Source organism: Anas acuta, chromosome 2, assembly GCF_963932015.1.
Source record: "Anas acuta chromosome 2, bAnaAcu1.1, whole genome shotgun sequence".
In the NCBI taxonomy this organism is placed as follows: Eukaryota; Metazoa; Chordata; class Aves; order Anseriformes; family Anatidae; genus Anas; species Anas acuta.
The window spans coordinates 85,478,379-85,766,736 of record NC_088980.1 but is presented as its reverse complement, the minus strand read 5'-3'; the positions used below and the strand labels follow the sequence as shown (position 1 = coordinate 85,766,736).

General features: G+C 37.0%; 3 protein-coding genes across 11 annotated transcripts; all 3 read right to left on the bottom strand.

The window, feature by feature from the left end:
* Positions 1-58,614: 58,614 nt before the first annotated feature.
* On the bottom strand, positions 58,615-249,803 carry ABCA13 (ATP binding cassette subfamily A member 13). The gene is made up of 61 exons (XM_068671052.1): positions 249,574-249,803; positions 247,146-247,239; positions 245,345-245,468; positions 237,860-238,011; positions 236,929-236,957; positions 235,219-235,376; positions 232,830-232,945; positions 230,952-231,085; positions 228,796-228,960; positions 227,348-227,547; positions 225,232-225,359; positions 224,397-224,491; positions 223,973-224,149; positions 223,528-223,733; positions 222,614-222,753; positions 221,174-221,291; positions 214,614-219,308; positions 211,609-211,715; positions 210,554-210,672; positions 208,940-209,112; positions 207,270-207,346; positions 206,636-206,757; positions 203,905-204,099; positions 201,663-201,821; positions 195,839-196,016; positions 193,955-194,094; positions 188,868-188,981; positions 187,095-187,185; positions 181,648-181,824; positions 179,872-180,172; positions 178,951-179,065; positions 177,898-178,227; positions 173,454-173,523; positions 171,627-171,761; positions 170,494-170,631; positions 167,484-167,670; positions 166,446-166,664; positions 163,894-164,090; positions 162,387-162,544; positions 161,758-161,988; positions 155,936-156,026; positions 132,585-132,831; positions 128,902-128,991; positions 128,040-128,112; positions 126,278-126,396; positions 125,801-125,888; positions 119,843-119,951; positions 108,183-108,237; positions 107,392-107,569; positions 103,811-103,926; positions 102,267-102,423; positions 101,062-101,315; positions 100,318-100,510; positions 98,503-98,612; positions 88,765-88,915; positions 80,080-80,214; positions 77,504-77,607; positions 74,695-74,787; positions 62,512-62,617; positions 61,200-61,337; positions 58,615-59,642 (listed from the first exon to the last, which is right to left on the bottom strand). The coding sequence occupies exons 1-61, from the start codon at positions 249,640-249,642 to the stop codon at positions 59,553-59,555; spliced, it is 13,230 nt and encodes a 4,409-aa protein (XP_068527153.1). The 5' UTR covers positions 249,643-249,803; the 3' UTR covers positions 58,615-59,552.
* Positions 249,804-256,322: 6,519 nt separating this feature from the next.
* UPP1 (uridine phosphorylase 1) lies at positions 256,323-267,299 on the bottom strand. Of its 6 annotated transcripts, XM_068671048.1 has the most exons (9): positions 267,078-267,299; positions 266,932-266,960; positions 265,422-265,486; positions 262,618-262,735; positions 261,969-262,127; positions 260,818-260,932; positions 260,074-260,283; positions 258,458-258,604; positions 256,323-256,984 (listed from the first exon to the last, which is right to left on the bottom strand). In XM_068671048.1, the coding sequence occupies exons 3-9, from the start codon at positions 265,472-265,474 to the stop codon at positions 256,845-256,847; spliced, it is 942 nt and encodes a 313-aa protein (XP_068527149.1). In that variant the 5' UTR covers positions 265,475-265,486; positions 266,932-266,960; positions 267,078-267,299; the 3' UTR covers positions 256,323-256,844. The 6 variants fall into 6 exon arrangements, with proteins under 6 accessions (XP_068527149.1, XP_068527151.1, XP_068527148.1 ...); XM_068671050.1 differs by lacking the exon at positions 266,932-266,960 and having other exon boundaries at positions 267,091-267,299; XM_068671047.1 differs by having other exon boundaries at positions 266,932-267,298.
* A 5,052-nt stretch (positions 267,300-272,351) lies between these two features.
* On the bottom strand, positions 272,352-285,463 carry C2H7orf57 (chromosome 2 C7orf57 homolog). Of its 4 annotated transcripts, XM_068671041.1 has the most exons (8): positions 284,972-285,218; positions 284,222-284,299; positions 283,390-283,578; positions 282,507-282,615; positions 282,215-282,377; positions 276,569-276,669; positions 275,393-275,529; positions 272,352-273,454 (listed from the first exon to the last, which is right to left on the bottom strand). In XM_068671041.1, the coding sequence occupies exons 3-8, from the start codon at positions 283,562-283,564 to the stop codon at positions 273,378-273,380; spliced, it is 762 nt and encodes a 253-aa protein (XP_068527142.1). In that variant the 5' UTR covers positions 283,565-283,578; positions 284,222-284,299; positions 284,972-285,218; the 3' UTR covers positions 272,352-273,377. The 4 variants fall into 4 exon arrangements, with proteins under 4 accessions (XP_068527142.1, XP_068527145.1, XP_068527144.1 ...); XM_068671044.1 differs by lacking the exons at positions 284,222-284,299; positions 284,972-285,218 and adding an exon at positions 285,318-285,463; XM_068671043.1 differs by lacking the exon at positions 284,222-284,299 and having other exon boundaries at positions 285,003-285,218.
* Positions 285,464-288,358: the final 2,895 nt, after the last annotated feature.

Genomic DNA, 288,358 nt, shown 5'->3' with positions numbered 1-288,358 from the left:
ATCCTGTGGATGCCTGAATAGCCAAGTTCAATAAAGCACACTCAGGGTAACCATTAGAGAGAAATTAGAATGCATTAATATATCAAGATAATAAGAAACCTGTCCTAATAGAAGATGATTCGAAGTAAAGATTATTTATTTCATTTGTAATTCTATAAAACTAAAAGTTATTTATTTTTAATTGCATCTTTCCTTTGAAAAGCAAAGAGAAGGCCTTGTTATTTGTTTCCTTATTATCTCTGTGATTGATTTCCATACCAAATGCTAATTTCACATACAAAAGCATCTTTTCCTAAATACAATTCCCACATCCAGTCATTTTTACTGTTCTAAATATTATCATTAGTACAAGGTACATTATTAGTACAGGTACAAGGATAACTGACAACACTTGAGAAAAATTTCATTAAACTCGTTCAGAAAAATTAATGTGGGTTTACAGTTACTGACTTTATACTTCCAACTTCAGCAACCATATCAGTCCATCTGTAGACAAGAGAAGTAGCCTTCAGCAGCAAATCAGACAATGTTAAATTCCTAATCTAAACCATAACCAGGAAGAGATATTCTCTCCATCAGCTGTAGCCTCAGAGAACTAGTTTCCTGGCACTAACTTGTTTACTTGGATTATTTCCATTGTCTAAACAACCTTGTTGATGTGAAAAAAGTCTAAACCCAGTCTACTCCCAGCTTCATTGTTTTTTCAAAATCAAAACCATTTATTTCTGACATATGAAGAGCCAATACAGCTATGTTAGTTCATTAATCAAGAAAGTTTTATTACGACCAAAAGGGCAAGCAAAATATTTAGACCACATTTTCTTTACACTCTAGCTCACTGTCAAACTGGATGACTGGTCTCTAAGGTGGCCTTCTCCTAATTAACACAAGATGAGCTTCTCTCATATAAAAAAACTAACTGTTCAGAAAGGAAATGTTATAACGTATGTTTAAAAAACAAACAAACACACTATGATTTTCTATTCAATTGTTTTAATTACTTTTATTCTTATTTCAATAATCAGAAAGCATACTTATTTGAAGGGTAGGCTTTTCATCTAATATATTGTTTGGATGTTTTATAAAAGCAAGACTGTCATGTGCATCATGAAAACGGCATTAAAGACTACAGTGAATTTTTTCCACATACATATTCTTACATATTTCTGGAGAGAACATAAGTTTCAATTACAGTTAGTCTTCATCTGATGGAAAATTCGTCACAAATATTTTCTGGACTAGTTAGTGTGGTGGTTTTACCATGCTGGGCAGCTAAACCCCACAACCGCTCTCTCACTCCCCCTCTTTTTAAATGACGAGGAGGAGAGGTAAAGCAAAGAACAACTCACGGGTTGAGATAAGGATAATTTAATTAAAGGGAAATAATAATAATAATTAAAGATTATTATGAACTAAACAATTTAACTAAAGGGAAATAGAAAGGGAAAGGGAAAATAAAAAGAAGGGAGGAAAACAAACAAAATAAATGAAGGTTATGTGGAAGTGCAAAGGAAAGAAATTACTCTCTACTTTCCACAAATGAGCGATGCTTGGCCACATCCTTGAAGCAAGGCCTCAACGCACGTAGCCGGTGTTCAAGAGGAGGACCGACGTTTTCCCAACGAGAGCCCACCCCTCCCCTCTTCTTCCTGTTTCCACCTTTTATTGCTGAGTGTGACATCATATGATATGGAATATCCCTTTGGTTGATTTAGGTCAGCTGCCCTGGTGATGTTTCTCTTCTCACTTTTTGCCCACCCCCTAGGAGGGTTAGAGAGAGCCCCGATGCTGTGCCAGCACTGCTCAGCAGTAGACACAACACTGGTGTGATAACACTGCTGTTCCAGCTACAAGTGCAGAGTACAGCACTGTATGGGCTGCTGCAGGGAAAGTTAACGTTCCAGCCAGACCCAGTACAGTTAGATAAAGGATAGGTTAATTCTCTACTTTAATTTTGAAATATTACCAAAAACATCTCAAAATAGGAAAAAAATAAAACAATGTATTGAATTTCTATTTCCTGCTGCAATTCAAAACCTCTTATCCTGCTTCCTGTTTACACATTTTCAGAGAATGGGTTTTGAAAACATTTCATACCAGAGTTTAATTCCCCATAAATTATTATGATGGAATGGAGAGAATTTCTAGAGTAAAAGGAGGCCAATGAGGAAGAGTGGATTTCATTTGAACCATAAATTAACCAGACAACTTGTCTTTATAGACAAAATGTTGTAAGTAAACTGAAGAATGGGGAAAAGCCAAGACTTGCAGAACACTATACCGTTCACACAGACGGACATAGAAATGCCCTAACTCAACAAGGATCAAAATTAGTCATATAGAAAATGCCAGACTGTCATACAAGGAGAACCAAAACACATGCTTTAACATCAGCAATAAAAATCTAACAAGTGAGATACCAGAAAATGTTTAGCCCAAAATGAGTAAGCACACTAGAAGCTCAGTAGAAGAAAGTCACACTGAAATATAAGGGCACCAGAAAGACAATGCCAGGACCAATTCTCCTACTCTAATCCAGCCACACGTAGCCATCCTGCCCCTCAACGCATCTCTGAATTACAACTCTTAAGGATTTGTTTAACCTTAGAGAAAACCTGAAGTGCATTCAGGAGACATACCGAGAAGAACCTGCCTCTCTGAACAACTCAAGGAAAGCTGAAGCTTTGGAAACCTACCATAACTCACCTGGAGAAGAGAAAGGGAGCATGAACAAGTGGGAAACACATCTTCCCCTGACCCTACCTCAGAAACCATTAACAATGACTCCTTTCACACTTCTTCAGGGAGAACAAATCCTACGAGGAGTGGCTGAGGGAGCTGGGTTTGTTCAGCCTGGAAAAGAGAAGGCTCAGGGGTGGCCTTATCGCACTCTACAGGTATCTTAAAGGAGGCTGTAGCGAGGTGAGGGTTGGTCTGTTCTCCCACGTGCTTGGTGACAGGACGAGGGGAAATGGGCTGAAGTTGTGCCAGGGGAGTGTAATAAAAGACTGAGTCCCAAATAGGATTGCAATTAAAGTTTACAGTTTATTAAAAGAATAGAGGTAAGCAAACATTGCTGGGTGTGCCGGGAGTCTCTGCTCCACCAAGACACACACAGGTAACATCAGACGGCTGTTTTTTATGCTCCTAGGCTAATACATATTCATTACTACTTCTAAAAAAGGCAGGGTTATTATAATAAATTCCCAGAATCCGAACCCTCCCACTGGCACATGCGTATCAGTCTCTGGTGGTCTCTCTGGGGGTCTCTCGTGCTGAAGGCTTGTAGTCTTCCTCCCAGGCTTTTTCCTTGTCCTCCTCCTTTGTCCGTCTTGGCTGGATGTCAGAGACTTGTGCAGAGTCCCAGGCAAGCTTTATCTTTTAGTCATCTTTCAGCTTTTCCCTTCTCCTTAATCTCTTGGCCACATATCAGAGACTTGCATAGTGTCCCATGCAATAGTCATAATAGTTAGCAGTTATTCTGAAACCCCTTTGTTCTCTTATCCCCTATTGACACGAATTGCTGGACAATTCCTTTGCAAGATACAAGAACTATATACATTAACCATTCTGTTTTTCTTAGACTTGTATAACTACAAGGGTATGTAAGACAGAAGGTCACATTTCATCATACCATGCAGCCCTAGCATTGTTCCATATGGACACGAATCAGATGAACACATTTCACAGGAAGTTTAGGTTGGATATTAGGAAGAACTTCTTTACTGAAAGGGATGTTAGGAATTGGAATAGGCTGCCCCGGGAAGCGGTTGAGTCACCATTCCTGGATGTCTTTAAAAGATGTTTAGATGTAGAGCTCAGTGATATGGTTTAGCGGAGGACTTGTTAGTGTTAGGTCAGAGGTTGGACTTGGTGATCTTGGAGGTCTCTTCTAACCTAGATGATTCTATGATTCTGTTGCAGTCTCCCAGCTCAGAGCCAACCTCCTATTAGTCTGGCGCAATGGATTTTTGTGTTCCTTGCACTAGCTGTTCCTTCAATTCCTCTTCAGATACAAGAACACACATCTCTTTCATGCTTCTTTGGGAGTAAACAAGCCAGGATACATGAAAGCCTCTTTCTTCAGGTCAATAGGCATACCTGCCTGTGGTTTTGTGGTGGTTCCGCTCGAGTGGGCAGCCGAGCTCCACCACAGCCGCTCTCTCACTCCCCCTCCTCAAAGAGGAACAGGGAGAAAATATGATAAAAAGGGCTCAAAGGTTGAGGTAAGGACATGGAGATCATGCAGTAATTATTGTAATGGGCAAACCAGACTCAGCATAGGGAGACAGTAAGATTTATTACTTATTACTAACAAGCTAGAGAAGTGAGAAACAAAGGAAAGAAACCAAAAGCACCTTCCCTCACCCCCATCCACCATCTTCCACCTCCTCCCCCTGAACGGTGCAGGGGAACGGGGGAATGGGGGTTATGGTCAGTCTACAGCGATTCTTCTCTGCTGCTCCTTCTCGGTCACTCTCACCCCCTGTGCTGTGGGGTCCCACCCACGGGATGCAGTCCTTGATGAACTGATCCGGCGTGGGCTTCCCACAGGCAGCAGCTCTTCCAGAGCTGCTCCAGATATGGGTCCGTACCACGGGGTCCATCCCTCAGGAGAAAACTGCTCCAACCTGGCTCCCCCACGGGCAGCAGCTCCTGCCAGGTCACCTGCTCCTGCGTGGGCTCCTCTCCACGGGCTACAGGTCCGGCCCGGAATCTGCTCGGGCAGGGGTCTTCCACAGGCGGCAGCCTCCATCGGTACAGGGCCACCTGCTCCACCGTGGTCTCCTCCACGGGCTGCAGCGTGAAACCCTGCTCCACCGTGGTACTCCATGGGCTGCAGGGGGACATCCTGCTTCACCATGGTCCTCACCACAGGCTGCAGGGGACTTCTACTCTTAACGCCTGGAGCACCTCTCCCCCTCCTTCTTCACTGACCTTGGCGCCTGCAAGGCTCTTCCTCACTCCTCTCACTCACCCAGCTGCTGTGCGGCGCAGCATTTTTTTCCCTGTCTTAAATATGCTCTCACAGAGGCACAAAACAATATCACTTATTGGCTTGGCTCTGGTCAGCAGTGGGGCCCTTACCAAACATGGGGCAGTTTCTAGATCGTTCTCACAGAAACCACCCCTGTGGCCCCCTGCTACCAAAACCTTGCCACGTAAACCCACCAGAGCAACTCTTTCGGTGAAGAAATTTTTTGCAATAACCAACCGAAACCTCCCCTCGTACAACCAAAGGTTTTTTGTTCTTGTCTAAATGGACAAAATGGACAGGCTAAAATGGACAGATTCAGAAAAGGGCTTCTGGAAGAGGAAGTAGTAAATTTGGACTCTTTAGATCAGGGAAGTAACAGCAGAAGGTGAGACAACAATTTTTTGGCATCAGAAGTGGCAGGGACCATAGAGCTAGGGTGGGCCAGCTCTCCAAGGACACGAACCAAGAGGATGCCAGAAGCCAGGTCCAAATACAACACAAGGAAGAAATTTCTCATTCAACAGGGTGGTAAAAATTTACCCATGCTCCAAAGAAGCCTGTGACACTATTAAGAGCTACTGAATAGTTGAAGATAACATCTAATTCAGCAGAGAAGAGGGGTATTAAGAGAAGTCTGCCTTCCTAATCGTACTTTTCCTCTAGGAGATGCACATGATCACTGTTGTAAATAGGATACCAGTTGAAACAATCTTTTAGTATAACTCAGTAGAGCTGTTTTCCAATAGCAATTTCAGGAGTGTTTTATTCACAATTAGGTACTCATTATCTGTCATTGATCACTATTCTCACAGGGTATTATCTCTCTTTCTTGGGTGGATGAATCTCAAAACTACAAGAATAAAAAAATAATTTCTATCAAGTCTGCTTCCAAGCTGAAGTTTAAATGTGAATACAAATACATGCAGATATTATTGTGAACAAAAAACTCTCCCTCTGGAAATATGTCCATACAGTGGGTAGGAAAGATGTTCATGTGTCACTGGCATATGCAATTATTATTTTTTTGTTTCTTTAACAAAGACTTTATCTATCAAAATTTTGATGTTTCTGTTTGTTTGAACCTTATTCTTCAAGAGCTAAGTGGACATAAAATACAATTGGTCAGAAATAAGTGTCACTTCCATTTGTACCAATATAAATTTACTATAGTTAGATAGAATATACCTATCTAGAATACAGAACAAAATAACTGTTTGTCTTCACTCTTCCTGGGACTATCTATCCTACACCTGATCTAGCAAATCGGCGTTTCATTGCATTTTTCATCATTCCACACTACAACTCAGCTTTTTGGAGGATGTGGAGCAAATTCTGTCCCCTGAAGGTTTTCTGACTCACAAGAAAATTACCATAATTTATTATTAACAATATTTTTTTAATCACAATTGTAGCATCTTAGATCTATGCTGCAGCATTTGTCTCTTAACATTAAATAGCATATCACAGCAGTGATACAAAAAACTGACAGAGATTTTTTTCTTTTAATTTTATTGACTAATATAAGCAACTGTAATAAAAGGCACCAAAATTAACAGAAAGTATTCTTTCTGAGCTCCAGATCCCATATATTCAAGCAAACAGCAGTAGTTAATTTGCTTGCAATAGCAACAAATGGTAACGCCTAATGTTATTGTGGTTACCAGCTAGAATAGGGGGCTCAAAATGATCTGAGTAGAAGATTGGCAGCTGCAGTTAAACAGTTTTCTACTTTATCTGCTTTGTATTATGAAATATTCTTTGATGTAAGCCTTTCCCCACTGCATATATTTCTGGTATCGTTCTGCTTTTTGCATTTGCAGTAGCAGCAAAGAATATTCATTATTCTGTCTGAGACACTTGAGAATTTGTCTCCTGAATAGCTGTCTTCATTTTTTTCAGTTACTCATCCATAAATAAAGAAAAATAGGGAAATTCAAAAGAAACCTTCTCAAATCCAACCTCACAGATAGGCTGCTGAGCTAACAAATAATCAATTGCATCACAATCATCACAACTACAAATATTTCTTGTCAAGTACTTCATCCACCTGAAACACCAAAACACAGACCCATGGCACAAGAACTACTGCAGTATTGCACACCATGTAGTGGATAAACACCCTTCTACTTTGACTCCATCAATCCTTCTTTATTTGCTCATTACATTTCCAAGATAGAACATTACTTCTATAATCAGGGAAAGATTATGTCATACAACAAAACCAGAGAAGCCAGGAAAAGCAAGGTGATTTGGTGATCACAAACCTCTCTCTACCCTTATCAAATACCCCATTTCTTGTTCTTTATTACTTTCTTGCTCCATTGTTTCTGCTGCCAAGAAGAACTTTCCCACTTATTTGTCACAGATTTTTCCTGAGATTTTCCTCACTGGTTTCCTCAAAACTGCCTTTCATCATGGGAGATACTTAGCTGAGATTTACCTTTACTGAGACTGATCCAATTGCAGAACCCTTCTGAATTTTCCAAATGAATATTTCTAGCACAAGTGGCATCCTATCACAGAGTTATCTATCCGTATGCCCTCATGTTTATATGTGTTGATCATCACGAAACACTGGTAGCAGTGGTTTGACATCTGTTCCCATGGAAAACTACTGTCTTTCCTGAAGTCCAGGAGAAACTGGTATAACACTGTAAATGGGAGGATTAAGACAGTGCCCTGAAATATAAACTGTGTTAATAATTCCATGAATCAAAATAATGCAAAGCTGGCTTCTGGCACTGAGATATTAAAAGGAGTAAATTCCTTCTATGTCAGTATAATAGGTCAAAAGCATCAACGTAATCTTGCTGCTACTGTAATATCAGCCACAGATATAACTGCAAAGAATTTACTTCAGCCCTGCAAACTCCTCAGTACTGTACAAGCCCTGTGTTTTCACTCTTTGCAGACTCTAGTTCTCTTGACTGCTGTTCTACAGATGACTTATTCTCTCTTTAACACAATCTTTTATTTATATGCAAAAGGCTCTATTACAACAACTTGGAACAAAGCCTGATTTTGCCAAGTAGTTGATTTAAAGGATTTGCATTTCTAAACATTCTGTATGCATTTTAATGCACTTAAATAAGAAAAACATCTGTGCATTTCTTTCTTTATTGGGAACTATGCTTGGCAAACAATCATTACAATTATAAGTAGCATACTATTAAGCATATGGTTAAATGACAACATATTTGCTTATTTCAAGATCAATCCACTTGAAACACTTTTTTTATATTAATATTCATAAATCAAAGTTTTATAATTAAAACTACCTATACAATAATTCTTTGCCTCATGAGAAAATGCATGACCATTGCATTTACAGTTGTGCACAAAGTTAGTTTCTTGGCACAGTTCAACATTCCACTTGGCCTCTTGCTCAAGGAAACTTTTGTTAAATTCTGACAATCTCAGATATTGTGCCTGGAAAATAATTACACCTCTTCTGTATGAATTTGATGAGATCCCATCTTACCTGTAGTATGTACTACTGCAGTTCTTGCTAGCCAATAATGAAATATCACAATCCTCAAATGAAAGATCACAGAATCACAGAATTGTGGTTGGAAGGGACCTCCAGAGATCATCGGGTCCAACCCTGCCCCGCCAAAACACATTCCCTAAAGCAGGTTGCCCAGGTAGGCATCCAGACAGGCCTTGAATATCTCTGGAGAAAGATATTGTATCAATATATGCAATATCTTGCCTTCCTACAGTTTTCTTTTACTTACAGGATACAAGACAAACAACAGGCAGGAAAGCAGGCTTTATCATATGAAAAAGAAACTGGGATACAAAATTTAGAGGCTTTGGTCTTTTATTCCTTCTTAGTTTTGTTACAAAAGAATATAAATTCTGTTTTTACTGTGAAAAATGCCTGCATAAAAATCACAGTTCTTTACCTCTTATGTGCATTACCTTTCAAGTCCTTAAAAAAATCTGTGGCATTCAGAACTAAAAATATGATTCAATGAAGCTGCTTGATCTGCAAATTCAGCCTGGGGTCTGATATTTAAAGTACTTTCTTTCTTGCTCCACTATCATTCCCAGGCTAACATGTCTGTTAAGAATTTGGTGGGTGATGCAGTCCATCATAGTGTCTCAATGCCACATTTACCCAGCAGAATTAATAAGAAATTATATGGAAGTAAATGGGGAAAATGGATTTATGAAGAAATCAAATTTATAACTTCCTAGTCTCAATTACTTGAATAAGATAATGCTGTGTTTTTTAACTGTGCTCTTCACATGTAATAATTAAAATACATTAACAGAAGTATATACAAACACATTTAATTTGGACATTTCTGAACAAACTCTTTTGGTAAGCAGCGCTGTGTGCTCTATGTCAGTGAGAGTACATAGCAATGAACCACAATGTAGCAGCTTCAAACTGGCAAGAATACACACACATAAAAATAAAAACATTAGGTGGTCACAAAGGTGAGAGAAAGTGATATATCTGAGTTTTGGTTCTGAAATTACAGTTAGCACATACCTGCCATGATCTTGAAAGCTGCAGGAATGAAGTAAGGGCTAGCTGGAGACTTCAAATAGTATGGGCAACGTGTACTTGTTTACTAGTTATAAAGGCCAACCTACTGGAAACAAACAAATAATCAAACAAAAAACACCAGAACCTGCTCTCCTTCTGTATCATCAGTCAGAGTAGATAACTGCACAGGTGATGTAAAAAGGAGGTAGTGCTTTGCATACTTTGAATTCAAAATGTAGTGTGGTGAAGAGCAGTTGCAATTTTCCATTAGCCCAAGAAACAGCAACAGCCTGGGGCACAAGTGGACATTCCCTCATGAGTCTTTTTGTATAGAGAGTGAGTAAGAGAAAACAGTTTTTCCACCAATGCATGAGAACTTGAGCCAGTCATGAACTCAACACATTTTTTTTTTCAGAAACACAAAGTTAATGCATTTCTTTTTCCTTTTCCTTATGTTCCATGAGTTTCATTAGAAGGACAAGCCTTCTTGTCCTTTTCACTCTTGCTCTGATCAGTCTGTATCTTGCGTTTATCAGGCTGTATAGGAAATGTATTTTTTATTTCTGCCAGCATGAAGAGAAAGTATTGCCTAAACCAATGTCTCCTCCTTTACTGTCCTCTGAAAAAAATGTTCTTATTTATATCAATGGACTGTAGAAGAACTCTGTAGAAGAACCTGAGAGGCCAGCTTCAGCCTTCCAGATTCATCCACCAGGTTAGAATTCTCCATTGGGACGCAAATGATGGATTCAGATCCTGACCAAATCCATTGGACATTCTAACTCAAACAAAACACTTCTGCAGTATTCAGTTAGAAATCTACTTTGCTATGACGTGTACAAGGACAAGAAATTAACTTCATGATATGTGGTCTATTTTTACTGTTATCTTGTTTACTTAACCCACTGTAGCCTGACGAGAGTTCTGTTCTGCTTTTCATTGTCCTGCATATTTCTTCCATAGCCTCCTTAATAAAATCTCAGAGCAAATTCCTCTAAGTCCTAGAGTTTTGATAGCTTTCATTTGTGCTAAATTACTAAATGCTTCTGGCTGGCCGGTCACAAAATCATTCAGAATACTGCATAAACAAATAGTGTCAGATGGCATATTTTTTTCCTGATCTCTCAAGTAAATACACTGGAGAAGCATCCATGCAATTGTCTGTTTTATCATTCTCTCCATCCTTTTTCCTAATCACCATGTATGATTTTTTAATTTCTTCCTAAACTGAATTCTCAGTTTTGTTAACTTAAAATGTATTGTATATATTTTTCTATAGGTCTAATTTTAGTTCTCCTGGCATTGAGTTCTTTTTTTTTTTTTTTTTTTTTTTCAGTATTTTGTTTGAATTCTTTTCATTATTTATGTCCTTTTCTGTTGTTGCTTACACTTTTCACATAGCTGACTTCTATTCTTTTCTAAATTGGTCCAGTGACTAAATTGGTCTGGTATACTATTTTTAGTCAGGATCATTTCTTATGTTTGACAGATATTTATGTAAACTAGGATGTTGATTGCTGAGTCCTCATATTTCACTCAAGTTTATTTCCATCCACTGGGAAGTTTCAGGTGCTTTTGTTTACTGCTACAAATAAATATCCTTATATAATGTCCTGAATACAAGATGTGATCTAGCAGCTGCATCTCCTTTACCCCAATTCTGTTCTCTTGGTAGATATTTATCATTTCACTTTCTACTAATTACTAATATAAACTTTGATTTGAAACTTTCACTTTTTCTTTATCTCCAAGAGTGACAAATAGCAATATTTCATCCTTTGGATGAACCATGTGGCAAAAACAGCCATTGGGACTACCCTCTGATGTGAACCCAATTTCCTAGCCCAGGATGCAGAAAGCAGGAGATACAAGAAATACAGAAATGTTCCAGCATTTTCTGTTCTGACTTCTGTGCCACGAGCATCATTATGGGGAATTCAGAGCCAACAAATAACATTCCATGTCCAGAATTAAGGACTTCTGTGCACAGCTAGAATAAAAAGATTCTAAATGAATGATGGATCAGGCCTTCAAGGGAGATTTTACATAAACTGTAAATTACAACAGTTTAGACTCCTTCAGACTAATCTCTGATTTTGGCCATTAGTCTTTTTCTGCTGTAATGCAAGCCATAATAGATTCATTCACTTTACTTTTTTAATTATACACATCTAATGAATATTACTGGGCTTTGTCTCCCTCTTGTATTCTGTCTTTCTGAAATATTGTATGACCTGAGCTTACAACCTCAATGATGGATCTTTAATGATTTGTAGGCAATGAGCCTTATAACTTCCTCTTGCCAACCAAGCTTTCATTTCAGATAATTTTATTACTTCTTAACATTATAAACACAAGTATGTCTCTATTTTGTTTAGAAGAATTTCCATTTCTAGTGCTTTATCCATTCTTCATCTATTGAGTTTATGCATTTAAAATAGCTTTTTCAGTCTAAAGAATATCCCACTCTTAACAGGGAGGAACAAGCAAACAGGTCACCAGGCTGACTGATGCAAGGAGTTCAAAAGCAGATGGTACGTGGATGATGCCTTACAATGTTTAAAAATATCTTGCATTGAAATGAACACAGTGTCTGTTCTTAGTTGGTGTAAGGGGATATCAGCTCAAAGAGAAGCACAAGGACCTCCATCTAGCTCTGAACTGAGAGCTTCTAAGTGACTTCCCTTTGCATGTCTCAGCCTGGGAAAAGCTAGCCCCCTACACAGGTATCCTCATTACAGTTGGTGTCTTTCCTTTACCATTCAGTGTATGTTGGGGCCACATGTCTTGGGTTGTTTGCTTCACCATGTCACCTCCCATCATTTGGGGAAAAAAAAAAAAAATGTGATCAGGGAAGACCAAGTTAAGAAAGCAGGCAGAAGTCTCCCGCTGATACCAAGGCTAAGCTGAGTAGAGTGGATGGAATGCCATTAAGTATTTCTGTCATAGCTGCTAGCTATGTTGAATATTCAGCAATAAATCAATGTCCTAGCCCACCATGACTTCTAGGGGTGGATATAATGATGTTACACATGCAATGGGACTTATTCAGGCTGTTAATGATGCCAGATATTGGATCCGGGTGCTGAGGTAGAAAATCTATCCTCCTTACTGCCCTTAATTAGTAACCTTCCTCACATTTACTTGTATCCTGCAAGGGTGGGTAGGAAGTGAGGAAATGCCACTGACTATCCAAACCAGTAAGGTGGTGAGTGGAGAACAAAAAAATATAGGAAAAAATGCCCTCTGTGAGTTCTCATAGGAAATTTTACTGCCTGGAGTGGAGGATTTTCTCATTTCAACATAAACTAATGACACACATGTATAATTGAGTCTAATCACAGAATCACAGAATCACAGAATTTCTAGGTTGGAAGAGACCTCAAGATCATCGAGTCCAACCTCTGACCTAAAACTAACAGTCCCCACTAAACCATATCCCTAAGCTCTACATCTAAACGTCTTTTGAAGACCTCCAGGGATGGTGCCTCCACCACCTCCCTGGGCAGCCCGTTCCAATGCCTCACAACCCTTTCAGTAAAGAAATTCTTCCTAACATCTAACCTAAAACTCCCCTGGCGTAACTTTAGCCCATTCCCCCTCGTCCTGTCACCAGGCACATGGGAGAACAGGCCAACCCCCACCTCGCTACAGCCTCCTTTAATGTACTTATACAGAGCAATAAGGTCACCCCTGAGCCTCCTCTTCTCTAGGCTGAACAAGCCCAGCTCCTTCAGCCGCTCCTCGTAGGACTTGCTCTCCAGGCCCCTCACCAGCTTCGTCGCCCTTCTTTGGACCCGCTCAAGCACCTCGATGTCCTTCTTAAATTGCAGTCCTTCTTAATCTGCAGTATTCCATCTCATCTGCCACAGGATGTTGACCTGTGCAGTTAACTTCTCCCATAGCCAGCTGTACTACTGTCAAAATGTGTTATCAATACTCACAGAACTTAGCTTGGAAGTTTTCTTGGCAGGTATTCAGTATGCTCCTATGCAGTCATGCAAAAGAATTACAGGGTGTCCTAATAGCTTCCCAGATACCATTAAAAGATGAAGAGGCTGATAATCAGATAATCCTCAAAGTTCTATAAACAGACCTTCAAAAAGAGCAATAAAATTCCACTCCAAAACAATTAGAAAAACAGATTTCACTGAATGTATCCACACAGAGAATCCTAAGAATATACCTCAGAAAATTTTCATAGAAAGAAACAGTCTTTTAAATAGAAAAGAGAGGTAGCGAATGTCCTCAGCATCAACACTTACATGTAAAGAAAATAGGAGCAATACAAATGTAGAAATACTGCTAACTTGATATTGCCAGATGTCAGGTATCTCCTGCTAGCTAGGGAATTAGGAAAGCAAGCAGAAATATCTCGATAGTTCAATACACAGTTTCTGTCAACAAACTCTCAGAGACTCTGTGGTAGTGAAGGAAATGCCATGAAGAGATAGTTGGTGAGATGTCCATTTGGTTGGGAACAACAAACATTTTGGTGCTGCAGGTATGTATCATTAACCAACATAGGAACTGCAGGAATATGATAACCTACCGTTTACTTTGATGCCATCTGCAGCCCTGAAACAAGAACACTGTGGTCTCACCAACATAACCTTCTTTGATCTGTGCTGCTACAGGAAAGGCATAGTAGTATGGCAAAATGTACAATGAAAAGCACTAATCATCCTGATTCTAGTACCCATGAATAGAGCTGCTGCCTTCTGTTGGATGATGAATATATATTAGGATAAGGGCTTATATATGCCATGTGACAACTTCATGCGAAGGGAAACACTGAGAATAAATTGTACTAAATAATGACAAAATGAAATCAAAGCAGAGGAAAGCCACCCTTTGTTTGAGACAGAGTAGTGTATCTAACAACAAAATCATTCTGAGAGATTAGTCCCAAATAAAAACAGGATGTTTTCTTATTCACAGATGAATGAATCACAGTTCATCTATCCTGTTTACATATACATACCAGAGTAATAAATAATGCACGTGCATGAAGGACCTTTCATTAAAGAACTCTTCAACATAAATACAAAACTTGTATATTTAAATTGAGATCTATCGATAAATCTGGAAAGGCTAACTTCAAGGGTTGGGGAGGAGGAGACAAGCTACCGTCTTTTGGCTTCTTTTATAAAATATATACATACATATAAATAAATAATAAATAATGTAGAAAAATAGAACTATCCGTGCAATCCAAACAGCAGGACAGTAGGGTGCCCTTACCTTCCCTTACTAACCTACTTCACAGGAGTTTAAATTTACTATGCTATTTTTTCCTGAATGCTATTCTTTACAGCCTACTGCTGAATAATACTGGTTAATAAACAAGCATTGTAAACAAGAAACTCATTCTTATACACAAGGTAATGAAAACACTCCTGGAGATAGCTTCATCAATCCAGTCAGTCAGCTTCAAAGTTCACACATTGTTTCAACAGATTGGATGGGAATGGTATTCTGTTCTCTCTGACATCAGCATTATCACTCCATTCTACATGACTTCAGGAACATATGCTGGTGGCTCAAGTAATAGATTTGTTTCATCATCTGAATCCGGAGTCACCTCATCTAGTAGACTCCTGGAATTCATACTGGTAGGAATCAGAAGTCAGCTGTCTTAATCTCAGCCTATTCAAAAACTTCATAAAAACAAAACCCCAAGATATTTACTTTTTGCTGGATCCTCTATTCAAAGTAAACATAAAACCGAATATCACCATTGTACTGAAAATTCTTAGATCTATTTTTATTGTAGATTTCACATGTATTTTAATATATTATATCAAATATAATCAGATATTTATAGAATACTTAATAGATAGCTCGAGATTAAAAATATATGACCAATTACCCAGGGTTTCCCTGTTTAGATAGAAACATTCAAGAGTATGACCACACGTATCTCATCATCAATTAATAGTGCCACATGGTTCCACATGGTCAATAGGCACTAATAATTGTCCATAAAATACAAATAAAGTTTAAACCAGTACTATTGGCTTTGATCAGCTTCTAACCCAAAGCAAGTTCAACTCCAAATTCAGATCAAAACTTAATTCACTGACATCCAAGGAATAATGACATTCAGGATGCTTCAAGAATTTCCCCACATCCTTTGGTATTGACAGCAGATCCCCATACAGTAGACTATCCAGAGGCTGATAAACAGCAAGACTACTGTGGTGTAGTAGTGGTTTCAGAAATATGGAGTTACCTTGCAGTAATGCTTCACAACAAGACAAATTTGACCCCATAATCACAGTTATCAAACGTTCAACAGCCTTTAAGGAAATATCAGCAGACAAAATTTTAAGGATGGTATCAGTCACTGAAGGTGGTACTGAGCATCAAAGCAAATGGTGTGGGACCTGTGTGGGGTGATAGGACTCCTTTCTTCAGTGCCCCACTGGGCCCCATGTGTCTCAGGAGCTGTGTGGCCCCTGGCTCTCCTACCCACCACAAAAATGACTTCCAAAGGAGAAGAAATTACATAAAATTGTAATTTGAGGAAAAGAAGGTGATTTTCCAAGATGTTAAATCTGGAGTTAAGGCAGCCAGATCAGTCTAATGAGAAAGTACCTGTTTTGTCCCATGTTTTCCTTAACAACTGTGGCCTATTGTGCTCTGTAAGTGTCATCTGCCCAAAGTCACAAATATTAGCATCTTCAGTTATGAAGCATGATGACTTTCCTTACAGCTATGGGAGAAAAGCTGTACCTGAGACTAGATTTTGAATACATAGCTGCAGTCTCCATCTCCATCTGTTCTCATTCCATACTTTATGTTAAACTGGAATAATGCATGACAACAGCAGTCCTGATGCATTGAATTTCTTACAACAAATCAGTGTGTATTTTCTATATTCAAACATATAGCTGGGTAGCAGATTTCTTTTATTCAGTAATTACAAATCTGATTTCAAAGCAGTTAATTGTAAAGCTGTTTTCACTCATACCACTTACAGGAGGATTAGTACAAAAATATATCTCACCTCTTATATCCACTTCTCTCCCTGCAATCCCTTTTCTTTACTCACTAATCTTACTGGCACTTTCTCATTCACCACAGGTTTCTTGTCAAGCATCATTGTCAGATCTCAGGAAAAATAATATTTGCAATCTGTGGTACCAGGGTTACCATGAAATAGTATAATCTGATATATTTTTAGTGAGCCAGAAAATGCTATCAATTTTTTATAGTTGAGGTAAGGAAAACAATTTTTCTTATAAAAGATTTTTTTTTTTAAAGTCTAGAAGCATGATCAATAGAGGTGTCTTCTAGAACATAAATTTAGAATAAATTCAATTTTTATTTGAACTTTCCAGTTCACTTTTATGACAGGTTTGCAACACAACAGCACTGGAAATCTAACTATGCACTACTAAGGTAGTCTGAGTAATCACTGATGTCAAATGAAACAGTACACCCCCCAGCAGATAACATTGTTCTGTATGGCAAAAGAGAATTCTCTTGATTGAACTGCACCCTATGTCAATCCTATAAATGAATACCACAACAATTATTGATCTTGTGTGAATAAAAAGCACTGATATGATCTAGAAGAACATCTTTCAACTATTAGATATATCATTTGTTGAAGGTAACAAAAATAAAATCCTTGGCCTGGAAATTCTTTTTTTAGCCTTCTATTCATGTGGAAAACCTTGTGTGACATTACACAGATTTCTATGTAATATTTTTTCAGAACTTTTTTTACAGCAGTCAGAAGACACGGTGACCATTTTAAGATTTCTACTTCATTCCTAATTACACATTTAAGAACCATTCACCCTTAGTTGCTGCTAACAAGTAAATTCAATGTTCATTATTCTTTTCTAAGCCACTGGTACCTGCAGTGAGGTACTGCAAGATAGCATGGCCACTCATGCAGACAAGAGTCAAGTTGTGCAAGGACTTGGTAGGAAATTAGTTTGAGATGAAACAGTGGTACCTTCAACCACAGGTAGCATTGTAGAACTAGTACTTCCCCATAACCTCTGTGTGTTCTGTGTGGCAGCCCTCAGAATCTGTCTTAAACCGATCAGCAACCTATGACGTTGTCCAAGAACAGTTGTGCAGCCCTTACAATATGCTTATCTCCATGAGGAATAAAAGAAGGGTCAAAACAGCTCCTCAAGTTCTCTCTGCAAGCTTTACTCAGCTACAGTCAGAGCATTACATGCTCTGGGGACAAGGCATGTAATCAAAATGATAACAAATGCCATGCAAATTTAGAAATCTGCAGAAATATAAAGCTACTGTTTCACCAGAAGATACGGAAGAGAATCCTAAAGGTATACATCTGCTCTGTTGTAGATAGAGTTGCACACTGTCATTGAAGACAAAATAATGGTGGCAAAGAAGGAGATGAATGTTTGGTGAATTTTTTCTCAAAGCACTGAAGTCATATATACCTTGATGGAGATATTAGGCCATCAAAGTGAAAGCAGCAGGGACAGGCAGAACACAGGATCCATAGTCAGCTGTTAGTTTTCAAGTTTCTAGTGATAATACTAGAATTTTTTTATATGCACTCATGAACTTAAGGATAAACTTGCTGATAGTTGTTGCAGCTCATGTTCTTTCCTATAGAACTCACTTATAGAGAAAAATGATGTGAAACTCTTCTGAAAAATTCCTACTGTTTCTCTAAGTATTTTTTAGACTTAAAGGATAATCTTTTTTATTCATCAAACTGAGGATATCTGAAATCCAAACTGCACCTCACAATTTTTGAAAACCAACAATAGTATTTGCTTGTGATCAGAATAAGGTGATGTCTCTGCTGTCTCTGACAGCAAGAGATAAGCAATCTGTCCCACTTACCTCAAATTCCATGGTGTTAAAAATGATTGTTATTGCCAACAAGAAAAACACAGGCACTGTGCACTACCAGCTTTCACACTAGAAATTCCTATTTTAAGGGAGATTAAAGTGATGTTCAAATTATTCTTTTGCATGGAAACAATTTTCCCTCCCCTTTATTTAGGGTTTTGATTCTCCTTTGTCTCCTCAATTTCAAACCCAAAATCAAATTTAAAGAAACATAAGAAAACAGTCCTGTGAAAGGGATCTTATCAATGTTTACAAATATCTTACGTGTGGGAGACAGAGAGATTTGGCCAACTTCTTTTCAGTGGTCTGTGGGAACAGGACAAGGGGCAATGGCCACAAAATGGAGCACAGGAAGTTCCGCACCAACATGTGAAAGAACTTCTTCATGGTGAGGGTGACAGAGCACTGGAACAGGCTGCCCAGGAAGGTTATGGAATCTCCTTCTCCAGAGATATTCAAGGCTCATCTGGATGCCTGGGCAACCTGCTCTAGGGAACCTGCTTTGGCATGGGGGTTGGACCCAATGATCTCTGGAGGTTCCTTGCAAGCCCTATAATTCTGTGATTCTGTGACTGTGACTCTTTAAGGCCACCAGCAACATGGTAGGCATTTTTACAAAAGAAATTAAAGCTAGAGCATCCTGCAATGAAGTGGTGCATGTATGACTGACTACAGTTTGCTTTACCTGAATGTGATCAACCACCTTGACTACTACCATTTAACTGCTTCAGGACTTTGTTGCAAGAAAGATAAGTTGCATAGTTGCATACAAATGCAAATTATCACTTTCTTTTAGTTGCTTCATGCACTGGCATAGTTACATAACTAAAACATCAATTTACAAACTAGATTTTCAAAGATTCATTCAACAAACAATATAAGTTCACCTAAAGCAAGGTTCAGGAACCTAAACCTAAGATTATTAAGAAAGTTGTTTTGAACAGTCATACCCATGTTAAGTCTGCATTCGAGGCAATTTTGGTTTCCGTGTATACTGCTGTGAGATTGAAGCAGTCAGTGTCTTCAGACAGGAATAAAAATACACAAAAAGAGTTCAAATCTACACATTGCAAATGGTATTTGTAACTTCACTCATATAACAACCCCTGTGGCATGGTCCTAGGAGGTATGCAGGCCTGAGACTATTTCAGAGGTGATAATAGCATAAGCCACCATCCTGAGAGAGGATTAATAAGAACGTCTGATCTATTTTCTACATATCGCTCATTGTTCCTGATTCTATCACCCACAGAGACAGCCAGCCTTCTCTCTCACTGAATGGTCCTGGGATTTTCAATCTCTGTCCATGCAGGGCATATTCTCACTTTTTCTGTTTCTTTCATTCCTGAATTTTTTTTTTTTTTTTTTTAAGCAGGACTGTCACAGAAGGTAGCAGCCATAGGAGGGCATACTATTGATCTGTCTAATAGCAGCCTATTGGTTTGAGCCTGTCCTGTAGCTTCATGTTGCAGTCCACAGTGCTAGTCTGATTTCTACAGTTTAATCTGATTGATCTAACACAGGGCATGTGCCCAGTCTGCAGCCACAGGTCAGACTGCAGTTTGTTTGTACACATCTGGGCCACCTTTCACTGAGCCAGCCTGGGTACGGGAGGCATAGTGGTCAAGCACAGGCTACAAAGTGCTCCTGAGAAGCTGACTAAATATGCAGGCAATTAGGCAAGGATAAACTCAAGTGTGGCTGTAACTATCTATGCTGCCAGGAGCACCTGAACCAGCTGTTTGTGATGGAGTTTGGGCAATGTGGATAAGCTGTGGCTCCTCAGCCCCATTGGGTAGCCCTCTCCCTTGGTTCAAGCCAGAATGGCAGAGAAGGACAGGAACAACCTCAGCTCTGCGTCGTTTGTAATCTGCTCTGTAGCAGGCAGGTTGAAAATAAGAGGCTTTAATTCGCCAAGTAGGTTTAATGATGCTCTCTGGAAAGCAGAAACCCACACACTGCAGAGTTCAGTGCATGTGCTCTGCACAGCAGACAACATGAGGTGTACATACGTAGCATGGTACAGAAGTGCTATTCTCCATGTATAGGTGCCTGAGACTACGTTTTTTTAAATTTATTTTAAATAAAGTATAGATATATGCTTTTAAATATTTTTAGATATATTAAAAAGGACTTAAGAACTTTGTTTTGCCATTCATTGGTTCTCTGTGAGATTTTTATTTCAAACTTTCTATACTGTAGTCTACATGACAGATGTTAAATTCCCTAATTCTGACACCTGCTTTCAGTGAGAATTATTTGCTTGTGCTTCTTCTGAGATACACAAGTCCCCAGATAAACTCTAAAAATATAAAGAATAATAAGTTTAATTATGGATCTTTGTGCAAAGTTTAGTATTCAAGATATCCTTCTTCAGTATGTAAGACAAATTACCTCTTGATAATCCTAGTGCTCAGATAATTTATTACCTGCATATCTTCACTGTAGAAAATAAAAAATGCATTTTATGCAATTGTAGCAATCTATGGCTTAGTGATAGCTTCTGCTTCTGTGATTTAGGTGTCTACCAGTGCATAAACCTTTGGAGAAAATTCTTTTTGGAGGGCAGGAGGATGAATTCTGAATAAATAAATAATAAATAAATAAAAATATTTCTAAAACATCCCATTTAGATCCATACACTGTGAAAAAAAAAAAAAAAATTAAATTAAAAAAAAAAAATCAGGTTGTATTTTTGAAGTGTGTAAGACAGCTTCATATTTGAACAGGAGGGCTACCTGGATTTATAGTCTGATTCAAACAATTGTAGGACGTAAGTAGTAATGTTCTTTGTTTTAAAGCATTTTGAAAATGCTTGCACATGATTGTCAGAGATCTTGTTCAAAGTTGAAAGATAAGAGATTATGATTATATTTGTGCATTCCAATCTGCAAAGTTGGGATATTTGATGTAGATTCATATAGAGGATGGATGGAAAACAGCCATTTTGGGACTAAACAGACATCTTTAATACACAACACTGAAATACCCATTCAATAAACAAACAAACAAAAAAATGCATACATTTTTGCCAGACCTTATTACGTACTTTGCTTCTACAAATAGAATAATATGAGTTCACACATTAGGTTGGTTTCACACCTATTTATATCATTCTGAATATGACAGTAGTATCTAGAGACTCCAACTAAGAGGGGACACAATTATACTCAGACTGCACAAACACACTCTAAGACAGACCTCTTCCTACAGAGTTCAACTATATACAGGAGAAAGAAAAGCTGTGAAGAAGGAAACACTACTACCTCCATTTTCTGAATGGGGAATGTGGCACCCCAAAAAATAAATAAATTGTCATGTCCACTGACTGATGTCAGAGGAACTAAGGTATCAAATAATTTTGAAACCACAGAATGAAATGATGTGCCCTTGTCTGCAGTTAATTAAGGAACCGATTTTTAATCTACTGAATTTCAGTTGACAGTTTTAACTAAAAATAAACAATAAAACAAAATAAACATCCTCTGACCAGACACCACCACCACCACTGAAAAAAAAATAAATATATATATATATACACACTATATATCTATTTATTCAGGTTTATATTATGTATATACATATCAGAAGAAGCTCACTTATTAATATTAGTATTTCACAGAATCACAGAATAGTGGAGATTGGAAGGTACCTGGTGACAAGTCACAAGTCATCTCACTTGTATTTCAAAAGATGTTACTAATGACAAGTCAATTGACATAATGCATTTTTGCTTGTATGAATTCAGTAGAGACAGGTAGTAAATGTTTGATTTTGTTTCGATTTTGTTCCTTTTGTATTTAAAGAGGAAGAGCAATCATTGTCAAGAAGATGCAGAATGGGGACACAATTTATATTAAAAAAAAAAAAAAAGATTAAAAAAAAAAAAGATTAAAAATCACAGAATCACAGAATTTCTAGGTTGGAAGAGACCTCAAGATCATCGAGTCCAACCTCTGACCTAACGCTAACAGTCCCCACTAAACCATATCCCTAAGCTCTACATCTAAACGTCTTTTGAAGACTTCCAGGGATGGTGACTCCACCACCTCCCTGGGCAGTCCATTCCAGTGCCTAACAACCCTTTCAGTAAAGAAATTCTTCCTAACATCTAACCTAAAACTCCCCTGGCGTAACTTTAGCCCATTCCCCCTCGTCCTGTCACCAGGCACATGGGAGAACAGGCCAACCCCCACCTCGCTACAGCCTCCTTTAATGTACTTATACAGAGCAATAAGGTCACCCCTGAGCCTCCTCTTCTCTAGGCTGAACAAGCCCAGCTCCTTCAGCCGCTCCTCATAGGACTTGCTCTCCAGGCCCCTCACCAGCTTCGTCGCCCTTCTTTGGACCCGCTCAAGCACCTCGATGTCCTTCTTGTAGCGAGGGGCCCAAAACTGAACACAGTACTCGAGGTGCGGCCTCACCAGAGCCGAGTACAGGGGGACGATCACCTCCCTAGCCCTGCTGGTCACAGTGTTTCTGATACAAGCCAGGATGCCGTTGGCCTTCTTGGCCACCAGAGCACACTGCTGGCTCATATTCAGCCGACTGTCCACCATCACTCCCAGGTCCTTCTCTGCCTGGCAGCTCTCCAACCATTCCTCGTCCAGCCTGTAGTTCTGCTTGGGGTTATTGCGCCCCAGGTGCAGGACCCGGCACTTGGCCTTGTTGAACTTCATACAGTTGACCTCAGCCCATCGGTGCAGCCTATCCAGATCCTCCTGCAGAGCCTTCCTACCCTCGAGCAGATCGACACACGCACCTAGCTTGGTGTCATCTGCAAACTTACTGAGGGTGCACTCAATGCCGTCATCCAGATCATTGATGAAGATGTTAAAGAGGACCGGCCCCAGCACCGAGCCCTGGGGGACGCCACTAGTGACTGGCCTCCAACTGGACTTGACTCCATTTACCACGACTCTTTGGGCCCGGCTATCCAGCCAGTTTCTAACCCAACGAAGCGTGCGCCAGTCCAAGCCAAGAGCAGCCAGTTTCTTGAGGAGAATGCTGTGGGAGACGGTGTCAAAAGCCTTGCTGAAGTCAAGGTAGACCACATCCACAGCCTTTCCCTCATCCACCCAGCGCGTCACTTTGTCGTAGAAGGAGATCAGGTTCGTCAAGCAGGACCTGCCTTCCATAAACCCATGCTGGCTGGGCCTGATCGCCTGCTTGCCCTTCAAGTGCCGCATGATGACTCCCAAGAGGATCTGCTCCATGAGCTTCCCTGGTACTGAGGTCAAACTGACCGGCCTGTAGTTCCCTGGGTCTGCCCTCCGGCCCTTCTTGTAGATGGGCGTCACATTTGCTAGCCGCCAGTCAGCTGGGACCTCCCCCGATAGCCAGGACTGCTGATAAATGATGGATAGGGGCTTGGCCAGCTCCTCTGCCAGTTCTCTCAGTACCCTTGGGTGGATCCCATCCGGCCCCATCGATTTGTGGACATCCAAGTGCCGTAGCAGGTCACCAACCAGTTCTTCGTGGATGGTGAAAAATAAAAAAAATAGCTGAAAATACAGCTATTTTCAGTCATTGCTTTGAACTGGTGGTTCAGGAAGTCTGCCCTGATGATGCAAATATAAACGAAGCCTTGGAGCTTAAAAGCTACCTTCATCTTTTGTTGAGCAGAACACAAACTGAATTTTAAAACCAAAGAGATGGGGCTATACAATCGTATTGGCAGCAAATATTATTTTCAAACTGCCCTCAGGCACCAAAACCAGGAGAATATTTCAACAACTGCGTAGAGGATTATTGTTTGATCCCTGTTTCAATCTCAAAATTTGCACTATGCTTCACTCTCTATTGATAAACATCTCTGCTCTCATAGGCAAGGCGAGGTACTTTGTGACTCCAAATACCTTCCTTGAGATTAGGCAAGCTCTCAGGGAGCAGGGTGTTGTTCAGAGAATATCAAAACATAGGAAGCTCACAAAGAACAGCTGGATTGCTATTTTTTTTTTTTTTTTTTTTTGCTATGATTTCTCATTGTTTTGTTATTAATATTGTTTCAACCAGAAGCACCATGAAGACAAATATAAACTGTGTGAAAAATACAAGTCAAGTTCAGGCAGTGAGTTTTCTTTAGCATGGCTAAATTTGAAAATAGGGAAAATGAAATGAGTGAGAAAAGGTAAGATATACAAGGAGGAGAATAATTTTACCCAACTCCACAAGTTTAGGAAATACATGCTTTGTAAACTTTCTGCTGGTGATGCATCTTCACTGCCACGTTGATGCCTTTCATCTCTTTTTTGTATTTAACTGGGAACTGCAATGTTTCTTGCTCTCAAAACTGGTGTAAAAGGAGGGGGGAAGAGATGTGGAGCAAGTAATGTTTGCTCCCTATAACAGTGCTTTTTTGTAAAGTAATTCTTTAGTACTTCAAATTTGGACATTATATCAGGGAATGAGAATTGTTTCTGTAGTTTATTATAGCTATTACTTATATTGCAATTTGAACTCAGAAACCTATGAATATTAAATATGTTTAAGGACTTAACATTTAAGAATGGTGAGAAGAAAAATCCAATGACTATTCTGTACTTTCCGTATTACTGTTTATACATTTCATTCATGAATTGGTTAGAAATGACCAGTCACTGAAAAATTAATCTGATTTTTAATGGTAGGTTACATTTCATCATTGTCATATTGAGTCAAAAACATTCTACGTATTTATTTTGTCTAGCAATATATCAGCAGTTCTAATTTGCATACATAAGCATGCACATACGTACATCCACTGAAAGCATTATTACTGACTCGAAGGGGGAGGAAGACTTTAAAGACTACTTTCAACTTATCTTTAAACAGACAATTTCTCTCAGCAGCTGTTACTGTACATTGAAAAAGTATGTGTATAAAGATGTAAAAATGTGCTGTTCTGCATTCAAGCATTGTAAAAACTCAGAATTGATTTGTGACAAAGAGAAAGATTACAGTGAGGAGAAGTAGTGAGGAGACAGTTTGTATTCAAAGGCTATGATTATTAATATTATTTAATAAGAGTCATACTTTTTTCTCCCTAAATGTACGAGGTATAAGAAAGTTCTACTTACAAATAAGAAAGGCTTCATATTTTGTTAGTGAATGTATGCATGGGATTCCCATAACTCAACTTCATGACAGAGAAAAAAAAAATGGACAGAAAAATTGCCTATATAAAGGACATTCAAAGTTAATGTAGACTCCTTGTAATAGACACAGTCTTGATTGGCAACCTGAAGTGACAGACACTGTAATTGAAGAGACTTAGGTTAGGATCGATGACTGAACTTTAACGTGCTAATCAGAGTTATACCATTGATCGATTTTGAACATTTTAAGACTACTTATCAAATGATTTGGACTGACAATTAGTAAAGCATTAAAATAATGTGTTCAGGAAGAAACAAAGGGTATTGACCAGAACCGGGAGGGGGAGAAGAAAAATAGAAAACTTGAAATTCGGAAGGAAAGTATCTCTCAGGTGGTGGAAAGGCAAATTCACCGCTGCCTGAATGTGGACATTAAACATAATTAAAAAAAATAAAAAATACTATTAAGTGTAGGTGACTTTGCTGCAACAGAAGAGTGGTGATGGGAATTATTCACAGTGAACAGTGTATTCAGAATTAATAAATGTTTCTAGCTGAGCATAAATTACCCATACAGTGCACATATTTACAGAGTTTATCTAGACATTTTTAGAAGCACATCAGCCTTTGCAGCACTGCTATTTTCTGTGAGGTTTTCTGATGGCACTATCCACCTCAAATTCATTGCTCCTATTGGGTAAATGGTGTGCTTACAAAATATTTCCCTGGGCAAAGGGAGTCCTTGGGGATCCAAGCGCAGTCCCAGAAAGTGTCATGGTGATTTTTTGTTATTGAAATAGCACAAAGCAACCACAAATATACAGAGAGAGAACTGTCTTACTGTCCATAATGAAAAAGCACATGCATGTTAAACAAATGTCAATCAGCAACAAGACAACATAAGTAACAGTATTTGAATAAACATGGAGAGAGAAACTTAGTTTAGGACAACTGCAACAGGGCAAGTGCTGAATGGGAGAAGTAGGACTGTTTCAGTCAAAATGACATGTGTCCACCCCACTCAACACGATACCCTGACTAACACTGTCCTTTGAAACAAGAAGATGCTGTGAATACAAACATCCCTTAAGTAGCAGCAGATCTGTATTCCTGCACAGATTCTGAGTACCTACAAACTAGAGAGTGAAGTTTAAAAATGCACCCTTAAACCCAAATTAACACCTATGAGTCATTCCCATCTGTCCTAGCTAAAAACAGAAGCCAACAACAGCTTTGAGGAAAAGACTTTTGAAATACCCAGAAGCGTTATTACACCACACTAATGACACCATCCTAAAAAGACTCATTTTACACAGCGCCAGGTCAGCTATTTGGGAACAAACACCAATTCAGCTACACTTCATCATATATATTGCTATATATGCTATATATATATTCAGCTACTCCATCATATATATTGGAAAGTGTTTGATTTAAATGAGGGGTAGAAATAGATTGCAAACAGTTATACTTTCTTGACTTGTTGCAGTTTCAAACCCTTGACTGCAGACACACATTGCCCTTCTTTATCTCACTGAAATGCAAACTATGTCCAAACCACTTAATGCTATTTGCACTTTCAACTTTTTTTTTTTTTTTTTTTTTTTTGTCTGGCTTCATAGGATAAAGCTGTTCATGGAAATGACAGAGCCTCTACTACATGCATCAGTTACTCTCTGGCTGCATCGGTAGAATCAGCCCTGACCCACATTCCCTTACTTTCTCCATCTGTAATTTTATATTCCTATTTACAGGGCTGCCACTTGATGCCTTTTATTTTTTTGCTTCAAAATGAATCATATATTGGAACTTTGCTACTGACTTTTATAGATTCCATTATTTTGAATCTTCCTTACATATTATTACAAATAATCATGCTTTTTAGGTTAGCGACTAACGGTGAATGCAGAATGGGACAGCCAGTCCCATTCTCTCAACTAATAATAGAGGAAATTATACAACTGCAAGTCTGAAAATTTAGATATCAGTGAACAATAGAAATCATTCTCCTTGCTATCCTATTTCAAAAGAAAAAATAAAAAAGCCTTCAATAGATATAGATTACCCAATGGAACTAGTGGTACAAGGTGAATCTTGCTTTTCATAAGCCTGATGGTGAAGATACACTTTCAGAACACGTTATGGTGTTTTTTTCATTGTTGATTTGTGGTTGTTGTTGTTTTTCTTTGTTTGTTTATTTTGTGTATGACAGTGAAGTATAAAACAACTGAGTTCTTTCCAATGAATTCAGAAATATCAATGTGTTCAAAGAAAAATCATTTGACGTAGTAAGTAAAGGAGGTAGTCACCATAGGCTGATTTATATTTTTTTATTAACCTAAATGTTCCTATCCAGTCTAAATTAATCATTTACATTTTCTTTAGAAACAAAGAAAATATTCTAGACCTTTCCAGATGACTAATCCCACTCATTCTGTGACAGGAAGCAAGCACCTAGAGAAACAAAGGAATGCAGCACAACAAAAGAATATTACTCCTAATCTGAATATTCTGAACATAAGGCAAATGAGAGAGATATCTATAGATTATGCTGTCTAAAACCTAAAAACAAATTAAAACATGCAACAGTAGAACTGGGAAAAATACATAACATTAAGAGCATTCTTGGGGTATGGTACAGCTAATAGCAGTGCTCCAATTTTTATTTACATATTTATTTAATATGTTGTAAAGCAGCTTTATTACATTGAACTCAATAAGAATTCATTGATTTACACTGGTAGAGTGACTGATCAATAAAATTTACAATCAAAGGAGAAATCAGACTAGATGGCAGGCACTAAGATTAAGAGACTCTGAATTTAGTCAAATAGAGAATTTAAAGAAACAAGGCCTTTATTTTTTGAAAAATAAAGGATCTATTTTGGAAAATACTGAAGGGGCAGGAAAAGATGCTTCAACATTATTTGAACCTGTCACATGAGCGAACCTAGGGCACAGACACAAACTTAAGGAAGCTTTGGGACTTGGAAAGAAAAAAACTATACGTTCCCATTCAAAATATCAGTACACACTTGGGCAAATTTATTCAGAGTTTTCATCTTCTGGTTTCCATAACCCTGAAGCTTTCTTTGTAAATGTTCTTTGTAAATACTGTCATGACTGCTGTACTGAACTTTCACAGGACACCCTGGAATTTTATGTCCCAAAGACTCTGTTGTTGCTGTTCCAATAACAGGTGTATTCACCCAGCTGGACACAGCAGTATGACTCATTTTGTAACTGGAGGAAGGAAAATTCTACATTGCCAAGTAAGATTTACAAGCAAATTAATATGATTTGAGATCTTTTTTTTTTTTTTTTTGGGGGGTGGGGGGTTGGATTTCAACCTCAGTTGAGATAATGTGTACATATTGGTACATTATGAACTTTTTTTTTTAAATTCAAAATATATGAGAGACCATGAATTTCAGTAATAAAAAGTATAAATAATTTCAAGTGCAATTAGAACTCAGCATTCTTGAAGTTCTCATAGGTATATTTGCAAGAATAAACCATTGACATATATATCTACAACTGGATGTAATGTCATGTGCACAGAACTCCTTGCGAAGACTTTCTTAGATAGGAGTATGAAAACTTAAACTACTGAGTGTTTTGCCTCCCGGGTACTTAGTCAGCTCCCCTTTCACCTTAGCTGTAATTCAAAGAGTTAGCATCTCAGATATTTCTCAAAATATCCATGCTACTATGCATATCTAACAAACACAAAGTTTGTTTGTCATCAGCATATTTTGTCACACTTTTCTAGGGATAACAAATACTGAGGAGTTCTAGTAGTATATATGCTTACATGTTTGGGGCACAAATGCAGGGATAATTACTCGGGGAGTTTTATGGTCTAGCTTTGGAAAATTCAATAGACATACTTGAAATAAATCTTAGCTTTGTAATTCGTTATTAACAAGAATCATTTATGAAATGCTTCTACATTTAAACAGATGCTTTATTTCTCATTCTTTGAATTTACATTATTATGGACATTTTTAGCATATCCTCCTACAATATTGAAGATAAGGATTTATACTTATATCTCTACATTTTATATATTATCTATCTATAATTATTTACACATGTAGTTATGAGATCATAAATTAAAAACTTTATATAAACCACACATACAAGCTTTCTCCCCCTCTCCCTAAAGAAACGCCATCATCCTACAGCCTTGCGTATATATAGAGCCTTGAACTTCATGATGAGTATTCCATCCAGAGAAAGGAGATAGTGGCCTACCCAGCTCATAAAATGCATCAGAGAGCAGGAAATAGGACTTTCATTGTCAGACCTTCTAGGATTTGGATTCCTAAACATGCTTGTAGTCCATCTTTCCTTTAAGCTGCCCTAAATTAATGATAAATCAAGCAAAACTTGCTGCCTTAGATATCAAACCACTGTGCACTCACAAGATTTCCTTGGGTTGCCTCCTCCCTCACATCAGTTCTGTAGTCTCAAGTCTTTGCTTCTTCTCAGTTTCTTTGGCAAGCAAGACAAGATGATACACTGTTTGTCTCTGCATACAAGATGAAAGGTTTCTACTTTTCCTTCTGCCTGATGCTGATGTTGCAGCACAAAATACACTTCCAAGATAAAAAGCCTGTAAGAAGTCAGCACACACTACAGAATTTCTGTTCTGCTGCTGACTACAACAATTCCTGAATAAGAAAAATAGCGAGCACCTGACTACATACAGAAAAGCTGCAGTTATAGTGGCAGTTTCTCTTGGAACATCATATATCACAACAATAATACTTTATGGATCTGATTAAACATAGCCAATTATTTAGAGTCACAGTATCCTGAACATGCCAACATTTCCATACAGTGTTCTTAAATATCCGGAATTATTTTCCAATGGTTCTTGCATATTCAGAGAGGTAAACCTATTAAACACAATTGTTAACCACTTTAAGTAAGGCATTTTACACTGACATACAGAAAATCTGGAGAGTAAAATGCCTCCGCGCCTAGAAATTTTTCATGTGGATTGCTGTAAAACTAATGCAGGTAAACTAGTTAAGTATATGATAGTTTGCAATAGGATAATGTAGTAAATAAATGGTTTAATAGAAGAGGAAGGCTCCTATTATTTAGGAAAGAAGTTGACATTAGACTGAAAGACAGAGGTCTCCTCTTCGTACTATTTCATATATACTATATTCTCAAGGTTCCTTGAGAATCTATGATAATACCTAAACTCTTAAATCTAGCTGAAGGTTTACCAGTTTGCACATGCATCAGAATAGCAGGCAGGAGAGATATGATATTCACCTATATTCTACGTTATATATTTTGGGCCCAATCTGCTGTCACTGATGCTCAGAACCCTTCTCCTCCTTCTCATGAAGGACTTTCATATGGCGTTTTCTGAACAAGATGTTTAGGCAAAGATGAATCAGCCATTTCCATTAGTTGGTGCACTCCTTCAAGTTGGAGGTATCAAAGGAGTAGAAATTCTTCCATAAATCAGTACTAAAGTATAGAAAGCAAGTATAAAATGATCTTATATGTAAAACTTTATCTCTGTAGATTCTTTTCCTTGCCATAAAACTATAAAAGCTTTTAAATACACTGACAATATTGTGATAAGGCCTTGAAAGTATTAGCTTTAAAAATAATAACTTATTGAATGCCAGAATGCAACAAAAGAAATCAAGTTGTTTTCTCCCATTGAATCTCTTCAACAGGAAAAAATTATGCAGTCTATTAGAGCAACTGATAGAACCAAGCAACGCACAGGCAACCTTCAATGCCAGAGGCACAGTTGCTGCTGCCAGCAGAGTTTTAATGAAAACAGTTCCTGAGATTTTTCACTGCTTAACATTGAGAATTTCTCTAAAGAGTTTCTCTTTATTCCTTTAAAGGAATAAATGGGAAGAACAGGACTGTGTGCTAGTGTCTCTTCCTTTCCTAAGTACAGCTGAAGAGAACAAATAAAGAGCAATGTTAGAAAATTAGCCCAGAAGGAGAACGATTAGCTGAGTGAAAAACATACCACAACAAAAGATAAACTGAATTACTTCAGTTAAAGCTAACTGACAAAATCATGTTGTGGGTACACAGCCTGAGACAACAGATGCACTTAATGTCACAGAATCACAGAATTGTCTAGGTTGGAAGGGACCTCAAGATAACCCAGTCCAACCTCTGACCTAACACTAACAAGTCCTCCACTTAAACCATATCGCTAAGTTCAACATCTAAACATCTTTTAAAGACCTCCAGGGATGGTGACTCAACCATTTCCCTGGGCAGCCCATTCCAATGCCTCAAAACCCCCTCAGTAAAGAAGTTCTTTCTAATATCCAACCTAAAACAACCCTGACACAACTTTAGCCCATTCCCCCTCATCCTGTCACCAGGCACATGAGAGAATAGACCAACCCCCATCTCACTACAACCTCCTTTAAGGTACCTGTAGAGAGAGATAAGGTCGCCCCTGAGCCTCCTCCTCTCCAGGCTGAACAAACCCAGCTCCCTCAGCTGCTCCTCGTAGGACTTGTTCTCCAGACCCTTCACCAGCTTCATTGCCCTTCTCTGGACTCGCTCGAGCACCTCGATGTCCTTCTTGTAGTGAGGGGCCCAAAACTGAACATGCTACTCAAGGTGCAGCCTCACCAGAGCTGAGTACAGGGGGACAATCACTTCCCTAGACCTGCTGGCCACACTGCTTCTTATACAAGCCAGGATGCTGTTGGCCTTCTTGGCCACCTGAGCACACTGCTGGCTCATATTCAGCCGACTGTCCACCAGTACTCCCGGGTCCTTCTCCTCCTGGCAGCTTTCCACCCTCTCATCTCCCAGCCTGTAGCACTGCTTGGGGTTGTTGTACCCCAGGTGCAGGACCTGGCACTTGGCCTTGTTGAACTTCATACAGTTGACCTCAGCCCATCAGTGCAGCCTATCCACATCCTCCTGCAGAGCCTTCCTACCCTCGAGCAGATAGACACACACACCTAACTTGGTGTCATCTGCAAACTTACTGAGGGTGCACTCAATCCCCTCATCCATATCATCGAAAAAAGATATTAAAGAGGACCGGCCCCAGCACCGAGCCCTGGGGAATGGGGATGTGAAATATTATGTTTTAAGTTAGTGCCACAGAATTTGCTAAAATGTAGTTTCTTATGTTTCCTTTAGGTTTGGATACTAAAGACTAATAATGTTCAGTGATAACTATTAGTATGCTACAATTGCAAATATTTTGTGGCTATTTGGGATGAAGAATAATTACTAAGATCACAGAGAAAGTGAGCCTGAAGGAGAGTTCAGGTAATTAGATGTCCTAAAGAATTTCCTTTGTTCAAACACCTTGGGTATTCCATGTCTCTGGTGACTGCTTCCAAATCTCCAAATAGCACAAGTTTTTTTTTTTCCACAGAAAGGGTGTGAATACAAGTGCCTGTTTGCAGGGGAGGAGATAACACTACCAGGGAGACCCAAAACACAGAAATCTCCAGAGGAGTCAACCACAACAAAGAATACAGTATTCCTAAATGAATCATACCTCCTATTGTCACTGCAACCATTTTCAAATTTTGCAGGTACCCTCCTACTATCATATTTCTAAAACTCCTCTGCTAATAATTTCCCCATGGTGCTCTTTTCTGACTTTGAGCTATTACTCAAGGTCAGTCGCTTTCTACAGGTAACTGCTGTATATTTTATTCCACCACAAGCCAATATGGCAGGCTTTTTTTTTTTCTTTTTAAGCAAAAACACTCAGCGAAAGTGTTATCCTGTATGCACTAAGGGATAGCTGTTAAGGCATCTCTTCTGTACTTCCAATAGGGAATAAATGTTCTATTAAGAGGATGTTATTGCTGAAAGGGCTAGGCATCTATAAGTATATTGGCAGTCTTGCAAATTCTGTTAATTCCTGGGATTTAGGCAATGGGGAACACAGGGCTTAGCAAAGGCTCAACACTTTTTAGTTTGTTTGGGCCAGCTAATCCAGATGTGCTACAGCAAATAAAGAGATTAGAAATATAATGTTTGTTTGTGTTCTACCAAAACATTGGCCAGCGCCAGGTCTTGTACTTTACTATAAAGGCAATATGAATGTTAATTTACATGGCAACAAAAGTTACAGTACACACTAATATAACAGTTTACATTCAACTTAAACTAGCAAGAGAAGAAACAAGGCAATTTTCTAGATTTTTTAAACCAGTTCCACAAAAGTATGCTATACTATGTTTCGTATACAACAAGTTAGTTTTTATTTATTTATTTATTTATTATTATTATTTTTAATTTCATCAATTTCCTTTAATTTCCTCTTGATTGTGGAAGCTCAGCTAATCAAGTCACTAGAAGAGTTAGACAGGGAAAAGCAACATAAATCAGAGAAAATACAACTTACAGGCAAAAGTGAGAAAAACTCACTGTTAGGAAGCTGAGTGAAGAGATGCAGCATCTTAGAGTGAGGGCTCATCGCTGATCTCACAAATTTTCTTCATACTTTTCTGCAGATTCACCAGGGGATTTAATAAATAAATAAATAAATAAAAATAAAAATCTAATACCTTTAAGCTTTAACGTACCTATTAGTACCCTGAAAACAACAGTGCTTCTGTACCTCACAGAGACATTAGAACTGAATGCTGGGTGATGATAAGCTGAAACCTGGATATTCTTTTACATCAGACCTTCTGATTCAATTATTTCTACATCTGAATAGTCATGCCCTGGACTGGAATTACATGATATACACCATAACACGCACAAGCTGCAGCTGACCTCAGCTTTATGCTTGTCCAATGCACTGCCTCTACAACTAAAAAAAAATGAGAGGACCTGCTATAGACTGGTTTGCCAGCCCAAAAGAGATTTGCACCTACCCTAAAGCCTTCTCATATATAATTCTATTTTTTAAACCAAATGCACTGGGCAAAACTTCCACATATAAACCCTATATTTTTCTTTTGCCCAGAGCATGCTATAAGATCTCAGAGATCCTTCTTCTTGCACAGTCTCTCTCTTGAAGGTTTCCCCTCCAGCTGTGCTCAGCAGCCTATTATAAGAAACACGTGACTCCTTTCCAGCTGTAACTGGTTTCCCCATTACTGTGGCCATATACCTAAAAAATGGTATACCTCTAAAAAAAGGTCTATCTCAGAATAAGGCTGGTATTCTGCAGACCAAAACAAACCTTGAAGTCTGTTGTTGCACTTATCCTGCACTGACCCTTCAACTGGGTTCTGAAGCCCAAACTAAAACATCGGGAAGCTGTGGGGACACACTGAGTATAAGGCAGTGAGGCGGTACTGTGAGGGCTACTGACATTCCCTTCTGGCCATTCACAGCTGTGCAATAATTCATTGTTTTGCACATTTTTAAGCTAAGTGCCAGAGGAGTGTATTAGATGTGAAACTGTCAGTCACCAGACATACAGTCATTAAAAATAACAGCAGAAAATTAAAATCTGTTCAATTAACTTTTTGTTCATTGAAATATTTCTTTTTATAATTTTTATTCTTGCAAAAACATCCTAAGCAAGAAAAAAATACCTTAAATCTTTCCAGGGACTAAAATTCATTGAAACTGTACAGACATAAAATGTATTTCCCTATTCCCTGTTTGCAATGAAGTTTGCCTAAGTGAATAAAATCATGGAGAAGAGTTTATTTCAGTGAGGTCCCTCCCTATCTAGCAGTGTAGCTATCTATGGCTGCCTATATTAGCAGCAGAGACATAAAGAGAGATGGGTTGAATCACTCCTGGGATGTACTGATCTCTTTCTTCTGCTGCAAGACAGTCTAAGGTGACCATGCTTCTAACTCAATTTTTTCAGCTAAGTGTGTCAAATTAGATTATGTGAGTCTCGGCTAGAGTAAGGAAAAAATGTCAGGTAGTTTAATATGACCACATTAATACATAGGAAAGAGGTAGGTAGAAAACCATATCAGAGGTCTCTCCTACCATGTGTCCCATGCATAGGATACAGGTGTTATTTTCTGAGCACTAAAGATTGCACAAAACTCTTGGCTTATACTGTGAAGAAAGCTCTCCATTTTAGGAATTGTTTTGGTGTAGAGTCTAAATCTAATTTGATATATATATCATGTAAGAATCAAAAATAGGCAGCTGGGAAAATGGAAAATACACAACAAAAAGGAAAGATTATGTTATTAGTCAATAAGACAAAGTAGTTATTCACCTTGCTGGTGTATCATACTGCCTTTTTCTCTTACATTAGCATAAACATTCTCAAATGAATTGTTTAAGAATTGCAAATGCAAATAAAACAAAACAAAACAAAAAGACAGAAGACCTAAAACTATACAATATTTTCTCTTTTAATACCATTGCTGAAGCAACCTTGAAGGGCATGCCAGGTTTGACCCTGGAGCCATTTGCTAGCTAACTACTGAGTTCTACTGAGTTAAAACCCCCCTCAGACTAAGAGTTTCAAGACAGAGCTATAACTTTAACTATTGTGTGCTTAAGGTGGGCACAGCTATGATAAAAGAAATATCCCTAGTGTTTTTTATAGTTAGTTCCTAATGCATCCTTCTTTATAAGAGCTTCAGTTCAAGGAGCAGCTAGGTGAAGAAGCTCCCAGGGCAAGACATCATTCTTTAGTATTGTTTGACCTATAGGTTCTGTTTAAAAAAATAAATATAAAAATCTGGTCATCAATCTTAAAATATAATTAATTCAAAAAGGCTTTTTATTAACCAATAAACAAAATGCATTTCTGGTTTATGGGTCTGATTTGTTTCCACTGAAATAACTGTTAAAATTCCCACAGATTTAAAACATGATATCTTACCTTTCATAGGAACACAATTGCATGTCATCCAGTTTCACTGATTCTAGATGTAAAACACCAGCCTCAGTTTCAAAAGGACTAATTTCACTTTTCTTATTAGAGGAACATATGTACGCACCCACAAATAAGAAGGTAACTGAGAAGATTCAGCATTGCTGAAGGTAAGTTGTGTCTTACCAGCATGATGACCATCTATGATAAAATGGATGGAGTTGTAGATAAGGAGTTTACCCCAATAGCAGCAAGACTAAACACACACAGTATTGTCCCAAAATATCATTTCATCCAAGTTTGTATGTTATAGTATGAATAGGTAGTCAAACAGATAGTAAAATATTGTTTGGATGATCAGTCTCAGAGGGCCATATTTAACTAATCATACATTGCTTTGGAGACCAGTAGCAAGTAGAGTATCACAAAGATTTGTCTTGGAACCTGTCCAGTTTTACATTATTCTTAGTGACCTGGAGGAGGCAACAGAGTGCTGTGATCGGGCTCCCAGAAGACACTAAACTGGGGGGACCAGCTAATATCCTTGAGGATGGAGTTGCCATTCAGAGGGACCCAGAGAGGCTGGGGGAAGGGGCCAACAGGGACCTTATGCAATTCGGCAGGTACAAATGCTGAGTCCCACAGTGAGGAAAGAAGAGCCCTTGCAATGATGCAGCCTGGGGATGAGTTTGCTGGGGAGCAGCATGAAAAGACCCTGTGTTGTGGCAGACAGCAAGCAGCACATGAGCCAGCTGCCTGCCCTGGCAGCAAAGATGGCCAAGAGCATCCTAGGCTGTATGAACAGCAGCACATTGTAATGGCCCTCGTTAGACCACATCTAGATGCTGCTTCTAGTTTTGCTGCTCCTAGTACAAGGCATTGATAAAGTGGAGTGAGCACAGGGGAGAGCTCCCAGGATGGTTGGAGACCAGAAGACTTGCCCTTTGTGGAGAGGCTGAGGGACCAGGCCTCATTCAGAACGGGGAGGAGAGTTTTAGTGAGGGCTGTTGGGGAAATACCTGATAGCAGTCCCCCAGTAGCTACAGGGAGGTCATTCAGGAAACAAAGCTAGGCTCTTGACAGCAATGCATAGTGCAAGGAAGAGACAAATCAGGAATAAACTGAAATAAGAGAGGTTCAGATTGCACATAAAGAACTTTTTTTACCATGGGGCTACTCAGACATTAAGACAAGTTGCTGACACAGATTGTTCAGCTGCCATCCCTGGAGGTTCTCAAGACTTAAGTTCTAAACTCCCTGACTCTGCTTTGAGCAGGAAATTGCACTAGAGATGTCCTGAGGTCCTTTCCAACCCAAATTAGATCCTGAAATTTAAATGCAAAACAACCAACCAAACAAACAAACAAAACAATAATAGATAATGAGAGTGAGTTACATTTGCATGTCAAAATAAATAAAGTTAACCTAGATCAATGAGAATGTAACTAAGAAGTCATTTTACAGCCATTCTTTACAGGTCAGGCATTCAAGTTGCATCTTTATAGGCCAGGTTTCAAAGCTTTCTCTCTTGCACACATGAAAGGCTTCTCCCTCCCAAACCTTCCTTCTCTGCTCCCACAAGGGATGCACCTTTAACAATCAGAGCATTATAAAGAAGCTAACAGTTATGATTCTTGCTGGTGCATTGAGTCCTCTTACTGACAGGAACAAATCAGTAACTTTGCCACGAGCCAAGTCTCTCAGAGGAACCTTGATAGGCTTGAGAGTTGGGCCTGTGCAAACCTTATGAGGTTCAAAAAGACCAAGTGCAAAGTCCTACATCTGGGACAGAGCAATCCCAAACACATGTACAAACTGGCAGAGAAGCTCTGAGGAGAAGGACCTGGGGGTGTTCATTGATGAGAAGCTCAATGTGAGCCAGCAATGTGTGTTTGCAACCCAGAAAGCCAACCATATCCTGGGCTAAATCAAAAGCAGTGTAGTCAGCAGGGAAAGGGAGGTGATTCTGTCCTTCTACTCTGTTCTCATGAGACCCAACCCAGAGCACTTCGTCCAGCTCTAGGGTCCCCAGTACAAGAAGGACATAGAAGTATTAGAATGAGTCTAGAAGAGGGCCACAAAGAAGATCAAGGGGCTGGAGCACCAGGTTGAGGGATTTGGGGTTGTTCAGCCTGGAGAAGAGAAGGCTCTGAGGAGACCATACAGCAGCCTTCCAGTACGTTTAGGTGGCCTACAGGAAAGCTGGGGAGGGACACTGTGTCAAGGAGTGTAGTGACAGGACAAAGGGTTTTGAACTAAAGGAGGGTAGTTTTAGATTAGATATAAGGAAGAAATTCTTCACTCAGAGGGTGGTTAGACACAGGCACAGGTTGCCCATTGAAGCTGTGGATCCCTGGAAGTGTTCAAGGCCAGGTTGGATGGGGATTTGGGCAACCTGGTCTAGTGAGAGGTGTCCCTGCCCATGGCAGCGGGGGGTAGAAATTGATGACCTTTAAGGTTTCTTCCAATCCAAACCTTTCTATAAGTATGTTATTATATGATTACAGTAGATACTGGCTTTCCAAATATTTCATGACATAAACTCTTAGCAATTCTATGAGATCCCTGCCTAGGATATGTGGCTATTCAATTAAACATAAATTTCCTGTAAGACAAAAGAGCTTTAAGGCATTGACCTGAACAGTGCTCCCAAAATTTACTTAAAAAGTTTGAACAGTTAGCCTGATTCACACATGAAATAGCTAAATTGCTGTCATAAACAAATCCTCTAATTCCTCACTGTTTGGCTTTGTCACCATCCGTACTGGGTCTGGCTGGAATGTTAACTTTCCCTGCAGCAGCCCATACAGTGCTGTACTCTGCACTTGTAGCTGGAACAGCAGTGTTATCACACCAGTGTTGTGTCTACTGCTGAGCAGTGCTGGCACAGCATCGGGCCTCTCTCTAACCCTCCTAGGGGGTGGGCAAAAAGTGAGAAGAGAAACATCACCAGGGTAGCTGACCTAAACCAACCAAAGGGATATTCCATACCATGTGATGTCACACTCAGCAATAAAAGGTGGAAACAGGAAGAAGAGGGGAGGGGTGGGCTCTCGTTGTGAAAATGTCGGTCCTCCTCCCGAACACCGGCTATGTGTGTTGAGGCCCTGCTTCAAGGACGTGGTCAAGCATCACTCATTTGTGGAAAGTAGAGAGTAATTTCTTTCCTTTGCACTTCTACATAGCCTTTATTTGTTTGGTTTGTTTGTTTTCCTTCTTTTTTTTCCATTTCCCCCTCCCTTTTCCCCTTTACTTTTTTTTTCCCCTTTAGTTAAATTGTTTAGTTCAATTTTTCTTTAGTTTTCTTTTTTTAGTTCAATCTTTCTTTAATTATTATTATTTCCCTTTAAATGAATTATCCTTATCTCAACCCATGAGTTGTCCTTTGCTTTGCTTCTTCCCCTCCTCATCTAAGGAGGGGGAGTGAGAGAGCAGTTGTGGTGTTTAGCTGCCTAGCACGGTAAAACCACCACACCATCATACCATTGTAAGCTTAGGAGATGCATGCAGAGCTGGACTGCACTGGGGCCAATGAGGGTCCTAGACAAGGGGAAGACCCTGAGTGTCTTCCCTGATCATGTCTGCCTTGCACATTGGAAGACAGCCAATGCTATCAAACATAATCTGGGATGGACATCAGGCATCATACAACTACCATAGTCGCTGAATCTTTCAGAGAGAACATTTTTCATTTCATAGTGAAAATGTGCCCTCATGGAGGCAAGATACATGAAAAAGAATTGGACAGGCCATTGGACCCAGTTACTGGGTCTTTTTTGGTATTATCCTGGGTTTTCCTTTTGATGTGCTGAGATGGTTTCAATTTTAGTATTTCAAAAGCTTATTTTTCCTTCTAAAACCACTTCAATATACAAACCTCCATAAGGAAACACAATATTCTGTTTACTATACAAAAAGATAACTTTTTAAATTGAAATCATACTTCCATGTAATAGCTTGCCCCCAAAATGTCTTTCAAGCTCCTGCTATGTCTTTCTTCAATTGCTTCCTCAGTATTTCAATTACTCTGTCTTGAAATTACAAACAATAAAAGCCTCTTTATAAAAAGTAGAATTATACTTCTAAGGTATCTTCTTATGATAACAGCAAGAAAAATACTATTTTTAAAGTTGAGTTGTTCATTTAATCATCTCTGAGATTAGGTCAGTTTGGTTTTTTTCTGCGTTGTGTTCTAATATTGTTCACTTAGATGTTCCTTGACATTATCATAGATAGCGAAAAAAAACTCTAACATATATGCAACATCAGTGCTAAACAGTTAACAAAATCTCACATAGGCCAAGTAGGTATTGCAAAATTAAAAATAATGGGAGCTATCCGCACTATGCTGGTACTACACTGGTAATCTGTTAAATTCTGTTGTTTTTTTTTTGGTTGGTTGGTTGGTTGGTTGGTTGTTTTGTTTTTGTTTTTTGTTTGTTTGTTTGTTTGTTTTTTTCTGTTAAATTCTGTTAAAGACAAACTTTTACCTTCAAAGAATTAATTTTCAGTGCTAGTCATCTCTTCTTTATTGAGAAGAAGAAATTATTTTTTAAGTCATGCATGAAAGAAACCAAAACCAAGTCCTACCACTCTGGGTTATCATTTTCATTAGAAATCATTTAAGAAAACTCAAATGTTGAAGCTTTCCACTGTTTGTTAAATGTTATTTTGTACTAAGTTGAGGGAATTAAGGCTGGATATCAGAAAGAGGTTCTTCATCAAGAGGATTGTCACACGCTGGAATAGGCTCCCCAGGAAAGTAGTCATGGCACCAAGCCTGTCAGAGTTCAAGAAGTGTTTGGACTTAGCCATATGGCCTGAATTTTTGGGTAGACCTGTGTGGAGCCTGGAGTTGGACTCGATGATCCTTATAGGTCCCTTCCAACTTGGGTTATTCTATGATTCTAGAAATCTGTGATGACCATTAACAGGGCAAAGCTATTGGCAACCACCTTTAGCAAAACTGGAGGAGAGGAGAGGAGGGGAGAGGAGAGGAGAGTGAGAGGAGAGGTGAGGAGAGGAGAGGACAGGAGACGAGACGAGACGAGACGAGAAGAAGAAAAAAGATGATTCTGCTATAACTGGAACTTTTTTATCAAGTAAAAACACTTAAAACTATGCCTTCTTTTATGCCAAAAAAAAAAATCCAGAAAAATTGCTAGTTACCTTCTATTGTCAAGATAATTGATACATACTGTTAACAGAATATTTATTGATGCTCCCATTGTATAGTGTACCATCATGAGAAAGAGCAAATACAAAATATGATATACATTGCTCGCAATCTTTGTGTGTTTTGCTGGTACTAGGTAAATAATAGGCTGCTACACAACAGGAAGGAAAGAAAAAAAAAGTAATGTATCAAAATCTCTGCCTATGCTCAGAAGACTTTACACCTTTAGGAGAAAAAATGCCCAGATCAAACTCACCCAGAGGTCCATCTATGGTGGCAAAGCTACTTTTTGATTTCCTAAAACACCTCACTCCCATCTTGCAGAAGCGGCATCAATAGCTGATGTTTTTTGGTGTGGCCACTGCATCTGTACCAGGGGCCTTGAACATCTCAGATGGTGCTTTGCATCTTCATTCAACTTGGGCATGCTGTCAGAGCTGTGTTAGAGACATAATCTAAGTCTCCCTAAGTATGAGGCAAATAAAGCTAAAGTTTCTATCACAAATAGTGCAAATCTGCAGCGACAGATGGTACAGCATCTGAAAGCAAAAGTAGTCCCATGCTTTAAATTTTGGGTATTGCACAGGGAAAAGGCATTCTCAATGCTCTGTAAACAGCTTAAACACTGCAACCTACATTATCCTGGGACAGACACACTTGAGCACCATTTTTTACTTCCATGAGCTGAGTCAACCCTAAACAGCTCCACATTCAAAATAAGAAGCAGTGCTCTCTCTCCAGGGTGCTGTGTGCTGAACATGTTAGTCTCACACTCATTTCCATTCACTCCCTTCATGTATCAAAGCAGGGCAAAAAAAGTAATATGAGGGGAAAAAAAAATGTTTCAAATATTAAAGAAAGCATGCATGATATTTATCTTGTTAAAGACAGGGTCTTCCTAAAGCAAAAAGCCATACATTTTCCATCCTGTTATAGTCAACTCATAAAGCAGTTCATGCTTCCTAGAGGAAGCATGATGTCAAATATTCAAGCACAAGTAAGGTAATTCAATCTATATATCTACATATATACATATAAAATAAATCCAATTCCTCTCCTTTGCAATAACTCAGAAGAGACACTTGGATAGCTCTTTGAAGTATGTGGCAAAATTTTATTCTATACTGTATGGAGATAAAAAGACTGAGCATGTGCTTTTTTGATCATAGATGAGTTGCCTAATTTTAATAAGTGCTAAACACCTGCAGATTTTACACAAACAGAGACAGTGAAGGTTGAAGTTTTCCAGGGGGAAAAACAAACTAACAAACAAAACAGGTCAAATTCCTTTCTCTGAAAGCCTTTGATAATAGGTGTGTAATTATCAGAACAGCAGCCTATATCAAAATGATGAACTAAAATATTACCAATGTTTAAAAAGTCATGTTCACTTAATCATTGCTCTGCAAGTGTAAATATATAAAAGAATTACACAAATCTAAAGTAATTTACCCCATAGATCTACCTCGCATTGCTTCTATAGCTCCTTATTTTGTGTATGGAATGGAACGGAACAGAACGGAACAGAACGGAATGGAATGGAATGGAATAGTTCAGTTGGAAGTGACCTTCAGAGATCTTCAAGTCCAACTGCCTGACCTCTTCAAGGCTAACCAAAAGTTAAAGCATATTACTCAGGGCATTATTCAAACATCTCTTGAAACTGACAGGCATGGGACATCAGGAAGCCTGTTCCAGTGTTTGATCACCCTCATAGAAAATAAATTTTTCCTCATGTCCAGTCTGAACATACCCTGGCAGAGCTTGGTGCCTTTCTAATGTACATTTAATCTTCCAGCCTTGTTCCACCTTTTGTATTAGTGTATTAGTGTTGTCCAATCCCATCAGCACAGTAACAGAAATAATTGCTGGATATCTCACAGTTTCAACTTTTGTAAAACACTATTTTCTAACATAGCTAACAGAACTGGAGATAAATACGAGGGCTGAACCTACTTTTAGAAAATTGTTGATAGTGACACTCCCCACTCCCCCTCTGCCCAATAAATAAATAAATATATGTGCTGTTCTTGCTGTTCTTATTCATAAAATGAAAAAAAAAAAAAAAAAAAAAGCCTGCATTTTCAGTGTATTTCCTTGGGATCCTCCCCCTCATGTGACTTTAGATATAGGGGCCGAAACACAACATCCTACTAGATTGTGACACTGTCATTTGTTTCTTAGATGTGTGTAGTATAGTTGATATTTTTTGCCTCCTCCTTTATATGTTTATTCCATGAGGAAGTGAAGGACCTTCTGATAGTTTTTGTTGGTGTATGGTGTAGGGAAGAAACAGACTGAGGGTAGATGACCAAGCCAACTTTCCCAATTTCCATGACTTTAAATAAAAAAAAATACCTCACTCTCTCAACTGTTATTTTCAGACCTTTATAACTTGCAACTCAACGGAGATGCAGAATTACTCCAGAATTAGCAACAGCTTTAAGTTCATACCACGACATTGTTTTTCTTTTTTCTTCAGAACATCTGAAAGTAAAATATGGTTCCTTTTTCCTTTATGAGAGATGGATTTTTTTTTTTTAAATGCACTTATGAAAAAACATTTAATTAAAATTATAATGAAAATGCATAATGCAAATGTATTCTCTGTCTTTGAAATAAGAATTAGAGACTGTAAGTATATTCAAATAGGGTGTCCTTCATTACTACCCTGGATAATTTACAAATAGAAAGCTATTTCATCTAAGGCTTCTTGTCCAATGATTTCAATCACTTCATTTGGAGAGCTGCAATGAAGGTAAGATCTGTTTTAGGAAAAAAAAAAAAAAAAAGAAAGAAAGAAAAAAAAATAAATAAACAGAAGATAAACAGCCAAGTATTTCTAAAGGCTACTCTACTAGAATAGTTGAAGTCACAGAAACATTTAAGAAACAGAAAGGAAACAAAAGATCTTGAAAGTGAAAAATCTTAACATTGTACCTGTATAAAGAATCTGAAAAAAATGGAAGATGGCAGATAGAGGCAAGGTATTTTAAAGGAATTAAAAAATAAATAAAATAAAACAGCAGAAAAGTTAGATACATTCAGAATTAATGTTCAGCTTATACTTTGAACACAGAAGGTAATTCGTAGTTGAGAGATCTTACCCAACAGCATGGCTGAGACAGTGGAGACTCCTAAACTCTGGACACTCAGGTGGCTTCTTTTTCCTATGATTAGCTCTGACTCAACACATAGGTATGGGCCTGGGGGCAAAAGTTGAAGTCAGTTGAGTTCTGGCCTGCAGGATGGCAAATCAGATGATGATAACTGTCCTAATACAGTCCATAGCCTGTGAACCTGTGACAACAGCGGCCTGCATGATTGAAGGAAGTTTGAGTACAGAAAGAGATAGAAGATTGGTGCAAATGTCACCAAAGACTTTGGATCCAGCTAGGACAACTCATCCAAAGATGAATTTTAAATCCTTCTCATTTGGGAAAGCATAATAAGCACACTGAATTTCAAGCATGCATTGAACTTTCTTGTTCTCAATGAGATTCAAGTACTATGATTAAATAGCTATTTTAGTGTCTTCAAGAGCGATATTTTCCTAAATGGAATCTGGAGGAACTAAGTCAATCTTTAGGAGAAATATTGTGTTGTCCTGCTGGAGTGTAAAAAATTTTCACAAAGGCTTCTGGCCTTACCTTCAAGAATAATTCAAGGATGTCCAGCTGATGTGCTTACAGAGGCCAAGAAAGTCCTGCAGAGGTAATTGCCACCTTAAGGGAAGAAATGTGCTTGTAGGACAGACCGCATTGCTGTAGCAACTCTCACACAGAAGCAGGAGTCACTGTGCACATGCATGGACATTGTGCAGAATGTCACCGCTTCACTGCATCATGCGATGGGCTACAGCAAACCCAGAGGACTGTCTTGTTAGCAGTCTCCTTGCTATCATTCTAGAAAATAGGACTCAGCACTCTTGTTGCTATTGTCCTAGGAAATACGATGCAAGTGAATGTGTGAGAATCTTCTGTCCTGCAATCATGTTGTCATATAACCTGTTCACAGCAATAGCAGAAAAATGTTCGATGAGATAATATTGGAGAAATGCTAGATAATCGAGAGGCAATAGTTACCAGGGGAAGGTAGTTTATAAACACAGGGGACTTTGTGAACAGGAGTGGAAGATCAAACTTACATGCACTTCAGATACAATCTAGGGACCTGTATTTGTACTCACATCAGTGGAAATTCCTTGGTTTCAGTGGATTTATTGAAGTCAGCAAACCTCCTTAACAGCTAATGAGAAATTAGAGAAGTAACTGATAATAGGCAGCCAAGGCAAATCATCAGCTATTATAAATTGGCTTTATTTGTCCACAGAGTGCACAAATACTAAAGTCACAGATATTGTCTGCATGCAAAAGAGAGCTATTAAAGAGGGTTCCACTTCTTGCCACACACTGTTCTTCGTGCTACCATTAGTCCTATGATGTGAGAACTGGTATCCTGGTATCCCTGACTGTCATAACATTCCCCTGTTTTGTCGCTGCAAGACCAGGGCATATAGTCACCATGGAAGTCTTGAAGTAGCTGCTCCTGTGTAAATGAAGCAGATAAAAAATAATAATAATAAAAATAATAATTAAAAAAAAATAATAAAAAGCACAGTATTTCTTCCTAATTCACACCTAGAAGAAACAACTGTATATGGCAGTTTGTCCTATCTCCTTCTGCTGGCAGTGCTGTAAAGTGAAAATAAAGCAATAAAGCATCTTGTGGTAAGCTGGGAGAGACAGAAGTCCAACAGTCTGTACTGGGTGCTACACATACCTTCTGTGTGCATTATTCCAGACAGGACTGCAGGCAGCTGCCTGTTCCCCTACAGATCTTAGGAGTAGATGTAACCTTACAGTTTCATCAGACTCTATATTAGTAGGTAGACTTACTTCACCAAGCATCAGCTGTATCTCCAAACTTGTCCTGTTCTTCACTCATCACAAACAGTGCTTTAAGACTTCTAAAAGTGTACAGGAAAAAAGGAAAGAGAGCAGTTAAATATATTTACTGTCATGATGCTTGTGGTGCCATATGAAATATAATATATATATATATATATATATATTTCAGTACTCAAAGAGTTGCATTTATGATTCACTGGCAATCGTGTTCACAAATCCCAGCAGGAGTTAGCCAGTAACATCCAACACATTGAGATGAGAAAGTTTCCCCAAATGTCTTTGACTTTCCAAGGCTACCAGCAGATTGTTATTTAGAAGAACATGCAAGTGGGTTAATCCACTTAGGTAAAACATCTGTTTATAGGCACAGGATCAGTTCTGTGAATAATCACAATGCAATTCTATGCTCACCAGAAGTTATTACCATATTCTAGCAATAGTTAATATTAATATGAGTGGGCAAGGGGAGCACTAGAGGAAATATTCTCTCATCTGTAATAGCCTCTTAGTGTATACTGTTTCTTATTTTTTCTCCTAGCACAGAAAGATTTAGGTCAGGAAATAATTGTTCATGGGTAATAATTTGCAAATCCTCCTTGGAGTGCACATGCTCTTGGCAGGTTAACATTTGCCTAAAGGGGCCTCTGATGAAGAGAAACAAGGACTTTGGTTTCCATCACAGTCAGTCCATTAGCATTAGCCTAGATGAACACACACTCAGCATTCAGAGACATAAAAACAAAAGAACCCTATGTCTTCAAAACAATAAACAAACAAACCATCACTGAGATCACTGTTGTTTGTTTGTTGTTGTTGTTTTTGTTTGTTTGTTTGTTTTGGGGGGGTTGGTTAATGATTATTATTTTTTTGATGCTGTAATAGCCTCTGCTTTAACTACCTGCATGGTATGGCAAACTTACTCTCAGAGGATTCACCTCCAAGAAAGCAGCTGCTCTTTCAAGAACTTTACCTTCTTGCTCCCTCTAGTGTTCTGAGAAATCAAGCACAGTTTTACCTACCCCTAATCAGAACACTCTTCCTCTCATTTCCTTTCCCATCACGTCCAACCAAATTGACTTGATAGGAAAGGACAGACACTGACTTTATTATAAGCAATAATTTGAAATGTAAACCTTCACCTAGCATGCTACTAAGAAATCCAAACTGTTGTAAGGTCCTTTACGTTGCTCAAATAAGTATTTCTTATCATTTGCAGACAAAGCAATGTTTGGGCTTGGAAGAAACAAAGTAGAAATGTATGCACTATTATGGCTGCTTCTAAGGACAACCGTTTTAACTAGACATTGTTGTCATAGACCCAAGTAGTGATCATCAGTTAACTTTTTCTATAACTAAAAGAAGAATGTGTCTGCATGTTGTACACAGTTACTTGTCTGATCATGATACAAACACATAAAACAACTGGCTAACTGCTTCAAGAAAAACAAGTTTCTAATCTTAAAGGAAAATGGAACCTCAATCAGCTGTTTTTATTAGCACTTATAGCTTGCTATAGATGGTGGTCATCCTGAATAACTACTTGATTATATATTAGAAACACTATTGCTATGCTTGCACCAAGCATACAATATGCATCAACCAGACAATTTGTATTATTCCCCAACTGCTGTTGAAGGCTCATCTTTACTTAAAACAAAATAAAATATATATATATATTTGTTTTCAAAGCTAAGATCCAAAACATGAACACAGCACTGTCTGCCTGTAACTCCAATCTACCTAAAACAATGCTGCTCCCAGGCATCTCAGTGGAACAAGTTAAACTCTGAAATGTCAAGCTTACAAGTCAAGACGGCGTTAATTAACTTCCTGATGAACAGGAGTACTTACAGCACAAATGTTTGAAGAATCTACTATAGAAAACAGATTATTTTGGTATCAAAACCTGGGGAGAATCTAGAAAACTAGCAATTGTACTTTTTCCGGTTTGACTTCTGCCAGTGACAGGCTGGAAACATCCCCAGGAAATAAAATGTGAAGGGAGCAAAAATCCACTTCTGCTGCATCAGCACAATCCTCCTGCCACCATATAAATTAGAGATGTGGAAGAGCACTCTTTCTTTCTGGTAGTTTTCAGAGACATTTTTAAAGCTATTTTTGCTACACACAGAAACACCTTGGATCAGAAAGATATGGAATAAAACTTTTTTTTTTTTTCCTACATCTACAAACTACTCTATCAGCCTTGCTATGGACAATGGTGGTCTTAATATATAGATACTATTTTAAGCTCCCATTCCTAATTACATTCAATCAGTTGAATTATATTCTGTAATGGTATATCAGAGGACAAAATTATTGCACGTGTATTTTGATTTAAATTTTATTTGCTTCACCACAATCTGTGCCTAAGTCTTGGAAGGCAGATTTTATCCCACTGCTATGTAGAAGAAATAACTATAAGCCAACAATTAATACCATGAAAAGTTTTAACTTCATGTCTAACTGTGAATCACTAACAGAGTGATAGAGCTTTTTGATACACAGTTGTACATTTTGAGAAATCAATATAAAACATTTTAAAGGGTCTACATAATGCTGTCTTAACAAACAGGGTCATATTCTTTTCTTTACAAAATCAATCCAGTGTGAATCAAGAAAATGAGTCATCTTCATTTCCTCCCCCTTCCACTAATGTTTCTCACTGCTCATAGTTTGGTTTCAGATCAAAGCAAGATAAAAGTGAATTCAAGATTCTTCTATTCTGTTATTCATATCTGACTAGAAATATATTTCCTTGTACATGCAGCATATTATTTAATATATTTTGTTTAAATGTGTTTGGTAAGAAATTGGAATAAAATGTATTTGTGGAAAGCGAAGCTTTATTTAAACTTAGTGAATACTTTTATCTGTATTTCACTGACAAGGTAAAAACAATAAAATCTCTACACAGATAAGTAAATTAGCTGAATCAGTAATGTATCTATTACCAAAATGAGTGTTAGTGTTTATTTGGTCAAATTTGTAAGGTAATAAGGCATAGCATTTTCAAAGACACCTAAGGGATTCATTTTCAGAGTCATTTTCATTTGGTAGAGAGAAAAAAAGGTAGATGCTTCATTTTTATTTATTTTTCTTTTTTTTTTTTAAAAAAAAAAGGTCATCTATTTTGATTGACAAATTATTAACAGCCAAAATATTTCTGTTTCATCTTCTGTCCCTCCCAATCTTCTACATTTACACTTGCAGAAAAAAAAAAAAAAAAAAGAGAGAGAGAAATAACAAACCAAAAATCAGATTAATGAGGTCAATGGCTTTTATTTTATTTTATTTTATTTTTAATCAAAGAAACTACAAGAAACAACAAGCCCTTGGTTTGAAATAAACATTGTTTCTTCATCCTTGCCAATACACCCTGCCATTGTTTTCAGACATTTCTCCATTTCACGCTTAGTTTAGTGGTTCTTCTAGAAAGATATTGTTCTTTTGAGATGGCTTCTGCCACCAGACCTTACCATCATAATATAATTAAGAGTTGGACTTTTATACCCACTCAAAGCTTCATTAAAGCCAAAGGGCTACATGCAAGCATGGTATTTGTTTTTATGTCACTGTAACCTAAATCAGTGTAATAACTATTTTATAGGCTGCTTGGCAACAGAAGCAGACAACATGGCAACTGGGGTCACCAGCATCATGTACATCTCTACACTTCCCATTCAGTTTGGAAGGAAAGGACGAACACCCATCAAATTGTCAATTGCAGTCACAACTATTCTGGCCTCAGAAATGCAAACCTGGAAGAAGAAAATCTTTCTATAGTAGAAGAAAATCATTCTATAGTAGATTTCCCAACTCTGCACAGACCCACTGAAAAAAAAACTAAAACTTCTCTGTATTTTCTGAGAGGCTTTTAATATTTGAGCTCTCTTAATTTTGCCTATAGGGACATTGTGTGAGACACGCATGCTTTTTAATCTTCCAAATTCATATAAAGAGAGACTAGTAGTCAAACTGACATTTTCCCCTGGGTTGTGAATGAACTTAACACTCTAGTTTGTAGAGCAATCACTGAAAATTATCCACCAAATGCCTTGAATGACTTTCTACAGTTAGTGAAGAAGCACGGCCCAATTGTTCAGTGATCAAACCCTAGAATTTAGATCTGATCAGGCACACAGTCATGTAAGTAAGAGTGATGGAGCAATAGCAATTCTAACTAACTCTCACCCTTGGAGTTTGAATCTTGGCTCAAATTAACTGCATGCTCATAATGTGCTTTCTGTGAATATTATCTGATGCTTATAAATGGGAGCTGTTCTTGTGAAAACAGCTACTCTGAACCATTCTGTAGCAAACAGACCTCCACGCACACTTTTGGAACTCACACAGAAGTGCCAGTGCTTTCTTTCATCTCTTCCTGAGCAAGGGATTGTGCATCTGCCACCTACTAATGCACCCTCTGCTGGAAGAAGCTAAGAGCAAGTGGGAGATCTTGTACAGAGCAGAACAGATCAAAGACATTGTCAGTGCCTCTTAAGTCTACAAGAGTAGCACATTTATTTAGAGAAAAGCCTCTAATGATTTAGGAGAAGTGAAGCAGAACTACGATCCACAGAAAAAGTCTCAGTTTTTCAGTATTCCCTACACAATTTAGAGGAAGTTTTTCACATCAATGATCTGGCAACCAATATAGGGAGGAAAAGTCAAAGCAGCTATCAAGCGAAAAAGACTTCCCTAAGATGCTGAGGTTGTTTCAGCTAGGGTCTTATTTAAGGACCTATGTAACACATAGTACCATAATAATAATAATAATAATAATAATAATAATAATAATAATAATAATAATAATAATAATAACAACAAATAGTGAGCTACAACATGACAGCAGTGGAGTGAAAACCAAAGACTAAGGACATGGATTGCTAAAAGCATATTAAAAGAATAATCATCTTGAGGAGAGTTCTAGCAAATACAACCCTCACTCAAAAGTGACAAAATCTCACTCTTCCTGAAAATCTTGTGACATTCTCTGTGCTACACCTACATATGTGCAATGGAGGTATTTAGAAGTTGGCAAGCCCCACAGCAAGAAGCTTTCAAATTCTTCCTATGGCTGGTGCCTTGAAGTGGTTAAAAAGATGTTTCTTGCCACTTTCTAGATATATGCACCCTTCAGGCACAGACAAACATTGGATGTCTGCTGCCAGACTCCATTTCCAAGTTCAGACATGTAGCAGATGCTTGGTGCTCCTGCTGTTCTCACCTGAAGGTGTGAGGCACAGAAGTCAAAGCAAGGAGAAAGTGCACAGAAGATGGAGAAAAGAAAAGGAAGGGGAAAAAAAAAAAAAGAAAAAAAAAAAGCCACAAGCTGAAATAATTTACTGAGCAAGTTCAAAGCCATGATACTGTCACTCTTTTCACTTTCTAACCTTTCTTTTCTATCACCCTTGTTGAGAATCTGCCCCAGAGAACCCATGTTTTACTGTTTTCAAGTAGCTAATTCAGTGAACTGTAATTGCAATTGAATAATTGAGGGTTTGTTAGTGTTTGGAGAAGTTGAATGTTGCTGGTCTTTTGCCCTTTCTTCCTTTCCTTTACACCTTCTTGTGTAATAAAACCGTAGCCTCTAGACAGCTTTTAATAATAGCTGCTCATTCAGTTCTTTTCCAAGCACTGGATCACATTTCTTCATCCTCTTAAGGCCAAAAGTCACGTCCCTGCCTTTCTATGCACAGCCAAAATTTCTTTAAAGATGAATTTAAGATTATGATATAAAATACTGTGTAACATATATATTTTTTTTACATATTGAATTTAACCTAACTGTAAACAGACTGTGTGTGTGAATAAATCCAATTCATGATTATATGAGCGGAACCAAGGAACAGGATGTGAGGGAAGGATGCAAGCAGGTAGAAGAGGACATAATTTTACATGAACAATAAAATGTTTTTTGTGTGTTTTGTTTTGTTTTGATTATGCCCCCTTGAAGGTTTGAACAGACTCCCAGTTTTGTAGAACAAGACAAGCTAAGCCATTTAAAGTCTTGCCAGGTCCTGACTGAATTGCTGGACTTTTATGTGAATATGGTGAATTAAGCTGTAGAGAAAACAGAATTTGATTCTCATTCTTCAGAGTGATGGAACGAGGAACCCTGTGAACACAACTGGCAATGAAAAGCAACACAAGAAATCATTTTTGAGTCAGAGTAAAGAGGGTTCAGCTCCATGAGATGCTGAACTAGGCCAGTTCCCACTAAAGGCCAGGACCTGCTTCTCTATTCCTTCATGCATTCATTGCAATATAAAATTCTGCTATTCTGACATGTCAGTGTTTCATCTTATACTCACTGTTGGCAATGGGATGTCAAAAAATGACCAAAGGCCCCAGAAGTGAGCAGAATTGTGGATGATCAACACAATACCAGCCAAGTTCATATAAAATGAGCGACCCTCCTGTTGGGAAATAATTTGGCCTGGTCGTATTGATGGCTATTACCAGGATTACTGTGTTATGTCAGGTTTTTTTTTTTCCATTAGCATTAAAGATATTCTTTGTTCTTTTATGAGAGTTCTGTCCTTCCCTCCACAAAATACTTAGCATGGCCTCTACTATTCCTGTGGTTCTGAGAAACACAATAACACTGGCAGCCTAACTCCAAGGTTCTTTCACTTCAATCTTACAGCAATATAAATTGCCTCAAAAATAAATAATTAAATAAATAAATAAATAAATAACTTTTCCTTTCACTCTACTTCCTTTTTCTTTTACTTTATTCCCCTTCCCCTCCTACTCTCTGTCTCTTTTGGTCTGGCTGCACACCTGGGATGGTTTTGAAAAAATGACCTACAAATAAAACAGTTTCTCATTTCAAATCTCTTGGGCTAGTCTTTCTCTATTTAGTTTTAAATATTGGGAGACTTGTCTTACAAGACAGACCAATGGACTGAAAAAAATGCAGATGCTCTGGTTGTCTCTAGACTTAATGACAAGACCACATATTTGTTTTACTAATCTCAGAAAAAGGGTTCTTTTCATAAATTTGCCACTATCTTCCCTCACAGCCTGAAACAAGTACTTTATTCATTTTGTTTATACCTTCTTGTTTGGGGAAAATATTTTGACTGTTTATACTTAACATTTTTGAAATCTTCTACTGTCATATCTTCAGAGCACATTAGACAACTGCATCTGTCTTCATTGTCTAATCATATGTATCACAGTTTGCTGAAAATATGAATACTTCCTGTATAAAATGCCTCCCAACACCGTTGCCTTTTGATCCAACAAATACTTACTTCTTTGGCACAGTGAAAGAGTAGACCTGAAGGAATTAAAAACAGATTGTGCAGTTGATACACCAGAAGGAAAGGATGCCATTCAAAGGGACCTGGACAAGCTGAGAAGTGGGCCAATGTGAACTGCATGAGGTTCAACAAATCCAAGTGCAAGGTGCTACACCTGGGTCAGGTCAATCCCAGGCATGAGGATAGACCAGTAGAAGAACTCATTAAGAGCAGCCCTGCAGAGAAGGACTCAGGCGTTCTGGTGGACAAAAAGCTCAACATGAGCCAGCAGCGTGTGCTTTATAGCCCAGAAGGCCACTGTGTCCTAGGCTGTGTCAACAGGAGTGGCCAGCAGGTCAAGAGAGGTGATTGTCCCCCTCTGTCCTGCCCTTGTGAGGCCCTGCTTGGAGTGCTGCATCCAGGTCTGGGGCCCCCAGCACAAGAAGGATGTGGGGCTGTTAGAATGGGTCCATGAAGATAATCAGAGGTCTGGAGCACCTCTCCTATGAAGAAAGGCTGAGAGAGCCAGGAATGTTCAGCCTGGAGAACAGAGAGCTCTAAGGAGACCTCACTGTGCCCTTTCAGTACTTAAAGGGAACTTACAAAAAAGATGGAGAACAACCTTTTACACAGACAGATGGCAATAGGACAAGGAGAATGTTTTTCAACTAAAAGAGGAAAGATTTATGTCAGATGTGAGGAGGAAATTCTTCACTCAAGAGGGTGGTGAGGCACTGGAACAGTTTGCCTCAATTACTAGAAAATCTATTTCTTAATTGCAGTTTGCAAAAAGAAGAAAAAAATCTTCAAAATATATTTTGTGCAATAACTTTTACTGCTGGTTAAACCAAACCATGCATTCACTGAAAATAAATAAATAAATAAATAAAAGACTAGTAAAATACGGTTGTCTCAATAACAGCACATGAACAGCCTCAGCTCTAGGCCATCAATAAGTATTTTAAGTGACTAGTTGGCCATCGGCAAGCATCCCTTCTAATCATTTAGTTATCTTTGGGGAAAAGAAACAAAAAAAAAAATAAAAACTTCAAAATGTGTATGACCTTAATGCTTACTTTTCATATACTGAGAATGCTCTCAGATCTAGGTTCAACCTGTTCTGTATTCACATATTACTAATAGAATTGATACATCTTAACAGACTTCTGTTAAGAAAATAATTTTATATTCTTTTTATTAGATGCTTATCATCAGCTACAAAGTCCTGGATGACTACAATTCCTTAGATAGATCATTATGTGAATTTTCCATTTTACTCAGAATAAATGCCACATGTTCCTTCACTCAAGTTTTCCTTAGCCATAATTTTTAAAGTCTGAAGAACTGGCTCTGAAAAAAAAAAAAAAAAAAAAAAAAAAAAAACTAAAAAACTTTCACTTTTTGTAGAAGTTGAATCAAGTTCCAAATGATTTAACTCTGAGAAGATTGTTAAGATTTTGCAGGGGTCTAGTTACTGAATATAATAATGTGTATAATGTGCATAGAAGAGGAATTGAATTATATGCAATACACTTAATTATAAACCAGCATTTACTACCACAGTATGAGGGTGGAAGAACTCCTGATTGATCTTACCTTAAATTCCAGCACATTAGAGGATCCTATTCTTTTCCTGCTGGGTGCCTCATAGTCAGCTGAATCCTAAGGCACTTCTTTAAATTGTCCATAGCACCAGCAGCTTAACAGGCAGCAAAATTATACACATATTTTATCCTGTAGCTGGAATAAATTAGTTGCACATGGAAATCTGACCTGTTGACATTTACTTTTTTTAGCTTATATTTTCTGTTTCTCCACTTGTATTTTGTGGTAAAGCTGATATGAACATTGCCAGTTTGATCTGCCTTAACTAAGGATGTGCATACACTTTTACAGTGCAAAACTCTGATTACAGCTTTCTTGTGGCCATTGCTCAAGGAGCCAGAATGAGCCCCAACATCTATTTCCATGAAGCAATAGGCATGAGGGCACTGCTGAAACAACATTCACTGTATTGCTAAAATTTAATAAAGAAGAAAAATGTTTTGGTTTCTTCAGTGATCCATATCATCATTCAGCATGGAGAATTCATCTGTTAAAACATTCAGCAGAACCTTGCCTGGTGAAAGCAGCAGACTATTGCTTTCTCTGTAATAGCAAGATAGCTGTGATTTCTGCTTCACACATGCTGCCCCATTCCATTGCACTTGCAGCATTAGTTTTATTTGCAAGTACCTAACATGCAACTCAGGAAGCATCTTCACTTTAGTTACTGTAGATCTCAGGAAAATTGTCTGACCTAGCTGGCTTTCAATCACTTAAAGCAAGATATTCACACTGCTAGCTTTGATCTCCCTATTCTTTAGAAAGAAAAATTGAAAGTGCTGACATAAAAAGATTAAATCACATTAAACTGAATCAAAGACACTGTCAGCTTTTCTACTTACTAGGAAAAGACCAGGAAAGTAATATTCTTAGCTAAATTAGGTTTAGACTGATGTATGAGTTGAACAGCTCCAACAAGAGCCAGATTCAACTCACTAATTTAGGAGATTTCAGACCCCAATTGTTCAAATTTCATAAGGACAAACAAACTCAAAAGACTCCCATCATCATCCCAGTCAGGGTACACATTTCCACTACCATGAAAGAAATTTAACATTTTCAGTCATGACTGAATCAAACCAGGAAATACAGTGGGTTTTGTTGTTGTTGTTGTTGTTTTTCAGGGCAGAAATGTATTCAGAAATTTAATATGAAGTAGGATGCAAAATGTCAGTTCATGAGTCTTACTGTCCTGTCCACTACTCCCATCACCCCACCACCTTTATTGAATTTGTGTTCCTTTGATCTAAGGTTCATCCCTACAGTTTATTTTTGACCACTTTATTCTATAATTTTATGAAAGTTAAGCTAGGGCCTGAAATAATCTGCACTATAGTTGGCAGAAGCTCTTCTGTTGATTTAGACAATGGAATAGTCCCTTAAAGTATGAAAATCATCTCCCCAGCTTCGATTTTGAGCATTTGAGAATTTCAGTTGATTTCCTAATTCCAAGCTTAATCCCAGTTTAAGACCCGGGGTCAAGGGAATATATTCATACTAAAAAAAATCTACCAGTTGAAATATCTTCCCTATCAAAAGTCTTCACAAGAAAAGTTACTGTTTTGAATCCTCAGCCGTCTTTGATTCAAAATTCAGGAGTGTCAGAAGAAGAGGTATTTCTGCATGCTCTGTGAATTCAAGGACGATTTCATCATTAACATATAAATGGCCTTTTCTGTCCAGACTCCTAGTTTAGGACTTTTTTTATTATGATTATTTTTTAATTAAAAAAAAAAAATCTTCAAAAACTGGTCTTGAAACTTACATATTTCAGGAATGCAGCAATTCAAGGAAATGGAAAATGTCCTCTGAGACAGAACCCAGTACACTGGAACTCAATTAGATTTTGACCTTCTTCAACCATAAAGGATTGGGAGACAAATATTGTTTGCTACTTGCCTGAATTAAATTGGGTCTCCTGAGATGCATATGAAGCAATTTAAAAAAAGAAAAACACTGTTAACTGAATTTACTCAACCATCAGTCTGAAGTAAACCTTATTTACTGTATTCATCTATTACACTAATATAATCTTTCACATTTTAATAAGAAAAAATGACATTTAATTAGTGTTACACAGCCAAACCCTGAAAAAGATCCCCTATCTACACATTCAGCTAGGCCACCATTTTTCAGTTTCACCACACAAGTCCTGTATACTTTAATGCTTCCTTGGTCTAAGAAAGCAGTAGGACTGTTTTATTAATTCAACTCCCTGTCACACTTCCTAGGCAGAAATCGACATTCTTGTCACAATTCTATACAAATGGGACCTTTAAGCTAGGCTGCCTTATGCCCCGACAACTGACACTCTCTCCTTTCCCAAAACCATCCTTCTAAATTTCCTCATGTATGGTTCATTTTTTAAAGACTTGTGATGTTTGAAAGACAGAGATATTAGTGATTATTAAACAATACAAATAATTTCAAAAAAAACAATCGATCATAATTCGTAATGCCACCAATTTACAGATATAAACATAGCAACAGGGAAGGAAGAAAAAAAAAAAAAAAAGGAAAGACCGATGCACATCTTCTTTCCATACTTTCCTTTCTATTTTTCCATCCTAGCAACAGCTCCAGAAGCTTTCTTCTGTTGAGTGGATTCAGATTATGACTCAAAGATGTTTGGTTGTGCCTTGTACATTCAGTTTCTTCCACCCTAAGTAGGCCACTCTCAGCATATCCCTGTTTCTGCTGAAATTTCCAGCATCTGCCTTCTTTTTCTTCTGCCCCCTACCTCTTTCACACATTGCTAAGACTGAAGACTGACCATTCTTGTTTTGTTTGTAAACCTGAGAAACCTTATTCAGAAAAAAGTTAATTGTTTTCACCTCAAACACAGCCATCCCAGTGTACCAGGGTAATAAAGTAATTTCATAAACTCACTTGCTTTGATCTATAGGTACATACAAGTCTGTATGTCAAGTCTTCACTTTTTTTTTTTTTCCTTTAGGACTTCATTTCACCTTTATAAAAATAGGCAACCTAAATTCTAATTATAGAAAAGGAAAGTGGGACAAAACCACAACAACAAACCAAGTGTTAGTAAAAGCATTAATAAGGAGTCTCTGAGTCAGCTTGACAATCCTAAAACACATTTTTTGTTGTTGTTGTTTAATATTTCATCACTGTACAGCAGGGAATTAGATCATTAGCACTAAAAAAAAAGATGTTTTAAAATCAGATTTTTCAATCTCAAGGTATAGATCCCACCTACCTTGCCCACCCCAGAACCCAGCAATACACTTCCAAGTCAAGAGTTCTATAGTTTCAACTATTGAGCAATATAGTCCCACAAAGTCTTTTAGAGAATTGCAAAAGGGCTTGACTTGGAAAAGCCAGCAGCTTACTTCACAAAAATTTTCATTATTTTTTTTTTCCACAAAACAAAAGGAGTTTTAATTCATTTATTTTATTTTCATATTCATTTATTTTATTTATTCATTTCTTTTACATGTGCATAGGCTGAAGGCTTTGACATTGCCTCATATGAAGTATCTAGCACCAAAATACACAATTATTGAAAAGTTTATTGACCAATGTCTGAATGCTTAGCTTATTTTTTTTAATATGTCCCTTAAACAGAATTTTGATTTTATTAAGAAAAAGAAAAAAAAGAAAAAAAAAAGCTGAGGAAAAGGAAATAGGTCATTAAAAAGATACTTCAGAATTCCTCCAGCAGCAACCTGTAGGCGTAAGGGAAAACTCATTGTCAAGTATGATTTATGAAGCCTTATTAAATTTACTTAACATAACTGGGAAGCAGACTAGTACACTAATACCCTCTTTAACATAAACCTTCATGGAATATAGTGCATCCTTTACACAATAAAAAGGCTAATTTAGCTTGTCACAACACAGATCTGAATTAATGCAGAAGTCAAAAGGCTCTCAATTTGTGCTATTAAATACAAATATTGGGTGATAGCCTAGCTATTTCAACCATTCAATGATTTTTTTCTTGCCTTTTTCATGTAAAAATCAGTTATTAAGTGTGCATGCAAGAGAAAATTATTGTAGCTAAATGAATATAGATCCACCACAAAAAATAAAATAAAATAAAAAATACACTATACAAAGTGACATTTCAGATCAGCTTTTTTTCTTTTTTTTTTTTTTACACAAAGCTGCATTAATTAGGCTACGTGTATTTTAAAATTCCAGTTCATTTCAAAGCATTACTTTCTGACAGATTTTTGGTCTGCATGTAACTAATCTTGTTTTACTGAGAACTTGTATCATTCCTTCTGGACTACAAATGCCAACTCACCTCTGCTCCTACTATATTCTTCTCACTCACAAACTGTTAAAAGCTGAAAGTTTTATTACATAAAAAAATGTGTGTGTATATATACACAAACAAACACATACACAAATGCTGCTGAAACTCTATCCTGTTCTGAGCCTAGACTGGCAGATGGTCTTGACGAACGATGGGAGGTTCCTGTGAAGAAGGCGAGGTACCTTGCTGTTGTGTGGCAAAATTAATAAATACCTGTAAGGCAAGAAAAAAGTAGGACTTTCAAAATAACAGTATTTGAACAAAAACTTTGGAGACGTAGATGGTGATTATTTTCAGTTGCTTTTCTAAGCTTTTCTGACACAAAAATTAATAGTTTATGCTGCAAGAACCCCCCTAGAGATGTGTTTTGTAAACTCTATAAATAATCCCTCTTCACCTCTCCAGCTAACACAGTGGTTGATGAACTATAAAAACAATGGTAAAATGAGTTACCAACTTATATATGAAAATCATATTTTACTGCTACACAAGTTACTGAGAAATAATTGTTTTACTTTGCATTTAAACGGCACGCCAGAGGAACTTGAGCCTGCTGTTTCTATCAACCACCATCACACAGATGAAGGTCCAGATATTTCAAGGCAAAGGTATACTTCTGAACATTACACAGTAATGATTCAACAGCTCATGTGCCTCCCTGATATATATATTTATATATATATATATATATTTATTTTTTTTTTTTTTCTGAACAGATCTTACAACAGAAAGACTTGTTCACTTTTAAATCACATAACTATTTGACAGCAAGGAATGGAGAGGGAAAGATGGCTATTATTGATTCAAATGATCATATTATTCATATGCAAACAAACAGGGTGTATAATAAGGATGTTTGTTATTCAAGAGAACTATTTTCCTGTTTAAGACTGACACTCAGTCAGGGAGAAGAAGCAAGAGTAGGTGACTGAGGTGATGAATCACCATGAATAATGCAGAGGAAGTAAGCTTGAGTGAACAACTCCCGAACAATCATGAGGCTGAAATAATCTTACATTCAGCTATTCAGTGAATAGATAATTTACAAGCAGTTAAAAGATTAGTACAAATCAGAATATTTCACTAATGATTTGCACAAGGGTAAAGGAACACGTTCACACCATTTATCATACAAATTAATGCTTTGACTAGATGTGACTCCCTTGGTTTGCAGAATACATAACAAGAAGTTGCATACAAGAATGCTCTAACATATCACAGCCACTCAGAAATCCCACCCTTGCTATTGTTCTCTTATTCCTTCTGCCCAAACAGGATTTATTAGTTGTTAATAGTGGGGTCTCTTCTGTCTGTTTCTTCTGTCTGTTTGTGCATTTCCACTATTCTCTATTGTGCAGCATAATACTCACTGAAAACAAACAAACAAACAAACAAAAACTCAAAGGAAAATGTCCTGTAAGCCTATGGTTTACTGTGATTTACAGACTTCAGTCTTTTGAAGGGTATTGGTAAGATCCTAACTTTTGCACTGTGGAGCGTTGTTCACAGTTCTGCCTTCTCATCCTACACAGAATGGGATGCATCTAATAAGTAATTATGCTTGCACATATAATACAAACATGTGACTTCATGTGCTGTTTTGACTGTGCTCACCTGCAGTGTAAAAGCAGTAGGGTTCACGTTACTGTGTAGATCTGAGATAGTCTGGAACTGCTGGTTTATCACATACATCCAGCAAATGATTTTAATGCACCAATAATTACAGTAACACAGAATGTTTACGGTTAAAAAAAAAAAATAAAAACATACCTGTTCCAGCGTGGTTTGGTTCATGGAGTAGTGTTTGATTTGGAGAAAATCTTTGTGGTTCTCTAGGACTCTGAAGAGCTCAGCTAAGCATCCCTCACTTCGAGGGATGTGGTATTCAAGCAGGTTAAGATGCTGTCCCTATAAAGAAGTAAAAATAATAAAAACAGATAAAAGTGAATGCACACGATGATGAAGCTGTATTTGCTTTAACCAGTCTGGTTTCAATAGACCTTCACTGCAAATTAGCAATATAAGCTTTTAAATAAGAATATATTTTGCCTGCATTGGTAGCTAAATGAAATGCTCTTACTCAGGACATACGTATTTAGTGCATGTTCTGAGATGACATTTTGTTAATCTCATAAAGGATATATAAATTTAGGACACTTTTATGTTATAGGATTCAAATTTAATTGATGGTAGCCCTGATACAATGGATTTTGGGAAGACATGAGGCAGTAAACCAAAATTTACTTACCGGTAGGCTTACACATACCCACTTTAACTATAAACAAAACAAAAACATATTGGATTCCCTCATCATTATGTAATCAAGTGGCTGGTATCTAAGAAAGGGAAAATTTCTGTTAATCTGTGTGCTTGTTTTGAGCTTCTGTACATCATAAGATTGACTTTGATTCTTACACTGAACACAGATATAAATGAAAACAAATGAAAATTTATAATGTAATTGATAGGATATTAAAGATCCTTATTAACAATTTCTGCAGTAGGATGCTTTTCAATATTATTTATGTATTTATTAAACTTCATTTCAGCCAGAGAAAAGTCTTTCTCTCTTAATTCTGTGCTTTATTGGTAAGCTTCCTGGGAAAAATATATATATTTAAAAAAAAAAAAAAAACATATATAGAGAGAGAATCTAATTGCTATAGGTCTTTTGTAAGGTTTCATATCAAATAAAAGAATCTAAGTAAAGACACGGATGCCAGCTGTGGACCTTAACTACACTCTCAGCAAACTCACTTCATTCCTAATACAGGTGAACAAAAAGGCAAGTTTATCTTGGTCAACAATAAAATCACAAGAAAAGTATTACTCAGTGAAAGGACCTATTTGTTTATGTTGCCTAAATGACCATTTGGAGTTGATTTAATCAATATTCCAAGTCAGATTTTAAAAAATTGCTTAATAGGGAAATGAAAATATGCACATGCATACTTCTCCAGAAAAAAAAAAAAAAAAATCAATATATATAAACATGTATACATTGTTCTTATCAGCCCACACTTAATTTTGTTTTAGAAACACAATTCACTCCAATTCCTATGATGAGGAATTTCAGCTGTACCTTAAATTGTGCTCCAGGAAAATGCAACTGTAGACACTCCAGAATCATTCTTTGAGAGCTTATTTCTTTGTTCAGCCAAATTTTGACAGAATAGCCATCTCCAAACCTGAGAATGATATGCAGAAACATAGATCCAGTCATCTACACTATGAAGTCAGGAAGAATATATTTTTTTTTCATTTAATTTTCCTGTAATTATTATGGCAAACAACATCATGTATACCCATTGCATTATCACTGGGATATTAGCATTATACTATTAAAAGCAGACACTGATTTCAATGAGAAAGTTGTTAAAATAATGGTAATGAATAGAAACAAACAAGCAAAAAAAAATTTGTTATCCATAGATTTTAGATACAATACTATATTTTATTATACAGTGTACCTTAGGCTAACTAAAATATACTTTAATTACAACACTGCTTTGAAGAGTTAGCAAAAGGAAGAAAAAAGAAAAAAAAAAAAAAGCTATGAAGTTTACTAGTTACAAACAGAAAAAAAAATCATTTATTTTAACTTTTTTAATGATGTAACAGTATTTCAAACCTTTTAACAAAGCAGACCACTTTTTATTTCAGCAAATATGTGTACAAAATGTTTTTACATATACAAAAAGTAAAGTACACAGGTATTTACAGAGATGGCAAAGTTCATGAATTTTCTTTAGCTCTTTGGCCACACAATCTGTCTCAAAAAATAATTTAGCAAATGAACTTCTCTCTTAATATAGATGTGATAAAAGTTAAGTACAGGCAATCTAACCAACACATTATTTTTTATTAAATTTTCCTGTTGTTGAAGTTCCAATACATCTACCAACACTAAAATGGCAACCGGAGCCTCACACGTATTGCTTAAGCGACAGAAGTTATGCAGCACTGGGGGTAAGGGCAGAGCTCAGCAGAGATGGGGTGACTCGGGGCTGCTGCATGCCTCCATGCAGCTACACACCCTCCTGTTGTCTTCACTGGCTTGGTTATTCACTAGGGAAAAAAGCCCAGCCAGAGCCAGGTCGGAAGAGCTTTCCTCTCACCCATGGCAATGCTCTCAGCATGGGTTTGTGCTGGGACTTTACTACTGGCACCAAGCCACTGCTGCTCTCTGTTGTCCAGGAGTAATGGAAGGGCAGATCTGGGAGGGACACAGGGAGCTCTGGCTGCGTGTCCTGTCCGCATCCTCCCAGAAACCTGGTGGTTTCTCTGCCTTCCCATTCCACCATTCCCATATCCTTCACTCCAATGTTATTTCTTTTCAGGCTCCAACCCCAGAATCACTCGTCCCCAAATCCTTCACTTCAGTTCTTCTGTTTCTATTTCCTATCCTCCATATTGATCCCTCATGCCAATGCCCCTTCCTGGGTACACCTCTGTGATTCAGGGTAGTGACCGAATTAATTGGATCCTACAGTTATGAAGCATGTTTTCACATGATCAAAGCAGAAGTAAATATTGTAGCATACTTTATGATGCTGCCCTTTTCAAATATAGAAAATATGGTCTACAGAATCTCAATCAAAGTGTAACAAAAATAATGACTATTTGGAGACATGTCCAGTTTAACCACTGTCTCAGTAACTGCCAGCTAAATACTTCACGTGAAGCACCTTATGTCCCTCATCTATAGTACATATAGGGCAACAAAAGGGCTTTAACTTCTATTTTATGCTGTACCTCCATTGTTATAAAGCCTTTGGTTGTTTTGCTTTTGGAGGGGGGGAGGGACTTGATTTTGGTTTTAGCCAAATACAGCCGCTGAACCAACTGAATTATAGTAAGAAGAAACATTCTTGATTCAGTATCCTGTTTGCTTGTTCTTAAAGGACATTATATGAATAAATCCCCTCCAGTCCAAGCAGTACCAGCTATTCACTGAGCAGCGTGACCTGACAGATGAACAGTGCTGTTACACTAAAGGGATCCAGAACTGTTACACTAAAGGGAATCCAAAGCAGTGGCTGGGTGGTTTGCTTCACAATGATTTACTAACACATAATAGATCTCTAATTAAATCTTTTAAATGCATAGCATCCTCCCTGCAAATATACATGTGACAATAAAAAAGATGTTACAAAGATGGATATAGTTAACAAGGGTTTCAAATTTAGATGGACAGCCAACCTGAGGCAACTTTTTACAAGAGACCACTGATTCTGATCAGTTTTCTGGCATTTCTAGCCATACACTGTTGAATCACAGTTTGAAAAATGTTGGCTTATGGAGATGTTCAACGGTCTCGTAAAATGAAATTGTTGCATGAAATGAAGTTTCCAAAGAAAATGGATCAAAATTCTGATTAGCAAAGACCAAGAAGCCTGTGCAACTTCAGTTTAATTCTAAATTGTGAACAGCATGAACACCAGCACAGTACATATAAAAAGCTTTAAAAGATTTTTTTCTCTTCTGGCTAGTCAAATTATGGTGCTTCTATACCTTGATTTTATAATTCACTTCAGTAAAGCAGCTCAGAGTAAGCTGATCAGCAATAAACATTTCCCCTTACTATAATCAGCAAGCTGCTTTCCGTAGCAAACTGAGTCAGTGGAAATTGAGTTGACCATTCTTTTTCACTCTGTTTTCCTCTCTGAATCAGACTATATAATTAATTCAGAAACCCAAAGTGGAATTACAGGGAAAAGCACAATCTGGTTTGATTAGTGCTGTTAGAATCAAACCTTTAACAACTGATAGTTCAAGACCTAAGGAGGGAAACATTATCATTAAAATGGCATAAGTTGAGCCAGCACACCTGTTCAGCAGCCATCTGTTGCAAAAGAATCACCATCTCTTCAAAGCTATTCAACAAAGATATTTTCCATTGCTAATTTCTATCACTCACTTTAACAACACCTGCATTTTTATTTGTGTATACACACACACACAAACACATATTCTAACAAAAAATATTTTTGCTCTTTCTTTTCTCTCTTTTCTCTCAGTCAAGCTAGTTGTTTAAGCTTGACTTTCACCTCATCAGCAGTTCTAGGAGAATTATTTGAGTGCTTTACCTACTCAAATGCAACTACAAGACTGAAACTAACACAAACATTCCCAGACTGATTTTAAAGTAGTTGGGTATTAACAACACCATCAACTGAAGAAGCATGAACTTAGCAAAGACTACAAAATGCATCCAACTGCTCCACACGTGTAATTGCATGGGTCTTCAAGGTCACTGAGAAGCTCAAATGACAAGGGAAAAATTGAACTTAAAATGGCAACAAGGAATGAAACAATTTCACAATTGTAAAACGGAACAATCAGGAATTACAAAATAGGCTATAACTTTTTAGCATAGAAAAAAAGATGTGTAGGTGGTAGAAAGATACCCCAAATCATGACTGGCCTAGACAATGCAATTAATGATTGCTTCTTCACTCTGCTATGACCCTGTTTTTCATGCAAGACCAGGGAGCATCAAATTGAATCAGAGGGAAGGGAATTCAAATTCAGTAAGAGAAACTAATTTTCCATATAGCACATAGGAAAACTGTAGAACTCATTGATACAGGATATGCTGGATGCCAGAATTTGACAAGCTGAGTATGAACAGCCTGGGCTAATTTCCCAAATAGTTCCCCTATTTTTGGAAGTGGTTTGCTGCCCTTGATGTAGCCATGATGGCAGCCATGCTGCCAATAGTATAACAATAGATAGTATTAAGCTAGTTCACATGTGTGTCCACCCAAACTGCAATCACACACTGGAGTAAGGTGTAGCTAAACTTATAATGATGAGCAAGTCCCCTACCTGCTTTCTTCAGGCTCCTCCTAGCCTTGCAGTGGGAACGGAAGTACATTCAGTTGCCCAAAGTCTAAAAATTCTCATAAATACCAAGTAGAGGGGCTACCACTTAAAGCAAATCAAGTAATACTAGCTTCTCAATGTTCTTTTCTGCCCATTTTTAGAGGTCCTGGGTCAGAGATTTGAGTGAGAACAAGAAAAACTCCTAAAACATGACTTGTACTCAGATAAGCCTACACTTGGATGGTCTCAAGGGGTCCCTAGAGGTACTAACCCAGTATTTTACAGAGATAGCCCATAACATCCTGTTATCTGTAAAAGGTAAAAAATAAAGTGCAGTATCAGCAGATTTCTTTCTATTTGCTTTACAATAATCTTTATTATATCTCTATTATAAATTATTTCCTTTAAAGTTGTTAGGAATTTGCTTGCTTGCAAACAAACAAAACCTAATCTAGAAACATCCATTTTAATTTACAAGAGAGTCAAGTATGACCAGCTCCTTGAATCACACTCTTTCCAAACCCATAACTCTTCTTTCCCCACACCAAAATTGCTGAATGCAACCTCAGGAGATCAAGAACATGGCCATATTTCCTAAGCCTTGATGAAAAAAATATATATATATATCTTATAATCCATATGGTTTTTTTTGTTGTTTTAAAATAAACTCAACAAAGATTAAATTTCCTGAAGAATATTATGCTATTAAGTTTTGGCATCTGTGTGTATATATGCGTGTGTGTGTGTATGTATGTAAGTATATATTTATACACACACATAAAAATTACAGCTCACAGAAAGTTTACTTGTGGAAATATAATGTGCATATTTTATATATGCACTAGTCTGACTGATTAAAAGAATACTCCAAAATGACATTATTGAATAACAAAATAAAAAATAAAAAGAACATTGGCACTTAATGTTTGAAAGGAAATGCATCTTTTAGAATATATGCCATAAATCAAAGAAGGAGAATAATTTGTTACTGAGCTGTTTGCCATGATGCTTCAGTTTGCATTCATTTACAAACAGATAAGGTTCTGCTTTCCATAAAGTCTCATCTAGACAAGCCAACAATTATTCCAATATGATTACTCAGGCACAGGATATAGATTCAGGTCATTCAATATTAAGTGGTAGAGAAAGACAGTATCTAAGATAGAAGAAAGGTTTCTAAATTTGAGGTATGTGAAATACTTGCTTTATTTAAAAAAAAAAATGTTAATATCAAATGCAAAAATAGTATGACTTGTAAAATGCAAATTCATTCTGCAATTATTCAGAACAACCTCAGTGCTGCTGAACAAACAATAAAAACTTAATTAGATGCAATAACAACTAGCTTATAAAATCTATCTTCCATATACTATTCATAGATTGTTTCATCTTTTTTTAATTGATTTTTTTAATTGATTATGATTTTTCCAGGATAACAATAGAAACAGCTATTAAAACAACAAGTAATATTTGTTCAAGTACATTGTACATGCATTTATGTTCACATATACTCCAGGCTTTCATACCAAGTCACCTAAAGTAAATTTCTATATTTAATAATATCATTGCAATAACAGTGATCATCTCAGATTATGAACAATGCAGGGTACAACATTACCTTGCTCTCTGAATTTCAGGCTTTTAAATGCTTAGGTATGGTATCCAAATATGTGGTAAAATTTTCAAAAAATCTTATTAATTGTATGTACAACTGTATGCACACAAAATCTGTCCCAATACAAACATATGTATATGTGCTTGTGTTTGCACATACAGGCAAGTATCAGAGATCTGATACACTTTTTTTTTTTTACTTACATATGGCATTTCCTGAGAAACAGAAAGAATAGCACTGTAATTCTATGCGAAGCTGATGGCAGAGCCTACAAAGAACTAGAACAACAGTTCCTTAAGGTGCCTTCTGGGGCTCAACAGTCAAAAAAGCAGAAGGAAATAATGTTATCTGTGTGTTTGTGTCACTGTTTTCAGTTTGTTTTTTATAGTGATTTGTTTTTTTTATCCAAATATTATACACTAAGATGTCCAATAAAAGGATCTTATCAACAATTTAAGTTCAAATTCTCAAGTTCAAAAAATGTTAGAATGAAGGCCAGCTCTGAAATCCACATTTAAACAACTGGAATATCTACATTATTATATAAGCTTTAATTGCATCACTGCATAGTATCTCTTATAAAAATCCCTACCATGAAGGGTTTACAAGATAAACTGGAGGTAAATGCTCATAGAAGTGATTTTGTTTACTGAAACATCTGGAAAATATTGTAAGTAAGATAGCAGATTGCTGAGTAAGTGCTTCACCGTTCTGGTGGATAAGAATGGCTCTGTGGAAGCAAATCCTACCCTTCCACTCCAGTACACCTGTGTGACCTGTGGTAATTCACTCAAACCACATTTTTCACTACTGCTTCCTACCCTGCTAAGTGCTCACCTTGAGACCTAGGACTCCAATCTGCAGAAGGAATTCATAGTACTTTCATAACACTCACTGCTACAGCTGAAAATTGCAATGGCTTTGTAGTTTTGAAAACACCAAGCACTATGTAGTGTTAAAATATTTAGTCATAAACTGCTCAGAATGGTTACCCAAAATCTTTTAACTTTAACATATTTGTCATGCTCCAGTTACATCTCTATAAAATTGAGATAATTATTTCAAATCCTGTTTCCTGGGAGTATCATTGAAAACATAGATGTTAATATTTACAAAGCACAGCTCTAATGAATGCTGATAATAGTATATTTAGAGACAGGTTAGAAAAATGCCTAGTAAAGATGGTACACAGATCACATGGTAGGGGAAGAGAATACAAGTAGTCAGCTATATTGCAGTGTCCTGCAGGAAACACCATATAAAATTGCACCCCCCAAAACTGCATTCTGATATACATACAGATTAGGGATGAACTAATGTTGCACAAAGTTTTTTATGGGTATGAAGCTAGCTCTGATTTCTGAACTAACAATCCATATGCTTTTAAAGTTGTAGAACTCTTTTCTTAAAGATTTCCTCTGGGAAGATTTAAAAATAGATATATTGCATGAATACACATTTACTGCCTTAATAAGTTTTTTATGTACAAAAGGAATTTATGTTGTCTATCAACAGGAATAAAAAATATATTTTTGAATATCATCGCTTCTACATTTTATGGAATGTAAGAAAGTCACTGCAAATATTCCTGTTAGTATGATAACACACTGTCCAATGACAACTGAAATATTCATGAGATCTTTAAACTTAATCCTTTTTTTTTTTTTCCATTTAAGAAATCCACATGCGAGTTATCTTGAGAAAAGCAATAAAACATTCTTAATCAACCTTCTAAAAAAATGTAAAGTGTAAATAGCTTGGCAACACATCTTCCATTCTAACTGCTATAACAAACGGATTAATTGCTGGGTAATTTAATCAGATGGCTTGCTGATACAATTTGAGCAATGACTTGATGTGTGTCCAGCACTTGAAAAATTGGTATGGGTTTTTCAGCTAAAAGAAGTCTGTCCAGATGGCCCTAAAATGAAGAATGGTACTCAAAATGTTGTTCCCATAGGATTGGCCAGCTGTACCTAACATGGAAATGCTTCTGTGATTTTTTAAAAAAACATTAAGTATAATGGAAAATACTGGAGAGAACGTTTAGATGTAATCCATTCACAATTTAGAGTAATTGACTCAGTTGGCAGGAGTCAGCTGAAATTATGTTTTAATAGGCACAACTGCTAACACATCTATCTCATACAAACTATATCTAGAACTAAGATGCTAACTTTTTGGAAATTACTCTTCAATTCATTCTTCCTGGCTAACACCTGTTTTGGCCTTATTCAGAAATCTGCCACCTGAAAAAAAAAAATAAACATAATAGAGCTCTTCTAAAGAAGTCTAATACTCATACTAGTGAGAAACATTTGAGGGTACTTTAAATGTTTAAACAGATAAAATCAGTCAGGGCTCAACAGTTGGGAATAAAATCTAAAATACCTTCAACTGTGGAGAGGAGACATTTTTGGGTGAGCATTTGGTAACAGGCTTGTACAAGAGCTGGAAAAATTAAACAAGTCTCACACATTAGAAGCAGCATGTGTCACTTTTTATAACCCTATGAAGCTTTTACGCACATTAAAAAGCACATTAGCATCTTCCTGGAGCTCACTCATAGCCTTCATAGCAGAATTTTGTACTGCCATCTGACAAACCTGTATTCAGTCCAAGACTATGGTCTTTTCCATCTGCCAAGGGCTGAAAGTGTACTGAGAAAGAAAGCTGAATCCTTGAAACTTCCCACCACAGTAAAGAAGGAAATTTAACATGGCTCCAAGGAAGACCCATTAAGACTTCATCAAACATTCATCAAAAAGACAATCATAACTAGACTTTATAGGCTGGAATGCTACTAAAAGAAAAGCAAATAAAACAATTCTGATGGTTTCCATCAAGACAGATAGAATCCCCAAAAAGAGAAGAAAAATGTTATTTTAGTGAATGTAGCTACATATAAAAGAGGGAAAAAAAATCCTAAGATTTTAATACTATCACACATAATATTAAAATGTACTTCCATGGTAATTTCTTAATATCTAGGAGTCATTCAATCATAAATAAAACCCCTATGAAAGTTCTCTGGTTTAAATGTTCATACAGTGTTTACATTTTTTTTCTTTTATCCAAAGCTAGATTAGATTACCTGTAATTGATTTTTAAGTATTTGTTCAATCTAATTTGTAGAAACAAATTGAAGATAGACCAAAGATATCAACAGCTGCTTATAAATAAGAGAACAATAAAAAATCATGAGTTGTAAAATCTAACACAACACAAAACCATAATACTCTACAACAATGATGGCCGCCATGAATTTCTTTTGATACAATTCCTGCTTGTTAATATTAAGTATATTGCCAGTATGATTAATCCACATACATAACACACAAAAGCATCACCAAGAAACAAATTTCTATAGTATGAGTAATTTAGATCGAGTCAGATGCAGGAAGATTAGTTTTTCTTATGCTTTTTTCACTTACATTGCTTCATGAAAGAGTTTTGTTAAATAAAATGTAAAGAAATAGGTTTTTTTACTCAGAGAAGGTGGCAGGGACAAATACACTAAAAGGTGCTAATGTTAAACTCTTTCAGGTCCTGGAAGTTTTTCAGGATGATAAGGATGATCACAGGTGGAGTGGAAAGTGAGAAAATTACAATTACAATAATTAAAACTTAATTATTTCAGTGGTTTGGAGTAGTAAGTAAAGGAATCCTACTTCTCTCATGCAGATGGAGAAGTCCTCTGCAAGATAGGCACATGGTAACATATCTGGAAATTGTCCTAATATAGGTTTGGAAGGTGAATTATACAGAGGTAATAGACTTCTTAAACCCTTAACGATTACCATATTTATTAGTTGTGTGATAACCTGAGGTCTATAATGGAGCACTGTATGGACAAGTGAAGAAAACCACAGTCAGTTGGTCTGTCTGGAGGGAAGACCTGAAACTAGAGTAAGTAACATAATAATAGGAATTCAAGGACATTTTTTGGCTTTTCGCCAGCATTTATCAAAAGTTTTCCAAAGAAAGCAGCTTTAACGGCTGCTTGTATATGAGGTTTTAAGACTACACTCTCTACACTTGTTTTTGCTCTCAGAAGCCAAGAAAATGAATTAGGCAGTCAGTGAGAATTCAGACAACTGTATAATTTTAATTAAATCCTTTGGTAAAGCTAGTGATTATTTTATCCTAATAAAAGGTTTTAAAGTTTTAGAAAAAATTAATAGGTTCCTGAACAATAGGTGTGGAAAAGTTGGAGACTAAATCAATCCACAAGCTAGGAGTTAAAGGGATTTTAGTCCTACCTTAAATGAAAATCTTAGTGCAGCTTCACCTACACAGTTTCAATTGAAAGCTTTAGTGATACAGGTGTCCAGTGTACATATTAACCCACATGAATGCTACTGATTTGCTTTAAAGTCATGGCAATACAAGAAACACAAACCTACTGGTAGTATGTAATCCTAGTACATAGTGGTTTTGTTTCATAGATAGATAGATTTAGAAAATGATTACTATGAATATGACTACCAAACATTCTTATCTTTAACTTGGTTTGGAGAGCTTAAAAGAGAAGCTGATAGAGCTTTGACTTGTGAATGGCTGATCTGTAAATGTCTTGATGTTCTTAGAATTAATTTGAGTGTTCTTCCAGCATGTCACATAGTTTATTCTTCTGCACTAAATTTCTTACTGTGATCCTAAAGAGGTATATTACAGAATCATAGAATGGTTTGGGTTGAAAGGGACCTTAAAAGCTATCTGATTCCAACCCTCTGACATGGGCAGGGACACCTCCCACCAGACCAGGTTGCTCAAAGCCCCATCCAGCCTGGCCTTTAGCACCTCCAGGGAGGGAGCATCCACAGCTTCTCTGGGCAAACTGCTCCAGTGCCTCACCACCCTCATAGTAAAGAATTTCTTCCTAATATCTAATCTAAAGTTTAAAACCATTTTTAATCTTTAGTTTAAAACCATTACTCCTCATCCTATCACCACACTCCCTGACAAAGAGTCCCTCCCCAGCTTTCCTGCAGACCCCCCTTAGATACTGGAAGGCTGCAATGAGGTCTCCCTGGAGCCTTCTCTTCTCCAGGCTGAACAATCCCAGCAGCTCTCTCCACCTGAAAGAGTATCTAGAGAGAGAGGATAGAAAAATCAAGAAATTTCCTATTTATATGAATATGGTGCATAGTTATGAGTATGTTTAGGATTTATTACTTCAAAAAAAAAGCTGGATGAAAAGATGCTGCTAAAGAAAACATCAGGAGGGGCAAAAGAATGACAGAGTCACTGAGAGGATAATGGTGAACCTAAACTTTGTGGAATGTTCCCCCCTCATGGTCAAGCTGAGAAGACAGACATACACACAGCCTCCAGAGGATCTGAAATATTAAAAATAAAAATAAAAAGGAGAGAGAGAGAGAGAGAGAGAGGAAGAGAGAGAGAGAGAGAGAGAGAGAGAGAGAGAGAGAGAATGCCCACATTTATCATAGCTATCTTACACACTCAACTGAAGTGCCTAAGAACCTAGTAATACTGTTTTCCTTTTTTGGGGGACATGCACATCTTCAAAAAGCATTTTTACCTGCCCAAGGTCTACGTTGTCTTCTACAGACATCTGTCTCTTACTGCAAAAGGAATAAGGGTGCCTGGAGTTGTACTAAACTACTTCAGCCAATGGGACAATAGACCTTTCTATGCTTTGAAATTTGGTCAAAATGGACTAGATAGCAAAGAAAAAGAACTAGAAACAAAAGCAGTGGAAACTCCTGAAGAGCTTCTCCTGCCTCCAGATAAACAAGCACAAATATGGAAGCAGACCTCAGTTCTTTTCACCACCGTGTTCATAGGTCTGAAGGTCTATTTCGCTGTTAAAACAAAAAAACAAACAAACAAACAAACAACAACAACAAAAACTTGGAAGGAAAGAGTACATTAAGGTAAACAAGATTCAGGCCTATCATGCTAATGCAGCTGAGAAGCAAGGGCCTACAGTTCTATCCAAAGGACAGAAAGCCAGAAGTGCCCTCAAGGGACAAAAAGTTGTATGAGACTACAGAGTGCTTTATACCCATAATGTAGCACAGTTTCTGTAGAGGTTGTTTACATTGTCAAGTGTATCTGTACTCAAGAGTGCTAAATGCTGAGCTGGTACAAACCATTGTGGCTTTTCAGCTTGTAAATGAGCAATGCCATTACACAGCTGGCTGTCTGGATGCCATAAAAGTTCTACTTTTCACTGAATGTAAATGTTCTATCTCAAAGTTGCAGCAGGTCTGCCTTCCACTTCTGGTCCTGTTTTCTTCATGGTGAATTCAGCCCATCCTCTAAATAAATGTCCCCATAAACAGATGTTAAATTAACTTATGAGCAGAGTTGAAGTAGAAGAGATGCTCATCCACGCCAGGAAAAGAAAGCAGAAAACTATAGCATAAATATATAAAATTACCGGTGAATTTGTTAGGAGACAGTAATGGTTCAAAATACATTGTCTTACTGTCTGCTGACCTGTTAAGTGCTTCTTCCTCTTATGAAAAATTATCACAAGGAACTAAAGGGTATCCCATAATATCACAAAATGTTGAAATCTCACAATGCATTTCTCAGGTTGAGTGCAGAATTGCTTCATTTAGATACAGATCTGTCTTATTCAATTACCAGTGAAGACTACAAAGCATTTTAGTAATGCCATATGTCAATTTAGCTTGCTGAGATATCGTAATTGGCTCCTTTTTAACTTCAGTGATGTCAGGAAAAGATGTGCTTAGCAGTCGTAAGTATATATGCCTTGGCACTACTAAATATCTAGCCGGTTCTGAGACTGCACGTATCTGCAGAAGATTCAATGTTGATATATAATACCTGTTTTTGATGTGCTGGGGAGAACCAAGACACTTGAAGCTTCCATTCACCATAATAGCAAGCCGTGTGCAAAGGGCTTCACATTCCTCCATACTACAAAACATGGTGGAGAAAAGAAAAAGGGATTAAATGAAGTCAAGTGAAAACAGAGAACACTATTTATACCTACCTTTAATTAAAATGGAAGTAATCTGGACAGCTGCAAAAATAGGTACAACAAAATCTTTGGCTTTAAAGGCAATGGTTGAAATTGTAGCCCTCGTTGGTTCATACCAAAAATAATTACCACATGACAGCTAGAAAAGAGCCTCAAAACTGAGTTTATGGTTTTAGTCCATATCTAATTTGACCAATCTAGTTATGATACAAAGGTTTTATTACTACAGCCACACACCTGGCAGGCAGTCACAGAAACGCCACTGAATGTGAGACGATTATTCCCTGTAAAATGTTTGTGGTCATTTTAAGCAAAAGGATGGAGGGAGAAAAATGAAGTTTGCTCAGCTCACCTCTTGCATAATATATCTCCTTAAAAAGGAAAGTTACCCTTAGCCTGACTGCAGGACAGAAGAAGATGCAGTACACTATAGTCCAAACAGAATTTAGGACATGGAAAAGCAACTGAACAGAAAAGCATGTCATATATGACTAAAAAAAAAAAAAAAGCATGTTATAAAAAAGCATGTTACAAAAAAATTTGTAACATTTGTTAAAAAAATTGTTACAAAAAAAGCATGCTATGTATGACTGCTTCAGATGATAAAGAATAACATTGACTTGTAAAGCTTAGGGCAGATATGCTGTCTTTCTACATATTACACAGAATTATGTGAGCATTTCTTCCAAAGCATTGCTTCAGACAGGACATCAGTCAGGACACATTCATCAAAGAGTTGACTTCTCAAAGAGAAGTCAAAGTTGTTTGATGTTCTTGCAATTCACTGTGCTTACTTCCCCATCGCCTCTAAGAAAGTTAAAAAGTCTTCTTGAATGCCTCAGCCATATAGCAGTCCAAATTATAGTATTTACTGAGTGAGCAGGGAGATTAAGTACCCTCCTAGGAATAATTTTCTTAAAATGGGACAGGAATAGGGTGAGAACTGCCAAACCACAAGCCACTATGTTTGAGAGAGATGGTGAGACAGCTAATGCATTTTCCCACAAAGCAGGAAGTTAGCTGAGTCATTTTGGCATGCAGTATGTCATAATGCTCCTCTTGGCATAACAATTCCCAGTTAGGACAAAATAACACAAATTTAGGCCTGTATGGACTGTCAATACAACCACATTCCTCTCCTGCCTCAAAACAAAAGTTGCACATTTTCTCTGAAAATGAAGTAAATAGGTCTCAAATGCCAATCTTTACACAGGAAACCATCTCTATACCTCGGTGCATTTACTTGCTGATATGCATAAAGATTCATTTCATAAGAAGGAATATTTTACTTATGAAGTAGCCTTCAAGAGAATAATCTCAAATAAATCTCCAATGGCCTTCAGCAAATAGTATAAAATAATTTTTCCTTCATCCAACCTGCCACAACAATGTCTGATTAATTAGAAGCGAGATGTGTACACTATCACTGTACTTATAACTGTTTCAGCCAGAAGTCAGTAATTTGTGGAGCTAAATGAGCAATTAGTTACAATTTATTTGATGGATTTATTTATTTATTTATTCTGTTCACAGCATATTAATAATGAGACCACACATCTCTTCTGTTTAGCTGGTGTTTGACAACAGAGGGTTCTTACTATGGACTGGAAAGTTAAAGCAAACTTTACTGAAGATGACTTAATTTACACTGTGTAACTTCTGTTCCCTAATAAGTAAGCTGGTAAACACTTGGGGATCAAATACAGGTATGTGCTTTTGAAGATTCAGTTTCAATAAACAATATTCTTGAAACTTTTGACTGCATTTTTTTCAGCAATAATGTCACACATACATGTACAGGGACAACAAATAGAGATTTTTAGAACATATGAAAAATTTAGCATCTAGCAAACCTATAAGGAAGTTTTGCTACATTCTGTTATTGATTTATTTACTTTTCAAATTTCATTTGGCCAAAACATTGTGTTGCTGTTTTGATTAATCATTTTTTGTCCTTTCTGGGCATGTGTTCATGACCTTCAATCGAAGACATTTTATATATAATTATACTGACTATACTATATTCCCTAGGGGAACAAGTAATTTATTCCATTCTACTACAGACATTACAAAACAGTTCTGATGTTTTCCCCAATAAAATGATGCTCCAATAACCATATCAAAGAATTGACAAGATAGATACTTCCAAGAAGACAGGGTCAATCCTTCCATTTCCAGCAGTGGATACAGAGAATAGCTGATGTATCTGTCTTTAGCATACTACAGCATTTTCCTTCAATATGCTCATGCAAAACAAAATCATTAATAAAATCAGAAAAGTGCTTTCCACTCCTGTGTTTCTAAGGATTTGTAAAGTGGGCAACTGCAAAAGGATAACTTGTGTTCCAAACAAGAGATGCAGCAACATTGAATTGAAAGAGCTTAGAAAAGGGAAGATTCACTGCATCATCTTTCTGCCTGTAGCCTCCTTAAGCCACAATCTAATCCTTGAAAAATGAATATGGAAAATATTTATGATTTATGTACGTTCAACTTTCATGAGCAGGAAGGAGTTGCTAAAGGATACCTAAAAGAGTCAATATGAGTGAAAAAAGAGTGAATATGCCTTCAGAATATTCTCCTCTGTCCTCAGTTAACAGCAAGTGAGGAAGGAGAATAGGAATACGCTTGCTGCTGTAATAAGGGTCACACCTGTGGGATGTCAGCACAGCTGCACAGCCATCCTGAACTTCCTTCAGAATGGTTTTCCAAAGGTAGCGTTTAGAGCAAGGATCCATCCCGGAACTGGGCTCATCCTATGGGAAAAATGAAAATAATGATACAGCAGCACAGGAAAAAGACAGCAGACTTCCAGCCCAGTATGGACAGAATTCACAGTAACAGTACATATTTGTCTCATTTTAAAAACCATGGTTTGGGGAGATAACTGAAAAGACACCCTGATCATTTTTTTTTGTGTTAGCACATTTAACTTCATTCCTATATTTATAAAACACTTTTTTTTATTCAAAAAAATATATATATGTGTGTGTGTGTGTATATATATGTATATATATACATGTATATATTCTATAGGAGAGACTTGCAGGTTTTTTCTCACACTCTGCAAGGTTTGCGTTTGTGTCTGTCCCCCTACATGCATAGCTGCCATGAGCACAAACAAGTGCTAAAGGACTTGTGCTAACTCACATATGCTTGCTACTGCTCACCCCATACCAGGCATGGACAGTATATTTGGACCCTACATCTTCCAGCTGTTACTCCTGGAGTCCCTTTAGAAAAACTCCCACCTGTGAATCCACAGAATTAAATAATAACCCAATCAGTGCTTCCCAATGCAAACTACCTGGCTTTTCCTGTTTCCAACTCAGATGGCTTCCATGGAGAAAGAAGCAAAGCTACAAAGAGCTTTCCCCTTCCTATCTAATCCTGCTGTCCTCAGTAGATCAAATTTTGACCTCTTCTACTCATAGAAACATGAAGAATGATATTGCCAAAACCAATAATTTTAATTTTAATACTGTACAATTTCATGAGGGCTATCAGCATCTTCATGACATATCAAATTAGGATGGCATGGGCTTGGCCTATGCAGCAAGGACTCCTAGCTGAAAATTGTAAGCAGAGTTATCAAGAAACAAAGCAAACAAAGCATCCTGCCTGATGCTGATTGTGGTGCTTAGCTACCAACAACAGAGGTGAAAAGGAATTTGGTTCAGCCTCTTAACTGTAGAGGGGCAACAAAACAAAAATAAAAAGCAGTAAAACTGAAAATAAAATATTATAATAATAATTATAATAAAAAATAAGGCTATCACCTAAATTAATAGCTACAATCCTAGATGCAAGCTGGAAATAGATACAGTAGTTTACATTGGTGCTTTTGCTTCTCAGACAAAAAAAAAAAAAAAAAAAGAGAGAGATTTTTTTAAAATACTGAGCAGCTCCCTTAAAATCGGATACCTTTTTTAAAACCAATCAAATCTTTTAAAGTTTTTGACATGTTTATACATTTCTTTCCTTTTTTCATTACATATGCAATAGCATCTGCCCTGAAGGTATGGCTACTTGCAGTAGCAAGCTGTCATAAAAACATTAAAAAACAGTTGGAGCATTTTCTAAGATCAGGAAAAAGCACTGAATTAAGATTATCTCCTTTTACTAACTGAAGCAGAGTCAGTTTAAGCATAAAATGTAAATAAAATAATTCAACTCAGAAGTGAGTCAACATTATGAAGCTAGAAGAAACAAAATATGTCTCATTTTCAGAACATACAGAGCTTTGGAAATATAAAGCCTATAAAGCCAAAACCAATTTTATATTTTTCTACTTAGTCTGTGATCTATGACTGGAAGTACTATTTGCCCTCTCAACTCTGGAGGACAAATCACATCCTTCTGACAAGTCTGAAAGGCTGATTCAACCATTGAACTGGTTGAGATCTTCCCACCCAAGGTTGAAGGAAGAGTGGTGTCATCTTCTCTAGTGAAAAAAAAATATGTGGTGATGAGAAAAAGAATACAGTACAAAATTCCCATAGCTTTGTAATTCCATGATCTTCAATACAAAAGACATTGTTTATGCTGAAAAGGCCAGTTTCAGGCCTAAATGAATGGTAAAATGCGGGCACCAAGACAACACATAATTCAATTTAACACCATTCAGGATTATTAGTTTAATTAGTGAATCCAATAAAAACATAAAAACCGGACAATTTATGAAGCATGATGAAGCAAGAAATATGAAAATCCTCAAAAAGACAGGTAATTAGTAACGCCAGCACCAAATTACTCACTAAAATCAGAATCTTCCTTCTTAAGACGGCCAGTAGAATTGTTCATACACATTTTTCTCATGTTATATACAAAGTAAAGAATACATACATCATTAATGTATTTTACAGCATTTTTTTTTCTTTTCTACATAAAGAAATCTTAAAATAAGTTATTTATCTATTTGGGTCCTGGGATGCTATAACTGCATTTGTACTTGTTTAGGGTCCTTTTTCCTTGCCCATCCCATTGACCCAAGGAAAAGAAGAAAAAAGAAAAAAGGAAAAATAACATCAGATTATGATTTGGAAGCACTGGTGAATAAAATTAAATGTTCATATGGCAAAGCAAACAGGACAGTTGTTCATTTGTGTATCAATTACTTCTTGACTGACCAGAAAACTACCTGATTGTTATTAAAGCAACACACAAGACAAGGAAATTCAATGCATTTATCATGTTTCCAAAGTAGCCGCGGTACTGCCTCTACTCACCAGTAAAAGTATTTGGGGTTTACCGACTAAAGCCACAGCAGTAGAGAGCTTTCTCTTTGTGCCAGCACTGTATGTTCTCACCAATTTGTCAACATGGGCATTGAGATGTAACCGGTTGACAAGGTCCTCTGCTACCTGCAGTTTAGAAATTTGAAAGTCAACAAAGACAAGCCAAATAAGGTAGGCATTTAAATACACTGTTCATGAAGATTAAAAGTAAGCATACAAGTTATTTCCTCCCTTACCCCCATTTGCTGCATATGAATCATTGCAGCAAACTTCTGAATCATAGAGGTGCACAAAAAGCTACTTTGGGACCCTTTTCCTCCACACAAAGAATAAGGATATTCTTATATAGAAAATTTGGCTCTGTCATTCCTTGTAATTCCTTGTGTCATTTACATTCACTTTGGTTTGGTAGCTCAATGATCTAAAATGTTCCTCATTTTACTTAGTTCTCCAGTATTCACCTGATCAAACACCTCAGTGACAGAAATTCAGGAAATAAAATTCTACATCAACCACAAAAATGGAAATGGCAGAAAAGAAAGTCATGGATCAAACATTTAGAGTTTCTTAAAGACAAAAGATCATTTAGGATTTAATTAGCAGACCTTTGAAATAAAGGGGAAGGGCAAATTAGACCCAGCTCTTGGGTGTAATATTGTGCTTAAATAAGTATTTGTGATCCACACTGGTCATGCACAAGAGTGCAGCAGGAGACAATGCTTATATCCTCTATGGCCTTTCTTCTCTACCAATTAGAGACAATCCTAACGTACAAGGCTACCTCAAATACTGCTGCTAAAGAACTTTAAATGTACTAAGAGCCTTTTTCCACCTATAGCAACTAGACCATCCAAAGAGACCTCATGCAAAACCATGTAGGACTCTTCTACTCAGCACTAACAGACACCCTACAAAACACTATGTCTTTAGCAGTATGCTGCTGGGTGGCTCTATCATCAACAGGTGATAAAATTTGCACTACAGCCAATCTACCTTTGTGCTAGATGTAGCACAACCAGGGGATTCTTGTAACAAGTAGTTGCATGATGCTCTAACTCATGTCTCAGATCCAACACCAGAGCATCCACTACAGTATTATGCATTATTTTTGCTTCCGCTGTGCTACCTTCAGCAAAAAGCAAACATTGGATTTGTCAGATCAGATTGACTGTGTTGAGTTAATTTAGAAAATCCAACAGAAAACAATATATCAATCAACAATATTATGAATATTCACTATCTATTTCAAATAAACTGCCATAAACAACCATTTTCATGAGAACTTTATGCAATTTCCTTAGGAGACGATACTCAAGATATTCATAACTGTTCTAGCAAACTTTTCAGTAATACACATAAAAATAAAAGACATCTCCAAGTTCTTTGTAGGCAGGAATAATGCTGCAGCGGTACGAATCTGGAATGCTCTAGCATAGACACTGGCACTGGTATTCCAAAGTCACTTGTGTTCTGTGTACCTTATTGTATAACCTGAGAGCAGTGGATGTTCTCAGACAAAACCTACATTCAAAAACGTTGTTCTGGCTACATTAAATGAAGAAAGTTTAAGAAAAAGAAAAAATAAAAACAACAACAAAACATTAATCAACAACTATTAAACCATCCACAAACAATTTTATACTGAAAAGTTCACATCTTCTTCTGTTTCAGAGGTAATTCAAAGTGTTTTGCTTTCCTTTAGATACTATTGCTGTATACCAGTACAAGTGCTGCAAACTCAAATATTCTGTGGCTTTAGAAACAGTTGAAAGCCTAAGCCTAATTATAAGATATAATAGCAGAGAGTCTTTTGTTTTTGTTGTGTTTGTTTGGTTTGGTTTGTGTTTTTGTTGTTGTTTTATCTTTCAAACATAGGTCTTCTTATACACTCAAGCAACCTGTAAAATAAATACCTCTAAAGCACATGGTAAATTGCTTATCCACTCTACTAAACTGATTTAATGTTGCTATGACTGGAAATGCATGCGTGTTAGTGATGAGATGATTATCCTCCTACAAATCACAGAATCATAGAATATTCCGAATTGGAAGGGAGTCACAAGGATCATTGAGTCCAACTCCTGGGTCCTCAAAGGATCACACAAAAAATCAGACCACATGTCTGACAGCATTGTCCAAATGCTTCTTGAATGCCAACAGGCTCGGTGCTGTGACCACTGCCCTGGGGAGCCTGTCCCAGTGCCTGACCACCTTCTGGGTGCAGAACCTTTTCCTTTCACTCAGCCTGAACCACTCCTGTCGCAGCTTCAAGATGTTTCCTCAGGTCCTATTGCGTGTCACCAGAGAAAAGAGATCAGCGCCTGCCCCTCCATTCCCCCTTGTGAGGAAGCTGTAAGACTGCCATAAGGTCTCCTCTCAGTCTCCTCTGCTCTGGGCTGAACAAACCAAGTGACATCAGCCACTCCTCATATATCTTGCCCTCCAGAGCCTTCACCATTCTATGGATTCTATGATTCTAAAGTGACCTCAATGATAATGAAAATGTCATCTGAATGAAAGTAGATATATTATACATTAGATATAGTGTGGAAGAGCCTGCACATCTTCATTATAACTTCATTTATCTGTATAACCAGTGGTGTCTTCTGGTTTGCATCATAGTGTACCATAAAGTAAAAATGAAAATCCCTCTTAAATGACTTTAAGTGAAATCCAGAATTGGACATGTGACAAATCTTCAGATACACACAATTATGCAAGGCATTTACAATTCTAATGGTTTCCTTCCTTTAGTGAATATGAGATATATCCACAATCACCTTCTCTCCCTCCCTGTCCTATTCATCATGATGTTCTATTTCTGGTTTCAATTACTTTCAGCAGTGAAGAGTGAGGAGATACATGAGGAGATACATCAATTTATATAGCAAGTTGGTAATATTGAGGCCAAATGAAAAGACGCAGTTATACGCAAATATATATTTTGTGAGTGCATTTGAACCATAAAGATATTTTACATCTACTCATGCCTGTAGTCGTGAATTTAATCTTTCCTCCCTTTCTCTTCCCCCCATCCAGATAACAGAATTTATATCTTTAAGCTAAAAATTTCCCTATTTTCCAACATTCCTTAAACTGATTTATTTTCCCTATCCAAGCCTAATATCTAAAGAAAAAGTTCTTTTTTTTTTTTTTTTTTTTCCAAATTAATTTAATAGTTCCCCCAATTTTGGAATACTCATTGGAATAAGTCCTTGAATCTGTAAAATCATGTACAGACCCATGTGGGAGCAGTTCTTGAAGAGTTGCTGCCTGGGGGCAGCCCTCGCAGGATCAGCTTGGGAATGGCATCCCATAGGAGGGACCCCACATGGAGCAGGGGCAGGGAGTGTGACTGTGAAGGAGAAGGGGAGACGAAGCTGACAGAAGCTGACCACAGCCCCCATTCCCCACTCCCTTGCACCACTTGGGGAGAGGAGGTGGAAGAGGATGGATAGGGGGAGGGTGGTTTTAGTTTGCTTTTAGTTTCTCACTTCTCTAGTCTTTTAGTGACAAGCAATAAATGACATTAATCTCCCTATGTTAAGTCTGTTTTGCCTGTGGCGGTAATTGGTGAACCATCTCCTTATCTCAACCCTTGAGCCTTTTCTATTGTATTTTCTCCACCTCTTTCTCTGAGAAAGTGGTTGTGGTGGAGTTCTGCTGTCCAGCTGGGTAAAACCACCACAGCAAGGTAACTTGAACTTTTGCACACATCTTAATTTTTCTAAGAGTAAAGATTAAAGTAGGCATTGTGCCACCTATCAACCAGGAAACCAAGAGGTACATTTACTTCTCTCAAAAGCAGTAAATGATATTAATATGATATTAAAATGATATTAATTATGTAACCCACAATGCTAATTATTTTCCACTGTCCTCCAAAGTTACCACTAATAGTAAAACATTAAGTAGTACTGAGAGTGATCAGCTAGTATGTCTTCCAGAAAAAAATGGATTGAGTCAGAGAGGCCTCAGTCTATTAGAAGTCTAGAAATGTAGCGTAGCTATCCTGAGTTGAAAGGCTGTAAGCATCAGCTTATTAATTTTTCATAATTCTGAAAAAATAAACATAATGTGCAACTCTTTGTTATTTTATTGTGAACAAAACCATCAAAAACCAAACCCGACTGAAAATACGAAAAGTGTGTCAGACCTAACAGAAATAATAAGCATAAGATGAATTCTAGAGTCACTTGAAAAAGTTATACAGTCCCCCAAAAAAGTTGTTCTATCTGTCAGGTTCTGAGTAAATTTGAATGCCATATAGATTAAATATCCTAAGTAACAATCAAGCATCAAATCCATGCAAAACGGTAGTTATTCTGCTTCAGAATAAACCCAAAATTTTTATGTTTCTTCCATTAGGAAAGTGTATCTCATGGTCAAAGTTCTCAGGGAATATAGTTCTTTATCCCAGATAATAAAACTGTGCACTCTAATTCTGCTTGGAGTCTTAAAAAACAAGCATGAAAGATTTGTGGATGCAAAGAGTAACTGCTTTTACAAGTTCCTGTTTCCAGCAGCGCTAGAATAGAGCACATAAGCAAGTCAATGAGGCTCCAGAGTCAGTGCAAAAATCTTCCTGGAGAGTGAACTTAAAAAGAAATCACATTGGCACAGTAAGAAGTTGCCTCTGAAAGCGTGGTGAAGCTTGTTTTGAGATCTCCAATGCATAAGTTTTAATGCAAATGGGATGTGTCAATTAATACTGTATTAGTATTTGACTTTTTTTTTTTTTTTTTTAACAAATTGTATGCAGTCTTCTGGAACAAACTGAGATGCCGAAACTTGATATATTAAAGAAATAAAAATAACTATTAAAATACTATGTTAAACCAGTATATGTCTAAGTAGTCCACAAGCTCTACTTCCAACTTACCAGTTTTTAGAAAAATAATAAAGTTTCAGAGCAGCTTTAGGAAGTAAAGTAAAACTTCATGTTCCATGAAACTTAACATCGATAGCAAATGACCCGTTTTCCTCCTCCTTTCCCATTCAGTTAATTACTGTTTTGGAACATTAAGTGCACTCAACTTTATGTCAGGCACTTAACTCCTGCTGTTGATAAATCTGTCTAGCAAAAGGATTTGATCTTTGAAGTTAGTGCTTCAGTAGATTTCTTCAGTAGCAAGGCATCCAGTAACTCACCTGCCCACTTGCTAATTTATTTAAAAACTAAACAAACGTATGTTGCTTTCTGCATAGTAATCAAAACCATGTACTCCCTAGAATATGCACGTGTGTGTGTGTGCGCGCACTAATATCAACACTCACATGTAAGCATTCAGAGGCAAGCTTGGAACACCATATCATAGGTAGGAGGGAATGAGAAAATAGCAGCTTACATTTCCATACAGTTGTTGTTCTAAAGCATTCTCAGCCTTATTTTCTTTATAAGCAACTAAAATACACAGTTTCACCAAGCACCAGCCATTTCTGGGTTGAAGCACAGCAGCTGTTCAGCACTTCACAGCAATGCCACACTGCTGGAAGGGCCCACTGACAAAAACATTTGTTTTCCTCTGAGATAGCTGCACTTCAGTTGTTGATGAAGGTAAACTGGAGTAGCTAAGTAATATTTGCAGGAGGCCTTTGATGCCTTGATTGCAAGCATATGGCAACAAAGTCTGCTCTGTCATCTATGTAGACCAAAAACAATGACAGCTGAAAGGAAGAATGGTCTCTGTATCACAGATGTGATACTAAGGCACAAGAAGCAGCACCTAGATCATCTAAGGTTCAGGATAGTCAGAAGATTGACAGTTATCGTCCCTCAGTGCACCACAGTACCATAACTCATCTCTAAACAACAAATAATTTATTTTAATCCACTTGAAGCAGGAACAGTATGTGAGTTACTACTCCTCTTGGGGAACTGTTCCCCATATGGTTTTGAGAGCGTCCACTGGAGTATCTGTGTACTGATTACCCAGAGTAGATGGAGTTGAATACAAAGTGGAAGCTCTTAGGTACAGAAATTATTCATCAATACTTCTGCATTTGCAAGGGGTTTTATGAATGCCAGATATTTCAAAGAGCGAGCAAAAATCTTATTTTAGAGGAGGTATAGGAAGTCAGGTTATCCTTGTGGCTCCTCACCAAATGCAGACAGGTGATAGCAATTACAGTGGTGTTCATTTACATATGCACATGCAGAGAGACCCCCTGCAGGCACAGCATAGAAAGCTGTTGGTATCATCCTGCTCCTTGCAATCTGGAAAATTTCCCAGACACCTGAGATGAGTTCAGTACCACATGGGACAGGTTATTTACGAAATTCAGATCCTTGTGGCACACCACAAATCTATCTCCATTCTCAAGGCTCCACACCAGCTCCTGATCCTGCTCCTTAGGCTGTCTGGAGACAGCCTAACTGCCTCCAGAGCAGCTGCTGCTGGAAACCTACATCATAGGCTCATTGCTACTCCATTCCTTTCTGATGGTCACCATCTGCCTCACTTTATGTGCTATTCAGTCTATATACAAAGGGAGATTGTTTCCTCTATGCTCCAGGGTGCACTTTCTGAGAGCAACATGTATGTATAAGACCTCGAGTCTGTGAGTTTAGTGAGTCCCCTGAAATTTATTTAAGACTAAGTACTTCTATCATTCAAGTGCTTTTCTGAACCTCACACTCTTCTTAAGATGTCTTAAAAACTGCTTCATTTATAGCGCATGGTGTACCATTTGGACATATGGGTTATAATGTATTGTACTTTCTTCTGAAAATTATTAAATAATAAAAAAAAAAGCTTAAAAGCCATGTTTACAGCGCTTTAAAGAACACTGCTGTGTAATTAAACAATCAAACTTTGATTCCATTTTAAATTGCACTGAGGACCAATAGTATTCAATAACTTCTGTAAGAGGTAAGAATATTTACTAGCATCGTTTTGAATGACCACACCGCTCTAGGACAGAGGCCAGAATCTGTTGCCACCTATGTTTCTTTTAAAGCATCATGATAACAAATGCTAGTTATGATAGGCTTTTAGCCCAATTGTTAGATCTGCCACTTAATGGAAAAAAACACATAATTATAGTTTAGAAGGCTAGTATATTAACAATTAGCCCTTAATATGTTTCCTTTAGATCAAAGGAAACAAATTCATGTTTGTAGCATTCTGCCAGTACTCTGAAGCAAAAACTACCAATGATGAGTTAAGATCAGCAAACAACTAAGTAAAAGACTGCAGCATGATTTCTAAGAACCCTGCAAGAAGTATACTGTTAAAACAATAAGCTAATGTCCAGCCAGGGTCTATTAAGGAGATAACCCAAGAGAAGGTGCAAAGACTTGTAAGAATCTTTCATATCCCCTAACCTCTGATCCAGCAACACCCAACTGATTAGCTTAAGGAAACATTCAAACTATTACCTGCCCTGATGCTATTATTGGGATAAGATAGCAGTTATTTTAGAATATTCAGTGTCCCATTGCTGGAGACAGACCTTTTTCTCAAATAGTACCTAGCTGCTGGGGGAAAAGCTGCAAAGAAACAAGAAGGCAGACTCAATACACAGACAAGGAACTGACAATAAACCACTTGGTGAACCCTGAGGCAATAACCAAGAAGGCGGTAGGTAGGTAGGTATCTAAGTAGGGAGGTAGAAAAGAGATTTCAGTTACATACAGTTTTGTTTCTAGGAAAAGGGAGAGGAAGACAGACAGCCTTGTGGAAGTTACAAGGACAATCTGGGATACCATACAGACCTAAAAGTTATGTGGTACCAATCTATACAGCACAAATGAACTTGATTTCATACCACACTTCAGTTTTCACTTGTAAATAGAGATGCACAAGAGACTGAACTGCTTAAGAATAGGCCATATCAGAAATTTACATCAGTGGAGATGGAAATAAATTAATAAATAAATTTTATACTATTACCATTTAGTATGTGATTTCTAGTATGAGTTGACTGACGAGGCTCTTTAAAGATTCAAAGAAGAAAAAAAAAAAAAAAAAGGAGAGAGAGGGAGAGAGCTATTTGTTGCTCAGAACAGCCACATCTGTATCAGTAAACCCAAAAACTCCCAAGTGACATTCCCAGGTATTGTAATAGCCTTTGCTAGTAAGTTTAGTAAGTTGTTAAACTATTTCCTGACACAGGTTTGGCTTCTTCTCCTCAGACAAATCCAGGAATATTTTAGGGACTGCTCCCAGCAGGCAATTTGAATGCAGCCACTGCCTTGTGAAGGTTAAGGCTTTTACCAGCAGAGTGCTGACAGCTGCCACTTGGCCTCGGCACCCAGATGCTTATTTTCTTTAAATAGAAATTCAACAGATTTCAATTTCTTTCAAGTTTAATTCCATCTCTGAAGAAAAGGTGCATGACCTGGCACATTTGGTGTTCCTTCCCAGTCCTCTACATGTGGCAATGAAGGTATTGAATCATTCATAAATTTCATTTCCTTTAGAATATGTGTATCAGAGATTGTGTTTGCATATTTCACTATCCTCAGTGAAGTTACTGTGTTTGAACTAGCACTGGACAGAAAAAAAAAATACTTTTTAGATAAATTAACATGACAAAAAACCTTATTACAAACACTGTTAAGATGAAATATTGGATATTATCACATGTAAAAAAAAGCACCCTTCTTTCATAAACTCCACTGCCCAACCTGGCTGCAGCTCCACCTGCAGATCTGTTCATATCTATTCATACCTTACAGATATGTTGTTTTGGAATTCCACGCAGTATGCAGTAATAATAAAGATGCTCCCAACCCGTTAAAAGTTCATCCAGGGCATCATGCTGTGGACAATAGCCGATAAGAATGCCTTCAGAGTTAGCAGACAGTATATCCAATTCAGATCTGCTTAAAAGAAAAAAAAAAAAAAGTAAAAAACACAGCCCTAGTTTTCACCCTTTGTGATATAGAGTCTTCAAGACAAGTACACATCTCTTGCTCTTTTGGTAAATGAGTTTGACTCTCTTCACTGTCATCACTTAACATGGTACCACCCATACTCAATGCAAGCTTTTTGTCCCTTTCTCTGAGATATGCACTGCCACCCATGCTTTACTGCTCCAAATGTACATGGATGAACAAACACAGGAGGACAGATCTATGAGAACTAATTCTTACCAGGTTTACCTCCCCTATACATTTAGTAGACCCTGCTCTGGGGGGATATACTTCAAAACCATGCAGTGTTCATCACATTCAATATTAGAGGGGCATTAGTCTCGAAAGAGAGAGCAAAACATTGCTGTGTATTCTTTACATTCTGTATACATGCATACATGCATTGTCTAAACAACAAAAGCCAGAAATCCAAAGCCTATTAAAGACTAGGAAGTTTAAAGACAATACAGGTAAAAATATAAAGTGATTCTGATTTCAGAGACTTTGGCCATCTCTTCATAGCTGTATGGCATTACTTGAAATTGCATTCATTGCTAAGAAGCAAGCTTGATTGCAAGGGTGTCTCATTAACCATAATGGCACTAAATCTATCCTATTTATTCCAACATCTAATCCAACATTCAATGATGCTGATTTACATTTACAGAAAAGACCTGTCAAAACTAAGCTACTTAATTAAAAAGAGAAAAATTGAGTTTTGAAAAAAGTTTTTAAAAGGTTCTGCATTACAGAATGGCTTACCCCTTAGTGGTTTTCTATGTTTCTGGTTAAGAGAACTAAATATATGATTATTAATTTAGACGCAATGTAAATGCATTAAATGGAGGATCTACTAATATCAGCACCAGTGAAAACAGAAATATGTATCTCCTGTTCCTTAACAACATTCAGGAGTCTGGAGAAAAAGAAAATACAAATTCTACATTTTACTTAATGAATCACAACATCAAAATATTTTAATCCTTTCAAAAGATAAGGTATCATGATTACGATGAACCTTGCTGGACACTAATTAGAATGGGCTTTTGCTCTTAATGGCAAAGATATAAAATTTTAGTACCTTTGTAGGTTTGGATAGTGCCAAGGCAGTTAACTGCCTGTAGATATCTCCCTAGGTAAAGACTTAGAAAAAAAAAAGGGGGGGGGGGGCTGGGGGGGGAAAGGAGGGAAGAGGATGCTAGAAGTGCACTCTGTCATTAAATCTATATCTACTTAAAGATTATCTTAAATAACGTATATACAGATTTTTTCCCAACCCAATTTCTAGACATACCTAAATCAAATTAAACAAGGTTTAAGGTCATATTTACCATAAGCTATGGACTGAATAATGTTGATCTTATTACATGGCCTGACAGAAGCCGCGTATTCTTTATTTAACAAAATCTAACATTGTGAAACTATCTACAGTGAAATGCTGTCAAGATGCTGCTGAATAGAGAGTGATGTGCATAAGGTTTGCTATACTAGGAAGATTCAGGCAAGCTAACAAGGCTTCTTTTTCTTACAGGTACTCTCCTTGGAGTCTGGGTTTTTAGTTAGATGCCAAGTTCAATCACAAGAGAACAAATCACACTCAGGGGTAAATTCAGGGACATTTACTCAGCATGAACTCTCTATCTGGATAGATACATATAGCTTGGAATGGATCCATACCACGAAGAACAAAAAATAAGTATGCATGGCTGCGAAATATAACAGACACCTGATGTCCTTAAGCTAGAACTTGATTAGACCGTAGTTACTCAGCTTGCATTGGATAATAAAAACACTTCTGTGTCCACAGTGCTAATTGCACAGATACAGTTTTAGTGTTGTGCTTCCTATGAAGCATACACAGCCTTAGATGAACAAGATCCCACCCAGCAACCTTTAGCTTTCATAAAGAAAGAATGGAGTGAGAATACATCATTTAATATTATTACTCAGCTTGGTCCTTATCTTGCATCTACATCCATTAGTGCTGACCTTGAACACATAAAGCGTTCCCATTAGTAAAGAAATTCTAATGTATCCACTAATGAACTCATGGACCTATCCGTCATAAAGCAGAAAGAAATCTGAATAGAATTTAACGACAACAAAAAAAAAAGCCATATGTGGATTCTAGCTTTTTATTGAAATATTTTTGATATATATATTAGAATGCCTACTCTTTCCACAGCAATAATACTGAGTAGATGTCCAAAACAAAAAGGTTGGAGATCAAAATTGAGTTTTGTTTAGCCAGCATAACTTTTCTCTGAATACTAGAATAAGAGATGAAAGAAAGCCACAGCATAATCTTTAATTACAGAACATATTTTAGGATAGACACCTGCCTTTATCTCAGGAAATTAATTTTCCTTGGAATTCAGTTAGTCTCTCAAATCTCATTTTCATGTGCTTAATGAACTTTTCAAGAAGTTACAGCATGATACCCCAAACCCTTTTCACTAAGTGATATAGTATAAATGCTTTAAAAAAGAAAAAAAAAACCTCTGATGATATTCAGTAAATTAATTATATCTTTCTTTAACAAACATCATGCATGATATTATCAGAATACAATAAGAAACATAAATTTTTATATTTTCTGAAATATAGATTAGCATACAGCAAAATAACAAACTTTTTCTCAGCCTAGAGAAAAGCAAGCCTTTGTTTTCTGCCCTATTATTATCAACATGCTAGCATTTCTCATTAGACCACTGATGTAAACAACATGAGAGATGGCAGGGGAAAGCTGATTTTAAAAATGAAGAGAGAAAGCATATATAACTACAGATTCCAACCTTTCTGTGCCTTTCTGTCCATAGTACAGTAGACACAATGAATACCAGTCTAATTTCTAAAAACTATAGGATAGAAAACAGACTTTTACACAAATAAAAGGATTTCTGTATCATTATAAAAATATGTAGGAATGGTTATCTTCAGACTCTTAGTTATTTTGGTCTGACCTAGTTCAGGCATGGAACATAAGTTCTCATCTTCCTAGTGAAGATTCATTTTTAGATTGTATTGTTACGCTCAGTCAATACTTTCACTTACTATTTAATTTTTTGTGTAAAGTGGAAGAGCTGCAACAAATGAAACCGGCAGAATGTATCCAGAATATTTTATATGTTAAATAAAAATTTAAAGGTGAAAAACTAAATTGCTAGTACACTTCTTGAAAAGGTCAGCAGACTCTATGGCATCCTTGAGAAAAATAGTACAGAGTAGCACTTGAAACCTTGAAAATATTGTATTCTTTCCTTTTCTCTATGCTTTTGTCTCCATTTATACGGTAAGAATTATGATAACTTTAACTTAAATCATCCTGAAAAAAAAATAATCCAAGACTTCAGGAGGCTTCCATAAATTTGGAATGCTCATCTTACAAAGTTTTGTACTAATGATGAAGGAAACTTGCCAGCCTTGCAAGGCAATGGGGATTTTATCAAACTAAACTCAGAGTGGATTAAACCTTCACTTAAATGTATTCCTTCACTGATCATTTTAACGTATTTAACCGATCCATTTCTTTTGTGTGTTGCAGTACCCCTGAAATCTGATTCCAGTCTGGAAAGCTACCCTGGAGTGGCATGGGCCACTCTAGTCAGAAAGCTTTTGCTGGCACTGAAGAGAGAACAAAACATTTGAATATATGCGAAGAATCTCAAACAAAACCTGTTGCTTTCTGTCACGTGAACCGGACTTACATCTTTCAGAAGGCTGGGTTGGTTGTTGCTGAGACTGAATTTCCTTCTCATTTATTACAGTGGTTACCAACAATATTGCTTAGGCAGCTGTAGGTTGACATTCAAAGGTACGACCTCAATTTCAACACAACTTAGCGCCCCCAATATCAGCCTTTTGGCTGTTTATGAAAAAATGTTTCACTGTTGACTCTGCTGTGCACTTTGGTTCATTTTTGTGTGCTTTTTCTGTGGTGTCTGAATGTAGTTAAAATAAAGGCAATGATATATGTGGTACTTACAATGGCTTCTGCAGAGAGATAAATTCTAATAATTAGTCAAAATGAAATATAAATTTACAAATTGCAAAAGTAGTTAGACATTCCATTGTACTCATAACTGCACATTCAATTCAGTGCATACTAATGCTCAATTAACATTATAAAAAATCAAGGTTAAAATATAATTAATGTAACTAAAGCTTAGTTATAATTAAACTAATTATACTGATATACAGTGTAACAACAGCTTTCTCAGCCATTATATTGATGCAAATTTATTCTGCCTTTCAAGTAAAGCTATTCGAATTACATTTTAAATTATTTATCAAGCTGAATATCATAACTATCAAGAGTCCAAGTTGTAGCTCTATAGAAATATTTTATTTTCCCCTCTTTGGAAAGCAGTTCTTTGGTCCTATGACTTTGTAGTCCAACAGCTGAGATGACTGACTTTCAAATCAAATAGTATGGGGGGTTGCTGTCATGGAGGATCTCTATGCAGAAGAGAGAAATTCATGGTATATAAATTAATTATATAAGGAACACTGCCAAATGCTTTAGGACACTTATGAACAAGATTAGGTTCACCGCAACTACTTCTTCCTCTATGCACCCCCACTACAACCAAGACTTTACACTGAGTATGAACTTAAAAGTGAATATATTCAGCAAACCACAGTGGAGAAAACTGCAAAATAGTTTGAGTCAAAAAGGCAAACAAAACACTAAACACTAGTCGCGTTATTTTACACTGATCTTGACATGACACTTAAAAGGATTTTGACACATTCTCTTCCCAGCTGTCTTTAGCCCTTCTCAGTTGAGGGAGGCTTTACAACAATCATTGCAGGAGGCTTGGGTACAAACTTGCAAAGGGAAAGAAAACTAACAGTGGCCAATGTACACTTAAAGAGTGGAACAGATATGCAGTATCTGCTGATGTATTAGTCCAGAAGTGATTCAAAGACTAGGAGGGCTCACTTTGATGGGGTTCACTGTGTTCTCCTTTCTTTTACTACTTTGGTAAGTGTCAGCTTTTCAGAGTACATATATAATACAGATACTATTTCTTTAAGCTATTTGACAAAAGCAGTAGCTATGAAAATGCTTATGGTTATCCACAATAGCTTTCAAATAGCCAGCTCCTGGTGACAATCTGGTCATAGCAGTAAAGCTAAGGATATACTACTCTGACTCCATTTGCACCCTTAAAGAGGAGCACATACACTACAGAGAATACAAAAGTGCCATGCAGTCAATCAACTGTCATATTTGTTTAAGCTTGAAAACTCCTTTGCCTAGACATTGCTCAAAAGCCAGTCTCCTGATGTCTTATAGTACCATTCTTGATAAATAAAGGCAAGTAAATTTTATTAAAAGATTTTCTTTTTCCCTTTTTTGCTTTTAATATTTCTGACCTTCACTAGAGGGACTGCTGATACTTCAGTGTCAATATTTCACTTCCACATTTTCCTTTGCCACTTTTTAAACCACTTTGAGGGGTTGGAAATATCCCTAACATAGAGACACTTTCTCTATACGATATTATTTTTATGTTTCATCTGGACAGATATGTCACTGATAATGGCAATGTTAATAAGGTACATAAAATAATAAAAAGGCAAAATCCCCTATGAATAGCATTTTGCTATTACCTTCACAAGACTGTCTGTGGTTAGTGATAAATTCCTATTATTTCTGTTACTAAGAGTATCTTTATGAGGTCACAGTTACAACTAGAATGGGATTGCAAAGGTTAGATGTTGCCTGAAAGACTTTTCTCCACAAGAATATGATTTTTTTTTAAAAAAGTAGTTCCTTGGTAGACTGCTTAGCTTGTATACTATAAATGTGCATTCCCCACGTAAATGCTAAGATACATCAAAGTTAGGAACATACTCTGCTTAAAATATCTACTTGATTTGTAATGTATCAAAAAGAAAAAGTTTAAAGACATCAGAAGCCTTCCCTTCCCCAAAAGAATGTCCCCATCAAAGAGAATGCCAAGAAACTTTCATGTGCAGAAGAGATGAAGCTGGAAAGCTGGATCTAGTATTTAATATAAATTTCTTCTTAATAACACCCAGTCTTACAAATCTGAGAGATAGCTTTAACACATTTTATTAAGCTTTTGTTACAATACCAAAAAAAAAAAAAAAAAAGTTTTCTTAGGAATAAGCTCATTTTTTGTGGCTCTAAACTTTCAACAAACAATTCAGAGGCCAACAAATCTTTTGGAAGTACTTGAAGGTATTGTGAATCTAATTTTCTGCCTTTTTAAAAAGGCAGCTCTAGACCCGAAGTACATTTTACAATTTTCTTTGAGAGTCTAGCTGGATTTCCCTGAACATGACTTGATCATCATTGTATGAGGAGCACACCTCTCTCTACACAACCCCAGACACCTCCAAGATATTTTAGGCTGAAGGTCCAAAAATTCTGCTTTGCAATTCAACATGCATTTTTGGAAAGCTGATCTGCCATTTCTAGTCCCCTGTCCAAAGGTGCAAATGCTGTCCTGTTAAATTCAGGTCTGATTTCAGTGCAGCTGTCTCAACGAGACACTTCTGACTTTTTCATATATTCTGTGAAACTATTACAATAATAATCAGGATTTTTTTTATTCATTTATTTATGTATTTATTTATTTTTATAATATCCAGGAACTTTCAAGAACAGTTTATTCAATGAAATAGATCCTGTTATGAATTAAGGATTTTTAACCCACCTAAAACCCCTTGGGCACCTGATACACAAACCAGATAGGGCTATGTTCTCCAACTATTTACATTTTTGTGTTTATTGACATACATAATTATATATCAGTAGCAAATCAATCCTTAGAGAGGAAAGATGAAAGTTGCAGTTTTCTTCCTGATGTGAAATGCACATATTCCTTACAGAACATATTGCATAGCATAGCAAGTTAAAAGAACAAAAGTATTTCCATCGTAGTGATGTTTCTTGGTTTTGCCTCAAATACTGATTTAAGTGTTGAAGCCAATGCTATGGGACTCAAGCACACTCATTTCACTTCTAATAATTGTTCCCAGAAGTTGCAACTAACAAAGATGTAATTAACAGTTTAAAGACACCCGAAACTAGAAAATATTCAGGACACTCGCACATATATCAACTGTTACACAAAATATTTTACATTTCTTTCTTTTTTTCCTCCTGTTTAAGAATTTGGTATTTGTCTTTATAAGCAGGATAAACATGACTGCTGCTCAGGACATAAAATAGTTATACCTGAAACTGAAGTAAGGAACATCAAATCTTATCACAAGCATCTTTGTATCTTCTCACTAGACTACAGAAAATGGCAATTTAACTGATTCAGAGATCATAATCTTTTTTTGTTGTTGTTGTTTTAAGATTATAAATCAATTCTATTCAGAAAAAAATATATTCTGCTTTGCATGAGAATTTTTAGCAGTAGTTCAAGTGTTGTGGAAGGGTTCTTCAGACCTGCTGTGGTTAGAATCCTATCTATGTAAGAGTCAACAGTTTTGTCCACTACTAATTTACAGTAGCACAGCAACACAGTGCATCTTGATTTGCTTTATATCAGTTGACAAAATATGAAGCAAGCAACAAAATCAGGAATGACACAAATCTCTACTCCCAGCCTCAAACTTGTTTGTTTCCCCGGGGCTAGCTATTGTGTAACTGCAGCTCCTGCTTGAGGTTGCCACCTTTATAATATTAGAAAAATATAATATAAATATAATATTAGAATAAGTGAGTGTAAGTTTTGAAAACACAGAAATGCTTTACATTCACTTATAGACTTCTGTCTTCAACCATGCAAGAAACATCAGAATGCCTAAGGTGATGTCCAGGTCAGGGTAATGATTGTCAATGACATTTTGAAACCTTAAATATGACTGTCTCCTGTAGGTTCTTCTCTAGTCTTCTAAATGTGTCAAATTTCGTTACCTATATTTTAGTATATAGTAAATAACATTACATTTTAAATGAATGGGGTAAATGAAAGTATCATACAGGATGGGTAGCAGGCATAATCAAATATTATGTAATTATGTAGCATGAATTATCAGGTATTACTGCCTATTAGAAACTATTATTAAATGCCAGAAGCATAAAGATGACCTCAAAAGAATTATCTCTTTCACAAAAATAAATTGCAACATTCTAGTAAAAGGAATACATTGACATATTGTTTTATGATTTTTTGAAGAATTACCTTTAGGGGTTCTGATAAAATAATGTATTTAATAAACATAGTGTAACTGCCAAGATACCTGACAATGAAATATATTATTATAACTTTATATTTGCTTTCAAGTAGGTATTAAAATATAGAAATTGCCACACCAAATCAAATCATTTGCCCTTATACAGATCTGATGTCACATTGTATAGAGAAATCCATATGAAATTCATGAAGGCACAGGAAGGACCAAAGGCAAGTCCCAGGAAAAGCTATAGAAGTCATTCCTTCCTCCTGATTAATAACTATTTGATGGTGATTTGGGGAGTTCTTTGTTATTAAGCCCTTTTTACCTGAATCTACTGAACAAAAAAAATGTTGTTATGAAAGACATTTTAAAAACAAAACAATAACAACAACAAAATCAATTACATAGAACCATGTTTAGTAGTGGTGATGGTGTCCACTTTTTCTCTTCTTTTAAGGGTAAACTTTCAAGAAAACATAATTTTGCTATAACTGAAACTACTTGCATTATGAAATTATATCTATTTATCATTATTTTCATTAAGTGAGCAAATACTGACATATGAAAGCATTTAAATACTAAAACAAAGATATGTATCTTCACATTTTGGAAATTTCAAAATGTTTCATTTTAAAGTCTTCTGAATTAAACCCTTCACCCCTCATTCTCCAATTTTGAAATGGACATAATTTTTAAAACAAACAAACAAACAAGGTTTAAAATTGTTAACTAGCCCACAATACATTCATACATATACACACATTTTACTTTGTTTTTACTCAAAAATAATTTTACTTTCCCTCCAATGTTGCTGGTAAAACCTGTATATGTTGGTTACACCTAAACCAAAAAGGCCATTATTCACTTATCACTCCATCAAAGTTATCCTCAATACCACAAACACTATATCTCTTTTCTTCATTACACAACATGTTGATCAAGTAATTAATTAATGACTCTGAAGGACCCAAGTGTCAACATTTTACAATTATCCACTTTAAGCACCAGTCATCATCCTCAGCCTGGAAACCTTTTGGTGCAGCACTAGCATGGGAGATTTATGTCCCACTAGCATGCGAGATTTACATCCATGTACCTGTACGTACGGTATATTAAGATTTTTGTTACAACTGAGGCTTCCTGTAGCCTGCTCTTTTGCTACTAGACAACTTCTTCAAATTCTCAATTAACAGAGCTCTCAGACTTCAAAATGTTGTCATAATCCCTGACGTTCCTGACAAGGGCTTAACAGCAATGATGCAATATGGATTTAAAAGGGATCAAACCAGGTCCCTAGACTACAATATAAAGGACTGAAGACTGCTAGTTTTTGATCATTGGCATTATCAATTAGCACTATTCTGATCAAACCCTGTATTATTTACCCTGCAGGAGTCCGGATAACAGCACGCCCGGCAGATGGGATGATGTCTCCAGTCAACATCTTAAATGTTGTGCTTTTCCCAGCTCCATTTGTTCCCAGGAGTCCAAAACACTAAGTTAAAAAAAAAAAGAAGCAACCAAACAAAAAGAAATACAACAAACAAACAAAAAGAAGAAATAAGGAGCAAAGGTGAAAAATTGTTATCAATCTATTACGCTGAAGGAAATATGTAATACTAATTCTTCAACAGTTTCTCCCATTTTCGTATTTCTTATCATGTCTGTAAGATACTGTATACGGCTATTCAGTATGTGCAATTCCCTTTCCAACAGAAAATAAGTTTTCAATAAAATAAAATAATTTGATTACCTCCTACATTCTTAAAAATGACTTATTTAGCCTTCCACTTAAAACCCTGTCCTATAATTTAATGCATCAGTTATTTGATCAATTAGTTATTACTATCAAATAGTATTAAATAATAATGATTAACATTAATTAATTTTAATATAATTATATATAATTATATGTATTATATAATTATATTTGATATAGTTATGTATAGTTATAAATAATTTAAAATATTAACAATTGATTATGTAATGATTATTGTTATTAATTATTCTAATTATTATTGGTTGTTATTATTATCAATTATTAATAGTTGATCATTATTATAATGATCAATTAGTTATTAGTTATTAAGTGCTAAATTTGAGCTTGGGGTTTTCACATCCAAATTGAGCCAGAAAGAAATATAGTCAATATTTTTTAATTAATATTTCTTAGTTTCTCCTAAGCTGCTTCATCTTGTACAAGTAAACAAACAGTGAACATCCAAGACACTGACTCAGTTAATTCAGAGTCCAACTGTGATGAATACTTGCTCAAGCTAGGACAGTATTTGTATTAAGTTTACAAATAGCACTTCATAACTTTCAAAATACTTGTTTCATGAACTTTCTTATTGATAAATAGGTTTTAACCAGCAACATCCTCCAGGTTACTCCAGTTACCCAACAACTGACCTGTAACTGTCTGTATCTTACTGGACCTGTGCTGCCAAGTACATTTCTCATATTTTTTTTTACTAATGCATATTTGTAGTTTGCTAACGTCAACCAAGAAAAAAAAAAAAAAGTCTTACCCTAACCAGTATTTTAAATGAAAATTTGCACTTCCCAAAAGGATCTAAATCTTGAAAAACTAAATGCTGTTCTGAAATCTTTAGAATTACCATCATTCAGTGTGAGTTTTCAGTTTATTAAAATAGCATATTGTAGCATATTGGTATATTATATACTATATTAAAATATACGGGAATGATTTCAGTATGAGAAATACAATGTTGCCTTGGAGACAAATTCAGAATCCTATTCACATTTTGCAATTGTGCTACATATTCTTTGCTTTCTCTTTGGCATTGAATTGCTCTGCTACCTCCTGGCACTTCTTTTTAGCCAATGAAACAGTAATTTGCTGAAGATAAACAAGATGAAAAAATTAAGACTCTGATACAGTGTTAAACCAAAGAAATAAGTGAACTGTTGCTTCTTAAAGACCACCACATCTTCTACTTCTATCCAGTTACCGATTTTCAGAAATTACTACAACTGAAATTGTTCTGCTATCTACAGATCTTTGATTGCACGTCTGAACAACTGCAGGAATCAAGTGGGGTTTGTGGGGAGGAGGGGGATTTTCTTTTTTTTTTTTTTTTGGGGGGGGGGGGGGGGAGGGAGAGGGATTATTTGGTTTGTTGGTTTGATTTTGTTTCTTCTTGATTTTCCTGAAGGAAGAAAAAAGTCCTCTTTACCTCTCCCCTTGGTATTCCCAAACTTATGTTTTCCACAGCTATGTTCTTCTTACTGAAACCTCCATAACACTTCCTGAGGTTGTACAGAAGAAGGATGTCGTTACCAGTTCTTTCACCAAAAAGTCGCTGTCGCTCCATCTCTACATCAATATCTTCTGAAGGGCTGACTATGCTATTAACTGAACACTGACCCCTAAAATAGAAGATAACAAATACCACATGACAAATTGAACATTGATGTACTCTGGATTACTCTTGTTTTATTTACCTGAAATCCCTTAAAGCTTGGTGATCACCCTTCAGCAGAATCCAAGGGGAAAAGAAAGCATTTGTGCTTTTTTCTGCAGTTTACAATAATACAGTAATATTGGTGGTAGGGGGATGGTTGGACTAGATAATCTTGTCCAAAAGCCAACCTTTTGGACCTTTTCCAACCTTTATGATTCTGTGATTTTTTTCTCCTTCCTAAAAATGCAATTGCACTCTACTGCTCATATGAAACAGCAACAGAGGCATTCAACTGAGAATGAGCTCTACATGGAAACATTATTTAAGTAAGAAACAAGAATGATGAAATGGGGAAATCCTTCATTCAAAATTGAAGCATGGGACCACAAAATCATCCAGTTAAAATAACTCTGAAGCAAACAAAACAAAACACCGAAGTGGACAGGATTCCATTTTCTTTCTTTAAAAATTAGTTAATTGTTTACTATGGCAGAATACAAATGGTAGTGCACACACCTTGGTTTCTGGAGGAGATCCCAATGGAAAAAAAGACGTAAAAGAAGAAGAACTGTTCCCTGCAGGGCCATTTCCAAAAAAATCCAGCCCAGGAAATTCATCTCAAATGGGCTCACATATGAATCTATTCCAAAGTTGTTGGTCAGGTCAAATTTGATCTGGTTGTATGAAAGTTCTATTAAACCTTGGCCTAAGCAGAATTGTGGGAAAATTATAAATGTCCATTTGAGGATATTGTAGATGTACTGAAAACTCTTAAAATCCATGAAGAAAGAAAAAAAGAAAGGAAGAAAGAAATAAAGAAAGAAAATTAGTTTTCTCTAACAAAACATTAAGCATAATTACTAAGCTAGATACACCTTTCAAATCTCACTCAAGGCAAACCGATTTTGGCAGAGCACATCATGAACTATTTTGGGACAGGGACTCTTATCATGTTTTAGAGTGCCTACACCCACAGAGTCCTAGTTTTCTGAGGTTCACAGACAGTGACAGAACAGACACATGGCTGTGGTCACTGCACTTTCTTAAAATTTTAATATTTGAATGCTATTAATTCTAAACCACCAACTTAACCCTAGTCGAATTTTGGAGGCATCGAATCTGCCTCCAAATTTGTGTGATGTGTAATCCACATTTGTCTTCAAACATCAAGTTTTTGACCTGCTACATGCATATGTAGCGAAATACACACATTCTGGTTTTCTTTCCATCAGGTTGCTTAATTACCATTAAGAATAATGAAAATTACATACATGGACTGAGAATGCATATTACTATTCATACAGCGCATTACTGATCCTAGAAATAAGCGGATTATCTCTTATGTCAATATTATTCAAACACATTTTACAATGCATATAGTCTATTCAATGGACCAGAACAGCTCCCATTATGTGCAAATTACAACTTAATGGTCTGGAAAATGTCAAGATTTCAATTAACACTATTTTTCCATTATTTCAGTGCAAGTTTTTTTTTTTTTTTCCTTCTTCTTCTTCTTATAAACAAGTTAAAATTCAAGACAGTAACAAGCAATATGGTATATAGTGGGACAGAAAAATCAGGAAGGTTTAAAACAGCATTTTTTTTTCTGCTAGAAATGATCTAGTCTGTGCATAGGTAAGCATATGCAATATGCATACACACATATATATGTGTGTATACATCTCATGAGTAATATGAAACTAAGGTTTCATACTGACCTGTACTTTGGAAATTATAGCTAACAAACGAGGTAAGAGAGTCACCAGCATGGTACAAAGGCCAAACACAAAGTTTAAGGAGATGTAAGAAATAAAAGCGACATCTGAACTTGAGAAGAATCGGGATACAAGATACATCCACGGTAAAGTTGCATATCTGAAAGTTTAAAAAAAAAAAAAAAAAAAAATCACAAACAAGTTAAGTAACTCTTCTGACCAACTGAAAAAGAGGTCAAATTTGGGATAAATTTTCTTTATCTAATTACTTTATGATTCTGTAGAAGTACCCATTTCTACTGTCATGTAATAGGCAGATATGAACCATTTTTGCATATATTAACTGCATGGTATTACTTTCACTGCTCCAGAGTTCACAAGCTCCATGGCAAAATCATGCATCTTTTAACAAGTGTTTTATATGGGGATAGAATTAAAAACAGAGTTTCATAGCAGGAAAAGAGAACACAAATAGAAAGAAAAGAAAGACAGGAGAGAGAGGGGAAGATGTAAAATAAAATGAAAGGGGAGAAAAAGGGGTAGAAAATAGTAATATAACATTACAGTATAATGATGTTATGGCTTGGCTTATTTTATCTAGCAAAAGTTGGTCTTGTTTTTTTTCTCCTATGATGGGATGTCCTGATCTTACAGAAAGTCCTTTCTTTCCCTGTATTCTCTCATAAGCAGGCACATTTTGCTATTTAAACATGTCTCATAAAGTATGCAATCTCCTTCACACAGATAGCAACTGTTATTTGGTTAAGGAAGAAAATTCTTCAGAATGCTTATCCTGTAACTATCCATATTCAGCATTTCTCACATCACCTGGGACTGCACATAAGGCAAAGCAACAGCACAGATGAACCATTAGTTTGATTAAGCCCAGGGTTCAATATATATTTATATAGAGAAATCAATACTCAGTTTAATCAGTTATTTTATCTTTCTGTAACTTTTATTTATTTATTTTATGTGAAACTTAAGCACAATGGTTATAAGGGAGGACTTTTCTATCTCATTGCACTATTTGGAGACAAATCTTCAACCAGTTCAGTACTCCACATTGGACAGCCTTCTCCCTGGATATATAAATTGCTGGAGCTGTATAAGATTACAGAATTACTGAAAATTGGTAGACCTGTAAAAAAGACAGCCACTTCTTGCCTTCTTTTTGCTACTCTGCACATCTAAGCACTGAAATTCTGACCTGACAGTTATTATTCCCTCCTTTCTGGAAGATAACATACAATCAATTTCTATCAGCAAATGATTGTTATACAGACTATTTTTGAGACATTTCCAGTGCCTTTTTTTTTTCTTTTATTGCCCTGAGTGAGCGAGCAAGCAAATCCATCACCACCATCACTTCCACGTGGAACTTTCAAACTCACGTTTCAGCCTGTTTTCTTACTATCTTTTGCTGAATTGTAATCACTTCCAAAGAGAGAAAATCATGCATCCAACAGCAGGTGCAAAGCAAGTCTAAAGATTTCTGTTTGTTTTCTACGAGTCATAATTCCACAGTAGCATTTCCAATCACATACCCAAAGAGTACCAGCAGGAGAACAGTGGCTGCCAAATTCTTTCGGCAAGTGAAGGCTGAAAGCTGGAAGGCAATAACAACACCAACACAAAGGGTGACTGGAACCATGTAAAACAGCTAGAAACACAAGAAAAGAAAAAAAAAAAAAAAAAAAAAAAAGCACTTAGCAGGCGACTGTCTCTTAGTAACATCCTTAATTAGCATAGAAGGGCTCTACAGATGTACAAATGAACTTTTCCATATTTGCAATATAATTACTCTGTGAATTAGGAAGAATTAGGCAGAAGAGTTCTGAGATTTCATAGTCCATGCTGGCTGTGAAGCTACCCCTCTTAAACACGTACACATGAAACTTACCCTGACAAAATAAAATCCAGCTATAGAGCACTCCCCTTAATTCTTTCTATTCACCTTTCCAATACATCCATTTAACAAGCTAACTCTTCCAGATAATGAGTCCTTATGGGACTATTGCTCCAAAATATCCAACTGTATTGTGAATACAGTTTCTTGGATCCAAAAAGAGCAGTTTCACTGATTTATGCTTCAGTTACAGGATACTAGTAAAGACACAATTTTGAAAGAGACGTTAATGAAGGACTTTGTGTGCTGATGAAGCAAATGACAGTTTTTTAATAGGAACAGGCATAACATTTACAAGAGTTACAGCCATTAGGCAACAGGGAAAGCAATTTCTATTTAGTCTCTTGATATAATGGTAACCAAATACTTCTTAGTGTGGGGATGTGATTAGTACAGGGGATTCATATCCAAACAGTGAAGAGAGAGGGGCTCTGTTCACACTGAGCGATAGCAAGATGTGAAAATCTGTGCCTGGTTCTATTCCCAGCATCTGCCTGCTCTGTGCATTGAAGCTGAGCTCACTAGGGCAGTGACTGCCTCCATTTCCATGCTATATAAGATTTATAAACTTTATTTTAATATAGCTGAGATTCTGAGATGAAACTGCAATAAAGGCAACAAATGATTGCAATTAAGGTCTAGCTGAATGCTCAGTGTAGCACAGTATACATACTGTAAAAGTAAACGTTCATACTGAAGGACAATGCAAACCTGTCTATGCTTAAACCAGAAGGCATCATTTCCTTGCCAATGGGAAGATAACATTTTTTAATGGAAAGGCAATTGAGCAAAACATAGACTGCTATAATGTTCTCATCTTGTTCACAGTGTACCTTATGGCACCATCAATGCCATACATAAATATCATACAACACCACTCCATAGATTTGGGCTTCAGTTTATTCTGGAGCTGTTTAACAATCATTGTGTAGAAGTCACAAAGCATCTGAGTCCTAAAATATTTCAACAAATGAATATATTCAACTTGTTTTCTAGAAATAAATAGCTTTTAACATTAAATTCTATTTAAATAATCTTATTTGAAAGCACAGCATGTTATAAAAGTTAGGCACAAATAAATAATCTTAATTGCCCCTCTATTGAAACAAGCTGAATCTAAACAAAATATCTCTATTTGTCATGAAATTTTCTTAGCACTTACATATTTTGTATTTGTTGAACATTGCAATGAATATTATTCATGTGCATAAATACACAAAGAACAGCCTGATTCTTATGACAGTAGTTTTATAAATCAAATACTTCTGCAGGTCTAATAAAGATTATGCTTCCAATAAGACAGGACATGGTCTGCAGTGCTTAAAATGTGTAAAGGGAGTTCAAATTTGATAGTTCATATATTCATGCATTCAGTGTCCCTAGATGATCTGCAGCACAATTAGCATTTAAAGTAGTGTCTGTTCTTTCCCAGATCATGATTGATCATGCAGTACGATGCTGAATTTGTGAGAAGATTTTGAAAGGAAGAGATTGGCAGAAAATAACAAAGAGCTGACTTCACTGCACAAGGAGAAACTGAATGATGAAGGACCGAGTTTTTAACCAAACCCTTTCATCTGACATGGCAGAAGAGGGAATGCAAAGATTGACTGGCCAGGTAAATAACTTTTGGATAAATGTGCTCTTACTTCAAGCTTGCTCAAGTGTGAAAATCCTGATTTCAAGCATGGATGGATGAAGCTCTCGTGTTTCAGATTTAGAATAACTTGAATGAGAATAGAATGTTCCAAAAAATCTCTGTTCTTGACCAGGCTAATTCATGTTTGCATTGTCTATGCCAGAATCCAGACCTTCCTTCCATTACCCAGTGCGTTAAAAAAAGTGCAGAACATTTCTTTCCCTCCTCTGGAGTGACAAACATTTGCATTACTTTTGGATAATCCAGGATTCCAATTTTTCACTGTTGCCTCTGAAACAAATCTCCCAAGCCAAAACACCTTCTTCACAAATTCCTTTTAAAAACAGTTACTAAATGATCAATGTGGAGCATGAGTTCTCTAAAAGGAGGAATTCTATGCCTTTCCCACAATTAGATGCCCTAATCCCAACTCCGAAGTTCCCTCCAAACACTCAGCTAATACTATAGCAAGCTTCATTACAGATGAATTATGAAAACACCTTTCAGGAGGGGACCAACACACATAAATGTGTGTATTTATATATATACATATAAATGGAGAGACTTTGCCTTTTTTTTTTTTTTATGAAACATCTTTAGAGAAGATTTTTGGAGAAAATTTGGAGAATCTAGACTTAAAGAGAAATTGAAGGACTTACATTATAACTGATGAAAAGTGAGTGACTGAGGACTATCATTGCATTGAGAAAATTGATTTTATTTCACCACCTTTGCTTATTTTCCTCACAGATATCAACTTCTCAGACTTGATGAAAGTAAGCAAAAAAACCTACTTTGTTTAACTATGTTGGCATAAATCGGGTCTCAGTGGAATTCCTGTCTTTACATTTGGTTAGAAGGGTAAGCTTCAGGGAAAAATAATAATTTCCTTAGTATTTTTGAAAGACAAATTTTTCAGATTTGCCTATTTGTTAATGAACTGCATGCTAACAATACTGTTTGTAATGCTAAGAATGACAGAAATTACTTTGCTGGAGAAAAACAAACTTGCAGGACAGAGACTGTCCATTTCTGATGTAGGTCATTTTGTGAAAGTGAAATCATAAAAGAGATTTTCTACTGTCTATCTTGCCAGAAATAGATACTAGCAGGGAGTACTTCTCATATTATCCACCAAAAAACAACCTAATTATGCCTTTAAAGTAGCTGACTAGTATCTTCAGGCTTCTCCCATAATATGAAAGCTTTTGCCAGTGGCAACTCAAAGCACTGAAAGCACAGTAACTCTTGTCATGAACAGCTGTGTGGAAGATCCTCTCTGTCTAGGTTGATTAGCCAGTTTCCTTTTATTTGTGAAACACTGTTGGTGCCTAAAGCTAGCATATACTTTACCTTCTTACAATTCAGCTTTGAAAAATGGAAAACACAGTGCCTGCTTTATAGAATTTTATCTCACAGTACTAAAGTAGGAATGGAGCCACAATATTTGTTAACACAACAGACAAAATTTGTTGCTCTATACAACTCAAATCTTATTCACATGTTTTTTGACCACATCTTTTGCTCATTTATAGCAAATTAGTTGAAAATTTTCACATGCTGCCCCACAGGATACCTACCATATCCCAGCAGAAATTAGCAAACCAGTATGTTTTGTAACCCAGGCCTGTGATGTGTTGCAAACGTTTTGTGCCAGATACTCTGTCTTTCACTATAGCACTGCCAATGGATGCAGTGAGGATGGAGAAACCCAACATGATACACAGTGCTACCCCACACTGACGAACATTCTCCATTCTAGGATACAAAGCAAAATGTTGTAATGAAAACACAGCGATAAATAAATAAAATATTTTCAAGCCCAGCCCTTTACTGAAACAACACCACACATTAGGACTTTAATACTGCTTGCAAAGACCGTGTTTCTACACTGTCAACATCCAATTAGAGAACGGGAGTAAGATGATGTGTCGAGTTACAGAACTACAAAACTATACATTAGTTACAGAACACAGACTGTGCCTAGAGGTTTGAAAAACAAAGTGAAACTTTAGCAAATATTTCTGCCTTTACAAAAAAAAAAAAAATTAGAAACTAGACAATCATTTAAGGTAGTTAACCTGTTTGAGAATTCACAACCTGCTCACAAACACTCTGTAAAGTGCAGTCAGGGTAAATTCAGTATTTTTTCTCTAGAAAATAGTGCAACCTATCTAATATAAACAGTAGATGATGTATAAATAGCAGGTTAGAGAACATACTTAGTGGAACTGAATTATATCTACCAAGTCAACAGCTGTTGCATGGAACATACATGCTTATTGAATTAACAACTTCAATTGCCTAGTCATTACAGCTGTTTTTGTTGTTGTTGTTTGTTTGTTTGTTCTTGTTTTAAGAGTTTGCTCACATTTTGTCCTCATGCAGCAAGGCTCCTCCGTAAGGTTGGCTGTAGAGTGTGATCCCTGTGAAAAGAAAAATTATGAAAGAGTAAATGCTACATCAAGATTTAAGAGTTCTAGCATACACAATCTTTGGAAATTCATGTGACAATTCACTTACTTTTTGATTTCCATGAAAACAGTTAGTCCTGGAACAAAACAGGTAAAGCATGCAAAGCAGAAACAGAACTTACAAAAGCCTTTAGTAGAAGGAGAAAGAAGCAAAGCAAGATGAAATAGGGAGTAGGATGAAGAATTGAAAGAGAAGTGCAGCCATCTTGCTGCTTGAGCACCTGTTAACAGGATGTTGATCTTCCATACAAAGTATCACCTTACAAACTACTTGCTGCCCTCGGAAGGAAGGTGTCTTTAAAGTAGTGCACAGGTAAGTCAACTTGCTGTCTCTTTTAACTAACCCTTCTTGACTATCCATTGGCAAATGAATAGATTCTGGACCTGCAAGTTACACTTTCACTTTCCAGAACCAGGATTCAGCTCTAAAATCCCTCTCCTTCATTGACAAATTACAAGAACACAAAGACTGAATACTTTGCAAGTATACTTTTCATATGCTTTATTGAATGAGAGAGAAAAAAAATTTCATCTCTCCATGGTTTTGAACTGCTGAAAACACAAATTTTAGCCTATAAATGAAATTTTATGCTTGCTGTATGTAAACCACCACAGAAATAAGCACGGTTATGACTGATGCAGACTTTAGTTGTTCTCCCATATTAATCCTTAAACTGGTATCCTATAAACCACCACCTGAATATTTAGGACAGATCTGTGGTATGAGTCCAGAGCTATGTGATCTTGTTTTCTTCTTTATGCTACAAAAATATTACCTTTTATATATATAAAAAATTAAAATAAACTGTCTCACACTAATGTGAAATTTACGTTCTTTATACTCCAGTTTTACTACTAGTCTAAATAAAATACCATATTTAATGCAAAACAGTAGAATGTCTAAAACATTGTCCCTCAACAAAAATAAACCAAACTGGTACTGAACAGTCTTAATGATATGCTAAAATGTGGTATTATTAAATAACAGTAGATGACTTCTTTTTTTAAATTTTATTTCAGGTTCACAAACTAAAATGTTAGCTTCTCTTCCATTTTACACCTCTTGCCTGTGCCAGACAGAGCCATCTGGGGGGACAGTGAGGGATTTTTTTAATAGCTTTGAGCTGAACTGGTGTCTTGAATTGGTCTCATCTATCTTATTCTGGTCATTAGCAACAGAGATCACCACCCGGCACCTATATGTGACCCCTTTCTCTCTCTGAAACCTCATTACACGAGATGAATGAAAAGGCTAAATACTTAATGAGCAACAGAAAGAGCTCAGCCACCAAGCTGCCAAACCAAATACTGTATCCTGTTGAGTGATTTCCAGAGTCTGGATCTAATGAATAAGCATAAGCACTAGCTGCTTTTCTGCACTCTGAACTGCAGAATTAGGTTCAACAATGTCATGTATTGCTGTGGGATCTGTCTCACAAAAGAGACTAAATACAAAACAAAGTAGAATGTATATCTTATCTTCTGGATTAAGTTAGGCTGTTATCTAAGCACCTGACATTTTCTCAGTGCTAAAAATATTTTTAGATTGCATATGGCTGATGTTTTGCAGGCAAAAACTTTTCAGCTAAATTAACAACACCCCACCCCCCCAAAAAAAACAATAATGCATACCTCAAATTGAAACCATGGGGTTTTACGTTAAAAATAGGTGCCATTTGGGAGCCTGAGAAAAATCCTACATGTGCACTTTGACTTTTCTGTTTCTTGGCACAACCAGCTTGTAACAATGTAGCCAACTATGTAAATGAAAATTGAAATTTGGAATTGGAAGATAATTTATGCATGAAAACTGTGGCTGTTTGCTTTTCTTCTTTTCAAGAAAAAGAAGAAAAATAGAGGGATGAGATTGTCAGTGCAAGAGGATGTGTACAACTGATTAGGTTATTTTTAAAATAAGTTTGGTTTGTTCCCAATTAAAAAAAAAATCTATCCCAACAACAATTATAATCTTCCAAGTATGTTTGGGAATGAAATATATTATTAGTAGCCTCAGATGAATTTTACGGAGTACCACTTGAATGCACTTTGTCATACTTTGTTAGTGTCCAGCTGTATAAATATAAATGTTGTCTTCATTCCAGTAATACGTTTATTTTTAATATTATTTAATTTTTTAATTTTATTTATTTTATTTAAATAATTTTATTTAATTTTTTTACTTAATTTTATTTAAATTTAATATTTAATATTATATTTTAATTTGACTGAGTACATCTATGCTTTTATTTTTGTCTCTTTAAATTTTCATTCCTCATTTTAAAGACAGAACAATTACAATATCACAAAGGCACTTTCAGGTTAAAAGTGGAAAAATAGAGGAGGATGATTAACTTGCATAAAACAGTAGTAAAAGGTAATGATTTTCCAGATATTGTCAAAAACTGTACAGTGAGGCCCAAAGGTAGTTAACAAATCAAAAGAAAAATCAGGCCAATGAGGTTCATCACTAGTAAATACATGTGCTATTTGCAGATGTCTATTTGTCATTTGCCTAGAGGAGATGTTTAAAATTTTTCTTTGTTTTACGCTATTGATTTTTTAAACAACAATAGCTGCTATTTGTTCTGAGGTAAAAACAGGCATATCAGAGAGAATTATTTTTTCCACTGGAAACAAGTACTTTATGAAATTCCATTTGTGTAAAGGAGAAGCACCATGACTCAAAAGAGCTTCTTTCCCAGAAAGTTTTTCTAAGCATTCTCAGTGATTGAATAAATGCGTACATATTAGAATGTCTTTACTTCATATATACAAGGATTCCTACTGAACTGGAAATGAATAGCTAAAATAAAATTAAACCAGATTTTTATCATATAGACAGACTGAAACCAGTCTGAACTTACTTTCAGACCTGGTTAGAAAAGACATAGAGATAGACAGATAGACAGACACACAGATGATTTTCAGACAATCTAACAACAATGGATCAAAGCTTTTGAAAAATGGGAATTCAGATAATTTCAGGAGCACTAAATACAGAAAATTAACATCACAAAGTGTTCTAGTACTCACTAGTGCTTTGCTAAATTGGCAAATAGCATAAATACAGCTTCTAAGCCTCTTTTATAGCCATGAGGAAAGGTCTAGTTATAGAGGAGCTTCCCAGAATTGTCAAGGTCTTGCCTGCATGGTTAAAAATTTGAATGCTCTAACCAAGCTCTTCTCCCCACAGCTTCAGATGACTGAAATCCTATAGTAAAATTATTCCACCTCAAAGGCTAGCATTTCTAGAGATTGCAAATCTTAAAGCTCCTGCCCATGAAAAGAAAATGCCCAGTCTTGCCATACTATGGTTCCTGATGATTCATATCACTTTTCCCATAGCTGAAACAAGTAAAGATGTCATGTGGACTAAAGTAGAGAATTATCGCCCATAAAGCGTCCAGAACGGGGGCAGTTTGCCAGGAATTCAGGAAGGTTCTCCACTATATTCTATCAATTAATCCGGACTGATCTGAATCATATCCCATTGTTCTGCTACTAACTTCTTGAGAAATTCAGTGAGAAACGCTAGAAAAGAGCTATGAAACAGTACTCTCACAACTGCTTGTGCAAATGAATTCATGCTCGTAAACACAGGTTTGGCCAATTATACATATGAGAACCAAATCAATGAATTTTATAGAAGAAGATAATCTGCATTTCTGAAACTTTTCAGAAAGACCCACAGGGATTGAATGAGTCATGCAAAATATAATGGAGACAAAAATGACTCCATGACTCAAATATTTCACAAAGAATAACTTCTGTTTAGAAACATTTAATGTGCTGGGCAGTAATCTCTCTCCTGAAGTCACCACAGCCTGTATTTACTGAGTGCACAGGCCCCAAGAGTAAACTAACAAAAACTTCAGATTACTACATTGCTGTCATACAGAAGTCTACAGCAGTTGACTTCAGTCCCATGCATAGAAATATACAACTACAATACAACTACAGAAAAACACAGTAAAATACAACTACAGAAAAAACAGACTGTGAAAAAGAAATAACTGCTGGAGGGAGAGGACAGGAATAATAATAATAATAAACATTAAATAGCATAATTAAATAGCATAATACATGCACCTTGGCTTGTATCAGGAATAGTGTAGCCAGCAGGACCAGGGAGGTAATCGTACCCCTGTACTCTGCTCAGGTGTGGCCACACTTCAAGCACTGTATTCAGTTTTGGGCCCTTCACTACAAGAAGGACATCAAGGCCCTGGAGCGTGTCCAGAGAAGGGCTACAAAGCTGGTGAAGGGCCTGAAAAACAAGACCTATGAGGAGCAGCTGAGGCAACTGGGGTTGTTTAGGCTGGAGAAGAGGAGGCTCAGGGAAGACCTTATTGCTTTCTGCAACAACCTGAAAGGAAGGTGTGGGGAGCTGGGGGTCAGTCTCTTCTCACAGGTAACTAGTGATAGGACAAGAGGGAATGACCTCAAGTTGTGCCAGGGAAGGTTTAGGTTGGAAACTAGGAGATATTTCTCCTCAGAAAGAGGAGTCAGGCATTGGAACGGTGTGGCCAGGGAGGTGCTGGAATCACCGTCCTTGGTGGTGTTCAAGGAAAGGTTGAACCTGGTGCTTAGGGACATGGTTTAGTGGGTGATAGTGTAGGGGGATGGTTGGAACAGATTATCTTGAAGGTTTTTTCCAAACTCAATGACTCTGTGATTCTATAACAATCCTTGCAGGCTAGTATCATACAATACTGATGAAAAAGCAAAATGTACTGCATTAACTCCCTACTATGGAAGAGTCCCAAAACGTAATTGCTCTTCTTAAAAGTAGCAACCATTTTCTACAGTCAATTTCCATTCAATCCATGTCGATGAAACAAAGGATTACGTTTGTGGAATTTTACACGCACAACCAAGATGAAACTTCTCAGGGCTGCTGATTACAATTAACTGAACTAGGTTCCTGTTAACCTACATTCATCTCTGTGTTAGAATTCTAAAATCCTATCAAAGTATTACATAAATACAATATTTTGCCTTTCATTCATTATTTTAAAATTTTCAATTACTCTGGAGCATGAGGTTTTCCTGCATTTGCTACATTTTTTAGTATAACAATTTCCTCCCTCCCTCTACAGTTTAAAAATAGATGATGAATTTACATAAAGCCAAGCCTGTAATTCACAGAAGGAAAAAAAAGTTCTCTTGAGCCTATGGAAGAGAAAACTATACAATATCATCCAAGACAAAAATAACCCTATCATTTTAGTATAAGCAATTTGCTAGTACATGCATTTCTTTATTAAAAAAATAATAAAAAAAAGCATAATTTTATAATATATCTCTTCCTAAATTTCTTCTTTTAACTACCTATACTGTCTTTCTTTACATACCTCTCTCTCCCAATATACTTGTTAGCAAGATGCACTAATTGCTTTCTTGCCTTTACGTACATTCTTTTCATGTAAAGCTGCTACGATGATGCTCATTATGTTGAAAACTAAACAACATCTTTGAGAACTTAAAATAAAAAAACATAAATGACAGATAAACCAATGAGTTCCAAATGACAAAGCCTCTATTAAACAGATAAATGTACATGGTACTTATGCAAGGGTTTTTTTTGTTTGTTTCTTTTTTTAGGATTTTATTTGTAAGCTTTGTATGAACTACCTTCAGGACAAATTTTCTTGAATCAGTATTCACAAGGGAAGCACACATGACAGGCAATATCTACAAATATGAAATGATACAGCTCTAACCCTGTCTTCACCTTTTCATAAATTTCTTAATATAAAATGATTTCTTCAGCATCTACAGATTGCTATTACATTCTCCAGACTTAACTGCAACCACAATTTTTGCAATTGTCCTAAAACATCCTTTGTCTATGTCCTTGGTACAGCCTTGGTCACATTATTTTTACAGTGACAGTTCAGACTTCTTTATGGGCACAAGCCAAAAACCTGTGATAGCCACTAATTCCAATCTTTCCAAAGCCCTGCATAAGCAATTTGGAGCAAGAAAAACTGTGACCATGAACATCCTTAAACTATATCAGGATTTTAATGCTGTATTCAGAGACTAAATGAACACCACAACACCAAGACTTTCTAAGACCTTCTAACCTTCTCTAATAGAAAGATGAAGAGCTTGGGAAATGAGGGGCACTAATTCCCTCATCAGAGTGGGGTGGACTAGATAGCATCTCAAAGTAAGAAACATGATTGTATACATGTAAATTGACTGTGTGTATAGTTCAGAAAAGGAACTAAGATGTCACTTGCAATGCACCATAAGCTACATGTTATTTTGGTAAGATATTTTCTTAGGTGGTTTTCAGAAAATTCTTCTCCTTTCTTTCCTCAATCTTTTTGCAAGCACAGTTGACTACAAAGTAGGTTGTGGGTTTTTTTGTTTGTTTGTTTGTTTGTTTTCTTTTATTTGTTTATTTGTTTGGTTGGGGTTGGTTTTAAGGTAAAAGCCTCAGTTGCTACCTCTTATATTGCTCAGTGAAAGACTAAAAAACTGGGGTGGGGGTAAGCTTAATCAATTTTACTAGTACTGGAAGCCATATTAACAAAGGGAAAAAAAAAAAAAAAGGTGGGAGCATAAACATTTGATAATCTCTTCTCCTTGTTTACCAAATAGAATTACTAGAATTGTAAGAGATAGGAGATATTTCTGAGAACTGTCCATTTATGCCAGAAAGAAGCACTGACTTGCAGTTGACCAGCATTTTATTGTTGTCTATTCCCTACTTTCCAACACTGAAAGCTTGGAAAATTACATCCTCTTGGCAAAAAAAAAAAAATAATAAAAATAAAAAATCACATATTTATACACTAAATCTGTTAAAAAAAAAAAAATCATGAAACCAGGGCACTATAAGACTTAATGTTTCTTCAGCATTTTTTAATGGGAGAAACTGAATGGGCCAGCTGTTGATAATTTATACAAATTTTTGCTTGAGAACCCCCTTGTTGAAAACAGCTTGAGGACTGGTGGTAACGAAAAGTGAAGTGCTCCCTTGACTACTCTTAAACCTATGCAGATTTTAACTTCTACAACAACCTGCAGTTGGAGTTTCACAGCTTAACTATACATTGCAAAAATAATCCAGTTGCTGGTGTTGTATTTACATTTGGAATGCCACTAGGAGCTTCATGCTATACATGCTTTTCACAGTGGAATAGGCAATAAACAATTAATTGTACCCTCTTCAACTTCTCCATGACTTACTCCAGTAGTCTCCCTTCCAGGTTTTAAAATTCCTGTTCCTTTCTTTACATTGTTCTCAGTTAAACTCATTTTAGATACCAATATTTTAAAAAAGCATTCTTAAATTGATAGAATTAATTCTTTATAAATAAGTATTGTGACATTCTGTAGAAAAAATACTTCCTTTTCTTATTCTGGTTCACAGGAAAAAGAAAAACATATTTATTACAGACGCTTGACATGAACACCAGGTTGGCAGTTATAGGAAAAATCCTGCTCATTTCCCATTCAGGAACTGCACAACTGAAGACATTTCTCCTCATACCAACATCTTATTGACAGTTTGCAAACGATACCTCTAGATCTTCTATTTCAAATCTAAACTACATGACCATTACTCAGAAAAGAAAGCTGTGTGCACATCGGCATAGTCTTAGAGACTCAAAATGTTTCCATCCTGCTAGTTAATAAACAAGATAGTAGGTAGTCCACTCCATACTACCTGGATGCAAATTTTCACATAATCAGGCATTACAAGATCTATGGTTTTACAGTAGGAATGAGAGAGACAGTGATATGAACCAGGCAGTACTTTTCCAGCATAGACTGGAGAGATCTAGGGAAAAAGTCTTGTGTTTCTTCTAGACTGCATACCTTCTCTGTAGTCTAATCAGGGCTGTACTTAGTTCTGCAGTTCTGCACTGTGTATCTGAGCCTGTCTCTTGTCTCCTCTCAAAATATCTCTTCTTTCTGTCGTGTAGCATACTGAGTCTTGAGCACATAAATCAACTTGGACCTCTACTACTAAACCTAAATATCATAATTGTTACAGACTTGAATAGAAGACCAATCTACATTTCTTTAATAAAATGAAATTGTACATATATATTTTTAAAATGGAGATAGGCTACATATTGCAGCCTATATATATGATCAGTTATATTATATGATATATATTTAGTTATAAATTAGACTCAGTCTTCAAGCTCTCCTTTGTGGGCATTTAAAATTTATAATGAGACTTCTGTTTTTATAAAATGAAAAATTACAATTTTCATTTTATGGAACATTTCATAGGTGGCACCTCAAAAATGATTTAAATTTTATTTTTGGCCCACTAACCAGACAAGGATAAGAAGGTTCCTACTAAATAGTGTTTCACAGGTTCCTTTGAAAAGAGGTTCAAAGTTACAGTTTGCAGATCTGGAGACTGTACAGTCACTTTCCACCAAAATTCAGCTGAAATTGGGTCTCTTGATCCCTTCAGCTCTTTTGAAGAACTGAATCTCAAATAGATGAGAATGCTACATGAACCTTACAATGAGCCATAGCATGAAAGGTTTTTTAAAAAGCCAATGATTTCTATTGAAGTACTGAGATGGGGCAGCAGTACAGCACAAGGCCTTTCTATACTGATTTCCATTCTTTGAGTAATTATGTAAGAACTTTTTTTTGACCACTATACTTTACAGACATCATTACAGATGACTACCACTCCTTTTTTCTTTATAGAGTTACCCTAAGAGGTAGATAATAATCCTTCCCCTACAGTCTGGCATGTTTAACACATTTTGATGCAACTGTATAGAATAACATACCTCTACTGATCAGAATTTATATCTCAAGCTTATGGCAAATATGTTCCCTTTTAATTTTTTATTCCTCTTACTTCATTATTTCATTTGTTATTCGCTCCCAGTTGCATTAACTAATAATTGGAATGCAGCATTTCAGAAAGAGATTTAACAACATAGAAACATCATATACATAGGCTTAAGGGACAACAAAAGCTGATGAGTTTTGACCAAAAAAAAACAGTATATCTTACCTTCTCTGTCGAAGTGCCTTTCTTACCTATGATGGTTTTAATTTGTTTATTTCATTTTTTTAACATGTTCATTTTCATTATCTGTCACTGAATATATAACTGCTGGTAAACAAAATGGACTTGATTTTCCTTCCAGTAATACAGGTGAGGTAATTCTTTCCAGAATAGAAGCAGACCTACATGATTATGAAGCTAAATGTGGCTGTCCACATGGTACAGAAGATGAGACTTTCTTAAAAGATGTATTCCTCAACTGATGTTCCAAAATAGACATCCAATCCATTAACTATGACAAACTAATTTAAATCAATCTGGTCAACTTCAATCTATCTTTTTCATGCACCTCCAGCTGACGCACACCATTTTTTCAACAACCATCCCACTCTAACTTTTTACAATAAAATTACATGAAGCAAACATCGGGGCCTTCCAAACACTGCTACAGGTAAGACTACTGAAAATTCTCTACAGGGGAAAAAAAATGAAATCTCTCCCCTAGCAAAGAAAGGATTTGGAGATCAGATTAATCTCCTCTTAACAGTGGGTTTATGTGCTCCATACAGCATTGGAAAATTGTTCACTTAAAAAAAATAATATATATATATTTATACACACACACACAAACACACATATGTATGCATATAAGTACATATATATCGTATTTTTCTGACTTCACTTTCTTGCTAGGATTTCCCAATCAGGTCCCTCTCCATTAGGTCTCAACAGTATGATCAATCCATCCTTATTGTACCTCTCCAATAGAGAAACACATAAATAAATTTATTTCCAGTTCATAAAATCTACTTCTGCAGAGATTTACCCAAGATATTCTGCCAGAAATTTATATCAAGTGGCAAGATTTATATATGATAGTCCAACACTTCAAGTATTTGCCAAGCTCTATCTTGTTTATCATATTTTTATGTCATGCAGAGACATAAAATATAGCATTTCCACAACCCTTGGGATAACTATGATTTTCTTCAGTCCTAATGTGGATGATAAATTCCCAAATCCCCATGACAGATATAAAGGTAAAGGTACTTGAACATTAAATCCCTGAATGGGGTGTGTAGCACTATAGAAAACAAGTCAGCATCAACACTATTCATCAAGTGCAGGGAAACTAAAAATTGATTTTTATTAAAAATTATCATTAAAATACTTGATTTCATTTAAATTTAAACTTTCTGGAGAAATACATTAACTGTGATTTGTTCTTATAATACATTTAGGAAAAATAAAACTCCGGCCATCTTGAAAACTAACAATTATTCTTTTTTTGACTTGACACTTGGGATACTTTTATTAACGAATTTGTCTTCTAATACTCATAATTCCTTTCCCTTTTTCACTGATTTTCTTCTTCTTTATTCCTTCATTATTATATTATATTAATATTATATATATATTATTACACATATGAATGGTATAAGATCAAACTATGACAAAAATCTTGATGATGTACAACCTCTCCAGGTCTTCTACTGTGCTTAAAGAGGACAGAAACCCAACTTGAAAGTCTTCAAATTGAAAATGAAAAATTACAATTACTTTGTTTTAACTGAAAAAGGGCAATGCATAAACCAACGTGAACATCAAATATAAAAAAATAATAATACTATCTACCGTAGAGAAAGACAAACAGGCAGGAAGAAAGAAAAGAAAGCTACTCTAGTATTTTTTCCCCACAAGTTATATCGATGGAGAAAAGTAATTGAAGCTCTGAGTATAATTTCACATTTGTACATAACCATTCTACTGTATATGACCTTTTCAAATACTCTCAGAAATCAGTCATAAGCTATTTTTAAATTTCTCCAATACAAGCTAATTCTGCTTTAACAGAACCTCAAGAATGAAAGGAATTGGAATGAACATGTTAGCCTGAACTGTCAAACTCAGATTTCAAACTGGATTTCAACATCCTAAAAATTCATTGTGTTACCAGCTGATTCTTTGGCTGAAGCCATTACCACATATGACAGTTTGTAAAATTTGTTTTAACTAGTTCTATACAGTTCAAGGGTATGTGAATCAGAGAATTCACACACCAAAGATAAAAATCTCTCTTTTGGTATGTACAATAGTAAGATATACCAGTCTCTCCTGTTCCTCAAGTAACAGGATGCTATGGGACATTACATTGCAGTGCAAGTTTACAGGACGCTCTGGATTTAGTAGTGACAAACGAGTTCTAAATTCATACTCTTGTGTGTTAATCACCCCACTTAAGCAAGCCCCCAGTCATTTCCAAACACCTCAACCATAGCAAACCAATTTATACCTACTCCATAAGAATGTCCTTTGCAAGAAACTGTAACAACTGCTTATGGCATAGACAGTGAGCTGTCAATTCAAATTTTACCTTATTGCACACTATGTTCTTCAGACACATCTATTTAAATTAAAGTTTCACTTCCAAAGCCTTCCAAAAATCTGTGACGCTGGAATCTGACTTGAAACCATGACAAATTTTCACATTGAAACTTATTTTATTTAAAAACTATTTTTCAAGCAATATGAATAAACACAAAGGGCTATTACCATACTGTCTCCAATCCACAGCTGGAGGCAAATTCAGCCACAGAATCAAGTTATTGAGTTCATTTAAGTAGGATGGTAGTGAATGGAAACCCTTTTGGTTGTACCATACCTGGAAGAGAGAATGGAAATTGTGAATCAAACATGGGTTGAATCCAAACATTGATCTGAAAACTCCCATAATTTAAAGAATTGCATAAAGATATTAAAGATGAATTCTCCTTTTAAGACACACACTTTTAGAAGAAGAAGGTGATCTAGGTGGAACAGATTTAGATTAGATACAAAGAAGAAATTCTTTACTCAGAGGGTGGTGAAGCACTGGCACAAGCTTCCCAGAGAAGCTGTAGATGCCCCATCCCTGTAAATGTTTAAGGCCAGGTTGGATGGGGCTTTGAGAAACCTAGTCTAGTGGGAGGTGTCTCTGTCCATGACAGGTGGGTTGGAATTAGATGATCTTTAAGGTCCCTTCCGACCCAAACCATTCTGTGATTCTGTGATTTAATTTGTACATTTCTTTCAACAGAATCTAGCAGGGCAGAAAGTTGTCTTAATTATTAAACTACGATTCTCCATGTTAATGAAAAAGTCCTTTCCTTTATGTACATTTAGTCAAACGAATAATAGAGGAAAAACAATGTGAAAATAATATTGGCCAATTTAATTGAAAAAAAAAGAAAGATGAGAAAACCTGTTACAAGTGAAGAATATTGATTGTTGAAAATGCAAAGAGACTTATCAAAGTAATACCTGCAAGTGACATATAGCATAAAATATCAAAGAAAGTGAATGTGTCCTAGAAAATTGTGAAAGGAAAAAACAAGGAGACACTGCTTACACAGTGAAAGTATGAAACTATGCCATGAAGGACAAAGCCATGTCTCCATCTTCAACAAGCAATTGGTTTCAACATGGTTTCTTGAGCAAGGAGGAAAGGGAAGACAGATAAACTTTAAAGCAGACAACACAAGCCTTTGAGGAGCACAGGGAAGCATTTCTGCTGTAACATACGCTTTATCCTCTAATTATGCAGAATTGCCCCAGTTTGATTTATGTTTCCAAAATCCACACTTTCAGACCTTAGGTCTCCATGTGCTAGAATCAGTGCTGAAAGCCTGGTTATGTCCCCAAACTGAATATACTGAAGTATGAGTTTTGCTTTCCTGTTAGAATTCAATTCTATTTCTGTGCCTCCCTAACTGTTAAGCAAAGTGCCTTTGACCCTACATTATCCATACCGAAAAACAGGTCAAAGAAAAAAAGGTATGTTTTCAGTTTTGATGACGTTTCAAATCACCTTTGATTACTATCCACTCCCTCACTGCACAGCAATCTTTCATCTCCCTTTTTTATTTACACTGTTGAAAAATTCTTAACCTTTTTGTATTTGCTATCAGCTATTTGCTAATGTGCATTTTGGCCATCTTGAGTTGATGCTGGGCAATTTTCACTTTGTGTCTGGACTCTGAATCATATAAGAAAGTATATGTTTGTTGTTTTGTTTTTTAAATATAAGTTCTTGCCTTAACACCATTCTTCTAAGACTTCAGTTTTCCTAAATCCTTTCTGAAATTACCATCTATACAGTTCCATATTGAAAACTTACTTGAATAATGTTTTCTCATCACTTAGATGCTGTTCTGATGTAGTCCTTTTTCCATATATATATATATATCAGCCTCAGTACTGGTATAATATTCCAAATCTGTTTTTGTTCTTTGTTTATTGTTTTTAATTTACTTGCAGATAATACTTTTTTTTTTTTAATTTGTAGAATCCATCTACAATCCTTACTTAGACACAAGGTTGCAGACTTTGCTTTTCCTGCCATGTTCTTTTCCATGCTTCCCCATGCAAGTTGTCTAATATTCAGTTCTATTTCTGTCTCCTAATTGTTCTTCTCTTCAGATTTATTTTCCTGACTACCTATTTGCTCAGATGTCTGCATCACACTCTGTTGTGAAGCAAGGTCTGAAATACATTAATCATCCCATTCAGTTCCCTCCCACCTACCCTATATCATGCTTTCATACAGCAATCTGAGCTCCACTGTCGCTTCTCCTGTGCCTCTCACTCTTGAATCTTCTCTGCCATAAGCTCTGTTCAGCATTATTTCACAAATGAGCAACTTTGGTCAAATACCACTACTCTTCCTTGCAGTAGCTTTCACATTTTCTACTCTGTTCTTTACGTGATATTCACAGCTGCTTCAAATCTCATCAGCATTTTATGTCCTCACATTTAGAGGGAGAAAAAAAAAATCCTAAACTGTTTCCTCCTTTGCAAACTTGTATGCAACTCCTTTGTTCTCCTCCAGTTCAATGCCCACAGAACTGCACAGCCTAGGTCTCCCATTCTTTAATCAAAACACAACTTCTTAAAGAGATGAACTGAAATAAAACCTAAGTGTCCTGGGCAAAAGAGCAGATTCTTCCACTGCTGAATCTCCTGTGCAAATACAAACCAGGCCAAAAAACAAACATATGATCAAGGGTAAATGGTCTTTTTCACATACTGATTTCTTATTGTATCATATTTAAAAAATTTGTGCAGAATATAAATTTATAAATATGTTATGAAAATCCACTAAAATTGCGCTGATGGTATTGAAAAAAGTCAATTAAGAAAACAATAAAGCAAAAATCCAATGACATGTCCTCATTTAATTGAAGCAGTGCGAAGGTCTCAAGCATCCACAGAATACCTTAGAATTATAATAATGTGACCAATATTCAAACAAAAATACAAAAAAAAAATCCATAATAGAGCATTGTGTGTAACCATACATTTCAATATCCCACATAGTAATTAGAATTCTTCATTCAAGATGCATTATTTAACTGAATCAAACTACCAGGAAATAACCAAATTAAAACTGGTTATTTAATTGTTTATAATCTGGCAACAAGCAAAAGGAATAGTGTCTGAGGTTGCTCTCAGAAGATACATTTAAGTTTTTGTTTTTGTTTTTGTTTTGTTTTGTTTTTTCCTAAAGCCTTATGCTTTATTCTAAATTGATAGCAAAGCTAAAATATAAAAAAGGAAAAATATTATTTCAAGCTGAAATATACTTCATCTTTCTTGTGTATCTCACAGGTAATTATTTACAAATGGCAGGAAAGAGATCGGTATTGGAAAAAATATATAGAATGAGACAATTAATTTTGATTTTTATAATTTTATCATCTATCCATGACTGATAAAATTTGTTCCTAGGAAAAAATACTGTCCATCTCTACATTAAAAATAAATTCTGCAAAGACATGTTTCCCATTACTACATACCATCTTTATCTACCTTTAACATTCCAGAATTATGTTAGACTAATGTTTTGACTTACCTGTGGCCTATCAAGGAAAAAGGATGAGGAGGAGCAGAGAAATTGCTAATACCAGACAATGGGTATTAAAGTGGAGAGATATTTTTTTTCAAGTGAACTTTGTCTAGACACTTATACATGTACTATTACTAGGTAGTAAAGCCTCAAATCCCAACCTTTGAGACTGGAAAAATGCACGCTTCAAAATGCCATTTTAATAGTATAAGTTGTCTTTCAGGACCATTTAAAATTCCTACATATTCTTCCTGTATTCAGTTATGTTACATATAACAGCAACTTTGCCCACAACTAGCAAAATAAACGAAGGAATATACAGTTAGGGAAGAACAAACAAACAAACAAACAAACAAAAAAGTTAAGGAGCAGGTGTGCTCCATGGAGCAATGACCATCAATGAATGTCCATTGTCAATGGTTTTAATCAGCCAAATCTGGCATATTCTTTCTCATGTGTGAACACATAACTTTCTCTGTATGTACAATGCATATGCAGCACAGTAAAGTAGAAGACTGTTTCAGTATTCGAATAACTGTTTTATTTGAACTGGGAAAAAATGTCTGTTGTATTGGAGAATAACATATAAGGATTCAGACATTTTCTAAAATGAAATTAATTGTACAGTAAGTCAAATGCAAATTTCTCATTTTACTTCATACAAGACTATGTAAATGGTACATTCACTGTCTCATGAACAAGCCTGAAAGGTCAAAGTAAAAGTCTGGTCATTAATTACTAAAAGGTTAATGCAATAATTTGACATTGCATTAGTTGAGAGCCACTTCCAGGAGGTATTTTAGATAACACAGTGCCCTTTATAAATCTACTCCACTATTTTCTTTGGCTCTGAAATATGAAGCTTACTCACTAGCAATATAACTATAATTTATCCTTGTGCTGATGCCAGGTGGAGCTCTATGCCAAAGATATTAAAAAAAAAAAAAAAAAAAAAAAAGATAAAAAACACAGCATAGGCATGTCAAAACAAAAGTCTAAAATTATTAAAGACATAGGACAAAAACAGCAAAAATAGCAGTCAGAAAAACACATCTTACTGCAATCCTCTAGGACTTCAAGTTCCTAATTAAGGATCAATGGAACTGGGTTTCAAACCTATGAGAAATCTGGAGGTAGAAGAGGATTACAAATGACCTAAATGAAAATATATATTAGACAAGGTGTGGATATGAGAAAGAGATTGCTATTCAAAACTACAAGGAAAAAGCATTGTAAACAGTCAACAATCTTGCAAAATGAAATGTGAAATTATGTTGGCAAGGGAGAATATCTGCATCTTGTTTTAACTACAGTTTGCCCCAAAAGGGATTTGGTATAGAGCTTAATTATACTGTTGTTTCTCTTCTTCATTTGAAAGAGTAAAAAAAATCTAGTGTCTATAAAATAATATAAAGGAGGAAGCACCTTTCTTTCATATTCTAATTTGAAATGCTAAAGGTCAAGCTTCACAGCTTCCTCTGGCAATAAATGTGTTTTGCTTGGATACAGAAATAGAGGCCTCTCACTGAGATTCTTCATAATCTCCTCACAAACTATTAATGGTCTCATTAATAGTTTGAGTAGACCTCATTAATGGTCTACATTTGAATGGACCTCAAAAAAAAACTTTCAAAACATTCCCTATGGAAAAAATAAAAAAAATAAAAATAAAAATAAAATAAAATAAAATAAAATAAAATAAAATAAAATAAAATAAAATAAAATAAAATAAAATAAAATAAAATAAAATAAAATAAAATAAAATAAAATAAAATAAAATAAAATAAAATAAAACAAAACAAAAAATGCTTTGCACTGATAATTCCCTTTTAGCTTCTAGATCCTACTCCAAGTTTTCACACTGTCCTTACAGTGTGTACCAGAATGTCTCAAGGAAAAGCTCCTGACTTCAGTTGCACTTAGAATAATCCTTCTGTTCCTGGCTCTTGGGAGAAGTTCCACACAGGAAACAATGGCTACATGTAGCATTGCAAGACAGAATGATCCACTGTCAGAAGAGATTCATAATTCACAATCTGACCAATTTCAGCAAGGTGCAAGTTTCCCTGGGATAAAAAGGGGAAGCTGCTCATATTTGAAAAAGAAGAATTATAAATGCAAGGTAGTACACTTGTCACGCAGAAGTAATATTCCCAGAAATTATATCTTGATTTTTGAGGATTTTTCATCTTAAGGATAAGAGGGGAAAAAATAAGGAAAGAAATGTAGTGAAGAAAAATATTTATTTCAGAAACAAAACAAGCATCAGTAACAATTAATATCTGAGAAGTTCAATGGACATTCTTCAATTCTGACATTAAGTTTTTGTAGAACACAAACAAATAAAGAAATTTGAAATACCTAAAAAAAAATTTAAAGGTGAGCTCAGACAGACTTCGAAAGAGGTTCACAAGAAAACAACAGAAACTGTATCATTCAACTCTTTTTTTTTCAGAACACAAGGGAATATTTATATAATTATGAAAAGAGAAATGGACTATACTAGTCAGAGAGTTTTTCTCCCAATTTTTAAATGCAAGGATTTCATATAATCATTTATTATTTACTAATTGCAATGAAGTCTGGAGACTGAAGAGGTAATACATACACAGACATGCAACCCTTACCTTAGCCAGAGGCTTAGACTTGATCTTATTCAATTTTTGTTCTTGAAATGCAGAGACTTTCCTCCCTCCAAAAGACCAACCACCGTATCTGTTAATAGACAATAAGGTAACAGCATGACTTAAGCTCTGTCTTCTTTAGCAATCTTTTCTTGCAATGATAAAGTGGAAATATCTATATTAACACTGTATTTGTCAACTGAACTCATTGCATGGCAAGAGCCAGTGTATACCTGGAAGCAATTGTCATGCAGCTGCTGGAGAAAGCTCTGAAAAGTCACCATGGAGGGGACTTAGCCTGGCAGTACACCTTAGTAACATCCAATAAAGGCAACTGCCCTTTACACTCCCAGTAACACAGAGATGTGATTTGGATTAGGAAGGACTGTGGCTTTGTTTTTTTTTGTTTGTTTTGTTGTTGTTGTTTTTGCTTGTTTTTATATATATAAGGGATAAACCACACAGACATTTTAGGGTTACCTTGCTTTGTTGGAAGACCTCACTAAATATTCTTCCACAAGTAACCCTGACAGATTATACAGAATATATCCTTTCTTATTCTTCACATAGCGAACAGAGGTGTTGAAACTTGGACACATCTGGAAAACAGCATAACAAAATATTTAATACATAAAATAAGTACAGGGCTCCTTAAAAATCAGTGGCATGACATTTAGCCATTTTTTAAAAAATTTGCACACAGTTTTTACAGCATTGCTTGTCAACTGGATTTGCCTCTTTCAGCTTTGATAACTTTTCAATAAATTACATGTGGTTTTATGTTTATAAGGCATCTCAAATAATTGTAGCTGTCACCTACACGTGAGAACCATCTTTGATTTCTCTTGCAACCCTATAAGTCATTTTTTAAAAGATTAAAACTTAAAAATAAGTTTAGAAAGGTTTATAGCAATGAAAAAGGCAACAAGACTTCTATTCAGTTCTTGTTCCTGAAAATTAAAAAAAAAAAAAAAGGCACTACATGAATCTGGATGAAAACAAAACTTTGATTCATGTACTATGCTTCTAAAAGTTTCACTGAGGGACTGCAGTAGAGAAAAAGGGAGATGTTTTCTAGCAATTCAGCGGGACATTCTCACAACCAAAGAAGAAGATGTATTATGATAAGATACCTGGGAAACCTCATTAAGTATATAATGACGTTTTATAACCTTTTTTTTTTTTTTTTTTAACAAAACCTGAAAATTTGTAATGCTCATTTGACATCTCAACGATCCACAAGCTAAAATTCACTCTTTAGTGAAGACATTCTGGTTTACCATAGCTCATAAATAAAATTTTTGTTTCAGTTGTCAAGTGACTTCTCTCCTTCGAATTTCCACAGTTGATGGGCCTCTCCCTGAGCTTGAGTTTCCATTGCCACTTTATTTAAGCTTCTTGTATTCTAAGTATCTTTCTATAGCATTAGAAGAAAACTTGTTCCTTGCCCAAAAAAAAAAAAAATAGTTGCCCCTTCCACATTTCCCAAAACTATATTGCTACATTTCAGATGCAATTCTTACTGTAAATAACTTATCTCTTTCATAAAGATATAAATAGTTAATGCAATAGTCCCATCCAGGCAAATAAATTAGACAGTTCAGACTCAGCTTCATATTCTCGTTTATTACTCACTCTAAGAATCAACCTAAGCTGAAAAACTCACCAGTCAAGGAGGTCAGAAATTCATTATATTTTTCAAAATCCATTCTTTCCTGAAGAACTGTTTTATTTTCAGATATACAGTCCAATGCAAAAGAAAACTCTTAGTCAGATCTACCAGATTCCCTGGTAGCTTGCCCTTTCCCTTCGGGACTAGGTAGTCTACCACATAATCAAGTTTTATCTTTGTTTTATCTGACTATTTTTTAAGCAATGTCCTATACCAGGTTTAAAGTTCCATCTGCTGGAAAGAGTTCAGCTGTCTTTGATTTCTTTTACTTCAGGTCAATCTATAGCCTTCTCCAGTATGTATATATATACATGCACACACACACATACATATATGCAACAAAAGCATGCTTGCAACCTCCTTCCCTGAAGACTTCAAAATATGTAGGCCAAGCATTAAATGAAACAAAGAAATAACTCATCAGAAACAAAAAAAAAAAGCCAGTGCTCTGAGGGTTTACTTCCTCATCTCTTTCTCTACCTCTTCAAAAAGAATATTCAAAGTATTATACATGTATAACACACACGCATTTTTACATAAATACATGCACACACTTATACATGGACATACCTCCTGTTCAGACACACATCTACATGAATCCTGGGGTAAAGAAGATTCCATCTGCCAACATGAATTATTTTTTCTAATGGGAATAAACATAATGATAGACACAGCCATTATGAGAAAAGCGTATATGACTCTACAGAAGAAATCCACAGAGTAACAAGTATATCTGTAATCTTCAGCAAGTTCTTAGTATTTTATCACAGTGGCAGCTGTGTCTGAAGGTATATCAATTTTGCTCATTTGAGTCAAGGTGGATTCACAAGAAATATTTACATGAGTACAGCAACAAATGAGCTACATGGTTTGTGTTTGCATCAGTAAGTTAACTAAAGCATAGTAGCCATTTTGTACTCCTGACTTTTGACACCTGGAATTCTTCCTACCATTGTAATTAGTGTCTAACCTACATTCACATGGACAACAGACTTGATCAAAATCCTCCTGAAATAAATGGTAAAGCTGTCACTAAATTCTAAGGGATTAGAATCAGACCTTTAACAATGAAGCCTACTTACATATTCTACTTAGATACTAGCTCCTTCGTCAAAGAGGATTTGACATTAACCTCACACTGCCAATAAAAGCCTAAGACAGTCCACACTACACAGCAAAATATATTGAATTTACCACTTCTTTACAACATTTGTTTTTATCTATTATTTTACCTTTTTTTTTTTTTAATATATGCATTCAGCAAAATTTGTTCCTAGTCTCAATTTAAGGCTAATTAATTTTTATTGTTACATTTCATGGAAAACATGCTAGATTTATTGATTTCTTCACTACTGTCATAGTCTCCATTTCAAATTAGCAGCAAGTGTTAAATCAATATAGAGCATTTTGAAGTAGTTACATCAGTAGTTACCCTTGGTTAGAATGTATGCATGTATGGTCCCAGTCAAAGAAATATCTCAGTAGAATCTGAGAAAGGTTTCCTAGGTTATCATCTTCAGTGCTGTTCAAAGTGGGCCACGGCATCGGTGGGTGGAAAGGAGAAAGAAACACAAACGTTACAATGTCTAGTTCTATTAACTTTAAGCCTCATGATTGTACATGTTTACCAAGAAATTAAAGAACTTTCAAATCCATGCATAGGAAACATACCAAAACAACAAAATGATCTCATTTCAAAAACTGCTTGTGAACATGTAAAGAAACCTCAATACAAACATGCATTCCTAACAGCACATTTTAGGTGATCTACGTTTCATTTATAAATTTAAACATCACCACATTATCTTTATGAAGATACCTGGATAATTGTCCAGTAGATAAAATAATCTGTGTGACATCAGCCACTTGCCGAGGTGATCAGCTCCGGGGCAGACGCATTCTGCAGCGGAGCAGGGTATCAGACAGGCAGGGCTAAATTTTCTGGCACCGAGCCCACTCGAGGGAGCCGCCAGGACCCGGCAGCCCTCGTGAGGGAGGTGAACGAGGTGAGAAGGAGGCATAGGCGGAGCCAGCAGCACCCCCTCCCCGGCTGGCCGTTCATAAGCTGCCCCTAGGGAGCACAGTGAACAGGACGGGCAAACAGGGCGTGGAGTGTCAGAAGGGAGTGGCACAGCAGTTCGCACAGGCAGGGCAAGCAGGAAGGGCAGAGTGCGCCCCCCCTGCCCATATGAACACCTCCTCTAATGGTGGTCTGCCACTTGCTCAGCTGCAATGGTGTACACCAGGCACAGGTGCCCTGCTAGACCTTCTCTTCACAAACAGAGAAGGACTGGTGGGAGATGTGGTGGTTGTAAACTGTCTTGGGCAAAGTGACCATGAAATGGTAGAGTTCTCCATCCTTGGAGAAACCAGGAAGGGGACCAGTAAAACCGCTGTATTGGACTTCTGGAGGGCTGACTTTGAACTGTTCAGGACACTGGTTGGTAGAGTCCCTTGGGAGGCGGTTCTGAAGGGCAGAGGAGTCCAGGAAGGCTGGGCACTCTTCAAGAAGGAAATCTTAATGGTGCAGGAGCGGTCTGACCCCACATGCCCAAAGACGAGCCGGTGGGGAAGAAGACCAGCCTGGCTGAACAGAGAACTGTGGCTTGAGCTTAGCAGGAAAAAGAGGGTTTACAGTCTTTGGAAAAGAGGGCAGGCCACTCGGGAGGACTATAAGGATGTTGCACGGCAGTGCAGGGACAAAATTAGAAAGGCCAAAGCTCATCTGGAGCTCAATCTGGCTACTGCCGTCAAAGACAACAAAAAATGTTTTTACAAATACATTAATGCAAAACGGAGGACTAAGGAGAATCTCCAGCCTTTACTGGATGCAGGGGGGAACGAACTTACAAAAGATGAGGAAAAGGCGGAGGTGCTTAATGCCTTCTTTGCCTCAGTCTTTAGTGGCAAAACCAGTTGCTCTCTGGATACCCAGTATCCAGAGGTACCAGAACTGGTGGAAGGGGATGGGGAGCAGAATGTGGCCCTCACTATCCATGAAGAAATGGTTGGCGACCTGCTATGGCATTTGGATGTATGCAAGTCGATGGGGCCGGATGGGATCCATCCGAGGATACTGAGAGAACTGGCAGAGGAGCTGGCCAAGCCCCTATCCATCATTTATCAGCAGTCCTGGCTATCGGGGGAGGTCCCAGTCAACTGGCTGCTAGCAAACATGATGCCCATCTACACAAAGGGCTGGAGGGCAGACCCAGGAAACTATAGGCCTGTCTGTTTGACCTAAGTGCCAGGGAAGCTCATGGAGCAGATTATCTTGAGTGTCATCACGCGGCACTTGCAGGGCAACCAGGTGGTCAGGCCCAGTCAGCATGGGTTTATGAAAGGCAGGTCCTGCTTGACAAACCTGATCTCCTTCTATTACAAAGTGACTCGCTTGGTGGATGAGGGAAAGGCTGTAGATGTCGTCTACCTTGACTTCAGCAAGGCTTTTGACACCGTTTCCCACAGCATTCTCCTCAAGAAACTGTCTGCTCATGGCTTGGACTGGCGTACGCTTCGTTGGGTTAGAAACTGGCTGGATATCCGGGCCCAAAGAGTTGTGGTGAATGGAATCAAATCCAGCTGGAGGCCGGTCACTAGTGGCATTCCCCAGGGCTCGGTACTCGGGCCAGTCCTCTTTAATATCTTTATCGATCATCTGGATGAGGGGATCGAGTGCACCCTCAGTAAGTTTGCAGATGACACCAAGTTAGGTGAGTGTGTCAATCTGCTCGAGAGTAGGAAGGCTCTGCAGGAGGATCTGGATAGGCTGCACCAATGGGCTGAGGTCAACTGCATGAAGTTCAACAAGGCCAAGTGCCGGGTCCTGCACCTGGGGTGCAATAACCCCAAGCAGAGCTACAGGCTGGGAGATGAGTGGTTGGAAAACTGCCAGGAGGAGAAGGACCTGGTAGTATAGGTGGATAGTCGGCTGAATATGAGCCAGCAGTGTGCTCAGGTGGCCAAGAAGGCCAACGGCATCCTGGCTTGTATCAGAAACACTGTGACCAGCAGGGCTAGGGAGGTGATCGTCCCCCTGTACTCGGCTCTGGTGAGGCCGCACCTCGAGTACTGAGTTCAGTTTTGGGCCCCTCGCTACAAGAAGGACATCGAGGTGCTCGAGCGGGTCCAAAGAAGGGCGACGAAGCTGGTGAGGGGCCTGGAGAGCAAGTCCTACGAGGAGCGGCTGAGGGAGCTGGGCTTGTTCAGCCTGGAGAAGAGGAGGCTCAGGGGCGACCTTATCGCTCTTTATAAGTACATTAAAGGAGGCTGTAGAGAGGTGGGGGTTGGTCTGTTCTCTCATGTGCCTAGTGACAGGATGAGGGTGAACGGGCTAAAGTTGGGCCAGGGTTGTTTTAGGTTGGATATTAGGAAGAACTTCTTTACTGAGAGGGTTTTGAGGCATTGGAATGGGCTGCCCAGGGAAATGGTTGAGTCACCATCCCTGGAGGTCTTTAAAAGACGTTTAGATGTTGAACTTAGTGATATGGTTTAGTGGAGGACTTGTTAGTATTAGGTCAGAGGTTGGACTCGATGATCTTGAGGTCTCTTCCAACCTAGACAATTTTGTGATTCTGTGATATGCACTGAACACAGAATAATTCAGAGATGACATACAGGTACTGTAGACAAAAAAGTATAATACAAAATAGTCTATTTGGTTTCAAAGCTTAATAAAAATAGAAAGTAGAGGTTCAGTTAGAAGAGCACCAGGCTTTCTCAGTGCTCTATGGCACTGTCAAAGCTGAGAAATTTTGAGAAAATTACTTCAGACCTAATCAACTTGAAGTTGAAGCAAGCAAATGTTTGTTTAAAAGCACTTAGGCATTTACATATAAATGGTCATGACTTGTATTGAAACAGATTGCCCAATCCATTCTGCCCCAAAATCTTTGTCCTTTCCTCCAGTAAAACCTTTGCACAATGCTTTTCCATTTTTATTTGCCCCTCATAATAATCTATTAAAATGAGCTAAACAACTGGAACATAAACAGCTGTTGAAAAAAAAAAAAAAAAAAAAGTAAACTATTATAAGAAATATTCATTAAAATCTGAGAACTCAAGGGTAAAGATCCTGGAACCCTCGATATTGACGAAGATTGATGAGCCCCTTACCTAAAGAAGGATTCTGCATTCTTGTAAAGTCTTGGTGTCAGCTTGAGAGAAGGATAATCAATAGCCAGCGGCTTCACACTAAACAAGGCCATTGCCAGTGCAACAAAGACGACGGGCAGCAGTACATTTGACAGACTTCCTCTCCAGTCTCGCCTGGCGTGGTGAAACCTCTTCATCAGAATGGCAACTATTTGTGCAAGAACAAGACTGGCTCCACATACACGTGAGGCCCCTGTAACTGAGATATCTGTGTGACAAAAACAAAACAAAAAACAAACTTCTGACAAACAAGGAAAATCAAATTAACCTTGTTTTTATTACATTTTAAAATACAGATCACTATAGCCTTTTTAACAGAAAAGCAAAACTATAAAAATTTAAAGTGTTCTCCTGGATGAAGCAGTATGAACCTCTCCCCACACACCATTATAAATAATTAGCTCAGCCTACAAAGGGAAAAAACAGATCTACAGTCAAGGTATCTTTGTAGCTACCTGTACACAGCTAAAGGAGTACTTAATACCTATTGCCCAGGGGTCTTTGTCCAGGGGTACAACAATTTTTTGTGCATTGCCACTTTTGCCCTAGATTAATGACTGGCAAACACGGCCTGTATTAGCACCAAGTTCGTGATCCACCCTGACTGAAATCAGTGGCAACTTTTCCACAGGATTTCAACATGACATCTTCAGAGTATATAACAGAGAATCATAGAAGCTAGAGAGGTGGATTCTTGTAATAACATTCCCTTCATTCTTGTGCCCATAGAGGACTGCTAACAGTTATTAATGTGCTCATCAAAGCAATTTTCATAATCCCAGCTCATGGGCTGTCCCTCATATTCCCATGGGAGTGTTTCCGCAGCTTATTAACATCTCACCAAACACACATTTCCCTGATATGCTCTACCTGAATTTCATTTTGTTGCTCTTTGTTAAACACTTTTGAGAAACACCAATCCCTTTGCCTCCATTTTAGATCCCAGTGCCTTTTAGGTATGTGCAGGCTATTACCACCACCTTCTGTGGCCTTGCCAAACTGAACATACCTTCAGCCTCTTTTCCTCCTTAGGGAATAGCAGTCTCCTGTAGATTTATTACCACAAGTATTTGCACTGTAGCAAGACTAAAAAGACTGTTTATCATAGTGCTCAAAGACATACCATATTTTACGATCCCTTGTGATTTGTCTCTTACTGCCTTCTGTTCTGTGTACTGAGACAACTATAAACAGCATTTCCAAGTTACATTTTAACAACTGCTTCTATGAGAGCCTTCATATAACTTCAAATTAACTGCCCTTCACTTTGCACTGTTTCTTCTGGTTTACTAGAATTTTAATCCCAGACGACAGAGCTGTGGGATAAAAGAGGGGAGGAGATGACAGAAAAGACAAGTTGAATTTCCAACAGAGTAGCCATTGAACAATGCAGCTCAAACTCTGTGCTCTGTAACAACCAGTATGTGGACTGTAAACTTGCCATTTCTTATATTAAAAATTACATGTACTTTTTATGGAAGATTTTGATCATACATCAAGTAGACATGTTATGGCAAATGGCAGGGTTTGGGCATACAGAAGAGGAGGAAGTCAAGTAGGACTTCATGGTGACATGGGATACCTTGTGAACTTCCCAACACAAAGACTTCTGGAAAAGATAAAGATCACATCCACCTTCAAGATAAGCAAAAAGGAGGATCCTGGTAAATAAATGCTGATCAGCCTCAGTCTCTGGGATGGTTACAGATGAAATCCTCAAGGAAAACACACACAAGTTATGAAAAACAAGGTGCTTGGGAATACGCAGCAAGGCTTTACCAAGGTCAAATCCTGCCTGACCCGAGAGCTGCAAAGACAGGACATGTTTGGTGAATAAGAGATGATCAATGGACGATGTTTCCCTTGACTGAACATAGCCTGTGACATGGCCTCCCGTAGCATCCTTAGAGCAAAAAGGGTGAGGAAGACTATAAGGACCACTGACCATACTGCTCTGCACCACACTATGGGCTGGAGTAGCAGTACTGTGTCCAGCCAAGGAACAGTTGGCTACTAATGCTGTCCATCAGAGTCAATGGTGGGGAAAACACTGGCTGACAGCTCTGGTTAGCACATGCGTGTGTACACAGCAACACCAGGTGGGGGCCTCACTGTTTGAAGGTGACTGTGGGGCTCGGCACTGGGATGAAGGACACCTTCTAGCAGGTTTGGTGGGCAGAGTCAGTTCAACAGCAGCACCCAGGGGCCCTAGTGGCACCAGGGAAAAGGGTCACTTCTCAGGGAAAAAACAAAGAAGAAAGCAAATGATGCAGCAGAGGAAACTCTGACACAATAAATATATGAGGGAAAAAAAAAATTGCTGTCATGGAGACCAACACATCTCAAAATCAGGCGGGACAAGACCCTGAATAACCGCTCTAACTTGAGCTGCTTTGAGTAGGTGGTTGGACAAGATAATCCCCAAATGTTTCTTCAGACCTTAGTAGCTTCTGTTTCATTTAGATTTCAATTACTTCTAAGTAATTAATTTTACTTTTATTTCTAGAAAATAAAACAATAGTTATTATTTTAATTCTGCAACTGAATGGCTTTTTTTGTTTGTTTGTTTTTTCCTACAGATCCCTATAGAACAGAAATTCTGTCTGTAAGCAGTTCTAATCACAGCTGTATCTTACTAATTTGACAGCTGGTAGAAATGGCAGTTAGGATTTTGGTCCATTATGGAGAAAAAAGCCACAAAATTCAGATCCTGGTCCAGTATTGAAATGCCCCACTCAAGAACAGTTACATTTGGGGTTTGGAACTTGGCTTTTCTATAATTTAGGTAGTAGCAGAAGACAATCTTAGTAAAAGAAGAAATTCTTTTTCAAGCAAACTTCTTATAAATGTATTAAGCTTTTTGAATTATTATAGTGAGATTTTCCACAGTTGACTCAATACAGAAATTGAGACACTTGGAAGCAGAACAATTTGCAAAGGATGGGTGTTTTTAGAATAAATGAGATCCTGTAAGCTTTTCCAGCTGAGCATTCCTGAAATTGTAAAATATACTCTCTCTCATTTATCAAAGCAGTGAAACGCCAGAAAAGGACAGAGAAGCAGCACAGAATAAAATATTTGCCATAGTCCCAGACCTGTTCACAGATTATAAACTTGAAATGTGAGTGAAAAATGCTTCAAAAATATTTGCCCCTTTGAATCTCTGAAAGAAGACTATGACAATTATTTTATAGGGGCAGAAGCAAATGGAACAGAGAGAAATGATAAAAAAATAATTCAGATTGCAATAGGAAAAGAAACTGTCACCCTGAATAAAAACAATGGTTCATTTTGTCCAACATTCTGACTTTTACTCAGTATTGCAAAAACTAGCCAGCCAAGATATATCACAAGAAGATACATTATATTAAAAGTATTTATTTGCCTTAGGCATTTTTTTTCCTTTTTAAATTGATTGTCTTTTATAAGTATGTATTTATTATTTCAATTTATCCACAAGGAAGGTGTCAAATGTCTTTCTGAATCAAATTTCAATCTTTGTGACCTTAAATTCTGTCATTCCACTGTGTTTCAAGATAAAAAAAAAAAAAAAAAAAAACTTGTTTTGAATTTACTATGTCCGATGGAACTGGATACGCTCCTAAATCTTGCTCTGGGGAGATAGGTTACAGAAGTTCCCAATCTATCTTCTGCATAAACAATCTCAAGCTCTCAGTATCCTCTTATAAAAATCTTTATAGTTCTAATCAACCTCCACCACTTGCCTCAAGTCCTCTTATATTATTGCTGTATCAGTTTTGAGACACTGTGTTCAGCACTGCTGCTTATCACAAGTGCAAGCACTACTGATTTATACAATAGTTTTATGCATTCTTGTACTGATCACTTGTGTTTTCTAGGCATTGTACAATTTTGTTTGGCTGTAGACACACAGTACCCAATATAACTTTTGAGATTCCTTAGGTATTAAAACACTCGGAAAAATAAGAACTTGAATAATATTTATCCATACATCTGACATTTAACCTTTCATGTTCAATAATCCTATATGCAGTATCTACTTTACTTTTGTTTTAACTAGAACCTAGAAAATTATATTTTGCTTTATAAAGAGTGTAAGTAATTTACCACCATAAACGGAGCACAAATTTATGGGAACAATTTCTGATTATGACTGGTAATCATACAGTCTAGAAGACTAGAATAAGACCAGCTGACCTCTCTGTTATGAAGTCAGTTTTTATGCAGAAAGCTTATGGAAATATTCTCATTAATAATTTAGATCATAAAATTAAAAATCTGACCCAAATGTTAGAAGCTGTCTTTCTTGACTTATGATTGCAATTAAATGCAGGAAGTGCAATTATGTTCACAATTAAGTTGTACTTCCCAACCATCCAGACACTCCTTTATATTTTGGAAAAGATTCTTGGTGCTTTCCAACTCTTATAGTTAATATCAGGGAAACAGAACATTAGTCCTAAAATTTCAGAACAAATATTATGAAAATCTTTATAGACTGCTCTACAGTTAGTAGTAGAACCAAAAATTAAAAATTCAACTTCATATTCTGGGCCCTGGACTTCAGAATGAGTCTCAGTGGGCCTGAATATCATTAAGACAGAATAACTGAGATCTAGGTACCTGTAGACCTCATCAGTAAAATTAACATATTTTAAAGCCAAAGCACAGTTTTCTGTCACTAAACAATCTTGTAAAGAATCCCCTTTCACAACTCAAATCTACCAAATCTCTTCAAGCCAGACAGTTGACTGATCAGAGAATTTCCTTCCTTTATCAAACACATTCTTATTGCTTAAGATGCCATGTTTAATATTTTAGCAATGTGTAGTGCACTGAGAGAACAGCACGAAATACACAACTGATCTGTGATGGAAATCCTAGAAAGAACCAACATAACCAGAAAAATATTTTGAAAAACATATTGAATACTCTTACCTGCACCCCCCAGTTCAAACCCACAACCCAAAAAAAATCGACAGAAAAGGACAGACAAGACAGACAGCAAATGGCAGACTTGTAACCTCCTTAAGCCACTCATTTTTGCATTCTGCAGAGAAATGAGCATGAATAAAAACTCATCTGTAGGCAAGATTAGGAAAGGAATAGGGCAAACCTCATTCAAACTACCTAGTTTTCTATTTAGAAGAAATGAATATTCACATCAGGCCTACCCACAGCAACCTGTAAGGGACTTAAGAACTGGTTAAGCACCATTATACTTAAAGAGATGAGAGTACTAGAGGAAACGTATCTGTCTTTCACTGCCTTAAAGGAAAGATACAGCCATAGAATTCTATGAATGGTTTGGCCTCCAGCTTTCCTGTAGGCCCTCTTTAGGTACCAAAAGGCTGCTATAGCATCTCCCCAGAGCTTTCTCTTGTCCAAGATGAACATCCCCAGCTCTCTCAGCCTTTCTTCATCAGAGAGGTGCTCCAGTTCTCTGATTGTCTTGATCGGAGGACCTCCTCTGGACTCTTTCCACATACTTCTTACGTTGGGGGCCTCAGAGCTGAACACAGTACTCCAGGTGGGTTTGCACAAGAGCAGAGAAGAAGGGGAGAGGAGAATCACCTCTCTCAACCTGCTGGCCATGCTTCTTTTGATGCAGTACAGGATATGTTTTGCATTCAGGCCAATGGCATCCTGGGGTCTATCAGAAGGGGTGTGCTTAGTAGGTCGAGAGAGGTTCTCCTCCCCCACTACTCTGCTCTGGTGAGACCACATCTGGAATATGGCATCCAGTTCTGGGCCCCTCGGTTCAAGAAGGACAGGGAACTGCTTGAGAAAGTCCAGCAGAGAGCCACCAGGATGATTAAGGGAGTGGAGCATCCCCCTGGCGAGGAAAGGCTGAGGGAGCTGGTTCTCTCGCTTGGAGAAGAAGAGACTGAAGGGTGACCTTATTAGTGTTTATAAATATGTAAAGGGTGAGTGTCAGGAGGATGCAGCCAGGCTCTTCTTGGTGATATCCAAAGGTAGGACAAGGGGTAATGAGTGCAAGCTAGAACGTATGAGGTTCCACTTAAATAGGAGACAAAACTTTTTTATGGTGAGTATGACAGAGCACTGGAACAGGCTGTCCAGGGGGTTGTGGAGTCTCCTTCTCTGGAGACATTTAAAATACACCTGGACGTGTTCCTGTGTGACCTGATCTAGGTGTTCATGTTCCAGCAGGGGGATTGTACTAGATGATCCTTCAAGGTCCCTTCTGATCCCTAACATTCTGTGATTTCCAGCTCACACTGAGCTTCTCATTCATCAACACCCCCAGGTCTTTCTCCTCAGGGCTGGTCTCAGTCCATTCTCTTCCGAGCCTGTATTTGTGCTTGAGATTGACTCAGCCCAGGTTCAGGACCTTGCACTTGGCCTTGTTGAACCTCATGAGGTTCCCAGAGGCCCAACTCTCAAGCCTGTCCAGGTCCCTCTGGATGGCACTCCTTCCCTCCAGTGTGTTGACCACACCACACAGCTTGGTGTCATCTGCAAACTTGCTGAGTGCACTCAGTCTCACTGTCTACATCACCAACAAAGATGTCAAATGGCATGGGTCCCAGTATGGACCCCTGATGAACATCAGTCATTACTGATCTCCACTTGGACACTGAGCAACATTTTGAGTATGACCATCCAGCCACTTCCTTCCACCGAGTTGTCCATCCATCAAATCCACGTCTCTCCAATTTAGAAACAAGGATATCATGGGGGACAGTATCTACTGTTGCTCTTCGTCTACCCACCAATGCTGTAACCCCATTGTAGAAGGCCAGATATGTCAGACATGATCTGCCCTTAGTGAAGCAATTTTCAATGTCACTGATCACCTCCTTATTTTCTGTGTGCCTTAGCATAGTCTCCAGAAGGAATATAAAGTGCTTTTGTGAAGGCAAAGTGTAACACAAGGAAGAGACAATAAATCTAAGCTCTGTGGCGTTTGTTGCTGCTGTTGTTTCTAACAAACTAGAGACAGAGGTGAATCCAAGCAACAACATTTGATCCTGGACATCACTGTTTACACCTAGGATTTTCATTCAGGTTTGTTGCAAGTAGAAAACACGTTGTACAGACTCACATAAGGTACATAATTAAATGGCAATAGAAAATACATTGCTAATATCCACTAGAGAAAAGGAAAGAAACAAAACAGACGTATAGTGGGTTTTGTCCCCACCCTTCACATTTTTTTTTTTTTTAGTGTTTCACTAGGCACTATCATTATCTGAAAAACATATAATGCAAGACAATACATGCCAAAATGTTAGTTTTTTGGATACTAACTGAATTATCATTATCTAGATTATCAACAGCTCCTTAAATTGATATATTGCCATTGCTGACACAGGTTAATCTATTAGAGGTGAAACTATGCAGTCACACCTTTGACACCACAGGCATCTCTACAGCATGAGTACCCCAAAAATATTAATTCCCACTGCCTCACCTCTTCAACATTTTACAGATTACTAAGTGAACTTTGAAGAGAGTCCATATGAGACCACTTCCTCCTACAGCAGTCCAGCATCAGTAAGTCCATTTCAATTTTCATTTATTCCCTCTTCTGCTAAATAACATGGTATGTAGCTACTACATAAGCATGAGCAAGAAAAACTGACAGAAGCCAAGACATGAAGTGAACAGAGTTGGGAAACACGCATCCCATCTTTAGACTTGAATGACTCAGAGCACATAACAGCTGAAGTTCCCCACTTAACCACTGAAATGAAGCAAATTGGAGCATGTTAGGAAAGAACAGAAGGCACACTCTTACGTGAAAATGATTCACAAAAGAAAGAAGCAAAGACAACCTGAATTAAATCAACAATGGAAGAATTGTAGAAGCTGCATACCTTTCCTATCATAATATAAAAGATAAGAAATGTTTTATAAAGGTACACTTGCAAATATCTACAAAATAATCATAACAGGAGATTCCTAGTGTAAATAAGAATCCAACTCAATGTTTTCTTGTTCTTTTCAGGCATGCTGGAGCCTCATCCACATACAGAACACCATCCTTTAATTTCAGCTCTTTTTATCAAGAACTTGTGCTTTTTCAAACTTAGAATATACTACTGCCTGCATTACACAGACACATAGCTGAGCACCATTATATGAAAGCTAAATATTTCTTATCAATTACACAAATTGGTTACAAATTAAACATGATTGAAATTTTCCCTTCCTTTACATCTTCAGACATTTATGACGATTTATAGTATGCATGTTATATTTCTATTATAAGAAGTATTAATTATTAATTCAGGTATCTGTAATACAAAGAAGGTAACCCACCCTCTTAAATTCACATATAACAGATACTGCAATATACTTAGCATTTTCTGATGGTCTTCACTTTCTCACTTTCTATTTAATGCAAGAATACCCTGCCTTAATGGATTTTGCCACTGCAAAAATCCATTAAGCTTTCTCATCACTCATACCAAAATAACAGGCATAGTATAAAAGTATGCCTCACGAAGTATAAATGTCACACCATGCAACAACACCTCATATGTGGTAATAGATAAGAAATTTAGAACAGATGTGTATCGCACTCACCATGTATTTAAGGGAAAACTTGGGGAAGCAAGAGTCCAATTGACATTTAGCTGGTAAATATGGTAACTAAAAAGTCAATAAACTAAGTTCTCTGCTTTTAATGTATGGATGTTGTTTATAAATCTTACCTTCCCAACCTATACGCCTGTTTTATCTACTCATTGCATTCAGACTTAAAAGTAGACTGCAAGCTGTCAAAGGAAGTGAGAATCTGCTTTTTATTACTATTAGTCCACGAGGTGTCTGGAACAACAGAACTTGACTTTAGATTGGGTTTCCAAGGCACCACTGGTAGTATAATCAACCATAATAACCACCATAAAAGCTAGGAAAAAAAAAAAAAAAAACACCTTAGTTTCTGCTGAAGTGTTAGCTGATGTCAAAATACCACTTGTTATTTTTGCTAATACCAAAAGTAATAAGCATGTACCCATAAAAGCAACTCATGTGAGCATATAGTCATTTTGGATTGTAACACTTAGTGAATGGTAAAAGCACCTACTTCATTTATTAAATAGATTTTGTGTAGAATAATTTTATAGTAAAAAATACTTGATTTCTTCCCCTTTTCCCATCAGAAGCATGCAACTGTTGCTGTTGCAGGAGTGTAAAGAAATGGTAAACAATGGTGCTACCTACCTACCTATTATCTTGCAAACCCCAAAGAGAATCAGAAAGGGGTTATTGCACATTGAACCAAGGTCCATCTAAACTAGTCTGGTCTTGATAGAGAACATAGTGCTGAATGCACTGCTCCCATCATTCACTTTTGAGATAATTTCCTTTTCCTTTTAGAAGCTGTATTGCGTTAATGCAGCAAGGGTTTTGCTGGTTTTGTTTCAGTTTGTGGTGGGCTTTTTTTGTTTGTTTGTTTTTTTCCTTTGGGGGGGGGGGGAAGGGGGAGGCGAGGCTGGGAGAAGAATCCAGCAGCCGCCCCATATTAGATAAGATGCAGTTTCAGCCAGCTCCAACAGGAGCCATTGCTGGCCAGAGCCAAGCCAATAAGCGATGTTGTTTGTACTTTTGTGAAAAGGGATTTAAGAAAGGAGAGGAAAAAAAAAAAAAAAAAAAGAAAAAAAAAAAGAAAAAAAAAAAGAAACAGCACTACTACAGAACAGCAGCTGGGAGAGAGGAGTGAGAAGCAGCCCTGAACCCTGCAGCCCCTAAGGTCAATGCAAGCAGGAGGGCAGGAGGTGCTCCAGGCACACAGCAGCAGTTCTCCTGCAGGCTGTGCAGGGAGAGGCCCCCGGTGGAGCAGGCTGTCCCCCTGCAGCCCATGGGTCCCCCATGGAGCAGATCTCCACGCTGCAGCCCCCCCGTGGGTGGAGGAGCCCCCGGTGGAGCAGGTGGATGTGGCCTGGAGGAGGCTGCGGCCCACGGAGAGCCCCCGCAGGAGCAGGCCCCGGGCCGCAGCTGCAGCCCGTGGAGAGGAGCCCCCGCAGGAGCAGGGGGTCTGGGGGGAGCTGCCGCCCAGCCGTGGGGGACCCGTGCTGGAGCAGTTTGCTCCTGGGGGATGGACCCTGTGGTACGGAGCCACGTGGGAGCAGTTCTTGAAGAGCTGCTGCCTATGGACAGCCCCCTCAGGACCAGTTTGGGAAGGACAGCATCCCGTGGTGGGGACCACACATGGAGCAGGGGCAGAGAGTGACCATGAAGAAGTGGCTGAGACGAAGCTTTAGGGACTGACTGCAGCCCCCATTCCCCATTCCCCTGCACCACCTGGAGAGAGGAGGTGGAAGAGGGTGGATGGGAGGAGGGTCCTTTTAGTTTGCTTTCTCTGTTTCTCACCTCTCTAGCTTAATAGTACTAGGTAATAAATTGCTCTAATCTCCCTACACTGACTCTGTTTTGCCCATGACAATAATGTTTGAGTGATCTTTGTGTCCTTATCTTAACCCTTGAGCCTTTTTCATCATATTTTCTCCCCCTTTCCTCTGAGGAGGGGGAGAAAGAGACCAGTTGTGGTGGAGTTCACTTCTCCTTCTGAGTAAAACCCCCACAGAAGTGTAAATCAGCACTCAGAAGGCTAAACTAAACCATCCAATCCATGCCTCTAGACTACGGTAATAACATTTCAAGATTGATTCCAATCTAAACAATAGGGCTACAACCCACATTCGTTCTGCTGTGTTTGGTGAAGAGTCACCAGCCCTAGAAGTATTCAAAAGATGCGTAGATGTAATGCTTAGGGACATAGTTAGTGGCAGAATTCGCAGTGCTATGTTAATGGTTAGATTGATAATCTTAGAGGTCTTTTTCAACCTAAATGAGTCTATGACTGTGATTCTATGATTTAGTGAAAGAGCAGAAAAAAAAGCACAAGCTGAATGTTCTCTCTACCTCAACATAAAACATTAAATTCAAGACTTAATACTAAATATTAAATACAAAGTATTTTCAAATTTGACAGATTAAATATAGCAAGGATTGAGGGAACTATATATTTGAACCTGGTGTTTTCAAATACTTCACACTGGTAACCTGCTTCCTAGCAAGGGGTTGTTTAAGCTGTGGCTGTCTAGTTTTGTAGTGCAGATTAATTTTATTATGCAGCTGCTCAGTTTGCAGTCAGCAGCCTTTGTAGGCAAAACTTTGGAGTCAGTGTGTGAAGCACTCTGGAACAAGCCTCCAAAAATTGCTCAAAGAAAGCTGACAATAAACGGAGCAAACTTTTTAAGCAGGGCCAGGATGTCACCTCAAAAGACAAGGGTGACACTTAGACACTTTAAGTTTTACAACTTAGGCAAGAACTGGCTTACTCTGAACAAAGTACTTTGTCCAATGTATTGCATCATCCATAGTTAAGAATATCTTTGATGCTATCTCTACTGGAGTTATTCTATTAATAATAAAATCATATCACAATTTCTGCAGGGAAACAATTCCAAACTGAAAGATGACTGAGTTTTTCAAGAGGCTTGTTTTATTCAGACCCACAGCTATAGCAAACAATTGAAAAATGTATTTGATGAATATTCTCTGTCCTCAGGCATCCTGGTAGCTCATAAATAGTGGTATTAAACTGGGATCTTGATTAACAGAGCCAACTGTTTCTTTTTTTTTTTTTTTTTTTTTTTCCTAATGCCTCCAATGAATATGGTAACCTGGACAAATTGCAGAACAGAGAAACAGAAAATGAAAAAAAAAAAAAGCGTATGGATGGAAATTACCACCAATCACAGAAGTACAACATAAGGTTATATATTGTAAACTTGCACTTATATATTTCAAATGAGGAATTAACTGGCAGCAGTGCAATATACAAATCTTATCAAGTTGTCACCTTGTAACCTGTATAAAATTATTGCCTGAACAATTAGCAAAAGGAAGTGCAGCCCTAAGTGCTGGCTGCTTGGCATGCTGACTGAATTTACTCTGGATATTTTTTCTGTAACTCCTAAACCAGTTTGTTGTTAGCTCTGAGAAATAAAAATCTCGTCCTCTCACAGAATCTAAAAACCATATATGCGATTATTGGTAATGCCCTCCCCTGAAAACAAGAAGCTAGCAATTACTCCTGTTGTTCTAGTGGTAAAAGTATGAAACAGAAATCCAAATAAATCAAGAAATCTTAAATAATACTCCAGCTCAAAACTTTATCAGCAACCTCAGCAATGCAAAGACAATAATTTTCCCAACAAGGAAAATACCAGCACAACAACTGAAGTTAATCCAATGTTTCTGTAATTAAATCGTAAGTGCTAAGCTGAAGTACTAAAATGCCTTAGGAAAACTGATGTTATTAACAAAAAAAAAAAGGGGGGGGGATAGGAGGGAGGGGGGTTACCCTTCTTATATATGTTCACTTTCTACACTCTTACTTGGTTAAGTACATCACAACAGAAATATTATTGGTTCCATCTAAACAACACAAAATTTGTTTGCCCCCCGTACCTAAAGGGGGCCTACAGGAAAGCTGGGCTTTTTACAAGGGCATGTGGTGATAGGTCAATGGTTTAAACTAAAATAGGGTAGATTTAGAATAGACATTAGGAAGAATGTCACCTCAGAGGGTGGTGAGACACTGGAAGAAGTTGCCCAGAGAAGCTGTGGATGCCCCATCCCTGGAGGTGTTGAAGGCCAGGTTGGATGGGGCTTTGGGCAACCTGCCACTGGTGTGGCAGCTCTGGTGGCAGGTGTCCCTGCCAATGGGAATTAGACGATCTTTAAGGTCCTTTCCAACCCAAACCATTCTATGATTCTATGATTATGATTCATATAAACAATTTGCAACTGCAATACCTGTTCAGAAGAAAGCACACAGAAGTTTCAAAATCATGTTCTATAATCACAGCAATAATCAATCCAGAATTAACATTTTTTGTGGGATTTTGTAATGCAAAAAGAATTTTTGTAGTGAAATAACTGAGACAAGAGAACACAGACACTCCATGAAGCTTTTTCTGTTTTAGAAGGAAAAGTAAGCATACTTTTCCTTGTCTTGATAATCATTTCTTTAAAAAATTGTGACTATTTACATTAAGTTATTTACATGATTGAAGTTAAAGGATCTACATTTGTAACAGCAAATAATGCAGCAATGCAACAGCATTAACAAAGCAAAATGATTTAAAATATTTGTACACATATGTACGTGTGCATACATCATCATCTATAAAATATATATAAGCAAATATACACACAGGCACACTTGTAAAAAATAAAATCTCTATATTAGATACTTAACCTGTAATTTAAAACAATGCAAGGAACTACCAGGATTTACTTCTGCCTCATTTACTTCATTACTACTGCCTCAGCTATTGCACTGACTGGAGGATGAAGGCTGTGCAATGAGTGAGGCTGCCATTTCTTTTTGTGCTCAGTAATTCAGAGTGACAGGACCCTGAGAGACCACTGCAGAGTTGCTGGATACAGATTTTCTACATCAGACAGTTAACTTATACTTAAAACTATATATTCCATGTACTATACTTCCACATTGAACACTCCAAATCATTTACATAAAAACTTAGCCTCTTATTTCACTTTCATTCCTCACTAGAAGTCTTTCTCTGGTGATTAACCCAAAGTTTTTTGGCTGCATGTGCATGAATTATGGTCATTCCCTTTATGCTTTCAAAAACTTCTGCTGTAGCCTCATCAATCTTCTCTTTAGAGAGAACGAGATTCTCATTTGAGGAGAATCTAACTCTAGAAAGAGAAGGCCCAGAGGTGTTGAAGCTGGTGGGAGTTCACATTAACAACCTCATCAATCTGAGGTGACTCATACTCCAATTATATTGTGCAATCCCTAAGAGAAAAGGGCTCCTTACATAGTCACACTGACTACTTCAGCGCTGCCATACCCTCACAATCATTGTTTAGAAAATAAATTATTCTTAGAATTAGTAGCCTGCCCAACATGCTTTGGATGGTTCATACTATTATCCAAATGTATTAAAGATGCAAGATACTCACACCACCATTTGCCTTAAAATCTGTTCCCATATGACTAGAATTTTCCCCTACATCCATTCAGAGGTGATTAAATATATTGTGCTTTGTGACTTACGTTGGCCACTTCTTGCAATACAGAATTAATTAACAAAGCCTTTGTTTTCATAACAATTAATAAACAAGCTTAACACAGACAGGCTGGCAGAAAAATGTCATCTGTATTGTCAAATGTGCTTGTTTCCCCTCAGAAAAGTGTTTCAAATTTAGTTCATAAATTAAATCACCTTGTACATTTTTGTGATTGATAATTTACATGATGAGTGAACATAGAGCTTTTGATGCTGATGTTTTATAATGTTCATAAAAAGTATTGTAAACTCTTTACCAAAGAGCCTCCTTGATTTACAAATATCATCCTATTTCACAGTACGTTAAGTTTTATTACACCATTTCTCCCCCTTCGCTGTATTTCCATTCCCTTTATTAAAGCTAAATTTAGAATAGGAAACAACCATTTCTTTAAACTCAGAGATATCCCTTTATAAAGATATGGCCCAACCATGAGTTGGAGTCCTACCCACAGTACTGCATATATACCAAGTGTGATTCAAGTGTACATATTGATTTTTTAACATTAAAAAGGGGCCCATAAAATAGAGTAATAAGCAAGACTGAAAAAAAATGTCTGCAGACTAGGATGCCTTCAGAAGAACAAAAATCATTGATTTAAAATGATAACAATATTCAGCTGTGGAGTCTAGTCATAAACAATAAACATTTTCTGACATTATATCTAAGGCTGTTTTAATTATCCAAGAGTCAAAATTTTCTCCAATAGAAAGGCCCCATATTATTAAGGACAGAAATAATCATTTCATCTTGAACATTAGAAGTAAATGCTATCTTTGGAAAACTCATACTACTGAGCAACAGCAAGAGCATGAACAAAAAAAGGATCACAGAATCACAGAATTGTCTAGGTTGGAAGAGACCTCAAGATCATCGAGTCCAACCTCTGACCAAACACTAACAAGTCCCCCACTAAACCACATCGCTAAGTTCAACATCTAAACGTCTTTTAAAGACCTCCAGGGATGGTGAAGCTATTTAAGCTAAGAAGCAAATATTACTATAGGTGTGGCAAAAAACACATTAACGTTACACCAGGGAACCCATCACCTCGTTCTTTAACTTGCAGTTGAATACAGATTTTTGGAGATGTTGCAAATATGAAAAAAAAAAAAAAAAAAAAAAAGGCAAAAAAAAAAAAGATACCGCTAAAAAAGCACAATGACAAGGTCATTCACAAAAGCAGAAACAATACAGGAATCCTGTCTACCAGTTCTCATCTCATCTATCTTCTGAGGAAGAGTTCTACTTCTCTCTCTCCTATTTTTTTTTTTTTTTGGTAAGAATTGCTTAGGAATCATTATGGCATGAAATGGAAGACAAACAGTCCTTCAGAGTAGAGAACAAGCCTCCTGAATATTTCATTAAAAGAGAGGATTTTAAAAATACTGTGAAAGATTGTAAAGACTGGCAAGCAATACCTTCTGCCTGTCTGTAGCTGTTGTAATAGCCTAGACAAAATATAGGAATGAAAAGAAAACCTTGAATGCAAGGAAAGGTTGGAAAGCTCATGTATTTATGAGAGCCAGAAGGGAGCACTATCAAGTCTGAGTGAAAACAGCCTGTATGAAGAAGCATGCTGTCAAGGTGAAATCAAAGGGCTAGTATGCAAGACAGAAGAGCTACACAGGGGACATGATTGGTCACTTGGCAATTAAGGTGCTAAGGAAGTTCATGTACTAACAATTACATTTGGATTGATAAAGCATTCTTAGTGCATCCACACGTATCTGTATCTTTTGTCCTTCATCCCCAATAAATACCTGAGCATAGTGGATGAGCTTCTGAACTGTGCTATTCCTGAAACAGGCATTACTAATAGCTAACTCATCCAACAATTTAGATTATGACTACGACAAGGCAGCAAGTTATTGGAAAAATCAGGTTCAAAATATTTGCATAAGACAGCAAGAGGTAAGAGGTTTTAACATCAAATACAATTTTCTGTTTAGAAGACATTGGAGATATGTAGAAATTCAACACAGTTATCACCATGAAAATTACACACATATCAATTCTGGTGACCCCCCCCACACCCAAAAAAAAAAAAAAAAAAAAAGTCTCTCTAAATGATCATGTTTCCTCTAAGCAGAACAGAAAAGGCAGCATCTATTTCATGATAAGATGGGACGACGCAACACTTTTCTTCATGAGTTTTAATTAGTTAGAAACTGAACATTTCAGTAAACTTCAAACCACAACTTCAAGTCTGGAACTAGGTCTACAGCACAACACATTTCTTCAAGTATACCTTTCAGTTGAAATGAGACATACATTTTAAGGGCAAGGAAAAATATCAAATTACACTGTGAAGGAAAGCAGTTACTAACTCACAAGGGTGACTTTTCAGCGGAACTAACTCAATTCCATCAGCAGAATATATTCATGAGCAATTAATGATTTTCAAAGTAGAAATTTCAGAAGGGATTATCCTTTTGTTCTCTGGCGCTTTAGTCCTTGCAGAATACTAGTCACACTTTTAAACTGAGAACACTTTTTGGCAGGTGGTTTATTATTTTTTACTCTAGGGCTGCAGGAAGCAAATGACCTCTGTGAGGAAGGCAGGCAGGCAGGGTTCATTTCTTTTGTTTACCAGCAATACAGACACAAATGTGAGGGTAGAAAGGAGGTGGAGTACAGGAAGTGGATCGACTTCTTGGCATTGTAGTAATATCTCCCTTTACTGAAAAACAGCTGTCATTGAATTGTTTTTCTATTAGCCATTTAATGTATGAACCCTTTCAACAAAGAGACAAGATCTATATACTGTGGATGAGAAGGGGAAAAGGACCAAGTAGCAACAACAAGGAAAGCAATTGGTAGGAAAAAAATTTGGATGACAGAAGGAAGTAATGGATTACAAGTGAAACACATTTGAAAGTAAGATCCTAACTACTTACTTTCTGAAGGATAAAATAAGGAGTTACAGTTATGCATTTACGCGGAAAACAGATTTATGTAAACTTTAACCAAGTTAGATGACCTGATTTGTAAGATGAAAAATCTTTTTGTGGCTACTGATAGGTAGCATCATAAAGACACTCCATCCTCATTCTATGCTTTAGACACACCTGAACATGTGACGAAAAGAAAAAAGAAGCAAGCTTTAGGGTTGACAAGGATAAAACTAAAGAACTGAAAGAGGACAAATTAAGTTTTCAACATATGCCAGAATCAAAAAATTTCCTCTAAGAAACTAGTTAAAACAACAATAAGCAAGCTGAAGGAAAACACAGTATCTATAAGACTTCTAGACAAGCTATTTTGACACTTCTTTCTCAGTGTCGAGTGCTGAATTTGTGGTAAAGTATCACCTGTACTGCTAAATCACCAGAAGACTGAAAAGTGTGCTGCATCTTCTCATCAGTAGTGAGTGTAAATTCTGACAACTTAAATACTAGTCTTCATGCCAGAAGCTACCTTTTTCAAACAGAGCCACAACTACTTTTTGTCCATGTTTTTCTACTCAGAAATTATGTCACAATTTGCAGGATGGCACATTAAAATCTTTCTTACATCCTTTTAAGTGAATTTTACAGGGAAATGAATGAAGACAGTTCCATTTAAAAACAGATGTTGTGATACAACTTCAAGTATATCACAACAAATACACAGTGAGCCCTTATTGTGTAATTACAGGGAACTCACTTTGCCATAGTGGGTTAACAGCTCTGCACTAAGAATAGAAGAAACCATTTGATCACCAGTCAGCAAACATCAAATTCCACTCTGTTACCAACATGCAGAAATCAATAACACCTCTAACTGTAGCATATTTTCTACAAAGGCCCCAGAGTTGTGTCAAATGCACCAGGGGAGGGGACATGCTTCCCTGAGTAGACAAACTCCAATTGTTAACTAACTTCTAGAAGTGCCTGTCTTTAGCTTACAGCTATTTGTTTCATTTCTTCCTTTTTTCCCCTTTATCATTTTTGCCCCTATAACAGAACCATACCTTAATAGAAAATACTCTCTATGTATACAAAGTTCGGGCCTTTAAACAAATCACCTATCTTCTTTTTTTGACAGACTAAATGTCCTGGTTTTGGCTGTGACAGAGTTAATTTTCTTCCAAGGAGCTGGCATGGTGCTGTGTTTTGGATTTAGGATGAGAATAATGGTGATAATATGTTGATGTTTTACTTGTCACAGAGCAGTGCTTACACAGAACCAAGGCCTTGTCAGCCTTTCCTGTTGGCTGCCAGCAGATGGCAGGGGATGTACCAGGAGCTGGGAGGGGACAGGACCAGGACAGCTGGCGCAAAGGGATATTCCATGCCATACGGTGTCTGCAGAACAATAAAACTGGGGGACTGACTACGGTGGGGTTGCTGGTTGGGGCCTGTCTGAGCATCAGTCAGCAGCTGGTGAGCAATTGCATTGTGCATCACTTGCTTTCCATATTCTTTTATCATTGTTATTATTAGTTAATATTCTTTTCCTGCCCTATTAATCTGTCTTTAGCTCAACCCACAAGTTTTTCCCTTTTTTTCCAATTCTCTCCCCAAATCCACTGTGGTAGGGGGTGAAGTGAGTGAATAGTTGTGTGGTGCTTAGCTGCCTGCTAGGTTAATCTACAACACTACATTAACTGAGTCCCAATGGTACCTTTACATAGACTTCACCTCCAACCTCCAGTATTAACTCTTTTCCATTCCCCTTCCAAATTCTCAACTTTTCCTTAGAAACACTGAAACTTAAAAACATGGACACAAAAGTTGTACATACTATTGTAGCATGGCTCCCATCAATTTTGTACAGATAGTTGAAATGACCTCTTCACATCCTTTCATACACTAAAGTGAAACATTAATCTTCTTAACAATGCTGTCTTAAAATGCTTTTTCACAAGGATTAGCAGATAACTTTCAAAGTCAGTGTTTTCTATGATATTACTCCCTATTATGTAGATACGTCCAGCATATGGCTGAATCAAAACATGCTTTATTTACAATAGATGCAGCTTCTCCAGAGGTCTGAATCACTCTTTAGGACTGATCTAACTCATCATCATTACCATTCAGCCAATTCCTTGCAGCAGTTGCAGCTTTTCTGATGAGAAAAATACCTAGTTCAGTATCACTGATGAAAATAGTCAACAGAGTGAAACCCCATGAAACCAAACTGAAAGCCCTTCAGTTTAATGTTTCCTTATGGTGACTATGTTTTGTTCATCAGCTACAATTTCTTAATTAAATTAGCTTTCAGTTGTTGTTGTTGTTGTTTTGTTTTGTTTTTTGCTTTTATAAGCACTGTAAATTATCTCTTAAATAATAATAGGAACAATGTAACATTTTGCGTAATAGCCTTCAGAATGGCTAACACCAGCTGCTTCACAGAAAGTATTAAGTAACCACAAAAATTAGTTATGCATCAACTTGCTTCTACTCCAACACTTTCAGTGGCTAACTTACCCAAGTATTACAAATGTATAAGCTTTAATAGTGCATCTATAAACAATTCATGTTATATATTATATCACTCTTTGGGTTTTGTTTTTTTTTTATATTGCCACAATCAGTCCCTATGATGTTTTATATCACTGTGTCAAAAAAAAATATATCATTTGATCTATTTTGAATTTCCTATAGCTTTGTTCCATTTAAACTTTGACATACCAGGTTCCAATTGTACTTTACTTCCAGAAGAGTTTTGATGAAAAGTTGGTATTTCCCAAAATGTCTAACATAATATCCAACAAAATTAATTCATTTGGCTCTTCAGCAAGATATACGAATGTCTTAACAATACATTGAATCCATTTTCTACCCTATTGTCCATTTTTGCGTATGCTCAGAATATTTTGTTATTTATCCATGGTTAGCTATGGACTAGTTATGGACCACTTAGACTCGCTCTTAGCTCTACTGACTGTTTTTGTGCATACACTGCCTGCTGTATTTTATGATAATTTTTATTAGTCTCTGTAGAATTGGTCTTTCCAAATATCCAAGGATATTTGGCTCCAGCAATTTTGTCATTCAGCCATTACAAGCTGTCTATCCTTCTTTTTTCTGCATCTACAAAACAATAGCCATCAATCATGTGCCCCAGCTGTGTAGAAATTAATTATGCATGTGCATATTATAATATATGCATGTATTATGTCTGCACACATATGCGTACCCTGACTTAAAAAGAAAATCTTAATTGTTCTTACCCCCCCCCACAAAAAAAAAAGGTGAGTTTAATTCCAAGTTGATTTTTTTTTTCCTTAGAATAAAATTTAAAAACTGAGTAAACCTTCTGCAAAGGAAACGTGAAACAGTAGAAGTTACACTGAGCGTGTTTTGTATCTTTAGAGTTAACAAAATTATTATTTTTTATATCTGTTGCATTACAATTATATTATTAGGCTGCTACCTTCCTCTAACATTAGCATTTAGAGAGGGGCAGATAATTCTGTGTATACATGTATTCTACATTAAGTGATGGGTTGACTCTGGCCAGCAGCTAAGCACCACACAGAATCACACACAGAATCACAGAATTTCTAGGTTGGAAGAGACCTCAAGATCATCGAGTCCAACCTCTAACCTAACACTAACAGTCCCCACTAAACCATATCCCTAAGCTCTACATCTAAACAGCTGCTTGCTAACACTCTCTCATCCTCCAGCAGGTTCTCAGAGAGAACACAGAGATCAGAAGCAAGAAAACTCATGGGCCAATCTAATAACTGATTAAGAAGGGAAGGGAAGAAGAAAGAAAAAAAAAAAAAAAAAATCAAATGATGCAAAGGCAATCACTCTGCATCTCCCAGAAGTAGACTGATGTACAGCCAATCCCCCTGCCCCCCCCCCCAAGAAAAAACTCCCCTCAGTTTTTATTGATGAGATTGACACTCTGCAGCATGGGACATGGACGAGCCTCCAGTCCAAGCTGTGTGCCCTCCTAGCTTTTTGCCCACCCTTTGGCCTACTTGCTACAGGGAGGTGGGCAGAGTGGGAAAAAGAGAAAACCTTGGCATAGCAAGCACTGCTCAGCAATAGCTAAAACACTGGTGTATTATCAACACTGTTTTAGTCACAAATTCAAGCCAAAGCAACATACCAGCTGGTATGAAGACAATTAACTCCATCCCAGCCAGATCCAGGACAACAACTCACTGTAAAACATGAGTAGAAAGTATCGAAGGTCTAAATTCAGTGACTTGCTATTGTGTTTTACTGAACTGATGTGTCTTGCCTCTTTTTGGCATTACCATCAGCCTAAATCATGCAGTGATTTTATTCATTTTCTCTACTTATTTAAGAGGGGACACACACACTGGTCCAGTGCACCACCTTTTCTGGGAGACAAAAGACAGTGTTTGGGTTTCTATGCAAACATGTCTTCTCAAGGGCACAATACCATCAAAGGATATCTAACACCCCTGACTTGTGCTTTGTCAATGGACCTCTCTAATGCGAATTCTTTTATGAATCAAATAGCAGCATTCTGTGATCTTCCCAATACTCCAGCTGTTTGCTCCAGGGGGGTTTGAAAATTCATTTAACTACAGGTTTGACTGCCTTTGAATTTGCTCTCAAAGACAAAATTATACAGGTCAAGCTATTGCCCGTGGAGTATTCTAGTTAACTTTGACAATGATGGATACCTTTCATGACCATTTCCCAGATTCCTTATGCGTACACTTCACAACTGTCCTTAATGATGAATGACAGTCATCTGCATTGAATGACAATTTTCTACCATTCTCATCACCAAAGAAATGGCGTTATCATCACATTTTCTTACTATAATTTATCAGACTAAAACATATAGAGCCTCTGATTACTATTTTTTTAATCAATGTAACAAATAATAATAATAATAAAAAACTAAACTATGTGTTTTGAAATGTGGATGATAAGAGATACCAAGTTGTTAAGTACAATATACTCTGTTTTTCATTACTTTAGGAACAATAAAATCTTATTCTTAATAAAAATGCATTGTGGAGAAGACTGTTTTGATTTGAAATAGGTTTGGATATCCCAGCGGAGCCTTGAATAAATGCACAACCGAATGTTAATTATAAAATAAAGGGCTAGTTAAAGCTATATTTTAAACAGAAGTCTACTTCTGACCACTCACAGGTGTGGATATGTTATGTACTTAGTGAGGGTTTTTTTGCTATATAGTTATATCTTTACTGCTTTGACAGGGACTGAAATAGCCCAGCTAAAAGACCCTCTCAAAAAGTTATCCAAACAGATTTGCACTTTGTGCAAGGACTCAACTTAGGCCACACTTCTTGGCACTGATTATTCATTACTGGCAGATGCAATGGAATTTATTAGAAAAAAAATAATACAAGTTTGAGTCAAAATTATTATTCCCATTACTGCAACAATTAAGGTCATTCATAGACCAGGATTCATCGTGCCCGTGTTCTAGAAAAACAGAACTAAAAGCAGTACATATAGAATAAAATGTTGTACTTCTAACCCAAGAAGTCTATAATCTAAGTGTTTCATCAAATACGAAGAGAGTATCATACTTAACTACAGAGGCATAAGAATGCAAAGAACAATGAGAAAATATCAGTCAGCTTGCACGAGCAACACTAGCAAACTGAGGCTGGCATTTTGCAAGGCATTACATTATTGATTTCTTAGCAGAGTTTTGTATTTAAGGAGAACAAGCTTCCTAAGGTTTTCACAAATGTTAATGAGGAGCCCTTCCTGGGCTTGCAGGGCGGGAAAGTAAAAAGCATAAAGGATTTTGTTGTTTTTTTAAACAAATGAACAAGGGAACCTGAAATATCATTTCACTGGAGAGGACAAATCATCTAGCATGGGGGGCAACGGATCTTTTATTTCATTATTATTTTTTGAACATGGAAGGAAATTAATAATACCTTTTTAGTAAATCACAGGTTATATATCTGTGGTATATTTCAGAAATATCTATCCGTTAAGAGTAAGAATTAAAGAGGGTAACTAGTTGCCAGGGATTAGTAGGAAGGAATATGTTAATGCTGATTCAGTAAGAGAAGCTTTCTGTGCATGTATACACATTTTAGAAGGATGGGAAGACAACTGCAAAGTGATAAAGAGATGAATCAAAAAAAGGTATATAAAAACCTACTACCCAAGGACAATCACTTAACGTGTTCAAAAAAAGAATTACCAGGTGGTAGCAGACAGTATTCTACATATGCTTTTACATGACTCAACTTTGAGATCTTTGTGCAAATCTTCGGATTTGTGATCTTTATGAATCTGCCTGACTCAGAAGGTATCTAATTTCCTACTTACAGGCAGATTCAGCACCTTTTGCATTGTCCAGGTGTGCTGTCTGTGGAGCAAATGGTATCTTCTCCGAGTCCTGCAGTAGCTTCAGAAATACCTTTCATGGAATAGAAAATAAATAAATAAATAAATAAATAAAATGAATTAATTAAAAAAAATAATAATATATTAGATTCCATTTTCTGTAAACTAGTTTTTGTTAAACTACATGCTGAGTGATCCATGTAGTCAGACAGTAGTAGTGGCTGTTTTAGCCACTCTGCTGGAGTATGACTATAAAATTATTCAAACTCTCCAGAAGAGGTATCCTGAGAATAAGGGGAAAGGAATAAATACCAATAGATGCAGAAGCACCTACGCAAAGCACTGTTGTCCCAATCACCATCTATCTGCAAAGACTTTTCAGCAAACTGGCAGCCCTTATTTGACATTTTATTCTCCTAAGCTGTGGCATGTGCTCAGTTACTGCAGTTTTTACCAAGTGTATAAGTACAGCTCCAAGCCTCTTCTGATACAGTAGCTAGAAATTTGTGGGCACAACTGCAACTGCTACTAGTGTTCTAGTTGTACCAGGACAACTAGATTTAATGTACAAAATCCTGCTGAACTGAGAATCCATAGTGGTCTAGGAACTATCCATAGATTTCTAGAAGCAGTCAGGCAATCTCACCATCTCCATTGCCACACAACAACTCATAAAGGTCCTCTAACACTGAATATGAAAAGTAGGTAAATTAATCCATTTTAATAGCAAAACCACTAGCATGTATACTCCAAGATGGAAGACCTGTTGATCTGTTGATGTAATGAAGATCCTGTTACCTAAAATCCCTGTGGGAAACACTGGAAATATTTATTCTTTTTAATAAAAATAATAATCTAAAAATCCGCACTAGATTAAAGTAATAAGGGTTGAATCTTCCTAAGTGGGGGGTAGATACACATCAGAAAGAAGCTAATGATAATATTAAAATAAACAGATCACACCAACTTTACAATAATGAGATCTATTTACATGGTATACAGTCTTTGCTTAATAGATTTGTGTTACACCCACTACTGTGTGATTAATTCTGTTTCGCAGTTCTAATCATAAAGTCCTTTGAATTTCATATAAGTGAATTTCATTTCTCAGTCTCTCAGCCTTCACAAAGCCTGGAGTTGTTTTCATAGTGACTTAGCTATTAATACCCACCCCACTTCTTGTAAGCTGAAATGAAAAATAAAATTAAAAATTTCTTAACTTCACCTGAATTGCAATTTAAACAGTGACCTGGGAACTTCAGATTAATAAATAAATAAATAAATAAATGAAAGAAAATACAGCTACTGTGATCATCTCTAATTGAACAGCAAAATTGAAGCCAAGTTTTATTTTCTCTCGATGAAAGCCTTGTCTTCTGTGTTTGGGTTGAGCTGCAGGACTCTGATTATAACTACACTAAAACTTTTCTAAAGCATTAAAGAATCATTTACTTATTTCCACAAAAGAACCTGATACCAGCTAGAACAATAAATAAACAAACAAATAAATAAATAAATAATAATAAAAAAAAATCCTCGTTTCTAAGGAGCTCATACTGTAGACAATAAAACAAGGTCAATTTGAAGTACTTTATTGTTGTGGAAAGATATTTCTTGATTTGCTAAGGTCTGAATGTTACATAAACCTTATTTTGCTTAGTCAATATAATTGCCTTTTAATAGCAATTATTGATTGCATTTGTTACCTGCCAACTTTCAGGAAATGCTTTTGGCCATTAGAAACTGTAAGGCTAGAAGAAACTAAATTCCTACTGACATGGATCTATAAAACCCTGGAGGGATATCCTGACAGCCCAAAGCCATGTTCTAATTTGTTGCTTTGGGCCTGCTTGCCAATGGCTCCTCTGCACACCAATTCTGTCAAGTGAACCAAGGCAAACTGAACAGGCTAAAACCACAAAGGAAATGCTCCTGTCCTGCTAGGATAATGTGTACACTACAGGTTGTTGCCTGCACATACTCAGTTCAGCATCAAAATTCCTTCTGGGATTACAGACATATCTTTTCTTCTTTAATCATGTTACATAAGTTGAAGAGAAGACATAATGAAACCTTAAAAAAAAAAAAAAAAAAAAAAAAAAACTTTTGCTAATACATACTTCTGTCCACTGATATTTTAGCAACACTTCTGAAACCTCTTATCCTACAAATCCTGTGTGTATTCTAGCTATTTTAGGGTGGGAAAGTGTTAATTGATTGCTGTCAATTTATTTTCAAAAAGCACCTGCAAAAACAGTAGTCAAAATTGTGAAGGGTAACAGATGAAGTAACATAGAAGACACATGAAAGTCTCTGAAATGTAAGCAACACATGGAATGAAGCAGTGTTTAACATTTTTGCAGGTGCTTGTATTAGATCTTTGCACTAAGGCATGCAGACTCCTATGAACACATCCATGAGCAGACAACAGTACTACACGTACATTGTTTTATACTTCAACCATGAGTAACAACCAAATACCCAAATCTGGAGGGGGAAAAAAATCATCTTTCATTTAAGGAATGTTTACATATCATAAAATTCATCATGCATGAATTTTGTTCAGTAATTGAGCAGTACCAGGGCAAGTATTGCCGGCAAGTCTCTAAGCTTTAGGCCTACATCTGTAATCCATATTTTACCTTAAATAAATTCCCTTTGTAGGAGCCAGTTTTCCTCTTAATATGTTTCCTATACACTTTGTATTTTTTTAATTTTCTTCCATGCAGACCTTGCCTTACATAGCCTTCTGCAGCTACAGTAGTGCTTCCTTAATTGAACTGATGCAGAAGCGGTCTTAGAGCTATTCGCTATGGATGACCATTGACCTCAGTCAATGGTTGATTGTTGACCTCAGTCATCTGCTAAACAGGAACACTTCTGTCTGTGTACACAGACACTTGACACAGTCCAAGCAACAGAAAGCCTGTACTTTCCATGAAAGGGCTTGAAATAGGAGGAGAGTGGCAGGGCTCATTGCCAGCCACTGCCCCTGTGAACAGGCTGCATGCCTGATGCTGAAGGACCACCTCAGCTATTTTGGGGGATGGGGGCATTGCTGGCTGTTGATAAGGACCACCCTACTTGCAAGCAGCAGTACCACCCAGGCTGCTACTTTCAAACCACCAGGTTGTGAGCAGGTATAGAAAGTGCATTCCCTCCTAGGAAAAAGGTCTGGACAGGTGGCAATACTACAGCGAATCAGATTGATATATTTGTGCCATTATTAGATATTGTTACAGGCCTCTCAACAAAACTGAATCTCATTAGAAGATGTGTTAATGATTAGTGTTTCAAGGCCAAAATGTTTCAAGGACTTGGCCTTTCTTGGGAAAGCTTTGGGGCAAATTGACTGAAGGAAGTTAATTTAAAGAAATATTCCAGTAATAGGTATTTCAACACATCTGATTTTGTGAAGATGCTTCAATGCTTTAGTTCTCCTCCCAGTGCTAAGCAAGAAAGCAGCAAATTTTGAAGTCTCCAGAACTGCCAGAAAGTGAAATACCGTCCTCAGAAGAGCTCTCATTATATACTCAGTATAATTAACCACCCTCCCATTCTCCTCTTTGTTCTGCTATCTTTGGATTACAAGCTTTATAAAATATAAAAACATAAAGAGTTTGGCAGAAAAAAAATAAAATGTAAAATGAAGCAAGTATAATATTAGTTAGATTCAAAGATGCTGGGAACTTATTTTGTTAGAACTTCAAAATTTCTTTGAAGCATGAATGGCAGCCTGGCTTCCCTTGAAAGCTAAGATTTTAGGCAGTAGAAGTATTCCTCAGACTGAAAAAGAATAACGGCGAGTGTATGAGAGAATGAAAAGAGAGGATAAAATAAAAATTAGAACACATTTCTTCCTTTAAAGTCAGAGTTCTTTGTTTCCAGATCGAATTGTTTGAATAGACTAAATAGTACTATTATGTGCTATCCATTTAGTTGCCAATGCAAAGAGGCTTTTGATAAGAAAATGGAGAATGGAGGTTGTAACAACTAATGATGAGATGCAGAGATGACAGAAATCACCCCAAATTAATGCATTAAGTCTTCAAGCTGAAGAATGATACATCAATATCTAATACCATCTTTAAGGCTTTTTTTTTAAAAAAAAAAACTCCCCTGCAGAAAACAAGTGAAAGCAAGCTCTCAGTTGAATAACAGATGCAGCACACTGAGGAAGCCTCCATTTTTCCTGTGGCAACTTCACATTTACTTTACAGATACAAATTCTGGAGAGTCTTATGATAGCCCATAGGAATATAATCAAAAAGGTTCTCAACACATACATTACTTTCAAATCTATAAAGGTTGGTAGTGAATATTATTCTTACTTATAGCACGTTAATCACCCTATATGATTTGAAAGAAATAACAGGGTCTTGCAAGGCAAGCTGTCTGAGGAGAGCTTTTGACTTGCCTCATTTAATTGTAGAGAAGGGAAATCATTCACTTTATAAGAGTGTGTAATATTTAATAAACTTGTATAATATTTCTGTTTTTCCCCCCTCCCATAGCCATAGCAAACGCTTGCCACAGTAGCTTACATGCTGTGGTCATGTATGACAGAATTGCCAATGAGACACCTTTTTTTTTTTCTTTATTAATAACTCAGTTTTATAGAGAGCTTAACTTCAAAAAAAAATCACATATGTGCTGGTAAAGCATTATTTGGTCTGCAGTTTAAAAACAAATCTGGAAAAACAGGTCCTTTATGTTTGTACAGACTCCTGATAACATATGTAGTATATCAACATAGTCCTAAAGACATCTCCCAGTGGACTGGTTCAGGGTACAGTAGCTCCACTTGGTGGTGAATTTGTTCGATGAATTTCTTGAACAATTGATATTTAAGTTTACTTACATTATTGGAATTCTATTTAAATTTATCCCTATAGATTATGTAAGATTAGTAATTCTAAACTTGCAACAACAAACACAGAACTGCTGATACTTCCAAATACATGACCCTATTAATTCCCATATGTATAGCACACACAGCAAAAATACAATGCATAATTAGTATCTGACAGGCCTTCAAGAGCCTCATCTTCATAAAACTGAGAAAGAAAATCGTTTTCTCTGGGGGGACTCTGTTGTTCCAGCTGATCTGTTTAGTGTGTATGTATACATGTAAAGTATATATCTGTGTATATACGTATACACACTATATACACTAATACATATACATATATATTATTATATATATTAGTATGCATATATAAGTAAGTAGGCACACCTCTCTCTCCATATGAACACAAAACATATTTTTTTAGAGATTTCTAGCACAGTTTTGCAAAGTCCTAAGCTTTATAATTCAGACAAATTTTGAGTAAATTATTTTTTTCCTCTCCCAAGAGGTAATTGCATTGAACCTCCAAACTTGCAAGTTCACAGTTCATTCCACTGCTAAACATTGAGGACAACATTGTCTCTGATTAGGTCAATGACACATCATATTTTCCATTCTTAAATGCAGAAACAAACTTTTAAGAGTTACACAGATCCTTGGGGGTCACATCAGAGTTTTAGAATAAGTCATTGTAGTGGAGTGACTTAACAGCAGTAAGTTAACAGCATAAATATTAAGTATTTGATATTTGTTTCATGTGTTTTTTGTTGTGTTTTTTTTTGTTTGTTTGTTTTTGTTTTTTTTTGGGGGGGGGAGTGTTTTTGTTTTGGTTTGTATTAACATGTTTCTCACAGGAAATTGTTGTGAAATTTGAAAGGTACAATAAAGACTAGCTGGAAGCAAATACGAGATTCTCTAACAAGAAAATGTCATTAAACATAAAAACTGCAAATACCTCTTCCAAAGTTGTGTCAGAAATACCGTAGCCAGTCACATGTAGATGATGAAGGCTTTGATCTAAAGCCTGAAAAAGACCTTTAAAAGAGGTCTTATCTGTCCTTTCTGGAATCACATAGGTCAGCTCAGTCCCACTGTTCTCTTTCAAGAAGGCTTCTGGGATGTGGGTCTGTACCAAAGATGTGACCCGAACAATGTGCATAGGATCCTGGATTTCAAACACAGAAGGCTGAAGAAAAAAGGTGGGGGGCGGGGGAGTTAGCAGAAGTGGACTTGAATTCATACAGGAAATTCTCCACTGATGAAACTACATCTAACCTGGGACACAGAGACAAGTTCCCAGGAATAAGAACAGTACAATTTTAGCTAAATCCTTAAACTCATTTTCAGAGATGTCCCCTTAAATGCATCATTTTCAGAGATGTACTTTTTAAAAAAAAAAAAAAAAAAGTAAAATAATAGCAATAAACAACAAGAAAGCTGATAAAAACGTGTTTTGCTGGCTCTGTAATAATCTCTATCACATACTACTTCCAGGCAGGGAAGAATATGCACAGAATTCCCTTGGAATATAACCAGCTATTTAGCAGGCTCTATTAAATTCTGCACATTACATTTTTAGTATACCTTTTTTATGAGCGTTAGACTGTGTCCCTGGCCATATGTTTCTCTTAGATAAGAGGGAGAACCGCAGCACCTCAGCTGGCCCTGCTGCAGGATGGCAATGCGATCGCTGAGCACCTCCGCCTCATCAAGATGGTGAGTGGTAAAGATCAGTGTGCAACCTGAATCAAAAAGATTTGTACATATCCACAAAACCTGGCCTCCACAGAAATAAACTTGGCTTTCAGGAAGGTCCTTTAACCTTAATGGAATGTGTTTCAGGTCCCTTCAAAACATAATTGCATGACACAAACAAAACCTTTATTCAAGATTTAGACACACCATGTTAAATTCAGGTCTAAACATGCTTTGCCTGGTATTACATGTAACGGTTTAATATTTCCTACTTTAAGTTCAAGATATTTTAAGAGCTTAAGAGATTCCTTAAAATCACATAACTGCAGAGTCTGTTTCAATGGATCATTCACTGTGGTTTATTACAGCTAATTGACTGCTCACTTGCTGAAGACTTTGTTTCACACAATCCATTCTTAATCTCATGGCACTTGAAAAATTAATGAATCAGACTGACTGATGAGTATATCTTCATTAGAAAATATATGCATCTATATATAGATATGTGCAACATGGGTAATGAAAGGCAGAAAAGAACTTTGAGAAACAAACAAAAAAGAAGAAGTTAAGAAACTACAGAAAAGGTCTAAAAACTAAGCTGAACTTTCTGTTAGATTAGGTATATTTCTGTGAGATAACAAATCCTGTAATATTGCTTGGCTGCTTTAAAGTTTCCTGAGTTCATAGAATCATAGAATATCCTGAGTTGGAAGGGACCCTTAAGGATCATCAAGTCCAACTCTTGACACCGCACAGGTCTACCCAAAAGTTCAGACCATGTGACTAAGTGCACAGTCCAATCTCTTCTTAAATTCAGACAGGCTCGGTGCAGTGACCACTTCCCTGGGGAGCCTGTTCCAGTGTGCAACCACCCTCTCTGTGAAGAACCCCCTCCTGATGTCAAGCCTAAATTTCCCCTGCCTCAGCTTAACCCCGTTCCCGCGGGTCCTGTCGCTGGTGTTAATGGAGAAAAGGTCTCCTGCCTCTCGACACCCCCTTACGAGGAAGTTGTAGACTGCGATGAGGTCTCCCCTCAGCCTCCTCTTCTCCAGGCTGAACAGGCCCAGTGCCCTCAGCCGTTCCTCGTACGTCTTCCCCTCCAGGCCTTTCACCATCTTCGTAGCCCTCCTCTGGACACTCTCCAACAGTTTCATGTCCTTTTTATACTGTGGTGCCCAGAACTGCACACAGTACTCGAGGTGAGGCCTCACCAGCGCAGAGTAGAGCGGGACAATCACCTCCCTTGACCTACCTAGATGATTACGTTACCTCTGAAATTAACATATTTACTTACAAAAAAAGTGATACTAATATTCAGACTATCCCCATAAATTTTATTGAAACAGAATTCCAGAAAGGAAAATAAAAAAAAAAAGGGGTGTGTAAAACTTTGTACCTGCTTTGTACTTCAGAAGAACATCCCAGATACTACGTCGGGAACATGGATCTACTCCACTAGTGGGCTCATCTAGAATAACTGTCTTTGAGTTTCCAATGAAGGAGATGGCAACTGACAGCCTCCTTTTCATTCCCCCAGAAAGGGCTCCAACATGTTTGTCCTGATGCTCCAATAAATCCACATCTTCCAGAGCTCTGAAATAAGAGTAGAGAAGCTTGAGCAATTTTGTAAAAGCTTTCCAGTTACATCATGTCCACCCAGAGCAGAATTACCAAAAAAATTGTAAATGAAAGATAACATAACACTACTGTGACTGATTATAGAGTTTGGTGACAAAAAATAATAAGAAAAAGAAAAAGTGAGCTCTAATTTCTACCTACAAAGCCTATCACCATCCAAAATATAATTTCTAGAATAGTATTATGCAGGATAAGAACAGAGAATAATTTTGAAATTAAGTCAAACAGAATAAATACTTGTCCACTGACTACAGCAAACACTAGATTATAGCTTCTTAAACCATGGGTAAAGATGGTTATTTTCACAACTCAAACAGTGCTTCAGTTTTTGCAACTACATAAACAGCTTAAAAAATGCCTGTAGAAAATGCCTGTAGACATTTGAACACTGGAAGTAAATAATAGGGTATTTTTTTTTTGGTTGTTTTTTGTTTTGTTTTGTTTTGTTTGTTTTGGGTTTTTTTTGTAACACTGCTTTTTTCTTCTCTCTCTTATTTTATTTTATTTTTTTTTAAGGCATGTTCCTGTGAAGTAAACAGATTAACAGTCCCCAGATAAGATAACACTACCTCATGTAATTCAATCCAATCTGCCTGGAGGTTCCATGTACTGCCTGTTCAGCCTTGGCCCTTCACTGATCTCACAGCTGAGCAGGGTGTGGACACATATCCACTAAAGACAGCACTGAAAGACCACCAATTCATTTTTCATCACACTGACTATCCAGTTATTGACCAAAAAGCTGTCAGTTGCTATCAACATGGCAAGCAAAATATAAAAGGATCAACAGTTCTAAAGTAATCTCCTGAATCATCTGAGTGAACATGCAACTTAAACCATGCTGTTTACACTGAGCAAGTTTTTCATTTTTAAGGAAACAGACCTGTATAGTTGTTTTACACATATATAATGCATGAAAATGACTCTTAATCTCTTTAAAAGCCATCTTCTTTTTTTTTTTAATAAAAGCATTTTTTTCACTGTTTTGTTATTTTCCTATTTTTTATGAAGTATTTTAAGGTATTCATTGTCTTAATAAAATACAATAAAATTTTCTTAGTGGCAAGGCCTGCAGAGTCCAGAGTATCCTTATGTGCCATTACTAAAACAGAGTGCTACTGAGCAGTCTAAGTACAATAAAATACAGAATATTACTTTGCATAAATTGTAACCAGACTCTGTTTCATTTTCCCTTGTTGTTCTAGGGAGTTGTTTTTAGAGAGACTATAGTGTCCCATGCCAGAGATTTTTCATATCAAAATTTTCAAGTAACAGATTTTTATAACAGCTACTAAAAAGGAAGGCCACTTTGCTTCAAATGAGTCTACGAATGCCTAGTTGGACATTACAGAGAAGTCCCATCAACTTGATATCTCCATTGACACATGGAAGCACTCAGCCCTCCACACAGGCTAGCCTGCCTCAGAAGGTAAACAGAAAGCATTTCCACTGGCACAGTATTAGAAAGGCATACATTTTGTTACTAAATTTCAAAAAATGCATTTTGCTATTGGTGAACAAGATTTCACCTTGTAGAGTTTACTAATAGTTTAATATACATGATGCAAAGACAAGATGTAGTCCTATAGCAAATTAGCAGCAGCCTAGAGACACTACCGAACATTCTCAGCCTGACAAGTGGCAAATCCTGTGAGGTCATGTCAAAGCTCTGGCTTGTTTTTCCTATTGTATTGTTTGTTTTTAAACTCTTTCACTTAAAAATAAATAAATAAATAAATAAATAAATAAATAAATAAATAAATAAATAAAATTGAGAAAGGAAAGACAAATATCTGTTAAAAAGATTGTAACAAACACTGCCTTCAGCTGCCCTTTCAGGTCTTCTAATCTTCCCTCTACTGCAGGTGAGAGAATACAAGATAATAAATAAAGTCAGTGTTGACTTATCTGAAAACTCATGATGAAAACAGTTTAGTTTCCATCTGCCTATCCAGCAACAGCAAGTACCTCCAGGAGGGAGGTAAGGCAGACAGCATGAGGCAGGACCCACTACAGCTGTAACTATCCTCACTGCTGTCAAAACATGGTTACCTGATGGTTCTGTGTACCAGGTTTCTAACATCAACAGTTTCACTACAAATATATGAACATAAAGGTTAGAAACTAGGAAATCTGTTTTCAAGGTATGATTTCAGAACACAGAGTGTGATAAAAACTCACGGAAATCAATCCTGCAGTTTCTAGTCACTTCTATTTGCAATTTTGCTTTAGCACTTTTGTTTAAGTGGTTTTCAATAGACACTACTGATTTACTTGACAGATTTAAACACACAAAAGGAAAACTCTTACCCACTGACTTGCTGGTTCAACTGTTTGTTTGTCCAGCCAGGTGCCTTCACTGATCCATAAAGCAGTAGATGTTCTCGCACTGTTAGTATGTTGAACAGGACATCATACTGTGGGCAAACACCCAGCTCTGTCCTGATTGTAGCCAGATCAGTCCGTATGTCCTTTCCATTAATAATAATGGTGCCAGAGCTAGGTGGATACAGACCAGTCAATAGTGATCTGTAATAAGGAGAGAAAAAAAAAAAAAAAAAAAAGGCAAAATGAGGTAATGACACTATTACGTAGCTCACACTTGGATTTCCTAAGGCATGTCCTAGCATCATTGCAGCAACACCAATGCAACTGAACATTAATTATAGGAATACTGCTGATGTGTTTGTGGTTGTTGTTGTTTTAAATCAGCAACTCAACAGCCCTTCATTTCCTCTACTTCCAGAAAAAAAGCCATTTTTCCCAGCCAGATATAACAGTGCATTATTTCCTTTTCCACTTTTGCATTCTAGCTGATGAGTTATTCCTTGTGGGGCCCATCCTGCATCACTGATTTCAGTAAAGTTGATCAAAAGTAACATAAAGGTAGAAATATATGGACTTCTTAATAGAGACATTTTTAAATGCCATTTTTATTTTATTTCAGTCTCTGGCCATCTGTTAGAAAGCCCCTTGCAACATCTAGGAAAAAGGCGCAAAAACCCTTAAGTTTCCCACACTATGTGATAGAAGTGGACATAGGATGCCAGAAAAGAGCACTTTCATGAGATGTGTTCATTTCCACAGCCAAACATACTCAGCTGCTATTGAAGCTGCTTCTGAACAACTACATCATCATATTTGTGGCACAAATGACCCAATTTGCTATTCATTGCATTGCTTTATATAGCTAGAGCTTCCACATTTCATGTGCTCTGGGATAATATTTATTAAAAACAAAACAGAACAAAAAAAAAAAAAAAGAGGAAAGAGTTCAGAGGCATTCTGAAGTAAGAAAGCATATCATAGGCCAGAGGGGATGATAATACCATTAACTGGCAGACTTACATAACTGTTGTTTTGCCAGCTCCATTAGGTCCCAAGAGCGCTGTTATTTGACCTCTGTGGAAAGTGAGGCTGAGATCTTTAACAGCAGCCTTCTGGCCATCCACATGCTCCTTGGTGAGAGACAACAGCACAACACCAATGGTAGCTCCTTCTGTGCAAGCGCCTTTCCAGCCTGGAGGTACTGAGTCTGTAAGAGTAAAAGCAGCAGATCAAGAGATCGCTGAATCGAAACATATATATAAGGGGAATAACAAGTTAACTTAAACCCTGCTGCCATTTACCAGAAACAGGAACAGATGTTCAGATGCTTTGAACTCACATAAACTCCACTGAAATCAGAGATACTGTGCCAGTTAATATTTTCTAAGAATTTGGCCAATTTGCAGTTTTAAAAAGCAACCTAACACAACTATGCCAAGTTGTATACATGTCCACACACGTCTATAGAGTCATAAAAAAGACGTGTATTTCCAGTAGAAAAAAAATAATAATAAAAACACTAATAAACATCTTGCATAAATCATTGTTTTATGTTAATAAATATGTGAAAACTGTGTCAACTACTATATACATATATAGAGAGAGACAATCATTTCATATAACATTAACATAATATTAACAGGTATAGCTAGTTAATCCTCTGAATTCCCTCAGTCAATAAAGCAAAGCAGATTTCTTCATGAAATGATTCAGAGCAGCAGTCCGGTTTAAACATAATTCAAGGTCTTCCATTTAAGTAGATATCCAGCATTTTTCTAGCCATGAGGTAACCAGGCTCAGCAAACTGACCACGTGACCCAGATCAAGATGTCTTCTTATGTCAGGAGAAAGGTTGGCACAGGTATCTCTACTTTCCAAACATAAGCATAGTCAGTCACCATCCCCCTACATACATGATTAACATGTAATATTTTACTGACTCACTACAATTGAAGAATCTGGCAGTGAGATTTTTTATTTTTTTTTAAATAAAGTTAGGTAAAAGTGGAATGTTACTCCAAAAAAAATTAACTTAATATGGATGACAATTACGAGGGGGGAGAATTATGTATAACACACATATATATATATCTAAACAGAGATTATGAATTCAAGGATTGGTTTAGGCTGTGAATTAAAAACGTTTTTACTCATTCCACAACCATTTCTAGGTCTAGAGAGAACTTTTGCCAGAAGTGCAAGGCATTACCACCTACTGTGACATTTCTCATGTTCTTCTACTCATGAAACTCACTTCCAGTTAGCTTCTCTATCTTTCAGTCAGGATATTAAACCAATCAAAACACATCATTCTTGCCCTTTCCATTGCTTCCTACATTTTTGATCACATCTTGGAACTCAACAGATAAGTTGAGTCTCAGATAATGCATCTCAAGCAAGCTTCAGATGGAGAGCTCCAAATTATTTGCAAACAGTAGATGACTTATCCTGAGAGAAGCAGTTCCAGCATTGAGGTCTCTGTCAGCCCATCTCTGACTGTATTTCCAGTTTGTAAGATATCTCATCTCTGATTTTCAAAGTCATTTCCACTCCTACTGAACTGGCTCTTAGCTGTGCTCTTCAAATCACATGCAGGGGGCTTGCACAGGAGCAAGTCACTTTGCTGTTTGAAGCTATTTGTCCTTGAATCCATTTATCCCATTACCAGTACAATAAATCTCAATACTCATGAAATGGGGAACATTCCTTTGCATGCATGGCAGTGTTGGAGTCTGCATACAGGCAATTTAGGTTACAAGCATGTGATGTGTATCAGTAAGTGGAGAAGTGAGAATAACATATCCACAAAGTTGTATGACACTTTGGTGGCTTGAGCCAAAAAACATGCTAGTAACTTCTCAGGCAGAGGAGTTTTTCCCTGTTTCTACAGTGGGTGTGGAATACACAGTGGGAAACATTCTTCATTTAAAAAAAAAAAAAAGTCTTCATTTTAAGTAAGGATCAAAGACTATCTTCTCAATAAAATTGAATTGTTCCAAATTGTAGATACTCTGGCACAATTTATATGGATAGTTTATCCAAAAATGTTTGAAAGAACCTCAGAACTTTATGAAATTAGCACTACTCTGAGAGGCATCAACCCATAAAACTGCTGAGTCATTCAGTTTCTTCACCTATGCTACAGAAAACTGGATCTTTTACAAGCTACAGTAACTTCTAAAATACAGCCCACAGTGACTCATCATGTTGTTCTAAAGCCCCAAGAGGGTATACATGTAGAAGAGGGTGACTTACTCCTTCACTCACAAACTGTAAATGAAAAGTGAGAAAGTCCTTAAAGAAACCCCAGGGAAGGGGGGGGGGGGTTTGTAATTAAATTAAATTAAATAATTAATTTTAAACTACTAAATAGAGACATAGTAGAGCAGTGAACATAACTGAAGGCAGATAAAAATGTCATTACTGTAATAGTCACTTTTTAAATAGAAGGCTAAGAAACGGAGACAGAAAAAGCAGTGATAACAGAAGAGGAAAATAAGAAATAGAAAGGAAATGGAACAAAATTATATTGTCCATTTAAAGAAGCAGATAGAAAGAGCAGAAGAGGAGGAAGAAAATTGAGCTGCCGCAAAAAAAAGGAAAAAAAAAAAAAAGAAAAAAAGAAAAACATTATTTATAAAGCACAAGGCTTTTCAGATTCAGTAACAGTATGAAAAGGTGTAAAGAACTTCAGCAGAGCCTAACATGGCAAAGTAACAATACAGGTACAGGATGAACTCAAGAGTTACTTATTTTACATATTCTTTAAGAGTTTACATAACTCTTCATAGACAATAGTTTTAGTTGAACCATTCAAGCATTACAAGTGACAGCACAATTAAAAGTTAGTATATATTGTTGATAGTATACACTAAGCAATGGAAAAGAGAAAGAAACAAGATCTAAAAACATATGATATAGGACCCACCAATGATAGAATCATGTTGAACAAAATTAACACACTATTCAGAAGAAAAAAAAAAAAAAAAAATATATATATATATATTAAAATTCTGTTATGATTACAAACCTTTTTCTTTGAAGTTTTCATTTAAGAAAAACATATTTGAATTCAGATAATGTCTTCTCATCCTCTCTGCACCACACAGGTTCTTCCAGTAGGAAACAGTAAAAGGAAAGTACCAATAGTTCCTTAATCCAAATTTTCCTAGATGAAAGAGTACAAAAGAATCAGTTGCCAAAGTCACAGTCTTTTTATATTTGTACATGGGCCACTAATATCCTAACATTACTTTTAAAAAGCTGATTAGGGCATTTAACTAGCTCAGACTCAGCTGAACTTCACAAACCTTACTAAAATGGAAAAAAATCACTTGGCTATAACACCAGATCTTGCCATAAAACCATGAAGCCTCAGTGATACTGTGCTTTACCCTATCTCCAAACCAGGTTTGCAGTGTATTAGAAGTAAGGAATTCGTAATATGTAGAGATAGACAATATAATCTTGCATACTAGAAAGAGAAAAGAAAATGAACCAAACAGCCTGCTGAGGCAAACAAATACAAAGTAGCTAGGAGAAAAGATGACATAAAATCAGAGGAAAGAAATTTCAAGCAGTTAATAGGGCATTAGGGTATGATTCAAAATGCCTCAACCAACTCAGTATTTATGAAACTTGCATATTGAAAAAAATAGCCCACTACTTTCTGCAAATATACTTGGAAGTTAATTACTTCTTTTTATGTATTGACTGACTACAGTTCACAGTCCAGACTACTGAAGATACTGTTATCATGCATTTCAAAGTCATAGTGAACTGAAAATGTTTTGTTGTTCTTGGGTTTAATCCGAAGTAGTGACAGCAGATTCACCATTTTCACACATTTTTTTTTTCTCCTAGACTGAGCAGTGTTATTGCAAAGTACCAACAAAGTCCTTCAAATATTTGTCATCCTTATAAACAAAACAGACTTCATGTCTGCCTACAAATTCTAGTCCATTTTTTAGCACTATTCAATACTTATTGAATAGGAAGACCCAGTTCCTAAATGCAATCAGAGAGTTTTGGCACATCAAAACCTCAAATCAAAGATGTTTTGTTTTACTTGCATACAATAAGGAAAGTCAAATCTATTCATTGCATTCAATAACTCCTCTATGAATGCTTCAAAACCATATAATATGAAACCTATGATCTTACCAGGAACAATATTGCTGAAATACCAGCCACCTATAGAATACAAAATGGAGTCAAATAACATCATCCAGCAGGTCAGTCCAAAGGTCATGTATCCTCCTTGTGCCATTGGCTGGTACACATTATTCCACTGAATTCCTGGTAGTAGGAGTAGTAATAATAATAATTTTAAAAGGTCAAAACTAAATCAGTACAGCATTAAAGATCACAAACTCACCACCAACCAACTCTTCTGTGTATTTAAGCACTGACAGAAAAAAAAAAAAAGAATGTAGGTAATAACAGTAATCCTAATGAATAGAAATGAATTACTATGCCTCTCAAGTCTCTGTTTAGAACAGCAGGTGACACTGCTGCTGAGAAAATGCAGAGAAGTTGATGTAGAAAAGGCTATTTATGAAGTTTTAGATGGCCCTTAATTTGGCAATAGAAAAAGAATTATGACTATGACAAAATGAGGCACTGACCTCTTCAATAAATCGGGCTTTAGGACATACTGCTGATATTACAAAGAAACAGGTTACACTAAGATTTCTATAATGCTAAACCTGAAAACTGTGAATTCTAAGAAGCAAGTATTTCTGTGCACTGACTGTGTTCAGACACAAACTGGAACTACAAACATACTGAGTATGCTTTGTAAAAGTGCAAAAGGCATGAAAGGAAGAAAGACAGTGGAGAAAACTAGTACTACTAAAAGTTACCATATTTGTAAAAGGAAAAGTAAAAAGCAACCAAATTGTACATTTACAAAAAGCATTATATTTTTCTTCTGAAAAGGGGAAAATGCTACTTTGTTTGCAGTACATTGGGTCATGATATTGATTCTGCAATTCTTTTTCTGCGATTGTCAAGAAGAGCAGTTTTTCACAAAGCACATTTTGCCCTTTATTCAGTAAGGAGGAGTTATTTTGATGGAAATGTCTGGCGTGAAATTTTAGACTTTCTGCAACTGCCTCTTCTACTCATCAACTTTTGTATCATTACAATATTTGTCCAGTAGTTCATGGTTTGAAAAATACACTGTCATTAATATTGATCTTGCCTTAGTAGCGACAAAATAAAGGGACTACATCCTTTTCTATATTTAGATACATAAAGTAAATGTAGATATTTATCAAGGTCCCCAACATTTATTTATTACTCTTCTGTAACTTTAGCATCAACAGGGGCAGAACAGGGCTTAGGGTTCAGTGTGCACCTAGCAAGTTTCCAAATAATTTTTCTTCCTAATGCTTAAACACAACACAGTGTTCTCATACATTTCTGCACTTGCACAGTAGCTCTCAGTGGAAATTTCACCAGCTATCTCCAGGCTTACAGAGACAGGTGCACTGTTACTCAGGCTCAGTACAAAGAGTAGAAACATACAAGGTATTTAACAAAGCAGACTATTTTTTTCCCTACTTTCCAGTATAAAATGGTTAAATATTTGTTAGCATTATGTTGAGAGTAACTTACAAGGCTCTTGCTCTGTACAATATTGTTCTTATAACCTCCCCTGTATTATACACTAGTGCATGTGTGAATCCACACACGCCTCTGTATAAAACACTCTGTGGATATCCTTCAGAGAATGAGCTTTAGAGCCATCACTGACATCAGGAAGGATTCCCAACCATTTGTATTGTGGTTCTAAGCCCACTAATTTACTTCTGGAAAGTGGTACAAGCTTAACTTGTTTTTTGAGAGCATTGTTCTCCTCTCTTATGATCTATCCTGTTCACTCATTATTAGAGATATTTTATTTTTTTCAGAATAAAGTGAAAAACATTTCCAACTGTATTTTTTAAAGAATAATAATTATTTTATTCTAATTGCAGAGCTTACCTATTTCTTGACCCTCAAAGAATGTAATGAAAAATACTCCTTGCCCAAAGGCAGTTGTAGACAGAAGACACTACAATACCAAAAGAGAAATAGAAAGTGAACATCAAATAAAATACATCATTAACAACCTCCATGAAACTCGTGGTATTAAAAGCAAACAATAAATAAATAGACCACTGTTTCAAATAGGCTAATAGTCATTATTTCCTTTTATGTTTTAACATTACTCCCCCACGTATCACAGTGGCATTTGCTCCACCTTAAAGAGTTCTGCTGACCTTGTTATGAAAATTGGAAAGGATTAATCAACTTTTCACAAGTTTTAGACCATCCTAAATCTGCCACTTACACAAAACATATAATGTGTAACACTGCAACAGCATGTAAAGTAATATACTTTTATAGTAAGAGCAGTGGCCCTACTCATTTTTGTAAGACAAGAACTCAACAAGAGATAGAGGTGAAAGGAATCCATATACTTGGTACTATATGTAAATACATAATTCTTGTTCAGGGAAATAATATTTAACTTCAAAGAAGCAAAATAAATTAACCATGCTGTATCAGAAAAGTACAAAATATAAAAAGACCAAGTTCCATAATGGATAACATGGAATTATGACTGACGGTCAATCGAAAAACACTGGCAAGCTCATGAAGGCTGATGGAGAGATCCAAACCATTACTAAAATTAATAACAATTATTCAATGATAAAGTTCTGCAGTTTGAAAGTGAGCTGAAATAGTTCATTTCATCTCTCATTTTAAAATAATGCAATTAAATAAGGCTTCTGCAATATTTAATAGAAAAGACACACATCCCACCAGCTGTCTGAAGAAAGAAGTAAGAAGTATGACATAGGCTGCTACTTAGAAAAAATAATTATTGGCACAGATTACACATTTGGAAAAAAAAAAAAAAAAAAAAAAAAAAAGTTGATGCTAATTCCACTTACCAAGTTAACCAAGTCCCTGCCTCTTATATCCTTAAGTTTTCACCATCTCAGCTGATGGCCTCCTCCCTCTCTTCAAATTTTATCCCCTTTTGCATATGCTGCTGCATGGTTTTCAATGAGTTCAGGATATCTGAAGAGTTATTTTGCAATAACAGTGATTTTAAACTATGCATATTATCTGCTGTCTACGTTTCTTTCCCAGTGGCCCAAAGGGGGGAGAGAACAAGAAAATAACCATAACAACAAAATATTCTCCTGCCTTTTTATGCCTGAATTCTGCAGTCTTACATTTTCCTTACATGTAAGCAGTCTTACATTTTGCTTGCATCTAAACACATTTAGATGTGGAGCTTAGTGATATGGTCTAGTGGAGGACTGGTTACTGTTAGGTCAGAGGTTGGGCTTGGAGGTGTCTTCCAACCTAGGTGATTCTGTGATCCCTAACTACAGAAGCAGAAGCTCTTAGTTGACTAATTAATCCAATTACCTGCTGTGGAGTACGATTCATTGATTTTCATGCATGGGTCTGATGCTGCTGTCTGGTTTATGGCCATTACTGGGTCCCGCACTGTGCTCCAGGCTGTGGCCACACCTCTGCTCCTTGTGGCTCTCTGCCTGATGTTCCTGACTTTGCCCCGTATCACCTTTGCTCCTATGGTAAGGCCCAGGCCCCCTGTCACTGGGTGTTTGAGTGGCTGGCCTGTTACCCGCATCATTATAATGCCAATGGTACCACTTATATCTGTCTGTGGGCTGGGTGCCAGAGATCCCTTGGGCACTGGTGTCTCTTGTGCCACTGGCACTATCCCTCCACCCATGACACCTCTCCTTCTGGTCAGGTGCTTCACTGGACTGCATTGCTCTCCTTGCACACCAAGGAGACCTGCTGCTTGCCTTGCTCTTCTAGTCTTCTTCCTGATGCACAAGACTAATCTAAATTTCCCCTCTATTTGTTCAAAGCTGTTATTTCTGGTTCCATGGCTATGCTCCCTGAAAGAGTCCCTCTCCAGCTTTCTTCTAGGCCACTTTTATGGGTAAGGTTAGGTGGCAAAAATGCAGGACCTAGCAAACTGCAGCCTTATCTACCTTGTTCCACACATTCCACATGATGTTTTCTAGCTCAGGCTCTAGCCTCTCATCAGTGTAACGTAGAATCATTAAGGTTGGAAAAGACCTTCAAGGTCATCTGGTCAAACCAACACTCTGCTGCCAATGTCACCCACTAAACCATGTCCCTACGCAGCAGGTCCAACCTTTCCTTGAACACCCCCAGGGACAGTGATGCCACCACTTCTCTGGGAAACCCATTCCAATGCCTGACTGCTCTTTCTGAGAAGAAATGTCTCCTACTTGTTTTAATTGTTGCAGAGCAGTGCTTACACTGAGTCAAGGACTTTTCAGCTTCTCACACTGCCCTGCCAGTGAGGAGGCCAGGGGTGCAGCAGGAGCTGGGAGGGGACAGAAGCAGGACAGCTGACCCCAACTGGCCAAAGGGGTATTCTGCACCATGCTTGACAATTAATGTGGGGTGGCTGGCTGGGGGATAGGAGGGATACTGGCTGTTCGGGGATAGGCTGGGCTATCTACCTCTTTCTTCCTTTTCTACACGACAACCACAGGCTCACCAATTCTGCTCTGGCAGTTCTTCGCTCTCCCTTCTAAATGGGTTCTGCTGTGCCATGCTCACACATCACTTTGACAGCTCTGTATGTGGTGTCTTCCCAAGCTGCACCATAATCCAGGCCATGACACCACATCCACCAGCTGGCTGAGGGAATAGTAAGAGGAGCGGTTCACTAGCACCTAACATAATCACTCCTGGGCCAGAACTATGCAGCTGCTAGGTAATTATCATGAGTTAAGGAACAATTTCTGTAATACTAACAGCCTACCATAACCGAACTTCCCTAGTACTCTGTCTCAGGCTAAGGGTTAAACAGCTGTTGGACAAAGGAAAAGACTTTCATTTCTAGTTTAGTTATATGGAGGGTTACAGCATATCCATCTAAGCAAACAATTTAACAAAGCTAGTCCTTTTTTTTTGGCAGAGATCTGCACACATAATACAAGAGCTACTAAGAGGCCAGATGAAGTACATTTTCACCACACTTCCACAAATAAAAGCTTAAGTTAATCATTCAAGGGTAAAGTAATCAACAGTCTAACATTTGAAACATTAGAATGCATTAGCTAGGTCTTTTGTATTTCCCAGTTTTATTAAGTTTTATTACCAGATCATGAAAAAGTTTGAAAACCACTAATTTCGGTGATCTACAATAAGTAATGAAATGAGAAGAAAATCATGTTAAAACAACTAACAAGGAGAGTCATTCTTAACTGCAGAGCGTGGGAAGCTGCTAGCAAAACTCCCATCAACAGTAAATACAGCAGATTAAAAATATCCCTGAATATTTGTTAACACAGATTCACTGAGATTTCCATGCATTAAGGAGAACCATCAGAGTTCAACTCATTTTCTCCTCCTTAGCATCCTGGGCTTACCTGCTGTTGATCACTCTCATGACTTTAATGCCATTCACAAAAAGCTTACTTTAAATTTCAGATCTGTCATGTATCTAAGCCTGTATACACTGTGAATCACAACTGAGAGTATGTAGGTAGAAGGGTATTTAGGAATGTGTCCTGTGTCAAATCATTAAGCAGACTGCTTTCCAAAGCTGACTGGTGAACAATTTTAGAAGCTGAACAGAAGTTCCTCAATTAAAGAAATTTTGAGGTGCACAGAACATTTACCATTTAAAACTATATTACTGCAACCCATAGCTTCAGAACAAATGAAAAACATACACACATAAAAAATCACCTTAGTTTTAGATCTCTTTCAGGATAAAACGTGGGTCTAAGCAATTTGGTACATTAATGGTACATTAATCAAAGCAAGAGACACTGCAAGAGGAAATACAGCCATGACAATAATTTGCACATTTTTTTCTAGACCAAAAATATTAGATTCTGACAGATTATTCAGGGTAATATACCCTGCTTATATACAGCTATTGAAGAACTAAAGCTAGATAACTTCTAGAATATCACTCCAATTCAAAATATCCTGACATGCTATTTAATGAATAATTGGATACATCTACAATAATATCACAAGTTTTTCTCCATACAGTTAGTGACTTAAATGACCAGTATGCTATCAGAGAACAGTAACATTATAAATATTTTGAAGTCAAAATATTAAGAGACATTATGAGCATGAGGGATAAAACTTCCTTATTTTGTTTTGTTTTTGTTTTTTGGTAGGTTTATACAAAATTTCCCTGAAAATTTATATTTGATTTCTTTCTATGTTCAAAACTTTTGGTCAGTTCAATACCTAGTACAGAATGACTTATTTCCAGTGAAACACAAAAGCAAAAATAAATAAATAAATAAATAATAGTCTAAAGTATCAAAACTATGGAAATCCATGGTATGTATGGTTGGAGAATAAAAATTAGAAAAGGAAAATAAATATTTACCATTATAATTTGCTTGATGAAACTCAGCTGATTCTGCAAGACCAACAAAACTATGTAAGGTAAAAAACTGATCATATACACAAGGCTGGCACACAGAGCTGCTGTATTGGCACTGCTAAAAAATGCTCCCAAAAAATAGCTTAACATAATAACTGTCACTCCAAAATCCAGGAGGAAAAGGAAAATGAGGAAGCCATTGCTATAAGCAAAGATACCGCTTGCTTTCAAAATGATGGCCAGGGCACTGCTGCTTATTGTGAGCACAATTAAATTCTCCAGAAACCAGGCAAAAAAATGAATGGCTGGATGTACTCCCATTGTCTTCATATACTGTAAGACAATACAGCAGACAGACTTAAAGTTAGGACACAATATTTCCTGTAAAGGAAATATAGACCTGTATAAATCCCCCCCCATCCCCCCATCCCCCCCCCCCCCCAAAAAAAAAAAGAAGGGAAAAGAAAGAAAAATAATATTTACAAGGTTCCATTCATTATCAAACAGAATTCAGATTTGTGTGTATTAAGAAATAACATGAGACAGTCTTTCTATATGCTTAGCACCTGCTAAGACTAGTTGTTGATATAGCTGAAATAGTTCTGTCTCACTTTTTCTGTCATCCTGTCATCCTCCCTTAAATTCTTGAAAGCTACATAGTACATGGGAAATTTTTAATTTGGCTTATGAAGGTTTATAGTATTAGTCCACATACAGCAAAACATGAAAAAAATAAAGTCCAAAATAAAAAACATTCTAAACACAAAGCCTCATTTTAAATAAGTTTCCTGATTCAAATTTTATGAATTTTTTTTTGCTTGTTGCTTTTTGTCTCTTTGAAAATATTTGCACACTAGGATGGCCGATGCTCAACTCAAAGCAGCAGCGTTTTGAATCTGAGTTGCCAATTAGAATCTGAACTTACTGCCAAGAGAAAAACAAAGAAAAAAAGAAAAAAACAGCTGCATTTATGAGTACACAAAAGTACCTAAATGTTAAAGTATTTTCGTACACTAATAAATACATTTTATTTTCAGAGACTCAGCTCTCTCTTACCTCTTCAAGATTAATTTCTCTTTCATAAACCAGCTTGCGAACCATGCCAGCAACAGAAACCATCCATGTTAACATCATCATAAGTGGGAAAAAAAAACCTATATTGTTCAAGAATCTATGGAAGAATATATATTGTTAGCTCCCATACATAAAAGATTTTTTTAGTAGTTTGCTAATAGCTTAATACCGTGACTATTCTCAAAGTATACATAAAATAAGACCTGTCATGAGCGATAAGATTTATTTTTATTCAGGTCAGGTGATTCACTTATTTTTCATGCAACAAGCTAAATATGTGCATTAGTACTATAAATTTTATTTCCATGTGTCAGCAACAGAGCTGATGTAATCTGTCTTCCGGGTGATGAGGCTTCTTTCATAGTCAAACAGAATTCAGATTTATGCATAATAAGCAATAGCATGAAACAGTCAACTTTTGCTCCATTGGTACATTTTCTCACCATTAACTAATTTTACATTCTAATACTCAGGATGTTATGATGATTTTACAAAAAAACAATCCTACACTTTTTCTTTTGTTCAAATCAACTTTGCAGCATATTTCATCACATACTGGGGACAAATTCTATGTTTTCACACAGGACAATTGATAACAGAAAGGGTGTTTCTTTGCACATTGTATTAGTTGCATAACGTATTCACAGTCTTTGTCCAGCAGACTACTCTGACCAAAGTATAGCTGTAAACAGCCTGTAAGGGGTCATTTGGCAGACTGAAGCTGCATAACATTTTGTCACCTCTTCTCTTAACATTTGTTGTTTTGGTATCAAACACATTCATTCAGTTCTATGCTAGAAAATGCACTTATCCATTACTAAGACCTGGTAGCTTCCTAAGTCCTCTAAGCGTTAACCCAATAAGAATTCTATAATTGAATTAAGAAGTAGAAAATTTACTTACAGGTCACTGGTATGACAAGGGTAAGGCATGGCTTGCACCTGAATTGCTGGCTCTGAGATATCTGACCCTGTCTGAACTGAAATGATTGCCCTTTCAATCATGTCTTGAATAGGAATAAAGATATGGTTATATTTAAACCCATCAGCTGGCAGCTTCTGGGGGTGAGATTTCCACACTGGGTTCTTAATCAAATCCGTTCTCATGCTGTAGAGAACACTGGTTCTAATTGTATATGAAATGTGCCACGGAAGGAGATTTCCAAAATCTGGCGTCTTGTTCTTTGGTGCATTGAAGATGATACCTGACACAAGAAAAAACATTTCATGCTCAAGCCTATATGACATGTTATTTACATAGGTAACTCCTGGACAATTATCATATGACAGTAGGATACACTCACCTGTTAGAGCAGGTCTTTTAAAATTTCCCGCCCCCCAACTCAAGAATGGTAGGTTTCATAGACACCAATGTTATATAATTCTTATTTATTCACAAAATATATGAGTTTGCAACAATCCTTTTTACCTGAGAAAATTCCTTCTGAGATTTGTCTTTTTGAGTTGTAGCTTATCATCTTTATATACAGATTTAACCCTGTTTTATATACAGATTTTTGGGAGACTGATCCCAATTCCACATGTAAAAGCACTACAACAAAATTTGTCCACCAAAGGATTACAAACCCTGGAAGTAGGTGACAAAGAAAACAATACCAACCCACTAAAATTAGCTTTGATTTCTTAATTTCTGAGTCAATAACATAAATTCTGCTTTAACATAGCAGAATTTGCATGATTATCTTCTCTAGCTCAGTCAAAGGCATGAGTGAAAGCTGTATCTGTAGCTGGAGAGAGTCAAATACAGTAAGTTGGTTGTATTTTCTTTCAGAATGACCAATACAGTAAGTTGGTTGTATTTTCTTTCAGAATGACCAAGACATTCTAGGATTTTTTGAGGAATGTGAGAAACTGATCTTTTTTCCTTAGGAAAGGAAAATGATCTCTCTGACCACTGGGCTCTCAGAAAGACATCGTAGAATAATTTACTCTGCTATAAAGACTTTTTTTCAAATTAATTTTCCCATTTATGCAAGCATTTAGTTTTCTGAAACATTCTTCCCTCTTTTTTAGAAAGACTATATGCAACTCAAAGCTGCTTATGCGAGGAGAGAAAATGTGTAGCAAGAAAAGCATTCCTGTCTTCTAAACTCTTCTGTCCAATTAATTGATTCACAACAATAAGACTGTAATGCAAAGGATAGACAGTTTAATCCCAATGAGGAAAAGAAATAACCTCGGTTGCCTAAGAACTAATTTACTCAGAATAAACAATTTTTCTAAGATGTTGGTTTAAGAACGTATAATTTACTTTTATTTTTTATTTTTTTCCCTCCTTTTTGCAAAGCCAAGAATATTAAAATTAAAATTCAAAATGAGAAAAAACAGGTGATCTTGTCCTAAGTAGTTGAGTTTCCCCAGTAGTGTATATTTTTATTCCATTTTAAGCTTTTATGACTCTGCTTTTCAACATTTCATGAGATACAACAGACTCCGAGGATTCATTTGACATTTCTACAATTAAAACGTCCTTAGTCTTTATTGCATATATTATAGAAATCAAATGTTGGGGAATATCTCTAAGTTAGATGTGCTGTATTTTGCCTGTATTATGTGTGTTTTAATACATTAATAATTGTGCAAGTTTAACCTCTTATCAACAGACAACAACTAAAGTCTGATGTTTTCTGTAATTACACGTTTTAAATAAGATACTTACTAGCCAAAAAGTTATTTTGCTGCATGAGTTCACGAGCTTTCTCCTCCAATTTATCAACAGACTCAAAAGGCTGGAAACGATCCAGTAACACACAGGAAGAAATATTTACTATGAGATGTGACAACAGGTCAATCTGTTTACTTGCTGAGCTGTTAAGCATCTTGTCCATCATAATTTCTAAGAGGAGGAAACAAATTGGACTGCCTTAGTTTTAATGAATTAAGCAGAACAGAAAGGTATGTTCTCATTTGAACAACCTGTAGGAGAAAATATCCTTTGTGTTAAAAAAAAAAAAAAGGGGGGGGGGGGGAGGGAGGGGGACTAAAAATAAAACATATGGTGAATAATTGTGAACTTGTGAAAGTGTAGTTCATGTTTCAGCAGCTTTTACAAGTCTTTATCTACACTTCAATTTCAAAACAACAAAAATATAACAAGTTCTGGAAAAAGGACTTTTAACATTTCTTCAGCCTTCTGTAACTACTTCCACAAAGAAAAAAAAAAAGAGTTCCTGTACTACAGACAGTCTTTTTAATCTAGTAATGTATTGGCTAGCTCTTATATTCTTGACACTACAAATATTTCAAGAAGTTCATCATATAGCGTACAAGCATCTTGATTCAAGCCCTACATTAAAAAAAAAAAAAAATCAGAATAAAACTGGAACCTCCCATTTGACTTTGATTGTACTTACAGACCCAGGGTGAATGTATACCTTAACCAATACCGTGTTTCACCAGCACTGAACCTTTGGAGGAATCCAGATCTCCATCCATTGTTAGAGAACTGTGCTGTATCCATAAGTTTGAGAGAATAATCATAGGGACAGCATGAGCTTTGATGAATTTACATTGTAAATTCATCTGGATTCAATGGAAACATCTGAATTTCTCAAGTAATAATATGTTATAAAGCATCCAACATAAGCTTTCTTCTTAGACTCACTTGAACATATAGGCCTTAAAAAGGATGGGTGATGACCTCATTTGCTAACAGTGGTGACAGACAAACCCTGGATCATCAATGTTATTTAACAGCAGCACAGGAAATATTACAACAGGAAGGCAGATAAGTGGAAAAAGATGTATGAAGTAGCCTGGGGAAGAGACACAATTACCAGTGAGAAAGTATAAAGATTAAAAGGAGTAGAAACTGAGAAACAGGTACTTTAGAATTCAGAAGACAAGCAAGCAATGACAGGGTGAATTCATGGGCTGAGAGAAAAAACAGCCTCAGACATACCATGTGTGTCTTATTTACTACAATGCTTCAGGAGTACAACAAAAAAAATAAATATATTGCTACCTGTTTCATCACATTAAAGAGAACAGAATATTTCTAACATTAACCCCAGGTAATAGGGTTAAGCAATAGGGTTAAGCTTTTATTTTTATATGTATGTGTCTATATTTTTATATATATATATATATATATATATATATATATGTAGCCTATATATAAACAAAAAAAAAATGAGACCTTTTCACCATCTGATCTTTATAAAACCTTAATTTTATATATTTAACTTAAAAATAATAATAAATTCTCTCATGAATTATACTACTGAATATTTTAACATAAGAACTAGTGTGTCTAGTTTGTGACTTCTTTGGAGTACAGCACACAAAATGTTTCTGGAAATAAAATATTGTACTTCACAATCTGGATGAACTGTAGTCTACAATGTATATAAAAAGAGATACAATCCACAGGAAAGGATTAGAATTAAGATGTTATTTATCTTTCATATTTCTCATTTATAAATTTAGCAAGTCAATAAAAATTTGGTGAAGCTGTTTTTATTCTTACCTTCGTAATTCGTTCTCCCACTTAGGTTGTTTAACCTACCATTAAGTAATTCAGAGGAACTATAATTGTTTTCTATGAAACTGACAAATAGAAGTGCTATTTAAGGGAAAGGTTGCAAGAAGAAAAATAGGAATAAACCAGAAAAGAGTGAATTTAGATCAGAAATTAGGAAAAAATTCTATTTACCAGATGATTGTGGTGGTGGCATAGGTTTCAGTGATTATTTTAGAGCTATTTTTTTGCTTTCAGCTTTCTGTGTATGCATAAAACTATTTCAAGACACTGAGGGCAGAAAAGGAAAAAAACAGGCAGGAAAGCTGCCTGGATTTTTTTTTTGATTTTTTATTGTTATCTTAGCCACTACATCCCAGGTCACACACAGCCCATGAGGGATATTCCTTTGTAGTGAAAAACACTGCACATCTAGAAGTCACTGAAGAAGGACAAGTGGGAGACTCAGGGAATAAGGATGCAAAAGAAGGCCCTGCCACTCAACCATCTCCCTTTGTGCCTCTTGAGAGGTCCATAAAACTGCTCCCAGCAAGAAGCTCAGGCTCTAGCAGGACAGGTTTTGTATAAAAATGTTTACACCAAGGAGATTATTGAAAATTGCTGGGTTGGAAGGCAAGCATAGAGGAACAGAGTTACCTTACCCACACAAGACTAGTTTAGAAAGTGAAGATGCATTTAAAAAGAAAAATACAATATTTTCTGCCCCCAATTCAGTATTTACTTTGTACATGGTTACTGACACAATAACCTGCTTTAGAAACTGGTAACTTTGTGAGTTTCCCTAGTAAAATCATGTAATAGAACAGATAGAATATCAATCCACTCATTGTCCTATGAAGCTTTCCAACAAGAGTTGCAGGGTGAAGAAAATGTAGCATCATAGTGAAATAAAAAAGACACAAACACCTTGGATTTGAGCATAATTAGATGACACCTTAATGTGAGCATGGATGTAAAGCCAAGGCAACATTTGTTTTCATTGGAAGACAAAATACATAATCACACAGATTAGGTGATTTTAGAAAACTAGATCTTTGGATGGAAATAAACATTTCATGAGTGATAAAACTAATAACATATGTGGATACATTTAAGAGTTTAACTGGATCCAAGCGAGATAATCACAGAACTAGAAAAATAGAGGCAGTATAAGACTAACAAAAGTTTTTTTAAAAAAAGTCATAAAAACAGAGGTTTACAATAACAGCTGTATATGATTATAGACTAAAAAATGGAAAAAAAAAAAAAAGCATATACAAAAAAAAAAGTAAAAATAAGACATTACAGTCATTTTTCAAAAAGCCAAATGGTAAAGTGAATCTATAAGAAGAAATGTAATCAAAGTATAAATGCAGAAGAATGCTATGGCACTCTGGACCAAGATCAGTTTAACAAAGGCGTAAATGCTATCATCATCTATAGCCTGTATTGATTTTTCACTTTTTATATGATAATTTTATCAATTGTATTACATTAAAGAAATTCTATTTTCATAAACTATTCTACTTAAATGATTTCCTGCATTCACAATCCAAGATTATTAACCATTTATTACAGTCGAATGTTCCTAACTGCTAAAAAACAATGTTTTGAGAAACACATGCATGGATTTCTGTGATTAAGTTCTCTGCAACAGTGAAGATGTACCAGATGTCTCAAAAGATCTTGGTTTCTTCTTAATGAAACAGTTTGCCCACAACCTGTTACATAGTTCCCTGTGCTAGGTCTGTATAAACAAAATACATCTATTGATCAACTAATGCACTGAGACAGTTATATTTTCAGCAGGTCTTGTAGGTTAAGAGACTTGTTCTGTTTCCCCTCCCTATGTCTTTCTGATTACACGATTCTGTTTTTATTTTAATTGTATTCGGGTCCTGTTTCACAATGATGGGTGAACTGTGCTTGACCCATACTAGCCAAATGTTCAGGGGTTAAGGTAATATTCCTGAGAGATGGTAGATATAAGTTTGAGTCGCTCATGCTAAGGAGGATTCTGTAGCCAGAACTCTTAATTTCTGGATTAAATTCGGGACACTGCTTGCCATGGTTTTTGTTTGTTTGTTTGTTTTTAAAATGAAAGTGCATGCAGCTAATACTAGCCTTCAAAAACAAAGCCTTCAAACCAAGGCCATCAGTTTCAATTAAATCTTGTAACCTGTGCATACAAAATAAAAGCCAAGAACTTCAGTTCACACCAACCATGATGACATCAGCTCCGTGCAGTAGTACAATTAAAGACTGAGTACCCAACTTCAGCATTTATAAGCTCTCAGGAGCTTAAATGGCTTTTGTTGATTTCCTGCTTAGAAACAGGTACCAAAGTCCCATAAAAATTTTACTTCAGGTACATAATATTTTCTTAGTTTTGTTTTTCAGATTCAGACTTAATTCTTTAACTGTAGAGCAGAATTAGCAATCCATATTGCTGTAAAACCTTTTTTTTTTTTTTTTTTTTTTCCCAACAAGGGCCACACAGACTCTTCATGGAGGCATCTCTGCCCTCCCCCAACACATGGCTGGAACAGATTAGTATCTGGCTTGTAATGATCCTACTGCTCACTGACAACAAACTACACAGATCTATCTTCCCTACCACTATCGTCTCCTGAGAAGCACCTAGCTCCCTTAGTGCATGACATCACACTGTTATTACATATTATGCTACATCTCTTTCATTCTCTCTCCACGGTCCTCGTGATCTAAACTGTTCTTAAATAACATTAGACTCTGCCTTGGTATAGACAATTCGTTCTAATGCTGTCAGCAACCATTTTCTTTAGAATGGACCTACCTACTGACAGCAGGACACATTGAATGTTTTTTCTTTTATCAAACTGTTACAGTTAGTTATCAAATTTAAGTAACTTGGAGGTCTGGCTGCCAGAAGCTCAGCTCCAGAGCTGAAATGGTAGAGCCAAGTGTGGTGGTGACCACGAGGACACTGCTGGTCAGCCTCATAGTGTCCTGACTATGGACGTGCTAATCTGCGCCCATATCTCCACCCACAAGGTGACATCTTGGCATGGCCACCATCCCCGTGGTCCTGCTTGGCCATCCCAGGGCTGAGTTTGACCCTAGTTATTCTCTACTGACCTAAGCCTGCCCTTGTAGCCCTCTTGTAGAAACCATATCTCATTCTTTGCTGGGGCTCTGGGAGATGACAGGGAACCATTTCTCACTAAAATAAGAGATAAAGACAGATTTTGCTTGTATTGATTAAACATACAATGTACCCAATCTGATTTTCCATTTATTTCTATTTAAAGCATATAGATTTCCCTCAAAATTACTAAAAAATTTACTGCTACATAAGGGAACTGTAGCTACCAGGATTACTTCTTCCCTCCCTCCCTTTAAATATAGCTCTTGTGTTTTTAAGTCTGCCATGACAGTTTGTTACTTCTAATTCATTACCAGATTTTTCCAGTGTTTCAATATTAACCAATGAAAATTATCCACACACACAAAGACATTTAGAAATACAGGAGACTAACTCAACAATAGAAGATAAAATCTGGTATTTTTGTTTCATCTGATCAGGTAAAATATTGAAAGCTAACAGCATAGTTCTAAGTTTAAGTTAAAATTTAATAAAGGTAATCAGTACATGCACTTTCACGTACCATATACTTGCATTTTTTGAAAGAGTTTTTCCATGTCAATATCCAGGTTACTTTCTACAGAGTGCTTTACAAAATTGTTTTGAAGTGCTTCCTAAAATAAAAAGTTTTAGATGTTATGTCATGTTTGTCTTTGCTAAAGAAATACAAAATATATGTATGCATCCATGTTCAACCCCCTTATAAAGATTTCCTGCATAACACTGGAGAAATTGCTCATCTTCTCCATGTCTTCAGTCATCCACCTTTCATAGGTTAACTCCACATATTTAAAATAAACAATAGCACATATACTCCCCACTGCATAATTCACTGTCCTCCTTTACTCCAAATATTTTAACTGTGAGTCCATTCTAATATTCTTGCAACTCTCCTGGGACAGAAACTCATTTTCTTTTCCTGCGAGACTTTTGGAGCATTGAACTATTAGCACTGGCAGTAGCAAAATAAACATCTTTAAAAACTAGCAGTTGGGAATTCATTTTATATTGTTTTCGATTCGTTATCTCATTTGTCATGTTATAAGGGGAAAAAATGTATTAGCACTACAAGAGTATCCTGGCATCTGCAAGTCTCGTGCATGTATACTAGTAACATTCCCTACCTGAACTTAGAGTGACCGTTCAACTGTTCAACCAGCCATGAAAGGATTCTGCTTATAGAATCACAGAAGATCCTGAGTTGGAAGGGATCCACAAGAATCATCGAGTCCAACTCCTGGCTCCACACAGGACCACATCAAAATCAGAACATGGGTCTGAGAGAGTTGTCCAAACACTTCCTGAACTCCAGCAGGCTTGGTGCTGTGACCACTGCTCTGGGGAGCCTGTCCCAGTGCCTGACCACCCTCCGGGTGCAGACCCTTTCCCTAACACCCTGACCTTCCCCTGTCCCAGCTCCATGCCATTCCCTTGGGTCCTGTCGCTGTCCCCAGAGAGCAGAGCTCAGCACCTGCCCCTCCGCTGAGGGAGCTGCAGGCCACCATGAGGCCTCTTCTCAGTCTGCTCTGCTCTGGGCTAAACAAACCACGTTACCTCAGTCTTTCCCTCCATGTTTTACCCTCTAGATCCTTCACCATCTTTGTCGACCTTGTATGAACACTTTCTAGTAACATTATGTCCTTTTTATACTGTTGTGCCCAAAACTGCACGCAGTACTTGAGTTGAGGCCGCAGCAGCGCAGAGCAGAGCCAGGGAATGGCCAGCCCTCCTGGCTGCCAGAGCAGCCCAATCATAACAGCCTTTCATGTCTTTCATAAGGAAAACGTCATTTTATTGGTATATTAAAAAGGAAAAAAAAAAAAAAAAAGTAGAATGGGGAAATGGGGAAAAGCCTAGTTACAAGTTAACCTTTGTTTTGTTGTTTTTTTGTTTGTTTGTTTGTTTTTGTTTTATTTTAAACAGTCACTATTTCTGACATCAGTTTTTTTATCAGTTGCATTCAGTGTTGGAAAAAGCAAATGATAAACACACAAGTTCCAGAAGGTATTATTTCCTCCAATCTTACATTTGTTTTAGAGAAGTGCATAAAGCTTTTACTTGTTTTATTTCCCCTATTTACCTGGTAGTACTGTATACTGATTTAACATTCCTTGTAAGAATTTTCAGCTCAGAATTTGGTCAGTATCATACTGTAGGCTCATAAACTAAAGCTAATCTCTCTTTTTTTCAACTCTTTTTAAACCCGTAGCTAGACAGATAGGCAGCTTTACATGTATAGAAATTCTGAATAGATCAGTTAATTGGAAAATAGGAATTCATCCCACAGTTCACCAACCTGCAGCCGTGAGACCATGAGGACATTTCCACGATTTTTAAAAATTTCAGACATCCTAAGCCATGTCTGAGAGTAAGTCTTCAAGTGTTCCACAAAACCAAAAGAGGAATTCGCCTAGGAAAATGAAGATGTGGAGACAAATGAAAAAAAAACTGTGCATAGCAAACTATAAGAAACACGAAGAACTTCAGATCTTCTACAACTCTTTTCCATTTCATTTGATTGTAAATTTTAAGGGTATCCATGTTTTCTTTTTCAGTTTAAAAATGAGAAGCATTTGTTGCAGTCTCTGAATACCAAACAAATCACACATTACAGGATGCCTTTTGTTTATGTTTCTTATCTGAAGGATCATAAAGACCTATCTAATTTATAATGTCTCTTTCATGCAGAATATCATAGATGTGCTTCAGAATACAAGAAAAATACAGTTAGGACATACTTAAAAGAAAGACACTACAGACCACGTGGATCTTTTGTTCTAACATAAACATATTACATGAACTTAAAAAAAAATAATAAAAAAATGTTGGAAACAGTCTGGAAAATAAAGACAACTGACCAAAGATACTCTATTTCAAAATAGTGTTAGAGAGGAAGACCTGAGTAGAGCAAAATATTCTGTGGCCCAGTCAAGCAGAAGCTGTACTTTTTTTCTTAGCCACCAGCAAATAACCATCAATTTTTTCCAGACTGTTTTAACAGATCATAAATGTACTCAATATTAGAAAGTATTGCAGTATGTTTTTGTTTCAATTGGTATTATCAGTCACACAAGTGCATTTAAGAACTAGATCTCTCCATTACAATCTAGCTTTGTTCTTATGGTAGAGACCATGACATTTCCCAGCAAAGATTTTCTCCAATGAGTTGTAAACTGCAACTTGGGAGCACACTTTTTGCAATAATTCCTATTAGAAGTACACATTTTTTTGCCATAGTATTTTTAGCGTCTTTTGCAAAATCCTGCTCCTAGCTCTCATCTCTCCTTCTCTCCCAGAGATGAATACTTAAGTATCAGAAAATACAGAAAAACATTTTGTGGTATTTCTCTCTTCCCATTTGTAGCACAGAAGCCCCCAAAGACAGCCTTGCATGCAGTCTCATTCTTTTTAAGGAATCTATGCATTTAACTTATATGAGATTGCATATTTCACTTTCTGAGGGAGACTGATCCTAAATGTTAAACTAAAGTTTGACATTAAATCAGCTAAACAAGTTTCTCTCTTAACGAGCAACACAGAAACCTCATGGACTGAAAACCCAGACCTGAACATCAGGATCATGTAACCCACTGTCCAGGCTCGATGGTGACAAGCTGAGGGAAACCAGAAAGGCTGAAAGGGTAGCAAAGAGCCAAAATGGAAGATTTCCTTTTCCCCAGCATAGAGCAGGAACATAAGGTAACACTGCAACATGAGGAGATTGAATTTTAATCCATTTTAAATTGTTAGATCAGTCATCTCACCAGGGAGCTCAGAAGAGCTCAGATCTTGGTGTTTCTTGACTTGATTCTGAACAGCACAAAGGATTTTTTTTTTTTCCTGAAGTCACTTCAAAGATCTGCAGTAGCTATAATGTGGTTGTATTCAACCTCCTTATACAAACAGTGCAATCCAAAAAAATCTACTGCAGCAGCATGGATTTTTGAAAAAGAAGAATTTCATATGATGCAGAAGCTTATTTGAAATAAAAGCAGCAGTTGAAGGGGTCAGGTTTTTTGCAAGGGATAAAGAGACTGATTAATGGCAAAATAGTGGAAAACTGAACAAATACATACTGTTTATCAAAACAGTATCTTTCTCAATATTCACTGAGAAAGACCATTTACATGCCTATGTATGCATGCATATGGACTACACAGCAGAAAGGTATTAGAAAACATCCGTTTAAAAGATGAAGTTACATCCAAATGAGAAAAACATACGAACAATAAACTAAAGTTTTGGAAGTTTAACTTTGGAAGTTTAACTTCCTCATTCAACATGGTAGGCCTTTGGAATGTTACCATGTCAATTCTGTCTACATGGAGTACACTTTAGAAAATCTGTCTTGAATTAAAGCAGCAGTAAAAATAATAATAATAATAATAATAATAATAATAATAATAATAATAATAATAATAATTACAAAAAAAATACACCTTGGGAAAAAAAAAAAGTCAAGTAAATTAAAAAAATGAACAATAAGTAGTTTCCAGGACCAGATAACATCCAGCCAAGAATTCTAAAAGAGTTCAAGGGTGAAACAGTTGGAGTACTTACTGTACCATAACTTTCTGATTAAAATTGCCCTTGATATCAGGGAACTGAAGAATAACAAATTCAATGCTATTCTTAAAAAAGATGCTAGGGAAGCTAGAGGACTACACAGACTAATGATTTTGAAATCTCTAGTAAACAAATTTTAAATTTGTTATAATAAATAAATAGAAATTACAATAAAGGATAGCAGTATAAATAGAGGATAGAAGTAAACATAGCTGAGAGATATAAAACATTTGATTTTTTAAAGAGAAGTTGTACCTCAGCTCTCTGGAGAAGTTAAAGAATAAGCAGATAAGGAAGAGGTACACCTCGGCACAGTGTAGATGCAGAGTTTACATGAGCTCAAAAATAAAGTAGACAAATTATAGCAGTAAAGTCTTGGAGGAAATTCTGACCTACCAGTCTTTGGAAGCTGGGAAAGTATTTAGAGGCAGTATAACTTTGCTCATGTGCTCATCAGCAATTCACTGTACAGCCTTTACATGCTACAGTAGGAGTCAGGACTTGAGGCAGGACGAACACAATCTAACTTGGTAAAGTGACTCCTACAAGTTTATGTTTTAATGAATAGTTGGAGTTTGATATTTAATAAAATTTCCCTTCAAGTTCTCTTCCTCCTGGTCAATGAAGATCCATTAAAATAAATATTCTGTGTAACATTTAGGCTGGATATTACCTTTGATTAAAATTAGCCTTGAATATCAACTATGGCCCTTTCGGGACTGAATACTTTTAAGTGCCTTCCTGATGCAAGCATAAATAAAAATGTTCTTTTGAGCTTATTTAACTGCCTTTATAATGACATATTTTAACAGACTGACAAGTCAGGTGTGCTTATGCAAATCCAGAAAGTCTAAGCTGGAATTTATTTCTGAATTGTCTTGTTACTTTTGTGTACATATTCCAACTGTTCCAGTTACAAAGAACTGGATCACAAGTTCAGCTCATCACTGGAAAAAAGTTCAACTGGGAAAATGGGGATCAAAGACATCACACATTGTATTCAGATTCCTGGATGCCAGTTGCCACTGATCATGGTTGCTCTAAGTCAGCACTGCAGCATGCATCTATGATGGCCACAGTTATTTTATGCATCCAAACTGTTGACTTCTCAGAAGGTAAAGCCACCAACCTCACAATTTATCAAAGAATGGTTAGTTGCATAGTCTTGAAACAAAACAATTTATGTGAAAAACTTACAGAATATGTCTTACTATACAATTGTCAACATTCCTTTCAGTTTTAATCCTCTGCTTGTTTTCTTCTAGTAGACAGCTGCCACGTGGTCACATTGTCTAAAGTAAATTAGAACTTCTATTCCAACTTCAGTAGGATTGTGTAAGGGCTAAAGGGTCAGCTTTCAGTAGCTGTTTTTAAGATATCTGGGCCATTATCTTGCATTTGAAAGTTGTTTATGTTGGAGAAATAACTGATAGGCTTGTGTAATATAACAAAAATAAAAATTGTTGAAGAAACTTTCTTAGTAGTTTTGTATTTATATTATAAACAGGCACATGTCTGTAATTGTTTATTAGATGTCAATAATAGAGTGTAAAAAAAAAAAAAAAAAAAAAAGAGATAATACAGATTCCTGAAAAAGCTGATGGAAATTTGGGGATCCTGAGAATATTAATGGACATTGAGGTAGAAACATCTGCCAGAATCTTTGTATAGTTCCAGAGCGTTAAAATATATATGTATATATAAAAATAAAGTTAATTTCATTATGAACTCTACTGATACTTTTAAGAAATCTTACTTGGATTATTTTTTTTTTGTCATTTATCACAACTCATTCTTTATAGAATCTCTATCTATAAAAATCAAGAACAGCTTCATTTTTAGATGACTAAAATTTTTAAGTCTATTATACTCATCTCCAGAGAGGTGACCATCACACTGTACTGCATTTACACAGGAAATAGTTACCATCACATTTAAGATTACTACAGTCTTTCTGTGTACCATTTATAGAGAAGCAATGCTGTTTTCTAGATTTTAAGCAAAATTGTCATTCCTGCATAAATAATATTCTGAGGTAAATATATTTGCAAGATAAATGCAAAATTAGCATAGAACTCTAAGCCATACTTTAGCTGTACTGAGATTTATGATCTCTTCTTTTACATAAGTGCTTCAAAGCTAGTCATGAACAAACATATCTTTATAGATAATTATGCTCAAACCAGAGTACCTACCATACCAGACAGTAAAATTGTTGACTAATATCAAGTCATCAGTGTTAACATATATATGGCAGCTCAGCCATTACTAGTAGTATTCATACTACTAGTGTTAAAACATGATCAGAAAGGAAACCAAGATGCACTGTAGCTTGTTTTTTAATGCAGCTCAGTAACTCCCTCCAAACAGGCTTTCCTTCCCAGGGCATCCCTTCCTCAAAGTTCCCTTTGCTGCCCTATAGAATTCTTATCCTAAAAAAGCTTTTTCAGGGCAAAAACTTACATGTAATAGGTATATTCTGCACATTGATACAACATGTTGTAATTCTGAACATTGATACAATGCTACACTTCTGCTAATGTGTTCTTTTTAATCTTTCCATACAAGGTTTAAGTGACTTTGAACAAAATTACTCTTTTCACTCCAAGGTGAAACCACTATAACAAACAAAATAAAAGTTAAGAGAAATATCAAGCTTCAAGTGGAAAGGTGAGAACTTTAGGGATAGGATAGATCCATTTTTTCTCAAAGGCAATTATCCAGTTGCTTTTACCTACCCTGAAAGAAATGGGGCTTTAAAATGAAGTACAAAGACAAAAATCAATAAACAGAAATAGTGTTTCTTTTGATACTCACCTTCTCTATCACCAGGTCAATCATGTTGATATTTGAGTTGTACAGTATCTTTCCATGTAATAAAGGTTTCAGGAAAGTCCATACCAAAGCCCCATTAGAAGACTGTAAAATCTCCTGATAAAGCTTCAAGCAAAATGGAGCTGCAAAAATAAAGACAGACTCACAATTAAGCAAGTCAATACAGTTGGCTTTTGTTTATTTATTTAATCCATTTTGAGTCTTAATTTAGGATCTTCCACAGCAGCATGCCAGATATTATCAACTATCACTAAGCAATCACTACAGGTCCCTGAAAAGAAATTGTTTAACCACAGTCTAAGATATCATTGAGGTTGCAGAACTCTAAAAATTAGACAAGCAAAAAACAATCAAAAGAGGTTGTCACATTCCTGAAAAGCAACCTGTGAACTCCATTTGTCCTAAGTGCTGCATTAGTGCATTACAGAGTGGAAGGACAAAAAACCTCTGCACAGAAAATGATTTCTGAGGAAAAGAGTCACCTTAAGAAACCAGACTCACCCTAGACTCTCAGTTTTTCTATACCTTTCTATTCCTACTTAAGAAAGAAGGATAACCCTTCATAAATACAGACTTCATTTGCATATTTTCATTAAAACAATAAAATAAAATTAAATTAAAATAAAAAAAAAAAAAAGAAAGAAAGAAAAATGGCATTAGACTATACCACCTAACTTCCTGATTTGAAAAATATAAACATCATTTCTTAACTAAAAAATATTTTCCTACACCAGATTGGGTTATTAGTGTATTAGGGTGGCAGTATATCCTTCAGAACATACACCAATGAAGAGCCCCCAAGATATCCCACTGCACTTGCATAGCACTCAAGTACAGGAAATGAGTTCTCTGTGGGAAACATTTGGATTTAGATGCCCAGTTCATGTGCATTACTTTAAAAAAAAATAATAAATTATGAGTGGATTTAGAAATATGTCATTTCGTGTCATAAACAATTCCTTAAGGAAGACAAGTATTATTGTATTTAATGGAAAACTAAGCCAATAACATTAGAATCCCACCAAAGATAAAAGAAATAATCATCAGAAATGTATCATTTAGAATGACCAGTTTTTTGCCTAGACTTTTACTTTCTTTAAGGAAACATTCATTACTAAGCACAACCATTGCTAAATGACAGGAAAGAATTAAGAGGCTCCAAACTGGCCAGTCAAAAACTGCAATATACTAAAAGACACAGAAGACTTGCTAATCTGAGTTTGCTGTGTTTTTGCCCACATGCAAGTGAACAAGGCTAAGACAGAGCTCTGGCTCCTTACTCAAAGCGCCTGCTGGTACAGCCAAGACTGCAGAAATAGCGTAGGGACACTGAAGCACCAACAAAGTTATTAGAAATGTTAGCATTTACCAGGCTGAGTTAAAAGTATATTGAAGAAAGAGAGCAGAGGTGAAATTATGAGAGAAGAGACTTTCTGGGCACTTGGTAAAGAATGGACATTTCAACTATTAGAAAACTCGTTATCCAGAGGGTTTCCTTATTTTACTGCACAGTACCACCATTGTGTTCACAGAAGGAAAGAAAGCAGCAATAGATTTTCAGTCTCATATCTCAAAGATGTATTTTTAATACGGTGTTTAAAAAAAAATAAATAATAGAATCTAATAAATATATCCCTAAGACAGGAATATTTTTATTCATTATTTGAAAGGATAGGAAACAACCTGAACTACTTGTGTCTCATCACTATTTTCTCTCAGCCATAAAATTTGTATTGATCACTCCTTGTGTTCAGGTTTACAGTATTAGTTGAGATGTCAGATGGTATATAAACATTTCCCCTTAATAGGGAGAAACTTCTGCAAACTATGAGAGTATATAAGCAACTTATCAATAGATTTTCTCACTCGAGTCTTCAGGAATGCCATATTTTGCCATATTGTCTTCCAAGAGTCCTGTGATTCTGGGCATGTCAATGAAGAGGTTTGCGTTGCTGAAAAATGAAGATTCTTCTCTACAGATTGCCTTGATTACAGACTCCAGGGATCCAGCAGCTGAACTTCTGAACTGCCCACCTTGCAAGAACTAGAACAAACAGAAATACAGATGAACCAGAGTTGTTCTTAGTAGCTTCAGGGAGTAGCCCTGGTGTTCTCTCAATATGGCATCCAAGGAGATCAACAGAATTAAATTGTTGAAACTGCCAACAAGAATGAGGGCCTGCTGTGCTCTTTTCTGTTCTGATCATCTTTGTTGCCTGGGGGTGGTGGGGGAGGTATTGCAGTTACCAGGGTACTGAATGAAAGACAGTAGTATAGCCTATTACATTAACGTTTAAAAATACTGTGTACTGGGTAGGCACAAAAGGAATGGAATATCAGGACAACTGTACTAGAGATTCCCTGTTTCACAGTTTCTGCTCTTCTGGTAGATGAGTCCTGTCTCACAAAGCAGAAACCATAAACATTTACATATGAATGCTTGCAATGAAAACAGTTGCTAAAAATAAAAAGAAGAAAGAAAAAAGTGCATATGCTATGAAAACCCAGTTTTCAAGTACATCTTTTACCTTGTTGAATGTACTTCTAGTACATTCTAGTTTTTGTATATCTCAAGTCACACCAGCATTTACAACTGCAATTTGCTCATGACTAGCATGCATCTAATGAGGAGAGCAATCTGACTACTTTTATGGCTTAAGAACCATCATTAATCATATTCCTAGAATGTGCAACTTCATTTTTCAAATTACGTGCTCAGTTGTAACTGGTAATTCATGGAAGGCTTTATAGGTGCATGGCTGTAGGAGGATACAACTGCAAGGCAACCTGCTGCAAAAGTATAGCTGAAGGATATATTGGCCCACCTGATATTCATTACTGTTGCAGATGCATGTCAAGAAAACATAACTGGACTATCAGATATCATTTTAAGACTGCACAACTGGCAAATAGGAAAAAGATTTTAATACATTAACAAAATATACTTAACACTTAAATGAACATTTGATTCACTGAAAAAAGTTGTGGGTTTTTTGTTAATCTGTTTTTGTTGTTGTTGTTGTTATTTGAGTCATTTTTCAAAACAGTACAGCACTTTGCATAAGCAATAAATCAGTTTAGAGATTATGCTGTTAGAAACTTTTTATTGCTAGCAAATATTATTCAAAACTCAGTGTTGGTTGCCACCAGAACTTGACTGGCATACACTTTCTGCATACCGCATAGTAAACAAGTGGTATCTAGATTTCATATTGTCATCATCTAGCTCTTGAATTTATGTTATGGTATAGGCTTCAGTAGAGCAATAAACTTGATGCACAATGCTGAATAAGAGTGGTTTTGAATCCTTATTTGTGACTATTTGTACCAGAAGGGTAAATGTGGCTTATTGCAGTCAAAGAGCACAAACTTACTAACTAATTCTGGTTCCAATCAAAATAACTTGAAATTCAGATAATGAATATTTATGCAATGAACTGCCACCAACAGACTGAATCTACTTACTGTCTTTCAACTAAATATCCACTGACTCCATAACATATGTTTCCTAAAAGTTTACTTTGATAAAGTAAGAGAACTATATAGGATGTATGTTCATAAAATATATATATATATATATATATATATATATATATATATATATATATATATATCTTTGATCCACATTTTCTAGTTTAAACTAAATAAAGTAGGTAAAATCAAGGCTTTTAAATCCAGACAAGTAGCCTCCCACAAACAAAATAAGCCATTTGCCAACAGACTCATGGAAAACAAAGATTGGCAGATTAAAAGGCTATTCTGGAACTGGATTGTCAAATGGGCACAAAAAAATCATAGCATAGGGACTTCTGACCTAATTGGACAGTGGAAAGAATATTATTAGGAAAAAAAAAAAAAAAAAAAAAAAAAGATAAATAAAAATAAATTGTCTGGAGTAGAAATATCAACTATTCAATAAAGCAAACCCAAAAGTCAAGCCAAATTACATACTGCAAAGCGAATTTAAACAAAGTCATGATTATTACATGAAGAAATGAAAGAAAAAAAAATGACATTTTTCCTGGAAAAGCAGAGGGAGATTTAAAATAATTCAAATTTCAATGAAACCAAAAAGATAAAGGAAAGAATGCAGAGAAATAGATATTCCTAATTCTGCAGAGGCATAAGCAAAACAAAGCCTGTATTCTACTGAAAATTTGTAAAATTTACATGGCAACGTTTGAAGCACATCTATACTCAATGATGAGTGACGCAATGCCTCAGGAAATAATGGTTTAATAAATGTTTAATATGGCAAGGTATCACAATACATTTTAACAGGGAGAAGAGTTGCAGACAAATACTATGTGAAGTGTAGAATTTAATGCATTTTCAAAGTATTGTTCCAGACCAACACAATACATTTATTTGGGAAGGCAGGTGAATTTGCTGAAAAAGATTTGAGCTATCTCTAATCTAGGTAAACCCTAGAACCTAGTTAACCTTCTTATCATAGAAAACATTGATTAGCATTCATTCAATAACTATATAGTATGTAAAGAATGGTCTTGCTACTGCAGGGATCCCGTTAAAAAGAATGAAAACACTGTATCACAGATAAGTTACTAGTGGTTTTCTTGAGACTGACCTTAAGTCCATTGTAAAGAATTTTTAGCCCTGAAAGGAGAAGTGAATTACTGAAATTTGCTACAATCTAAAATCAGAAGGCACTCAGGGGAAGTGAATATCAAAATACTATATGTGAAGATACTGGTTACCTGATTTAAAGTAAGCCAAATATGATACCCAGTGCAAATTATTATTTATCAGCTGAAATCATTATTTGCTATTATAAAATGAAGTTTACCTGGGTTTGTTACTTATCCTTGATGAAATAAGAGACACAAATATATGAAGCGTATGGAAAAGGTGAATGCAAGATCAAGAAAGCCATTTTAGCAGCCATAGCCATGAATGATCAGAACTACAAGAGTCACCAGCCATCCTTGCTCTCAAAGACTGTACAAATTCCTTATTGCCAGCATTCAAGGTTGACCTTAACACAACATGTGATGATGTGGATGTCTGAGACAATAGCAAGACTATTATAAGAAAAATAAATAAATAAAAAACAAAAACAAATGCAAAAAGAAATCCATTTAACCTAGGAAAACAGGGAAGGACTATAACTAGCCTTCTACAAACAGGCGGGCAAGTCAGAGACGTTATAATTGCTACAAGACATTTTTGATACAAGAACAAATGTACTAGCCAGAGATAAAATTAATTCAGAATTTTACACATTTATAACTCCAGGAGGCTTCCTAGTAATGATAGTTTTAACACAGAACTTGTTAAATTTAGCACAGGGATTACAGAATGAGGTTGCCTTTCATTAAGTGACAGTATTCAGTAATTCAGCAAGTCCCCTCCAGCCCTGGGCTTATCTATTCATGAGTAACAAACAGGCCAAAACTTCACATTGGAAAATAAGCAAATAATTTCTAACAGCAAGCAAACAAGCTAAAATCATGATTGAAATCAGCAGTGTTTTTTCCTCAAGGGAATTATCCATTCGCTCAATACAGGTAACAGCAGAAAGCGGCTCTGTATTCGAATTACTACTGGGTGGCAAATATTGAGTTTTTACATCATCTTTTATTACAACGTGTAACACACCAGTTCAACTTCACATTTTACAGATATTCAAATAATATTTCTTACTTTTCATTTTGTTCTTGAGAAAAAAAAAAAAACTATGTGCATAACTGTTGTTTTTTGTTTTGTTTTGTTGTTGTTTTGTTTTGTTTGTTTTAAATTATACTACAACATTTTTTTTTTCAATACACAGTTAAGGAAGGAGAGAATCTATTTTACTCTGTGTTTAAGGTCCATATATTTTTACTTTAAAAAGCTTTAAAAGCTTTACATATTTTATTCTTATTATTATCTTTCTAGGCCACTGAAACACTTTGCTTTTGGTCATCATGAAAGTAAAAATCCAGAAGAAGGAACTTCCTTGGAAATTGAGGAAAATATTTAAGAAGAAAGGTTTATAAACCTTTATAAACCTTTTTATAAACCAGGAGAAAGGTCTGCATTTTAGCAGCACACTTATTTAGTAGCACAAATCAAGCCACTATAGAAAAGACAAGAAGGAAATAAAATAATCAAGAATTAAAGCTATTTATTGGAAAGCAGAAAAACGCAATTGAACCTGAAACAGAAAAGATACTTAAAAGTAAACAACTTTTACTAGTTCATAGGAGTTGGAGACAGAAAGGTCCTTAAAAACATCACATAGTTAATTTATTAACAAAAGAAATAGGCACTGAGTGTTTGAGTGTTTTAATCCTCCAGAAAAGATTAGCTGACAAAAACAAACAGCAATTTCTAAAAAAAAAAAAAAAAAAAAAAAAAAAGCTAAGGAATTAAAGATTATGTGATTATGTCAGAAAAAAAAAAAATGTAAAAAGGAACAAAAATTCTGATATTAAATCTGTGCTATTTTGCAGAATAACAGGGGTTGCCATAGAGCAAAGATTAAAACTGAGACCAGATGGCCCTCTGCTGTTAGATTTATTCCTTTGCAAACTTTTTTCAATGACCTTTTGAGAAATTCTATGATATTTCACTCTGTAAAGGAGACTTCCTTTGTGGGAAGGAAAATCTTAAATCTGGCATAAGCAGACCTAGTTAAAGAAGAATAGAAAAGATGTAAGTCTCTGATGAAAAGCATGTATCCGAGAAAGAGCTACTCCAAAGAACAGAGGCTAAATAAATATAAAAAATATGCACAAAGCAGGATTTTACAATATGCGGTTTAGTCATACAGATTAGTAGCTCATGAGAACATTCAAATCTCTAGGAAAAACAGTATGTAAGGCACTGTTTATCAGGTATGGTAGTCACATTTTGCAATGTTTACCACTAAGGGATCTTTAGAGTTTAGTGCAATTTTAGACTCAACCTTGTCTTCCACACACAGTAGTAAATCCATAAGGTAATGCCATAAGTAAATCCATAAGGTAATGCCAGAGAGGTCAGTGAGTCTTCTTATGGAATTGGAACCTCCTCAAAAGGAGAGATCTTTTTCCTGATTTATTCAATACTAGATACATCATTGTGCTAGCTCTACAAATGTGCACAGGAACTATCCTTAATAGCAGGGACAAAAGAAATATCATCTCACTTCTGGCAACCTTTAATTTTAAATAGCAAACAGAGCTATGACACAAGAGTATTAAAACAGACAAAACAAGAATTCTAAAATTCTAAAATTCAGGAATTCTAAATTTCAAAACAAGAATTCAAAACAAGATGTGCTGATCCAAGAACTGCACATCTTATTCCTTAAAGTTCAAAGGTATTTCTTATTAAACTAAGTAGATGATAGATAAGAAATAGCTTATTCATTTAAAAAAAAAAAAAAAAAAAAAGTATGTCTATCTAGTATGTCTAAATCCAAATCACAGATAAACATGCAATATTATTAATCAGTAGCTTAACACTATATTAACTCTTTGGCTATGCTCTCATAAGTTACCAAAAAAAGTTATTACAAACAACTCATTGATGTGGTCTCAAAATCATCAGCGTGCTTGAAAGAGATCAAGGTATATGGGCTCTCTTTTCTCTAACTTTCTAGGATAGAATTTCTACTAGTGTTTCTCCTTACTTAGCATACATCCCCAAAAAGGCAATTTTCACAATGGGAATTAAGTCTGCACAATGAAAATCATACACATACCTGCTGCAATGTGTCAAGCACACCAATGTTCTGAATTGCTTGGAGGAACACTGGAAGGTTTTCCATGATATGCTGGACTTTATTGAGAAGAGAGCTGATACTTGAGACCACATCCAGCAATGTGCTTAGCACATCGCCCATCTCAGATGGTATCTTATTCTTGAAAAGAAGGAAAAATTATGGCAGTAAATTCCAAATAGAAAAAGAAATTTTAACCTTCAATGACACACACAAAATTATTCTGTTTCTAAAACTAATTACAAAACACTCCTGCAAATCGTTTAACAAAGCTCCCTAGTACCCTAAAATTCATGTAAATAAAATTTCTCTTATGTTAGAACTGGCCTATGACATACAAGTAATTAGAATACCAATAATACATATGTAAATACAGAGCTGAAGAGCTGTCCTACTCAACTTCATGCTAACAGCATCTGCAACATTCTGTCCCTTTGGAATTCAGTGTAAATGAAAACCTTTCCTTCAACAGGTTAAGCGTGTTCAATGCAAATAGTTTAATATTTTTAAAATAACTTCTAATTTAAATTAAGTTTAGTAACCACTTTAGTTGCTTTAGGAATCATGTTAGAAAACACACTTTACTAACAATCTGTTCCTCCCTTACCATGTTTCATACATGATGTTTTTTACATGAAATAATTATGTGCTTTTCAGACCCCACTTGACCAAAGTCCAACTGGCCTTTTGCTTTTGCCACCACATGTTTTGACAATAAGAATTTTCTGTCTCTCCCTAATTTTTATAGGCCATTTAAGATGTTGTGATAATGCAGACTGATTTATCAAGTTACCTGCCTATGCATGATAATAAAAACAATATAATCTCATTATATACTTCCAGCTGCTTCCTCTGATTATCTTTATTTTATCCACCTGTATTTGACTAAGATACTTCCTACTATAATAATGTCTGTTCCTAATTTCCTTCTCAGGCTTCACCTGCTTTCACACATTCAAAAAATAAATATAACATAATAAACTTTCATTTGAATAAAACATTCCAAAACTTCCACAATAATTTAGGATGAGCTAATAACATTTTTTATTGTGTACTAGGAATTCATTATGCTTCAGCAGGGTTCAATAAAAAAGCCCATCTGAAAGAGCACTGTTTTCTCTTCTTTTTCTTCCACTACCTCCCATAATAGAATCCAGGATCTATGGCTTTTGAACAAAATGTTCTTCCTCACTCTGCTATAGCTGTCTTTCAGCTATTTGTACTTAACAATGACCCCAAAAGAGATGAAGTAAACAACTGCTATTTACTACAAATTCCATCTAATAATTTTGCTCTTACAAGTAGAAGTACCTCACTGAAAACCTACATTAGATTCCAGATTATCTAGAATTATACAGACAAAACAGATTTGCTGCAGACATCTTCATCCCCTTTATTATAGTTTTGGCGCTGTATTGTTCTCATTATTTTCTAGGAGTATACATACACTGTCTGCCATCACCATCAGTCTTCTAGGATTCTTCTACCTGGGTAAATAACTACAGGGCATTTTCAGTTGGATTAGACTGAGTAGATGCCAACAGACACTGTTGCAATCACAATCATTTGGTTGCATTAAACATTGTTAAGGACCACAGAGAGGTTATGAATCAAGTTAAAGTCACCTGTCTCAGGTCACATAAAATATGCAGATTTTGCCCTTATAGAGAGACTTATCCTGAGAGCTGGAAAAGAATATTTATATTTTTCCTGAAGGAGCCACTTAAATTCTGTGTGATTACCACTACAAATAAAATGTGTTCCAGAGTGCTATGATTTCTTCCTAGGAAATAAGTTTGCAATTCATGTAATGTGGGTTTCTATGATGGTTTCAGTTTCAATGATGTCAAATCAGTGTTTCACACTTAGAGATTAAGTGACTAATCCCATGAACTACAAACTCTGCTAAAGATTAATAAAAGTACATCTCTGACTTTCTGTTTTCTCTAATGTTTTCATAATTAACTCCTCAGTGATAATTATCCTGAGGAATCATAGTAGGATCTACCACTCCCATTCAACTGTTAGATTTGTTTTTGGAGCTAAATAAAGACAAAAAGCACCATGTGGCCAGTGCTTGCTTCCACACATAAAGGACATCTGAAGCAACAACTTTCATTACATTCATTAACTGAATTATTCATTTGTGTCCCTGCATGCTTTAGACCACCTTCAAAAGAAAAGTATAAGAACTGAATGACTTTTCCCCCCACCCTCATCTTACCGTGTAAATGATATGACGTAAATTCAAATTCTGTATAATCAGTACAAACATGGTATACATGTCCAGTGCTGGTAAAGAACATAATTCTTCTACTGCCAGAGAAGTTTTGTTGTTTTCAGGTAGCTTTAGCAACAGGCTAAGTACTTCTTCATCACATGTTCCAGTTAAAGCTCCCACAAAGGCACTGTAAAAATCCTATCACAGTGTATATATATCAATATTTTTTCTCCCCAAAATGCATGACCTTGTTTTATAGTCAATAAAATGAGAATTTGTCACAGTAGCATAACAATTTGCAGTTGTCAACAGAACTGAAAGAATGAACTATACAGCTCTAACAGATTGGTATGTTCTCACTTTAAATTCTATGTGCCTATAAACAGATAAAATATATTTCTTATAAACATTTATTTTTTCATTTTTGAATAGGTCAATAATTCATTCTATAGGCACTGATACCATAAACAGGTGTATTAACAATGCTTCCCATTCCCATTCTATCAGATATACATCTTTGTAGCAGAAACACCTGAAGATCAAAATGTAGATGTGTGGATCATTTTAAAATCAAACAATATGGATTTTAAAAATCAAACAGTATGGACTTATTTCAGAGGGCACACACAAAACACTTAGGGATGACAATGTTCACTCTGAGCCAGCTCACATTTCTCAGTTCAACACTCCTTTGAAGTTTTATTATTTAACACAGGAAGAAGAGACAAAAGCCCAAGCAGACCTTGGGTGAAACTACAATAAAGACTCCTTGGATTACACTTTTCTTCTTACAAATATTTCACACAAACACTGGCAGCCCAGATATATCAGTACTCAGGGCATCCACTCCCCAGGATGGAACCTCCTGGTGTACTGCCTCCACTGAATACATCTGCAGCTGGTATCAGCACCCAGTGAGGAAGAGGATCCCCAACAAAATCAAATTGGGAGCCACAATTGGTTGAGGCATGCAACTTAATTCTTTAATTCCTATAAACATTTTAATCTGCAACCTACTAAATTTCAGATTATTTTTCTATAATTTTGTCTTTGTGATTCCAAAGCACTTCCTATATTTTTAAAAATTGACATTTTGTGTCTGTATAGATACCAGAATATGAGTGTAGATGTAATTCCACTAGCAGCATAAGAGGTTACTGATTTGAACTTCTTGTTTTAAAGGAAATTTGATTCATGCCCCACAAGAACATTACAGTTTCACTCCACTGTTAATTCATTTAGTATTTTACTTAGTAGATCAAGTCCCCCTGAACTTTCCTTGCAGCTTTGTGAGTACCAGAGCTATGCCAAACTCCTATATTCAGTGAATTAATGCTTATAATCTTGAGATTAAAAATTTTGAGCTGATTTTAAATAAAATTCCATGGCAATGAAGATGGCCAGAGCATAATATTGAGGCAGAAAGGTTAAGCGCAGCAAGTATGCAACTATAGTAGGCAACTATCCCAGAAGCAAGCACATTAGTACTATACAATCACAGAAATCCAGGGCTTCAAGGGGCTTGTGAGTATCACGAGGTTTATCTGACAGTGGCCATGTAAACCACAAACGTAATATACTTAAATTATAGCTTGAAAAAGTATTTGTATATATTATATAATCACTAAGAGACATAGGTTTTAATGCTCCAGTTGGACTGAGGGAAAAATTAAGCGCTTATGCGCACACACAAAAAATATCTGTGTAAATATGCAAATGTGAGATGTGTGCATATATATCCAAACTCTACATAGTACACTGGCAACAAAAAAAAAAAAAAAAAAAAAAAAAAGAGAGAGAGATAATAGAAAATTATTTGAAAAGTCAGTCAATTAGCATTATTATTCCAAAAGATCAAAGGTGCACAAAATCCCATTTAACTGAATCACTTCCAGATGACTTCTCTCATTACCATTTACCGGTATTAAAATAACAAGCTAACAATAAAGGAAGCCACATTGCCAAAGGAGCAGAAGAACAAATAATCTACAAGTAGTTACGATTGTTTGAACTGCTTTCTTCAATAGACACACTCATGAACAAAACTTGCACGGGTTTTTGCAAGTGGAGCACTACTGCCATCTAGTGGCTGCTTGATCGACCTGACCACTTTATACCAAATGTACCTCCAACTCTTCTGTCACACGGGCATTAACAGGAGAGGGAACATGCAGTCAGCTAGAAGCTTTCATGATTTCTACTATATGATTGCAGGGATCACCAGAAACAGCACCAATGTCAATATACACAGTCCTTCACTCAGAAAACTTACACGATCTCTTTATTTATTGTCTTTATTGTCTTTAGACAATACTCAACATAAAGTAAACAGATAAAAAGAAGGTAATGCAAAATTCAAGTGAGAATATAATGAGGAGCACACCGAGTAAAATAAAACAAATCAGACTACTCTGTATTGCAAGACTCAGAAGTGGGAAGATGAAAATGATTTATTCAGAAGTCTCACCTTCTCAACACTACCAAGATAGCAAAGCTCAAATTCAGTGTCAGCACAAACGAGTGCATGAATCATATTTAGACAAGACTGATGCTGTAAGTTTTACTCTTAATACTGTAAGTTTTTCTCTTAATGCTTCATATTGTTACTTTCAACATGTGACAAGTAAAAATAGAAGACCCCACACATACAAGTTGGTTTTTTTTTTTTGTTTTGTTTTGTCAGAGTAGGCTATGTGTCAACCCGTTTATTTAACACTTCTTTTTGATCTTTTACCTTTGAACAAGAGATACTGGCATCCAAGATTGTACTGAAAGTTTCTTCAGAAATGTTGACGGAAGAAAGAATGTCCAGTCTCAGCTCAGTAATATTCTGCACACAGTCTTTGACTTTCATACCTGGAAGAGAAGAAAAACAATGCCAACAGTATCGATCTAAGTTCCCAACAGACTGTAGCCACCTCTCTAGAGTTATTCTGAGAGGTCACAAAGGGCATAAAACTTTCATGTCATGTAATTTACTTCCATATCAAATTTAAAGGTCATTCTTATGCCAGATTGAAGGGCTTGTGCATCTATTTGCATTATCCTAACAGAGCAAGGGTTACCACACAACCCTGTATTATGAGAATATATGAAAGCAGTGAAGCAGCCTTTTGTCCTTTAGTCCTTTAAGATTTTCTTCTTCCACTAACTTGAGTCCTCTCTTCTCTCCAATGACTCACCGCATATTACTGAACAGGCTAAACTATGCTGTCATGTGTTAGGGCAAGCACATGAACCTGTATAACACTGTCAAACTCCATAAGCAGCATACCTTTACAGTTAAATAAACGATGACATTGTTTTGAAAAAAAAAAAAAATACAGCACTGACTTTCAAAAAAATAACTGAAGAAAACAATAACTTACCATTCAAAAGATTAAAACTGCTGAGAAAATCTAGCACAGGATTTTCTGACAACTGTAGCTCCCAATTTTCAGCCAACCTGAAATGATAGCCTTAGATTCACACTTTATCAGAACTAAGTCATTGACTTCAGTATGTATTAAAAAAATATTACAAATAGTGAAACAGACATAAATTGAGGCAAAAGTGTCATGTTACACTGTGCACACTGTCCACACGCCTTTCCATGCCATGCTTATTTTTAATAAAATTTAAATTTATTTTTTATAAACTTAATAAATTTTAACCAAGAGATAAAAAACCCAGGGATACAAAGCACTGCTGATCCAAACCATAGAATCATTAATGTTGGAAAAGGCCTTCAGGATCATCTGGTCCAACCATCACCCTATTACTAATGTCACCCACTAAACCATGTCCCTAAGCACCAGGTCCAGCCTTTCCTTGAACACCCCCAGGGATGGTGATGCCACCATCTCCCTGGGCAACCCATTCTGACTCCTGACTATTCCTTCTGAGAAGATAGGAATTTTAATTTCCAACTTAAACCTCCCCTGGCACTCAAGGCCATTCCCTCTAGTCCTATCACTAGTTACCTGTGAGAAGAGGACAACCCCCAGCTCCCCACACCTTCATTTCAGGTAGATGTACAGAGCAATAAGGTCTCCCCTGAGCCTCCTATTCTCCAGCCTAAAAAAAAAAAACAGTTCCCTCAGCCGCTCCTCATAGGACTTGTGGTCCAGACCCTTCACCAGCTTCGTAGACCTTCTCTGGACATGCTCCATGGCCTCGATGTCTTTCTTGTAGTGAGGAGCCCAAAACTGAACACAGTACACAAGGTGCAGCCTCACCGGAGAAGACTAATGAATTTAGTCTATCTAATTCTACTTCAAGTAATGCAGAGTATAGACACTCCAGATATTATTTGCCATTAAAACACTGGATGCAAGTATATGGCCTAAAAGAAGAACATCCAGGCTCGCGTTCTTCCATGTTATTACAGCAATTCACATTTAAGCCTATTATACAAATAATCAGCTATACTAGAACAGCAACAGTTATAAGGGCCACTTTTAACTGACAATTCATTTGAAATAATCTATCACAGTAGTTTTACTTGTTCATTTAAAATCTACTATTTTTTTCACAACTAAAAAACAAATATTTGAAATTATTCAGCTCTCAATCCTGATAGTTTACAAGCACCATCCCATGTTTCTGACTGTCTGAACTGACCTGAATGTTTAATGTTTTCTGAAATGTTTAATGTTTTCCAGCTGCTGAGAGGACAAGGGCATAGCAAAACAGCTTTAAATAATAAACATATATATATATATTTATATATATATAAAAATAAGATAACAAAATTTTGAGGTAATGGAAAATAATTATTTTCTTAGTTGTGATTTAAAGCATTTCTTGTGAAGCAGCAAGATCTGTTGCAAGTGCTCAGCAAAAGCAAAAAGGCTTTTGGAAATATCCAGGATTTTACCAAACTGGAAACTAAATAATTTGTGCATTGTATCTGCTCAACTTTCAGCTGCATGAACAAAGCTTAAAGAGACTTTGATTAAAAGTATTTCTCCTGTAATTACATAATTTATAACATACAAGCACAAAATAGCATCACTAACAAGAAACATTTTGAGCACCAAAACGTAAAAAGCTTTACATTTGCAAGCGTCTCTGAATGTTCCCCGACATTAGTTGACATTCACAGCTGCCATCAGTGGTATTCTGTAAGGCTCTCAGGAAATTCTCCAGAGTATTTGAAAGTTTCTGGTTTATATATGCCATACTCTCACAATCCCCCTTGTTGAAAGCAAGCCACTTTCTTTCAATATCCTGCAAAACACAGTGATCAATTTTTTAGCAAATTCATGAGATCATGTTATTTTGTGAAGTAGAAGGTCTTGGCAATCAAATAAAGGCATACTTTCAAATGAGAATGTGGGTAAGGTACTATTCATTTATCCATTGTATTTGCAGCTGAAACCGGACCAAAGGTTTTCAAGAGCCACAGAATTCTCAAATATTTCAGTTTTGAAAACAAGTGTGCTTGTGAATTTGGTTTAACATCAAGGATGTTCATCTAATAACAGAAATGCCAAAATTTGTGAAATTTCATTTCAATAAAATGTTTTGATAATTTTAGGCTAACCATTTTTTAGTTTTCTTAAATAACTGGTCTAAGCATCACTTTCTTTTCAGCAAACTGAAAATTCTGGATACCCATGTAAAAGACATTTCTTGTATTATGCTTTGCATAGAATTCAGGAGAAAAGTCAAAATTCACATTTCTGATCTTGCTTTATTTTTTAATTTTTTTGCAGAAGTATGTCATGGAGTACTGGAGACTCCAAAAATGCATCTCTTCAGCAAAAGACTACTTTGAGATCTGAGTTATGTTTCTGACATCTTGTTTACATTAAAATATTGAATTTCTATTCATGTCAGCAAAAATCTCCAGGTAGACAGAGTAAAGACTAGAAAAGCTGTTTTATGAACAGGGGAAGTAAATTTTGTCCTAAAAGCATGAAGCTAGTATTTTCTATGTGAGTGTATATGCAAGCATGCATGCACGTGTCTGTCTGTGATATCCAAAGGCCCGTTTCCTGCATTGGACAAGTGACTGAAATGCTAAATGTTACTTCTCCCAACTAGGACTGCTGGAAATTTCATGTACTTTTAAGAAAAACAAAAACTGACCCCAACAGATGATGACAATTGCTATTTTAGCAGGAATGACTCTGGCTAAGAAGTCTATTTGTATTTAGCTTGATCTTACATCTGTTTCTGTAAAGATTTAAAAGAATAAATGTACTCTTATTCATAAAATTAGCAGTATCACAATATTTAAAAACTAAAATGATCTGCTGTTTGGTATTGAATGGTGTTTTAATTATTCATGATACAGTAGTTTTAGTTATATTTGCAGCTGTCAAAGCACACTAATATATAGAATCATAGAATCATAGAATATCCTGAGTTGGAAGGGACCCTTAAGGATCATCAAGTCCAACTCTTGACACCGCACAGGTCTACCCAAGTTCAGACCATGTGACTAAGTGCACAGTCCAATCTCTTCTTAAATTCAGTATACCTAAGAATTCCTTCTATGTATCACAGTAAAACTCCTCAGAACTATATCCATATCAACCTTAGCTTTGTAAAGCCAATATGGGAAGCAATCATTCAGACAACAGGAAAAAAATACTCCTGACATTAGTTCCCAAAGTTTAATGCATCTGTACATAACACCTGTAGGTGTGGAAACCACTCAAACCTGGTAATGATCTTGAACCAAATTGATTCCTTCAATGACAGAGACAAGTAAATGACTCATTATGTCATCTTTACACTTTGTGACAACACAGAAAAGGTTGCTGGTGACAGCTGGTTCTTCTGCAAGAGAAAATGTCCAAAGCTTAATCAGTTAAAAATAAATAATCACTGTCATCAGATTAAAACTTGACCAAAAAAATGGGGACAGAAAAGTTTTTAAAAAGAATGATAGCTAACGGCACTGAGAAATATTTCTGGTCAGATTTATTTTCCATTAAAGAACAAAAAAGGCTTATTTGATTAAATTCCCATTACTGTTCTCCATAACATAATACAAAATTATATGCTTACATCACTACAGAGCTTTTCTCAAAGTGCTGGTCTTGGGCACCCATATGTAAAGAATAAAACTAAGGCATTCAAATGAGAGCAATTTGTTGAAGGGTTGAAGGTGAAGTTATTCAGCTACAGGTAGCCAATCCACTAACTCAATTTGGCTCAATCCAAAGGCGAAACTTCATTTATACACTTGCCCCATTTTTCCTTTCTATCAGCCATAAGCTGCATTTAAAAAAAAAAAAAAAAAAAAAAAAAAAAAAAAAAAAAAAAAACCTAGCTCATTAAAAAACTGCTGCAATTTGATTCAATTCACTAGCCTAACAGCAAAATGTCCAGTAGAAAAAGATGAGACAAAGCCTAAATGCCTATGCTGGGTTTGAGAGTTGAATCGAGGATGAAGAGGTCCTAGTGTGTCAGAGCAAGTGCAGGAAGAGGGGACATGACTAAAAATGAAAGAAGAGAGGAATAGTTGCAAGACCTGCTTTCACTGAGATTTTAAATCAATGTGGCCATTCTGAAAATTATCCCTTTATGTGATCTGCGTCAAAAATATTTTCCTGTGTCATTGCTAGGATCATTTTCCTGCATCAGTGTGCTTGCCCTACTTGACATAACCTAAATTTACTGAATTTTACAAAGGGTTGCTCATAGTAAAGTCTTAACACTACACTACTAACATATATGGTGACACAAGCAGTCACTACAACAGTAACCAACCTGAAAAGATTTTAAGAATATTCAAAATAGCAAACTGCAACTTATGCAACAGTTGAACACTAGCAGGTTGTAAACTTTCCTGAAGAATCTGGCATATCTTAGACGCTCTGTGGAAAGATTAATAAGAAAACATTATAAGAAAACAAGGATATCATAGAATATTTTCAGTAAGTGACACCATACAATTACAATCACAATGGATCGTGTTAGGATTTCAAAATTAACAGTTATATGACTAGCCATTGGTCTGACATGCTAGTATATTTGTCTGAACTATTTCAGAATCAGACCGTAAAACTTCCAAGTAACAAAAAGAAAAAAAAGCAGGTTTTCATCAAGGTAAAATATGATCTGATTTCTTAAGACCTTAGGAGTGCAAAAAAGTACTCCAGCAAAATAAGCAAAATCATAACCATTGTTAAGTTAGTTTGCAGAAACTCAGAGCTCTAACATTGCTTTTGATCTTTCAGTTGCCTGGGCTAACACTGACCATTAGTCTGACATATTTGTATAAAGTGGCTCGTAAAGGTCTGAAAAACACATTGGAGTCATGTATCATCTCCATTATGCTGCTTCTTTGTTGGGTTATGTCAGTAGAAACAGTAGTCCCACAAGAAAGACACCCTACAGATCTGTGTTGCAACCAAAGCAACCGTCTTGTGGGATTCACTCACTGAGTATTACTTAAAGGCAGCAACACTTGTCTAGCGGTACTTTTATTATATGAGTTGTCAGTAAAGGTTTCCCAGAAGGAAAGTTTCCTTTGCTGCTAGATTACATATTACAGGAACCTGTCAAAAATGATCTTGGGCTGAATTTTCCTCAGAAAATATATTTGTTAAACTGAATAACTTTATATGTGAGCATATATTATTATATGTATGAGTATATATAAAAATTAACTGTATATCATAGAATGATAGAATGGCTTGAGGTGGAAGGGACACCAAAGACCATCTAGTTCTAACACCCCTGCCATAGGCAGAGATACCACCCACTAGATCTGGTTGGCCAAGGCTCCATACAACTTGGCCTTGAACGCCTCCAGGGATGGGGCGCATCCACAACTTCCCTGGGCAACCTATGCCAGTGTCTCACCACTCTTACAGTGAAGAATTCCTTCCTAATGCCTAGTCTAAATTTATCCTCTTTTAGTTTAAGACCATTCCCCCTTGTGCTATCATCATCTACCCAAGTAAAGAGTCCCTCTCCATCCATTTTATAAGCCCTCTTTAAGTACTGAAAGGTTGCAATGAGGTCTCTCCAGAGCCTTCTCTTCTCCAGGATGAACATCCCCAGCTCTCTCAGCCTTTCTTTATAGGAGAGGTACCCTCTGATCACCTTTGTGGACCTCCTGTGGGTTCATTCTAAGAGGTCTACATCTTTCTTGTGCTCTGTACCCCAGACCTGGATGCAGTACTCCAAATGTGGACTCGTGAGGGCAGAGTAGAGGGGCACAATCACCTCCATCGACCTGCTGGTCACTCCTCTTTTGATGGAGCACAGAATGCAGTTGGCCTTGTAGGCTGCCAGCGTGCACTGTTGGTTCATGTCAAGCCTTTTGTCCACCAGAACCCTCAAGTTTCTTGTTGCAGGGCTGCTCTCAATGAGTTCTTCTCCCAGACTGTACTCATGTATGGGATTGCCCCAACCCAGGTGCAGTACCTTGTGCTTGGACTTGTTGAACCTCATGCGGTTCACATGGGCCCACTTCTCCAGCCTATCCAGGTCCAGTTGGATGGCATCTCTTCCTTCTTTAGTATAAACTACACCACTCAGCTTGGTGTCATCTGCAAACTTGCTGAGGGTGCACTCAATTCCAATGTCTATGTCATTGATAAAGATACTGAAAAGCACAGGTCCCAAGAGAAACCCCTGAGGGCCATCACTTGTCACTGGCCTCTATCTGGACATAGACCTCGACATACTATCTGGGTGCAGCCACTGAGCCAATTCCTTACCCACTGAATGGGCCACTCTTCAAATCCATATCTTTCCAATTCAGAGATTAGGATGTCATGCGGCACTGTGACAAAAAAGCTTTACAAAAGTCCAAGTAGATGACATCAGTCCATCTTCCCTCATCAACTGATGTTAACTGATTATATTATAATACATACTATACACATAGATATATATTATCTGAACAACTTTATATACATTCAGATATATATATATTCTATACTCACGGTCCCAAAAGGGACATCATGTTTGCATAAGTCACCAGCAATTTTAAGTTATTTTCACTTGGTGTTAATGTGGGTTTTTAAGAGGAGGAGGACCAAAAAAAATTTTTGTTTTGTTTTGTTTTTTGTTTGTTTGGTTTGTTGGTTGGTTTGTTTTGGTTTTCTCTCCATTTATTTTTTCCTTGTATAAAGAACTAAAACAAGAGCTTCCTGAATTTTCTCATTATTATTGAAAAAGTATGCATATGCTATACCCTTTTCTGTGCTCAGAACAAATTCTTGAAGGAGCTAGTGGACAAACTTGAGTCACTCTGTGTACAGTACTGAAACCTAGTCATAGGAAAATGAAAAGGATTTGTAGTTTGTAAGTTATAAATTTGAATGAAATCTGAATTTCTAATACAGTATATCTACATTTGAATATAGGAAGAAGAAAAAATAATCCCAATTATCTGTTAATACTCTACTCCACAGCCCAAATAACCATTTCCCATTGTTAACTGTGGATTTGAGCTTTCTGAGCTCCAAGGTTTTTAAAACATTCATATATTCAAAATATTTGGTTCTATAATAATATACAAAAATTCACCTTGAGTCTCAATACAGATTACTAGACACATAAACAACCTTGTCCAAACAATATAGTTTGATAACAAATATGTCTGGTCTGCACAAAATAATGTGAAACAAATAAATATTGTTTTAATCAAAGAAGGAAATCTGAAATAAAATTAAAGACTAGATCAAGCTGCTTACAAAGAATTGTTTTTTCACTGCTGATTCTCAGCACACTAAAAACAGTACATAGAAAATGCTCACCTCATTTCTGCCATTATATCCTCATGTAAATCCTTTAGTAAAAAGGGTGTTTTGTTTCTGTCATGTTCTGCGAAAGATGGAAAGATCATTTGCAGGATCTCTTGCAAGATCTCTAGAGTTCTCTTTTGGGACAGAGTAGAAATTTTTCCATATTGTGCATAATAAAAAAATGAATTAATCAAGTCGACTATCTGAAACTCAGTATTGTTTGCATGCCGAGCTTCCTCTGTAATAGCAAAGTCAGAAATCATATGAAGGAGACTGCTTTGCAAAACTGAATTAGCAATATAAGTATTATTTGATATTTTTCTGTCAAGATGACCGTCAAACAGCATACCAGTGTAATCTCCTTTAGACTTATTTTGGAATAGTTCCAGAAAGTCAACAACATTTTCGACAAACAGCAGTAAATCTGATGAATTTTCATTAGTCATAAGGAGGATCAGAGTTTTCATAATTTCAGAATAATTTTTATTGTTACACTCGCACATAAAGCTGTTCACAATCTGTTGTATGTCTTCAAAATTTTTTAACATAGCTTCTACAGATGATATGTTAAATTGCTGCGTGAATACATGAAGAGTCTTTAAAGAGGACTGTCCATTGGTTACCTTTAGTAATTGAAACTCTTTTTCTATCGCTGCAAGTAAGTGTCTAACATTGAAATTCACCAGTAAATCTTCTATACTTTTAACTATAGGCAACCAGATGTTCTCAATGTTATCAGATATATTACTGTTCTCATTTAAAGCAGCTAATACCATAAGCTTTGAGTAAGCCTGGCTTCCAACAGAAGACATTGCCATTAAAGGCTGAACTATAGAAAGAAAAGAAAGGACAGCTTCTGCATCCAAGAGTTCAGAAACTTCACTAGTCACATTCTTGACATTAGTAAGAACAGTCTTTATAAGTGATATTCTTGAGTGTCTGTTCCAATTTAGACCACCGTAAAGATTATCCAACCATTCAAGAACATCTTCAGCCATCTCCATTTCCTCCACTTGTATATTGCTCAGAATTTCTATGACCTGTAAAGCCACTTGTCTCTTTAATGTGGAGGAACAGTTTCCTGAGTTTGTATCATTTGCTTGCAGTGGCACAGCATAGAGGAACAGTTCATCCCAAAAATCCTGTAGCTCTTTGAGAACTGAACCATTTACACGATGGAGCTCAGAAAATTTCAAAAGAATAGAGTTCCATTCTTTAATCTGATGAAAAAAGCAAGTCAGATTGTGAGTGATATCTGTCTGAAAATCTTCCAAAGTGCACAATGAATTGTCATTCACAGTGACGAGTTTCATTTCCTTAATGGCATAGAAGATTGCATTATAATTCAGAGAAAAATTGGTTTGTGCAAAGTCACAAGGTTTAAAAGTGGGATCACTCCGAGGTGTTACTGTTGTGAGAGCCCAGCAGAATGCTGCAGAAAAACAAACTGAGACGTCTGCAGGTTCATCAGGCATATCTGTCAATGTCTCCAGTAACATCAGTAGACTTTCTACTTGATTAGAGAATTCCTCTTTTGTAAACATTGGCATTTTTGCTTCCTGAGTCAGTACAAAAGCGTATACTTCAGCTAGTGCTTCTGTGATGTTTCTATGAGCTAATCTTTCTGTAAGGTTGATAACATCAAGGAGGAAATGGAACATCTCTTCTACATCAGAGAGCTCCTCTGCTTGAAAAAGTCGTGTGATTTGCCATAAGGTGGTCAGGTTCCAATTACATGAATTGTTCTCAAATGCATCCCACCAGTCTATTAAGAGCCCTAACTCAGAGCTCTCAATATGCAAAGGTTTGACATTTTTAAAAAAATTATCCAGGCTCCTCTGGACTTGTTTAAATTGACCTATCAAGAATTCAATATCCATGCTCTTCAGATTTTGCACCAAGGTTACAACATGCTCTAGAAACTCTTTATCATTTCTTATTGGAAAAGCAGTGGTAGTAGAAGACTTGAAAATTTTGAGTGCCTTTTTTAGCAGTTCGGCATTCACAGATACTTTTTCTATCAGTGTCTGTAAAAATGTGTTGTTGTCACCCTGCAATTCATGAGACAAGTTTGAGTCAAGTCTACTAATCACATCTTGAAAGAACTCCATCCAGAAACCAATATTTTTCTCATCAATTTCAATATCCAACAGAGAGATGTTTTCTTGGATTTCAAAAGTTTCATTTTTTAGAAGAGTTTTAATTTCTGCCAAAATTTCTTTTGAGGAAAGCAGAACTTGATGGAAGGGTTTAAGAAACATCCTCAAAGTCCTGTTAGATTCATGGACTGACAGATTAAAATGGGTATCATTTGATGTATAGTGTGAGTACCCCATTAAGCTGTTGACAGCCGTTTTTATTAGCCTCCCAGAATTATTTAAGAGTGTAAAAATAAATTCAAGTGCACTAGTATCATCTTGAGTATGAAATTCAGGGAGAATTAATTTTAAAGTTTTTGCTATAACATTGAAATATACACTAACACAAATCACATCAGAACTAGTTACAGAGCACTCAGGGAGAATTAGATTAAAAACCAAATTAACAAAATCTATCATGTTCATTAGCTTAGTATCTGTCTCAGTGTTTCCCAAAGATTCCAGTAGAAATAAAACACGTTTTGCATTTTCAAGGTGAGATGCTGATTTGTATTTTTCACTGAGATTACTAAATCCACGTATCCACCCATTACAATCCTCTACTCCATCTACTATACTGTAAGAGTTCAGAAAGACATGAAGATGAGATGAAAATTTCATTTGTGAATAGTTTAGGTCTTTCAGAGTATTGTCCAAAATTAATTTGGTCATATTCTTGAAAATACTGACACAAGCCAAATATTTGCCTTGAGGTACGTTTCTTAAGAAATCAGCTGTGTCTTTTATCTCAGTGAGAACAAATTCAAGTTCTTTCGGGGAGAGTTTGAGAATTGCAGAAAGTGAATTTCCAATAGAAAATACACTGGAACCCATTTCTTTTCCTCCAGATCCTTCTAAAATGGAAGCGTCAAGCCAAGAATTCAAAAAATCTCCATTAACAACCTTCAGTATAGATTGCTGCAATTCAATTATCATGATTCCTATCATTTCTAAAATATCATCTAAACTGTTACCTTTAAGTGAGCTTGTGGCATTAATTGCATTTTCAAATACACTTTGAAGAATAGCAAGGAAAGCTTTAAAATCTTTCCAGTCATTTAAATCACCACCTTCAACTATGATTTTCAATAGATGCATTGCTGTTGTAGCTTCAACAATAGCCATATCCGTTTTATTGCACAGATCAATGTGAGTTGTATTTAAAAGACTTTCAGAGAGATCTGCCAAATCATTCCTCAGATAGACAAAAAAGGTTGAATTTAAGTTTAAGATTTTGGATGCTTCTTCAAAAATCTCTGTCCAGGTTTGAAGCCATGTAAAAGTGCAGTGCAAAGCAGAAGGCACACTTACGTCATCTCCTAAGTTTGTTTTATTAAACAAAACACTGTCCAATGGAAGCAGAAGTAGGTTATAAACTTCTGCTGAGTGATTTAGAGAAGTAATGTTTGACAGATAAAAATCAATGCACCCACTATTTACCAGGCATTCTAAGGAGAAATCAAAAAATTGTTCCAAATAACAAAAGGCAGCCGTTTCAAGCTCTTCATCCATTAATAATGTTTTAAGGCTGCTCAGAGTATTATAGACAATTTGCATCTCTTTTTTCCCTTCCTGTGCAAGAGACTGGGCCTGAAACTCTGTGTAATTGTAAAAGGTTTGTAACTTTTCACAGAGAGACTTACTGGTGAAGTTCCAGAGGAGATCAAAAGTTTCAAACAGAAAATCAGAAACTCGGTCCATATCTTGGAGATCATGCCATGCTTGAAAAGATGAAATATCTTTAGAGGTCTTATAAAGAAATTCAAACAAAGTGTTATTGTAAATATTTAGGAGCAAATCAGTATTCTGATACAGAGAGAAAAGTATCTGAAAAATTGAGTCCACAGTAATACTGTTTAATTTTTGGATGTCTTTGAAGAAGTTGGGAACAATTTCACCTAACTCTTGTACTTTATATGTGAAAGTTTCATTTGAGAATAATGAAGAGGAGGCATTATGCCGTCCATGAACTGTGCTGAAAGATGCATTGGTATGACTTTCTGTCAATGATCCAACCTCATAGAGACTCTTTCGGAAGTTTTCACTCAAGTGTTCTAGGCGGTTCAAAGTAGTAACATTGAAATCTGGCCAATCAGTTAGGATATTTTCAAACAATAGCATACTTCCATTAAGATTTTTTTTATTTTCTGTAGCAGAGAATATAAATCTAGATAAGGTCTCCAATACTTCCTCCTCTTCCACTTGACTTATATGAGAGAGCATAGAATCAAGTTCAAGGGATATAAATTTCACTATATGCCAGAAAATATCTGTCTTCTCTTTCATCCAAGATCTCTGAAGAGCCTGGAAAGTTTTTTGCAATTCATTATGGAGGTCAGAAAGTGCAAGTGAGAAGTTTGTGGCAGATTCCTCTCCCTCAGCAAAATTTTTCATCCATATAATCGTATTATTCAGAACAGTTTCCATTAGAGACTGGAGACTTGAAAGAGCTGAGAAATCAGGCATTATCATTTCTTCTATGACTTCTTCAAGATGATCCATTTCCTTTTCACCAGAAATCCATAAATTATCTTCTGTCTTCCAAAACTCTTTTACAGATGTCAAGTTCCTGAAATATTAAGCACATTTTTTTTCTTGATACCCAGCAGGCAGACAATAAATGGTTAAATGTATCTATATTCTATATATAAGAATATATTTACTTAAGTCAAAGAAAGTTCAACAATCATTTAAACATCAGTTACCCATTAATTATTATAAGACCTGAAATAGCTCAACTGACAATCACTTTGATTTTAAAATTCATGGCAAAAATACTGAAAAGTCACAGCCATATTCAAACTGAAATTTGAATATAGCCATCTAAGTTAAAGAAGTGTGCATTTCTCAGTGATCAAGTCCGTAAGCCACAACAGTCCTTTTGATTTAAGCACTTCACATTTTCTGCTGCTGAAAAGAGCAAACATTTTCTGCTTCACAAATGAATTAGTTTATAGAAAGGAACTTATCAATAGAAGTGATAAAAATTCTACATTCCCATGAGTTCTGAAGAAATATATATTATTTTTTTCATCATAATTATTTAAAGTGAAAACTTTTCTGTTTGATGACTGATAGATGAATACCATTATTTTAATATCGGGGAAGTGAGAGGAATGAAATTACACTTAAAAGTAATGCTCCAATTGATTTTTCCATAAGTGTCAGTATTATTTCTCAAAATGGAAAAAATGCTTTCATTTTCGTATAAAACATTACAACTCTGTGAAGGTGGTCTGGTCAAGATTGAAATGCATGGAGGAAGGAGTATTCCAATGCAAAAGGTCACAAGCTGAAGACAGATTATCCTTAAATGTGTTGTGGTTTTTTTTGGTTGGTTGGTTGGTTGGTTGGTTGGTTGTTTTTTTTAATAGTTTAAAAGCAGAAAACCACACACTATTAAAAAGGTTTGTGAGGGAATGTGTCTCTGTTACTGGAATTACTTGTTCTAGTTAGAAACCAATATGTCAAACATTGAAAAGAAAGCATTCCCCACGTAGAATTTGTTTCTTAGACATATAGACAAAGAAATATACCTTGCACGTATAATACAGAAAGACACAATAAGCAGTTGGGTGATTTTGTTAGTAGTACAGCATACTGCATTCTTTAGAAACAGTATTTCAGGTGAAATACAAATCTGTGTTCACAAGCATTTTTTTTGTACTCCAAATTTTAAGAACATCTAGGATTTTGAAAACCCAAATCAGAAGTTACTTGCTTCTAGAATCCGTTTTAATCAAGCTACTGACCTCCCTGTTAAGTTCTGCTTGAATGAAAAGCACAGTATGATGGCCTGTCTAACGGTGGAGGCAATATTCAATATGCAACTAAGGCATACTGAAGGCAACACATAATTTATAAACTTTTGATTCTTCATCCTTTATTGCACTGATGGTGGTTACTTCCATTTTACAGGTTAAACCAGGCATTGAGTTAGTAAAGATCTCAATAGCAGCATAATGAAAAATAAAGTTCAGAGTCCAGAAACTTAGAAAGTATTCTAAGTATTCACTAACTTGGAAAGTATTCTCATCTATTAATAACTGTGATCACCAACATAGCATGGTGAACTGTTAACAGCATTAAACGACACAGGCAGCAATGAACAACTAGCCTGAGGCTTTTCTGTAATGGTTATTTTTTCTTATTTTAACAGAATGATGATTAAATGTCTTCTGTTGTACTGTTCATCAGGGCTATAATGTATGTAACAGTGATAAGGAGGCTTTGTAACAATACACAGGAACTGTCAGGACTCCATCCCATTTCTTCCAAGTAACACTGAGCAGCATTAGCCATTTGGTGAAAAAAAAAAAAGGCATGGTAATTATGTTCAAGAATTACAAGTGTCTGTCCAAAGTGCAGGTGGTGTAAAGGATTTGTGGAAAACACCATTAAACAAAGAAATTACACTGACTAGTTCAACCTTACCGTGACCAGGAAATAACTGAGGAATAATCTGGTAAATCTTGCAGAAATACTAAATAATGACCTAAGATCATCTCCAAACTGAGCTTTTGTCTAGAACATAGAGTTGCTTCTAGTCCATCTGCAGAGAAAATACAAATTTCAACACCAAAAGACATCAAGAAAACTTTGTGTACAATTATGAACAACTTGATAACTCCCACTGAAACAACCTGAAAGATTCCTACCAAACTTAGGACTTGAATTTGTGAAGAGAAAGAAATACAGTAAAGTACATTTTAAAGGAAATAAACATGCAATTTTTAGTAAAGAGTTTGATCTTAGTTCTACTGAATGATTTAAAGGAATGAAATACAGAATCAGTAAATATCAGCTCTACATAAGACACATCTATATCAGCCAGTCCTTATGAAAGAAAAGGTATAGGTAGAAAAGGTAGAAGGTATATTTTGAATTGTACATGAACTGCAGAAATACTGGGAGGGAAAAGATCAGCTTTATAATAAAGAGTGCACTCAGTGCTGCAGTCAGCACTGAAAGAACATTACTATTTCTTTTTCATTGGAATTTCAGTAAAAAGAAAGCAGTCTTACAAAATTCACTTATTACTGCCTAGTTAACCAACAAATCTGAAACTATAATAGATTAAAAAACCTATGCAATCAATTCACATTTGAACAGTTCACTAACGCAGTTCTTTGATTAAAAAACCTGCTTATTTTTGTATTACATTCTTTACCAGCCCACTTACAGATGAAGTATTCAGTACAATTCTGATTAGCTCTGCAGACAAAGTGTTTGGAAAAACAAATCTTTAGCAAGACCAAGATCTTTCATAGATCTCAATAATTTAAAACAAAAACAAACAAAACAGCAAGAATTGGGACACAGGAAAAATACTTAAAGAAAACAAGTGGATGATATTGGGGAAGTCATTTTCTAGAGCTGTTTGGATCAGCCATATTGTGCCATGCTTCACAGCTCATTTGTGCTACAAAATGTTCAAAAGAGCAAATGTTTAATCAGAAATGATTCTGAAATGGGAAAAGCTCTCCCATTCCTCAAGAGAGATCTGAGATCTCTCAATTTTCCACTGAAAATCAGTTTTCCACCAAATAAGGAAAAAATAATGTATTTCAAAAAAGTTATCAGCAGATGGGCCAGAACATCTGGAATATCACAGGATGGGATGAAGGAAATCAAGTTTGAAGTCCTTGCATTAATTTGAGACCAGCCTAGGAATACCTCTAGTGAGGGACCAGCTTATGCGGTCTCCCCTTTATATTCTGCAATTAAGAAGCTTTCCTGACAGAATATGGGAAACATAAATGGCTCACAAATATAAAAATCTTCAGTTTTTCCCCTGATGAGGAATAACGTACTCTAAAATAGACATAGAACTTTCAGAATAAATCCTATGCTGTGGAGTAACTATTTCCTCACCTGACTGACCTTCTGTGGAGCCCACTTTCTTGTTCATGTATTGAGCTACCTTGCATGTCCACTGGACAAAAGTTGTTAAATCCTTCCAGAATGGATTTCCCTCAAAGGCAAATAGGATTTCTTCAAGTGTATTATTAATTCTGAAATGATATGGAGAACAAAACTGCCATGGTTAAAACAGTGATGACGGAGGACATCCATTCAGTAAAAATATAACTCCAGCTTAGCAGAATTACACTCATGCTTTACATAGCTAAGCAAGAATAATGAAATTCTATCCTGTTTTTAAGCACTTTATTCATATACTGATTTGTTTGTAATATAGCCTCGTTTAACACCATTAAAGTAATTCTATGGATTTCAAGCTGAATAATTGAAAATAATAATCAAATTAAAACTTAATAAAAAGCTGAATGTTTTTCCACTGAATCAGAAGAATAATGACTGCTTGATGTGTTCAGAAAGCAATCTCAGGCTGCAGTACCCCTCCTAGTATACTTTGTAACTCCCCTTTGATGTTTCTTATATCTCACACAAGCCTTTTAGATCCAGGTTTCCAAGAGTCCTGAGCAACACAGGGCCAGAGAAGTATGCAAAAGGAAGACAGTGGAGAAGTAGTAGAAAATACTTAGATGTAAAAAGATAAAGGGAGAAGAAGCTTTTAGAATCCTAGATACTTGCCTATCCTCAGCCTATTTTGAAACCCTTCTCCAAAAGAATACTAGTACAAATCTTCTTCTACTTTCCTGTTTCTGCTAGAGAAAATGGTTTATTTTGGGTGGTAATCAAATTCAGAAAGCAGGACTTGAAACTTTTTATCTATTCACTTACTCATCACGATACCTACTCCAGGCTGGCAACAGCAAGAAGAGAGTCAGGACCTTTATGTATTCAAACACATACAAAATACATACAGTGAGAAGAACAGCTGCTGCTGACAAGAGCTGAAATGGACATCCTCTTCAGATGGTGCTTCTGTGCTCAGCAACTGATTAATTACACAGTAATAATGGTAACTTTCAGCTAACCGCTCTTCTATTTCTTGCCATCCCAAATAATCATCCATTATTGAATCTGGCAGGCTCTGTTGTCCATGAGTTACTTTCTGCAGAAGCAGGACCTTTCACAGTAAGAAGAACAATTGTTTAAAATCAGTAAAAGGTAAGCACTCCTGAGATTTTGGCCCTGGTTCTTAGATTTTCCCCCAAGTACATTCTAATCAGTTTAAATAATTAGTTACCAATCACTTATTAATAGCAAACCCTAAGCAGTAAGCTACAGCCCCTGTTAATATATTTCGTTTTGTGATAGCAATATAGTAAGGCACTGCAATCTTTAAACAAATTCAGAAATACTTACAGCTTCCTTTAGCGACTGGACCTGGTTGCTTAGCATGAAATCCACCGCTGAGTCATTGCCAGAACACACATGTATGACTAAAACATCAACGATATCAGAGCCCGGTGAAAGCTGCAGGGCCTTCTCGAACATTGTAAGCACATCATCGCATACATAGGAAGTGTTGCTCATCAACATCTAAAAAGTAGTGAATACACTGTCTCTTTAAAAATGAATGTGAGGATAAAGTAACAGATTTAATTCACACTCTGCATTAATTTTCATGAATGTCAGAAGATTTAAAAAAAAAAAAAAAAAAAAGGTAAATTGGACCAAAATGCTGCTAAATAAAACATTAAATACTCTTAGCCAGTATTTTCCACTTCCAAATTAAGTCTGTGCAGCCTTATGCAAACTAGTATGCAAATATTAAATAACAACATACCTGTTTTAGCTCCACAAATAGCTTTCTGATGTCTAGATGAATTAATCCACCTCTTTGGGCAAGGGGAATCAATTTTTCCAAGATACATAATGCTTCTGTAAGACAGTTCCCCACCACCACATACAGAAAATATTTAACCTACAGAGTAATTCAGGGGCTGGAAGCATCCTTCTGGGAAAGGAAACTATGCACAACGTGGTTTGAAAGACAGCAGTTAGAGACAAAGGTTCCATGTTACACTGGTACTCTTACATCAGCAAAATATGACCGTCCTCTTTCACAGCTATACCAGAGTAGCTCTAGCGACTTCAGCAAGCTTTAATTATTTTTATGAGAGGAAAATAAGGTCTTATGCAGGTGTCTAGCTATAAATGCTGTAAATAACATTGGACGCTCCCCATCTATAATAGCTGATTTAGCCAGAAATTCTTTCAAAATACAGAGAAGTTGCCTAATTCCTTAAGAACCCAAGCAATATTGTAACTTCACCCTTCTCAAATAAAAGACTACACCAGAAATGTTGCTAGCTAACGTTAGGGGCTGCTAAATCTAGTAGCCCAACAGAGGCAAGGCTGGTCATGGTGCATGTCTGTTAGGGGGAATAAACATGTACACGTGCACAAGGTGGATCCCTCCAGCCCTCAGGCACTCAGCCTGTCCAGCAGCTGCCACTGGACCCCAGTTGCCCTCTCCTCAGTTGCTGGCACCTGGACATACGAGGCTGCAACCCTGCTCTAGCTATTGGTGCTAATGTCCTTGCTCACACACGCACAGGATGCCTGCAATAACTGCCTTTGGACAGTGCTACAGACAAGTAATCACCACGTAGCTTTACCTTCAGTGAAGTTTAAATATTGCGTTATTACATTCCTTATAGCTCTGTCTACCAGAAGCAATCTCTTCATAACATGCGGCTGAGGCACTGCCTGTAGCACAGCCTGCATTCTCTTCAGATATAGGATTCTGTAAATGAAAGAAACAAAGCACAGAAATGTTGTGTACTACAAACAAAAAGGTAAAGCTGCTGAAAAATTATGGCTTTTTTTTTTGTGCAGTCACTCTATCACCTACTCTGCATTTTCTTACAGAGCAGCGGTATAGTAGTGTCCTTTTATAAAAATAATTTAAATTCCAAGACCCTACTAAACTATTGAACAGTTTGACTGTAGTCTCTCTCTTAACAGAAGATAAAGGATTAATGGATTTTACAAAAGCCTTGGAACAAGAAAACAGCAAAAACTAAAGAACCATTTTGACTTTGAGCAGTCACTGATCAGTCTCCCACATGAGAAGTTCAACTTGTTTTCATGGACAAGTCTACTTTTTCCAAACTAATTTCCCTAAAGGCTGAAAATGCTAATGCTATAAAAGATTTACTCCTTTCCTTCCTTTTTCAGCAAAACATAGAGAAGTTTCCCACAGAAAAAGTTGATTTTCTATCAAGACATTTATTGTACTTAAAAAAAAAAAAAAAAATGCTTCTAAACACAAAGCTGGGAAATGGAGGCACTGGCTGCTATTCCACCAGAGGCTGTGAGGTTAACCACACAGGAGTTGTATTTCTGTTTATAAATCCCACATTTTTTCTATTTTTCTGTTCAAACAGGTTTGTTTGGAAATGATAAAGTGGACACAGTCATTTTTCAAGTTAATTAAAACGATAACAAATACAGAGCCAAAGGTTGCCTGATCATTTCCCACTTGTGGGTGTGCTAATTCGAGCTCCTCACATCCTTCAGAGTTATCCTCAGGTGCTGATTTGTAAAGCATGGATCATTCTTCCATGAACAAGCAGAGCTATTACGAGCTATGTCATACCGAGCCCCGCATTATAATCACAAAACAGCCTGAACTGGAAGGAATCCACAAGGATCATCAAGTCCAGCTCCCAGAAGTGATGCAAGTCATCTCATATTTATTTAGAAAGACAGAAGGGTGCATTCCTGTACACCATAGACCTTCATACGGCTCTGTCAACTTTAACAGATATTTATTAGCTCTCTGTATCTACTACTTTTAAGGCCTGTGTAGTAACCATTCCAGACATTTATTACAAGTATTATTTTAAAAATAAGTAAACAGAGTTCCTAACTACTTTATTTTGCAAAAATCACCCAGAACAAACACCTTGATTTCATTTTAAAATATATTCTATTAATCAGAATACCTGCAATTAAAGCACAGTCAGTATTACAAGCTTATATTTGCACTCGTCCTGAAATGAGGATTGAAAGTGTATTCAGGGTTGCAAGAAAATAGATTACTACTAATTAGTGATCAACTATCTTTTTTTTTTTTCAAAAAAAAAAAAGCACCCTTTTTTATGGGATGATTTGGGCTGTGTTAGCAAAACTAATTATTCTGCATAAACACAGAACGTATAGCCATATCTTATTAACTACTTGCGTTTGCATTAAGCAATAACAAGTCAAACAGGGAACACACATAGCATTTCATTATAATTCTGTTCTCCATAATAGGTTTCTTTTCAAGATCTCCTGCAAAAACTAACATGTGTGAGCCCTACAGCAGAAATCAAATACATTTCAGAGGCACTGGACTTGCTGTGCATTAGTAGATTGATATTATAGCATACTTTCATGGGAAGCATTAATGAGTCACAGCAACTATTTGTGGGAATTAGTAAAACAAGGCAAAGAATTCAGGTCATAGTCCAAAATGCTTAATTATACACAGCTGCCAGTTTCTGTCCTGATGATATACTCAGGTCCTCTACTGAACCTTTAAAAAGGCACACTCAGAATCATGAATTAAATTTCTTCTTCAGAATCTGTATGATTTATAAGAGCTATTTGACTGCATAAGAAGTTTTGAATTAAAGAATAAACAAATAAAATCACTTAACAGCCAAAAATCAGATCAAGTTTAAAAGCTATGTGAAAATAAATATTGAAATTAACGTGAACATTGAAAGATGCGTATAAACTTACAGATCATGAGATGGGCTATATTCTTCTGAAAAATAGGCTTCTGATTTCTCATTCCATTGCTTGATCAGGGTATTTATCCCTGAGACAATGTTTCTGGCTTCCCTGTCATTTAGAAGCTGAGACAATACATCAACTATGATTCTTTCAAGTTCTGAAAGTAGTTTCTGAGAGTGGTTGCTGCTGAACCATTGCTCTAATACCTAGCAGATTGAAGGAAGAACAGAATGAACCGTGTTAGAGAATCAAAACTTTCCGATTTAGACAATACATAGACTTTGCTTTTTGTTGTTTTCCATTGTTGTCATTTTTGCTGTTTGTTTTTTTTCCTGATTTGTCTTTATTTTTTGTTTCTTGTCTGTTGGTTTTTGTTTGTTTGTATGTTTTTTTAATAAAAAAGGCAGCTTCAACATTTTGGGGGTCCCATTACACAAAGAGACGGAGAAGGAGCCTGCATGTTCCCATTGTGTAGCCTAGAATATGACATGTCAAAACCCTCAGACTGCCCTTATTTTCTCCTCATTATGCCTTCTAACTTATATAGTGGTTATAACAGATTTTCACTATAAAAGGCATCCAGCTTACCAAGGGAATTCCCAGTGACTAGCAGCTTCAATTACATCCTTCCAAACAGTTTTAAAACCATGCCTGACATTATTACTGGATTTACCTGTGGCCAAAATGGTCATTACTTTTGGCAAACACATTAAATGGTGACTTCAAGACATCACAGATCAGTAAAACTAATCAAGAGAGAAATTGACAACTACATTTTTAAGAAAATAACTGAGTTTTACATGCTTACTCCAGATCATACTGCAAAAATCTTCAGAGCAGACAATATACAGTTTAACATTTTTTTTAATGTTAAACACACACACACATGCTAGTGTTAAGTCTGCTAGGTAAGTGTTCTCCTTAAGATGTGGCTTGTTTATCCTATTCTCCACGCAACTACATGTCATCATAGAAACTGCATGACAAGCTGTTTTGCCAGAGCAGAATTTTAAAATGTTACCCTGGAGATTCTCTTATCCCTCTCAACACACTTCAGCCACTATTGCCTAAGCTGGTGGAGGAGAATTAATAAATGAACAATATACCATAGTCTCCTTTCAGTTTTGTCTCAAATTCAGGCCCAAGTGAGACAGAAAAAGGGTTTTCTTTCTGTCAGACCTCTGCAGTGCAGTCTATTTCACCATGTTCCCTATTACATTTCAAATCCGTGTTTGAGTTAATGAGAAAAATATGATTAAGTAGACACATGGTGATAGATTATACTTCCACTCTAACAATTCTTATAAGAAAGATTACTTTCTCTTATTAGTCAGATGAAAAAAAAAAACATGACAATAATATTTCATACCTATCTCAGATCTTTTAACTGAGTCACTGTTGACAGCCTGCATGCAAAAATTAGGAATTTAATCAAATAACTCATTAAAATGTACCTGTGCATAGAGTTTGAGCTTGCTGACAGAATGGACAAGATACAGTTTGGTCTCATGCCATGTGGAAATACATCTTTCTTCATTATTCTCTTTGTCAGCTTCATCCCCTGGCACACTGGACAGAGCAGAACACACAAACTGGTCCAGTGTCTCTCCTGTGGGAATCTGGCAGGGACACAAGAAGTTGATGAGTATGTCAGAGAGTTGCTGAGTGTTATCTGTGATATCAATTTACTGATTAAAAAGAAAATCACATAGCCTCCTTCAGTGACAACAAAGCCCAGTTAATCCAGCCTAGTGTTCTTGGGTACTGCACATGCAGAGCATTGTGCAAAATAACAGTGTGGCTCCATTAGGGTTCATACTTCTACACCAGGTGGAGTAATGAGATTTGTCTACACAAGGAATTTTTGTCCTGTAGCTACATCAGTGATGTTATTTTACATTAATTTCCAGGTTGACACTGAAATAGCTTGCAATTATACAATCCAACTACACTAGTATTTTGCACTGGAATAATTATGTAGAAGCCACTTCACAAGTATAAATACAACTGATGTATAAAGCAATCAGCACAGTGATACATCTCAACCAATGATTATGTATACAGTGGACCAATTTTAAATTGAAGGTGGCACTTTTCAGCAGTGCGGACAAGAGGACAATTTTTTTCCTCATAGACTGACTTCTAAATTCCATGTTGAAAGATTTATTTTTCCAGATCATATAAATTTTATCAAAGCTTGTAAAAATCACTTAGTACATCTTAAACGTCCCTAATAGTGTCTTTCTGAGGTATTTCCCATCCAAACCCCTTGCAACTGTGATTAGGAAATGTATTGAAAGTTTTGCAGATGTTTTGACACCACACCAGCTTGGGCATCAGATAGAGAATTGAAGTGCTCAGAACAGACATTGACCATGTTTCCATACTTCATACTCTTTGAAGGTCTTCAGTGTCCTACTATAAGCACACAATATGAAACTATTAAGCTTAATCTATAAATAGCTAACAAATATTCTGTCAAATATTCTGTTCAGTTGGTCACACTGGCCATCAATTATATTTCATTAAAAGGCCATTCAAAAGGGGTTTGATGGTTTTTGTTTGCTAATATAATTTACCTATGTGTGTAAATCGTCCATTCTTATAATAATCTCTTCTCAAGAAGAGCTCCGGACCATATCTAGCAAAAGAAAGGACTTCTGAAAATTACCAGCATGTCAAAGACTAGACTTCAGTAGAAATTCAAGAGATGTTTCAAGTGTTCTGCAGCTCAAACTAGAATATCAGAGGAGGTCATTTTGGTCTAGTAAAAACATTAAAAAAACCTTCACTGAGAAGAAATATTTTCTTCAAAGTTAGACATACTGCTCATATATTTGAATAGCCCCACTGAGACTACTCATCAATCAAGTATATTCATGTCAAGACTGCACAACTAAGAAGAAAAAACTGCTGATGTATCTTTATTTAGGCACAGCAGAGAGAGGTTTTCTTTGTCCATCAAACCAGATGAAAAATGCTACTTGTCAAAAGAATCCAGGCAACTTCAAATCTACGCTTTATTTTAAAAATTTAATGGAGCAAAACACAGAATTTACTTCCCCTGTACTTTCAGTAAAAACAGTATTTATTCTTTACATCTATAATTTCTTTTTTTTTTTTGTAACCAACAGATTTCTTTCAAAACAGGCTAAGAGAAGTGATTATTTCCCATAAGGTCAAAGTAAAAAAGGCATCCATTTTAATTCTCACTACAGCTTCTACAAGAGAACACAATTCTCTTGTGGGGCCATGCAAAATCTAACATGAATATTATTGAATAAAATCTTTTGTTTGAATTATTCTTGATATGAAAAAGGACTTCCTTAGTTATAGATTGCTTCAAGTGATTAGTAATGCTATTAGTGAGTCATGTATAATGGTGCAAATACCTGCTGAACAAAGCTTACAAAGTTTGTATTCAATTTCAAGACACAGCTGGAAACATTCATCCAAGTTTTTTACCTTCTGAAAGATGAAATGCTGCTTCTGTCTACCTTTATAAAATATGATTATAGCTCCTATAAAGGCATGAAAAATCCCTTCAGGGATTTCCTTCAGGAAACAAAAACAGAGGAAAAAGTGACAGTGAAATTTTCAAGTAGTATACCTTTGTTAATTGTGCTGTATAACTTAGAAGTTTCTTAACATGGAGATCATCAAAACCAAACCTAGATTCAAGTTCTGCTCTGACAGCACGTGGATTCCACAAAACAGCCCCTAGAGAAATATTATACTGAAAACCTGAAAGAAAAATATAAAATAAAATTTGTTTACAGCATTCCTACTTTTTTTTTTTTTTTGCATTGTTTCCTGATGATTCAGACTTGATGAGACCCAAATACAACATTTCCAGCTTTTTGAAGAAAATAATGTACCTGAACACCTGTTTCACTAGGATAAATTCCCTGGTTTCATTAGGAGCATGGCAAGGTCAGATAATCTGATGGTATTTCACCAGTCATTAATAGGATCATCATGAGACGCCTTGCACAGTGACTGCAAGCAGATGCAGCATTGTGCCAGTCTGAACTGCGCATCCAGTTATGCATGCATTTGTGCAAACGTGTGTATATATGGGCTGAAAATGATTTATTGCTGACAGGGAGGGCACTAGAAGAATACCAGCTGCACTCTGCAAACAGATTTACATAAAGATACAACTTCTGTACCTGGTGAAACAAATCAGAGAGCTTTCTGAGGGAGGGTATGTCATACCTCCACTGCAGTAAGAGGCATGCAGGAAACCAAGTCAATTTACATTGCTTTTGTTCTAGCTAGCTTTAAAGCAGTACCAGTGAAGACAAAGGGTTAATGATACAGTACATACCCAGCTCACACACCTTGTCTAGCTCTCAGAGAAATCCACGTCACTACAAAATACCACTGTGATAAGAATTAGATAGCACGCTATGGTCTGCCTACTCTGTTGTCACCACACCTATTAATTGCACCAGAAATCAACTTCCTGGCATCAAACTTTCTGTATTCTCTATTTTTAAACTAAATCCTAATTTGTCATAAATATCTGAATATTTGGTGACATGAGCATATTGTACGCAACACTTCTTTTGAGTTTATAAGCCTGTAACACTAAATGAACGAAAATATATCTACGAGGCCTCAGCTTTTCCAGCTTCCTAACATTTGCCATAGCTGCAAGGCAATTAGCAAGTCAAAAATGCCAGCCAGAAACACATAAACTATACTATAAGGCCACCTGTCACTCATTTCTCTTTTGAATAGCTGGCTATAAAGTACACAAAAGAACAAATAGCAGTGACCTGAGGTCAGGCCCAGGGAATTAAAGTCCACCCTCTGTACAGGGGTTCAAACATATTACATTTCTATCATTTCAGTCTTGTTTTTGACAGTGGGAGAGGAATTTAGACCACATACATTTTTTGGCCTGACTTTCCATGCAGAACCAGCAGCTGCACATAGAATCTAATTGTACATCTCCAGGCAATTTGCCAATGAAACCTGTTCCTGACCTTAATCTTGAGTTGTCCTGTGCCCAGTCTACCTTCTCCAGTTAAACACATCTCCCACAACCAAGCAGCAGATGGTGAAAATGTAGCCCTCCAGATAAGACTAGAATTTGTGATAACAGAAGAATAAAGGTTAAAGTAAGACTGACATAACATATAACATGCATGTCCGAAACAAAAGCATATCTTTCTATCAAATGGAAGATTTGATATCACTTTGTAGTGATTTAGTCTCTCTAAAATTCACCACTGAAAGATCATTCTAAACATGATACATTAGGCCATGCAGTTGTGATACTCTGATGAAATCCAGTTATTATTGTTTAAAAAAAAAAAAAAAGTCAAAGACATGAGAGACATCATTCAATTCTTGGATCATTTACATTGGGAATTTAGCAGGAATTCAGAAAGTTACTGCTATCATGTATTTGCAACATGCTTACAAGGTATGTAAAAATATATATATATATAATAATAATCTAAAGCAAATTCCTTACCTTCCAAGCTCCTATCCTGTACCAATTCAGCAATTAAATTCAGTGCGATTTTCACCACTTCATAGAAACTCTGGCCCAATGGCATCACATCTAAATCCTTCAGTGATGCTAAGGTACTGAAAATAAAACAAAAATCAAGCTCTCCATACACAGAGAACTGAAAGGGGTTGGTGGAATAAGATGAAGCTCAAACAATTGAATATCAAAATACATAGTTACTGATGAATAAACTGATCTTTTGTTATTTTTTTCATAAAATAGAAAAAGCGAGATTTTACAATTAGAGTTTTACTCAATATTCACTGAGGATATGAAATAATACACCAATGTTCTCAGGGAGAAGGGACAGTCAGGGTAGGAGATATGAGCTAAAATGAAACCAAAACGAGAGAGCAAAAACAGTACTAGTATTCTCCTAGTCATCCCTGCAGCAAGACGACAGGATGAACAATAAATGTTGGCTTATTCCACTCAATCTGCAGAAGCAAAATACATTTAAAGCAACAGGAGACTTACTCTTGCAACAAATTAAACAAAACACATCATGTAACACTGATAAAAAATATCTGTTGAATTACTTACAACTCCCAATTTTCACTTTACTAGGAAACAAACTACATTAACACAGCTATAATTTACTACTTAAAGCTTAAATCAAATTTATTAATTTCCCATAGCATATTCCTATATTAAGCAAATAAAAATCCAGCTTCATTAGACAATTGGTCAACAGTTTCAGTGTCACGTATATCCAACAATATGAGAACAAAATGCAACATCACTTAAGTTACCTGAATAGGTGTGAAAAGTGTTGGACTAGAACATATTGTTCAACCAGACAATCAATTATCCCTCAACTGTGAGACATAAAAAACATGGGACATAAAAAAAAAAAAAAAAAAACAGTTTTGTTGCTGTTGTTTTGTAAACCCTCAGCTTGGCTTTGCTTTTTGTAGTCTCTTTTTCTCATGGTGGGCTAGGTACCTCTGAGAGGACAGCAAAGACGGCACTGCTCAGGAACTGGGAGAAGTTGTAAATTTAGGACCCTTTCTGCTGGCTAAATTCTGCCTGAACTAGGACTTCTACCTAGAAATATATGTTAGAAATCTGAGGACAGTCAAGAGGTGAGCATTGGTTTTCATGGTTTGCTTTCCAAATTGGTTTACGGAAAACTGAAGAGCCCTGAAGGACACCAGACTTTAAATAAATAAATAGATAAATAGCCAAGTCTCCTCCCATCATTAATTACTTGTGGGTTGACCCAGATGGCAGTCAACCACCCACATATTTGCTCACTCCCCTCTCCCATGGGACAGGGAAAATACAAAGAAGGCAAGAAGACTCAAGGACCAAAATAGAGACAGATTAATAGGCAAAGCAAAAGCAATATGCAAGCAAAGCAATACAATAAAATAATTCCCTACTTCCCATCAGCAGGCAGATGTCCAGCCACTTCCCGGAAAGCAGGGCCTCAGCATGCATAACGGTTATTTGGGAAAACAAATGCCATAATCATAAATATCCCCTGCTTCCTCCTTTCCCTCAGCCTTTACTGCTGAGCACAGCATTATATGGTATGGAATATATATCCCTTTGGGATCTTTACTCAGCTCTCCCAGCTGTATGCCCTCTCAACTTGTTGCCTGCACCTAGCCTATCTACTGGAAGGCAGAGAGGGAAAAAAACGAAAAAAGTCTTGAGGTTGTGCCAGCAGTGCTCAGCAATAGCCAAAACACTAGCACGCTATCAGCACTGCTCCAGTCACAAATGCAAACTACGGCACCATATAAGCTGCTACGAAAAAACTAACTCCATCCCAGGTGGATGTATTTGTATTCTGTGCTTTTGATACCGTATATCTTCCTCCAAATCTAGCTGTCCTTCACCTAAGGCAGGAAACTTTCACATTCAGAATACATTCCTATGTTAGTTTTTGTTGTTGTTGTTGTTTTGTTTTTTCTTATTGCTTCATCTCTTTCAAGAGAAGTAAGAGACAGAAACCAAATGGATTCATTTTCCTGATATTAAGTGCTACAAAGGTATTAAGCTAATTAGAATCTAAACTGTGATTTTCTTATATTCATATGTAACCAATCTTTTGAAAAATCCCAAAATACATGACAAAGTTTAAGGCCATTTCTACCATGAATCTCCTTCCCTGAGACTCCTAGGGAATCACTGCTGAGCTGGACAGAGAAGAAATACAGTTATGAAGGGCTCAGAATGGGTGAAATCTACCACATCTTTATAAAAGCAGTATCTAGTCAACAGAAAAAAATGCCACCTTCCTTGTCCTATAAGGATGCTGATATTAAATATCCTGTGAAAAGAATGAGAATTTCAGGTAAAATATTAAAGCAGAGCACTTTAAGCATTTAAGAGTATTTACTTTTTAATAACTTCTAGAAACTGTGCTATGGCAGCTAACCCATCCTCCGTATTGTTCAATTCAAGGTGAGGAAGCGAGTGCAGAAGGTTCCAGAAGGAAGATTGTTTGTACAAGTTTTCTACTCTAGAAATCATTTCTTCAGCTTCATTCAAATCCATCTGTATGGGAGGAAAACACATTTACACATGACATTCCCATTAGCAGAAAAAACTAGCAAGTACCTGCTATTTCCTCAGCACTCTTTAATTTTAAACTATTTCAAACAATTTTTCAGGTTGGAAATGTACCCTCTAGCTCCATTAATTCATCACATTTTGGTCGTACTTTGAACTTACAGCAGTTTCGTTTCACAGATTTCTCTGCTCTGATGGAAAATCGAGCTAGAAGAGTTAAATATTCTTTCTGCTCAGAATTGTAAGGAGACACATTACACACTCCCAAAAAGCATGGTTACCTTTGAGACCTCTAACACAAAGAGCTCTTTAGTCTGGCAATTAATTTTGTAAGTCTAGGGAGTAAAGACCAGCATCCTGCCAGGGACTTGCCATTCTCGCCTCACATCTCCTCCAGGGAGACCAGGGGGATAGATGTCAAGTATTATTTTTATGAAAATGGCTTTTGAAAGATGAACTGTTGGCTAAAATCACATCTTTTACAGGACTAAGCTATCAGATGCGTATGTAAAACATAGGATTTGTCATAGTGCTCATTATGCAGCCCTTATTTATCTAGGTTAATGTTTCATCAGGGCTCTTTTGGATAATACTAGCATGAGCATGCCTTCTACAAAAAGCTTGCATATACAGGCTGTTAATAATGATTGGCTACTCTCAATTAAATACACTCTTAATACTGAAAAAACTTCTGTTTTATATTCCAGAACAGATTAAATTTCAATCAAGAAGCTCATGAGAAATTGATAAATGTTACTGTGAAAATGCCATCTCATTTCAAGTTACATAAACTGGAAATATAGGTTTCATGAAGTTGCAAGTTGTAATCAATGAAGTATAGAGAAAAATATTTTTTCAATAATTTTAAAGCAAAACTATTGTTCTGTGAAACGTACAAAACTGACAGCAATGAAAATCCACTACCATGCCCATTCAGCCTCCCTCCTTCTGTTGAGATTGCAAGAGTGGAAGACTACACAGAGCCCAAACTCATGTCACACACTATGCCAAGAAAGTTCTGGAAGGAGTTATGCTACATCTTACAAACCTGCCTTCCTTCACTCCCAAGTGAAAGAGTCTGCTTGCCATATTCATATAATAAATCCAAATTCAAAGTAATGTCCAAGCAAGAGCCTCATCTTTCAAATCTCACTGTATTCCTTTTCTAAGGGGTTTGTTTGTTTTTCAATAATAAGAAAACATTAATATGAGAGTTCCTTCTAAATTTTTTTGTAATATGATTTAACAGAAATACTCAAGGTTTGGCAGATAGTGTTTTAAATTGGTCCTAATAAATAACTAGCCTTCAAGTACCTGTGAATTTTCACTACAAACAACCTAGACTTGCTTAAACTGGTAATCAAGAAATCATTGAACTTTTATCAAGCATTCAAGACATTATTTTTTTCCTTTCAAAAGCATACCATTTTTTAAAAAGGTATTTTACTAAAACTTGACAGGATACAAAATTCTATTACAATAAAGATACTTCAAAATCAAGAACTGTAATTTAGAAATAAAATGTAGAAATACTTACAGTAAGAAAAGTGGTGCTGTTATGGAGCCCTGTAAAAATCAGATATTTTTCCTTTACACAAAGGCATTATTAACTTCAGAAAAATTCCATATTATAAGAAATAGCAAGTAGTAAACAAAGTGCATTTCTACAGGAGAAAACAGGTGTGGAACAAGTAATACACTAGAAGGACAGTGATCCACTACATTTCTCCGCTTTCTGGTATTTTTACAATTATCACAGAAACAAAATAAATTGCTTACCATTCAATTTTCAGTAAGGCAAAATCATCACAATACCTTCCAGGAGAACATATTAGCCCCCAGATCACCAGGCATGAAAACAACTGCTTTACTTCTACCTTTCTGCTCAAAAATTGAGCCAGAAAGTGTAGGCATAGGTCTGCTACAGCAAGAATGTGCAGGATGGATGGGAACAGAAAGGAGAAATCAGAACATGGTGTTTCCTGTCTCACTCTTTTAGTACAAGAGTACATTTGTACATTAGTACTTTTGTTCACCTGAAGGTCACCACATTTGAGCTGGTGATATTTTCTATCCCTATACTTTGTAGTACAACAGAAATACCTGGAAAGAATGACTAGGTTATTTCCCAGATCAACAGATCCCTCTCGGTAAAGTCTAGCATATATTCAAAAGCAACTGTCAGTATAAGTTACCATATATTCAAATTATTAATCCTTATCTTTAAACCTTTCCCAATGCAGTACTTTGTTAACTATCAAGTCGTAAAACAAAAGTGCAATTTTAGAAAACTGAGAATTATGACAGCCATGGTAATAGTAATCATAAAAGTGATATTTATTTTTTTTCAGATCACCAAAAATTTGAGTTTGCTCATTTTATTTTTTAAGATAGAAATGTTCCTTTATTGGATGGTTATCATTACCTGATATATAAAGCAATTCATTATTTTAAAGATCACAACATACCTGAGAACTTTGAGTTTTCTTCCCATAGCTTTTCTAAAGCCAAAGCTTTCTCTGTGGTCTCAGCAAATCCCTTTGCAAGTTCTTGTATCTCTTTCAAGAAGGCTAGATCTGGTCCTGCAAAGTTCTCTGGACCATCTTGGACACCTGAAGTGCTTTTCCATGGAAAAAGAAAGGGACAGATGACATCATTACAATCTGGAAGCAAGTAGCTGACAAATGTGTATTTGTTGTTGTTTTTAAAACTATTATACATGTAACCACTTTTATTTTGTTTAGCTCATTAGCATGCAAGTTGCACTACTGAGCCAAAACCACAGGAAAGGGGGCACTGAAAAATCCCTGAGCTGGAGCAGCTCACCTACAGAAGGAACCCAATTCTGGCAGCAAACAGAAACATCAAAAGAAGTCTTTAACATTTCTGAATGCACTCAAGTTTTCTCCCCTGATGTATCATGAGTCCAGGTCATGCTTTATGTATACTGTACCTTGAAGTTTGAGTTGTCCTATTGGATCTAAGGCAATACATTGCAATTGTTATCCAGAAACAGGGAAGTCAAAGTTACCAGATGGAATGTGGATAACCCCTCTCTCTGGGCTCTGACCAAGGCTGGCACCTTTCCCTTTTAGTTAGTTTATTTGATAACAGTTCTACCACCTTAACAACAACAAAAAAAAAGCAGCAATGCTAACAGCTGTACGTCAATTCTAGGTGATGTGCTCCTCAAGGTACCATTGTTCTTGAAAATCTATGCAGTTTGTACTTGGAATATTATGGTTTGTTGTTTGTTTGTTTTTGTTTTCAAATGCATGCAACAATTTATAAAGATGTTGTTGTGTTATCACTACTGGCTTTCCACTGATTCTCAGAGCTAAACCCAGTGTATGTATTTGTCTCTCTCTCCAATACTACCATCTTGTGGCTACTCAGTAACATAACAGTTTTCTAACAATACTAATTTTAAGGTGAAATGAGAAGTCAAGAAATATTTTATATGTCTATTTACAAGTTAAAATTACTTAGACTATCCCAAGGCACCATTAACAATGAAGTAATCGTCTCTAATATGTTACCAGGCAGTTTAAATCTGTTTTATTTTAAACAAATTATATTATATTTTAATACAATATAATTCAAATATATAATATAGTTCAAATTATATTAGGTTGAAGTCATGTAGCAAAAATATCACTGTTTTTCATTAGAAGCACAATTAACTGTTGCATAAGCACCACTTAAAAAGCATAGTAAAGACTTATATTACTTTCTCGTCAGACTTGTATGTGAATGATAGTTTTCAGCACAGTTCTTACCTATTGATAAAGAAGTATCTAATGAGATAGAAATTCACAAACTACAAACTGTCACTGCTCTCCCATTCCACTCCCTAATTATGCTGAGGCAGTTTATCCTGTCTCATTGATTCCAGCTGATTCCTACAATGCCATGATATTCACTGAGCAGGACTTCAACATAGAAAGTCCTGTGGACAAGCACCTCAAAAGGAAAATATTTAGGTTAGAAAAAAAATTTCTTCCAATTATTATCAATTTTCTAGGTGCATTTTTTTCCAGTGACAAGTTCTTTGACACATTATACAAACTTTCAGTAGCAGTGGTATCTCAACTCATATAAGGCTACACAAACCCTAAGCACACTTCAGTTAACAGTGAAAGGAAAACACATGCAGAAAGAGGTCATGCCAGAGTCCTAAGCTTGACTTAGATTGCATACAAGAGCATGAAAACTAAAAGAATTCAGCATTGTGACTCAAGGGACAGCAGATGGACCCAAATACAAAAAGCTTTTTAAAACTCTGAATTACTTTGAAAAGACTGTACATAACCTACTGCCAGAGCATTAGGTTCTTGATTCTGTTAGAAGCAGGAAATTATTAAAGCATTATTGGACTAAAGCATTATTGGACTGAGACAGATGATTTGAGACCATCCACCAACACATGACCTTCATGTCCTTTAAGCTGAAAATAATTTGATTCTCTAACTGGTTACAGTTAAGAATTAATATTAAACACTGTAAGAAAACTATTTAACATTAGTAATAGCTATCTGCTATCTTTGTTGAGTCTATATTACCAAAATGTTTTCATCCTTATTAGTTAAGTTAGATATTAAGTCACTAAACCAAAACTGTACATAATTGCATCAGATTGGTCTAAAAGTTCTGTTAAAACGGACACAAGATTATGGGCAGATGAAGCAGCACATTTCTCTTACGCTCCCTCCCTGATCCTCATTTTTTTCTGACATCTACAGAGTTGTCTGCAACTTTAGGCTAACGGACGAGGAGAAAAAAATAATCTTAGAACTTCCAATAAGTTCTTTATTGTTTCAGATAAGCTTATTTTGATACCAGCTTGGCTGACTGCCAGGTAGATTTTAGAGAAATCTTTCACCAACTTCAAACTTCCATGGATTAAAGACAGAACAATTTCTTGCCACATTTTTTTCCATCTTTTCAGAAGAGATTTAAAAATCAGGTTTCTGTTGTTCACAGGGTGGCTTTCAGAGTGATTAATAGCTGCACTTTAGCTATTGCTTTTGAAAACTACCACATATTCCAGCATTACCAATACACCTACTGCCTGAAATTTCTGAGAGCTAGAAACATACATGTTTGGAAAAGAAAAAGAACAGCAACACCAGATACACTGAAAATGTGTGTCTTTTGAGCATGAACACGGGTGTAATGCTTGACCAGAGTAACAACATCGGTTAAAAAAAATCCAGTCAGAACTTTAAAAAATAAAAAATAAATAAAAAAATAATAAAAAAAAACACATCAACATAATACTCTAGATTAGTTTCCACAGGATTTTCTACATACATTTTATTTCCCAAATGTTCACTGAACTTCAAATTGGCACCTAAATTCATGAAACAAGGCAAATTAAAATAATCATGAGTGATCAGAGAAGCAGAACATAAAGACAGTATCACAAATAACCTGTGGTGCTTGATGCAGCCTTGCTACCTGTATACAAACCTTCCTATTTCAGAGGCACTGCATATAACAATGTTCCCAGGGAAAAGGTCACCTTTACTCACACGGGAGCACACAGCTAGGCTTATGTTCTGATGACCTCTTGCCAACACCAGGCTGGACTGATGATGGCGATGCAGGAATTAATAGTACCCTCTCCTCCAAACCCATCACTATGTTGCACCTCAGATCCACAAACCTTGGGTTGATAAAGAGCAGGGGAACAACCAAAAAGCAACCTTGGCTTCTTATTTTTTATGCTACAGATACCTTTTAATACATAGCAGAAGCACATCTAATAGAACAGGCTGACCTGAGTGAACATTAATCATTTCTGTTATTGAAATCTCTCAAAAGTAATCCCATCACAGAAATCATCTGGCCTCAAACCGCATGAGCAGAGCAGCAAGCAGTTCTCAGAGCAGGTAGGTAGCAAATGTAGTAGATAAGCAGAGTCTGTTTAGCAACCACTTCTCAATCAGAGCAAGGAAAAATATTGTCTGGTCTTCATCTCAGAGCTTCAAAACTTGTTTAGTTGGTAGGGCAGCAAGTTCAGTGGGGGTGGCCAGCTATGACAGAAGAGAAGGCAGCAAGTGCAACCAGAAATACTCACAAACACCCCTCTCCCAAACACAAGCCTCTCAGCAGCACAAGAGCAGCAGTCCAGGCAAACTGTTTCTGAGCTATTAGCTTTACAGGCATTCCCAGAGGAATTACGTCAGCCAGCTGCCACTTGTGCCCCTCTTGTCCTCGTTGCCACAGCCATTTCTCTGACCACTCTTGAAGTTGAGCTCAACCTCCTTGGGAAGTAGAAATGGCAACAGGTATGATCTTAGTTTTCAGGTTCAAATTTATGAAACATGTCACAGAGGTTCTATATATTAAATATCTGTGCTAAGTTTTAAATTGTTTTTAATATGGTATTAGAGGCATACAGTCACTCTCCCCAGGTGGAATGGGGGAGAGAACTGGAAAGGTAAAAGTGTGAGATATGGGTTGAGATAAGGACAGTTCACTGGGTAAAGCAAAAACCACATGCACAGACAAAGCAAATCAAGGAATTTTTTCTCTGCTTCCCATCTGCAGGCAGGTGCTCAGCCACGTCCAGGACAGCACGGTTCATACCATGTAATGGTTCCTTGGGAAGACAAAAACTATCACTCTGAATGTCCCCCTCTTCCTCCTCCTTTCCCCCATCTGTTATTGCTGAGCATGACCCTACACTATGTGGGACATCCCTTGGGCCAGCTGTCTTGGCTGTGTCCCCTCCCAGCTCCTGGGGCACCTCCAGCCTCCTCACTGGCAGGGCAGCATCAGGAGCTGGAAAAGCCTTGGCTCTGTGTGAGCTCTGCTCTGTGACAACTAAACCATCAGTGTGTTATCACCCCTACTGTCATCAAGAATCCAAAACATAGCATCATGTGAGCTTCTTTACAAAGAAAATTAGCTCAATCCCAGCCAAAACCAAGTCAAAGATTTTGCAGCCAATCAAAGTTACAGAGTTGATCGTAGCCTTCACCTGGCTCATCTCACCAACAGCCTGTTGATGGAGCCTATTGGCCGGGACAGCTGTTTGGGTGGTTTATGATTTTCATAGTGGAGGTTACAGCAGAAGTAATAGGATTAGTTTGTCTGTTTTGTTGTTTTGTTTTTTAATTATTAGTTTATTTTTTAATTATTTAATTTAAAAAGAAAAAAGTAACTATATTTCAAAATGTGAACAATGTGGTATACACTGTGAAAATAAATGGGTCAAGTGTCCGTGCAAGTTATACATGGTCTTTGATTTACCCTTAATAAGCACACCATTGTTGATGCAAACTGTCCCTGAAAATGTCTGTAGAGAACCTGCCATGGTTTGACATAAATCCTCGAAGGGAAGATATTTGATACTGCTGTTCCTATAGCACCCCTTCTGTCCATTCAACACAGGGACAGCATAGGATTCAGTTATGTTTGGCTGATCAAGCTGACAATCTGCATTCCTAAGGCTGTTGGCAGCCAGCATAAGCCAGAGCAGCCCCTAGCTTGATTTAATTTATGCTGATGGACGTGCTGGAATAGACTGACCTCAGGATGAACTTCATGTTACCTTTTTACCCTTTTCCTGACCTAGGCTACAAGCTACTTCACGTGGCCTACTGAGTGTATAAATATACATACATGGATGCATTTTGTTTTTCACTTGAAAAAAATGAAAGCAGATAATTTTCCTCATCCCTAAGTAGGTCTAAGACTGCCTCAAGGAAATTTCATCCTGCTTTTCTTTTGAAATGGAATATAATTTGGGCAGTTCAGTCAAAGCAGCGTAAGTAATCATGCAAAGCAGTAAATAAAATTCATAGCTTCTAGAGGTTTAACACACTTAAACAGCGACTGGGGTGGTGATGTAAATAAAAAATATCCTTTTAGGAAATATTTAAATTTTTTTTTTTAAAAAGGTCAAGAGCTATTTGTAACCCTATAACCCAGTAAGATGATACTGCTTCTGCAGGTAACAGACAACACACTTTGTACTGAGTTTGCAAGGCCACTGCACAGATGCTTGTCACTTTTATTTTGTCTGAACCTGAAGTGTGCCTGTGGCTTTGTTTTTTCTGGCCAAGTGGCTACAGCTATTTATTTTACTTTCACTTGTCAATGTATAATGGCACAACAGTTTTAAACACAAAGGAGTAACATGTGACTATTTAATACATAAGATAATTATGACAAATATAGGAAAGCATCACAGAGGAACACGGACCCTCTGTGATAATAGAGGCCTTAAGAAGTGTAGGCTCAGGATGCACTGTACTGGAGTAAGGTATGGCTTGATAAGAGATTGGGCACAAACTAGCCCTGGCAAGTCCACGACTATATAGAACTTACTATTGGTCAGTTAAAAATGTAGAACCATAGCTGTACAAAGCCAATTTCATGACTAACGAGAAAAAAGAATGAGTATCTAACATGTAAGAGGTAATGTATACATTTGGATGGACCATATAAATTCAGAAGTAACATGGGTCTGCAAAACAGTGATGAATGAACAAGGTACAAAAGCATGTGACTTCAAGTGCGCTCTGGCATATAAAAGAAGCCATCAACTACACATTTCTCCAGAAAATATGCCCCAAATCATGACCTGCAATAACTACGCCTCTGCCACCAGATTGAAGCCATTAACTTTATGAGCCAGAGCAGCAGTGGAAGGGCAAGCACAACCCCCAAGAAAGGGGGTAGAAATGAAGTGGTTATGTAACAATCTTAACTACACAATTATCATTAGATTTTTATTTTTATTATTTTTTTTAAGAGATATTGGTACAATAACAGATATTATCACATATAAATATTTTGTGTGATTATAGATCTGTTCTAATAATGATTCCAGCTTAAATTGTTATGACTTCAATTCTACTAATGAATTACTGTTTTGCAGTGTTTGTGCATAAACAAGATTTATTTTGCATGGTCTTATGCTCAATCAATACCTCTCTACATATAAAAAATAACTAGAACAGGCTAATCAAAGCAAGTATTATGGCCAATTATTGTGATACTGAAGTGTTCCAACTTGCTGCAAGCTGAATTTATTGCTGTCTATAAAACTAAAGTTATCTATAAGCTTCTACAATAATAAACCATAAAAACCATGATGCACACAGTCCCTTAGTTGACTCAAACCTGTAAAAATCTTTTTGGTAGATATTCTCAGTTTTTCTGAGAATGAAGAATACATATATACACAAATATTCTGTTTATCTTACCTTAATTTGACTTTATTATTATATATTTTGAAAGGTTGCTTATGACTACATTCTTCAGTCACACGTGGTGTCAGCTTGTATAAAAGTCTTTGCATCTCAGTTTTTTCAACACTTTGTAGTAGATGGATGCACTACATTTCTTAAAGAAAGCTCAAAGTCGCATTCACTTCTTTCTCTTTCTGCATTCTGGGATCCCGTGATAAGGCTCTCTTACAGTCTTCTTTTTCACATTCTTTTATTTAAAAGAGCTTCTGCTACTCCTTTTGGCTCTTTGTGTGTCTTACTTGAGAGCTATCATTGTTTTGCTTTTCTATGTTTACACCTCCCATCATCTATGCTCCTAAAGTATAAATCCACATGATATACTTCCTGTTGGTCAGTCTCACCTTTGTATAACAATAGCCTTTCCAATGAAGGATAAAAGTATGGTCTTGGCTGGCAGCACTGAAGGGCAAGAATATCACAAGGTTTCCCCCAGCTTTCTCCAAAATAGCTTTTAGTGTCTGATAACAGCAAGAAATTCCCATGAAAAGCAAAGAAAATTAGAAATAGGCATGACTAAAGCCCCATGCCTTTTCCATTCATAACAAGACTAAAGGAAACTTTTAGCATGTGGTAACAAAACTCCTATTCTTCCTCTCTACCAAAAAATAAATACATAAATACAAACATTTGTTGTAGAGAAAGATGCACTGTGACACTTAAAGCACTGTATAAATTAGTACATCTTACCGTAAGTGGTTGTTTTTCTGTGTTGTGTAACTGGTATTCCTACATCTGGAGCCAACATTACAGAAAAGAGTTCTCATGAAAGGATAAAGGCCCCGACTTGGCAAATCTCGAGCTTCTAAGTAACCTAAAATCAAGCAGTGGCAGAATTAAAACCCAGGATACTGCAGTTACAAAGCCTGTACCATAACATTGTGCTCTCTTCTTCTAGGAAGTTGCTTTGTCACCTGTGAACAATAAAGTTGTACCAGTGGCAGGTGTTCCGTTAAGCACAACTAATTCACCACAGAAAACTGATAACTGCCATGCCAGACTATGACAACCAGACATTAGGGAGCAGTTTCTGGAAAGTTTGTTTTCATGGAATTAATACCATTGCAACATATGCTTGCTAGACTGTCAGCCCAATATGGAGGATGTACTCTACAAGTACCCCTAATGCACTCAGGCCCCTAGCATGCATTGCATACTTGGATCCAGACCAGAGCTACTCTAAAGTAAACGTATATAGCACACACTACATTCTCTCCAGACGTTTCACTCTACATATCTACAATTGTTTTACCAGACTGATTGCTAAGGAAGTTAAAGACTGACATTTGCAAACCTTGTAATATCTTACATGGTTAACACTTATCTCTTAAAGTACATTATCAAGTAACCAACTAAATACACATCCTGTTCGGCCCTATGAGAATGATGCATTATGGTATGCCCCTTACAAAAATTATGACAACAAAGTACACATTAGAAGCCACTATTGCAATTCACAGAAGTTATTTCATGTAGTAGAATGATGAATTAAACAGAATGAATAAACATTATACTGAAACAGAACATGTACTATTTCTGTAGTGGGTTTACGTGGCAAGGTTTTGGTAGCAGCAGGCTATAGGGGTGCTTTCTGTGAGAAGGATCTAGAAGCTGCCCCATGTTTGGTAAGGGCCCCACTTAGCTTACTTGCCAAGCTTTCTTCAAAGTACTAATTCTAAAGTCTCCTGTGTAGAATGTACAACTAATTCACTTGTTAACTGAGAGGTCCAAGACTTACACGCTTGCTTTAAATACAGACTATCTTAAGTTCTTGAAGCTCTTGTGCAGTGAGTAATATAGCCAATCATCTTTTGTTGTCTCTTCACTTACTGGTTTAACTGCTACTTCACTTCTTTGTTATTCTGGGAAGTTGCCCTATTTGGGAACCCAGCCTGCCATTCGCTGTAAAACTACTAATTAGCAGTACTGACATCTGTGAATAATAGAATAATAAACTGAATAAAATACAATACCCTAAGTTATTATTTTCTGAATGAAGTTAACACTTGACAAGATAAAAGAAAAAAAAAAAAAAGAACTTGGAAGAATTTAAAAGTGTTCATTCTAATTCCCAGGAAATGGGTAGGGTTAAGATTAATCTTGCCTAACTGTTGACATCTACTGCATAATTATCTCTCTCTGGGACAGTCATCTAAATGGAACTTCTTGTCAATAGAAAGAAAAAAAAAAAAAAAAAAACTAAGTACAACTAAAATCAAAGAAATTCAACTTATTCCAAAGATGTTGTCTAAACCTGTTCTGAAAATTCATACCTTAAACTCTATATTTTTTTTCAGCCATCTGAATATGGTTTGCTGAGGAGCCACAGCTGAACAAAACTTAAACACATTCTAAGGTTCTTTCTACTGACTCCACTACAATTAAGTCAACACCACTCCAGCACACCCCATTACAGTTTATCTTTAATAATTCCTAAGTACTTCTTCAAGCAGAGGCCAGCAAAAGAGAGTGTAAGTGAAACAAAACATACAGCTTTCCTTGTATTTTGGGGGTTCCTGAAAACGGATTGCAGCCAGTACCAAGAAGAGCACACAAGGCCAGAGCATTTCAGCAAGAGACAGGACCTGAAAAGGGAAATGAAAACACCATTAGTGCTACAAAGAAAAACAAAACTAGAGAACAAATCAGTTAAATTTGTATCTTTTAATCACATAAATAAATATTTCCTCTACAACTACTTATGGCAAAATAAAACTGTTAAAAACAAATTAGCAGTTAAGACTTTTTTAAAGTACTTATAACTTTGCCAAATATGCTGCTTTCAGAGTACAAAAGCAGTTTTCACTTCTTCTGTTGATAATGTTTGTACACGTTTCCTTCTAATCAATACAGAATAAGCCTGGGACAACTTGACTACAGCTTTCCTCCAGCTGATCCTTTTGAGAACTCAGCATTGTGCTGGACCTTGCTGCAGTTCCTCACTCTTCCCTGGTGCCTGCTGTCCTGTACTGTGACCAGTGCATCTTCTCATCCTCCCCTGGGCTCCCTGACTGATGCCATTGCATCCTTTCTTTCACCTGTAGTCATCCTTCTCAAAAAGCTGCCTTCATCGTCCCCAGCAGCAAAGCACTCCAGGCCCAGCTAACAGGCCTGAGGCTGCCCACAGCCATATCTCACATTACCCCATCTTTTCATTTCCAGGGCCACAAGAACCTTCAGGAGCCATATTTCACCCTTAAGCTAGCTACAATACAATCTCAGCTGCAAACTTAGATGGCAATTAATTCTACACAAAGAATAATTAGGGAGCAGTGGTAGAAAAATTCAGTAACACAGTTGCCTGGTAGCATGCATCTCCTGAGCTTCCAAAATACAGAGCTCAGAAGCTACAGTGTCTAAAACCTAAGAAATGGAAGGTATGTTTTACACCACAGCAACTTCAAACTCTGAGTGAAGTCCAAATATAGCTATTACCTCCACTGCCTTTGAACCATGTTAGTAAAAGGTGCAGATGCTTGTCTGCATTTCAGTTAAAACACCTGCTCTTTAGAGAACACTTGCGTTTCTTTACAGCCCTGTCACCCTTCATGCTGTGATATCATCTAATGCCACCTGCCGCTCGTGACGTATTTCTTCAACAGACCACAGCTGTCTTCTAGCTGTAGCTACCAACAGATAGCCATGAGAAGACACTCACCTTCTGCAGATACACCTACACAATAATACAGAACTGAAGCAGGGTCATTCATTATAATTCCTGGTTTGGGCAATTTTGCATCTCACTATTCAGGAAAGGTTTGCCAGTAGCGCAAACTTAAAGTTTACATGAATTAAGATTTTTTCCTTCAAAAATACCTGAGGAAAAACTAGACAGAGAGCAAGAAGAGAAGTAGATCACTGTGGAGGAGAACAGGAGATACTGAGAAGCCACTTAAAGCACACACGTTAAAGCATGAGGAACTATTCATACTTTATTTAATTCAGAATTGTTTGGGAATGGTGAAAAATATAATCAACAGTATTACTTCCAAAACCAGTGTCTTTCATATTAAGAAAGCATTGTTTGAAAATGAAGTCATCTCTTTAAATCACAACTTAAAGTGAAATATTTCTAAAATGAAAAGCTGTATGTTTATTTAATTGAATTAATCCTGTCTGAAGCAGCCAACATGCCTCATTGCAAATATCCGGATCACCACAGACAAGGGAAATCAATGAGTAAATATTAATTGCAGTGACATCTCTTTCTCGCAAAAATATTAATTTTACAGAATGAACAAATCTCATTTGACAGTTTTCTTCTTTCTATCTCAAAAAAAAGAAAAAAAGGCAAACAGAAAAAGCAAACAATGGCATCTCGTATTATTTTAATTTTTACTGCTGTTAAAGTAGCTGCCATATTCCTCTGCATATTGCAAATTGAAAGGATAAATTAAGCTTTATAGACTGGACAATAAAAGAAATTTAGAAGAGTATGTAATTTTAATGTACACTGCCTGCATTCCCCAAAACTAGACTTGATCCCAATTATGCAAGCTTTCTTATATCACCATTGATTACCTGTAATGTGAAAGAAATTGATTTTCATCCTCATCACTGCTACAAGCACTGGTAGTTATCTAATGATAATTGAAATATAAGTCGTGGCTCTTCAAAAACTTTTATGAGATTATGTATATCAATTTAAAATTGCAAAGCATTGCTGTATTCAGCTATTTCAGAGTTAAACCACACTATTGTTCTATACTTGTGTTTTCCACAACAAGGAGACTGACGGCAAAACAGAAATCACTAGCAGCCAGCCAACCTTTTAACAGTCTGTAGTGAGAAAGGAAAACCAAGATAAATAGATGGATAGATAGATAGATAGATACACTCTTTCCAACAGAAAAATTAGGATACACTCTTTCTATCAAAAGATTTACAATATTCTTTTTTTATCATTTCCAAAAACTCACCGGTTGCCTTACACGGCAGAGCCAATTCTTCCAAAAGAGAGCCTTGAACTGGTGTACTGCGTGCCCCATTTTCCTTTTTTCTTTCCTTCATCTACTTGGAGAGTGGCTTCTTATGGACTTTCTAGCTCAGAGTCATCTCACCAAGCACTCTGAACAAATTCCGTGGTAACTGAGTAATTCCAGCACTGGGGGAAGGTGCAAGAGATTTGCCTGCTTGTTGAGAAAAGATGAGATTATGTTTCTGCCTCTTGTTTTGCATTTGTTGAGGAATCTCATCTTTCCTCTAGCTTCTCAGTGCGATGAACAGTGAGGGGATGGGTTTATATCTATGCCTTCAGGCTGCTTAACTCCACAGCATACATTCTGCACTTGTTTCTATTTTTCTGGAATAAAAAATGAATGCACATGGGGGGGGAAGGGGAGAGGGGGAGGGAGAGAGAGGGGGCTGTGGGGGATATTTTTTACACCACCTTTGTCTTTTTCCAGAGTTGAATGACTTTCTGTCACTGTAGCACTAATGTCATTTCATATGCATATTCTAAAAAGAAAAGTGGGAAAATAAGTGCACTGCCTAACCACATAGCCCTAAAAAATGTCTGTCTAATTCTAGAATATCCTTGTAAGGACACATCTAGCATTGTGGTGGTCCTGTCACATCATCATATGACTATATTTAATTTTATCCTATGGTGAGTGTTAGTTTGCCTTCTCTTTTTTTCCTTTCTGAGTACACATAACTTACTTAACATGGAATATTCTGAAGAGTCCGAAAACTGTGTTCATTAATTAGCATGGGGTGAGGATGACTGCCCTACGGATTGGGGATATCACGTTGAGCAGAAGAGTAAACCTTCTGTGTGTTTTGCTCTGCCCAAATGAACTGCCTGAGATACAATCTGATCCCCAAAAGCTCTCTCTAGAGTCAGTGGAGAGACATAGCACAGATCCTATATTAGGTGATTCAAGCAACCCAAAATCTGAACCAGGAATCGCACATGCACGCTGATTAGGACAGCGCTGTGTCTGAACAAGTTTTATGTATTTTCTCTTACCGCTGAGCAAATTGCTTCATTACACTTTCTGCAAATTTTATTATGATTGAATGAAAGAGACATCTTAACATTCATGGCTATTTTTCCTTGTTAAAGAGTGAAATCTCCAAGTACTTAGAGATATAGAAGTCATTAATAAGGAATCTGACTTCCACTAGATTTAAGCTAAGAAGGCAATCTAAAAAATTTAAAAGTTTTATGCTTCTACTGTGAGCAATTTATTATCTGTAGGTCCACTGAGCTCTTCTAGTTTCCATGGGAGAATGTTCCAGTGATGTCTTATGCCCAGTGCCTGAGCTTTTCTTTCCCAGATTTGGCTCTTCAGAGCATGCTGTGGTGCTTATGTACTCCACTTCATGTTAAACTGACTGATTAACCTGAAAAAATCTTTGTATTTGAAATGGTGCAAATTGCCATTGTTTTTTGTTGTTTGTTTGTTTGTTTGTTTTGTTTTGTTTTTAACTCTTCCCTTCCCTTTCCAAAAATTAATCTTTACAGGAGTAATCACTTATCTTTAAATAGAAATGTAAATGTCCTCAGGACTGCTGCTGTGCCCCCACACCTCACCTCTCCCATCATGCCCCCCACCTCTCCTTGTCCTGGGGCCCTCCTCATGGCATGCCCATTGTGTCAGAGAGCATCTGGGCAAAGAGCCCAAAAGGAAGAACATGCCTCACGGAGGAGCTCCACTTCACAGCTGCTGCTTGCATAAGGGACGGTTTTGCTTCTAGCTGAGCAATGCTAAAATCCCTGCTATTTCAGAGTTTGTATAGCAGTAACCTTGTTCTCCAGGAGTGAAGATGAAATTCTGAGAAAGCTGAGATGAAATTTCTGTGCACAGTCTAGGTATGCATTTTTAAACAACTATTTGTCAATACTTGAATGCTGTGAATATACGTACGGGTATATGCATATATTCACATATATATATATGGGTTCACAGAGCCATTTTGGAAAGCTGGGGACCAGAACCTATACTGGGTGATTTGTAGGAAATTATAAACTAATCAGTCAGTATAATGAATTTCAAGTAGTTATTACCAAAACAACTGATATGGAAGACAGTCCCTGATGGTAAATAAGCTAAAACAGTTCATGTGAACCTTTTGCCAAATTATTTTGAGCAAGTAATCCAAAATCTCTGCTCATCTGACCGTGTGATGTACATAATTAATTATGCTCTATATAATTACAAACTCATAAATATTGCCTTCCAATTTTTAATGCTGAACAACTTTTTCGTTGGTACAGGAAACAAGTGTTTTGTATGCAATTAATAGTCAATAGTAATTAATGACTCGTCATTTTTACTATTTAAGACATCCAACAGACAAAATGACTTTCACCGGGGAGATGTTAATTTCATTTACCCTCACTTATCATTATCCTTTCCTAAAGAAATTAATTATTGCCTAGTAAGGTGTTCTCTAGTAGTAGACTTCTTCTAGAACAAAATTATTGAAGAAAAAGATAACCTCATAAACATCCACCCAAGAACAATCCCTTTGTTGGCATTTTGGGAAAATACTTCTAAAACAAGCTGCTTTAGAACTGTGAGCTTGATTGTATTATTTGCAATGCTCTAGAAATATGAGAAACATGAAATCAACCTCCCTGAAAACCCTTGGCACAAAAGAGACAATAATATTAAAAATTAATCAGATATGCTGGAAAAGCAATTTGGTTCTAAATATTTTTGGAAAAACGTCATCTGTTTTGCTGCCATCCTGGAACCTTTTTTGCATGCTCTAGGCTTCATCACTACAGAGTTGGGCAGTATCCTGTGTAAGAACTGCTCTTAAATAGCAAGTTTGTTTAGGAGTTACATGTACAAAGAGCTTAAAAAGATTCAAATGTAGCGCAGTTGCTGGCAGGCTAAATAAATGATATGCTTTCAGGGCTCCATAACAGAGTGGCTGTAGTCAACAGCAACATCTTGAACATTACAGGGCAAATTAGAAGCTCTTATTTACGTGCTCCACTCATTCCTTCTGGAATTGAAAAAAAGTATATACATGTTCAAAATCAGATTGCCAAGGGAGGACAGAGTGACCTGTGCTCTTTTGTTTCTGCCTAGCTTAGCTTTGCCATAGTGCTGACTCAGATGTTTACTTTTTTTGTGTACGTGGGACATCCAGAACTACGGGGGCAGAAGAAGCAGCAAAACTTCTGCCAGCACCCAGCTTGGGTTTTAAAACCTGACTACTTTATGATAACATCAGCGTGCCATGTCTAGCCTACAGTTTTAATATATGCTAATGGAAATTCAATTGCCAAGCACATTCAAAGAAACTTGGTTTTATATGTTAAAGAGACGAAAGGCCAGGAGCTACAAATACTGTTTGGTAGACAGGAATGCAGTCTAGTTGTGTGAGAATATGGCTGGGAATCAGGTAAACTAGCATATTTTCCTAACACCACCCACAACTTGTTTCTCAAAGCTTGCTGCATGATCACAAGGCTTTCCTTTTAACAGCATGAGGAGCACTAGGAGCACTACTGGTAAATATTGACATGGCACTGCCCTGCTCTGCAGACAAAGTGCTGGCAGGATAACTGCAATTAGCAGCTTCTTTCCTGGGAGAGGCTTCCTGTGTGCAAAGTTAGGATATGATGAAAAATGTTAGTTGTGGGCAAGGCCAAATACAGGTTGATTAAAATGGAGCTCTGCATTTAACAAAGCTGTCCGAATCATACAAAGAGGCCAGTAGTTGGTGCAAGCTTCTGGGCAGCTCTAGGAATTGAATTCTTGTTATATGACAGGCTGATGGTAAACTTCGGAAAATTTTCTCTGTTACAAGCTGACAAGAAGCATCTGGAATCAGGTTTCTGTGTCATGTAAAGCCAGCTTTGTCTGTCTTTTTCTGCTGCTGCATTTTGTTTGTAGCCTGAGCAGAAGCATTGCCCCTGTCAGCACTACTCTTCCTGCTGATACTGTAGCCGAGAGTTTCAGATTTAATGTTTTGTTCAGTGATCTGCTTTCTCTTCATTGCACCACAGGCAGAGGACTTCTTTCTAACTGTAGTTTAATTTGTACTCTGAAATGAAATATGAAGTGAATTTCATATTTCATCTCATATGAAATATGAAAGAGAGAGCACATATTTAGGTCACTCCAACTTAAAGATCAAGAAATTTTCAGGGAAAGGAAAACTCAGCATCTTGTACCAAACAGCAGTCATATCATAAAGTTACACTTCTGTACTTTCTTGCAGTCAGTCTTTGCACACAGATCTGGTCCCCAAAGCACAGCTGCTCCCAGTTCCAAGACTGCTGCATTCAGGGCAGAAGGGAGTGCTGATGGGCACGTCCACACATTTGCTCAGTGTTTTCTCTCTCCCTGCTTGTCAGTGGAAATGAAACACATCTCCAGTTCAGCTGTGTAAACTGCAGGTCTTTAAGAGTTTGATTCAGGAGCATATTCAGATCCACGAGGGCTTGAGATGAAAATGCAACTATTACAAAACCCACTGACAAGCCCTTGAAAGGACTCAGGAAGAACATTTAGAAATATATCGCACATTAAATGTGTATAATTACATTTTCAGGAAATACTGAATATATCCTCAGGTAAGAATTATTTTACTTATTTTTTAGAGGATAAAAGCTTTCATACTCTAAGCACTTTTGGCAATAGGTCATTCTGTAATCTTCATTTTAGGACTTCTCATAACTTCTATTAAAGGAAATCTTTCTCTGAAGTACTTCAAGATGCCAAAAACAGAGATTTATTTCTTCAAATCCCTAATCAAGTTACTGGCCATTCTCAGCCTCTTTCAAATGTGAAATAAATATGTTTTAACCTGCTTTCATCATGGTTCAACCATTTCTTTAACAGAAAGTAGGGGTAAGGCCAGAAGAATACCAGGAATCAATAAACAGACCATCGGTAGAAACCCAGCTGTTTTCTCCCTTCATGTTTCCATCTTAGTTATATCTTCTGCCTTCCTCCTTGGCTTTTATCCCTTCTGATCTCTGCACTAACCTGATTCTGTAGTGTGTTTCTAGGTAGATCATGACACAGACAGCAGAAGTGGGCCTTTGGTTTGAAATGGAGCTTTCTGGTGTTTGCAGGATTTGTAGATGTACCAAGAGATGCTGCACCATCTATCATCAAACATGCATTGCAAGTTCTTTTTAACTTTAAAAATATCACTGCTCCAAATCCTAATTCATGTTCTGCAGCCTACATATGCTGATTTTCTATATGATACATAAAGAATAATAAGTGGCTGACATTAAAGATTAATTTGCATATAAAAGCCTGTTAAATATTTTAGAATTCTTTATGGACCTCTCTGTAAAACCCACAGGAAGGTAGCTGCACCACCGGATGCACACAGCTGAGTCATTTCTTTATCTTTCTGTCCAGCTGCAGTCACCAGGGATAATGCAATTGTTCTTATCAGGGTAGCTTTCTGGCAAGTTTCCTGTGAAGTTAAGAGGAGGGGTTTTTTGCATGTAGGATGTGTTTATGTAGCACCTTCTTATATTAGGAATACAGTATTACAGGATGGTGAACGGTGGAAAACAACAGGACACTTGGTTTCCTTTGATTTCTAATTTTCTTTTTCTTAAACCATACATCCCCTTACTTCACCTTTAGAAAGCACAGAAGAAAAATATTTTATCAGGAAGAAAAGTACAACGTCCTAAGGAGCAGTGGGAAGGAGAACATGGAAGGAGAGTCTGCTGAGGGCTGTCTCTTCCAAACCCATACCAACCAACTCCGTGTAGGCTCCTTGTCAGCCTTGAGGGTGGCACGTTGCTTCTTATGCAATCCCATTTTTACTTCCTTCCTACTGGTCTGGGAACAGGAGGTTGCAGGCAAGAATGCTCTTTGCCACACAGTTCCTGGGGACCTCACAGGGTTTCACACAATGCCCAGGCAACTACTGGGCACAGCTAACCACAGATTTTCCTTTTCTTTTTTTAAGTAAGGGAGGAACAGTTCAAACAAAATGTGGAATCCTTCCCTCCCACCTCCTTCCGTCAACCAGGGGAAATGAAAATAAGCTCTTTAGAAAAGCTTACCTTTGTCGTATATCCTGAACATAAAATGAGAAAATCTGTTTTTAAAACTGAAAGGGGACTAAATTAGTAAATCACAGGAATTTAAACCATGTTTGGATATTAAAAAAAAAAAAAAAAAAAAAAGCAGCTGGAGCTGCTTAGAGAAAGCTGCCGTAGAGAAAGAGATAAACACATTTTTCTTTAGTTGACCACATATTTATACTCTAACCACAAAGCAGCAATGACCATGATTTAAAAATAAGAATAAAAAATAAGTGCTAGGCCAATGAGTGCAGAAAACTTTGTAGAAATAGTTTCGGTGGCATGTACAGTCAATAGGTATTCTCCCTTTTTCCTGAAGAAGTTGCATGAGTAGAGATGAAAACCAATTCAAAAAGGAACAAAATGTGAGGAAGAAAATGAACTACCGTCATGCAGCCCTGTCAAGATGCTGTGCATCTCCTGAATGCCTTTGGTTCCTCTTCACTCAGCAGGAGCCAGGATTCAGCAAAAGATTTCAAGTTCTTCAATGCAAAATTCTAGTGTGTTTCCTGGATGCTGATTCAATGGCATAGTTAAAATAGGACATGAATGACCTTATTGGGTTAATTCAGGATCTCAGAAGTACAGATGTTCAACAGCTAAGTGTCAAGTCCTTAATGCTGAGGAAATTTAGTCTCACACTTTGCAATTTCATGAAATTTTAATATATGAAAATAATACTGTTTATCTGTCAAGGTCTGGAAAAAATAATCTACATTCACTCTAAGTTTTCTTTATAAAGTAAAGCAACAAAGGCAATTATATATATATATTTAAAATACAATGTGAAAGGATTAGCATTCTTAAGTTAATTTTAATTTGGTGGTTTGCAAGTACTTTGCAAGACACATTTGATTTTCTTCTTAGCAGCAGGGATAAATAAAGCTTTTTCATACATTATAGCAAGCTTGTTCTTCACAACAGATCCACTTTCCAGTTCACAGAAATGTGAGTCTTAAATCCCAGCAACACAAAACTAAATTAATCTTAACTGAAGTCCATTCAGCACATTCAGTTTCCAGAGCACATTGACATAACGTGATTAACTTCCACAGACACAGAGAATGCTGTAAGCTATTCTGAAGCAAAAGATCTTTAATGCACTGAAGTCATAACTTCAGCTGTGTAAAAGCCTTCTGCTTCTAAAAACCAAAGATGGAAATTTCATACTTTCCCAAGACTTTTCTTAATGAAATATCCCACTAATTTCTGCGGTCTCTGCTGGTACTCCACAAGTATGTCATGTGAGCTGCTAATCTGATCCCCTTCAAGACGATTCAGAAGAGTGACACACACTACAGCAGCTAGAAATGAAAAGACAGGAATGAAATGAACAGATAGGAATGACATTCTGGCACTTCAACCGTCCAAACTGATAAACATTTGAACAAACAGCTATGAGATGAGAACATGTGATAGAAAACAAACCCTAGAAAACAGTGTACAGTACCATAAAACACTACAGGACTAGCATGCTATGGATGACATTAAAAAAAGTTACAAAAATTTTAAGACAACTGATCAATACATTAGCAGAGCAAGAGCTCTTAGGCATCTCCAGATACTCATTATACTCACAGCTCATGTTTTTCTAGATAGGAATTATATTTCGTAACTATCCAGGGCTTGACTGGTAGGAACTGATCAGAGAACTGTCTGTTCTAGCAGATACTTGCTGCCCACTGTCATCTACCTTACCCCTAACTCGAATTCCTGCACTGTAAATCCAGGAGTCAGCAGATAAACTGTTTCAGCATTTGTGGGAGCCTGGAAAATAGATGAGGATCTTGTGGATTATCTCAGGCTAACCTCCTACTTTTTGATAACCAGAGCACCAAATCCCTCCCTTCACTCAAGCTGATCTCTACCGTTGTTCTTCTGTACCTGGGCTTCTGCTAGTGATAGTTTGCAGAGCATGAACATTAACACACGTTGCAAACTTCCAAAGTAGAGACAGCAAAAAGGAGCGCTACCTAATAGCTTACTGATACCATGGGCTAGATTTTTAATGACTCTCATGTCAGTTAGAACAGAAGGTGTTCAATATAAGTATCGGCCTTTTTCCTTGTTTTTGTTAATTTCCTTCTCCTTGTACCTAAGGAAGTTTGAGAAACGAAGATGTTTTGAATTAGCAGATTCTCTGCCAAGGAAAGTGAGAGACTACAGTTAACATGGTAAGTGAATAGATGTTGCATTGCATCATATTTAATTGTTTTTTGTTTTTTTTTTTTTCTTCACTAAAATTCACTGAAAATTAGCTTGTGAAAAAATATTAAAATCTCATTTTATAATTAGGAATGGTTTATTCATGATGCTTCCAAAGATCTTTAACTATTTAAGAATTACAGCTCTAAGTCTACACAAAATATATCAGTTTTCAATTTGATATGAATGTATAGGAAGTGATTAAAATTTTACTTATATGAGAATCAGCTGCTTGATTAAATTAACCAGGTGCTTCCAGCAAACTTCAAGAACTAAATGAATAAAGCAAATTAGTTCTATAGGGTAATTAGGTACTTTTATGATTTGTGTGCTTGCCAAGGGCTGGAATAACAAATGACCAGGCCTAAACTATACAAGAAATATGAGAAGCAGTTTGCATAAGATTTTAATACATATGACACAAATCAAGCAGTTACAGTAACAGAACTATAACCAGAGATGTTTCATGCAGAAGGTCTATTAAAGCCACATTCACGGTTTGTGCCAGAAATTGCCAGCACTGCAGAAAAAAAATCCTCTAGCTTGAATAAAGCAAATTCATGTTAGCTTACCTCTGACACCACTCAGATTGCACATTGCAGCAAAGACAGAAGATTCCATCTCAATGTTTCTGACACCAGAATCATAAGCTGCTTTCAAATATTGCAGTTTCTCTTCTTCATTGTATAAGCAGATTGCACCATCCAACCTGCCCTGTCCTGCAAAGCCATTTTGGAGAAATTTTCAGATTGAGGACGTCACAGAACAATTCAATTTCTAAAATATCCAATTATTGCAGTTTCCCCTATGCAGTGTCCAGGCTTTACTACTATTTACTACTACTGTCTTTTTCACATGCAAGAGAAATAAGACGAAGTGACTCTTAGCTATTTTTAGAGTTTCTGTGTATTACTTGCATTTTTTATAATATGACTCACAGTAACTTAATTGGTCTTCTCCATCTTAAACTGTCAAATTCATAAACAGGAAAATGTAACAAGTAGTTTCTCCCATGTGAGACGTGTCAGAACTCTGCAATAAACTACATCTCCTTTAAGTGGTACAGAAGTGCTGCACTTTTTCCTGCATGTTTAATCATTGCCTAGAAGTACTGCCAGGCCTCAAAATGTCTTTCTGATAGTACCTTACAAAGGTAGGAGGTGAGGAGTCTCTTAAGCTAAATAGTGAATACTAGCACCATTCTTTGAGAAAATTAGTTTGTTCAAATTAAGACTAATGCCTACAGATAAAATGGTAGCACCTTACCTACAGTATAGTTAAATGACACAGTGATTTACACAGTATCCTTTTGTTTTCAGGAGGTGTATTCCTAAATTGATGTCCCTGAGCTTTTTTTCAGTTCTTGTTTATGTATTGAGAACATTCCTGATGCTTTTTTTTTTTTTAGGTGTTGCTTGGCCCTGCTTTTTGTGTCTGAAAAGATACACAAACTGACATTGTCTGCTTCTGACCCACCTTGTAGACTAGTAACAATGTGCGTTCCCCTGCGCATTGCACCCTTAGTCACCTCACACTGCCAGTAACTGCTAGAGAAAGCAGTATCAGGTGCAGTCTACAATCCGTTGTCACAAGATTTGGAAGATTTTTATTAACAGATCTGGGAGACCAGAAAAGCAACTGAATGTCTACATGCTAATCCATAGTAAGCCTTGGAGGTTTGCCTCTCCTGTGTAGCAAGACTGACACAACTCAGCTAAATATTGTTTTCAGTTGTGCATGGGAAACAAGTTTCGACATTTCCTTTAGGGAAAAAACAAACAAACAAACAAAATTTAGATATTGAACTAGTTGGGAAACAAAACAAAACAGATACAAGTGACTCCTCTTGTACTCTTGGATGCCTCAGTAAATTTCAGAAATTTTGTGACAGACATACCTAACAGACAAGTTCATGAAAATTGTATAGTGGACTATAAGCATTTCAGAGGACCTGTTTGAGGTGAGTAGAATAATTCCCCACAAAATTAAAAGTTTGATACAGCAAATTGCTAAGCACAGTGTTTGATTTTAAGTATATTAAAACATCTGCTAATTATAGTCAACAGGACAGCTCAAAGTGTGGGATGTGGTATTTTCATTGGACTAGAACTTTAATGTTAAAATACAGTTCAGTAGGCATTTGTTGCTGCTTATCAATATGCTGCTGTTGGCCTGTTGCCAGCCTTACCTTCATAGAAATCCAAAGTGCACATAGTGTTTCCAATGACGGTATTGAATTCATTGATTTCTTTACTGCACTGCATCAGCTCTTTGGCTAGCTCTTCATCTAGATTTGTGCTGCGAATTATGGTTTTTCCCAGAACAACCTGTTCAAACTGAGGTTTGAAGGTGGCATCTACAGACTGCCTAGTGATAACCACTGAGCCTGGCTCCAGACCTGCAGTAAAAAGAAACAGACACAACTGCATAATGTAGTTAATGCTTAGTTTCCACAGACATGAAAACACACATCTCGACCCTATCCTGCTTCTTTTAAAGGTGTCCCTTAACTCACCAAGAGTTTTTCTTTGTGCGTGCCTAACTGCTTCAGTTTATTATTGCAAATGTTTTTGAAAGAATGAAATTTTGACATTTCTCTCTTAGATTCTTTCTTATCTATGTTATTTCATACAGGGCAGGAATGTCCTTCTCACTTTGTCAAATCTCTTCCATGCACTTTGTCTATCCAGAGAAGCTGATAGTACCTTTCCTTGCAAAATTATAGAAGCAACACAATTCATTGTTTCATACAGAAGGACAATTAGGAACAGGGAATAAAAGAAAAGATACAAGATTAAATGTATTCAGTCTCCTGCAGACAACTGTTTTTACCATCAATCACTTACTTTCAAAGAGACATTCTACTCCCCTATATTCCTACATCCCTACATTCTTTGGTTTGAAGAAAAAAGGAAATCAAGAGGGGAAATACCTATTCCACCCGAGGTGCCAATGCGAATAAGGGTTATGTTGGAACACTTGGCATGATACAACAGTTTGATCAGCTCGTGCAACATGATTGATATAGAAGGAATGCCCATACCGTGCTGAAATGAAAGCAGAAATTCATGTTCGACATTCACATAGACAATGCAAAATACATATGGAAGAAGGAGTTAGATGATATCTCCCTCTTGATACTTTCTTCCAAATGTCTCTTAACTACCTCTGGCAAAAACCCTAACCTTATGGGCCTACTGAAGAAACTTTGAACAACAAATAGAAGGACTCACACTGAATTTACAGACTATGAATGAAGTTCAATATTTCTAAGAATCCTGAATCACAACCTATTTACATTCTCAAAATTACAATCAGTGTCCTTTCCTAAGTTTTCAAATGTCCTTCATCACAGAACTTGTCTTAAACACAAGAAAAACCCCACTCTGATTTTTTACCAACCTGAAATGCTAGTGACTAGTTAAGCTAAAGGTTTTCAAAACACAGTTGTTCCTATTTAGTCACAAAGTTAGCAAAGTGTAAGTCCACCTCAACATGCTTGATAATGTCAGAGTGATACTACAGTTTTATGTTGCGATTCAAGTGTGTAGTTTGTCTACAAATAAAGCTACAAGTTTTAAAATGAGTTGGCAGCACAAGTACCATGGAATACTACTCTTAAGCTAAGGGAACACATTTGAAAATGCCACTGTAGGTATTTAGCTCTGGATGTGATACAGACATTTTTTCAAATGCCCCACATACACCAAGTGATCTTGTTTTTTCCATTATTCAGGATAGTGAGTAGGGATAAGACAACAGTCAGTCTGCTCAAAACATTTTTAAGGCTGTTCCTGCAACACCTCAGGGGTATGCAGAGGGAAAATAAGACAAGAAGGGAATTAGGGTTTTGGAGACCTGCCCTTATACAAGAAAGGGCTAAAAAGGAATTCTTAATTAGCCAATGGGACTATTTTGAACATGGCTGAAACCCCTTTAAAACCTGATTCTATTAAGTGTTTAAAAGGAATATGCATTCATATCTTCTACTTTGAACTGCATCACAGAACTGTGGCCAGTATGATGTATGTGAGGTATCTGGACACTTTTACATTCCAGTTCTGTGTTTGAATGGTCACTTACACTGACTGACAAAACAGGTCCCACTTTGTACATTGCATAACGGTCAGTTCCCGCACAGATGTTAGGATAGTCACCATCGTGGCTCCCAAGTCCCAGTTCTTCAGCTATGTAGGCAATAAAAGCTTTCATCCGTGATGGACTTCCTCCAACACATACAAACTGTTGTGGATGGAATTCAACAAAACAAAATCACTTGTATGATTCAGGTTATCAAAGAACATGCAAAGATAAACATAAGTATGCAAACATCTGAAGTTAGCACAAAGCTATTCACAGATGTGGTTCTTCTCATAATTATTCTAAAAGGCTATTAAGAAAAATTATTAAAAAATATATATATTTATATACAGCATCCAAAGGCTTCATCCTGTTTAAATTAGTATAATAGAGATATTGACTTCAAAGTCTCCAAAAGGAATTCTACCTGTATAGAGACTACAGCATTTGTCTTTTCACTATATGAAGAGACAGCCAGAAACTATTATCCTCAATTGATACTGATAGTAGCAAAAACTTGCAAGTCTTATTTCCTTTTCACTCCTTCCTCAATTGGTGATATGCTGCCTTGTTTAATCTTATTTTGAAGACAGCTGTATTCTCCCTTCTGCAGAAAAGCCTTAGGCTTGCCGAATGAAATGCAGCTTCTTACCTTTACATCTCCGAACAACGCAGGAAAATCATGGGTACCAGTCCCAAGAGCAAAATGGTACAGGATGTCTTCTTTCATTTTCTCCAGGTGAGGGTTACAAAGATGGATCGCATTCCCTCTGTCAGGACAGCAGCATTGTGAAACATAACAAATATACACAAAAAAGTATATAAAATAGATCCTAATTTTCCAAATTCAAGCAGTAAAAGTTGGGAAATCCCACATCTAAGCATGTCTGCACTATCCTATCACACGTTACATTAGGGAAATCCTAAATTTCATAACACCTTCAATTGCATAACGAATCACATCTGATATTGAACATTGCACAGATGCAATTGCTGAAGAATAGCCTAGGCAGCAGGAAGCATTTACAAGAGTACAAACTTTACCTTGAACAATATTAAAGGTGTGAACCAGTGCAGGGCATTATGAGGAGCAGAGCAATGGGAATAGGACCAGGGAATATTCCATAGGCCACCTTACCAGATTGGCAGTCTACAACAAAGTTGAAAAGCAAACTCTGACCCCTTTGTGTTTTGAGTGATCCTCCTAGCCACTTGAGAAGGGTGGGAAGTCTTGGGCGTTGCAGACAGGCCCAAAGAGAATATCTGGCAATTTGGCTCACTGTAACTCTGTCATCCAGCCAGGAGGAAAGAATCAACATCCTGAAATCAGTAGCAAGAGTACAGAGGAGCGGAAATAGGACAGGAAAGAAGCAAATGGTAATCTGAAGCAAAGAAAAACCATGTAAGAGAAAAATAGTTCAAGAAAAAGGGAAAGAGAGGAAAATGTAAGAAGAATTCACTTCCTTTTAAGTTGCTTCTTCTAAGGAAGTGATACACCTTAAAAAAAAAAAAAATCTTTTTGAAGAATCAGGAAATGCCAAAGCAATGAGGGAAAACTGAACTATTTAGCATGTGGTAATTGCCTTCATGGAAAATTTGGTAGTGGACTAAGCAAGCTAAATGATTCATAAAACATCTTCCTTCTGTGCTTGATGTTTTAAGTTCAGTGGAAACAAGTAGGAAAGACTAGTCAATAATAACAAGCTAAAATAAAATACCAACCAATACTTCAAAGCAGTTTTTGAGAGATGAAATCAAGAACTAAATATCTTCCAGACACAAGAAGATGACTTAATAGCTTAATGAACGCTCACTGCAGTCACAGCACGGCTCAGCAAATTCAGACTGCTTTGTCAGAGAAGACAAACGAAAGAGTTTGCCTGGAGTTTATGCAAAAAAAAAAAAAAAAAAGACTTTGCAGGAACAACTCTGGAGACTACACATAGGCGTTAGTGTTATTTTAGATGTTTTAGGTTATCATGTCTGTCTTCTAATTCTTCTCAGAAGGGCTGTGATTTCCTGTAGGTTCCATGTCTTTATGTACCAATCCTGTCCAGGATGTACTAGATACCTTTAGAAGTCTAAAATCTGCTAGCTGCCCATACTGAGTTCACTGAGTTGTTCAAAAAGCAAAGAATATAGTTACAATCCCAAAGTTAAATCATTTCTGTTCTTGAAACTCTCTAATGCCACTAACTACTCAGCAGCAGCCATTACAGCCAACATAATACACCCTGATCCACCCTGTTTGTCTCTGCCCACCACCAACTACTGCCCTCAGCAACCAAAAGAGCAGCCTAATAACATGGATGGTTCCTCTCCTCTCCTTCCACCCAGCTCATCCTCTTCTTCAAGGAAGTTGTAAACTCTGAGAGAAATAAAGAGTAGGTTACTGCACTTCAGCAAGGAGCAGACAGGAGATGGCCAGCTCACATGAGCAGAATTCCCAGGCTGCCCTCTCTGAACAATTCCTGTTAGTTAGGCGTTGTGAGACTCTCCTCCCATACCTAATGCAGATGAAATAGCTGCCTGTGATGGTGTTTACTGAAATGGCTTTTAGGTACAAATAGGATATGACTTGAAATTGCTTTACAATTTGTTCTCAGACAAGCAAAAAATATTTCCTTCATTATGAGAATGCCAGCAATAAAAGCTTCTCTCCAGGAAATAAACTGGAAAAAGGCGAGGCCTCTGTTAAAAGTACTGAGAAAGTCAAGCGGTATGTGCCAACACCACTGTCTTCACGCCTGGCCTACACAGAGCTTCCTTCCTCAGCTGTGTCTGTATTTTACCTTTTTCATCCCATATCCAACCAGCAATGCTCTTCAACCCATGTCTCACTGCAGTTACACATTGTTACTAGCTTGCATTTGTTATCTGTCCATCCAAATCTAATTGCAGACTTGGACCCTGGGGTAAAACGAGCAATAAAAGTAAGCATATTACTATCTGTACATGGGACCAATGCCCAGGATTTACAGTAGAGGCAAAGTTTGCCTGATAAAAATCTTGGGCTGTAACTCAATGGAACAGACAATTTATTCCCTCACACTGCTGTAAAGCAAATGTAACTACTGGGGGTTTAAACAGAACATGGATATCTGCAGACTAAACATGCGCATATGATTTTACTAAAAGAAGTTGAAAGTAAAGATGAGACAAAGAGATTGAAATTTTTGTTCATACTCTTCAGGCAGATAGGTCCAGCTATAGGCAGCAACCAAAGTCAACATTTCAACATGTTAAAAATCATATAAGCATCACCTATGCTAAGAAAAAATCACTGCCATGATAAATGAAAAAGGCTATCCAGAAAAGCACTCTGTGTAGATACTTGATCTTATAATCAATATTTGTGTCGTATACTTTATCTTAAATGCCTGTGTAATGATTTTTACAGTTTGAGTAAGAAGGTAAGTGTGAACTTGGACAAGACAATTAATATTTGAATCTTACTTTGAAGACTGTTCATCTTCCTTTTTCTTCTCATTTGAGATCCCAGGAGCCATGTATGCTTTAACCTAGAATTACATTAAAAAAAAAAAAAATGCATCAATAACAGTGATAGAAACCTTCTACAGAGATGACACTGGTATAAATATTAGAACCAAAAAACGATTCAGCCATGCTACAGCTTCTCTAACTCTAGCAAAATGAGCATGTGCCGTTCCTATGGCTGAGCACCACCACTTCCAAAGCACTGACACCGAAACTAACTACTTCCTAACATAATCCCCACCTCACCACAACTTCTGCTGTCCAGTGTAAGCAACACCTGGCTCATGGGCCAGAGAGAGGCAAGCCTCAAAGCTAGGTAGGCAGTCCTCCTCCTTCTATACCTCCCTCATGGTCAGCAGTGGCTGAAACTGGTTTAGTCCCCTTTTACCTCTGCCTCCAGAAGGTCTCCACAGCTCATCTCTAACTGTCATATGCCTGAAACCCGAGTTCCAGGAAACATCTTACTCACTGTATTCTCTTTGTCAAACTCCTCCTACTGATCATAAGAGCATTTCTATCTGGCCCAGCCTCAGGGTGAAGAAGATTAAACCAAATATGAGTCCCAGAAGGTCCAGCACTCTATTCCATCACCCATCTTAAATATCTTTTTTTTTCCCTAATCCATTACCCTAACCTATTAAAAATAAATACAATAAAGCTCCCTTCTGCATTCTCCTTCACATTTGAATAGACAAAAGTATCACTGGGGCTTTGGTACCAATACGACGACAGACGTAATTACAGGATGATTCATTTGTTATTATTTTCAGAAGCGACTAAGGCTACGTGCAGAAGTTGGTTCTTTCTGGAAATGCCCTGACAGGAAGTCTTGAATCACAAAGTTTTGCTCTACCCTCCTTTACCAAGAGCCTGACAGCACGTAGCTACCAGAGGCAGGTTCTCGACTCTTAAAGCCCCGGGGATGGCACCGTAAGGAAACAGAAAGCAACCAGTTTGGCAACAGGATTGCAAACAGGTGAATTTTGAAAGAACTGAAGTACAAAAACAAAATAAAATAAAATAAAAGATGAGGTGAGGATGGCATGTTAAAAGCCACTGAATAAAGGAAATGTATTTGCATTTGCAATGAATTTTATTGAATGGAGTTAAACTTCACATTTACTAGATGCACCGAGCGTGTATCACGATCTGTGAGAAAGGAGGTAAAGCATAAAAATCACGTTTAGAAAAAAGCGGGCATCCTTGGGGCTGCGCGACAGGTGTCAGGAGCGTTGGGGTGCCGCTGCTGGGAGCAGCACAGCGCTTCTCCAGGGCTGTGCCTCCCCGAGGCGCACCACCAAGGGGCCAGGAGACGGGGGGGTGAAGCAGCGAAGCGATCCCTGCGTGCCCACGGCAGACGGCCGAGGATGAAGAGGATGCTCTTCACCTGCCGCCTGGCTTTGAGCACTATCGGCAACGTCCTCGAAATGGCCGCCCGCCTCCCCCCCCCCCCCCCCCCTCCCCTCACCTGCCGGGAACCGCGCCGAGCCCCGCGGCCCCAAGGGTCCCCTCACGGCAGGAGGCGCCCTCACAGGTGCGAGAGGCGGTGAGCGGCGCTTTCCAGCCTTCCTTCGCCGCTTGTACCCTTCCTGCCCGGCGAGAAGGGCTGCCCTTGCCTGCCCAGTACCTCAGCGCCTTGGCGAGGAGTGCCGAGGAGGAAGGGAGGCAGCCGGGTGCCGCTGCTCGCCGCCGGGACTTCGCCTCCCGGCAGGATCCCTGCGGGGGTTCCGCTGCTCAGCCAGGCGTGTGAGAGCCAGGGCAGCACGCTGGGGGGGAGGCCGGTGTCAAAGCGGAGCCCGCTGTGTGGTTTTGAAACATTTCCGTGGAAGCAGAAACCTGAGTCAGCCGGCCACTGCACCACCTAGTGATAATGATGTAATACTCGGAGTAAAAGCTGTCGGCAGGGCTGCGGTCCCGCACGATTGAAACAAGTTCCGAGGAACCTGGAAAAAGAGACTGAAAATACTCTTGCCTAACACTTTCACTGCTCCGTCTTAAAAATCAGAGACTTGACTTTTATGTATAATCTATGAAGAGAGACGCAGGAGTTCTTCAGTAGAAGATAAACTTGTTTCAGTTTCTGTCTTGAATCAGTTGTGTTATACTAAGTGTAAAAGGATTAAAGTATTATCCTTTTCTGTCAATTAGCAAGAAATCTAAACCAAAAATAAACAAACAAAAAACTATAAAGCAGTCTACAAGCACAAAATTAGCATTGCTCCCACCAAACACATTAAGCCCAGAATCCTGAAACATTGCCACAGTGTATTTATCGCAACATCACATGTTGGGACATTTAGAGTCAAACCTCTTAATTTCATATCTCATATCAAAATACTTCGTATGGGAATATAAAAGAGAGAAATCCCCTCCATAAAGATGTGTTTCTAGCCATGAGGTGGAGGTGTACTAAAATAATTGTTCAACAAACTAAGAAAAATCTGGCACCCGTTCAGATTGGCACCTGTTCAAATCTAATAGGTAAAATAGAAGCACAGTCTCCCCATGTATCTTCCTGTTTTCTGTTCCTTGATTATTTGTTAAAGCCTGAAAGTTACGGTAGTATATGACCCAAAATAAGCACCTTAGAAATCTATCTTAATTCTGCAGAGGGAAGTTTTCCTTTAAATAGGCGTATTACTTCCTTTGTCTCAGGATCCATTGAAAAATCTGCTTTGGCTTTCAAGAGGCTGGTCATTCAACTATGCCAAGAGAATAATCAATGTAAATTACTCCTTTTGTAAATAAAGAACAATCAGGTTACCATAGATGCCTTGTCTGAAAAGTTCAATAAATAGTGTATCTCTCTGAATTTAGTAACTGCTTACTGTAGTAACCTTTGCTCTCGGCCACCTCCTGAAAAAGTTATTTAAAATTTAAATTGGTTTTAAGCTTCCTGTTTTTGTAATCTTTGGCTTCCCATTCTCTTTTTTTTTTTTTAGGAAAGATGAAAGTACAAAATATGTCCATAGGTGTTATTTTAGAAGCGTGAAAAATACACCCCTACATAGTAGGACTATGGCGAAATAAATTACAAAAACTGTAACTGGCCTCACTTTTCAGATTTTTATACTGCATGGATAAAAACTTGCATGTATGGAAAGGAAGGCTGTCCTTTCACAACCAAAAGACTACTGTTTCCTGCTCACCACAGAGCATTTTTATAATCAGTAATTCAGCACAGATTTCTCAGACATTCACCTACTGCACTTTGGTTTTCTGTCATTCTGGACATTTAGTGTCATTAAAACTAACAATTGGAGGGAAAAGAAAAAAAAAAAAAAAAGAAAAAAAAGGCACCAATATTGAACTTCTGTTTTTCTAAGTGTTTTTTTTATTCGCTACAGGCTATTGCATGATATGTAGATACGCTCTAAAAATAATATGTAAAGAACTGCAAAATCATAATTCTGTAGTGGCTACTCTTTATGGAAAAAAAAAAAAAAGGATTCATTCTACATCTTTTGCTGAAATCTGCACCTTCATTGCAGACATGAGGATTTAAGAAATAGATATGCAGAAGTCAATGACATTTTACATGCTTAAGATGCATAGACGAATTCAATTTTTGTTTCCATTGCTACACAAAGAAAATTAATGCATATATAACCCTGATCTCTGGAAATATGTTTATATTTAATCTAAAAAGATGGCAGTAATAAGAATAAAGGATGTATTCAGTCATATTAAAATGGAAACAGCCATTAGATGTTCCTCCAGTTAAGCAGTTGCATGTAAAAGGAAATCTATTCTTTATGTATCTAAACTGCCAAATTATTTTTAAATCTGCATCTGGAATTCTCTTTTAAAAGTATTCACATATTCAGTGTATTTGGAAGTAAATCATAAAGTATAACTGCACTTTTGTTTTATCTTTGGGCTTGCAAAGTGATCAGTATTCCAAAACAAATGAAATTATGTCACTTACTATTAAAGACATTCAGCTCAGAGATGGAGCACAATACAGCTAAATAACATTCTAGCATTTAAAACAAGTAAGGCTAGATTGTCGTGAGTGAGTGCCCAGCTTTTTACTTCTGCAGCTCTCTGAAAACCCTTCTAGGCTCAGAAACTTCCGCTGCTTTTCAATGGAACTGATGATGAATTTGAAAACTTAGCCAACTTCATGACTGCATTGACTCAGAAACAAATAAAATAACATAGTTACTGGGTGATAAGGTGGACTTAAACAAAACCTGTCCATACTTGAATTCATTGAAAACTTTTTGATTTGTTACACTACTTTGATTTGATGTCCCTTGAAGAGCTTGTAACTTTTGTTGCTGTTGCATTATGCTGAAGGTACAAACACAAATTCCAGGGTTCACCACTTGCTCTTATAAGGAGAAATCTTAGTCTGAAAAAGCACTTCAGGTTGTTAATATTTTAACTCATGGTACTCAAACTGTGATCTATGAAGACTTGGTTGGCCAACAGTGCAGAGCAAGTGTTTCCTTGGCTTGACTAAGGAAAGCTGAGCATACATTAATGGCACATAAAACAAACTTTTGAGAACTTGAGGAATGTCATGTGGGCAACAGCTAACAGTGACCGAAGTAAAAAAAAAAAAAAAAAAAAAAAAATTTAAAGTAGGATATAGCATACACTTTTAAACTTAAAACCACTACTACAAATATTTCTAAAAACACAACTCTAGTAAAGCAATTGAACAGTGCTGAGTGACCAAAACAGGATCCCAGTTGTCTCTGCCTCAATCAATTGCCTAAAAAATGGACAGTTCTGGACTAAAGCTCCAACATGGAGGAAAATATTCTAAAGCAAGGAAGCTTTACATATCCGACTACTCAAACTAATAAAATTACTCCAGGAAATCTTGTACAGATCTGTCTGTGACAGAGCTAATTTTCTTCCTAGTAGCTGGCATGGTGCTGTTTTGGATTTAGGATGAGAATAGTGGTGATAACACACGGATGGTTTAGTTCTCACAGAGCAGTGCTCACACAGCCTTTCCAGCTCCTTGTGCTGTCCTGCCTGCGAGGGGGCTGGGCGTGCAGCAGGAGCTGGGAGGGGACACAGCCAGGACAGCTGGCCCAAGGGATATCCCAAAACATGTGGCATCATGAGGAACAATAAAACTGAGGGGGGATGGCTGGGCGTGGGGGTGGCTGCTGCTCAGGAACAGGCTGGGCATTGTTCAGCAGGGGGTGAGCAGTTGCATTGTGCATCACTTGCTTTCTATATTCTTTTATCATTATTATTAGCCCTTGGTTTTCTGTCCTGTTAAACTGTCTTTATCTCAAGTAATGAGTTTTTCCCTTTTTTTCCAATTCTCTCCCCCATCCCACTGGTGTGGGGTGAGCAGGGTTGAGCAAGCAGCCGTGTGGTGCTTAGCTGCCTACTGGGTTAAACCACAACAAGATCCTAACAAGAAAAGACTTCAGAAAATAACAATTAGAATTCTCCTCTTCCGGTCAGCATTGAACACCCACACAGGCATTCTTATTTTATGGAACAAATTTTGAGGATTTTGGTGCAGCAAGCACATTTAAGTCTATGTGAACAGGCAATCTACAAATTTGTGAATACTTTTAAGTGCCTATGCTTTTATTTTTCTGTAACATTACTGTCCCCAACTTTTTAGGTAAATTTGTACTAAGTACCTTACAAAAAAAAAAAATCTACAAAAATAAAATTGAAATTACTTCAATGTATGCTTAAGAACAAATAAAACTTCTTACTCAACTAATTAGTCTTAGAAAAGGTTTGGCTACCTTGCTGCTATGCAACTTCACACCAGAGTTTCATCATCATCTCACATTTCCCCTTTCTTTTATATTTTTATTTTTTATTTTTAATTGGTTAACCACAAGCCATACTTGTAAAAGAAGGCTCTCCTACAATAACAGGAGTCAGAATATCAAAGTGGGACTGAAAAGTTGTACTACCACTGATAGTTTGTAAAATTTAAGTATGCTACAAAGACTTGGTTTAATGTTGCAGTTTACCATTCACAGGATCAAGCTCAGCTCTATTATGTTTTTTTAAGGATATTCAAGTAAAAATTATAACCTTTTCCAAAGACTGCATTGAATAGATAGCTGAATTCCCAGAGAAGGCATCATATGCATAATTCTGAAAAAGACATGAAGTGGTTATTTTTCTCAGAACATGAAGCAGCTACTGGTGATTACTGCATTTGTGTAAAATTTTATAGCTGAAGTTCCACTGGTATTAACAATTTGCTCACTATACATAGACAAGTTCTTCACACTGGCTTTTCCGTAGTGTTTCCCTCTAATGACTGGTGGGTCTTTCTACTGGTCAGGTTTTAATACTGTAAGTTCCAGCTCTGACATCTCCTGGTACTCTAGCCTACAAAACTATATTTCATCAAAAACTCTGCTTTCATGCTAAATGTAAAGATTTTAAGTTGCCTGAACATAATCCACAAGACAATTTGTAAGTGAAAGCTGTCTTAAGATAGTGTTTGTTTTTTTTTCCCCCTTTCAGATACAGCTTGATGATGCAACTTAAATTTTCTTATGTTTGGAAAGGTGCTGGTCTCTTCTCCTTGGTCACCAGTAACAGGATGCGCAGGAATAGCACAAAGCTTTATCAGGGGAGGATCAGATTGGACATGAGGAAAAAATGTCTTTACCGTGAGGATAGTCAAACACTGGACCACCTGGAAAGGTGGTTGATGCCCCATGACTGTCATTGTTCAAGATACATTTGGACAACACCCTCAGTAAGATTATTTAACTTTTGGTTAGTCCTGAAGGCACTCAGACTAGATGATCTTGGAACATCTTTTCCTACTGAAGTATTCTATATTCTGTTCATAGAAATGCATAATCAGTATTACATTTTAAAATCTTCAGCTCCTGGACTCAGAGGCGTACCATGTAATAAGTGCACAGAGAAAAGGAAAATAAATACGATTTATTAAAAACTTAACTTTTTATAGCATAAGCAAAAATATCCTATTGAAATCAGATCCACTTTCTAATGGGCTTTATAACGAAGTATTTAATTATTCACAGCGTTTAAGGGTATGTTCTAATTCAAGCAGATAAAAGAACAAGTGTTAAAATGTCAGAGTATATATTTTAGAGTCCTAAAACAATTTATTTTTTCCAAGTACAAAGTGTTTTGCTGGTGTGAATAAACACATTTAGCATACCATTTATTTTTGTAGTCAAATTCAGGATATTTTTTTTTCATCTAAAAGGCTGAATGTGTAGATATGCACAGCTTAGTCTGTGTCACTGTTTCCTTAACGATCCACCTTCTGTAAAATAAGGAAATGTGTAACAGGAAATGCCAACAACTCTTAGCTTAATTACGTGGCTGAACACTATCACCAGTCAACTAGTTCTAGCATGCATAGCAATAGAATTGTCTAAGAAATCTGAATATTTGTTCTAAATGTTCTCTGGGCACTAAGAAGCCATCTTTCCAATGAAGGTTTGACTTCTTTTCTCCTGCAAGTAGCCAGACCAGTTCAAGTCTTTCTCTTTACATTTCCTCCCACACCATGCAGTTCTCCCTCACTGTTTTTTGTCATAGGTGACAAGCATAACTATAGTTAAAGAAACTTGTTGGTTTGGACACATTGATATTGTACATGTATATAGTCAAATGAGCAGCAACAGGACAATACTATTTGACAACAGCAAGGGAGCAGAAGTCTGATGTAGGAGAGAACTTTCGTTTTGCTCTCTCTATATAAAGAAAAATCCTAGGCATATGCACTGACAGCTATTCTTTAGAATTTGCTGTCATCAAGCACAATAAAGTTCACTCCTGTTATAAATGAACTGAGCTACTCAATCAGGGATGAGTTCAATCGTTAAAATAATCTAATCAGACAAAAGTAAACCAACAAAGATGTAAATAGTGGACTTTATCATAAGCCATATAATGCCTTACTTTCCCCAATCATCTTTTAAGTTATTTATTACATCCCTGAAACTCTGGCTTCAATTCACTGCTTGCAGGTGCTGATTCAGACTGTGATGGCTCTGAATCTGCAATAAAAAAAAGATAAAAGTACTTGTGATAACCAGAAGAATAAAAAGGTCAACTAACATTTAGTTTCTCTCAGTCACGTCAAAATGCATATAAATTCCAGTACTTTAATTTTTAACTAAGAATGACAAGCTACATGGAAAGTCTGCAGTATGATACAAACTGTAAACCACCACAAGTGAGTTATACATTCATATACGCAATGGGCTGTATCTCCTGTCTGATATGTCTTGGACTTATATTATGAAGCAGACAACAGACAAAGCTCCACCTCAAAAGGAAGCTGCAAGGTGCTCATGCTGTCAATTGCTTCCAATAAGCAGACAAAAGTACCCAAGTGCTATCTTCAGCACACACCTCAAAGCACGAAGAGGGCGAAGTCAAACTGAATCAAGGTACAACATGTCTTTATGAAACCATGCTTCTGAAAGCATTAAGAACCCTCCTTTTATACTGAGACAAGAAACAGAATGACAAATAAGGGCAAAGCTGGTTTCATGTTATTTAGCAGTTTGTAAAAGAAAAGCCTCTTGAGAATATGCAGCATATTGATTTTTCATCAGTCTTTATACAATATATCCATCATTTTATTCTATGTTTGTGATATAACCAAACCAGTATCATGGTTATTCTGAAAATCTTCAGTTTTCTTTATACTCCAAATGTCCCATTTGAGGCCTACTTCCATTATTTTTGAAACTAAAATACGTTGTTTGGGTTTTTTATTCTTCGTTTTTATAAATTGGGGTTAGGGTTGGAAAACATTGGAGAAAACCTCTGAGATCATCAGGTGCTAAACCATGTCTCTATGTGCCATATCCACGTCTCAAACACCTCCACGGATGTTTACTCAACCACCTCCCTGAGCAGCCTCTTCCCATGCCTAACCACCCTTCCCATAAATAAATCCTTTCAGATATCTACACATTCCCCTGGCACAACTTGAGACCATTTTCTCAGGTCCTATCACTTTGCATCTGAGAAAAGAAACCGACACCCACCCTGCTACAACCTTTCAGGTAGATCGATGAGGTCCCCCTGCAGCCTCTTCTCCACACTGATCAACCTCAGTTCCCTCAGCCACTCCTCATTAACACTGTTGTCTATTCCCTTCACCAGCTTTGCTGCTCTTCTCTGAATGCATTCCAGTAACTCAATGTTTCTTCTAGTGAGGAGCCCAAAACTGAACACAATATTTGAAGTGCAATTTTTTGTATAAAATATATAAATTCATATATTCTTCATATATTTACATATGAAGAAAAAATATGGTAGATATATTGTTTTTAACGTTAATGGAAGACCAAAAAAATCAATTCAGGAGGTGCTGATTTGTCATAGAAATTAATTTTACTAGCCACTAAACCTTCCACACATTGATCTATCAAGTTCAAGAAAATCATGTCAATCCACAGCATATAGACAAGCATTCACTTCTAATCCAATAAAACTGTTGCAAAACCAAGATTTTTAATCATGTGGACATATTTATTTATTATTTTTTAAGAAAAGGTTATCTGTTTCATATGCATGAGTATTGATGACAACTATAAGTTCTCAGAAAAAATAGTAGGAGACAAGGACTATTTGAAAACAAATAGCAACTATTTTACAGTCTGCTTAACTTTAAGGAGGAGGATAACTGTGTCTCCTCAGGATTTTACAAAAATACGTCATACAGAAGCCCTTAAATCAGAACAGAACATACTTCTACAACTGCAAAGATGGAAAAGAAAGCCATGAAAGCCCCTGCCTTTGCTGACTACAAGCAGGAGGGCACTTTCCCTAAACTGTTTGCAGGGTGCTGTAAGCCAAGCACGGGAACTCAGTAAGTCTCAGCATACTTAAAGAGAAAGAATCAAATTATTCAGGCCACCCATAATTCAAATCCAACTAATATTAAAAGATTTAAAAGAAACAGCTTGCAATAATTTTACCTGTGGACTGCTCACTGTTTTCTGAAGTTTCTTGAATCTTTTTTTTCCATGCAGTATGTTGTTGATACCAGTCAGTCCCGTAACCATTGCTAATTAATTTGCTAAAGTTTACTGCTTCGCTTTTTCTCTGAGCAGGCCTGTAAATCAAAACATGTCAAATAATAGCATAAGTAAACCAAAATTGGGATTAAGTGGAAAGAATGTATTTTGCACAGAAAAAGTAATAGCCTTACATAATATAACTTATTTGTAAGTAACAGTAAATATACATGCTATATGTCATCATCTTAGGAAAAAAAACAAAGCACGCAGCTGGGACTGATTCAGTAAATATACATGTAAGTTTTAAATGACAAGAACCATTCATGTTATTGGAACTTCACATGTATAATACTGACATAATTCTGGCCTGCTGACCAGAAAAAGTTAGTGAGAAAGAAAAATCTAAGCAAGAACGTGTAAGCTGAAAAGGCTGATGACATACATTCTACATTGTTTAGGTTTTTATCTCAAAAATTTGCTCATAAGTATACATTTCATTAGACATTTCAATCACACATTTTGCATCATTAACGTACTTCTAAAACAGACTATTTTCTGATGTTTATCTCTAATCTATTTTTAACACAAAGTACTTTGGAGCAATTCAGCTGTGCACACAGATTAGTGTTGTCATGGCTCGCTTAGAAGACTAATTATCTTCCAGGTGTTGATAACAGTATGTCTGCTGGGCCTGACCTTCCATTAGGCTACAGCCGATGTGATTTCTGAACATGGTAGTCCTACCTGTGCCTCTGTAATCTACGCTCACAGAATTAACAATGCACACTAATAGTTTGCATCTGTTCATTGGTATTAACAACATATAATTTAGAATGCAGTAAAAGAGTACTTACTACACGACGATATTTTACAACACAACTGTATGCCTACTTTCCCTAAATAAAAGTTTTGTAAATAACTAAAATAATAGCTTTACTATATAAATTAAATTCCTATTTAACATATGTCACCACTATAGATGGTGGCAGTAAGTAAGTTTAGTAGCAGTAAGGATCCAGAAAGGCCGTGCACAAATTCTCTAATCTCTGCAAGTTCCCAAGTAGTAATATTACTTGCATGCACAAAGGCTTGCAGGTTTAGGAGTTTAATGAATTTCGTAAACATGTTACTTACATAGGTGGAAAGGAAAGCCTGTTTTTCCCACTGAATTCCTTGTTCATAGAAATATTTGGCATTCTGGTTGGACACGTAGTGTTTATAGCTGGGAGCTTTACCTGAATGAGAGAGATCTTAACTTAATAAAAACAATTATAAAAATAACTAAGTGGTGTCAGAAGTGATAATTATCTTAAAAGGCCCCAAAAAATCATCAAATTGTACTATCGTAGGAATATTATTTCAAAAAGTAAGAGCAGAGGAGTATAGAGGAATAGAAAAAGATTTAAAAGCACCTTAGTTATACCAGATAAGATCAGCTGTTTGTTCATTATGTCAGTAATGAGAAACATGCTCATCTATGAGCTTTTCCCTCACAGTACATTTCTACCAAAAGTTAGGCTTCAAATTCAAACAATTGCAACTTCTCATCTTGGCCTATTTCCCTGTGTGCAGTGTATGGTAGCATCCCAGTCTTAATGAAGTCGGTGGGACCAGAAACTAAGTTCCAGCCTAATTTTTTTTAAAAAAACAAACATAGGACATCTCATACAATGGGATGAGAAAGCTATGGTGGTATATGAATTTGAGGCTTGAAATTCCAACAAATACAGATGTACTGAGAAAAGCCTATAAGAGGAATGTATATTTTATTTTTGTTTTTTATTCATTATGTAAAGGTAAGAAGACACCTAGAAAGATGGTGAAGTGACATCACAAACTCTAGGCCTCAAAGTCAGAGAACCCAAAAAGTAGTGGAAAAACATTAGCAATACACATCAATGCTGTTTATTTTAACAGTTTTCAAAACTAACAGCTGATGAAGGGTCAATATACTTCCCTCTCAAATCAAAGCACTCAATTAAATATCCCCAGTAATTTCAATATTTTTCACTGAGAGCTACTTAAAGAAAAAAAAAGCAAAAAACAGCAACAACAAAAATTCTTCAAAGACTATGTACAACTTCCTTCACTGCATAAAAAGGAAGAGTGGGCAGGAATCCTCAAGATGGTGTGTACAATTTTCAAAGCCTATCAAGAAAGTTTTTGTGTTGTTCTAATATATTCCCCTAATTAGAACCTACATATTATTTGACCACGCTTTTTTTAAAAAAAAAAACTTGCAATACAGATAAGTACCCCATAGAATAAGAGCCTGCTTGCAAAATAAATTAACTGGAAGTGAAATATATTGCTCTGTAAATTTAAAAGTAAGTTAAAGATAAAGATACTTTTCGCCTATGTAGATATTCCTACTGCCATATAGTTAACCTAAAAGAGCAAAAATTATGAACAGAGTGCAAAAATTAGATGCATCATCAGCAATTGCAATTGGATTGTGGACACTAAAAACAACTCTAATGAAAACATTCATGATGAAAAGATTCTAAAACAGATGTAAACACACCACAGACTTTCCCAGGACCCTGTGCAGATTTTGTTTAGAAAGGGCAAAGTATATTGTTGTTTGAATACATCTGACCCACGAAGAAGCCAGTAAAAAATGTAGACATGAATGTTTGAAGAGCATAGTTTTCTTATTTTCTGGGAACAAGTGAAGCCTAGTGCAGTTCTACTTATTCTGAAACAGAAAGTCAGTGATGAAGTTCCTACAGACTTCAGAACCAGAGTTGCACCAGAATAAAAATCCCAGAATTTCAGCTAAACAGAATGATGTTTTATTGAAGCTTAAAGAGGTGAAAAACTTGAATACCCATAGAAGAAGAGATGACACTGAAAAGAGCATGCAGTGATACTGGATTAAGACTGGGGTCTGTTGTCCAAAATGACAACAAGGTTTTTTTTTAAAAAAAAAATCAGCTGCCTACAACTGCTTTCAAAATCTGTGAATGCTCATCTGCTGTGGCAGCCCTTTTTTTGCTTTACATTTCAAAAACACTATTCTGCTGTGCAAGAAAAGTCACTGCTTTTTTTCTCTTCAGCATTAAACTGCACCATTTCAGAACTGACACACCATGGAAGTTCCAGATGGAGGACTCTGACAAGCCTCTATTCAACAGCCATTGAGCTTCCCAAATAAAAAGCAAACCGAGTTTCCCAGAAAAAGCAAACTACATAGGACATTTTCCACTTGGCTGAAGTGCCCTCTCCATGTGTGATGATACAGTTAACAGCATAATCTAAGAGTGACTATTTACATTTACAGCATTTGACTGTTACTGCATGCCTAGGACTGCTAACAAAAGGGGTCACTCCTTTTAATCCATGAGAAAGGTATCATTTCAGAAACACTTAAAGTCCTTTATCTTGTTTGTGCAAATGCCTGACAGCTATGACCTCAGACACAACGTATTCATCTTACTCTCTATGAACACACATTTATAAATTTCAGATTCAAGAAACACTAATTGTAATTTGTAAAGCAACTACTTCATTTATACCCAACAACTCATGATGTAATATAGTCATACCATGAAAATGTAAATGTATTTGGTTGTGGTTTTCCTCAGTGAAAACCCTGACCTCAACACTCTTCCACACGTGTGGGTGGTAGGTACAATAGATACTTCCTGTTAATATGGAAAGCTGAAAGCACCTGGGTGAAATCCTGGTTCCCCTGAGATCAAGGGCAAGATTCCACATTACACTCCAAGGACATATTTGAGGTTAAATCCTGACCTCAGATGAGTAATCCTTTTACTAGAGCATGTACATATATACATATGCATGCATAAACACAGAGTCCTGTACATGCGTAACGCAGAATCCTGGAAAAATAAAGAGTATTTTCACTCAAGACATAGAGCTCCAAAATAACCACAATTATTTGATAAAAAAATCTGTATTTTTCACCAAGGCTAACATTAAAGGAACACCATACCGCAGCTCTCCAGACCTGTCCTTCATTAGGAGCAGCAGAAAACTGCAATCAACATAGCAGAAAAACAAGACCTAGAGAGTATGGACCAGAAGCACAAAAAGGAAATTTTGCCTTCAAGGTGTACAATTTAGCACAATGGTAGCGTTTTACCATTACAGATACAAAATGCATAGCCAGATCTCTTGATTGCATTCTTCAATCTTTGGAAGGAAAAAACGCCAACATTCAGAGATGAGCAAATCGCGCCTGGGCACGGAGAAAAGTCTCTCATTCCTCCACAAACATTCATACCTGCATATCAACCGTGAGCAAGATATGAAGTACTCTTTGCAGGAATACACAGGCTTAAGTGTTTGGCCAAGAAGTGTTTACTACAGAAACCAAAGGCTCACTCAGCACACCACTAGTAAAACTGCCATAAGAAAAAAGCACAACAGAAAACCCTACTGGCATTGCTTACTCTTACTGACAGATAAGGGATGTATACCTAGCAGAACTCAAGACATTGAGTTAATCTCGTACTAATCAATGTATTGCAAAACCATGAAGATTAGTAAGATACTAATTCTGATGCCACCTCCAACTGATTTCCTACTCATACACAAGCCTCTCTCTTTTGGTTCATAGCATTTTCTACTCAGTCAGGTTAGTCCACATGGTACAAAGGCAAAACGATGATTCCACCTGTGCTAGTAATCCATCGCTTTGTCATGAGTACAGAAGCTAAATCCTTCATGCACAAACAGTTCTCTGCTGCTTTGCAAAATTCCCAGAATGAGAATTATTCCTGTGATTAAGGCAATAGGGAGGAATCATGGGATCCGTCCTGAGGCAAGACGTACCACACTGCTTGATCTCCAGTCCTCTTCCATGCAGTGACAACCGTAACTTGAGGAGCAAGTTCCTCTAACACTTCAGAGGAACGTGGCATAAATGTTTAAAGCTCCAGAGCAAGGGCCCACTCGGGAACAATGTTTTCCAAACTGAGTAGCGCAGGAACCCGTAGAGGTTAAAATGTTTTTACAGTTGTCCGTAAGGACTCCCTTTGGGATTTCCCTCCATGATTGCATCATACATCTCTCATCTTAAGGGCTGCCTAATCAGGCTGGACTGAATAATGTTGTCCAGACATTCAACATCACCTAAATACTTGAGGTAGTTTGCTACTGCAGTGTCATCATTTAGTCAAACAGTAAATTGAGTATTGCTCAGAATTTTTTCTGTGGTGGCTTTGGAATCTCTCTCTAACCTTCATTATACAAAATGCACAGTGAGAAAACTAAAAACAAAGACTGTGTGGTAGGGCTAGTTGTATTGTATCACTGGAAGAATCTTCAGGAAAGTGCTCTGAACAAACCACAGTATAGAAACCTCTTATAAAAGGAAGGAAGTAGAAGTAGATGCAAAAGAAGCACCATGTGATGTCTCAAGGTATATGAGACACTTCTTGTGAGGGTACAAAAAAGGTACTCTGCAGTAGGACAACCATTTCAGAGACGGTGGTGTGAAGGGGATGAGAAAGCTAAGGCATGAACCACAGAATCTGTTATCTGAGGCACCTAACTATAGAAGAGTAAAGTTTGGGAGTTAGTACCTTAGACAAAATTCAGCTTCCAAAACAGTAATATAGATTACATATTAGGGCCTCTACAGATTTGGAATTTGAGCTGAATAAGTACCATTTATTCACATTGTACTCAGTGATAAAAAAAAATTTATGGGAACTTTCATGTGCAAGACTGAATGAAACTGGGCCTTGATCAAATTCCACACCTAGCAGAAAAAGACTCCACCAGTCCCCACATGCACTTGAACTACACATACCATTACCAAAATCAAATTTGTCTCAGAGCAGTAAAGACAATGAGTTCTTAAGTAAGGGAGCACTTAATCTTCCTCACATTTTGATCCTCTAGAAGGCTTCCATGGCAGTTTAAGTTTCAGGTGTCAGTGCCCTGAGACTGACTGAAAAAAAAAGTTTCACCTAAAGGCATCAGCAAGTTATACCTGAAGCACACATCATGTGCATGACTACTTCTGCAGACTAAAATGACATTCCCAAGCCTATTCAGAAGGACAACATATCCCCATTTATGCAAGCCATCACTCTGAATTTGCACTTGTTACTCTCCTCAGCAAAGGTTAAGGACTTTTTACTTAAAATGTCCAACACCTGCACTTGTAGTTAAGTGGAAGTGATGTACTAGTGTTCAAGTACATCAAAAGTCTTTCCATGTATATTCCAAAGCAATATGGTAACTGAGGCACCCAGGACAACAGAGCCTATTATAAAAACGTAAGCCTTAAATATCTAAATGGGCAGGAGGGGAGGATGAAAGATGGAGGATGGGAGATGGGGTTTTGTCCTCTAAACCTAAGACCATCACAGAAAAGTTCGCTCTAAAAGTAGTTTGCCCTAAACTCATTTTTTGGTGGATAAATCTTCTGTTCATAGGCAGCTAGTGTGGCCTCTTTCAGGACTCTCTCTTGAACTTTAAAACAAACCCTTTTTTCTGAACAGCTTTCTGTTCCCTCCTCCTCCTCCTCCTCATTCCTTCCTCCCCCAGTACCACTGAACAAGAATTCAATTCAACAGAAGTGAATTTCAGGGGAAACAAAGCATAAGATAGAAACTAACTCCCAGCTTTCATTTACACTTAAATATGTGCACGTGCAATTGGAAATTGCATATCTGGTTCACATCCTACACCTGCAACACTTAAACATAATTTTACTAGACTGCAACTTCCCTTCGTAAGAACCAACAAATTCAGTCAGAAGCATCTGGACAAGCTCTGCAAACAAAGCCATCTCCATCATACCTTTTTTTTCTCTGCATTTTCTTTGTCCTCAGCATCCCGCTGCCAAACGCTTTTCATATCGAAATCGAAAGGCCCTCTTCTTGTCTCGTAATTATTACTATGATGGTCATCAGCATTGAACTCTTTGTGAACCATAAAATCTGGCAGAGTGGAAACATAGTTCCTGCAGACAGATGTTTAACACTTGTTTTTACCAGGGATACGTATTTTTCGCTTCATGACAAAATAATTCTGAAGCACTGACAGATGAAGAGAGAACCCAGCAAGTTATTCAGGATCTCGGCAGACCTACCGTGGCTCATTGGCTGCTGGAGGATTGGAGCGGTGTGAGTACCAGTCAGGCACAGTGTATGCTGCCGGAGATGACTTGCTTGTAACAGGAGCGTAGTGCTTCAACAGGTCTTAGGATGAAAAGACAAAAGCTGCTACTTTTCTGACTCTTATTCTGGTTATAAAAGCATCATCTTTTCAGGCTGCTGTTTTACCAAGAAGAGCCACCCTTTAGTATTCACTAAGTAACATCTGTCTTCCTTGGTTAAACAGGCAATCAAAACCTTGCAGCACCATGTTTCATTTGTACCCTTATTTATCTTCTAAAAGTTTTGACACATTTCTGCTGGCATCTGTTAATTCATATTCCTGTATTTGTCACCCTGCTCTAAGTGTGCACGCCTGCCATCTGTTCAAGTCTCTCAACTTCTCTTTCTCAATAATGGAAACAACAAAAACATGGAGTGTCCTGGTACAAGAACAGAATATACACAGAACCATAACAAACTGGATGTCATTAGGAAAAAAAAAAAAAACACCTCACAGACATCTACCAAGCTTTCTGATAACAATTCTTTGTGACAAGATTGTTTTTACCAGACTGTTACATAAAGAGCCCTAGCATAAACTGTAAAGACCTATCTCAAATGCAGGTAAACTGCCAGCATTTTCCAAGTAGTTCAGACATAATGCAAAACTACCTATTTTGACAACAGGTAGTTAATTCAATACACAGCAAGGGTATCATTACAAGCAGACCTCTTATGTCACAATTTCAAATATTTTTTTCCCCTAGTTTAATTTCAGAGGATTCTTCTGAAAAATCTGCAAAATTTTTCTGCCACCAAACTCAAGGAAAACCAAAGAAAATAATGCCAGAACAAACAGCCAGAAAAGTCACACACCAGGTCGGCCTCCTTGCTTTGCCAGCCTTACGTAAGCTGAATCAGTGTCTTTGATCCATTTCCTGCGGCACCCAAACGTCCCTTCATTGGGAGCTTTTGCAAGACCTGGAATCTGGGATGTTGGAGGAAGTGGGATATCTGAGTTCATTGGTTTCTCTGGTCGCTTCGTGGGCATCTGGTAATAGCATTCTGCAGTAATGGAAAAGAAAATATCATAAATAAAATAAACTGTTAGCATCCTTTTCAGGCAACTAACAAATCTAGTCAACCTGAAATTTGAGCAACATGCTGCATTTCAGCATGAAGGTAGAAGACAAGGATTCTTTATTCCAGGGCACATAGCAAAGACAAATTCTGGAAGATCATATTCAACAAAGAAGGCCTTTGTTTAAGTTTTGAAATAGCATTCAGGTTTTCATAGAAAATGTTCTAGTACAGGGCATCACAAATATTCAGGCAGCAGACCAGGTCAAGGACACCAACAGCAGTCACAACAGGCAGCTAGTAGCCGTTAAACCTTTTGTTTCCTTTCCTCCACATCTACCACCAAATGCAAGGGCAGCATTCTAATTTGTCCTTTTCTAGGTCTTCATTTGTAAAATAATCCAACCTGATCCCCAAGTCATCCCCTCCTTAATAAAATAAGGTAAGTCAAGCCCTCACCAGAAATACTGGTTTCTCAACTTTCTGCATGCAAAAACAAACAAGCAGTCAAACAGAAATGTCAAAACACTCTACAAGGAAGGGAAATTTCCGTAAAGGGAAAACGAGGTGGCAAACAGAAGAAAAAGACAATCTAAGGAATTATGCTATGAAAGGCATACAGACTTACGACGATGACTCCAAATGCAGCGAACGCAGTTACCTAGGTGTAAGTAAACTATCTTAACGCAGACATCCTCTCTGGGAGCTACTAGGCAAACACAAATATGCTGAAACTCACTTCTAAACAAAATGCCCTAAAGAACTCACTTTCATTGGTATCAAGGGCAAAGAGCCATTAGACTGTTTTATTTCACTACACTAATTGGTCCATCTGAAACTGCGCTACCTCATTATCCCAAATACTCTCATCCATTTTAGTTTGCTGGATTGCCAGACATTTGAATCTTTACTTTGATAGCTTAAAACGAAAGAGCATTTTTCAAAGAAATAAGCTCCTTACACAGCTTATTTACAAGTGAAAATGCCCGCAGCTGATTGAAAATCTCCTCTCTTCAAACAGACAACTCTATTGGGATTCACCCATGATGCATGGTGTTTGTGGTTGGTATTTTTTCCCACCTGACAACATCTAGAGGATCTCTGCAAACCAAAGGGATGTTCAAATTCAAAGTATTAGGAGGTGGGATCAGCAGCCAGGCTTAGAGCCTTGCAAGCACTAGAGGAAGGTAAGCTAGGTGAGATCTAGCCTGTGAAGACAGCCTGGCCATGGGGCTCTCGCAGCTGACCTGGAAAAAGGCAAATGCTCAGCTCCACGTATCCCCCCCGAGATCTTCCCACCAAAGCACCAAAAGCCTCGCCTGACGCTTAGGGACAAGCTCCTTGCTTCAGACCTGGATCACTATAAAACAAACCGCACCGCCTGCTGCCTAGACGTAGGGCACTCAAACCTCAGCCACGTCTGCTTCCAGCTACCAAGGCGGCAGGCTGCAGGCACCAGAAGGGCACGGGGCTGGAAACACGCCCAGGGCCCCTCGCCGTGCCACCACCACTCCTTCCACAGCCAGAGGCAGGAGGCGGGCACACAGCCCGGTACTTGGCAGCGACGGCACCGGGCTGTGCCCAGCCCTGGCCCCGCAGCCCCCCCCGGCCGCAGCGCCACGCCCGTCCCTGTGGCAACGGGGCGGCTCCAACGGCCGCCGCCGCCATCTCGTGGCCGCCATCGCCGCCCGGGTAGCGGAGCAAAAAAAAAAAAAAAAAGTTACCCAGGGATTGTGTGAGACTTCAGGCCGCAGTGTGGCCAACAGGACAGAGGGAAAAAATAGGATGAAAAAGCTTGCGGATCGAGATGAAGACATGGAGATCTCCCAACAGTTACTATCACAGAAAAAAAAAAAAAAAAAAAAAAGAGATTGAACTGGGGGAACATTAATGTAATTTATTCCCAGGTAAACCAGACAGCTCTCCCCCAGGATCGCTGTCTTGTGCTGCCTCACCATGGAGCCTGATTTGATACACACAGGTGTGTTCTGGGTGGCCCCAGTTGCTCAGCACTTGGAGATTTATATAATCATAAAATCAGTAAGGTTGGAGGAGAACTTCAAGATCATCTGATACAACCATCCCCCTGCTACCAATGTCACCCACTAAACCATGTCCCCAAGCACCATGTCCAACCTTTCCTTAAACACCCCCAGGGACGGTGACACCACAGCTTTCCTGGGCAACCCATTCCAATGCCTGAACACTCTTTCTGAGAGCTTGCCATGGGGGCACCTTGCTCAGAGCCTCGCCAGACAGCCTCGCCAGACAGCTTGGAGGAGGTCGGGTGATCTTCAGAGGTGCTCTGAGGGACAGCTCTCCTTCCCATTGCTTGGGACAGGCTGCTGGCTGACACGCCTTCCCAAGTTCTCCAGCTTTCGTGCAGTCGCAGACTGAGAGCTCTGCCTGCTAGAAGGATCAACAGTGGGAAGCACCACGATTTCAGAATATGTGCAGTTGAATATTTGCTCAAACCGGGAAGCTGCAAAGGATTTCAAAACGTTGCAGACACTTCCAACGGCTTCTTTGGTGTCTTTGTGAAGGGAAGCCTGCGAGGATGCTCCCTCAAGGGCTTCCCTTGGTTTCTTTTCTTCCAGTTTCCCCACTAGGGACGCTCTCCTGGCCCAGGGCTGCTCCTTCTGCATGGCTTCTGGCCTTGGCTCAGATGCACTGGGCGTGCCGGATTCCCAGGATTTCTCAAAGACCTTCATCACGCTCGCCACAACCTTCTTAGCCTGCAGTGCAATTTGGCAAGAGGAGATGTCTCTGAAGGCTTTCGGCACTTGCACACAGTCTTGCTCAGATCCCATGTCGAGCCCTCTTGAAGATGCAGACAGACTGGTCCAGTGCCTGCACCCTCTCAAACACTTGCCGCACCACAGCCCGAGCCATCTCTTCAATCTTCTGGCTTTCTCTAGCGGCCTGATCTTCCGAGGCAGCTTTGAATACACCATCTACAGGGATGGATGACTTTCTCTCGCACTCAGTCACAGGATGGATGCTGCCCGGGAGCTTGGCATCTTCCCTGCCCAACTCATAGCTGGAGGGAGTCACTTTTGGCCTTCTGTACTGGCCAGAGTGGAGAGAGTTTCTTCTGCTTTTGTGGGAAGCTGGGCCAGCTGGTTTTTGAGGCTGCAGTAGGCTGACTTTCACTCTCATGACCAAGTATGCATTACTGGAGGAGCTCTGGCGAGAACGGTCAATCCACACCGTCAGTCTTGTGTCAAGTTTCTTTAACTTGGCCAGCTTATCCTGAAGCTTTTCCTGAAAGGGAACAGCAGGTTTTAGCTTCCAAAGTTCTTCTTCAGCTTCCATGCAGTCACAGACTGAGAGCTCTGCTCCACTACGGAGCTCGTCATCCCGCTTGCCACGGTTTTGCTGTTTGAAGTGGCCTTTGCTTTCATTTCCCTCACCAACTTGTCCGTCACTTCTTCAACCACATGAAGGACAATGGTTCTCGCATAGGCCTGCAGTTCTGTGTGCAGCCACTGAACTTTGCAGACAGCCTTTTGGATGCTCTCCCTCACAATCCTGCAACTCAGTCATGAAGCTGGAAGAGGGGTGTTCCAGAGTATGAATGGGGCAAGAGAAAGCAGCAGAGAGACAAAGGCACTTCCAAGCTCCTCATGCACACAGTCTAGCCTTTTCCAACCTCTGCGCTATAGGTTTCTGATTCCTGGCCTACTTCCCGGCTGGAGCTTCCTTCTGAAGCCATCAAAAACACCCCTACCAGGCTGAGGGTCCAGCCTGGGCTGGGGAGAGAAGGCCAAACCCCACCAGCAAAGTAGGCATCTTGGGCCACCGGCTAGAAATGCAAGAGCTTTCCATGCCAGAAATGAACCTTCAGATGGAAAACTTCAAGCCCGCTGGTTCACACGTCAACAGCAGAAAATCCACAGAAAATGGCCTCCTCAGGGTTAGGCAGGCCTAAGGGGCGGTCAGCCTGCCTTCCTCCTTCCTCTGCCTCCAGGAAGTCTCTGCCTCGGGAGCAGTGCTCCCTCCCCCAGGCTGGAGGAAGAGGAGGAGGACACTGCATGTGGATCCCAAGCAGAGAAGCCTGGGATTTTCTACATTTCTACATCTGAGAGGAAAGCAGGAGTAGGTTGCACCCTCCCCTAAGAGCCTTCCAGCCTGGTGCTGGCAAGCATGTCCCTGTGGAGAGCCCAGCTGTGGGACATCCTCTCCTGACTTCTGGCCAGCGCAGGCCACTGCTGTAGGCGAGTCCTCCTTTGTCTCTGTGCTGCGGGGCCGGGAGCATCCATCCCTGACTCCACTTGGACCGAAGTGCGGGAGCTCCCACCATAGCGCAGGTGGCCACAAGGCCTTCTTGGAACGATGGGGAGGGAACCCATGACAGACCATTGCCACCCCTTCCACCCCTTCCTCCTTCTTTTACCTTTTCCCCCAGTTTTGTCCTGCAGAAGACAGGCTTGGTGCCTGGCAGCAGAGGGATTTTGACTCCGAGTGGGAGGTCCAGCAGCCCGCTACCTCCTTCTCCAAGTCCCCATCTGTGCCAGAGCTAGAAAGACAGGGACACTCAGACACTCAGGCACTCCAATCCCTTCTGCAGCCCATGCCCGCACCCTCCTGCAGCTCTCTTCCCACTTGCTAGCAGTACGCTGGCCGGGATGGGCAGAGAGAGGCACGGCTCCCTGCAAGCCTCTTGTGGGCTGACCACGTTTAGATCCCTCCCAGCTTCCTGGGAGCATCCTCTGGCCCCAGAGCACTCCCACACGCCCCGGGCTCCTACTTCGAGCCCTCTCCT

Bases quoted from the DNA above. Each gene is read 5' to 3' on its own strand.
- ABCA13 (XM_068671052.1), bottom strand. From the start codon at position 249,642: ATGGGGCACGCAGTACACCAGTTCAAGGCTCTCTTTTGGAAGAATTGG. The intron at 231,086-232,829 runs GTAAGGAATTTG...TTTTTCTTTCAG, and splicing joins ACAGGATAGGAGCTTGGAAG to GTTTTCAGTATAATATTTCT. The intron at 204,100-206,635 runs GTAAAAGATCAA...ACACTGTGATAG, and splicing joins CCAGTATCTCTTGTTCAAAG to GATTTTTACAGTGCCTTTGT.
- UPP1 (XM_068671045.1), bottom strand. From the start codon at position 265,749: ATGAGCCAGGTGTTGCTTACACTGGACAGCAGAAGTTGTGGTGAG. The intron at 265,487-265,704 runs GTGGGGATTATG...ATGTAATTCTAG, and splicing joins ACAGCAGAAGTTGTGGTGAG to GTTAAAGCATACATGGCTCC. The intron at 262,128-262,617 runs GTAAGAAGCTGC...CATCCACAACAG, and splicing joins CGTTGTTCGGAGATGTAAAG to TTTGTATGTGTTGGAGGAAG.
- C2H7orf57 (XM_068671044.1), bottom strand. From the start codon at position 283,564: ATGCCCACGAAGCGACCAGAGAAACCAATGAACTCAGATATCCCACTT. The intron at 276,670-282,214 runs GTATGATGGAGA...TCTCTCATTCAG, and splicing joins AAAATGCAGAGAAAAAAAAG to GTAAAGCTCCCAGCTATAAA. The intron at 273,455-275,392 runs GTAAAATTATTG...TTTTTATTGCAG, and splicing joins AAACAGTGAGCAGTCCACAG to ATTCAGAGCCATCACAGTCT.